Source organism: Schistocerca cancellata, chromosome 5, assembly GCF_023864275.1.
Source record: "Schistocerca cancellata isolate TAMUIC-IGC-003103 chromosome 5, iqSchCanc2.1, whole genome shotgun sequence".
Classification (NCBI taxonomy): Eukaryota; Metazoa; Arthropoda; class Insecta; order Orthoptera; family Acrididae; genus Schistocerca; species Schistocerca cancellata.
Window position 1 is genome coordinate 610,495,857 of NC_064630.1, and position 288,358 is coordinate 610,784,214.

General features: G+C 39.6%; 3 protein-coding genes and 2 non-coding genes across 14 annotated transcripts; 4 read left to right on the top strand and 1 right to left on the bottom strand.

Moving 5' to 3' along the window:
* Positions 1–6,557: 6,557 nt before the first annotated feature.
* Positions 6,558–73,819, bottom strand: LOC126188912 (DNA polymerase iota). 10 transcript variants are annotated; one of them, XM_049930620.1, is made up of 3 exons: positions 73,714–73,767; positions 40,268–40,356; positions 6,558–12,509 (listed from the first exon to the last, which is right to left on the bottom strand). In XM_049930620.1, exon 3 carries the CDS (start codon positions 12,498–12,500, stop codon positions 10,665–10,667), a length of 1,836 nt encoding a protein of 611 aa, XP_049786577.1. In that variant the 5' UTR covers positions 12,501–12,509; positions 40,268–40,356; positions 73,714–73,767; the 3' UTR covers positions 6,558–10,664. The 10 variants fall into 10 exon arrangements, with proteins under 10 accessions (XP_049786577.1, XP_049786576.1, XP_049786573.1 ...); XM_049930619.1 differs by lacking the exon at positions 40,268–40,356 and adding an exon at positions 67,396–67,473 and having other exon boundaries at positions 73,714–73,766; XM_049930616.1 differs by lacking the exon at positions 73,714–73,767 and adding an exon at positions 73,385–73,577.
* Positions 69,111–71,241, top strand: LOC126188716 (ARL14 effector protein-like). Its single transcript, XM_049930323.1, has 2 exons — positions 69,111–69,759; positions 71,177–71,241. Exons 1-2 carry the CDS (start codon positions 69,111–69,113, stop codon positions 71,239–71,241), a joined length of 714 nt encoding a protein of 237 aa, XP_049786280.1.
* Positions 73,820–73,843: 24 nt separating the features above from the next.
* On the top strand, positions 73,844–197,900 carry LOC126188914 (KICSTOR complex protein kaptin-like). The gene is made up of 8 exons (XM_049930623.1): positions 73,844–74,109; positions 123,518–123,600; positions 123,715–123,894; positions 156,737–156,903; positions 161,534–161,779; positions 176,290–176,425; positions 176,498–176,653; positions 197,006–197,900. The coding sequence occupies exons 1-8, from the start codon at positions 73,908–73,910 to the stop codon at positions 197,099–197,101; spliced, it is 1,266 nt and encodes a 421-aa protein (XP_049786580.1). The 5' UTR covers positions 73,844–73,907; the 3' UTR covers positions 197,102–197,900.
* On the top strand, positions 134,732–134,806 carry Trnal-caa (transfer RNA leucine (anticodon CAA)). Its single transcript has one exon. It is a non-coding gene; the product is annotated as a tRNA-Leu (tRNA).
* Positions 135,635–135,709, top strand: Trnal-caa (transfer RNA leucine (anticodon CAA)). The gene has a single exon. It is a non-coding gene; the product is annotated as a tRNA-Leu (tRNA).
* Positions 197,901–288,358: the final 90,458 nt, after the last annotated feature.

A 288,358-nucleotide genomic window follows, 5' to 3' on the forward strand; every position in this document is an offset into this window, starting at 1 on the left:
AAATGAGCCGGAGGCATAATTACAGAAACCATTACCTGTTTGTTAGAAGTTCTGATCCTGACTGTTGAGACACTTGTCCCACTGTGATATGAGGCGGTGAATGGCTGTCTCATAAAATTGCCAGGGCTGCGATGTTAACCAGTTCCACACATACTTCGTCATCCAAGGTAAATTCTTTGCCCCTCAGGGCCTTTTTAAGGGGACCAAAAATTGTGTAATCACCAGGAGAGAGGTCCAGACTGTATAGAGTATGGCTGAGAACCTCCCATTTGAATTTCTGCAGGAGTGCCGCTACTGTGTTGACCGTAAGAGGCTTTGCATTGTCGTGGAGCAGAATGACACCATTGGTGAGATTTTGATTTGATTTCTTGGCAAAGGGTTGTCAAGGTTTGCGAGTAATGCTGGGCATTCACTGTTGTCCCCTGTTGCAGGAAGTAAATCAGAAGGGGACGATCTTGGTCAAAGAAGAATGTCGGCATAACGATTCACCTTGGACGACGACGTCCAGCTGTACATGCGGAACTGCTTAACATCGCAGCCCTGGAAATTTTATGAGAGACCCATTCACCGCCTTGTGTCACAGAACGTACTTGAGGTGAGACAGTCGCAATTCCTGAAATCCATCGCCCGTGCCCTCTGGCCTGCCAAGGAGCACCTCAGTCCTGGGTCCATGGATAAACCACGAAAATCCACTGTATTATGCCTCACACAAACAGACCAAGGATGCAGGCAGATCGGTGCGCCTAGATCAGATGGGCAGGGCCTGCATAATTAATAGTAAACGATGGCCTTCAGATCGACAGGTCCAATCCATTATAGATGATCCCTGAGCCACAGATAGGCATGTAGAAAAGACAATCACATTCTCACAACTAAATTTTCGGCCATAGCCTTTGTCAGAAAACTAGAGTGCACACACAATCACTCTGACACAACTCATACACACACGACCCCTGTCGCCGGCCGCTGCATCAACAATTTCTGAGAATCAGATCCAAACAAACCACTCCTCATGCCTTCCTGCCTCTTGTCAGCAGCTGCTAGGCTAGCAGCAAGAAGTGGTGGCAGCACTGATTGCGAGTTGAGGGGAGTGGTAGGAAGGGGAGAAGCAGTAAGAATGAAGGGGTAGGGAAGCTGCGCACATTCTCAGCTGCGCCCAGCCAGTGACAATGCACGACATCTCACTGAACAAACCATTTCATCTAATGAGTCTAAACTGAGATTTTTCCATTTTTATTTCCCTGACGCGTTTGAAATTCCCTGATTTTCAGAATGTGTGAGAACCCTCTCCTCCCCCCCCCCCCCCCCCTCCCACACACCTTTTTTTTTCTTTAAGAAGGCTTTTTTGGCTAAAAGTTTAAATGTATGGCAGTCTATTTGTTGTGCCTGTAAGCGAGTCACTGTCTCCTCTATATGGTGAGAAACAATCTGTCTTTTTCATAATACTGTCAAGGTCTCCTCTCCCTACACAATGCAACCTTTCACCTGAAAGTGAAGTTATCAGACATCAAATTGGCTTGGTTGCCGCCATTTTCAACTAGACTCACACAATCCATGGGCTACAGAGTTATTTACTCATTCAAGTCCCATTATACACAATTACTGATGCAATCTATTATTCTTAGTGTTGAAGAAGCCAAAAGTGCATTTGCCCTTTAACAGTCTGTTCCTGTCCTGGGTGCAGTAAATTCGTTTGGCTTGGCAGTAAGGAAATAAAGCGGGAAACTATCACCAAGTGCTTCAACAAAGTGGGGTTTGGAGGTGGTGATGAAGATGTTTCTGTACTCATTGTAGTCAAGGAAATGCAGCAGCAATTGCTGAACTGACTCACCTGCAAAGCATTTCATGCAGTCCAGATTACTAAATTTGACGTGATGAGTTTCTGTCAATTCACTCCATTTTTACTTCAGTAACAAATCTAATAGAAACACACAACACAGAAGATGGTAAGGACTGATGGGAATATAGTACCGCCCATACTTAATAAGTGTTCAATCACATGCTAAGAATATGCTTGAAAGTTTTATTAACTTGAAATAACAGAACAGGAAAAAAATATCAGTTGCTATAGGCGACTTGTCAAGGCACAGCAATAAAAACACAGAATAAACAAAGTCAAAGAGTTACAGCACCAAAGAGGAAGCAATGAACATTAATACAATATTCCAAGTGTCGGACACAAACTTGACAGTTGACACCATTCATTTGTCGCCATACTCAACTCGCACCACAACTGCATCTCTGGATGGTGTGAACAGAGCTAATGCACTTGTCTACAGTAGTCAACATGTGTAGCAGTTGCTACAGTAGCCCTCTTTGTGAAAGTAGAGCATGGAACATCATCTCTGAACCAGACCAGGAAGTGGACATGTCGTCTAGAGCAGGTGGTGCATGTAGGTTCTACATCAATGTTTTATGACAGCAGAGTTGGGCATCGGGGTGTTGCACCTGCCTTGTGTGCAGCTCCTGACCACTAGGCGGGTAATGGCGCCTTGAAAATGCAAGCAGGCTTCACTCTGCAGAGAGAAGTGGTGGCTCCATTTTCCATTCACTGTGAAGGCCATTGTACGTATGTCTCTGCACAGGACACATTCAGAATAGGGTGGTTGCAGTGGTGGCTTCACACTGTCTGTACGTAGCATGACACGCAAAAAGCAGTTGAGGCCATTGTGCACAAAATTTGTTGGACAATCAGGTCTGGAAGCCTTTGTGGGTCTGATGTGGTTTATATATTCCCGTAACATGAAAAGGAACTCTGGTTGTCATCCATTTCTGATAGTACGCTGGCATAAATTAACTCACGTGTCAGGCGCGAAGTCTCACCATAAAACAATTCTGCTGCCGAGGACACTGTATCTGGCTTGTATGTGGGTGATAGGCTCAATCAATAGGACTATGGGAAGTGCATGTCTAAGATGGCCATAGCACATTGGCACAGTCTTCAGTATCCAATGCCAATGTTCCACAACGCTGCTGCTGGCTGGATGAAAACTGGCCATCTGGTAATGAACACAACGGCAGAACTTCGCCAACTGCATGAAAAAGTCTGATTTGTGAATAAATAACATTGGCCATCTGATGGAGGACGTGGTCCCACTGTGTCAAGGTGAATGTGAATGAAGCGCGAAGAAGCTCTCTAATTGGAGTATGAATGTAGAGAGTAATTTTGCAAAGTTGGCAACACTGGCAAGTTCTTGTACACTTATGGCAGTCTCTTTTATCCCAAACCACAGAAACTACTGAGATACAAGCTTCAATGTCGACCAAACTTCTGGGTGACAAAGATTATGTAAGGCCTCAAACAATGGTCTGCAAAATGCAATGGGGACGAAAGGAATTGACCTGTCGTGTGACACCTCACAATACAATTTCATGTTCTCATTGGGTATGTTGACCAGCTGTAACAGTGTCGTAATGCAATATGATATGCAGCTCAGGATCTTCTTGTTGCTCCTTGGCAAGTGCTATCATGTCCACAGACTGTGAGACACTGGCCACTCGAGACAGACAGCCAGCAAACGCCATTAGTGGTGCCCGATACAAGGCGAGTGTCCATGCTAAACTGACTAATGAATTTGAATTCCAATTGGTTGTACTGTTGTCAGGAACAAGTGTTGCTGCTTTTCTTGAAAGCATATGTTAAAGGCTTGTGGCCAGTGTATATCACGTATTATCTTGCCTCAACCTGCAGCTGGAAGTACTTGATTGCTTTATATGTGGCTATGAGTTCCCAATTTTATGTGCTCCACCTTTGCTGGGAAGGCGATAGCTTGCCTAAAAAGTAAGCGAGCAGTTGTCAAGTGTTGTCTGCCTATTGTTGGAGAGCTGCACCAGCTGGCTGATTGACGTTCACCACTGAAGCCAGTGGAGTTTCAAGTTTAGGGTGCACCAGCAGTGCTGCTTGTGCTACGCTCTTTTTGGTCGCTTCAAATGTTGCTTTATCTCCTCAGTCCAATGCACAAGAGAAATGCTGCGTCAATGGTGCCTGTTGTTCTGCAGTGCATGTTAAATGCCAGCTGCAAAAATTGAGCATTCTTAAGTACTATGTAGTCCTTTTATTATAGAGGGCTTATGTAGCTGCAATATGGCTTCAATCTTCTCAGTGAGCCTGCAGAATATATTTGATGACCCAAAAATTCAACTTCACATTGTCCGAACCCACATTTCACCATGTTCAACAATGTTGTAATTTTCCAAAAGCTCCAAAAATTCTCTCATGTGCTGGTGATGATGATACTCAGACAATGAATACACTAACACATCCAAATGTACAAAACAAAAGGTCAACACATGCAAGACAGAGTCAATGAACCACTACCAGGAGTGTGCAGCATTGTGTAGGCAGAATGTCAAAAACTTGCTCATACAACCCAAACAATGTAATAATCGAGATCTTCGGAAGGTCCTCTGTTGCCACGGCAGTCTGGGTATGCACCTTTGCGCAGTCTATAATATCAAATATAGTAGCTCCATCGCAGCATGTGGTTATAATCTCTCAATAGTGGCACTGGGTAGCGATCAGGCATGGTTCATGAGCTAAGTGCTCTGCAATCACCACACGGATTCCAGACTCACTTTTTAGGTACTAAATGCAGTGTGGATGCCTATGGGCTGCTGGAAGGTCAGATGATGTCTCTTCGCAACATCATGTTGAATTCCATTTTAGCAATGGTGAGGCATCCTTGAGCTAATCTTCTCATCTGTAAAGACACAGTTTGTGGTTTTCCCGTGGTGGGGCATATCATGAAAAATTTAATGTGGCATGCCTGGAGATCTTGTTAAGATTATGGAGCAGTGTGACCTTTATGTCGCATGTTCTGGCATCATGATGGCACCCAGTGGCCGTAAGTCCAGTCAACCTGGCGGACATTTTCTAAGTCCGGTAGGAGCTGATAGTGGGCTAGGAAATCAGAGCGCCTACGACTACTTTGGCCACGTTCGCTACAAAAAATCCCATGTCAATTGACGGCAGAGTCCTAAATTTAACCCTTCCTGCCATGAGCTGTATGTCGCAATAGCTGAATTATTTGTAACAGGCAAGCTAAATGCAGCGGGTGGTCTACAACAGCGCAGAGACGCTCTGGGCAGGACGCTAAGATTGGACCCTGTGGCTATTAAATACTTCTGGCCTGATACCATCAGTAATGAATAGGCACCGGGACGTAGTGGGGCAGCGCCTACTACTGATCACCATTTGCATTTGGATAGGCCCAGGGACTAGCACACTAAAATGGCTGCTCTCCGAATCTTCTGTGGTACCAGCAAGTTGACGGACCAGCGCCTGATACAGACTGAGTTGAAGCACGGCTCCTAGATCACTTGCAGCTATTGCTCTGTAGTGACTAGGACATCCTCACAACACCAAAGGGGCAATCTGTCTGCTCAGTGCATTATAATCTGTGTGAGATTGGAGGAGTCATGAACAAGCCACTGCCACACATTGTTACAGCACTAACCTGTTGGTTTGGAGAGATGGCTTCTTGAATGTTGTCAGCTAGTTCTGCAACAGCATCCAGGGACATCTCTGTCTGCAATGCAACGATCGCTTTTACTTGTGGCAGCAGATAGCTACTCCATGGAGTGTGCAAGACTTGTCAGGCATTGTTCCGGTTTCCACCTTGCTGCGAAGGTGATGCAGGTACTGGGACGGTTTTTTGTTGTCTAAGTCTTGCCTAAGCACTTGTCTGATGCGGTCTTCCGGCGATGCTGAGACACTATGAATAAGCTTGGTCTTTAATCTTTCATAGGTGTTCTCTGCCGGAGGAGCTATGATGACATGCTGGAATTTGGAAGTGCAGCACTGATCAAGCTGACTGACTATCAATGCACATTTAGTCTTATCCGCTATAATTCCAGCAATGTAAAAGCGGCCATTGACCTGGGTAAACCATAGAACTGTATTATGTGGCCAAAATGGCCAGTCACAATACCACACACATTTCCATCCCGTAATTAATGTTACTACAGATCAGTCTTCTCAGCACTGATCATGTCGGGGTCACCACTGACGAGATGTAATATATAGTATATAGTGCTGCTCATATTCAATCACACACTGAGAATAGGCTTGAAAGTTTAACTAGAAATAACAGATTGGAAAAAAAATCAGTTGCTAAGGTGACTTGTCAAGACACAGCAAGAATACACAGAATAAACAAAGTCAAAGAGTTACAACTCCAAGAAGTAAGTAATACAGTGGTCAAAGCAGTGGACACAAACTTGTTGGTTGATGCCATTCATTTGTCACCATACAGTCACTCAACTCACGCTGTAACTGCATCTCTGGATGGTGTGAACGGAGCCAACATGCATAACCACAGCAGTCGACCCAGGTAGTGGTTGCTACAGGATAAAACACAGGAAGAGGAGCAAAATAATGTCCCTAGAAAAATTAAGGCGCTTGAAGAAGCTATTGCATGCATAGACCACGTTATGCAAGCAAACCACAAATTCTTCAAAGCTGTTGCAAGCTGTAGAAAATGGCACAGGGAAAAAAAAAAGCAATTTTGAATAGGAAATTCAAACCAGTTTCCATTCTTGATACGAGGTGACAAAGTGAAATGTAAAGCGAATAATCACATGAATAAGATATCAGTACAACAATACATGAATTTAAAGTTACAGTGAGAACACACACATGCTATACTATGTATCAATTAGTGTAACAGTTTAGTGTGCTATTGTAACTGAACATCTACTGTTCAGGAGTAAAGGTACATAAATATGTGCATAATTACCAATTTATACTTTTGTGCATGATACCTGAAAAATTTTGTCAAGCCTAGGTGTTTTGTCTAGCTTAAAACTTGTCTAATCTGGAAATTGTTTTAATTCCATGCAATTCAATTGTGAACAAGTTTTACTGTATTATGTGGGAAGGATTAAGAAGAAAATCAATTTCCTTCACAAAACATACAAGTGAGAGTACATTAAAATAGAAAAATCTAAGCTTACCAGTTCTTCCACAGACTGTGTGTACCGGTATGTCCTCATATTGTTTTATTTTAATGAACTGTCTTTAGAGACCAAGTAGAAGAGAATAAATATTCACACACTTTCATCTTCCTTTTCAATGTGAGGACAAAGTAACGCAGTTACTAAAAGTTTTACAGTCCATTTGGAGAAAGTTGATGTAATCACAAGATTCTAAGTGTAATACTTCATTTAGCAGATCTTCACAGGTGTATTTTTCTCTCAATTTCAACAATTTTCTTGACCACCATCTTGTCGTCTGTTTCTTTTTTATACATAGTGCTAAAGCCAATGCAGAAACTGCTTTGATAACCATTCCCACTAGCATCAAAATACTTCATGACATGAACAGAGTCTGCTCCGAAAGTGAGGTTACACTGACAAACTTTGCTGGAACGTGTACAGGGTCTTAACTCACAAACAAGGGAATTTTTCATTAGTAATGATATGTGATGCAAACAACAAATGAACAAGCTTTATGGTGGTGTATTCTCCACTGCAACATATGTTAAACGTATTTGCTGAGTCTTGCATTGGGCATTACAGTAGAGTCCTGCAAACTCAGCACTTGATAACCTGACAAACATATAACGGTGCCACCCCCTCACATGGCAGAAAAAAGAAAAATCATTTGTATTGCATCACATTCCCATTCTTCCATCACATGACTGGCACCATTGCGCACTCGACTGCTCCGTCTACCTGCAGCCTTTGGCATGGTTAGCTGATTTCTTAACTGCACTGCTTAAGTCAATAAGAGTGAATACTGTTCAGAGCTGTTTCAAAGGTTTTGTATGCTTTAGAGAACAATACTCTGCAGGCAAAAGTATGAAAAAAAGTGAGTTTAATGAGGTAAATGAAGCACTTTACACTTGGTTTCGCCAAAGAAGAGAGAAGGGCACACCAATTAGTGGGCCAAACTAGCAAGAAGGCCGGGGGTGAAATTTTACGAGGAATTAAAAAACGACAATGATCCAAATTTGTTGGAAGCACTGGATGGCTTGATTGCTGGGGAAAAAAATGCTACGACATCTGACAGCTTGGTATATGTGTGGAAAAATTATCTGGTGACACAGAGATTAAGTCTCAGTTTCATGAAAAATTTGAGAAATTTATTGAACTTGACGGTATGACTAGAGAGCAATTGTGATGAAACAGGGTTAAATTATAAACTGTTACCAGCTTTCTTGCTTTCAAGGAAGAATCATCAACCCATCATTTTAAGAGGAGCAAGGCGATGGTCACAATCTGAGCAAGCAGTAATGTAACACGTGACCACAAATTAAAACTTGGTATCATTGGAAAATCAAAGAACCCACTTATGTTTAAGCACACTGAAATGGACAAAATTGGTTCGATGCCAAAACCAGCCAAATGCCTCGATGAGTGGTGCAATTTTCAAAGAATGGTTTCATGAAGTATTTGTGCCATCAATTGAGCAGTTTTTAACATCTAAAAACCCACTAAGGAATGCTTTCTTATTTTGGAGATCTTCCCACCCAGACATTGAAGAGTTAAAAAATGGGGACCTACAAGCGATGTTTTTACCATCCAATGACACAGCGTTATGCCAGCCCATCGAATAGTTTTGGTTAGTCTCAAGAGACTAGTCTCAAGCTACTATTCTCCCTTCTTTCTGCAACGATGGTCAATTTATAAAGAAAGTTGACCTATTGGATATTGTTGGATTCCTGGAATATGTTAGTCACTAACACTAGTTTGTGCCTGCACAAAACACCTCCAATATGCAGAAAATACATTTGTTGAACATCATGATGAAAGAAATGTGAAATTAATCAAACTTGTGAACAAAACTCCTGGGCGTGAAGAAGCTAATGAAAGCCAAAGAGCGATTATAGAATGATACCACCAAAACATTATATCCAATGCAGAAATTATTGCTGCTGTCACAGTTAATGAAGAAATTCACAAAAATAACAAAGATGTTGACATTGAGGACTCGACTGTAACGGACCCCACACAGTGATGGATTACAGCCTGTCAAAACTGCCCTTCAGTATTTTGAACAACAAGGTGCGTCAGTAATAGGCACACAGTTCCTCTGTTGTCTTCCTGACAAAGAATCAAAATGCAGAGTACAGTGCGGAAAACAACAGGACATAATGCATTTCTTTAAAAAAAATTAGGCAGTTTGTTTTTAAAAACGTGTTAGTTCATTTTCATTAGAGAAAGCTTTATGCCCGCAAAGTAATTTTCTGAAGTCTGACTTATTTGTTAAATTACTGTATTCCTTAACTTTCATTAGTAAAGGCTCTGTGCCTTCGTAAAGCAATTTTACTTTGATTTAAGGGTGAACTGAAATTTTTGTAAGTTACATTTATATAGAGTTCACACATTAAGTATTTTCTTACATTCATTCGGACAGTTTAAACCTGAGTTATAGCATTCTTTGTGAACTGTTGTATTCTTAAGCAACAAATAAAAGGTGTTTTATGACAAAAAATTTGTACTGATACTTTTTTTTTAAAGATCTTTCCTGATAACCCGGCATTTTCACAAACTCTGCCACCCTTCGATCCACATTAGACCATTTTTCTGGACTGTATTACAATGAAATGACTACACATAAAACAACAAAAATTTTCACACTCAGCAAAGGATACTGATTGTGGACGTAGTTTGGCTTCTGTTGACTCTCCAGTGTTAACATTTTCCTTCCCTGCCCAAAAAAGCTTGAAAAGCACACACTCTTAGAAATATTGCAGCACACATCCTGCTTCCAACAAAATGTAATATTCACACATGAAAGTACTTGTGAGGTTCAACACATCAAAGGATGTCATATGATGTAACCCCAAGTGAACATGAACCAAGGAGTATCATCATGAAATGTTAACAGTATTTCATTTCATTATTTAATTCCCAGAGTCCACTTATTAATTAATGTTACACAAATTTTTAAATAGTCTAGTATGTACAGAACTGCAGTCTGATTACATTCATTTGAGTTACTGGACTACTTTTCAGTTTTACTTCTCATTAAAATAATAATACAAAAAATGTGGAAAAGTGAGGACTGCAACACTTATTTATGTGGTTTTTGTCTTGTTTTAAAGCAATATCTTCTAAATGAAAGAGAAAGAAGTAGCCCAATGTATAGCAGACTCTGGTACTTGCATGAACTGCAGCGACTGACTATAACCTAAGGGGTAACATAGCTACATTCATTCATATTATAGCTACGTTCATATTAAAACTGATTTCATGTTTTTACAATGATTAGAGATCTGTACCACCCATTATTGGTCTAGTCCAGTGGACCAAAAATTACAAGTAGACAAAGAATTGACAACCGTGTACCAGTCATCATGGCACTGTTATGCTCACTTTCAAACATATATATCAAAAATATATGTGTATTCTGGAAGACAGTCATACATTGATATTTATGTTTAAATTAATAAGAAGTTAGTAATTACTTTTAATTAGAGAGATTAATCAGGCATGAAGTTTGCTTTCATAACAATGTGTCTGAAAGTTAGCAGTTTTCTCCCTGGCCAAGTACATTATGCTTACAGCTATAAAAACAAATTACTCTGGACATTTCCTGTCCTCCACATTCAGTACTGTGAATTTGAGTGAGGTAAATGCAGATGTAAATGCTTTGAAAATAGGTGTGATTTATGAATATTTAATTTTGATTTATTACAGACATGATTAAGCTTGTGAAATTAACTAGCCTGCTTATCTCGAATGAAGTAATGCAAAATTGTATTTTTATTTCCTTTCACATTGCTTTTCAATTCTTTAGTCTTAGCTTTATAATTCCAAGATTCAACTAGTTCCATTTGCATTTCATATGGCAGTTCCCTGAACACTGATTGATCAACACCATCTGGACACTTACATTCAACAGGAAAGTCTCTTTTCGTAGCTTGCACACAATCATCTTCCAATGTACATACAGAATGCAAATAATCACTATCTAATTTTTTCTCCATTTTATGGTGAGGCAATTCTTCTGAGGAAGTTTCTTCAAAAGAATCACTTGAATTCAGATGAATATCCGAGACTCTTAACTTGCTAGGAGATGCATCATCACTGTCATCATCTATGCACACAGTTCTCTTCCTTCTTGCAACCCAAGAATCTATTCTTGTTTTCTTTGGTGATGGTTCTGGTTCAGATTCTGAGCCAGATTTTTCTGTGTTATGAAAGCATCTATGAACTGGGAATGGCTGTGAAGGTGACTGCTCCATTCCATTACCGATCCCTGACAGATACTTGTAAGATGTAACTGACTGAACAGATAAATCTTTTTTTAAGAATGAAGCTATGGAACTTTTTCCCGTCTTTCGCTCCTGAAACTTGGTAAATCCTACACCAACAAGAGTCAGATGAAATGGTTTGGATATATTAACAATTTTGTGAAATAACTGCATGACTGAACTCATTAACTTTTCAGTAACGTCACTTGAAAGCTGTTCACAATTAGCAGTAGTAAAAAATGATGGAGGTATATTACATTGCTTGCTCTCCCTGTGACTCACTTTTGTGACACTGTCATACTTTCTTACAGTTACTTTAACAGCACAAGGTATCCGTCCATCTTCATTTAACAAGACCATAAGTCTTTGCAGCAACACTGAAAATTTACTTCGCACCTCTGATTCTAAATTTACTTTTCGGCAACCATCCTCAAGGCTAATTGTATGTGGCTTACCAGACTGTTTTACAGGTAAATTATCAATACCAAAGCTTAGCCTTTTCAAGCGTATAGCATTATCAACACCAACCGCACGTCTTAATTTCTCCATACTGCAGTTCTGAAGGTCACTGATTGATGTTATGTCCACTGATTGCAAGGTTTCACATAACCTGGATCCTATGCCTGGGATACATCTCAAACCTGGAAGACCTGACACTAAATCTAGGGCACAGCATGCAAATACGGTTGTTTGCTGATCAGGCTTATTAACAGAGCATACCAATTTTGATAATAACTTGTTGTACGATATTCCTGCACAGCAGGTTAAACCCAAGTCGCTTTTTATTTGCTTCCTAATTTTACTTGCAATATGCGAACCAATACACAGACGTTCATGGCAGCCACAGTCACATTCATCCATTATATTTTTGAATGTTTTTCCATCTGCAGCTGCCCTCTCAGTTTTAAAGTCTGACTGAGATACCAAGTGGCTTACATCAACAAAATTTTCATCTAACCCTAATCGCTCAACCTGCGTACTGAAATTCTGTAATAGGTTTGTTACTTTGGATGACATTTGTCTATAATCATGCAAATCTTCTCCACAAACAAGCACTAACTGTGGACACAGGCTCTGAGCTTCTCGAACTTCCATGCACTTCTTAACACCATATTCTCTTGCTATGTAGTTGCAGGTAACCACTAGGTTTTTTTGTTGTATGCCAACGGGTAAATCTTTCAGTGATGGATTTTTCAATATCTCCACTTGGGCATAAAAACAATCTATATCAATGTGAATAATGGTCCGTCGGTGATCATTTTGTGTACCCAACTCTAAAGGCTGTCCAAAATCATCCATAACAGTTACCTGCAACAGAGACATAACAACCATGTCAGTGTCATATGTATCAGTGTATGACACTAAATGATGTCAGAGCTTACACATATATGTTAAAGCCATTTAAAAACACCAGTAAAAAATGTAATTTCTGTGTCGTCATATATACGTGTGTGTGTGTGTGTGTGTGTGTGTGTGTGTGTGTGTGTGTGTGTTTGGGGGGGTGGGGGGGGGGGGGGGGGGGGCAGAAACCTTCACAATAACTTTTTACATTTGAAAAGTGTTACAGTTAGGAACAATAACTCTTTTTACTACATTGTCCTGTTCATTATGTGATACTGTTAGGCAGTTCTAGAAATATTCTGAAATACAACCATGTTTTGCTACCATTATATCATTTCCATTATTTATAGGGGTATTTACACTAACGCAGGCATATGTTGATAGTTCTTCTCCCAGTTTTCATACGTAGTTTAGGCTTTGTTCGGAGCCTCTTCCAGTTTCACTAGATCCCTATTTAGTAGTATGTAACTTGGGTCCCTAATTTTCATGTGTATGTACTACTGAAGGCAGAGAACATCCTCTTCCCAATTGCCTGTTTTGCAGTCATTCTTGAGCAAAGTGAGACAGGTAACTACCCTCCTCCTCCTCCACCACCCATACTGAGGACAACATGTAAGGACATCCTTTATTAACTTTATTTTCTATACATGAACATGTTATTTACCTGCTAGCAGAGAGGGAAGGGGTTGCTTTAAATTACAATAAAATCACTTGTTACTTTCTTTAATTTTTTAGAGAATATGAAGCAATAAAGTTTTTCCCCCATATATATTTGAACATAGTATATACAATGTAAAACAAGATCCAAGCTATAAAAACAATACTTATATCTGTAGAATGCATCTTGTTACTAGGCAATATGTAGGTACAGAAGTAATTTGTGGCAGAAGTTCTAACAAGACCAAACAGATGAAACAAGCTCACATTAGTTACAAGGGTTAAAAAAGTGTCTTTCAACAAACATGTATACAAATACACTGCATATAAACCAAATTATTTTATTACAGTGAAAGATAGCTAAATCAGGTTCTCTGAAAAGAAGTTGGTACAATAACAGTGCAGAACTGAACTTCAGAGGTCAGAGTTCCCTACCCACAGGGGTCATTGCACTGGTAGTGGGGGCTGTGTGGAGTGAACTGTGTGATTTATTAGGTTAGAGTGTCTTAGGAAAGGACAAAAAGGGTGCAGGTGAAACACAGGACAAGGATTGCTGTAGGAATCATAGGTGTTATAGCAGTAAATTGTCACAGCTGTGATGGAAACAAACCCCGGCTCCAGGCACGAATAGAAACTCTTGAGCAAGAATCATCGCAGGTACTGAAAGCCAGCTGGATAAATTTAGCCAAAATTTTTACAAAGGACTTGAAGGTACCGAAAAATATTATATACATACTCGCTTGACGTTTTCCTACGAGACAACCTCCATTCCTTCCTAATCAACTATGAAATTATAGACCAGATTTGGCTTAAATTCAAAGAAATAGTATTGACCGCAAGGAAGAGATTTATATCAAATAAATTAATAACAGATGGAACTGACCACCCACAGCACACAAAACAGGTCAAAGAACTGCTGCAGAAACAATGAAAAAAGGCATGCCAAATTTAAAAGAACGCAAAATCCCCATGATTGGCAAAGTTTTAGAGAAGTCTGAAATTTACCAGGAACTTCAATGCGAGGTACTCTAAAGTTTCTAAAACAAAACTCTGGCTTGAAATCTGGCAGAAAATCTGAAATACACCAATGGCCAGACACAATCAATACCTTCACTGTGCAATAGCGAAGGTAGTGTTACCAATGAATGTGCCACTAAAGCAGGGTTATTTAATACAGTTTTCCAAAATTCCTTCACGAAAGTATTACAGAAGTCAAATCAAGAACTGCTGCCAACATGAATAACTTAGAAGTAGGTATTCCAAGAGTAGCAAAGCAGCTAAAATCACTTAATAACGTCTAGTCCTCCCATCTAGATTGTATACCAGTTAGATTCCTTTCAGAGTATGCTGATATAATAGCTCAGTATTGAACATCATATACAACCACTCATTTGAAGAAAGATCCATACCTTAAGAATTGAAAGTTGCACAGGTAGCATATACAACCACTCATTCGAAGAAAGATCCTTACCTTAAGAATTGAAAGTTGCACAGGTAGCACTAGTATGCAAGAAAGGAAGTAGAAGTAATCCAATGAATTACAGACCCGTATCACTGGCACCGATTTGCAGAACGTTGGAACATACACTGTGTTCGAAAATTATGAATTAGCTCGAGGAAAACAATCTGTTGATGCACAGTCAGCACGGATTCCGAAAATATTGTTCTTGTGAAACACAACGAGCTGTTCATTCTCAAAAACTAATGAATGCTATCAAATGAAGACCTCAAACTGATACCATATTTCTGGATTTTCAAAGGGCTTCTGATATTGTTCCTCACAAGGGCTTAAAACGAAGTTGCGTGGCTATGGAGTATCGTCTGAGCTGTGCAACTGCATTTCTGATTTCCTGTCTGGAAGATCACAATCCGCACTAATTGATGGACAGTTATCAAGTAGAACAGATGTGGTATCTGGCGTTCCCCAAGAAATTGTCATAAGCCCTCTGCTGTTTCTAATCTACACAAATGATTTAGGTGACAATCTCAGCAGTCACCTTAGATTGTCTGCAGATGATGCTGTGATTTACTGTCTAGTAAAGTCATCAGAAGATCAAAACCAATTGCAAAATGGTTTAAACACGATATCTGTGGTGTGAAAAATGGCAACTGACCCCATGAAAAGTGTGAGATCATGTACTTCAATACTAAAAGCAATCTGTTAAATTTCGGTTACACAATAAATCACACAAATCAGACTGTCAATTCAACTAAATACCTAGGCATTACAATTACGAGCAACTTCAATTTGTACAATAACATAGATAATGTGGAGAAGGCAAACTGAAAACTGTGTGTTATTGGAAGAACACTTAGAAGATGCAACAGATCTACTAAAGAGACTGCCTACACTACACTTGTCCGTCCTCCACTAGAGTATTGCTGTGCAGTATGGGATCCTTACCAGATTGGATTGACGGAGAACAACAAAAAAGTTCAAAAAAGAGCAGCTCATTTTGTATAATTATGAAATAGGGGAGAGAGTGTCGCGGATATGATATGCAAGTTGGGGTGGCAATCATTAAAACAATTTTTCATTATGGCAAGATGTTTTCATAACATTTTCAATTATCAGTGTTTCCCTCTGAATGCGAAAGTATTTTGTTGATGCCCATCTACATACGGAGGTATGATCACTCCAATAAAACATGAGAAATGAGAGCTTAGACAGAAAGATTTAAGTGTAAATTTTCCCTGCGCACCACTAGAGATTGGAATGGTAGGAAAATGGCATGAAACTGGCTCAATGAACCCTCTGCCAGACACTTAATTGTGAATTGCAGAATAGTCATGTAGATACAGATTTAGAGTGCCGAAAGACAAAGTTTGTAAAAATAAAATACTCCGATGTGTTAAAAATATGCAACAATGAAGTTTTGCTGTGGGAAACAATAGTGAAATTGGAACAATGATTGTGAAGATTTTCCGTATTTCCCTCATGTCAGAGAGTCAAGCTCAGCAGACAATTCAGCCCGACATCGTACACTGTGTACACCTACATTTACACTCATACTCTGCAAACCAATGTGAAATGGTAGCAGAGGGTATGTGCCATTGTAACAGTTATTAGGGCTTTTTCCCCATTCTATTCATGTAGAACTGTGGAAAGAATGATTGCTTAAATACCTCTTCATGCACTGCAATTAGTGTAATTTTTGTGATACCTATGAGAGCAATATGTAGTGGGGTTGCAGTATATTTCTAGATCCATCAGTTAAAGTTAATTACAGAAACTTTATAAGCAGGCTTTCTACAGCATTGATCATGTCTATCTTGAAACATTCACCATTTCAGTTTTTTCGGTATTTTTGTGACATTCTCTTATAATTGTATCTATTCAATATCCCCTGTTAGTCATATATTGTACAGGTCCCACATAATTGATCAATATCCTGGGAGTAGTTACACATGTGTTTTGTATGCAGTCTCCTTCATAAACTGATTGCATTTCCCTAGCATTCTACAATGAACAGTACACTGGAAAAATAACACTACCTAATCAACCCACAGATACGCCATATGTGTTAAGAACTCCTCTCATTATGTTTAGCAAATTTTTAAGTTCTTCATACTTTCAGTCACACACATCATCACACAGTGAAACTCAACACTGGTACCTGTGGCAACTTACAATGCATAGTATTCACCTCATTATGAGCCAACAAGAAATCCTTTTATGTTAATTCTGAGATTTGAATCTTTTGTAGGGTTTACTGTATGTTACACATGTATGTTATCAAAGATTTAATTTCATTTAATAATGGATTTTTGTTGACAATAATTTATTGCCCAAATGAAAATCAGCTGACAGAAAACTGTGCAATGAACTTACCACTAATTAATGCTATGATAGGGCTGACTTCATTTAAATGCATGCTGGGGAAGGCTCAACTTCTGAATGTGAAAATCATATAAGTAATGGATTTTCTGAGTGTAAGGATTCTCGTTATTCTCACAGTCAACATGCTATCAGCAATATACAAACTATTTCACACTGTACCAACATCAGCTTCTGCAATATAGCCATCTTTCTGCAGTTAACTTCATCAAGAACACACCTGGAATTGGAAGGTATGTAGATATTTGAATAACTAACATAAAAAGTTCATTCAACACAATTTTTTATACAACTGAAAATGAAATTAAATGATGGAAACTCCATGTTGAAATATCAACTACATAAGGAAAAGATAGATCACTACTTATAGTAAAAATGATACAATAAGTCACAAACAAGCACAATTAAAATTACACATTAGCTTTCTACCACAGCCTTTGTCAGAAAAGGACGGAAGAACAGACAGACGTGCACGCGCGCAAACACCCACACCCACACCCACACCCACACCCACACACACACACACACACACACACACACACACACACACACACACACATTCATTCTTACATACAAGCAAACAAGTGCCCACCTCACACATACAATGGAGATGGCAGCCTTGTTTACACGAGGCGTGTGTTTGCTTCTGCGAATGGATGTGTGTATCTCCTTTTCTGGCGAAGGCTGTGGTGGAAAGCTAATGTGTAAATGTCTCTTAGCTGTCCCTATCTGCAACTTAATGTATCATCTTTATGGTAAATAGCAATCTATCTTTTCCTTATATTGTTACAAATGAAATTATTGAGATCAAAAACATTGAAGAGCACGAGTTTATGGCCAACAATGGATAAATATTGACAGTGTTCTATTTAAGGCATTTTATACATTGCTGTCACTTGGTTGCATATTACTGATAATTTGGAAAGTTTACAAAGAGACTGTGAGATAAGGAAACAGGCCAGAATATATTTTGGGTGATGCCACGAAACTCGTTCAGTAAAACATAATTTGTTGCACAATTTGATAAGAAATTAAATAGAAAAGAAAGAGGAAAAATTTAGAAATATTTGGTAGAAGTCTTTCCCAGATTATATAATCTTGAAGTAAATGTGACTGTTAATAAGTAAATGGTAGGTTTTTCGGGTTGATGTCCCAGACAATATGTTCTAAGTGAACCATCAAAGTATGGGATAAGAACATGGACAGCTTGGGGCTGGGAAACTTCAGATGTACTAAAAGTACAAATTAATGCAGGCGAAGCAACATGAGCAGCACCATAAATAAAAAATAAAAAAAATAAAGTTAAAAAGGTATGGTGATGTGCAAGATCTCACCAGTGAACCAAGAGGTGAGAATGTAACATACAACAACTTTTTTTACTTCCTTTGATTCCAGACAGCAGTTGTTAAAAAGGAAAGTGACACTATTAGGAACTCCACAGAAAATCATGTCAGAATTCCCACAGCAAATAATGAACAGTGAAGTTCACAGTCATCATTTAACTTCAAAAGTGACATTACTGTGGTCAATTACATCTCAAAGAAAAACAAAAATTTTTATGAGTATGAGTCATCACAATGGCAAAATCAGCAAGACATATGACAAGAACAAAGATTACAACAGAACAAAGAGGCTGTAAATAAAATGCATATCAACGATTGTATTCTACATTTCAGATATTTTTGCAGCAAGACATATGACAAGAACAAAGATTACAACAGAACAAAGAGGCTGTAAATAAAATGCATATCAATGATTGTATTCTACATTTCAGATATTTTTGCATACATTACTTATGTTTTCTGACTTCCATAGATCCCAGTTACAATGCAAACAAATTGACAAGAAGTATTCTTAGAAGAATTTGTAAAATCACTCATAAAACAACATTCTGCATCAAAATCACACCTTCCAACATCGGACAAATCAATGAAGATTTTCAAGAATATCCTAAATCCTGAAAATATGGATGCAGGAGCAACTGGCCACTGTCCAGAAACAACTGGAAGCTGTGTTGGCCATGATTGAAAGGCTTCAGGCTGCTGCCATCAGTTGCTGAGGAGCTGATGTGGGTGAGGCCACAGTTTTAACACCTTTGGTGCTTGCAGTGTCATCTGGTACCTCTGATGTTACAGTTCCTTCAGATTCGCTCCTCACGACCCGGTTTACATTCACCTGAGTGTGAACGGTGAACAATTCCGGGGCTACAAATCTCTGGGTGGCAGGTAAAAGTGGATAACAGCAGTACAGCTGTCCTCTTCCACCTCACAAACAACTTGTATGTCTTGCTGATTGCCAAAAGTACACCTCAGCCAACATGGGATGATTTGTTTGTTGGGACTAGGGCCGACCTCCAAATTTCCAGACAATTCTCGAGAGGTTTGTTGGTCAGTGAGAGCTTCAAGGTTTGGCAGGTGATACAGTCCCTGTGGAAATAGTAGTTAGGGTGGAAAGGAAGGCTACTTTCCACTCTGTATGCTTGGCAGGGCAGGGCAGGGCAGGGCAGGGCAGGGCAGGGCAGGGCAGGGCAGGGCAGGGCAGGGCAGGGCAGGGCGAGAGGGGGGGTGGGGGTGGGGGGGGGAGTTAGCTAATTGTGACTCAGCACCAATGATGCCTGCTGGGGGTCTGGGACCATCCTCAGTCCCTACAGAAGTCTGGCTGCATTTGTGGTGGTGTTTGGTTTGTTGGGCACTCAACTGCATGGTCATCAGCACCCGTACAAAGTTCCAATTTTTACACAGTCCAATTTGTACCCAATCCAATCCAACCACTGCCATGAATGATGATTATGATGATGAAATGATGAGGACAACGCAAACACCCTGTCCCCATACAGAGAAAATCCTCAACCCAGCCGGGAATCAAACCTGGGATCCCGTGAGCCAGAGGTAGCAACGTTACGCACTACACCACGAGCTGCGGGCAGCTATGTTGGTAAAGACAGTTATCCTAATACATGGGGCAGAAACTGAGCTATTGATCTACAGCATCATTCCCAGAACTGATCACAATCTTCTGGTTCCAACCCAAATGGAAAGCTTCAATATCAGAGACTCAGATGATTCTGTAATGACCTTGGCTGCAGATTACTCCACTGCCAAAATCATATGGCAAACTGTAGGCCCCTTCTTAATAAGTCAGAGATGCACTACACACAGGACGAAGCTACTGGATTAGAAGAGTAAATCTGGCATGTGCCTGTGGGTTTTTAGGATAGATAAATGCCTTTCACTGGCCCAACAACTGCTCTGTTTTCAGAAAGGGAAAAACAACAGCCCCAATAATTACAGAAAGAAATATTCATTATGGCAGATCACAAAAGAGAATATGAATGTTGTATTTGTTAACTGCAGGGGAGTCCATGGAAAGGACCCACAACTAGTCTCACTTTTAAACGGTAATATGTCAACACAGTGCGCTAGGTAGAAAGCTTGCTGAATTCAGATGTTAATAGGAATGAAATTCTAAATTCTGTTTTGAATGTACACTGCAACGATGAGCTGGATGTTTGTGATGGAGGCATTTATTAGCCATAAATGTGGTAATATCTACTGAGAGTAAATGTTACAGGTGGATATAAACATGGTAAAAAGATGGCTCTAAACATTGTAGTCTGATGATTTTATCAGTCTCCTGCCAAAGGTGTAGTAGTAGTAGAGGTATATTTCTGTGGAAACCCATAGAAAGGTGCCTGTAAATTTCCTGGCCATATTATAGTGCTAGGGAGTGATTTCAACTTACCAGCTTTAGACTGGGAGTCGAGTATAAATGAGTATTGTACAATATGGCTTAGACAGGTATGTGGAGAGCAAAATTATGAGGGATGGAAAAGACTTTTAGTGGCTCAAGAGCTGGGTCAGAAAGCTGCACCAAAAGCAAAGAGAGCCTCATACACAGCCAAAGCCTTGTCAACAAACAAAAACTGAACAAAGACAGAATTAGCCAAGAAAAGACGTGTGAAGTGTTAAACATATTAGAAAGTCAAATTCTGTCAACCAATCTGACAGAAAATCCTAAGAAGTTTTGGTAACACATATCAAAGCCACTTGTCCACACAGTCAGCGACCACAATGGTGCTGAAGTGGAGGATGACAGAGAGGAGGCTGAAACTGCTTACCTGAGGCAGACTGTACTGAAATTCTTCTGTTCAACTGTAATACAAATATCAAATTACAGACATCTAAATAAGTGGCTGTGGGGTAGAAAACCAAGTAAACAAAGGAGAATCAATTGGACCTGACAGGATAACTATGCGATTCCGCACTGTGTATGCAAAAGAACTTGCTTAATTCTAGCAACTGACTACTGTAGGTCAGTGGAAGAACGATGTATTCCAAGTGATTGGAAAATTGTGTGGGTCATACCTGTTTTCAAAAAGATTCATTGAACAGATGTAAACAAGTACCGCTCTAGCCCTATATTGTTAATGTCAGTCTGTTGTAGAATTTTTGAATATGTTTATGCTCACATATTATAATTCTGTAGATTGAAAATCTCCTAAGCAAGAATCAACAGTTTTGTAATTGAATTGAAGAGCACATTTTAAGAAAATGTCGTCGATCTGTAAAGTACACCACTTAGAAAACACTAGTATGACCATTCTTGAGTACTGCTCAAGTGTTTGGGAACAAAGGTTGGATTAAAGGCATTTGACACTAACAACAGAACAATCCTACTGCCACCAAGATACACTTTGCAAAAGGACCATGAAGATACATAAAAAGAAATTAGGGGTCATACAGAGGATACAGACAGTCTTTTTTCCCTCTGTCTATTTGAGAGTGGAACAGGACAGGAAATAAATAGTTGTGGTACAAAGTATCCTCTGCTGCACTTCCTACAGTGGCTTGCAGAATACGTATGTAGATACAGAAGTAGAAGAGTTGAATTGCAAATAAAATGCAACCTGCAATTCTTAACGGATAAAATCTTCAGACATAAAAGTAACTTTGGGCACAGCTCAAGGAAGTGTTAATGGACCATTCAGTTTCTAACTTTCTTTTACATGCTGACGTTCAGAACAACAGAGTGCGTCTGGCTACTAACTTCATCTGGAGGCCGTACTGCACAAAGGGAAAGAGAAAGTCATAACATCCTGCAACCATGAGTTGGTAAAAGCATTGTGAAGAGATTATAAAAGCATTGTGAAGAAGATGAGAAGTACTGGGAAGAGAAATCCACGACCATTCAATATTTTAGTTTTCCCAATCTTGTGTGTTAAAATGTTGCCTATCATAAGTGCCAAGAATGCAGACTTACTTTTCATGTGTCAGTACACCCAGCTGAAATACAGGATTTCTATTAGCAACTATCAAGTGAATAGTGGATTTGCAAGTCTGTCTGGCAAAACTCATTGCCTGAGGACTGAAATTTTAATGCTGAAAATACTTGTTTAGTGTAACTGCAATAGCAATGGTGTTAAAATTTTCAGTATCATCTACTGCTGCTTGTGCAGATTTGCAAAGTACTAAACATTTTGTGTTTCGACACAATTTGTTGTGTTTTTTCAAAATCAGTATCTCATCACTACCGACTTTAAATGGCTGTTACAGACATCAACTGAAAATACAATTTGCTGTAACCAGTCACTATTACTATACGATACATTCCACTACATGTTTTAGCAGATCATACAAAGGTGGTTTGAAAAGTTCTCAGAATCACCATGAGAGATCAGCACTAGCACAACAAGTTGTTGATTGGGGGGGGGGGGGGGGGCATATCGAGATTCGAGCAGAGATTAAGTACTTCCTAAAGAAAGGAATGAAAGCAAAAGGCAGTCATGTCGATTTCTAGAATACAGTGTGGGACTCTGCTCTTCATAGTCAACTGTTGCCAAGCGGACAAATACATTTAAAATTGGTCGGGAGAGCTTAGATGATGATCCGCACAATGGTTGGCCAAGATGTGTCACTACTCCAGAAATCCTTCCAAAAGTGCACAAAATGGTCACAGAGTGTCGCCGATTGAAAGTGCGTGAAATTGCTCACGCTTGCCAGATGTCATCTGAAAGGGTATATCACATTTTAATTGAAGAATTAGAAATAAAAAAGATTATCTGCGAGATGGGTGCCGTGACTCATGATGCTGGATCAAAAACACATGAAAATTGACATATCGGGACAATGTATAGCCCGTTTTAGGAGAAACAAACAAGATTTTTTTGCGCTGGTTTGTTACCACAGATGAAACTTCGGTGCACTACTGTATCCCAGAGACAAAACAACAGGCAAAACAGTGTAAACACGCTGATTCTCTACCACCAAAGAAAGCAAAGACAATTACTTCAGCAGGAAAGTTCATGGCACCAGTGTTCTGGAATGCGAATGGGATTCTGTTTGTGGATTACCTCCTCACTGGGCAAACAATTACTGGAGAATACTATGATAACCTCCTGGAGAAAGTTATGTTCCATCAAGGCTATTCACACCCGCACACATGGCAAAATGACATGAACTAAGGTATGAATTGTCGCCCCACACGCTTATTCATCTGATATGGGTCTGTCAGACTTCCATCTCTTCCCAAAACTGAAAATTTTTCTTGGTGGATGAACATTCACTTCAAACAAAGAATTGATAGCCAGAGTTGACAACTATTTTACAGGCACGGAGGAAACTCATTTTTGAGATGGGGTCAAGACACTGGAACATCATTGGACAAATGCATTACTCTGCGAGGAGACTACACTGAAAAATAAAAAAAAGTTTCAGTGATTTAAGTACTTGTTTTCTATTCCATTGTGAGAACTTTTCAAACCACCCTCGTACCTCCAACATTAAGTGGATTTATGCAAATTGATAATACTTGGATGTGTCATATGTATGATATTTGGGTAACCTGTGGAACTGTTTTACAGAATAAGACATAAAAACTATTTTAATACAAAGCTTAAAGTTACCTGGATTTTTTTTATTATACAGGTGGACAGTAATATAAATGGGATATCAAATTACTATTGTCTTTGAATGTAAATGGATTACTATATCTTTACCCACCACCAACAACGGTGATCACAAATTACCTCACAGGGGCAATAAAAGTGACCCACTTCATAATACAGGTGATCCAAGAAACACATGGAAGCACTAAGAAACAAAAATACCACATAAGAGCTGTACCCACCACCCACTACTCGCATGAAAAAAAAAAAAAAAAAAACACACACACACACCATGTTATTAAGCAACCACTGGCATTTACATATCCAACCAAAATGCAAAAAGCTACACACATTTGAAACACCTGAAATATACAAACGCCAAAGAAAACAACCTACGTCCACCCTACTGTTGCCGTTCTTATTTCCAGTCCTAGGACTGATTTCATGCAGCCCTTCATACTAGTCTATCCTATAGTCTTATGTAGTTCGCGAACGAACTAATTCGGAAGAGCACTCCCACAGGCGAACTACGACACTAGTTCATGGATAACCTCGCTATTTAGTTCGTTCGCTCTTTTCCAAAGGCCAACGGACAATAGCGAGATGGAACGAGAGCCCGCAGTAGGTTTTTTTTTTGTTTTTTTTTTTTTAATCATGTGTTTTTACATAATAATATGTAAATTTTTGTAATATTTCACTTGAAAATTAGAAGACTGATTATTTGGCTCTGAGCACTATGGGACTTAACATCTATGGTCATCAGTCCCCTAGAACTTAGAACTACTTAAACCTAACTAACCTAAGGACAGCACACAACACCCAGCCATCACGAGGCAGAGAAAATCCCTGACCCCGCCGGGAATCGAACCCGGGAAGACTGATTATTTAAAGAATGATAATGCAAAGTACAAAAAGTATGCTTTAGAATACGATCTCACTCAGGGGCCATATTTTTTCTATGCCTAATTTTTTGGTAACAAATTATAAATGTTAGTGTTTCTTCTGTTAATGATAAAGGTATTATTGTTTGTGCAATATAGCACTTAACCTTTACCTAAAGCAGAAATATTTTTTGTTGGTTATTTCCAAAACTTTAAAAAAGTCGATTATTTATGAAAGTGTATTTTTATTCACAAAAAAGTGCATTTAGCATATTCTGTAAGTAATATTCCTACAACGAACTAATAAATAAATAAATATATTTTAAAATTAGAATACTACGACTGCACTGTATGTAAAGTAAAGTAGTTAATTACCCCATTTTACCCATTGGTGTAAATAACTGGTTTATTTGCTCTTTCGAAGTCTAATTACTCGACATAAAACTGTAATAATACAGGCATTGGCAACACTGCTGATTATTTAAAAGACTAGCATAACGAATAATAGAGTGTGTGCAGTAGCGGTAGCAAAGCGAGCGAACTGTTTTTCTCGAAATCGAGATGGGAGCTAACGAACTAAAAGAGCGACCTAGTTTGCGACGGAACCGCGAACTAAACTGAACATTCCCAGCCACGAACTATTATGCATAAGACTACTATCCTACACTACTCTCTTCACTTTTATACAACTACTGCAACCTACATCCATTTAAACTTGCTTACTGTACTCAAGTCTACATCTCCCTCTCCAATTTTTATTCATCACACTTCCCTCTGTAATCAAATATAACAAACTGACAATTCCATAATGCCTCAGGATGCATTCCATCCACCAATTCTTTCTTTCAGTCAAGTTGTGCCTTAACAGTCTTGTTCCCCAATTCAAGTCCATCGTAAATGGTACCATTTACAAAAGTATCATCACTAAAGCCTGCACAACACAGTTAACCCTTTAATTACCACTGATTTCTGCATGAATTCAAACATTTTTTAAGAATCAGTACCTTTCACATGAAACCACCAATGCTACTGCGAGAGAGAGAGAGAGAGAGAGAGAGAGAGAGAGTAGTTCTGGTACACTGAGACAAGTCCTCTTTGATGATGATGATGATGATTGGCTTGTGGGGCACTCAACTGTGCGGTCATCAGCATCTGTACACATTCCTAATCAGTACACAGTCCAGTCTAGCCACTTCCATGACTGATGATGAAATGATGAGGACAACACAAACACGCAGTCCCCGGGCAGAGAAAATCCCCAAGAATCCTCTTTGAGCCTGTCCATTTGTATCAGCAATCATGATGCAGTTGTGGCAACAATAATGACCAAAGTGCAAAAGGCAGCTACAACAAGCAAAAAAAAACAGTACTGTCATATCTCGATGAGGAATGTGAAACTTTCAACACAGAACAGAAGCATGTACAGAAACTACAGCTCAAGTTTAGAAGAGTAGTTGACCATGCACCGGACAGATATCACACCCAGAAGAATAGTTTAGTTTATAAATCGAGTGACCCTCCTTGGTATACAGTCACTGTAAATAAACTTCTAAAGAAACTGAGGATACTGCATAACAGGTGTAAACCAAAGCACAGGACTGCAGAGAAGGAGATGTTGAATGAGAAGTGTTTCGAAGTCAAGAGAGCAATGCATGAAACCTTCAGTGACTACTGTAGCAGAATACTGTCAAATGATCTTTCAAAAAACCCAAAGAAATTCTGTTCATATACATACGCTGTTACTGGCACCACAGTTAACGTCCTGTCCCTAGAAAATGAGACAGGAATTCAAATTGAAGGTAGCAAAGCAAAAGCTGAAATCCTTAACTCTGTTTTCATATTTTCCTTTACAAGGGAAAACCCAACAGAACTACCCCAACTTAATCCTCATACCACTGATGAAGATGAGTGTAGTAAGTATTAGTGTCAGTGGTGTTGAGAAACAGATGAAATTGTTGAAACTGAACAAAGCAACAGGGTCTGATGGAATACCTACCAGATTCTATATTGAATTTGTGCCTGGGTTAGCCCCTCTTCTAACTCTTCTATTGTAGAACCCTCAAACAAAAAGCCGTGCTGAGTAGTTGGAAGAAAGAACAGGTAACACCAGTCGACAGGAAGAGTCGTAGAAGTATTTCACATAAATACCGTCCAACATCTTTGACATCAAATTGTTGTAGAATCTTAGAACTTATTCTGAGCTCAAACATAATGACATATCTTGAACAGAATGACCTGTTCCATGCCAACAGCATGGGTTCCAAGAACACTGATCATATGAAACCCAACTCTCACTTTCCTCACACAACATACTGAAAACTTTGGATTACAGCAGTCATATAGTTGCAGTATTTCTTTATTTCTGAATAGTGTTTCACTCAGTACCACACCTACCTTTATTGTCAAAAGTTTGATTGTATGGGGTATCAAGTGAATTCTGTGATTAGATTGAGGACTTTTGGGCTGGGAGGACACAGCATGTTATCTGGGATGGAGAGTCATCGTCAGATGTAGAAGTAAATTCAGATGTGACCCAGGGAGTCCTTGCTGTTCATGTTGTATATTAATGACCTTGTGGACAATATTAACAGTAACCTCAGACTTTTTGCAGATGATTCCGTTATCTATAATGAAGCACTGTCTAAAAGAATTAGCATATTTGTATCAGTCAGACCTTGGTAATATTTCAAAGTGGTGCAAAGATTGGCAACGTGTTAAAGCAGAAAATTTAAAACTGTGCACTTCATAAAATGAAAAGACAAGTAACCTCAGACTTTTTGCAGATGATTCCGTTATCTATAATGAAGCACTGTCTAAAAGAATTAGCATATTTGTATCAGTCAGACCTTGGTAATATTTCAAAGTGGTGCAAAGATTGGCAACGTGTTAAAGCAGAAAATTTAAAACTGTGCACTTCATAAAATGAAAAGACATAGTATCCCAGGACTATAATATCAATGAATCACAGCTCAAATCAGCCAACTCATACAAATATATGAGTATAACAATTTGTGAGGATATAAAATGGAATGAACTCTCAGGCACAGCTGTGGGTAAAGCAGGTTCTGTTTATTGGTAGAATACTGGAGAAATGTGATCAGTCTGCAATGGAGATTGCTTACAAATCACTTGTGTGACCCATTCCAGAATATTGGAACTTGTACCAAATAGGACTAATGGGGGATACTGAATGTATACAGAGGAGGACAGAAAGAATGATCACATGTATGTTTGATACATGGGAAAGTGTTACCGAGTTGCTGGCAGACTGTTGAAGATAGATAGATGTAAATTGTTCCGGGAAAGTCTGATAAAGTTTCAAGAACCGACTAAGTAATGACTCTAGGAACAGACTACAGCCACCCATATATCATTAACATCGGATCGTGAAGGCCAGATTAGAGTAATTACACCATGCACAGAGGCTTCCAAATAATCATTCTTCTCACACTCCAAATGTGAATTGAACAGGAAGAAACCTTACTGACTGGTATAATGGGACATAGCCTCTGCCTTGCATTTCATGGTGGTTTGCAGAGTATTGGTGTGGGTGTGGGTGTAGATGTTGATGTAATGCATTGCAGCAGTCACTAATAGTGTTCAAAGCAACAGTTGATGCAGAGATCGTGCTACCTGATTGTAGAAGATTTTGATATTGGCTTTTTGTATAGCGTGCATACTCAGGAGATCACAGACAGTGAAAGTACATGTATATAAGATATTGCAACAAACCTGAGTTTGTACTACTGCTTTTGTGAGTTTTATTGGAATAAAACCACTGGCACAGACTGTTATTCTGATACAAAATTTATTACATTTTACACCCAATTTGCTTGTTATTTTACTATAATTTGTTTTAGGCATTATTAGATCATCAAAATATCGAGATGTGGGATTTTACCTAGGAAAAATGCAAATCTGGTTTCAAATATATCACATGGAACGATGGGCAGTTGAAAATTGCGTGTCACAGTGGTTCCAAAGCAAAACCACTTCCCTGAAACAAGTTTGTTTACTGTTTGCCATTTTCTTCTTTATTCATTACTTGCTATGATGATAAAGGTTAACTGTGTGAAAAAATTTGAAATTATATTAGTTTTCATATTGTTGAGACTTAAAGAGTTAAAGGTCAGTTTTTTTAAAACCCAGTAATTGTCTCTCATTGTCATATAGAAGTTTGAGATTTGGTTCAATGGTGCCCATAACCTTCCTCTGTAATGGTACAAAAATGTGGGGACCTGTGACGTCACCCTCGGGTTTCGTGATGCTTCAAACAGCACTTTGTTAATACTTGCCAAAAAAAAAAAAAAAAAAAAAGGCCAGAGCTCATATGTATAGGTAAGTTGTAAAGTGGTTTAATGGTGTCATATTGACACCAAACTTCACCATAAATCTGCCCAATGCCATCAAGGACATCACATAATGGGCAGGTTGTTACACCCCTAGTATCCCTCCAATACATATGTTCTGTAGCAGGAGCTAGAGCAGCAGCATAACCTGCCTGCATGGACCCATGCATCAATCACAAGGTCTCTCTGTAGAGGTACATTTTAAAGTGCTCAACAAAGGAGGGCAGGTGGGTGACACCGAGGGTGTTGCCAAACTGGGAGGTCTTAGAGGGACCCTTAACCGTTTTATTCACACATGTGTCAATGTTCATCCCCCTGAGATCACAACACAAAAGGGTGGTGTGAAACAGTACGGTTGGAAAAATAAAACTTGGGCACCTTTTGCTGCTTCGGATCACATTCAAATTTCAAGTTTGTCAAGAATGTCATCCTGTTGCTAATCACACTGTGAACTGATGTTTTTAACATTAACATAATATTTCCTTAAAACAAGCAGCTCTCTACAACAACCTGAAATCAACATGCCAAAGAAAGGAGTGGTTTGAGTGATACATTTTATGCCACCCGCTGTGGTATTTTCATGTCAATTGAGTGGCAATGTGTCTGAAATGTTTTCCCTAGCCACCCAAAAGAAAACAGCATGATTCAACTCAAGGCATCACAGTTCTGACCTCCATCACAGAGGTGCCAAAAGAAGGGTGAAATAAGGGTAAGAGGGGCTGTGATGAGCTTCCCATTGCATGAAACATCCACATGGTGGTTGGCAGACTATGATCAGATTGGATTAGATTCAGTTTTCATTTCATAGACCCACAAATGAGATGAATCTCGTGGGTGTGGAACATATCAGAAAGGATAAAACAAAAAAACATAAAACATTTGATACTACCCTGACCATGAAATTTTGTGCCAATGAGAAACCATTACACCACTTAACACCTCACCTGGATGACGAAGCTCTGGCCTTTTTTCACATGTGTGGACGCCTTGCTTTCTGAAGCATCACCAAGCCCAAGGACGATATCACAGGGGCCCATGCTTTTGCATCGTTACAGAGAAAGGTTGTTGGCAGCTTTGAGCCACATTTCAAACTCATATATTGCAATGGGAGACAATTACAGAGTTTCAAAAGAGGTATTTTAACTTTGTTGTGCGTATTTTTAAAAAAAACTGCACACACAGCATCCATTTAATATAATAAGTAAAATCTGCCTTTTTGTCACTGTTGGGAGTACTATTACTTTTTAGAACCTGTGTGTTCTTTGTACTTATTAGTGTATAAAATTACCTCCTTTGCTTAGTTCAGTGTGTACTCTGTGATGTAAATATGACAGAGAAAGGAAGCTGTGACCACTGAAAGTTACTTGCATTTATGTTAATATTTATGTATGTAATGTCTTTGAGCTTTGCATTAAAATAGATTTTGTTTTCTGCTGCCAAACAGCAACATAAATTACTTTAATACCCAAATCTCCAGATCAGTACTAAACATTGTATGTCAATAGAGTATCAACCAAAACACTGATTTAGTTCGTGCTGTGTGCTGTCATCCAGTAGAAGATGCATAAATGGTAATTAAAAGTAATATCAGAACTACGGAGTATAGGAAAAGTGTATCTGCGAGGAAAGAAAGTGTAGATCATTGGTAGGTGAATTGGTAGAGCATCAGATCATCATACTAAAGGTCTTGAGTTGGAAACCCACAAATGGCGAATTTTTTTAAATATTTTAAGTATGAAATTAAGTCGGAGACATTTTTCTGACATCTAAAAGGACATTTCAGAGTTTGGAGCACTGTTCTTTTAGCAATCTGCTTTTGTTTCATTAGTTAAAAGTGGCAAACCTATAGTGTACATCTATATACATAACACCACACCTATCTATACAAATGTATACTATAAGGTCTGCTACTTTCAACTAATGAAGCAAAAGAAGACTGCCAAAAAAACAGTACTAAAAACTCCAAAATGTCAGAATAATATCCTCCCATATAACAATTTCTTGCATAAACTGTTACAAAAATTCGCCACTAGTGGGTTTCGAACTCGGGATCTTTAGCTCTACCACCAACTGAACTAGCAGAGATCCCCCACGATAGCAACTCACATACACTTTTCCTACACTTTGTAGTTCTGGTGTTACTTTCAACTACCATTTACACATGCTCTACTGGACAACAGCACACAGCACAAACTAAATTAGTGTTTTGGTCGATACTGTATCGACACACAAACTTTGGTACCAATCCAGGTGTCTGACATCTGGAGGTTTGGGTGTAAGATACAATATATCCACACCTTATTAAATGACAAGTTCCCTGATGCTGAATGAATAAGTCTCCAAAACATGCAGTGGAAAGTACAGTATAATAAGCGTGACTGGTTACAGCAATTTTTATTCCCAATTGACATTCCCTTAGGTATCTGCCACATTTTTGACAGGTTCTTTCTACTAAGAAAATCAAATCGTGGTTGAGGCAATTTTGCTTACAATCAGTTTTGGAGTATTGTCTGGAAAGAAGCGGGAACTGTAAAAAAGATTATGGGGAGATAAAGGACAGAGAAAATTATGATACACAGCAGCATCTCGTTACAGAAAACACTGTAAGGTATTATGAAATATTTGAAGAAACAGTCACAGCATTTGACTTACAACATGAAATTCATGTCTGAAAACAAATTCAGCAGTGTGGAAAACACTAACATCCATGCTACAGAGCAGAGGTAAGTCATATCACACAGATGAAAAGAGAAAAATAGAGATTCAATGAAATTACAGATATATGAAAAATGTTCAATAACAATTTCTTTTCAACTGTAAGTCAACTCAAAATGAACCTTTCTCACAACTGGTTTACCATTTCCAATATAACAATTTTTTTTTTTTTTTTTTTTTTTTTTGTGGTTTTTAGGGCGCAAAACTGCTACGGTCATTAGCGCCCAGTCCGGGACTTAAGAAACAGTAAAAAACCTAAAATAGAAACCAGCAGCAGTGGGAACGAAAGGCATAAAATTGGAGAAACTAAAAGCAGAAGGAAGGCTTAAAAATCCACTACAGAAAGGGGTTGGTTATCCCAAAAAAAAAAAACTTCAAATGACTGACATCATTTCACTGGCACGAATGAACTCTAGAACGCGATCGGCCGATCGCGTGTCATCTGCTAAAATTGACGATATATCAGGCGACAGCTGTAGACGGGCGCATAACGGAGTAAAATAGGGGCACTTAATTAAAAGGTGTCTTACCGTCCACAACTGAGAGCAGTGGGGACAAAGTGGGGGAGGATCGCCGCTTAGAAGATGTCGATGGCTAAAAAGACAGTGCCCTATCCGGAGTCTAGTTAAAATTACCTCCTCCCGACGACGCGTTCGGGAGGAAGAGGTCCAAGCACAAGGAAGAGTTTTTACGTCCCGCAATTTATTTTGGGGAAGTGTCGACCAGTGCGCGTGCCATAAATGAACAACATGACGACATAAGACGCTCCATAGATCGGCGACGGGAATCGATAGAATAGCTGGCCGAAGAAGAGAGACTGCAGCCTTGGCTGCAATATCGGCCGCCTCATTTCCGCAGATACCAACGTGTCCCGGGAGCCAGAGGAACGCCACCGAGACGCCCCCCAGCGCAGACAGTCCTGAATCCGGTGGACCAGAGGGTGCACAGGGTAAAGAGCTTGGAGACTGAGGAGAGAGCTGAGAGAATCGGAGCAGATAACGTACTGTATCCGCTGATGGCGGCGGATGTAGTGGACAGCCTGGAGAACAGCGTAAAGTTCTGCAGTATAGACCGAACACTGGTCGGGAAGCCGAAAGTGATTTGGGGTGTCGCCAACAACATAGGCACTCCCTACACCTAACGATGTTTTCGGGCCGTCGGTGTAAATAAATGTGGCGTCCGTCATTTGTGAACATAGAGCAGCAAATGCCCGACGATAAACAAGTGAAGGGGTACCATCCTTGGGAAATCGACAAAGGTCACGGAGCAGGCAGATCCGGGGTCGGAGCCAAGGCGGTGCTGTACCCCAAGTTGTCAAGAAGGTTTTTGGAAAGCGGAAGGAAAGAGAATGGAGCAGTTGACGGAAACGGACTCCCGGTGGTAGTAGAGAGGAGGGGCGGCCTGCATACCCTACATCAAAGGAGGCGTCGAAAAATATGTCATGGGCTGGATTAGCAGGCATGGAAGACAGATGGCTGGCATAACGACTCAGAAGAACTGCTCGCCGATTGGACAGCGGAGGTTCAGCAGTCTCAGCATAAAGGCTTTCCACAGGGCTGGTGTAAAAAGCTCCAGACACTAAACGTAATCCACGGTGGTGGATAGAGTCGAGACACCGAAGAATAGACGGCCGAGCAGAGGAGTAGACTATGCTTCCATAGTCCAATTTCGAGCGCACTAAGGCGCGATAGAGGCGGAGAAGGACCACTCGGTCTGCTCCCCAGGAGGTACCATTCAGGACACGGAGGGTGTTGAGGGATCGCAGACAGCGAGCCGAAAGATACGAAATGTGGGAGGACCAGCATAGTTTCCTGTCAAACGTAAGAACCAAGAATTTAGCGACGTCTGAAAACGGAAGGTTGACAGGTCCTAGATGTAAGGAGGGTGGAAGAAACTCCTTACGTCGCCAAAAATTAACACAAACGGTGTTACTGGGAGAGAAACGGAAGCTGGTTTCGATGCTCCAAGAGTGGAGGCGATCGAGACATCCTTGAAGATGCCGTTCAAGAAGGCTGGTCCATTGAAAGCTGTAGTAGATCGCAAAATCGTCCACAAAGAGGGAGCCCGAGACATCAGGAAGGAGACAATCCATAATTGGATTGATGGCAATGGCAAACAGTACAACACTCAGCACGGAGCCCTGGGGTACCCCGTTTTCTTGGGAGAAAGTATGGGAGAGAGTAGTGTTCACCCGCACCCTAAATGTGCGCTCTGCCATAAATTCGCGAAGAAAAAGGGGCAGCCGACCTCGAAAGCCCCAAGAGAACAGTGTGCAGAGGATGCCCGTCCTCCAACAGGTATCGTATGCTCTCTCCAGATCAAAAAATATTGCTACTGTTTGGCGTTTCCGGAGAAAATTGTTCATGATGTGTTGAGGCAAACTAGATCCGCTTGGTGGAAGACGTCTAGCAATAGTGAGCCACATGGACAAGGATGTGGAGATCCCCAAAGCGGGTGGTGGGCATTGAAGTCCCCAACCAGCAAATAGGGGGGTGGAAGCTGACCAAGAAGATGAAGGAGATCAGCTCGTGCCATTGGTGTGGACGATGGAATGTATACAGTACAAAGAGAGAACGTGTATCCGGAAAGGGAAAGACGGACGGCGACAGCTTGGAAGGAAGTGTTTAAGGGGATTGGGTGATAATGGAGAGTATCATGGAGAAGAATCATGAGTCCTCCATGGGCGGGAGTGCCTTCAACAGAGGGGAGATCATATCGGACGGACTGAAAATGAGGGAGAACAAAGCGGTCATGGGGACGCAGCTTTGTTTCCTGAAGACAGAAGATGACCGGCGAGTAGGATCGTAAGAGGATCGACAATTCATCCCTATTGGCTCGAATGCCGTGGATATTCCAGTGGATAATGGACATGGGGTGAACAGAAAATGGAGGAATGTGACCAAAGTTGCTGTCAACTCAAAGACTGCTCGGAGCTAGCGACCGACAGCATGGAATGGCATTCAGCCGAAGGCAGAAGATCCTGATCCATAGGTTGGTCAGGAGCAGCTCCTGCCACCAGCAATCGGCCGGTTGACCGGCCACCAGCAGTGCGCCTCAGCGATACAGAAGACGGCCGAGGGCGATTTCCGCCAGGTGGTGCTGTATATGGGACACGCCTTGGCGGAGAAGGAGAGGAACTGGGTTTCTTTGTAGCCTTCTTAGAAGTATGATGTTTAGATGAAGGAGGAACCGATGGTTGGGAAGTTGCGGTACGTAAAAACTCTTCACGAGTATGCTCTTTTTTGGAAGGCTTGGTGTCTGACTTTTGGGCTCGAGATTTAGCAGAACCTGATGAAGGGTGAGCCATAGAGTGGGCAGGCGAAAGTGGTGAGGTTGAACGAGCAATCTTTGCGCTGGTCAATCTGACGACTGTGGCACTAAAGGTGAGGTCGCAAGTCTGCCTGGCCGCCTCCTTTGTTGGCCGAGGAGAAGCAAGGACAGTGCTGTATTTTCCTGTCTGAGGCACGGTGGGCTTGCGACTGGCGAATAATTTTCGAGCAGCAAAGGTCGACACCTTTTCCTTCACTCTTATTTCCTGGATGAGCTTTTCGTCCTTAAAAACGGGGCAATCTCGAGAGGAAGCAGCGTGGTCACCCATACAGTTGATGCAGCGCGGGGATGGAGGTGGACAAGCACCCTCGTGGGCATCCTTGCCACACGTAACACATTTGGCCGGATTGGAACAGGACTGGCTGGTGTGATTGAACCGCTGACACCGATAGCAACGCGTAGGGTTTGGGACATAAGGGCGAACGGAAATTATCTCATAGCCTGCTTTGATTTTCGATGGGAGTTGAACTTTGTCAAATGTCAAGAAGACAGTGCGGGTTGGAATGATGTTCGTGTCAACCCTTTTCATAACTCTATGAACAGCCGTTACGCCCTGCTCAGACAGGTAGTGCTGAATTTCTTCGTCAGACAATCCATCGAGGGAGCGTGTACAAACGACTCCACGCGAGGAATTTAAGGTACGGTGCGGTTCCACCCGGACAGGGAAGGTGTGGAGCAGAGAAGTACGCAGCAATTTTTGTGCCTGGAGGGCACTGACTGTTTCTAACAACAGGGTGCCATTCCGTAATCTGGAACAAGACTTTACAGGACCTGCAATTGCGTCGACACCTTTCTGAATAATGAAAGGCTTGACCGTGGAGAAGTCGTGACCTTCGTCAGACCGAGAAACAACAAGGAACTGTGGCAACGATGGAAGAACTGTCTGTGGCTGAGACTCAGTGAACTTACGTTTGTGAGCAGACATAGTGGAAGGTGAGGAAACCATTGTGGAAGAATCCCCCATGATTACCAGCGTCTCCGATGGCGCGCTCCTCCCTTGTGGGGGCCCTCACTGAGGGCACTCCCGCCTTAGGTGATTGTTCACACCTCAGGTCACACCTCCCGACAAACGGACGGAGGGACCAATCGGCACTTTCGGAAGGTATCAGCTCAGGTAATCACCCCTCCCTGGGCCTGGCCGTTACCAGGGGGTACGTACATGTCCTACCTGTCTACCCGGGGCGGGGAATTATGCGTTACCCCGTCACCGGCTACGCATGGAAGTGCGTGGGTCGCCTATTAGCTCGGGGTCCCGTGCTCGCTATGCACGTGTCCACAAAAGAGTTGTGAACCCCCTGGGGTTAATATAACAGATTTGTAACACACTCATGAAAGATGATGTTTTGTAGACAAATAATGCATGAATAGATGCAAGTCACTGTAGCAGAGGACACATATAGCTAGATCATATACTAAGCATGATAACCATATCCTGGAAATATACTTATTTCTCTAATACATATTTTCAATCATATCTGATCCAAACAGTTTCGCTCAGTGGTGATACCTCTTCACAAGAAAGGGAAAACTGCAATTAGTTGACTTCTAAAGCCTCATACTAATAATTAATAACTTCCTGTGGCTCAATGGCCTGGTTCAAGTCTTTTAATCTGACACCATGTCAGTGACTAATATGGCCCTAACCTACCCCAGTTATCCAACGGGGGAAAAGGGACCAACAGTTTAACATGGAATCCAAACGAGCCATTTTTGTAGTGTCTCCATCACACTGACAGGTGAATGTTAGACTGAGTTATCTGCGGTCTGACCAGAATGCAATTCTGTGACCTTTTTGTTTCCAGGCACATGCTTTAGCACTAGACTGCAAAGGCCAACAACAGAGTAACATTTTTTTACTTCATAAATAAGTGTGACATCAATTTTGTAATTTAATTAAAAGCATGCAGTGGTCTGTCAATGGATGTGCTGCAGTAGATACACCAGTAATTTTCTTATACAATTGTCTACAAAAATCTGCCACACTGACGTCTCTCTTGGGAGGTCAGGATCTGCCTGTCACAAGACAATTTAAAGGGGTGGTGACATAGGCACAACAATACATTACAAATCCAACTGGTTAGTGGCACCATGCGAGAGGCTCCAGACAGTGTAACAGTGAAGAATGAAAAAGTTTGTGAGGAAGATAAGACCAGGCACTCACAAATATCATCAAAGCAGAGAAGCAGCTACACTTTTTGCAGGGGTTCCTGTAAAGAGACGACAACCTCAAGAGATGCTGTTCTGTGATTTGGAAGACAATGGGAAACAATTCACATAATATTTCCTTAACACAAGCAGCTCTCTACTACAATGCAAGTGATAGCTTCCTCCTGGTAAAATGTTCCAGCAATTAAGTAGCCCCCGCCCCCCCCCCCCCCCTCCAATTCAGATCTCTGGGCTGGGAATACTTGGAAACAGCTATCTACACCTACATGCCTGCCATGATGTTCACATTTAACTGTTTGGCAAAGTGTCCCCAGAACCACTTTCAAGCAATTCTCGACCCTTCCACACTCAAACAGCATGTGAGAAAAAGGAACACCTACATCTTTCAGTGCGAGCTCTGATTTCTCTTATTTTATTATGGTGGTAATTTCTGCCGAAGCAGATTGGTGCCAACAAAATAGTTTCACACTCTGAAGAAAAAGTTGATTATTGGAATTTCATAAGCTGTCCTCTTAACTTTTTTGATGTCCTGCGTCAATCCTATCTAGTGCAGATCTCACACCACAGAAAGAGGGTGGACAAGCATAGTGTAAGCATTCCCCTTTTTATACGTGTTGTATTTTGTAAGTGTTCTGCAAATAAATCACAGTCTTTGGTTTGCTTTTCCCGCAACATTATCTATGTGATTATTCCAATTTAAGTTAATCGTAAATCGTAATCCCTAAGTATTTAGTTGAATTGACTGCCTTTAGGTTTGTGTGATTTATCATGTAACCAAAATTTAGAATGTTCCTCTTGGCATTCATGAGGACATTTCCACTTTTCCCACAATACAGATATTTTGTCCAAACCATTTTACAATTAGTTTTGATCTTCTGATAACTTTAAGACAGTAAATGACAGCATCATTTGCAAACCATCTTTGAGGGACACTCAGATGGTCGGTAGTGGCGTGGGAATAGGGGAAGTAAATGAGACTCATCAGTGGTTTTGTAGGATTTGTAGTAGAGATAGGAAGATACTAGAACAGGAGGGGAAAATTGCCGCCCTTCAGGCTGAGTTAGACAAGGCCAGGGGAGATCTTGACAGGTTAAGGAGGGAGAAGGGTAAAGAGAGGTGGGAAGTGGCAACAGGCAACAGGAGGAACAGGCCTAGAACTTTGTCTGACAGCTTTATGGTGAATGTGGAAAATAGATTTGACCTGTTGCTTCAGTCAGAAGCTGGTGAGCCTCAAGCAGTTGCAGATGTAGACAGGGCACAACAAACTTTCAGCAGCAAATTGAAAAGTAAGAATGTAGGGAAATCAGTAAAGCGAAAGAAAGTGTTGTTGTTAGGTAGTTCCCATGGAAGAGGTGTTGGCCAACTTTTGCAGGATGAACTAGGATCAGAATACCAGGTCACCAATTTTTTTAAACCTAGTGCTGGGCTGGAGCAGGTGACAGAGGATTTAGGATCACTTTCCAAAGATTTCACTAAGGAAGACACCGTGGTTATAGTGGGTGGGGCAGGTAACAGTATTGACAGAGATCCTGGGTACAGTATAGAGTGTGACCTGGCAAAGATTTCATCAGCATCGAAGCATACTAGTGTTGAGTTTGTATCTGTTCTTGGGCGCCATGACCGACCTCATTTGAACTCTTCTGTCAAGAGAGTTAATTTGGAGCTGGAACGGCTGCTCATGTCGAGTGCGGGGTCACACATTGGTGTGGTTCATGTTGATTCCCTCAGTAGGTGGGATTATACTAGGCATGGCCTTCACCTCAACAGGAAGGGGAAGGGTAAATTGGCTGGGGAAATAGCAGGAAAGTTAAAGGGGGGAGGCACTGTCATGAGTGGTAAAATACCAGTGGTTATAGGATTCAGGAAAGACCCTTTTTTAGGGTAGGGAGGACAGAAAGAAAGCAAATTTTAAGAGAGGTTAGAACTCAGATAAACCTTCAGTTTGAGAGAGAAATCAAAAAACATAATTCCAGCTTATTACATCAGCATAAACAGCCATTGGTTAAGAATTTTCAACTGTCAGCAGATATTTTAACTCCACTCAATTTTAACTCAGTCAATGTGAAACGTCAGCTATCGTTATTGCATCAAAATATTCGAGGACTGAGAAATAAAATTAATGAATTAACTATCTGCATAGATGAATTAGAGTCTTCAAACCCAGCTGACATAATCTGCCTCTCTGAACATCATGTGACCACTGGTATAGAACTTTTAAGTCTTACAGGGTTTAGGTTAGCATCTCACTTTTGTAGATCAGAAATGGAGAAAGGAGGAGTTGCCACATTCATCAGGAACTGTCATAAATTTAAGAACATAGACATTCATAAATTTTGCCTAGAACAGCATATGGAAGCATGTGCAACAGAATTAGAATTTCACAAAAAATCCTTCATAGTATTAAGTGTATATCGAGCACCTGCAGGTAACTTTAATCTGTTTGTAAACTACCTTGAAGCTGTACTGGCCCATTTAACAACCAAAAACAAAGAAATAGTGGTTGCTGGTGATTTCAATGTAGATTTCCTTAAAGACTCTCCCAATAAGAACTTATTTGAGTTAGTAACACTATCATTCAACTTAATTCCCACTGTAAAGTTCCCCACTAGGATAGCCACTTGCTCACAAACAGCCATTGATAATATCTTTATAGAAAAGTCCAATGAACAAAATTATATTACAAAACCAATAGTCAATGGCCTCTCAGACCATGACATGCAGTTCCTTCTGTTAAATGTTAATACTGAACAGGATATAAAATCTGTTAAATCTGAGCTCAAGAGGGTCATCAGTAAGCCAAAAATTGATTATTTTAGGACACTCCTCAGAGACATTCACTGAACTGATGTTTACAGTGCTCATGGCATGAATGAAAAATATAACATTTTTGCTAATAAAGTGCTTACCTTATTCGAACACTGCTTTCCCCCAAAACTTACCAAGGTTAGAGCAAAGTCTACAAAGAAGCCCTGGATTACTCGAGGAATAGGGGTATCTTGTAAAACAAAAAGAAAACTGTATCTGTCAATCCGAAACATTTCCAATGTTGATGCTATAGCACATTATAAGAAATACTGCAAAATATTAAAGACTGTAATACGGATGTCAAAGCAAATATATTACAAGGAAAAGATAGTCATATCATATAACAAAATAAAGACAATATGGGATATAGTGAAGGAGGAGACCGGTAGAACCAGGCATGAAGAGGAACAAATAGCATTAAGAGTAAATGATACATTGGTGACAGATGTGTATAGTGTTGCAGAACTTTTTAACAAACATTTTATAATTGTTACTGAAAAGATGGGGTTGTCAGGTTCAGTAGATGCTGCTATGGATTACCTTAGACCAGACATTTCAAGTAACTTCCATAATATGAATTTGACCCTCACTACCCCAACAGAAATAATGTCCATCATAAAATCTTTAAAATCAAAAACATCTAGTGGGTATGATGAAATATCAACAAAGTTAATTAAAGAATGTGATTCTGAGCTAAGTAACATATTAAGCTATCTGTGTAACCAGTCGTTTATCAGTGGAATATTTCCTGAGTGGCTGAAATATGCTGAAGTTAAGCCACTGTTTAAGAAGGGAGATAAAGAAATAGTATCAAATTTCCGTCCAATTTCACTGTTGCCAGCATTCTCAAAAATTTTCGAAAAAGTAATGTACAGTCGTCTTTATAACCATCTTATCTCAAATAACATACTGTCAAAGTCACAGTTTGGATTTCTAAAAGGTTCTGATATTGAGAAGGCTATCTACACTTACAGTGAAAATGTGCTTAATTCATTAGACAAAAAATTGCAGGCAACTGGTATATTGTGTGATCTGTCAAAGGCATTTGACTGTGTAAATCACAATATCCTTTTAAGTAAACTAAAATATTATAGTGTAACGGGAAATGCTGCAAAATGGTTCAAATCTTATATCTCTGGCAGGAAACAAAGGGTGTTATTAGGAAAGAGACATGTATCAAGCTATCAGGCATCATCCAACTGGGAACTAATTACATGTGGGGTCCCACAAGGTTCCATTTTGGGGCCCTTACTTTTTCTTGTGTATATCAATGACCTTTCATCAGTAACATTACCAGATGCCAAGTTTGTTTTGTTTGCCGATGATACAAACATTGCAATAAATAGCAAATCAAGTGTAGTCTTAGAAAGATCAGCCAATAAAATATTTGTGGACATTAATCACTGGTTCCTAGCCAATTCTTTGTCATTAAACTTTGAAAAAACACACTACATGCAGTTCAGAACTTGTAAGGGGTGTCCCAAGAGTATATGTCTAACATATGATGACAAGAAGATAGAAGAAGTGGACAGTGTTAAATTCTTGGGATTACAGCTTGATAATAAATTCAACTGGGAGGAGCACACCACAGAACTGCTGAAGCGTCTTAACAAATCTCTGTTCACAATGCGAATTTTGTCAGACATAGGGGATATAAAAATGAAAAAGTTGGCATACTATGCTTACTTTCATTCCATAATGTCATATGGAATTATTTTTTGGGGTAATTCATCAAGCCAAGCTAAAGCTTTCCGGGCACAAAAACGTGCAGTAAGAGTTATATGTAGTGTGAACTTAAGAACATCCTGCAGAAGCCTGTTTAGGGAACTAGGGATACTAACTACTGCTTCCCAATATATTTATTCCTTAATGAAATTTGTCATTAAAAATATATCACTTTTTCAAACCAACAGCTCAATTCATGGAATCAGTACTAGAAATAAGAATAATCTTCACAAGGATTTAAAGTCACTTAGTCTTGTACAAAAAGGTGTGCATTATTCAGGAACACACATTTTCAATAACTTGCCAGCAGCCATAAAAAGCTTAACAACCAATGAAATTCAGTTTAAGAGAAGCCTAAAGGATTTATTGGTGGCCAACTCCTTCTACTCCATTGATGAATTTCTTAGTAAAACCAACTGATTTGTATATAAGTACAACATAACTTCTGCACAATTTCAGTGCAGTAATGTGTTCACTGAAAATTTGTTTGTGTGTGTGTGTGTGTGTGTGTGTGTGTGTGTGTGTAAGTTTAATCTAACTTCTGCACCATTTCAGTGCAGTGTAATGTGTTCATTGTAAATAAGTATTATAGTAGTCGTATTACATGTTTATTACCTTATAAATCAATAAAAAACTTTATTTTAAATTCAGTGCATTAGTATTTGTAAAATGACTCTTAGTGTACATTAAAAAAAATGACGATCATTCCACTTGGGACCTGTGGAATGGTACATTAGCTTACTTGTTTTAGTTGTAAATATTTGTCGTGTATTGTTGTTTTTCTGACATGTTCCACATCCTGGAGGACCTCCTCACTACGGATCAATTGGAATGAAAGTAAATCTAATCTAATCTAATCTAAATTGTTCACATAGCTTATGAAGAGCACAGGGCCTGTAACACTTCCTTGGAGAACCCCAGATATCACTTTTTCACTAGATGACATCCCCTCAATTACTATGCACTGTAATTTTCCTGACGGGGAACCACAAATCCTTTTCCTGACAGTGAATCACGAATCCAGTCACACAACTCACAATCCATAGGAATATAATTTGATTAAAATCCACTTGTAAGAAGCTGTGTCGAATTCCATTTATAAACTCTGCCAGAGTGATGCCATTCCAGAAGTCCAACATAATCTCCAATCCCTACTTAAAGTCTTAGGCCCTTCCCATGACTCCATTTCCTATCTCACCCCCAAGATACCCCACACACCCACATTCTAAATGCTCCCAAAGATCCACAAATGCAATAATCATGGAGGCCTCATAGCAGCCGGTTATTGTGCCCTCAATGAACTTTCGTTCCTCACTGATCAACACTTCCAATCAAATGATCAAACTCTGGTCTCCCAAATCAAAAATAATGAAGTGTCATAGGCTTACCATAATCCATCAGAACAGGCCACCTGTGAAAGCAGTTGGGTCATACACAAGCTCTGCTGCAATTACTGCACAGCTTTTTTATATTGGTATGACTACCAACTAGCTATCCACCAGAAAGAACGGCCGCAGCTAAACTATGACCAAGAACAAATGTAACTGAACATTACGTGTTTGATTTTGATGGCTGCTTCACAATACAGGATACAGGCCACTTGGATCCTCTCCTCAAACACCAGTTTTTCTGAAATGTGCAGATGGGAGTTATCCTTGCAACACATTCTCCTCTCCCGAAATTATCCCTGCCTCAACCTATGGTTGGTTGGATAGTTGGTTTAAATGTGGGGGGGGGGGGGGGGGAGGGGGGAGAGAGTGACAATGGCGCAAGTAAAATAACTGAGACATACAAAACACAGTTGGAAGAAAGGAGAAAACCACGAAAATGACAGAAGGGCAACAAACACTAAAATGGACCAAATTGGACAAGAAAACCATAGACACACACAAAAACATGTAGAAGAGATCAAAACAAGAGAGCAAATTACCATGGCTGGCTGACCATGAGAATAAAAAGTAGAAGCCAGCCACTCTGCAACATATTAAAACCTCCACCCTAGCAGCATTAGGGTGTAGGACACAGAGGGACAAAGGACATGTGCTAAAACTTAGATCAAATGATAAAATCCACCCTAACGAATAAAACTTAAAACTAAAGCTGCTGCTGAGGCATCGTCACCTAACACCAAAGGTAGAGTGCTGGGAAAGTTAAAAGTCCGCCACAGAGTGGGTAAAAGTGGGCAGTCCAGCAACAGGTGGACGACCGTCATTTGTGAACCACGACGACACCGAGGTGGGTCCTCGCGACGAAGGAGGTAGCCATGCGTTAGCCACGTATGACCAATGCGGAGCCGGCAGAGGACAACTGATTACCTGTGGGAGGACCGCATGGAAGACTTCCACACATTCACAGTCTCCTTAATGACACACAGTTTGTTGTGTGTACTCTTATGCCATTCTGTCCCCCAAAGCCGAAAGACCCTGTGGCATAAGACAGAACCCAGGTCAGTTTTGGAGATGACCATCTCCAGAAGCAGTTTCCGCATAGCTTGTTTGGGCAGCCTGTCGGCAAGTTCGTTGCCTGGGATTCCGACGTGTCCTGGGGTCCACACAAACACCACTGCACAACGGGACCGTTCCAGGGCATAGATGGACTCCCGAATGGACGCTACCAAAGGATGGCGGGGGTAGCACTTGTTGTTAGCTTGTAGGCTGCTCAAGAAGTCAGTACACAGGAGAAATGACTCGCCAGGGCATGAGCAGATGTGCTCAAGAGCACTAGATATGGCTGCCAGATCTGCAGTGAAAACACTGCAGCCGTCTGGAAAGGAGTGCTGTTCAATATGTCCTCCATGAACATATACAAAGCCTATGTGACCATCAGCCGTCAAGCCGTCAGTGTAAACCACTTCATGGTCCCGGGACACGTCAAGAATCAAGAGGAAGTGGTAGTGGAGAGCCACAGGGATACTGGAGTGCTTAGGGCCATGCAAAAGGTCCAGGAGAATCTGCAGCCTAGGTGTACACCATGGAGGTGAGGTGTACGTGAATGGACCTCGAGGAGAGGTGGTAACGGGAAGGACTCAAGTTCAGATAGAAGGGACTGGACGCAAACCACAATCTTAAGCCCTGACCTGGGCCGCTGATGTGGGAGATGAACCGCTGTGGTTGGGAAAAGGAGACTGTAATTTGGATGCACAGGAGAACTACGAACGTGTGCAATGCAACTGGTGAGCAGCTGTGCACACCTAACCTTCAATGGAGGGACTCTGGCCTTCACCAGGACACTGGTCACCAGACTCGTTCTAAAAGCTCCCGTCACTAGGCAAACGCCACAGTGGTGCACTGGGTCGAGTGAAGGCAACGCTGAGGGTGCCGATGAACAATAAACCAGACTCACATAGACAAGGCGGGATTGAACAAGGACTCTGTCAGAGCTGCAGCAGTGTAGAGTGATCTGCAGCCCAGTTGGTGTTGCTCAGGCTGCAGAAGGCACTGAGGTGCTGCCAGCACTTCCGCTGAAGCTGACAAAGGTGAGGTAGCCAAGTCAATTGGGTATCGAAAACCAGTTCTAAGAATAGATATGTCTCCACTACAATAAGTGGATCATCATTAAGGAAAAGTTCTGGCTCTGGACAAATGGTGTGACGCCGACAGAAATGCATGAAACATGACTTTGCGGCTGAAAACTGGAAGCCGTGGGCTAGAGCCCATAACTGCATCTTGTGAACGGCTCCCTACAGGTGCCACCCAGCAACACCAGCGCTGGAGGAGCAGTACGAAATGCTGAAGTCATCCGCATACAGAGAAGGTGAGACCGACGGCCCTACAGCTGCTGCTAGACCGTGAATAGCCACTAAAAATCCAGACACACTGAATACAGAGCCCTGCAGAATGCCATTCTCCTGAATATATGGGGGAACTATGGGAGGCACCAACTTGGACACAAAAAGTACGGAGTGACAGGAAGTTTTGGACAAAAATCAGGAGTGGGCCCCGGAGACCTCACTCATACAATGGATATGGATATGATGTTGCCAGGTCATGTCGTATGCTTTACATAAGTCAAAAAGATGGTAACCAGATGTTGGCATCTGGAAAAGGCTGTTCAGATGGCAGACTCGAGGGGCACAAGATTATCAGTAGTACAGCGAACCTGGCGGGAGCCACCCTGACATGGAGCCAGTAGGCCACGTGACTCCAGGACTCAACCCAACCACCGACACAACATACGTTCCAGCAGCTTACAAAGGAAGTTGGTGAGGCTGATGGGCCAGTAGCTATCTACATCAAGTAGGTTTTGACTGGGTTTGAGCACCAGAATGATAGTGCTCTCCTGCCATTGTGATGAAAAGACGCCATTGCACCAGATTCAGTTGAAGATGACGAGGATATGTCACTTGCAGTCAGACGAGAGATGTTTAATCATCTGACTATGGATCCAATCTGACCAAGGATCTCTGTTGGGGAAATGTGCAAGGGCACCGAGGAGATCCCACTCTGTAAATGGGGCATTATAGGGTTCACTGTGGTGTGTAGTGAACGAGAGGACTTTCCTTTCAATCCACCGTTTGAGAGGGTGGCGGGTAGCTCTCCAACACAGTGCCTCGAGCAAAGTGCTCGGCAATCGCATTTGTGTCGGCAGATAACACGCCATTGATGTTAAAGACAGGGATACCTGTTGGGGTCTGGTACCCAAAAAGACATATGATATTCATCCAGACTTGGGAAGGTGACATATGGAACACAATGGTCGACACATACATCTCCCAACACTCCTGTTTCCAGCATTTTATAAGCTGGCGAACGCGGGCATGGTGCCGCTTAAAGGCTATTAGGTGCTCTAGGGAAGGGTGCCACTTATGTCCCTGTAGAGTTAGCCAATGCTCTTGAATTGCCTCAGCGACTTCCTGCAACCACCAAGGGACTGTCTTTCACCGGGGGCACCCTAAAGGATGAAGGATCTCGTTTTCCGCTGCAGAAATGACCATTGTAGTGGCCTGCTCAACGACAACATCGATGGTACCTAGTGGGGGAGATTCACCAGCGACAGCAGAGGTGATGGCTTTACGTCACAGCGGTAGACCATTACCTTGACCTTCTCGGGTAATGTGTCACCCTTGAAGGCCAAGATGAAGGCACCGGTGGCAACCTGATTATCCCTTGGACCCCGGCGGACACGCCAGATGAAATGGACACCTCACAGTTCTAAATTGGTGTGCAGCTCATCATCAGACTGCAAAAGAAGGTCCCAGTGAAATATGATACCCTGGACCATATTTAAGCTCTTGTGGGGTGTGATGGTAACAGAAACATCCCCAAGCTTGTCACAGGCGAGTAGTGCCCGTGATTGGGCAGAGGATATTGTTCGGATCAAGACCAACCCTGACCACATTTTGGACAAGCTCTCCACCTCTCCAAACTTGTCCTCTAAATGCTCCAAAAATACTGAGGTTTCACTGACAAGAAAGATTCCCCATCAAGTTTCGAAGTTTCGTACATGCAAGGTACCGGGGTGAATAAGCTTTGCTGCCATCCTTAGCCTGACATTCCTCCCATGGTGTGGTTAGGAAGGTGGGCGGAGGGGGGGGGGGGGGGGATGATTTGGGGTCGTATTTCTTAGCATTGAATTTAGACCTTGGCCACTTAGAGATTGCTGGTGTTTGACCACCAGCAAGAGATGACGTACACTTCATGGCGTGTCATCTGCCCTGATGCCAACCACTCCGACCAGGAACCCTTCCCACAGGCTCTGCCCAGCCACAACAAAGGCCACCTGGCAGGATGGCCATTGCTGGGAGTCCCAATGCCCCAGGGTGACAGGCATCTACTCTTTGGCATATGTGGGGAGTTAGCAGTGCAGCGATCAGGAGAGCGATTCCTGTGTGGTCAGGGGGCTACAGCCAACAGGGTACATGGCGGCCCACCGCAATGGACTGGCTGCCTTGCTGGATATCTGGTGCAAGCGAGCTAAGAAGTCCACTATCGTCGACAGTGCTGAAAGCGATACTGCACAGAGGATGGAAGCAAATGCACCCAGGAGGGTGACCTCGCCCAACAGCTGGAGAATGAGAGGAAGTGCAGATCCACGTCCATGAAGAATGCGAGAGGTCTCAGCGCACGATGGACACTATGCACCATGTAAGGCACCCTTCCCCAATTGGCTCGCTCTTTAGGAAAATTTTAAAAAATAGTGGTCAAACTCTTCAGGGGACAATCACGTAAAGGCCTTAAACGTGTGAGACTCCTTTTAGTCACCTCTTACGACAGACAGGAATATCTCGGGCCTATTCTAACACCCGGACTCGCAGAGGGCTCAACCTATGATTATCTACTGTCCCACATCCTACACTAAACAGTTTACATTCCCTCTGTCCTATCACCTCCTCCCAATTCACGTCCTTTCACCCTACTGTGCACCATTCTCTGGCAAAGCACCCATCAGTCTTTTCCCCCTCTCTGTTCCTCTCCGTTTTTCCACCACCCACCCACAGCCTCTCAATGCTGCGCTTGGCAGCCCTGTCCTGCTGCCTTCCAATCCCTACATGATCTGCCAGACAGTGCTCTTCCCTCCCCCCATCTGCACCCTATTATTCCTCCCACTTCCCCACTTCCTTGCCCCTCTCCAAACTACTGCTTTTGTTCAACAAAACAGTCACATTCCGGCATTAGTGGCCGAGGTAGCAGTTGTGTGCTTGCTTGAGTATATATATATATACACACACACCCTAGCCGAGCCTCAGGTACAGGGCGGGTCGCAGGTGGCGGATAGCGAACGATCCATCAGATATGGTGGACAGCTGTGAATAAGGGGAAATCCAAATCAGCAGTCCCGGACCGAGGCGGCAGCATCATGAGGGTGTGGGAGGGTGACTTTTGGCAAGGGTCACACTCATTCAAAAACCACAGAACCCGAAGACGTTGCTGTGTCATGGCGAGTAAGTGCCGCCATTACAATAAGCACTGTCAACACCCAAATCCAGGACGCGTCTGAAGTGGGAACCATCGGCATCCTGGTCAGCATCTGTTCACACAATGTGCGGCTGGTCATAATGCGCCAGGAACTAACAATCCCTGGTTCTAAACACCCAGTGGAAACACTGGACCAACTTGATTACAAGCAAGTATGACTCGTGCAAGTAATAACAACATTACCCCAGGTGGTAACCAATCCACCCATCAACAGATGGCAACCAGGAATTCGGATTCTGGGGAACCTGGACTTACACGATTACATCAGAGAAAGTCGGAGCTCTCTGGCAAACTTCCACTCAAAACACCTACATACATTGGAACCTTTAACATAAATACATTAATCCTACCGGGAAAACTTCTAAACCTTACAACAGAACTTGAAAAGCAAAAGATAGTAATACTAGCTTTACAGGAGACACGTTTTACAGATGAAGAAACATCAGATTATGGCAACTATCGCATCTTTAAGAGCAAGACGGATAAACGAATCTGAAGAGGAGCCCCCCATCTCGGGATGGCGTTTATCATACACAAGAGCGTGCTCAGCTCCATCAAGGAAGTTACTCCCGTAAATAATAGGATAATGACGATGCGCTTACAATGTGCCAACAAAACATACACAATGGTTAATGTTCATGCTCCCACAAACGGAGACAACAAGAAAAACCCCATAGAAACAGAAAAGTTCTGGGAAAATTTGGAGAATATAATGGCCAAGATTCCAAAAGATGATACAAAAGTTCTACTCGGCGATTTTAATGCCCAAATTGGTAGAGAGAAAATCCACCAAAAAACCGTAGGCAAATATCCTGCACATAAATTTACCAATAAAAATGGTACAAGGCTCGTCGAACTATGTAAGCAGAATAACCTGAAGATAATGTCAACATCTCTAAGAAAATGTCCAAGAAAACAAAAGACATGGAGATCTCCTATACAACAAATTGGCGAGTTTCAAATAGATCATGTGGCGATTTCATACCCAGTACAAAAAGAAATTTACGACGTCCAAGTACGCAGAGGAGCAAACATTGATTCAGACCATTACATAACTAGAATTAAAATCAAGTTTACAGCACGAAGAAGTCATCAGAAGAAAACAGAAATACAGAAATATGACACCAAGAAGATTAAAGAATCTAAAGTAAAAGAAGAATGGGAGAAGGAAAAGGCAAACACATGGGAAGAATTTCATTCTAAAATCACGCGAATAGCTAAGGAAACTATTCCCTTGAAAAAGATATTCAAACACCCTTGGTGGGATTCAGACTGTGAAAATGCATTGGAAAGGAGAAAAAAGGCATTTCAAGAATATAACAGTAAAAAATCACAAGAAAGTCTACATTTATTTAACGAGGTTAGAAAACAGGTTTCAAAATCTATTAGGCAAGCAAAAAGGAAGTACTCAAAGGCACAATTGGATGCCATAGAAGAAAATTTCCAAAACTATAATACAAGAGACTTCTACAGAACTTTCGCAGATAAAATACGAGGATATATCCCTCAAAATTTATGTTTCAGAAAACCAGATGGTAAATTAGCCCTAACAAACCAGGAAAACTGTCAAGTATTGGCTCAATATTTTTCTAACCTACTAAATTGCCCAGAACCTAGTTTAAGGTTTCCCAAAGAAATCAGTGCCAACGCTCAACCGGATTCATTACCACCAACACAGAAAGAAATCAAATGTCACATTAAAAACTTAAAAAAATAATAGAACATCTGGCGAAGATGGCATTGTTGCAGAGCTATTAAAAAACCTAGAACCAAAGACGTTGCAAGAGCTCACAAAAATAATAACAAAAATATGGGAAACAGAAAAATTACCAGAGGATTGGAAATGTGCCCTTATTCACCCGTTACATAAAAAAGGAGACAGAACAAATGTCAATAACTACAGGGGAATCTCACTTTTACAAGTCACCTACAAAATTCTCTCAACACGCCTGCTGAAAAGAACACAAGAGCAGCTGGAACGCCAAATTGGTGATTATCAAGCAGGCTTCCGCCCCGGTCGCTCATGCATAGAACAAATATTTAATTTAAAGACAATATTAAAACACAAAGCAATTAGAAATGCCCCCATAATTTGTACATTTGTAGATTTTAAGAAAGCCTATGACTCAATTGACCGGCAATCTTTGTTTAACATTTTAGAGGAACTTGGACTTGACTCCAAAACACTAAGGCTTATCAAAGAATCACTGACAGACACTGTATCTAAAGTTAAATTCAGGGGAGAAATCTCTGAACCTTTTCTTATAAAAACTGGAGTACGTCAAGGTGACGGGCTATCTCCACTTCTGTTTAATATAGTCCTGGATAAAGTCATTAAGGAATGGGAAAAAGAATTAAAAAATCAATCCTACTGGAAACCAATCCATCTTGGTAGAACCAAAGACAACGTGGAGGTATCTTGTTTAGCATTCGCGGACGACTTGGCCATACTTGCAGATGATGAAGAAATCGCCACCAAACAAATAGAGATCCTTAAGGAATGCGCGGATAAAGTAGGTTTACAAATTTCGTTTCAAAAGACAGAATTTTTCTGTACGAAATTCCATATACACAGTTTGAACACAAAATATGGAAAAATAAATAGAGTAAAACATTTTAAATACCTAGGTGAAATTTTGGAGCCAACCGGAGGAGAGAAAGTTGCACAGAAGATCAGACAACAGAAAATGAAGAGAGCATATGGTATGACACATGAAATATACAATAAAAAATGCATCTCCTCGAACACAAAAATCAGACACTACTGCGCAGTAATTAAGCCAGCAGCACTATATGCTAGTGAAACGCTCACACTCCACACAAAATGTGACTTAGAAAAAATACTAAAAGAAGAACGCAAAATTATGAGAAAGATTTTAGGTCCAAAATTAACAGAAAAAGGATACCGGATACAATCAAGAAGAACCACAGAATCTATATCAAACCTGGCAGCAGACATAAGAAGGCGAAGATTAAAATTTTATGGACATGTCACTAGACTTCCCCCCACACGACTCACCAACAGAATTCTCACTTACATAGAAAAAGTCAAATCAACAACACCATGGATTAGCCAAGTAAAATTAGATTTACAAAAAGCAAATATTGAACTTAAAGATGTCAAAGATAGAAAAACTTTTAGAAATAAGGTGGAAAAGTGGATTGTATTGTCGGAGAAGGAAGCACTAAAGAGACCAGGAACAAAATGGACAGAAGAAAGAAAAAGAAAACATGGAGAACGAATGAAAGAAGTATGGAAGAAACGACGTCAGAAAGCTTTGCGTGATCCTTCTGGGTACATTCGCGATAAGTATATATATATATATATATAAAAATAGAGGGAAACATTCCACGTGGGAAAAATATATCTAAAAAGAAAGATGATGAGACTTACCAAACCAAAGCGCAGGCAGGTCGATAGACACACAAACAAACACAAACATACACACAAAATTCTAGCTTTCGCAACCAACGGTTGCCTCGTCAGGAAAGAGGGAAGGAGAGGGAAAGACGAAAGGATTTGGGTTTTAAGGGAGAGGGTAAGGAGTCATTCCAATCCTGGGAGCGGAAAGACATACCTTAGGGGGAAAAAAGGACGGGTATACACTTGCGCACACACACACATATCCATTCACACATATACAGACACAAGCAGACATATACAGAGGCAAAGAGTTTGGGCAGAGATGTCAGTCGAGGCGGAAGTGCAGAGGCAAAGATGTTGTTGAATGACAGGTGAGGTATGAGTGGCGGCAACTTGAAATTAGCGGAGATTGAGGCCTGGTGGATAACGGGAAGAGAGGATATATTGAAGAGCAAGTTCCCATCTCCGGAGTTCGGATAGGTTGGTGTTAGTGGGAAGTATCCAGATAACCCGGACGGTGTAACACTGTGCCAAGATGTTCTGGCCATGCACCAAGGCATGTTTAGCCACAGGGTGATCCTCATTACCAACAAACACTGTCTGCCTGTGTCCATTCATGCGAATGGACAGTTTGTTGCTGGTCATTCCCACATAGAATGCGTCACAGTGTAGGCAGGTCAGTTGGTAGATCACGTGGGTGCTTTCACACGTGGCTCTGCCTTTGATCATGTACACCTTCCGGATTACAGGACTGGAGAACCATTACACCAACAACCTGACAACAGCTTTCGCATCCCGCAACTACCCTCCCGACCTGGTACAGAAGCAAATAACCAGAACCACTTCCTCATCCTCTCAAACCCAGAACCTCCCACAGAAGAACCACAAAAGTGCCCCAATTGTGACAGGATACTTTCCGGGACTGGATCAGACTCTGAATGTGGCTCTCCAGCAGGGATACGACTTCCTCAAATCCTGTCCTTAAATGAGATCCATCCTTCATGAAATCCTCCCCACTCCACCAAGAGTGTCTTTCCGCCGTCCACCTAACCTTCGTAACCTCTTAGTTCATCCCTATGAAATCCCCAAACCACCTTCCCTACCCTCTGGCTCCTACCCTTGTAACCGCCCCCGGTGTAAAACCTGTCCCATGCATCGTCCCACCACCACCTACTACAGTCCTGTAACAAGGAAGGTGTACACGATCAAAGGCAGAGCCACGTGTGAAAGCACCCACGTGATCTACCAACTGACCTGAAAGATGATGAGACTTACCAAACAAATATATATATATATATATATATATATATATATATATATATATATATATATATATATATATATATAAAAAGAAAGATGATGAGACTTACCAAACAAAAGCGCTGGCAGGTCGATAGACACACAAACAAACACAAACATACACACAAAATTCTAGCTTTCGCAACCAACGGTTGCCTCGTCAGGAAAGAGGGAAGGAGAAGGAAAGACAAAAGGATATGGGTTTTAAGGGAGAGGGTAAGGAGTCATTCCAATCCCGGGAGCGGAAAGACTTCAAATATATATATATTGCAGACGACTTGGTTATTCTAACGCAGGACATCCAAATTGCTCAGAAACAAATAGAAATTCTTAAAGAAACAGCAGAAAGAGTAGGTCTCCAAATCTCATTTCAAAAAACACAGTATATGACTAGCAACAAACTGGCACCCAAACTTTTGGAAACTAAGTATGGAAAAATCAAAAGAGTTTCGCAATTCAAATATTTAGGTGAAACAATCTCAGAGACTGGTCTAGAAAAAATTGGAAATGAAATTCGTTGTCAAAAGATGGAGACAGCTTTTAGACTTACAAAAGACATCTACAACAAAAAATGTCTCTCGAGGTACTCTAAATTGAGACATTACAACACGGTCATAAAACCAGAGTGCCTTTATGGGGCTGAAACGCTAATTTTAAACAGAAAAAAGGACATTCAAGAAATCCAAAAAAGAGAAAGAAAAGTAATCAGAAAAATTCTAGGTCCAAAATATACTGAAGAAGGAACATACAGGCTAAGAGCAAATAGTGAAATTCAACAATACACCAGCATATATTCGGATATGAAAAAACGCAGATTAAAATTTTATGGGCATATTAAAAGAATGGATGCTACCAGACTAACTAAACAAGTAGTGGAATTCTACGAAAATCGAAGTAAAGCTAAATTTGAGACAATAAAATGGATTGCTGCTATAAAAGAGGACATGAAAGAGGCAGATATAAAACAAGATGAAATTCAAGACAGAAAATTATTTAGGCAAAAAATTCATGACTGGGTAGTTGGTCAAGCTGAAAAACCAAAGAAAACTGTAACCACATGGTCTGATGAAAGGAAAAGAGCTCATTCCGAGAGAATGAAAACAATTTCGGCAGAGAGAAAGTCTAAAAGAAAATAACTGAATGCCCCGTGATTGTACTTCGCGTGGTCCAGTAGGGCCCAAACGTGAATAATTATATATATATATAATAGAGGGAAACATTCCACGTGGGAAAAATATATTTAAAAAGAAAGATGATGAGACTTACCAAACAAAAGCGCTGGCAGGTCGATAGACACACAAACAAACACAAACATACACACAAAATCTAGCTTTCGCAACCAACGGTTGCCTCGTCAGGAAAGAGGGAAGGAGAAGGAAAGACAAAAGGATATGGGTTTTAAGGGAGAGGGTAAGGAGTCATTCCAATCCCGGGAGCGGAAAGACTTACCTTAAGGGGAAAAAAGGACAGGTATACACTCGCACACACACACATATCCATCCATACATACAAGACACAAGCAGACATTTGTAAAGGCAAAGAGTTTGAGCAGAGATGTCAGTCGGGACGGAAGTACAGAGGCAAAGATGATGTTGAAAGACAGGTGAGGTATGAGCGGCGGCAGATTGAAATTAGGAATTAGCGGAGATTGAGGCCTGGCGGATAGCGAGAAGAGAGGATATGCTGAAGGGCAAGTTCCCATCTCTGGAGATGGGAACTTGCCCTTCAGCATATCCTCTCTTCTCGCTATCCGCCAGGCCTCAATCTCCGCTAATTCCTAATTTCAATCTGCCGCCGCTCATACCTCACCTGTCTTTCAACATCATCTTTGCCTCTGTACTTCCGTCCCGACTGACATCTCTGCTCAAACTCTTTGCCTTTACAAATGTCTGCTTGTGTCTTGTATGTATGGATGGATATGTGTGTGTGTGTGCGCGAGTGTATACCTGTCCTTTTTTCCCCTTAAGGTAAGTCTTTCCGCTCCCGGGATTGGAATGACTCCTTACCCTCTCCCTTAAAACCCATATCCTTTTGTCTTTCCTTCTCCTTCCCTCTTTCCTGACGAGGCAACCGTTGGTTGCGAAAGCTAGATTTTGTGTGTATGTTTGTGTTTGTTTGTGTGTCTATCGACCTGCCAGCGCTTTTGTTTGGTAAGTCTCATCATCTTTCTTTTTAAATATAATTTTATATATATATATATGTGTGTGTGTGTGTGTGTGTGTGTGTGTGTGTGTGTGTGTGTGTGGTTTTCCTTTCTTTTCCGGAGAAGGAAACTGATGGAATGGCCTTAAATAGATTTTGTAAAACAGTGGGAAATATACTAAGACTGAAAAAGAGGCAGCCATGGATAACAAATGAAATACTGAAATTAATAAAGGAAGGAAAAAAATTTAAAAATGTTTTAAGTGAACAGCAGCAACATACTAACTTTGAAATGAAATTGTATGAAAACAGGAAAGTTAGAGAAGCATGAAAGGAAGATACAGCAAAATTGTTACAAAATTGAAACAGTGTAATGTAGATGTTACACGCAGATGAATAAATAATTATCATAAGGATACACAGTCAGGAATACCAATGTTTGCAGTTCAGAAGGTAACAGACTAATGGAAGCAGAAAATAAGGGGAGAAGATGGGCACTTCATGGCGTGTCATCTGCCCTGATGCCACCCACTCCGACCAGGAACCCTTCCCACAGGCTCTGCCCAGCCACAGCGAAGGCCACCTGGCAGGATGGCCATTGCTGGGAGTCCCAATGCCCCAAGGTGACAGGCATCTACTCTTTGGCATATGTGGGGAGTTAGCGGTGCAGCGATCAGGAGCACGATCCCTGTGTGGTCAGGGGGCTACAGCCAACAGGGTACATGGCGGCCCCACATGGCTGCAAGGATTAAACTCATGAACAAAACTTGTGTTACTAGGGAAGTTCTATCTGATTTTGAAAGGAATGTAATAACTACACTACACAAGAAAGCCAGAGTGGTTAGAAGTGAAAATTACAGCATAGTATCGTGTGCATAAAAGATTAACAATACCTAGACCAAATAATGGAAAGGAAAATAGAAAGTAGATTAGGAGAGTACCAGTTTCATTTTACAAGAAGCAGAAACCAGTTTAGCAATGAAATTAGTGACAGACACTAGTTTCAGGACAAAAAAATTAAACATGTATTGTATTCAGAAATTTGGAGAAGACCTTTGCTTATGTGAAATGGAATAAAATGTTTTCCATTCTTCGTTGGTGTGGCATCAATTACAGGGATGGAAGGGTAATCAATACGCTTAATTTAAAACAGACTGACTTAGCCAGAACTGACAAAATGATACAAAATGGCAAAAATCGGGAAAGGTGTAAGGCGTTGCTGCCCATTGCATTGTCACCACTGAGAGGAGGCTGTGAGTGAACTAAAGAAATGTCAGAATTCTTTGGCACAGGCAGATAAATCTGCAGAGGAGTTTTCTGATGGAGCTGCAGTGCTGCAACTGAACAGGAACTGACCAGGTGCTCAATGAAATAGAAAGTGTGTTAGCTGACAGTTACAATGCGCACAGAAAGAAACAAGAAAACAAATGCAACGCAGAAAGAAACAAGAAAACAAATGCAACAGTGTGAACAACAGGACATGTTCGACACCTGAATGTTAAACTTGGGCAAGAGACTCTTGAAGGGGTGTACAACTTTTTGCAATCTCTGAACTAGTACAGAAAAAGAAGGTAGATGCAAAAAAGACATAATAAGAACTGCACAAGGCAAAAGAACTTTCCATAAAAAGAAACAGCTATTAATATCCAAAAATATAAACCTCGAGATCAGAAAAGAGATTCATGAAATACAATGAAATCACATTTATACGTTTCTCAGCTCGTACATTTTACGCACTTTTTACATTGTATACTGCGCACTTTTTCAATTTTGCATACAAATTTACCCCACATCCATGTTTTCCATTTATACGTTTTCGCACTTTTATGCTATTATTTTTACTACTCCACAGCCATTTTTGTCACACTTATACATTATAAAATACAAGAACTCGTCTTGAAATGTTTTGTATGTGGTGTGGCCAGTAATTATTGGTTTGCTAACTGCACGCAAAGTCACAGTTATTATTGCGGGCCTTAGCAACAGTACACATGGTGGCACTGTTGTTGTTGACCTTATGGCAGTCCGTTTCAGATCGAATAACTTGGCGGAACACTGCTCCCAATAGCGGCCTTCACACAATGCCACTTTGGGGTGCTGTTGACTGGCCAAGCAGCAGGTTGCCGATTATGAACAGCCAGCACGAGACATCAGCGAAAACAGCAGCAGTATCGGCAGCGTCAAAGTTGTTCACAGCAACAGCTGCACCTGTTTTCGGTGGCAGCATGACATGCCACACTGTGTGAATGCAAGAGCGCTGCAGAGTAGCGTTTCTTAATAGCGTTGTGAAATGGGGCCCTAAGGAGGGGGAATGCTGCCGTGGTCCAACTATCACACAATACACCCAGTGGCACTTGACGGCAGTGCAAACAGGTGGAGCACAGTGAATGAAATATGGAGAGTTTTTTTGCAAGGCGAGAACTGAATCTTTTTTATTGTAATTTCCAATTTTTGTGCATTCGAAAATGATGAGTTCACCACAAAATAAAAGAAAATGTTTTTCCATCAGGAGAAAGTAAACATAATTGAAGAAGTGCAAAGAAGTCCTACTGAAGGTTAGGACACTCTTTACATATACACACACACACACACACACACACACACACACACACACACACAAACTTCGTATGCACATTCCCAGTCAGTTCCTTCTGAATGTTACTAACTTTTTGGAACAGATCTCTAAATTAAATTAAGTGCAAATATGTATAAGTATCTTTTAAATTTGGTTTTCTTATCTAGGCAATGCGGTACATAAGGACTGCAGGGGATCAATTAGAGCCAAACACAATATGCAAGTGCTTTCAAAAAGCGGACATCACAAAAGATGAAACTCAAGCTTACCCAGAAAACGCTGAACATTTTGATATAAATTTTGATGTACCGGTACCAGAAGACAATGAATAGGCTCGTATGTCAAATGGAATTGATTTTGATGATTTTGTTGATTTGATGCTGATACTGTCATGTGTTGCGTACAAAATAAGGATGAAATAATTAAATAAACACTTCTGAGGAATTCGAAGAATCAGATGGTCAATCTGTGGACCCACACAGTCTGTCAGAATCACTTACTGCACTGGATGTAACACAATGCTACATAAGATCAAGAAATGTTAGTGTTGACAAGATGTGAAAAGTGACTGCATATGAAAACTTTATGAAGGCAGTATTGGTTCCAAAAAACAAACCACATCTGATTCATTCTTTAGGCCTAAATAATTTTAATTGTCCATAACTTAGGCATAAGCCTATTTGAACTACCGTACCCATTACTGTACAATGTATATATCTTCTGTTGCACACACTTGAGTTTAATAGAAATATATTAAGAAGTTTCATTTTAATGTTAATCTCACTTGTATATTTATTTTATCACCCCCTTCAAAAATTTATAAATGAGGTTTTACTGTACTATGTTTTTAGCACATATGCATGAATGCACCCATGGTCTAGGGGTTAGCTGGCATGGTAGTTCAGTGTGCTTGGTCAGAGGGTTTGTTGTCCTCTGTAAAAAAAAACACTGAGTGAAAGGATCGAAACAAATGCAATGAACAAAATGAGATTAATGTCTTTGATCAGTGATCAAAATGTCCTCAGCTCCGGGTTCAAAATTGGCCACTGCTTAAATTTTGATTATTAATCAGCACTGGTGGCTGAAGACTTCTGGCATAAGACGCCATCCTCATTCTGCCAACAGCCTTTTCAAAGAGAGCGGAGGAGCGGACAGAGTTTCAGGGCACTCTCTTGTCCTTGGGGTGGGAAACTGCCCCTGAAGGTGGAAGAATCAGCAATGATCAACAGCATGAGGATGCAGAAGGCAGTGGAAACCACTGCATTAAAGACATATAATGTGTATTCACAGGACATGTGGCCTATTACTCAAAAAGTGACATGATAATCTCTCCACTGGCAAAAGATTCCAGTAGTCCTCCATTCAGATTTACAGGCGGGGAGTGCCACAGAGGAGTTGACCATGAGAGAAAGACTGAATAACCAACAAAAGGATAACATTCTACGAGTCAAAGCATGGAATGTCAGAAACTTCAACATGGTAGGGAAGCTAGGAAATCTGAAAAGGGAAATGGAAAGGCTCAATCCAGATACAGTAAGGATCAGTGAAGTGGAACGGAAAGAAGACAAGGATTTCTGGTCAGATGAGCATAGGGTAATATCAACAGCAGCAGCAAATGGTGTAACGATCGTGGGATTCGTTATGAATGGGAAGGTATGGTAGAGTGTGTTGCTGTGAACAGTTCAGTGATACTGTTGTTCTTATCAGAATCGAAAGAAAACTAGCACCCATAACGATAGTTCAGGTATACATGCAGACATCGCAAGCTGAAAAAAATAGAGGAAGTATATGAGGATATTGAAAGGGTAATACAGTATGTAAAGGGAGATGAAAATCTAATAGTCATGGAGGAATAGAATGCAGCTGTAGGAGAAGGAGTACAAGAAAAAGTTATAGGAGAATATGGGCTTGGGACAAGGAATGAGAGAGGAGAAAGACTTATTGAGTTCTGTAGTAAATTTCAGCAAGTAATATTGAATACTCTGTTCAAGAACTACAAGAGAAGGAGGTATAGTTGGAAAAGGCCAGGTGATATGGGATGATTTCTGTTAGATTACATCATGGTCAGACAGAGATTCCAAAATCAGATGCTGGATTGTGAGGCATACTCAGAAGCAGATAAAGACTCAGATGACAATGTAGTAGTGAAGAAGAGTAGGCTGAAGTTCAAGAGCTTAGTCAGGAAGAATCAATACGCAAAAACGGGTTATGGAAGTACTAAGGAATGACGAGATACACTTAAAGTTCTCTCAGGCTATAGATACAGCAATAAGGAACAGCACAGTAGGCAGTACAGTTGAAGATGAATGGATATCTCTAAAAAGGGTAATCACAGAAGTTGGAAAGAAAAACATAGGTGTAAAGAAGGTAACTGGGTCATTCCATGTCAAAGGGACCAATATTAAACAGTGTCCCCACTCAACCATCTCCAAATCTAATTAAATTTGATGTGAAGGTTCTATATGGACTTTGATGGTTACATACCAAATTTCAGTCCAGTATCTCCAGTGGTTGGATTTTTAGGGCCTTTCAAAGAGCGGCTACTCACCTTTGCATCACGTATGAAGGTGCAAATGTGCCAAGTTTGCTAGGCTTTTTTAAAAGTTCTAGCAAACATTTTGTCATTTGTTTTAATGTACCTTGACAATTTTTTATGCTGAATCACACCACGGCAAAAATTAGGGATTTAGCCACACCTAAATATAGATACAACCCTCTAAAGTGGCTAAAAAAATTCATCGCACTATTCTGAGAGAACCAATGACACTAAAACTTCAGGGGTTCATTCTTACCTATGATGTCGACATATGAATCAAATTTAATCAACACTGGGTGCCTGCATGAAAATAAATGCATCTGGAAAGTTGGACAAATTTTTTTCGTTCAAATTTTAGAGTATTTTTGGGGCAATATCTCAACCATGTCTAATTCAATTCTTTTTTTCTTGCCACAGCTGGAAAGAGCATACTGTAAGCTTTCAGAGCTATATTATTTAATCTTTGGATCTTGCATTTTGTCGAGTAAGAATACCTATCGAAAGAAAGGGAAATGGATTATATATAAATACAAAAAAGTAATGCAAAGTGAAGTTTCAAATCAAAATACGTGCAATTGTAGTGTCTTTCAATGATATAAGATTCGCCTGTGGTTTGGATAAGGCAACTATGCTAATAAGAAGTGATTTTTATATTATTTTACAGCATAGAATATAAATATAAGAAAACCTCAGAAAATCCTCTTAAGATTATAAATCCTAGGAGATCATAATGGAGTGCTGTGCTGTTTTAGAACATTTTAACCGTACACAGCATGGTGGTGCATATATGCCCTGTCATTTAGTTTCCATCGCCATTATAAGGCAGCAATAGTTTTTAAGACTCTATCCTCACAACAGTGATGTATTGCTGAGTCACACTTGCAATGTTGCTTCCACTATTGGCAATTTTAACACTGGCAGTCTTCTGTGTGTGGTATCTTTGGTGCTGACATTGCACAATCTTAGTGTTGAATACCGAGTGTTTGAATAATCAATTATCATTGTTGTGGCTGAGCAAAATCAATAAAACAATATTTTTTGATAGCCAAATCTGTATATTTTATATACAAACAGGACAATCTATTACAAGTAAATTACAAAAACTGTGAGATTTTAAGTGAGTGATGCATATACATTACTGTGTGTAGCTGCATCTTACATTATGCTTCAAACCAGGTTATTGACGAGCTTTCAAATTTGCTTGTTATAAGTTAATAAACTATTGTATAAAATGAACCAAGAGACACTTGCTCACTGCTACTCTGGTGGATCAGATGGAGCTGACTATCATAAGTAATCACCCTTCTATTATGGCAAAAGTCAACTACAATCAGTTGAGGAAATGTCACCATTGGACAAGGAGCTTCTATGATGTACATCTGGACTTGATTTTACTGAAGATGCTCAAATTTGTTCATACCATAATGTCGTGGTGATGAGAAAATTTCAATTCCAGCAGAAGACTTCCTACAAACCATTTGGTAAAGAAAAAACACATAACCAAGAAGGCTTTTTCAGCGGTAACCATTGCAATGTCTGATAGGTTGAATGTACTGGCTAATGAAGTTTTTAAAACTGGTCAGAAAATCTGTACCAATGTAAACATGAACTGGCCCAAAAACGATCACACCACCAGGATAAGAACGAACCACCATCCACTGACGACACGGATGTTGTTGATACTTGCTTTACTGCTAATACTTCATTATCACCACTTGGAGAGTCACCATTAAAGCTTCAATGGGTGGACAAAAGGGATTCAACTGGATAAATAAAGTGCAAAGTTCTGAAAGCCCAAGACAGCATTACTGAGGTAACTGCCACATCTGCTGGTGTGAGTAAAGTAGATATTGTTAACATACAAATGGAAAAGTGCCAAAACAGATACAGATATGGACATCTTAATTGAAGAACTTTAGGTTAAGCTTCAGCTTTCAAGCAATTGCTGTCAAGTTCAAATTTGCAAGTAGAAAATTTTGGGCAACTTTGCAGATGCACATCTTTTCATCTAGGCATCCAATGTTAATTAAATATGATCCATTTGTAGACATCATTGGTATGAATAATCTTTTGTCTTATTGGTTCAAATGAGAATTAGCAGTGGGCGGTCAAACCTTGGCTCTCAGAATAGTGTGACGAATTTTTTAACCGCTTTAGAGGCTTGTATCTATATTTAGGTGTGGCTCAATCCCTAATTTTTTCCATGGTGTGATTGAACATTGAACATAAAGAGTTGTTTATGTACATTAAAGCAGAAGATGAAATGTTTGCTAGAACTTTTAAAAATGTCTAGCAAACTTAACACATTTGCACCTTTGCCTCAAAAGGCTCTAAAAATTCAACCACTGAAGATACTGAACCGAAGTTAGGGCGAAGGTTGAGTGTGGTCCCCTTGATATGGAATGACCTAACTGTGAAGAAACCATGGGTAACAGAAGAAATACCCAATGAAAGAAGGAAGAACAAAAACATTCAGGGAAATTCAGGAATACAGAAATACAAGTTGCTGAGGAATGAAATAAATAAGAAGTGCACGAAAGCTAAGATGAAATGGCTGTGTGAAAAAAGTGAAGAAATTGAAAAAAAAGAAAAAAAAAAAGAAATGATTGTTGGAACGACTCACTCAGCATATAGGAACATTAAAACTACCTTCAGTGAAATTAACAGTAAGGATGGCAACATTAAGAGTGCAATGGCAATTCCACTATTGAACACAGAGGAGAGAGCAGATAGGTGGAAAATGAAGAAGAATTACATGATGTGCTGAACTGAATGAAGAATCTAATGAGTATAGAATATGGACTGAGAGTAAACTGAAGGAAGGCAAAAGTAATGACAAGTAGCAGAAATGAGAATAGCGAGAAACTTATCAGGATTGATGGTCACGAAGTAGATGAAGATAAGGGAGTGGACTACCTAGGCAGCAAAATAACCAATGACGGATGAGGACACCAAATGCAGTCGATCACTGGCAAAAAGGGCATTCCTGGCCAAGAGAAATCTACTAGTATCAAACACAGGCTTTAATTTGAGTAAAAAAATTCTGAGAATGTATGTTTGGAGCACAACATTGTATGGTAGTGAAACACGGATTGTGGAAAAATCGGAACACAAGAAAATCAAAGCAGTTGAGATGTGGTGCTACTAACAAATGTCGAAAATCAGGTGGACTGATAAAGTAAGGAATGAGGAGGTTCTGTGTAGAATTGGAGAGGAAAGGAACGTGTAGAAAAAACAGACAAGGAGAAGAGAGAGGATAAGACATCTGTTAAGATGTGGGGGCTGTTGAGAGCAGAAACTGTAGAGGAAGACATAGATTGGAATACACCCAGCAAGTAATTGAGGATGTAGGTTACAAGTGCTACTCTGAGATGAAGAAGTTGGCACAGGAGAGGAATTCATGGCAGGCCACATCAAACCAGTCACAAGACTGATGAGTAAAAAAAAAAACATATCTTTATGAGCGCAAAACATGGGCAATGGGGAAGACAGAGATGGAATAAGCAGAAGCCTTTATAATATGGTGTTGCAAAAGACTGCTGAAGATCAGGTGGGCTGACTGAGTAAAGAACGAAGACATCCTGGAAAAAGTGAACGACAAAAACATACTACTAAAATAACAATGAATTGAAAAACATAATTACAACATTAGTAGCTGCTGAAAGCAATAATAAAGAGCAAAAAAGTCGTAGGTGCAGGCCTAGTACATACGGCAATCAGTCAATGATGAGGAGTGCAACAGTTATGCTGAATTGAAGAGGATTGCTGGCCAATGACAAGAATGGAAAGCTGCATCTTACTGTTTATGACCAAAATAGCAACATAGTTTTCAAGGCATAAAAAGGCTACTACATGAATTTCTGGGGTTTCACAAGTGAAGACAGTATTTGAAAGAGCTGAATGTTATGACTGTCCCTAGGTTACATGTTTGTTATGCGGTCTCCCGTCAGAAGACTGGTTAAACACATCTCACCATGCTAGTCTATTGTGTGTAAGCGTCTTCATCTCTGCCCAAGTGCTACAGCATACATCCATTTGAACTTGCTAACTGTAGTCAAGAGTTGATCTGATGATTCCCTGATGCCTCAGGAATTTTCCTATCAACCAATCCCTCCTTTTAGTCAATTTTTGCCATAAATTTCTCCCCAAATCAATTCAATACCTCCTAATTTTTTTCTTATATACCCATCTAATCTTCAGCATTCAAGCATCCTCTTATTTACTGTCAACATTTCACTTCTGTACAATCTATACTCCACACAAATATCTACAAAAAAGACTTCCTAACACTTAAATTTAGATTTGATGTTAACAAATTGTTGAGTTTTCAGAAACTCTTTTCTTGTTACTGCCAGTTTACATTTATCATTATCTAAACATTGAACACCGCTACTTATTTTGCTGCCAAAATAACAAATACCTCTACTACTTTTCGTTTACATGTTTAGTACAGCCTTATTCCCGTCAAGGAAAAACTAATAAAACATACCGCCATAACAATAGCAATGGACATAATGTCTAATATACTATACAGGCCCTTGACACAGTTATCTACAGTGAAATACTGCTTAACAGAAGCTGCATAAATATTCATTTAGATCTTCATTAGATTTCAAAATGATGCAAACTGAGGCAACTTACTTTGAATGGTCAGAAATGTAAAATTATGCATGCCACTAATCATTATTTTAACACTTTGTACTAGCTTTAGTTAGATAATAAGTCACTTAAGCCTGCTCAGTTAATATAATTTCTATATTGTATATACGCTTTATGTGATAACACAGATTACACGTACTAATGCTCAAAGGTGATTTAAATTCTATTCCACTCTTGAACAAAGGCAGTGCCGTTTCTTATGCGTTTTATAAAGTGATGTTGTAGATACAAAGTATGAAGTGCAATGGGAACTCAAACAGGAGACAGCTGGTTCTGAATACCCAATGAGGAAGCAACAGATGGATGACACATTTCATAACAATGAGTTGAAGTAATTACTTCAAAACTGGATGTGAATCTAACTATGTTATGTACACAGAAAAAGATATGAAACCACCTACCTTTGTCTATGTTTGAAAAAATTACAACTAAAATGTTTGTTCAATAACTGTAACGAAGTATTTTCTGACATCAGAAACTGTAACCAAGTATTTTCTCAAGACATCAGACTATGTAGCCAAGCTTTTCCTGAAGACGACGCTTTGTTTGGGTTTGCCTACTACAACCAAATGGCCACTTCTCAACTTATCTGACTATGCTGCAGATCAGTCTGTCACCACCACCTTCATGCCAAAAATAGCTTATTAGTATGACAAATTCAACAACTCCCTCAACTCAAATCCAAATTATCCTCATCCGTTTTAAACAAAACTACAAAGTATACTACAGATCAATCTATCACCACAATATAATTTTTTTTTTTTTTTAAGGAGAAAAATGAAAGCTACAGGGGCAGAAATTAAAAGCAGCTTCATGAGCAAACACAGGTAGGCACAAATAATTCAAAAAACATTAAATGGTTTTGATATTCAACACCAAAAACACAATGCTGCTTTTCCTGCATCTCACTGTTTGCAAACAGCATTCCATCGTCTGCATTAAACCTACATGTTGCCAATATCCTTATCAACAGAAAAAGTGCATGGATGGCACAGGCCCTGTGCCATACACACAATTAATTCATGAAAATCAAGTAAGCTGCTAGTTCATAAGCTTATACTGATATACTCTCTCTCTCTCTCTCTCTCTCTCTCTCTCTCTCTCTTCCCCTTTCCCCCTAATCAAAATCTTCGTCATGGCAGTTGGCAGTGACACATCAAAACAGTGTCATCGTGACTGTAGGTGGGTGTGTTGGAAATTGTACTTACAGTAAAACAGAATTCTAGCTCTAAGCAACTCAATGCCTCCTCAACATGGTGAGTAGCAATCTATCCTTTCCTTTTAGTTGTTATTCCATCAAGGACTTTTGGCTGTTTTATCATGTATAGTCTTGTCTATTGCACACAAAAAAGTGTGATATTCCACAGTGTCGATTTTCAGCAGTTGTCTGCAAAAACTGATGGCACTGGGTGAAAAGCCACTTACTATTATGTCCAAGCTGAAGACTTATTTTGGTCAACTATGCCTATTACTTTCCCTTACAGGAATACCTAACATTTTTGTAAGCATAATTATCAATTAAAAAAACCTACAGATTCTGTAATTAGGATACAGGACTGTTACTTATCCAGCGACCATCTTCAATTGTTTTCTCAACTCAAACCATGCAAAGATTGGTACACTTCCTAATCATCTTTCTCCTTCTCAGTCCATTATTAGTCATTTGAAATCAACAAACTATGTAGTCACTATTTAATATAAATATAATAATTATTTATTTAACGTAATATCTTATTCCATAATTGTATGAAAAAATTACACTATCCTACGGGATAAAAATAATAAATAAGCACTACAGGGTTTCAAACTAGTGTTGGGAGTAATGAAAAGTGAATGTATCACATTACAAGTAAATCATTAAATTGGGCTACAATAGATACCAATTAAGCATGCTCACAGTGTAAAGCTATTACCATACAAATTGCAAAGGTGCTGCTCACTATGGATTCATCAACACAGGGAGGTATAAAATGCATTTCAGTACAATTAATAGCTTGATCACAATATGTACTTACACTAAGGCTAAGCAGAAGAATTCCATTAGGGGTGTATAACGAATATTCTTCCACAGGTTACATCCAAGGCCCATTTCACTAGCCATCGAGAACCAAATTGAAAGTAGAACCAAGAAATTTAAGAGAGATCACAAACACCAATTTATAATGTACGCTGTGACAACTTAAGTGAAGCACTATAATAATAAATATGTTATCGGGATATGCCACAAATTTTTCTGATCCCATTTACGCCAATCAATAGGATTAAGATATTCCATTTTCTTTTCTGGGAAGTGATACAGGGAATATACTGATATAAGGATTATAAATATGCTCACAATTTTTTTATCATCACAAATACTATAGCTATCAGACAATCTTTTGGATCTAGAGAAGTTTTGTAGTACCTGCAGAGAAATAACTTACTTATTGCATTCAAGAAATCAGAAACTTAACTTTACCATTCCCACAAGCCATTTTGACGAATAGAATTGAGTTTCATGTAAGTCACTGAGAACTAAACATTTACAATAGAGCAACTGAGATTTTTTTTCCTTTGTTAGTTTCACAGGTAGATCCTACTCAACATAATTTGGTGTGAAACATTTATGACAACTTAACTGTGACCAAAAATCTTGCAAGTTGAGTATAAGCATTATTTACTATTTTAATATATTACTTTACATTGCACCTCAAAACAGATGGGTTTCCAGACTACTTGCTCCCTTCGCAAAGTGTAAACAGACGGATGCGTACAATCATCTCAGCCTACCTAGCAGTTTCTATGCTGCCATTGTGAAAACACTAAATGATACTACAAGTATTTACTAGTACATGTAACTGCCCTTAATTGACCTGCACGGTTACATCAACGTATAAAAAAGGACTAGGGTCATTCCACACCAAGTGGTCTAAAACTGAAAAAAGTTCCCACCATCATGGTCTCCAATTTTCGTCAAATTTTAACTGTAGCTTTAGTCAAGTGTTGAAGTAAGTTTCCCAAGATTTCAGGCCTCTAGCTGCAATAGCTGCTGATCTAGACCCCCTTGTCTGAAGTGTACTTAGTCCGTGTGCATGCAACATAAAAAAAATGTCATATTTGGAGTCTAATAAAATCGAAACTAATTCATAAGAATGGTTAGTAAGATGCGACCCTGTACAGTTTTTTTTGCTGATTCCAACGAAATTATGTATAACATTACTCATGCAAACCCCGGTCAAATAACTCGACTCAAAGTATACTTCAAAATTTGTCGTGACACAACGCGACAAATTTTGACCAATATTAAGACTGCAATGATTTCCTTGCAGTTGAAGATATGGACTTGAACTTTTGGCCAAGCTTCATGCTTGTGCTAGACATAATGCAGCCGGATTTGCAATGATCCAGGCCATATGGTCGCCCTGCAGTATCTCTTCAAATTAGGCAGTGTCAGCACAAACGGTAAAATTTACCAAAGTTTCAAGCCAATTACTAAAAAATAGTTGGCCTGAATCTGCTTGTGAATAGTATCACCTAAAAGAGAAACTCTTGCTCTACAAGACTGACATTTGTTTTTTTTGCAACGCGACCATTAAGTACTCATTAACTCACATCAAAGTTGTTATATTTTGTATGCGCGATGCACTAATTTTTCTTCATTTCTAGGAATTTGAATCTTAATAGTCGCTTAGAATTACTGATATAATTGGATATTTCATTCGTGTTTTATTCAGTGATTGGCCAGTGAGAGATGTCAGAAGTTAATGAAGAAGAAGAATCGTTGGCCCCCTGTTCAATTGGAAAAGATGCTGCTGCATCAAAGTGCCATGTTATCTTCTATGCTAAGAAGACTGGATTCAAAGCGTTTAGTGATTTCACAGAATGTGACCAGAAATTGCTTGTTTCGCGTTCAGAAGCCAAACTTGACGAAAATTCCATCATTTGCTTCCACCATGAAGCCCTCTTCCTACATGAATATCAAGCGATGCAAAAGAAATGTTGCAATCCATTCAAGAAGAGGAATCACAATGTAAAAGCTGGACTTAGACTGCTTGATAATGAAACAGCTGCCAAACTTTGCCTGTTAAAGAAAAAAGAAGTGATTGATATAAAACCTGGTCAGAAGCTTTGCCCTCGCTGCATGTCGGCACTGAACCAAAAGCTAGAAGATTCATCATCACTATCAACCCAATCTGAACAAGATTTCACAACGGATGAAACTGAACCAGCCATCAACAAAAGTTTATCATTTATTGGTGCTTCACCATTGAAAAGAAGACAACTAAGTAAAAGAGATAAGCAAAGCTATGCAAAAAGAAAGATCTTGGATGCACAAAGTTTAATTGGGAATCAAATTGCTGCTGCTGTAGGAATCAATTACGATGAACAGCCAAGTTCAAGTAAAAGTCGCCCATGCAATAATTGTGCAGATCTTGATAATCTTATAGAAGAGTTGAAAGAAAAATGTAAAGTGTCAAATCGTAGGACAAAAGTTCAAATATTGACCTTGGTTCCAAGAAGCTGGACAATTAAAGATACGACAACAGCATTTAATGTATCAGAAAGAATGGTAAAGCAAGCGAGAAAACTGAAGAATGAGCAAGGTGTTCTAGCTTTTCCAGCAAATCGGCAAGGAAGGAAGCTTTCAGATGAAGTTGTCCAGAAAGTACATGACTTTTTTCAAGATGACGAATTCAGCAGACTTTGTCCAGGGAAGAAAGACTGTGTGCCTGTGAGAATTTCAGGAACAAAGGTGTACAAGCAAAAGCGGTTGTTGCTTTGCAATTTGAAGGAAATGTACGTGTCTTATCAGAAGCAAAATGGACCAGAAATTGGCTTCTCAAAGTTTTGCGAGCTTAGACCAAAATGGTGTGTTACAGTTGGCTCTGCTGGAATGCACTCAGTTTGTGTCTGTACAATACACCAAAATGTCAAGCTTATGCTCACTGGTGCATCAATCAATGAAGACTACAAGGAAATTCTTAGCAAAGCTGTTTGCAGCTTGGAAAACAAGGATTGTATGCTTCATCGTTGTGAAAACTGCCCTGGTCCAGAAGGTGTAGAAGCAGTTATTGCAACATATTTTGAAGATAATGACCCTGAAGAACTGATTGAGTACAAACAATGGATTCATACCGACAGGGATACTTTAGAAACAAAGCAGCTTTCAACAGAAGAGTATGTTGAAGATATTGCAGCAAAAATTTGGAACCTGTCTTGTCATCACTACATTGCCAAGCATCAAAGCCAGCACCTGAAAGCTCTCAAAACTGATTTGAAAGAAGGCGAATTCATAATACTAATGGATTTTGCTGAAAACTATTCATTTATTGTTCAAGATGCAGTGCAAGGCTTTCACTGGGAAAACAGTCAAGCAACAGTTCATCCATTTGTAGTCTACTACTGTGAAAACGAAGAGGTGCAATGTGTGAATCTTTGTGTTATTAGTGACTGCCTTCGACACGATACGATTACTGTCCATGTTTACATTGGAAAAGTAATCAATTACCTGAAGATGCAATTTTCCAAAATAAGCCACATCCACTACTTCAGTGATGGTTCAGCTGCACAATATAAGAATTTCAAGAATTTTCTCAACTTATGCTATCACAAAGAAGATTTTGAAATAACAGCAGAATGGAATTTCTTTGGAACAAGCCATGGAAAGTCGCCTTGTGATGGCATTGGAGGCACAACAAAACGGTTGGCAGCAAGAGCAAGTTTGCAACGTCCATATGAAAACCAGATTCTAACACCCAAAGATCTTTTCAACTTCTGCAATGATAATATCAATGGAATCAAATTCTTTTTCATCAGCAAAGAGGAAGTTGAAGAAGAAAAAGCTTCTCAAGAAGAAAGATTCCTGCAAGGGCACACTCTAGCTGGCACAAGAGAAAACCACCATTTTTTGCCCATTGATATGACGACAATTAAGGTCAGTAGAGTTTCTAATGATGCGACATCTTTTTTGGCCAAAATTAGTGCTGCTGAAGTAGTAGTTCAAGTCATGGATCTTCAGCCTGGGCAGTATGTTGCTTGCATTTATGAAAAGAAATGGTGGATTGGAAACATCGTTGAAATCTCAGTCGAACAGAAAGATGCTTTCATAAGCTTTATGCATCCTCATGGTCCTGCAAGTTCATTTTATTGGCCCTTAAGACGTGATACTTGCTGGATTCCAGAACAACTTATCATTGGTGTTATTCCAGCTCCATCAGTGACATCATCTGGTCGGCAATACAGTTTTCCTGAAAGCATTCTCTTGCAAATCAACGATGCTTCCAGAATGATGAAGTAACTGAGGAAGACAGGCTTGGGAACCTGCATAAAGAAACCCACAATCAGGCTTGGGATCCTGTGGTAAAGACACCCTGTAATCAGGCTTGGGAACCTGCAGTAAAGATACCCACCCGTGGCTGTTACTGCATGGCTATCGGGCGTGGCCCCTATGGCGATGGGGATGCTGGTTTTATTGTGATAACCAGTAATGGCTCAGCCATCATGGACCAACGCAGGGCACTGCGCACACAAAATATAAGATACTTTGACCTGAGTAAATAAGCACTTAATGGAAGCGTTGCAAAAGAAAAATATATCCATCTTGTAGAGCAAGAGTTTCTCTTTCAGATGATACTATTCACAATTAAATCCAGGCTGACTATTTTGTAGTAATGGGCTTTGAACTTTGGTAAATAAAGCCATTTGCGCTGACACTGCCAAATTTGAAGAGATTTTGCAAGGCGACTATAAAGCCTGGGTAGTTGGAAATCCAGCTGTATTATGTCCAGCACAAAGATAAGACTTGGTAAAAAGTTCAAGTCCATATCTTTATCTGCAAGGAAATTATTGCAGTCTGAATATTGGTCAAAATTTGTCGCATTAAGTCACGACAGAATTAGGGGTACACTTTGAGTCGACTTGTTTGACCGGATTTTGCATCAGTAATCTTATAATTAATTTCGTTTGAATCAGCACAAAAAACTGTACAGGGTCTCATCTTACTAACCATTCTTATGAATTGGTTTCAATTTTATGAGACCCCAAAAATGGCATTTTGTCTGATGTCGCGCGCATGCGAACTTACTACCCTTCAGACAAGGGGGTGTAGATCAGCAAGTATTGCAGCTAGAGGCTTGAAATCTTGAGAAACTTAATTTAGCACTTGACTAGTGCTACAGATAAAATTTGAAGAAAATTGGAGACATGATGGTGGGAAGGTTTAGACCACTTGGCATGGAATGACCCACTACATAGTTCACTAATGTCTTTTCCACATCATAAAATAATTGTTTGCTGTTCTGTGACACAACACAAAAGGAAACCACTATCTATATCCTAGCACAGAGCTTGTTTGTTGCCTGTCAGGTCGTCCTGATTTCATATCGAGCACCACAATTTGATTAAATAATCTCATCCTCAATTTACCCCAAAATTCGTGATTTTCTGCCAACCACTGTGTTGGAAACGCATTTCATTACTATAATATAACTTCTCATTGTGAGGCGTTAATGTGCAACGGACACAGCAGCAAAAGAATAAATGTCCACGAAGTAGGTGTTAACTACGACAAGAAAAAGTACAGGGTTCTACAAAAATTGCAAGTTTTGCAAAGAAGCCTATGTATATATAATTTTTTGTGACGTCTACTCAGTTACAAAAGTAAACTATAAACACACGTCACTGGTCAGTTCAGATCGCAAAGGTGACACACCATTTTAATAAGCACCGACTCAAACTGAATTCTATGGTAAAACGACATTTTTGATTCTACCTAGATTCGAACGTCAGTATTGTTCCAAGCGGTATTTTTACACGGCTCTCTTTACATGTCGTACATTAAAAAAAAAGTGAATATTACTCAATAAACTCTCAGCGTTAAACAGTTATCAGCATTTACACATGCTTTACATTATTACGCAAATTAGTTTTATTGTCGATACGTTCTAGTTACACTAATTTCCATAGTGTTCTTTTAATAGGCCTACTGCATGGGATTTGTTTGTCAGTACCGATTCCCAAACTTACCAACTAATAAAATAGCCGTGACAACTCACACCACTTAGTATGGCATCATTTGTCTTTCAGTTGTATCACAACTTAAGCAAAGCAATGTTGTAATAATGTACAGTTCACTTTCAATTAAAACACAGTCTTAACCAAACTTCAACGCACTCCTTTCGTTCCCTTGGATGAAAAACAATTACATGCTGGCTACCATAGTTCCTTGTCAACGGGAAAATAGATGAAGTGAGATTGGTTTATATGACTCAAATAATCTATGGGTTTTAGAACTTAACGTATACAGTTTTTACTTTAAATTACAGCCAACGTATATCTGAAGAAAATGAAAATACCTGATAACCGCCCGTCTAACAGCTAGGCGAAAAACCATTCATCTCTGACCCCGTGTCCAATGAGTACTTCACGAGTTTCGTTTATTTTGTTTACCTGTACAGTGTCTTGTTTGTTTACATGTGCGCGGTGGAACCCCCAGTTGTTTACGCGTTGAATAAATCTAGTGGGGAAACTGTGCTTCGGTGACACCGTAATGGATAATATTATCGATGCTCATTACTTTCTACTCCCTTCGCAGGGAAACATATATTCTCTTTCTAAATTGTGTATGTGCAATGGCAATAACAAAATATTGGCAGCTTCACTCCGAAGAAAAATATTTTCGTTTGAGTACATGTGCTCTGACGGTGCTCTAATACCTGCTGTAAGAGAAGTTGTATTCACTTACATACCAAGTAAGTGTATTCGTGTTTTTATTTGCCAACTGCTTTTTCTGTAGTTTCACACTTCTCCAAATGCCGCCTTTTTATTCACAAGTATAACGTCTTCCATACTTCAGTTCCACAGAGGATCTCATTTATAATATTTTGCGTTTAACACTGTGTTCGTCTTAACATTATACGCTCCCCTGTTTTTATGTATCTTTGGAATAAAATTTTTACCATTGCTAACAAAGTTCTGAATCATCATGCTGTAACCATTTAAGGGATATATTGTTTTATTTTGCCTTGGAACTTGTAAAGCCTTTTAATTCTTAGAACTGTTATTGCCGGGTCAACGGAAGCATCCGATTCCACGTGTCAGCTTTGACCCGTGACGTAAGGCCGTTGTAGTGTGTGACGTCACGACGGCGCGGAGTTTAGTTTGTGAGTGTGTCGTTATGGAAACGTAACACTGTTGTTCTGTCATCATGTTCTGCAGCCCCATTCTACAAATGTTTTCTTCATAATGTGTTTGCCGTAGTATGTGTAATAGTATATCCCGATGATTTTTAAATAAGGTAGGGATTGCTAAACATTTTATTTTATTTCATCAGTGCCCAGTTTGCACTTGACCCCTTTTAGCTTTGTCAACTGAAAGAAAAAAACTGTGCTTTGTGTGTACTCTTGTATTGTTGTTGTTGTTGTTGTGGTCTTCAGTCCTGAGACTGGTTTGATGCAGCTCTCCATGCTACTCTATCCTGTGCAAGCTTCTTCATCTCCCAGTATCTACTGCAACCTACATCCTTCTGAATCTGCGTAGTGTATTCATCTCTTGGTCTCCCTCTACGATTTTTACCCTCCACACTGCCCTCCAATGCTAAATTTGTGATCCCTTGATGCCTCAAAACATGTCCTACCAACCGATCCCTTCTTCTAGTCAAGTTGTGCCACAAACTTCTCTTCTCGCCAATCCTATTCAATACCTCCTCATTAGTTACGTGATCTACCCACCTTATCTTCAGCATTCTTCTGTAGCACCACATTTCGAAAGCTTCTATTCTCTTCTTGTCCAAACTAGTTACCGTCCATGTTTCACTTCCATACATGGCTACACTCCATACAAATACTTTCAGAAACGATATTCTGACACTTAAATCTATACTCGATGTTAACAAATTCCTCTTCTTGAGAAACGCTTTCCTTGCCATTGCCAGTCTACATTTTATATCCTCTCTACTTCGACCATCATCGGTTATTTTACTCCCTAAGTAGCAAAACTCCTTTACTACTTTAAGTGTCTCATTTCCTAATCTAATTCCCTCAGCATCGCCCGACTTAATTTGACTACATTCCATTATCCTCGTTTTGCTTTTGTTGATGTTCATCTTATATCCTCCTTTCAAGACACTAGCCATTCCGTTCAACTGCTCTTCCAAGTCCTTTGCTGTCTCTGACAGAATTACAATGTCATCAGCGAACCTCAAAGTTTTTACTTCTTCTCCATGAATTTTAATACCTACTCCGAATTTTTCTTTTGTTTCCTTTACTGCTTGCTCAATATACAGATTGAATAACATCGGGGAGAGGCTACAACCCTGTCTTACTCCTTTCCCAACCACTGCTTCCCTTTCATGCCCCTCGACTCTTATAACTGCCATCTGGTTTCTGTACAAACTGTAAATAGCCTTTCGCTCCCTGTATTTTACCCCTGCCACCTTCAGAATTTGAAAGAGAGTATTCCAGTTAACATTGTCAAAAGCTTTCTCTAAGTCTACAAATGCTAGAAACGTAGGTTTGCCTTTTCTTAATCTTTCTTCTAAGATAAGTCGTAAGGTCAGTATTGCCTCACGTGTTCCAACATTTCTACGGAATCCAAACTGATCTTCCCCGAGGTCGGCTTCTACCAGTTTTTCCATTCGTCTGTAAAGAATTCGCGTTAGTATTTTGCAGCTGTGACTTATTAAACTGATAGTTCGGTAAGTTTCACATCTGTCAACACCTGCTTTCTTTGGGATTGGAATTATTATATTCTTCTTGAAGTCAGAGGGTATTTCGCCTGTCTCATACATCGTGCTCACCAGATGGTAGAGTTTTGTCATGACTGGCTCTCCCGAGGCCATCATTAGTTCAATGGGAATGTTGTCTACTCCCGGGGCCTTGTTTCGACTCAGGTCTTTCAGTGCTCTGTCAAACTCTTCACGCAGTACCTTATCTCCCATTTTGTCTTCATCTACATCCTCTTCCATTTCCATAATATTGTCCTCAAGTACATCGCCCTTGTATAAACCCTCTATATACTCCTTCCATCTTTCTGCCTTCCCTTCTTTGCTTAGAACTGTGTTGCCATCTGAGCTCTTGATATTCATACAAGTGGTTCTCTTCTCTCCAAAGGTCTCTTTAATTTTCCTGTAGGCAGTATCTATCTTACCCCTAGTGAGACAAGCCTCTACATCCTTACATTTGTCCTCTAGCCATCCCTGCTTAGCCATTTTGCACTTCCTGTCGATATCATTTTTGAGACGTCTGTATTCCTTTTTGCCTGCTTCATTTACTGCATTTTTGTATTTTCTCCTTTCATCAATTAAATTCAATATTTCTTCTGTTACCCAAGGATTCCTATTAGCCCTCGTCTTTTTACCTACTTGATCCTCTGCTGCCTTCACTACTTCATCCCTCAGAGCTACCCATTCTTCTTCTACTGTATTTCTTTCCCCCATTCCTGTCAATTGTTCCCTTATGCTCTCCCTGAAACTCTCTACAACCTCTGGTTCTTTCAGTTTATCCAGGTCCCATCTCCTTAAATTCCCACCTTTTTGCAGTTTCTTCAGTTTCAATCTGCAGTTCATAACCAATAGATTGCGGTCAGAATCCACATCTGCCCCAGGAAATGTCTTACAATTTAAAACCTGGTTCCTAAATCTCTGTCTTACCATTATATAATCTATCTGATACCTACTAGTATCTCCAGGATTCTTCCAGGTATACAACCTTCTTTTATGATTCTTGAACCAAGTGTTGGCTATGATTAAGTTATGCTCTGTGCAAAATTCTACAAGGCGGCTTCCTCTTTCATTCCTTCCCCCCAATCCATATTCACCTACTATGTTTCCTTCTCTCCCTTTTCCTACTGACGAATTCCAGTCACCCATGACTATTAAATTTTCGTCTCCTTTCACTACCTGAATAATTTCTTTTATCTCGTCATACATTTCATATATTTCTTCATCATCTGCAGAGGTAGTTGGCATATAAACTTGTACTACTGTAGTAGGCATGGGCTTTGTGTCTATCTTGGCCACAATAATGCGTTCACTATGCTGTTTGTAGTAGCTAACCCGCACTCCTATTTTTTTATTCATTATTAAACTCCTGCATTACCCCTATTTGATTTTGTATTTATAAACCTGTAATTACCTGACCAAAAGTCTTGTTCCTCCTGCCACCGAACTTCACTAATTCCCACTATATCTAACTTTAACCTATCCATTTCCCTTTTTAAATTTTCTAACCTACCTGCCCGATTAAGGGATCTGACATTCCACGCTCCGATCCGTAGAACGCCAGTTTTCTTTCTCCTGATAACGACGTCCTCCTGAGTAGTCCCCGCCCGGAGATCCGAATGGGGGACTATTTTACCTCCGGAATATTTTACCCAAGAGGACGCCATCATCATTTAATCATACAGTAGAGCTGCATGTCCTCGGGAAAAATTACGGCTGTAGTTTCCCCTTGCTTTCAGCCGTTCGCAGTACCAGCACATCAAGGCCGTTTTGGTTAATGTTACAAGGCCAGATCAGTCAATCATCCAGACTGTTGTCCCTGCAACTACTGAAAAGGCTGCTGCCCCTCTTCAGGAACCACACGTTTGTCTGGCCTCTCAACAGATACCCCTCCGTTGTGGTTGCACCTACGGTACGGCCATCTGTATCGCTGAGGCACGCAAGCCTCCCCACCAGCGGCAAGGTCCATGGTTCATGGGGGGGTCTTGTATTGTGGTAGGATATAAGCTCCTACCTCTTGTATTGTGGTAGGAGCTTATATCTGTAATTTCTCACTGCAAGATACAAATTAGTTGACATATGAGAAACCTGTTTGACGCATGAGTAATGTATTTTAATGATTCACAAATGGATGAATAGTGTGCAGGATGTAGATCGTGTGTTTTAATTTAAAGAACATAGACTTGAGACTGAAAAGCGCAGGTAAGATTTAACAATCTTAATCTGTGTGCACTAACCACACACGATCACATTTTATTCAATCAGGCCACAACACAACAAATACATTGTTGAAACTTCGCAACATGGTATCATTGTCTGTTTTCTTAAAAATGAAAGTTAACAAACACACAGGTTTCACTTGTTCTCCATTCAGAGGTTCTACTAAAATATTTAATACATACCAGTTCTGTCTGTCAGTGATTTCATCTAGAATAAAATACACTGGATCCTCAGTTACTACTCTTCTGATTTATCACACACACACACATGCATTCATAATGATGTGGCATTAGTGCCTTGCATTACCATTTTGTTTCTTCATGACGAAATATTATTCTACTTATGGTAGATCAATAACATGTGTAAGCAGTAAAAGTTTTGTACAGAAATAATTTGCTGGAAAGATCAGGGTATCCCTCAATATCATTCCCCTCTATCCGGCAATGAACAGGGAGGTATCAGACAAGCATTTAGACTTGCAAGTGCCAACGACATCTGGTAAGTCTGAAAATCCCTGTCAGGGCGTTATGAACATTTCAGATGAAGAATCTTAAAAATATCTCCAAACTCAATGATGTGAGGAATGATTCAAAATGCCTACAGTCAGCATGTATTTTATTTGGGATTTGGAGGATGTAGGCTAATGATGAAGAAAGTTACTCATTTGGAAATTCACTCAACAGATAAGTGGGTGCCTTACAGCATTCAAGCAAGAAATGTGTGAAACAGAAAAGTCTGTCACTTAGTATTGTTGATGTTTTCAGTTCAGTAGCAATGATTAAGAGACTACTTGAGGTCCAGTGGAACATGTCTGTCTCTCTAACCAGCCTATTTTTTTTTTCTCCAAAAACCGAAGTTCTGGGCAAACTTTTGAATATATATCATCCATGAGTTATTAAAAACCCAAAAAATAGCTACAAATGTTGCTGACATTGAAAAAAAGACGCAACAAAATTATAGTTAGGAGTGTTTATCTAATGGATTCTTTGTGCAATAAGTCATTTACACCTATTGCAACAACAATAACAAATTTAAGGTGTAGCAATTAATCATTGTCACATTACAGATGGATGTTCTTCCATGGGAGAATTAATTAATGAGTTAATGGACTGTATGTTGAGAGGCAAGTAAGGGCGACCATTCCATTGGAGTGACTAGCATGAGGTATGCCACAGCCCTATGTTTGGCTTCACTGATCACATTTATTGCTCCTCAGTGGCAGCTTTCCCTCCCCCCTCAGTTGCATATTTTTCTGACTACTGTGTGGCGACAGCATGCAAGGGAATGGGACTGTGTGTCAGTTGGTTTTCTGTTGGCCTTCTTGCTTGCTTGATTCATTTACTCATTTCCCCTGACTGCCACAGGCCTTTGCACCTCATGACATCCTTCCCCTGCTGTTGTAAAATGGAACCAGTTTCTCCTGTATTTTTTTCTTCTGAGTATATTTGCTGCAGCGCTTGTAAGGCAGCAAAGAATCAGAGCAGCTGAGAACCTGTTTTCTTTGATAATGCTTCATCTACTCCTGTGCCTTTCGGATTGTATAAAGTTTTGCACTAAATACAGACTACTGATTGGAAAGCCAAATCTTGAGGACACGGTCAGGAAAACCGAGTGATTAGTCAAGGAAGGTCCCTTGTTTTGAACCATCTGCGTGTACTGTGTTAAAATTGTGATGCTGGTTGAAAGTTTTATAAAGCAAGTACTTAAAAAGTTAAATCAGAGGCACATTCATTCTTGAAGTTTAAATCCAACATAATTCTGGACCTCCTCAGAATCCAAGATGAACAACTGCTCCACTCTTGGTATAAAACTTTGAAATGAGCCCTTGGGCGTTATGGCTCACATTCAATTTCTGAAATGTCATTCCATTGGTGATGAGGCAGTGGCATGATTTGCAAGCGTCTCTGGTGTGGATGTTGTTTTATAGGCTTCTCTCACCAAGAGGAGTCACCTCCTGTTAAGTGGTGGCTCACCAGCATCAGCACAGATGCTTGACATAGCTTGCCCTAAATTTTTTAGTAACTAGACTATTCCATGGTGTTGCACTGCATCCACGTCTACGATTCACAGTTAAGTTTCTGGCAGAGGGTTCATTGAACCACCTTCAAGCTATTTCTCTACACCCGCATCCACACCAGACATGCCATGCAGAAACTCATGGCGCAGAGCAGCGCAGAGCAGTGCTGAGTAGTGCACAATCAAAGAGAATGGAGCAGAGTGTTGTAAGTGCACTCCAGTGTGCATGTCTGTGCTTCAGTAACAATGAAAAATTAGAGATGCTGTCCATAAACAGCCTTGCTTGAATGAATCATTTCCTTGGATGTACTGACACTGCGTGGAACTGGTTCATGGTTCTACAAAGTAGTTTTATCAGCCATACCCAAGATTATTCTACAAGGTCCATACTGGCCACTCCGTACTGCACTGAACCTCTTGTCTGGATTTTGCACAGTGTGGCCAGAATGGATGCGGCTTACTGTTCCACTCTCAAACAGTGCATGGGGAAAAACGTTCACTTAAATCTTTCTGTGGAAGTTCTGATTCCTCTTATTTATTACGATGTTTATTTCTTCCTTTGTAAATGGACACCAACAAAATAGTTTTGTATTCGGAGGAGAAAGTTAGTGATTGAAATTCCATGAAAAGTTCCATCTGCAACAAAAAAGCATTTGTTTTAATGATTGCCATAACTCATGCATCATAGCAGTGACACTCTCACTCTAATGCAGATCTCACATTGTGCAGCAGTATTCCAGAAAAGGACGGGTAAACGTAGTGTAGGCAGTGTCATTATTATACCTGTTGCATCATTTAAGTATTCTGCCATTAAATCACAGTCTTTGGTTACTCTCTCCACAGCATTATGTATGTATCCCAACAATTTAAGTTATTCATAATTGTAATCCCTAAGTATTTAGTTGAATTCACATCCTTTAAATTTGTGTATTTCATCATGTCATCGAAACCTAGTAGATTCCTGTAGTACTCTTGTGAATAACTTCACTTTTTTTGTTATTTAGAGTCAATTATCACTTTTTGCACCATACAGATATTATGTCTAAATCATTTTGCAATTGGTTTTGATTGCCTGATGACTTTACAAGATGTAAATGACTATATCATCTGCAAAAAATCTAAGAGGATCGCTAGATTGTCTCCTAAACAGTGTATATCAATTAGGAACAGCAGAGAGCCCATAAATCTTCCTATGGGAAAGCCAGGTATCACTTGTGCTTGACTCTAAGACTTTCTCTTAGTTACTACAGACTGTGATCTTTTTGACAAGAAATCACAAATCAATTGCACAACTGAGATGATATCTATAGGCACGCAAATTGATCAGAGTTGCTTGTGAGGAGTGATGTCAAAAGCCTGAAAATCTAGAAATAAGTCCACTATTCTAAAATAGAGGGCCATGTAGATGCATACACCGTGCACCCATTACCAAACTGAGACTGCATGAAGGCTTTGTAAAACTGGAGCACACAGGTTTGGTCTGCCCCTGTGAACTATAACCTATGCATTTTAAAAGTATTTACTGCTTTTAAGGGCCATGCTTTCAAGTTTTTAATATGTGACAATTAGATAAATGTAAAATCAACTATGAGATCCAGATATCTCACCATTTCCCTTATATTAAGAACAGCACCTCTCATCCTTAGTTCAGTGAAGTTAAAAATTAAGCATGAATATTAAAAAGAGCACACACAAGTCAAAAAATTAAAATCTTTTTTACACCCCACTCATTCCTTCAGCTTCCTAATTAGAAGCTGCAACTGATGGGTTCATTGTAACAAGGGTAGAAGAGTCACCAAAGACAGAGAAGTTGTTCACAAATGACATGACAGGACCCTCAAAACACTAATTTGAAGGACACCAATCTGTTTTGCAGAAGTGACTAAGAATATTATATCTTGATGTACCATCAAAGATCTTCACAATGTCAAAAAAGTACTTATCAGTTGATTACTGCAGGAGAAATCCTGTCATATATGTGCTTCCTGGATGTTCACATTATTAAAGACGGTGATATAAGAGTTACTAAGTTATCTGTAGTCTATGATCTATACGAGATGGCTGTTGACTATCTGCTCCATGATCTATCCAACACAGCTTTTGAGGCCAACACTAGTATAACTATTTGGGCACGTATGATCCTTCCGAAGTTTGAAGAAGAGGATGAAAAATAGTTTTGTTTCATGAATCGGGAAGTTGTCTTGTCAACTAAGTAAAGTTGAAAGGTCAAGGCTTTACTTCTTTCTGTGAGGTGCCACAACAGGCTGTAATACATGAATGTGTGATGTCTTACATGCTGCAGGCAATGGAAAATACTGCTCTCACATGGAAAAGGAACAGTTGTGTGCTTCATTATTGGTGGAACTGAAGCCCCAACCATCCTCCCATCATTGTCTGAGCTGTGTTTCACAGGTTACTCTGGAGACTTCCTTTTCATATTACAACAGTGACTGGGCACCTCCCACCTCTATCGGAAATCCTCTTAATGATCTTCCATATAATCGTGCTTTAAGCAATTGCAATGTGGTGTTACGGAACTGTTGTCACAGTTTTTCTTGCTCTTTTTAATCATTAAATGACATTTGGCCCTTGTTGGGTGCGAGGTTCTCTGCAGTTTGAGAAATGGTTGCAGGGAAATACGGAAGCGTCCGATCCCAACCGTCTGCTTTGACCCATGACGTCACAAATATGGCGGAAACAAAAACAAACACACACACTTTCCACAAGAAGCCTAATGACACTAATGGGACAAGCGCGGGGAATGGGGTGTTTTGGGTGGGGGGCAAACTAAATATAAACAAATTTAGACGCCTTGCGTAGCTACAACGTGTAAGTGAAGACAGCCATGCATGAATACCCACCCACCTCCCCAGGGGTCATAAGCCCTGCAACCCATAGAAGATAAAGATGCTTCAGTAGCTGATTAGTGTTTTTTGTCTTAAAAAAAAAAATCTCACAGGATAGAACGAACAGATCAGAAAGATAAATATAATAAACTAAAACAGAAATTCGAGGAAACAGATAATTAAAATAAGTAATAAGTGTTTTTAAATTTAAAAAAAAAATCTCACGAGATAGAACGAACAGATCAGAAAAGTAAATAAAATAAGACAAAACAGAACTGGAGACAGCCACACTCAAACCAAACTCTTCGCCGTCATGACGTCACACACGACAACACCCTTACGTCACGGGTCAAAGCAGACGCGTGGGATTGGACGCTTCTGTCGACCCGGTTGACATACTACACCTCATAGCGACGAAGAACCTTGAGTAAATAGAGAGCGTAGTGGTGGGTACAGGAGTTAGTGACCACAAGGTCAGTATACCGAGACTGAATACCACACACAAAATACAACAAAAATAAATGCAAAAATTTGAAAAAGCAAATAAAAATTGGCTTGATACCTTCCTAAGAGAGAGCTCCAGTTCTTCCAAATTAAGGTAGACATGTCAGCAAAAGATTCTGAGGACACACAATGTAGATGTGGTTTAAACAATATTATGAGAAGGAAAGTTGCTACTCACCATATAACAGAGATGCTGGGTCACAAATAGGCACAACAAAAAGTGTTTCACACTTAAAGCTTTTGGCCAATGGCTGTTGTCAACAATAGACACACACACACACACACACACACACACACATACACAGTCACACATCTTACACACACAACTGCAGTCTCATGCAACTGAATCCCCCTGTCCCATACATCCTCCCACCACCACCTACTCCAATCCAGTCACTAACACCACCTATCCCATCAAAGGCAGGGCTACCTATGAAACCAGTCATGTTGTCTACTAGCTAAGCTGCAACCAATGTGCTGCATTCCATGTAGACATGACAACCAGTAAGCTGTCTGTCCGCATGAATGACCACTGACAAACTGTGACCAAGAAACAAGTGGCCCACCCTGTTGCTGACCACGCTGCCAAACACGATGTTCTTCATTTCAATGACTGCTTCACAGCCTGTGCCATATGGATCCTTCCTACCAACACCAGCTCTTCTGAATTGCGCAGGTGGGAACTTTCCCTGCAATACATCCTACATTCCTGTAACCCTCCTGGCCTCAACCTTCGTTAATTGCTGCCCTCACCAGTCCAGCCCCTTTCCCTGCTCCCATTCCAGCACTATGCAGTCGTCATTCCACCACCACACCCAGCCTTTGTATTTATTTATTTATTTATTTCCGCCACCTCCCCCCCCCCCTCTTCCCCATCTCTCCCATACCCCCCACCTAACCTGCAGCATTTCACTGTCCTCCATCCCTTCCGTACTATCTGTCCCCCTCCCTGCCACAGCCTCCTCCTTACCCCCACCCAGTTGCCACTCCCATCATGCACTGGTGCTGCTGCTCGCAATGTTGTTTCAGTTGCCTGAGACTACGGTTGTGTGTGTGAGTTGTGTTTGCGTGAGTTTGTGTGTGCGTGTATGTGTTTATATTGTTGACAAAGGCCATTGGCCGAAAGGTTTAAGTGTGAAACACTTTTTGTTGTGCCTATCTGTGACTCAGCATTCCGCTATATGGTGAGTAGCAACTTTCCTCCTCATAATATTGCTACATTCCATCCTGGATTTTCCTTTGTTAGATGTGGTTTAAAATCAGATAAATAGGCATGATGGCAGTTGATTTTATGCAAAGTAAATTAATAAGAGATGGAACAGTAAACAGAACAGGTCAGGACACTGCTGCAGAAGTGATGAGTAAAGCATGCCAGATTTAAAAGAAGGTTAAATCTCCAGGATATGATGTTTGTTACTTACTGCAGACTACAGTGTGGTTGCCTTTGTTTCCATCATGAAACTCTGTCTGAAAATGTGACAAAAAATCCATTTAAGAGATTGTGGTCGTATGAAAAGCATACCAGTAGTGAGAAATAATCAGTATGTTAAATAAGCAACAGTAATGTTACCAATAAAACAGAGTTACTAAACATAGTTTTGCAGTGTTCCTTCACCAAAGAAGATAACAAATATTCCATAATTCAAATCAAGAATAGCTGCCAACAAGAGTAATTTAGAAGTAGATACCCTCAGTGTAGCAAAGCAGTGTAAGTCACTTGATAAAAGTATGTCTTCCAGTCCAGATCATAAGCCTTTTAGATGCCGCTCATTGTGTTTAAAAAACATCTTTACCTAAAGACTGGAAAGTTGCCCAGATCAGACCGGACATAAGAAAGGAAACATAATCCTCTACATTGTAAACTTACATCACTGACATCAATTAGCAGTTGGATTTTGGAACACATACTGTGTTCCAACATTATGAAATATCTAAGAGTAAATGATCTATTGACACACAACCAATACAGGTTCAGAAAATAATGTACTAGTGAAACATAACTGGCTCTTTATTTATACAAAGTAATGAGTATTAATTACATGGGCTCTCCAGTTGATTCCATATATCTAGATCTTTAGTAGGCTTTTTGACAGCTTTCCTCTTAAATGGCTCTTGACCAAATTGCTTGTCTATGGAGTATCATCAAAATTGTGCTACTGGATTTGTGGTTTCCTGTCAGAATTGTCAGTTTGTTGTAATTAACAGGACATCATCTACTGAAACCAAAGTTATATGTGAAATTTACAATCTAGTAAAATCTTCAGATGAAAAGGTACCATAAAATGATTTATACAGGATATCCGTATGGTGCAGAAAGTGGCAATTGAGCCTAAACAATAAATAGTGTGAGATCTATATGAGTACAAAAAAGATTTGGTAAATTTTGGTTGCCTGAAAAGACTCGCAGAATTAAAGATTTTCAAGTCAGCTTAATACGTAGTGATTACAATTACGAAAAACTTAAACTGGAACAATCACATTTAAACCGTTGTGAGGAAGGTGGATCAAAGACTGTATTTTATTGACAGAACACTTAGAAGATACAATAAATCTACTAAAGAGATTGCCTGCATTATGCTTCTGGGACTTAACTGCTGAGGTCATCAGTCCCCCAGAACTTAGAACTACTTAAACCTAACTAACCTAAGGACATGACACACATCCATGTCTGAGGCAGGATTCGAACCTGCGACCGTAGCAGTCGCGCGGTTCCAGACTGTAGCGCCTAGAACCGCTCGGCCACCACGGCCGGCTCATCTTCTGGTGTACTGTTGCATGGTATCGGAACGTTACCATATAGGACTGATGAAGAACATTGAAAAAGCTCAAAGAAGGGCAGCAAATTTTGTATTGACACAAAATAGTGTAGAGAATATCCCAGATAATATAAGGGAGCAGGAGGGGAATTATTAAAACAAAGGTGTTTTTGCTGCAGCGAGACCTAGACTCTTAATTGCAATCACCATCTTCCTCCTCTAAATGCCAAAATATATTGTTGACTCACACCTATGTAGGGAGAAAAAATAATTGTAATAACAGTTTCATGTGGCTCAATAGTTAGGTGCCAGTCTTTCAATTGTACACCACTTCATTCACTTGCATGTGTCTAATCTATCCTAGTTATCCACACAAGGAAAGGGAACCTTCAGTTTAACATGGCATCCAGGCCAAGTATCATTCCTGACTATTCCACATGTTGCTGAGAAGTGAAAGCCAGATGAAAGAGATTGAAAATTTCCATTGTCCAGCCGGGATTCGATCCCCCAACCTCTTGGTTTCCAGGCGCACACTTTGTCACTACACCTCCAGATCTGGCAGAGAGGAATGATCATATTGATAAAATAAGCAAAATTAGAGTTTGCATAGAAATGTGTAAGTGTTCACATGCAAATTGAGACTGGAACAGTTGATAAATAATCTGAATGTGTTTCATAAACCTCTGCAAGCACTTTCTTGAGTGTGAATTGCAGGATAGTCATATAGATGTAGTTACCCAGCTCTTTAACCTGCTGTAGGAGCTGCTAGATGAGCCCTCCTATGAGTGTAGGACATACAAGCAGAGGGTTGAGACCTGTGGAGCACTGGGGTGCTGATGAGAAACCTGCCGGAGGAGGGTCCAGTGGCTGGAGCAAGGTCCAGTGGCCAGATTGTCACTATAGCCCAGCTTGGCTCTGGACATCTGTTGGAGCCTTAGCACTCCTATTGAGTGTTTTCTTTGTACACCCTGTTTCCTTCATGTGCTTCTTATCATGCCTAGGCATTTATGGGGGTATGTATTAGGGGCTACAACAGAAATGCTAACTTTCAGTACATCAACAGCTTCACACCCAGGAATATAAACATCTACATTGTCTTCTTCAGTTTCACATTCTCTTGATGGTGATTGTTGCGGTGGGTTATCATTAAATTTCTTGTCATAGTGAGTATAACAATTCCTGCACAATGGGTTTGATGGTAACACAGTTACTTTAAGGCCAAGATATTTCTGCAATACCTCTGACAAATTTCCAGCAATTATGAAGTGTTTCAGTTTTCTTAAACACCACATTCTTGTGTCATTTTTCATATTCCACACACCTCACCCTTTCACTACTGTATTTCCTCACTGACGCTGAATCTAATAAAATGTTTTGTGAGAGAGCTTTTCTAGAAAATAATTTGTAGAAATGCGATTAAAAAAATAAAAATGTTTAGTAATAAATATTGACGTAATACAAATGGCTGGAGCTGTTATATCTGGTAATACAACAAGGAAATTGCCATTCTGTGTGACTTTCCAAATTAGCAAAAGAATTAAGTAGATAAAAATTCAAATTTTTGTATTTTCTTGTTAAATTTGTAAGTTAAAAGGAAGCCTATAGAGGTGTGTGTGTGTGTGTGTGTGTGTGTGTGTGTGTGTGTGAACGAACTAAATTTGAACATATAAAGAGGCAGCTTTAAAGCAAAAAATTTGCCAGGTCTCCAGAACTTTTGGTTTATTAGTTATATTTATTTAGTTCTCTACTGTTTGAAGGCTTATTTACAAAACATAAATTTTTCAAAGGACTGTACCATGTAAAAAAGCCAAGACAAAATGAAACTATTTTATTTCATAACACATATACTGATAATCCAAAACATTATAACCACTGCCCACCACGAAACTGGATGCCGCCTGGTGACGTGGTAGCAAAAGTATGTAAACAGAGCAGAGATGGATGGGGATCACCATAGTGAAGACACAGGCTGCAAATGGGGACATCGTTTGAGATAAGGGATTTTGACTAAGGGCAGATTATTATTACACAGAGCCTGTGGATGAGCATCTCAAAAACGGCGAACCTGGTCAAATGTTCATTTACTACTGTAATCTGCATCTACTGAAAGAGGTAGGAGGACTGTGAAACTACCACTAGGCGCTAAATGGTTGGACGTTCACAACTCTTCATAGACCTTGGGGTTCAGAGGCTTGTCTGCTCTGTGAAGTACAATAGATGGGGATCTGTGACATCTCTGCTGAAAGAGCAAAATGCTGGTGCACGCAAAAGTGTTTTGGAGCACATCTTTCATTGTTCACTGTTGAACATAGAACTCTGCAGTAGACCACCCCTACGTGTTCACATGTTGACCCAATGACACCATCAGTTAGGATTGCAATAGGCATGGGACCATCGGGATTCAACTTTCGATCAATGGAAACTTGTTGGCAGTTCGAGTGAGTGACGTTTTTACTACACTAGGTGATGGTCCTCTCCATTAGCACTGTCATTGAGATGAACGGCGGCTAGAAATGTGCAATGCCTCTCAGATGCAGGCTCGTGGGAGCAGTATTATGCAATGGGAGACATTCTCCTGTGCTTGCATGGATCCTGTGGTAGTAATTGAAGACATGGTGACAGCTGCGAACCATGTGCATCCCTCATGCGTGATGTCTTCCCCTATGGCGATGTCGTCTTTCAGCCATGTAATTGTCCATGTCGTGGAACTAGAACCATGCTACATTGGTTTGAGGAGCATTGTAATGAACTCATGTTGAGGTTTTGGTGACCAGGTTCACCTGACATAAATCCTATGGAACTTAAATGGATCACTATCGGGCACCGTCACCACATATGCAAATCAGCGGCCCGTTATTTACGTGAATTATATGATCTATGCAAAGACATCCAATGCCACATACCTCCACAAACCTACCAACAAACTTTTGGATCCCTAATCACAAAACCAGTGATGTATTTTGTTCTAAAGATGGACAAACGAGCTATTAAGCAGATGGTCATAATATTTTCGCTAATCAGTGTACTATATATGCAGTCGCATGTGTGCGTACTTTCAAAAGGCTGCGGCAGTGCTATATAGTCTGCAGAGGGTGCCTCAGATTTGTCTTTGTGTGTGTGTGTGTGTGTGTGTGTGTGTGTGTGAGAGAGAGAGAGAGAGAGAGAGAGAGAGAGAGAGAGAGAGAGAGAGAATCACCACCAGAGTCTGCCACTGACCCCAGTCTATTTAAGGCTAGCCGAACTATGCTCAGCCTCAGTTTTCAGTGTTGTGTATGTATTTGGTTCTTGCGGAATGGTACTTAAGCAGTGTTCAAGTTGTAAATGCTTCCATGGAATAAAGTTGTGTTCAGTCTAATGTTCATACTGTACTTACACCTAATTATAACATGATTGGTGATGAGTGTGGTCCTTTTCTCCATGCGTCTTTCTACTCTGGTCGGTCCTCTGTTTTCATGATGGTCGATGGTGTTTGCGGAGGTCATTTTATATTGGTTGGTCGAACAGCGAGAATCATTCGCCACAGCGTTGCACCACCAATCCCAGGCACTGGACAGTCAAACTCAGTTACTTCAATCATTGGCTTCTGTTTCCTCTAGTTGGCATTTTCCTCAGTTGTGTCACCTGCTGTTTTGCCCTTGCTAAGACCCCATGGTTTATCCACCTCCCTTTTCTACACATGATTAGACCATTGAGAAATGGGATGCATATGAGAAACATCTGCAACCATACTATCAAGCTTTTGCGATTACTGGTGCTATTTTATGTCATGCCTTGTTCTTTTCATGGTTATTGCCAAGAATGCATCAAGTCCTATGTCAACTCACCACTTTGCAGGATCCGTCTTTTTAACATTTGAAAAAAAGTGTGAAATTCTTTCAAAATACTATTGTAAGTGCACCCATATTACAGCACCTTAGTTTGATTCTTACTGCTGTAGGAAGCTACCACATCAGTTCTATTGAGCATGGGCAGCTGAACTCCATGGATTAAGTCGTCGTCGTCATTTTGTGTCCATAAAGATTCACATGCGGATTGGATGGTGAGAGATGCTATCATTCATTTAGCTCTGGATCGTAAGTTGGAGTGTGTGCGCTCCCATGTGAAAATCCATCCCTGTCCGAGGTTTTAGCTATTGCACAGTTGTTTGAGGAGTCACAAGTTGCGGATCACGAAATTCAGTCATGGTGTGAGGTATCAGCTATGCAACTCTCTCCTCCACACCAAGCTTCAGGTAGTTTGCAGTGGGAAGACTTTGTCACGGTGGTCCACACAATCACAACATCAAGGGGGTGGCCTTGCTCCCAGCAGCAGCTGCACCATCAAAGCAAACAGGTCAGTAAACAGCAATGTATGCATTTCACACTCCCCTCCTGCCCTTATTGTTTCGTTAGTCATGAGTGGCCAGACTGCCCAACCTGCCGTAATTGCAACAAAAAAGGTCACATTGCTTCTGTTTGTAATGCAAAAATTCAGCACAACAATCCTGATGAGGGTCTGGACATGAACATTATATCGGCTATTTCTGTTGCACCAAACAAGCTTTTTATTGATGTTATGGTTTTTCATAAAGTTCTGAACATGCAAGCAGATATAGGAATTGGGGTAACCTTGTTAAACTCTCAAACTTATATGGACTTGGGCTCCCCTCCACTTCTCCCTGTGTCATGGAAGTTATTAAATTACAGTAAATAGAGTATTCCTATTCTGAGCCAATTCTCTGCCCCAGTGACCTACAGTTCAATAGTCCGGTCAGTTACATTTCTTGCTGTAGGTAGCATGTGCGGAGAATCTTTTTGGATCAGGTGCTTATAAGTTGTTTGGTTTTACCATTTCAGATGAAGTGAATTTAGTGTCTGAACAAGTGCTGTATGCAAAGTTAGAGGCATTGTGTTTTGAGTTTTCCTCTTTGTTCTCTCCTGGATTGGAATGTGCCAACAATTTTCAAGCACACATTACCATGAAACATTTTGCTCGGCGTCGCTTTTTCCAGACCTGTTTGGCTCCAGTGCAACTCAGAGAACAAGTCAAAGATGAATTAGATCGCCTCATGGAATCCGGCCTTGGTCAGCCAGTTGCATCAAGTGATTGGTCCACCCGCTTAGTTTAGTAAAGAAACTGTCAGGCCAGTTACGGCTCTGTGGCAATTTCAAAGTTTCTGTGAGTGCACAATCTGTAGTGGATAGTACCCAATACCACGCCCAGATGAACTCTTTGTGAAGTTATCAGGTGGTTAGTATTTCTCAAAAATTGCCTATTTACAACTCCCTGTATGTTAGTTGTCAATACCCCTTTGGCCCACACCAATTCTTGCAGTCTGCTTTTGGAGTCACCAGTGCTCCTGCTTTTTTTCAACATTTTTTGGAACAACTTACAGCATCTGTATTGGGTTGTGCAAACTATTTGGATGACACTGTAGTTTCTGGTGCTTCCACTGAGGAACATTTACAAAAATCTCCGTACTCTTTTTTTTCTGTCCTCCAAGCGGCTGGGTTCAAGTATAATTTAGAAAAATGTCAGTTTTTTCAACTTTCTGTCATTTATCTTAAGTTTGAAGTTTTTTGCAACGGTCTCAAATCCCTGCATAAAGATGTTTCTGCTGTTGTGTCAATTCTGTCCTCTGCATCAGTCATGTTTTTCTAGGCAAAGTCGCCTACTACCATAAATTTTTGTCTGGGGCAGTGGCAGTCATATAACTGTTACATGTGTTGATGATGGTTGCAGGCATGTGAAACCACATTTTCCATCCTTAAGACCATGTTGCAGTCTGCGCCATGTTTAGTGACATACTCCCCGGGCCTCCTCTTGGTCCTTGCAAAGGACACTTCACAGTACGAGTTGCGGGCGGCACTGGCCCATAGATATCCCAGCGGCTCCAAGTGGCCTATTGCTTATGCCCCAAAAATGCTGACTTCTGCACAAACTAAGTACTCTCAGATAGAAAAGGAAGCTTTGGCCACTGTATATAGTATGGAGAAATCCCATATTTCTTCCTATGGTACCAAATTCCACCTGGTCACCAATCACAAACCATTGGTTTCCTTATATAAAAGTCCTTCTGCGCCGTTACCAGATAAAGTGGCATATCGCGTTCAACATTGGGCTCTTTTCCTTTTGCATTACAACTATGAGATTCATTTCTGCCTTGCAAATCAACCCACAAATGCCGGTGCTTTGTCCCGCCTGCTCTCCCGTCTGGACCCAGGATTTCATCAGGAGGAGTTGCTTTGTTTCCACATTGATTTCATCATGCAGCAGGTGGTTGGAGGTTTTCCTATAATTAGCACACAGAACATGAAGGCTTTAGCTTCTTATCCCATTATGCAGAAAGTCATAACAATTGTACAGCATGGTTGGCTGGATTCACCACCTTTTCGTGCGTCCGACCGCCTCCATTATTATTACACCTTTCAACTTCGATTCTCTGTTGTGGATGGTGTTCTGCTTTTAGACAGGGATCATATGGTCACTTGGGTAGTGATTCCCATGGTGCTTTGTTCAGAGGTTCTCCATTTATTACTTGCAGATCGTTGGGGTGCACAAAAGCATTGCCCCATCAACATGTGTTTTGCCCAGGATTGGACAATGATGTTACCCACCTGGTTGCCTCCTGTTCACAGTGTGTGATGCACCAAGCAGCCCCCCGGGTGTCATTGTCTCCTTGGCCGATGCTGTCATGTGCATGGGACCATATACATGTGGACTTCACTGGCTCCTTTCTCAATGCTTATTATCTGTTGGTCATTGATGCATTCTCATTTTCTTTCATTATGTTTGCACATGCACAACTCCCACTGTTGCAGCCTTGTTCAAAATTTTCTCATTCAAAGGCTTGCCCACGATGTTATTGTTCCATAATGGTCCACAATTTTCATCACAAGGGTTTTTGGCATTTTTTTATTTCCGTAGTATCTGTCACGTCCTGAAGCTGGTATTCCATCCACAATCTAACGGTGAGGCAGAGCACCTAGTGTGAACATTCTAAACTCAAATGAAAAAGCATGTTACCAACTCTTTGTCCAACATTGCCTTAGACTGGTTTCCCTCCTCATGCTGTTTCACACTGTTCGGTGAGAAGAGCACAGCAGAGCTCCTCCACGGGTGCCAACCAAAGACACTGTTACACCTCCTACGTCATCCACCTGAACATCAACCCGATCAGCTGCCATGCCTCTTCTGGCCGGGTGCAGCTGTCACAGTCTGGTAGGCGGTTTTGAACGTCACCCTAAATGAATTCCAGCTGTCATCAACAGATGCTGGGGGCAGTGGCTCTGTGAGATCCGCATGGAGAACATCCTCTGCTCGAGACACCATGATCAGATTCGCCTTTCCGTGGATGGTCAGGCACCCCCTGATTTCACACCATCGCCTCCAAGCCATCCACATCAGGCATCACATCACATGCTGCTGCCAGTTTCCCCCTTACGTGTGGGCGAGGGCATCCATCCTCAGTGGCTGAACCAGCAGTTCCTCTATTGCTTTTATATGATCATTAGGAATTCCACCACTGAGCAACTGCTGATACCAATATCATCAGCTTCACCATCACCAAAGCTGACTCCCAAGGTCAACACAGAAACAGCCCTGGTATTACCGGTGCTGCCACAGGAAGGTGGGCACGAATGTGTCTGCGCCGAAAACACTTCAGGCCTTACGCACCTGCTCCAGCACCCTGCCTTAGCTAGAACCCAACGGATGAGGAGGACAGCATGGATGTCTCAAGAATCTGTGAATACTGTGTTCAAGTTGTTAATGCTTCCATGGAATAACGATATGTTCAACCTACTTGTTGTGTTTTACTTGTACCTAATTTCAACAATATAGAGGTCTAACATTATTTTTTCCAGAGAAAAATCATGATCATGAATTTGACATGTCCTGTAGGATTTGAGATGAAATTGCCCATTAATATGTTCTCCTTTTATCTGTAAAATCTGATATTTTGTTCTTCCTTTTGTGAGATGACTGTGGGTTTCCTTGATGTCATCAATCATAAGAACATTCCAGTCTTGCCGATATCTTCTCTCCATGAAAAGAATGTCCTGATGAAATCTTTCCACGTGCTCAGCACTGACTGATCCAAGATTTTCAGGAAAGAAATCCTAACATGATTTAAGATAGTGAAGTTTCAAGCTCTTCAGACAGTCCAATTTTTCATTCCGAATACTGAAGCATGTTTTGAACAATGTTCTTGTAATCTGCATCCTTTGCATTCCCCAAAAATTTGGAAATGGTGTCTCTTAATACAGTCCTTGCCTCCTTTTCATCATATGTCATAGTAGTAACAAATCTATCATCACACATTAATTTTTGAGTGTCAGATCCAGCAAAAACATCTTCTCTGAGTTTGGTGTCTGACAAATTGGGAAAACATTCACAAAAATATTTCAAATGTCTCCCTGTTGTAGGTAGTGCTATCAGTGCTATCACTGATTCCTTCATTATACATAGCTTAATGTGGAGTGGGGTGGAGTAGTATTCTTCCATGATTGACAAGGCCCAATTGCACATTTTTATTTCCAGGAATGAGATTTTGGCAAACTTGCCATTTGTCTCTGATCCATTTTTGGCTCTGCTGTTTCACTCACGCAGAAATGTGGGTACTTTGTAAAGCCTGCCTGCTGGCCAAGTACCATGCATATAACTGTCAATTTCCCACAGATAATCCACTTATGATCTGAGTATTTTACTTTCATAAGGATCAGTTGCATGTTTTCATAAGTTTCTTTTAAGCACACTTAATCACCAATTTACACTGATTCAAATTTGTCACCATAATGTAAAAGAACAGCTTTTAAGCTTCTTTTAGAGGGATCACTAAATAGCCTCCGAGCTTCATTTTCGTACTCTGTTCCAAATTCATGCATTAATTCAGTTATGTAGGAACAAAATACTGAGTCACCTTCTTGTTCAAAGTAAGGTGTAAACTGCATTTCTCTCTTCCTATAAAAATGAGCAGACATACCTTAAGCCAGAAAATTATTTTCTTTCAGTCTAGATGCAAGTAGTTCAGCCTTTTCTTTGGTTAGACCTAGATCTCTCATAAGGTCACTGAGTTCAGATTGAGTAAACACCTCATGATTTAGATGTCTAGCACATTCGAAAGCAGGATCTGGTTCTCCACTTGAATCCAATAGGTTATCATCACTTGACATGTTTGTAGGCAGCATAATTTCTTGTAGTGTCTCTGGAGGTTGAGGTATTGTAATGCCTGGACCAGGAGGAATCGGGTGGATGCCAGATGGAAGGTTTGGGTGTACAGTGTGGGTTTTTGTTTGTTTTGTTTTTGGAATTATAACCATTAACATCAGTGCAAAAAAAGTAACAGTTGTCACAGTGGTTCATGTGCTCCCGCCACACCACTTAAACTCTTTCTTATTCCCTTTAATTATTTCCATTAGTCTTCTATGCATGCACAATGAATGCATCTCCATTAAATTAGAAAGAAGTTACCTTGCAGGTCGTACTCTGGGTAGTGTTCAGCCAAATCCACTTAAAATGTGAAGTCTGTAGTCCATCCCAGATGTACTAATTTTTGTTCCTACATTCCTTTTACCTTCGTAAATTCAACAAAAGTGCCTTGGGTGCCTCTTGTATTAACTAACATACTTTGCAGTTATATATGAGGTTTCCATACTCTTCGTTCAGTTCCATTGGAAACTGTTGCACCTGACAGTGTACTAATGCATGCTACATTAGAAATTCTACTAGTTGTGCCACCAGTTTCTTCATGTGCTATATGCCCAAAAATTTTGCACAAAGTGCTTTTGATGTGCAGAACAATAAATCCCGTCTGTTGATTGTTGCAATTTGTTGGCCTTTCATTGTCAGCTAAATTACCAAATTCTTTTTGCATGGTTTTGTAATGTCATATCAATATAGTACCCTTTCTTCTGTCATTCCCAGTCATCTTAAAGGACTGTGATGGTAGATTGCTAGACTGCATCTTTTTTTGCAAACACACTTTGAACCTGTGAATATCCTTCATATACGAACAAATACCGAAGGGTGAACAGCATGAACACCACAATTCTAGAGAAATCAGAGAGTTGTGCTGACTGAAAAATGTTGCACTGCAATGCTAAATGAAGTGTCATGCTGTTCTGGCTATTTCAGAGAAGGGTCAAGCAGAGCTGAGTGACAGGCCGGGCCTTGGCTCGCACACAGCCCACACATGCTGCATGCGTGAAACTTTGCATGTCATGGCAAGCCCTTCAATAAACATTTAGAACTTATTAATATAGTCACCAATAACCGAGTGTGTAGCATACCACTTGTACGCCTGTTCAGCTATCATCTGAGTTGTGTCCTATAAGCTTGAATGTGGACTTATGATTAGTATGCCTATGCCAGCAGCAGACAATTCAGTTTTTGAGCTGCTCTTTAAAGTTATGTGAAGATTATCATTTTATTTAATTTTATTGTGTGATGAAAAGATGTTAATTGTTTTGTAAAAGTTTTTTAAGACACTCATTTTATCCATAGTCCAGCTTAGGTAGTTTTTGTTAATAATAACAGAAGAGTGTGTATGTTTGCCTTTAAAAGACCTGTGTGGGATATTGGAATTCATGACATGCTCTACATGTGAGACATGGCCATTATTTAAGTAATGACCGAGAGTGATGTTGTGGCTTAACCTGTTTTAACCCTAATCCTTGAAGATGATCTGTCTGAAACTTTCCGATATTTGGGTTTTAAATAAAAAACTGGTGATGGTCAAAATACAATTTATACAACAACAGAAGATATTGTAAATAATATTTTCCAAAGAACTATAAAGTGGTTCTCAGAAAATGGACTCTCCCTATGCAGATGACCTAGCCCTTGCTACGCAGAGCTCATGCTTTGAAAGAGTGGAAAGAAACCTGACAACAGCACTAAGAACACTGTCAAGTTACTACAATCAGAACCAGCTCAGACCAAACCCTTCGAAGACACAAGTGTGTGCCTTTCATTTAAGGAACAGGGAAGCCAATCGTGAGCTACATATTGCATGGTCAGGCATCCAGCTCCAGCATCATCACTTTACCTAAATATTTGGGAGTCACTTTTGATAGAACTCTGACATTCAAAACTCACTGCAAGAATACCAAAATGAAAATCTCCACTTGAAACAACCTAATTCGCAAAACTTGAATAGATGGGGCTTCATAACAGAAGATATATCCTGTGATTGTGGACAAGAACAAACCACAAGCCACATGCTCCAGTGCCTTTTGTGCCCTACATCCCGCATGAAGATTGATCTCCTGCAAGCCACTCCAAGCACCTTGGAGGTTGCAAAGTACTTGGCACACGTAATATAAATACAATTTGTTTATATATATATATATATATATATATATATATATATATATATATATATATATCATGAATAAAAAAAAATAGTCATACCAGCAGTTGATGTAGCGTGTGAGCAGCAGTCAGTAAATAGAGTCGAATGCACCAGATTTTTGGCTGTACATATTAGGGATGTTGATAAAATATTGATATATCGATATTTTTTCCAGAAAGTATCAATGTGTATCGGTGACATTTTTTCCCCTAATACATTGATATCAAAATGGTGTTATTATGTGCCAATATTTTTATTTTATATTAGATATTTTCACAATTTTCAGTAAATATGTGAAGTTGTTCTTTTGAAGTTGTAGTAGAACATAATTTTACTTTCACTGTGTGAAGGAATCTTACTACTTTTTGAGCTTTAAATATCAAATCTAATCTTTCACTTCGACTGTGTGAAGCAAATATATGTGGCACAAAAGTATAAGAAGTCCAATTGCACTGGGGTGGAGGTGTGAATGGTATAACAAGATTTCCGATGTAAGGAAACAGTATGCCAGGGGCATTAAAAGACAATTTTTAATGCACCTACTGTGCTATTTCTTCACATTGGCATTCTTCAAAAACAGTTGCTGAAAATTGGTTACTGCCTGTTAGATGTGCACAGTGTAATGTTGAGGGCCACTCAAAACTACGCACAGAATCAGTTCACGTGAGGGAAAAACGACTGTCTGTACTCCTCAGTGTGAGCTCTAATTTCCCAATCTTTAGATGGTGATCATTGCGCGATTTGAAAGTTGGTGGTAATAATATATGCTCTACATCCTTGGCGAAGATCAGGTTTTGGAAATTAGTGAGCAGTCCCTTCCGTTTAGCGCGTCGTCTATCTGCAAGTGTGCCCCACTTCAAACTTTCTATGAGATTTGTAATGCTCTCACGATGGCTAAATGTACCAGTCATGAATCTTGCCACTCTTCTTTGGACCTTTTCAATCTCTTGAATTAGACCCAACCGGTAAGGATCTCATACAGACAAACAATACTCCAAGACTGGACGAACTAAAGTATTGTAAGCAATTTCTTTTGTTGAAGGACTGCATCGCTTCAGGATTCTACCAATAAACCGCAGTCTAGAGTTTGCCGTACCCGTTACTTGTGTAATCTGATTGTTCCATTTGAGATCATTTTGAATTGTCACACCCAGATACTTGACAGATGTTACCGCTTCCAAAGACTGGGCATTTATTTTGTATTCGTGCCTTAATGGGGATTTTCGCTTTGTTACATGCAGTAGGTTACACTTACTAATATTGACAGATAACTGCCAGTCATTACACTACACATTTATTTTATGCAAATCCTCATTGATTTGTTCACAACTTTCGTGTGATACTACTTTCCTGTAGACTACAGCATCATCGGCAAACAGGCTAATGCCACTGTCAATACAATCAACCAGATCATTTATGTTAATCGTAAAAATCAGCGGACATATTACACTTCCCTGGGGTGCACCTGATGTTACGCTTGTTTCTGTTAAACACTCCCCCATTCAGGACGACATACTGCTCTCTGTCTGTTATAAAACTTTGTATCCAACAGCATATGCAATCAGATAGACCATAAGTGTGCACTTTTTTGAGCAAGTGACAGTGCCGAACTGGGTCGAATGCCTTTTGAAAGTCGAGGAATATGGTATCAACATGGGAGCCGGTATCTAGATCCTCTTGTGTATCATGCACAAAGAGGGCCAGCTGTGTCTTGCATGACCGTTGTTTCCTGAAAACATGCTGGTTTCTGCAGATGAGCTTCTCAAAGTCTAGAAATGTCATTATGTCTGAACACAAAATATGTTCCATGAGTCTACAACAAATCGATGTTAGTGAAATTGGCCGGTAATTACGTGCATCCGATTTTCTACCCTTTTTATAGATTGCTATGACCTGGGCCTTCTTCCAGTCCCATGGAACTTTCCGCAGTTCCAATGACTTCTGATAGATGATGGATAAGAATGGTGCTATATTTGTAGCATAATCAACATAAAATCTTACAGGGATACCGTCTGGGCCAGATGCCTTCCTGGCATCTAAGGATCTTAACTGTTTTACATTCCCTGATACACTAAACACTATGTCAGCCATCCTTGCATTTGTTTGATAATTGAAAGGGGGAATGGTGCTGCAGTCCTCTACCATAAATGAGTTTTTGAAAGCTATGTTTAGAATTTCGGCTTTCTGTTTATCATCATCTGTTACATTACCCATATTGTCAGCAAGAGAAGGTATTGAATTGTTTGTAGTGTTCATAGATTTTACATATGGCCAAAAGTTCTGGGGGTTATTTTTAGAATCTGCAGATAAAATATTGCTTTCAAATTCGTTAAAAGGATCTCTCATTTACCTTTTGACAACTGCTTTCATTCAATTTCTGTTTGTCAGTGGGGCAGTGACTACATTTAAAACAACTGTGCAAAATTCTCTGCTTTCTCAGCAACTTCCTAATATGTTTGTTGAACCAAGGTGGATCCTTTCCCGCACCTGTATTTTTGCTAGGCACATATTTGTCGAACACAATACCTTTAAATTCTGACCAAAGATGCTCATTATCTTCGTGTTCCGCAGTGAATGCCTGGAGCTAACTATGAAAATATTCATTAATGACACTTTTATTTACTTTCCCAAACAAGGAAATTCTATGCTTTTTTACTTCCACAGAGATAGAAGCCACAACGACATTACGGTCACTAATACCTTCTTCTAGATTAACTTCTTCAAAAAGACCAGGTCTGTTTGTTACCAAGATATCTAATACGTTACCATCAGTTGGTTTTCTAACCAATTGCTCAAGGTTGTATGTTGAGAGCGCTCCTATAACAACTTCACACAAGGCTTTGCTTCTGCTACCTGTGATAAACATGTAATTTTCCCAGTCAATGGACGCCAGATTAAAGTCTCCACCTATAACTAATAGATAATTTGGATATTTATTTCCTATGTACTCAAGTCTTTCCCTGAAACGTTCTGTGACATTAGTTGTGGATACTGGTGGTCTATAAAACCATCCTAATACAATGATCACTCCTTGTCTGATTGACAGCTTTATCCAGCCTATTTCACAGTCTGACCCAGTATCCATTCCAACGGCATTTAAACAGTTTTTAACTGCAATGAACACACCACCTCCCATAGCATCAGTCCTATCCTTCCTAAACATTGTCCAATCCAAGTTCAAAATTTCACTGCTATTTATGTCTTGTTTCAACCAGATTTCGGTACCTAATACAATATTGGCATTACTACTGTTTATTTCGGGGAATAACTTGGGGATTTTGCTACAGACACTTTGACAATTTACTAACATGAGATTTGGCATATTTAAATCCTTTGGAATGACCTGTTTAGTCGAACTAATGATTTTTACAGTTGGCATACCCACATCAGTGTCATGAACTGGTAATTTTTCAGGCCAATGGTTTGTTTCCCATGGGAGGAAACTAATCAGAAAAAAGACCATGTGCACGCCACAAGTACTGTGCTACCCATGTAGCTGTCTCTTGTGTGTAGTGCATACCTGATCTATCGAGGGGCGTCCTACAACCTTCCAGCCAATAGCATAGGTCGATGAATCTACAACCATTTTTGTCACAGAGTCGACTTAGCCTCTGGTTTAGATTCTCCAATCGACTCCAAACCAGAGGATCCACTCTGGGTACAATGCTGCAAATCGTCAGCTTGACTTCCACTCCTCAAGAGATGGAGACTGCCTTCGCCAATTTGGCCAGCTGTCAAAAGGACCCAAGGATTTCCTCGGAACCCCAGCGACTGTCATTGTTTGAGCCAACATGTGCAACAATCTGCAGCTGGCTGCACCCCGCACGCTTGATAGCTGCCGAAAGAGCCTCTTCCACATTCCGGACACTGCCCCTGGCAAGCACACCAAGTGAACTTTGGACTTCTTCCCCACCCTAGCCGCTATGTTGCTGAGGAGCTCCATGACCTGCCTAACATTGGAGCACCCAATAACTAACAAACCCGTATCCCTATGTGCCTGTCCAGACCTTGCTGAAGCAGCGGCCACTATCCTGGCAGAAGGTGCATTCTGATCCGGCTAAGCCTCCCCCCCAGCGTCAGATAGCACACTGAATCTATTAGCAAAGTGCATGGGATTTAGCAGGAGGCTGCATCCCCCACGCAGCCTTTGCCTTGAGGCTTGAGACCTCGACACGATCCGCCACCCACACTCAGGTGAGAGTGGGCCGGCCAGCTCAGTCACAGCTGAGGTCGGCTCAGTGACAGAGAGGTGTGACATTCCCCCCTGCACATCTAGTACAGCAGAGGCTGCTCCAGGCACCCCATCCTCACTGCACCTCGAGGTGGCACTCTGGAGCCTGTTGACGGTGGCCGACAAAGCTCCTGCATCCGCACACAACAGACACAGTCCCTATCCATCTAGCTAATATGTGGTTTACTATGAGAAACTTAAGGAAACCTACTGCCACTCAAGGTTAACAGCTACACTCTAATTGGCAGAAAGGACACTCAACAATGAAAAACAATAAAAATGTATGGTAGAAGCTAGATGTGGTGCTTATTTTCCTACTAGGGGCTATCTAGTGAATACTAAAGAAAAAACAGTGACCTACAGTGAATTGCTAGAGGCTTTCTAGTGAATATTATTAAAGAATTAAACAGTAACCTAAGATAATCTATACCTACTGATCATCCCTCATATTTATAATGTAAACGAACGTTTACGTACACGCGAAATGACCTAATGAAACTATAGAAACTGTTACCTTCAGTGCATCGAGTCTAAATGACACTAATAAATGTAAATACTGAGTATTGTACACTGACAGGTGCAGATACAAAACAAAACCTTTAACTAACAATAAGAGTTCAGAATGTAAAGCACAAATACAAACTCTGCTTTATAGGAACTGATGGGCTTACAGTACATGATCACTGAAACCCACAACAAGCTAAGGAATTGAAGCAGACAGTTAGGTGAGTTTTAGCTTTCGGCTAACTAGACCGTATGTAAGAAGGGCTCAAAAGTTGTATTTAATACTGATTTACTCAGATATTGTAGTGTAACACTAGTTTACCACAGATTTTACGTTTGCTTAACTGTTAACACTCACAGGTTGTGCTAGTCAAACATATACAAGTGAGGTTGGGGACATATGGTTAGGCAATGCCAGGAGACAAGATGGCTCGTGATTAGAGGTAAGAATTAAGTTAATGTATTTTGTTTTCTTGTCTTGTAAGAGTTAGTTCTCAGAATGAGTGTTGTCAAAGACAAAGCTTTGACAGAAGCAGAGAGGCAAGGTGTGTCAGGCCAGGAAGCAGTACCACAGTTGTCACCACTTCCCCCAAGTCAATTTCCCTGATTTCCAGACAAGTTTTAGCATTTTTCCATGACAAATTTTGAGATCTCAAGGGTAAGTAAAGATATAAGTTGACAAAAAAATGTAAATATTTCTAAACGTGTGAGCAAAAATCTTAATTACTAAATCAATATCTTTTGTAATGAACTGTTTTTAGATAAAGAAAGTGAGCCAAATGGTATATATGTTTCATTAAGACCACTGATGCTATTTTATTTCAATAAAACGAAACACATCTGGTGCCAAAAATATGCATTTCGTTGGAGTCGCAAGACAGATTTAACATACCTTGACGATTTCAGAAATAACCTCAGTAAAAGCAGGTCTCTTGAAAGAATTGTATAAGGTGGGGAAAGGTTGTGGAAACCAACATTATAGGTGGCCACCAATAAAATGTTGGTTCTACTATGTTCATTACTGTTGGTTATTACCCACAGGCAGGACCAGCATGTTAGCGGGAAATTATGGGCTTCAGATCAGCAGGCCTGATCCGTTAGATACTCACAGAAATGGTCAGTGGTCTTGGCCCATCATGGAAGTCCACAGGTGTGGCCAGCTATTCACTGACACCAGGTTTATGTAAAGTCAAATCACCGGGTTGTCCCCGAGTGTCTGACACAGACGTCAAACTCATCCCCCATAGTTTCACAAGGAGTCCGCAAAAATCTGTTTGCTATGCAGCTCGACAGCTCAACATGCCCCGATGTCCGTTTGGCGTATGTTGCGTCAGTGTTTATATGTGAAAGCATACAAAATTCAGCTACTGCAAGTTCTTCATGAAGGTGACAAACAACATGTGGAGTTCTGTAATTCCATTCTTGGCAAGATGAAGGATGTCAGTTTTCTTCCACACTTAGTGTTTAGTGATGGGGCAAGATTCCATTTAAATGGAAAGGGGTGAACTGCTATAATGTGAGTCTATGGGGTATGGAACTACCACATGAAGTTGTACAGCATGAGAGGAACTTTCCAAAATTTAATGTGTTTTGTACAGTTTCATGGGAAAAAGTGTATGGTGTATTTTTCTTTGTCGAGAACACTGTTACAGGAAGCACATATCTTGATGTGCATGAGAACTTTCTTTTCCCAGAGTTGGAGACTGATTCAAACGACTTCATTTACCAACAGGATGGGGCACCACCACACTGGCATCTGGAAGTGCAGGAATTTTTAAATCAGAGGATTGCTGAATGATGGAGTAGTCACACTGGGCCAGATGATTCAGCCTTAGATTACTGGCCTCCAAGGTCACCGGACCTGACTGTATGTGATTATTCCTTGTGGGGGTTTAGAAAAGACTGTTTAGGTGCCTCCATTACCAGCAACAATGAATGAACTGAGACATCACATAACAGCTGCTGTGGAAGTTGTAACTCAAGATGTGCTTGCTGCAGTGTGGGAACAATTTGAAAAATTTGACAAATATACTGGAGAAATCTCTTTTTTGTCTCAATAGATAAAATAGTTTTTCTAATGAGATGTCACACATTGTCGCTGGCTGGGTGTGTCTGAGTAGATGTGCCACTTCCCTGCTCCCTCATACTTACTGCTTCTTGCCTTCCTACCACTCCCCTCAGCTTGCAGTCAGTACTGTCACCATTTCTTGCCAGCAGCCTAGCAGAGACTGTAGACGCAGTGGCCAGGGATGGCCGTCATGTGTCATGAGTTGTCCCTGAGTGATTGTGTGACTGTATGTGTGCCCTAGTTTTCTGACAAAGGCTATGGCCAAAAATTTAGTTGTGACAGTGTGATTTGTCTTCTCTGTGTGCCTGTCTGCAGCTCAGCAATCATCTTTATGGTGAGTTGCTACCTATCCTCATTATTATTGGTTCTAAGAGTATTTGTGCCAGTTATCTGTTGCATGGATTGATCACCGCAGTTTTATTTCATCAACATGGTGTCTGTGAATAGCTGGCCACACCTATGGACTTCTATGATGGCCCAAAACCACTCACCATTTCTCTGGGTATCTAATAGATCAGGCCTGCCAATATGAAGCCCATAGTTTCCAACTAATGTGCAGGCCCTGCTTGTCGGACCTAGTCTCACTGGTCTGCCTGCAGGCCAGGTCTGTTTGTGTGTGACATAATGCGGCAGATTTTCGTGGTTTATCCATGCACCAAGGACTGTGGTGCTCCTCAGCAGGCCAGGGGCCACGGGTAACGGATTTAAGGAATTGCTATTGTCTCACCACATGTATATTCTACAGTGCAATGTTTTGTTTGTACTAGTACATTTTGAGTCGAGGGGCAGGAAAGGGAAGCAGTGGTTGGGAAGGTAGTAAGACAGGGTTGTAGCCTCTCCCCGATGTTATTCAACCTGTATATTGAGCAAGCAGTAAAGGAAACAAAAGAAAAATTCGGAGTAGGTATTAAAATCCATGGAGAAGAAATAAAAACGTTGAGGTTCGCCGATGACATTGTAATTCTGTCAGAGACAGCAAAGGACTTGGAAGAGCAGTTGAACGGAATGGATGGTGTCTTGAAGGGCAGATATAAGATGAGCATCAACAAAAGCAAAACGAGGATAATGGAATGTAGTCGACTTAAGTCGGGTGATGCTGAGGGAATTAGATTAGGAAATGAGACACTTAAAATAGTAAAGGAGTTTTGCTATTTGGGGACCAAAATAACTGATGATGGTCGAAGTAGAGAGGATATAAAATGTAGACTGGCAATGGCAAGGAAAGCGTTTCTGAAGAAAAGAAATTTGTTAACATCGAGTATAGATTTAAGTGTCAGGAAGTCATTTCTGAAAGTATTTGTATGGAGTGTAGCCATGTATGGAAGTGAAACATGGACGGTAAATAGTTTGGACAAGAAGAGAATAGAAGCTATCGAAATGTGGTGCTACAGAAGAATGCTGAAGATTAGATGGGTAGATCACATAACTAATGAGGAAGTATTGAATAGGATTGGGGAGAAGAGAAGTTTGTGGCACAACTTGACCAGAAGAAGGGATCGGTTGGTAGGACATGTTCTGAGGCATCAAGGGATCACCAATTTAGTATTGGAGGTCAGCGTGGAGGGTAATAATCGTAGGGGGAGACCAAGAGATGAATACACTAAGCAGATTCAGAAGGATGTAGGTTGCAGTAGGTACTGGGAGATGAAGAAACTTGCACAGGATAGAGTAGCATGGAGAGCTGCATCAAACCAGTCTCAGGACTGAAGACCACAACAACCACAACAACAACAACAGTACATTTTGGCACATTGAAAGTAGTTTATGTATGAGAAAGTATGGATGATAAGAAGAAGAAAATTGTGGCAGTCGCTGGCAGTTTGTACGCTATGTACTCATGTATTTCTTGAAAGAAAAAGCGCTCAACTCAGTACCTGTAAAACAATAAATACAACACAGTGGGTAATAAATGACAGAAATGAACATAGTAGAACCAACATTTTATTGACGGTCACCTACAGTGTTGGTTTACACAACCTTTCACCACCTTATACAGTTCTTTCAAGAGGCCTACTTTTTACTGAAATTATTTCTGAAATCAGTGAAAGTATTTTAAATCTGTCTTGCGACTCCAATGAAATGCGTATTTTTTTCACCAGCTGTGTTTTGTTTTATTGAAATAAAATAACTTCTTTGGTCTTAATGATACATATGAGGGTTGGAACTTTAATAGTGGCAACTATTTATTTACAGCTTGTACAAAATATATACGTGTTTCAAAGTTTTACTGACCTTCAAAGTAGTCACCAGCATTGTGTATAACCCAGTGCCAGCGATGTGGAAGTTGTCGGTACTCTCAGCAGTGCCAGTTGTGTTGACAGTTCGAGCGGTGCGGTCTATTGCCGGACAAATTTGTTGCAGTTCTGAAGCTAATGTTTTGATGTGTTTCCTTCAGTTCAGAAATTGAGTTGAACTCACGAGGGCTTAAGTGCAGTAGGTGGTATAGCACTTAGCAGCCCCATCAGTCAAAATAATCAGTAACAACTTGCACTGTACGCGCTTCAGCATTGTCCTGCAAAATGATGGTGAGGTCCTGCAGAAAGTGGCATCATTTCTGTCTCTAAGCCAGGCGTAGTTGTGTTCCAAAAATGAACAGCATAGAGACAGAAGTGATGACACTTTCTGCAGGACCTGACCATTTTGCAGTACAGTGCTCAAGCACGAACAGTGCAAGCTGTTACTGATTTGTTTGACTGATAGGGCTGCTAAGTGCTATACCACCTACTGCACTCCCCTGACTTAAGCCCTCATAAGTTCAACTCGATTTCTAAACTGAAGTACACACTTCACGGCATTCGCTTCAGAACTGCTACAAATTCATTGGGTAATAGACTGCACTGCTCGAACTGTCAACACAACTGGCACTGCTAAGAATATCCTACGACTTCCACATCACTGGCAAAGGGTTATATACAATGCTGGTGACTATGTCTGCAAAAATTTGAAACACATATCTATTTTGTACGAGCTGTATTTCTGCTTCTGTCAAAGCTTTGTCCTTGACAACACTCGTTTTTAGAACTAACATTCACAAGACAAGAAAACAAAATACATTAACTTAATTCTTACCTCTAATCATGAGTCATCTTGACTCCTAGCATTGCCTAGCCATATGCCCCCAACAATTACATGTATAATATTTTACTGGAACTGATTCTGTACATGGTGCTGAGTGGCCCTCAGGGTTACACTGTGCACATCTAACAACGACTAACCAATCATGACTTCCAATATCTCTAAAACTTGACAAATTCACTGGTTCTCTATGCGCAGTTAAATCTACTTTACGAAATACATGACCATCAAACCTTCTCTCCATGACCAAAATAAATCGACCTTTTTGGACTCACTATTTCATAGGCTTAGGTTCAGACATTGTTCTAAGAAGGCAACATCTTACGTCAGTGTTAGATTACTCGTGGATTGTCACCCATGGAGAGTGAAATGAGACATCTGGACAACAGTAGATTTGTTTAATTAACTTCTTTATTCCGGTCCTAGGCCATAGTACATCAAGAATAGCTGGGTGGAGGCGTCCCGTTGCCTTTCATGCGAAACAATAGATGTCTGATATTGCTGACAATGCAATTAGTGTGGTCGAAGGGGGCATCACTTGAATGCCTCTGTGTTGTATTCAAGGGTGTCACTCTGGATGTTACAGGCTCATGGTGTTGGCTGTGATACTGAGACAAGAGTATTTTAGTACACAAATGGCTGAGTACTTATACGCTACAGATTGTGTTCATTTAGGGCTTAAGGCAGGTATTCTAAACTCTTTCATGGTGGCAAATGAGGAAAGGCTTCCATTCTTCCATTAGCATGTTGCAGTGTCAGCTGTTGCTAAAATGTGACCAGCTGCCTCTGTTTCACAACACCTGTCGGCCGTGTTTGGCTTTGCAATGCATAACAGTTTTGCCGGCCTGTGGCTGCCTCTGTTGCATCTCACTTCCACTCTGACATTCTTTTTGACTGAATACCATTGATACACTACAATGTTATGATAGTGTGTATAGTGCTGGAGTGGCAGCACGGAAAGGATAGGTAAGTGGATGGTAGGGACTAGTGAAGGTTAAAGGCAGGGAGGGACTAGTGGAGGTTAAAGGCAGGGCAGTTATGAGAATGAAGACTACTTGGTACAGAGTGTTCCCATCTGTGCAATTCAGAAAAGCTAATGTTGGTAGGAAGGCTGTAGAAGGCAGAGGCTGTGAAGCAGACATTAAAGTGAAGCACATTGTGTTGGGCAGCGTGTTCAGCAACTGGGTGCTCCAGCTGTCTCTTGGCCACAGTTAGGTGATGGCAATTCGTTTGGACAGGCAGTTTGTTAGTTGTCATGGCCATGTGGAAAGCAGAACAGTGTGTGACATTCGCTTGCTTCATTTCCTCATTGATTGTCCTCAGTGTCAAAATACTGTGTTGCTGTACAGGCTGAAAAATGGAGGGTGGAAGTTCAACACTGACTACTTTAAATGATGTAGCTGACAGGTGCACATTTGTGTTTCACAATTCTTTACTTTCGCTGTTCAGAACCTCCCAATAATACACAGTTATATGGCCAGTGCGCTCTTGTTTAACTTTCGATAAGTCTCATTAATAGGTTGCAAGCAAACATCACCATACTGCTACAATAGTTTACTGTTAAACATCTACGAGCAGTAAAAACCTAACTCAGATTTCACAGTTCTTGTAGAATAAAACGGTACGTATTGAACACACACTGTCACTGTTTTATCACATGGTCTAATTGTATTAAACTTATTTCACAGTTAATTGGATGCACTGTTGTTGATCTAACCAATACAGGTTCCTTGTCTGAAACTCAGCCATGAACTGACTGTCTCGTGACCAAAAACCGGGCCTCAATATATCATCACAATAATAGGCACTGAAACTATACATTGTTTGATGTTTAAGTTACAGAAATTGCAATTAAAATATGACTCATTAAGTTAACTGAATATATCAAAAAATTCGTTCCTTTTAACAGTTTCTTCTACTATAAAGGTTAGGCTGAATTATTTGTTTAAATGATGTAATTAACAGATATAGTTACACAAACAAAACTTTCGACAAAACCGGTAATTACTTTGGAATTTATTAAGGGCTGGCTTTGCTAACATGTTTTCAAATAGAGCCAAATAAATACTTAAAGAATGCTATTAGTTGTTCCCCCAAATGTTTATAATTATTGTAGAATTTATATTTATTTATAAGTCAACAATAGAATTTGAGTTATGGAACAGTTACTGATTTCACCCTATAATGAAAGACATTATCTAGGAAGAGTCAAAACAAATTAGAAAATTGATTACATACAAAAAAGACTAAGCACAAAATTAGATCTGGTGCTACATTATTTAAAACAGAGGGCCAGCCTTTCTCTTTTATTAAGATGCAATTTATACTCGTGTATGTTAATAGTAACTGGTCAAAGCTGGGGGGGGGGGGGGGGGGGGCAAAAAAAAAAAAGTTTTAAAGAGGCAGATGGCAAAACAAGAGGGGAAGTAAAAATATCCAAGCTTGCTTTGTCACAAGTGGTTACAGCTTTGTTTGTAGATCACCAGCAACAATACCTCCACTTCAACAGCTACCACCCATTCTATACCAAAAAATCCCTTCCACACAACCTGCCAGTCATTGTCATCACATCTTTAGTGATGAGCAGTCCCTCTCCAAATATGCAAAGGCTCTCGCTGAGGCCTTCAAAGAATGAAATTACCCTCCTATCGTTGTCCAGAAACAGGTCTCCTGTGTCTTGTCTCTCCTGTCGCCTACCCCACTGTCCAGAGCACTCTTCTCATGACTCAGTACCACCCAGGACAGGAGAAATGGGCTCACACTCTCTGCCAGGATTTCAAATGCCTGAAATGAATTAACATTGTAGCACAAGCTTTTTACATTATTAAATAACTACTTTGCATGAACCATGAACCATGGACCTTGCCGTTGGTGGGGAGGCTTGCGTGCCTCAATGATACAGATAGCCGTACCGTAGGTGCAACCACAACGGAGGGGTATCTGTTGAGAGGCCAGACAAACGTGTGGTTCCTGAAGAGGGGCAGCAGCCTTTTCAGTAGTTGCAGGGGCAACAGTCTGGATGGTTGACTGATCTGGCCTTGCAACACTAACCAAAATGGCCTTGCTGTTCTGGTACTGCGAACAGCTGAAAGCAAGGGGAAACTACAGCCGTAATTTTTCCCGAGGGCATGCAGCTTTACTGTATGATTAAATGATGATGGCGTCCTCTTGGGTAAAATATTCCGGAGGTAAAATAGTCCCCCATTTGGATCTCCGGGCGGGGATTACTCAGGAGGACGTTGTTATCAGGAGAAAGAAAACTGGCGTTCTACGGATCGGAGCGTGGAATGTCAGATCCCTTAATCGGGCAGGTAGGTTAGAAAATTTAAAAAGGGAAATGGATAGGTTAAAGTTAGATATAGTGGGAATTAGTGAAGTTCAGTGGCAGGAGGAACAAGACTTCTGGTCAGGTGAATACAGGGTTATAAATACAAAATCAAATAGGGGTAATGCAGGAATAGGTTTAATAATGAATAAAAAAATAGGTGTACGGGTAAGCTACTACAAACAGCATAGTGAACGCATTATTGTGGCCAAGATAGACACGAAGCCCACGCCTACTACAGTAGTACAAGTTTATATGCCAACTAGCTCTGCAGATGACGAAGAAATTGATGAAATGTATGATGAGATAAAAGAAATTATTCAGGTAGAGAAGGGAGACGAAAATTTAATAGTCATGGGTGACTGGAATTCATCAGTAGGAAAAGGGAGAGAAGGAAACATAGTAGGTGAATATGGATTGGGGCTAAGAAATGAAAGAGGAAGCCACCTAGTAGAATTTTGCACAGAGCATAACTTAATCATAGCTAATACTTGGTTTAAGAATCATGAAAGAAGATTGTATATGTGGAAGAACCGTGGAGATACTAAAAGGTATCAGATAGATTATATAATGGTAAGACAGAGATTTAGGAACCAGGTTTTAAATTGTAAGACATTTTCAGAGGCAGATGTGGACCCTGACCACAATCTATTGGTTATGAACTGTAGATTAAAACTGAAGAAACTGCAAAAAGGTGGGAATTTAAGGAGATGGAACCTGGATAAACTGAAAGAACCAGAGATTGTACAGAGTTTCAGGGAGAGCATAAGGGAACAATTGACAGGAATGGGGGAAAGAAATACAGTAGAAGAAGAATGGGTAGCTTTGAGGGATGAAATAGTGAAGGCAGCAGAAGATCAAATAGGTAAAAAGACGAGGGCTAGTAGAAACCCCTTGGGTAACAGAAGATATATTGAAGTTAATTGATGAAAGGAGAAAGTATAAAAATGCAGTAAATGAAGCAGGCAAAAAGGAATACAAACGTCTCAAAAATGATATCGACAGAAAGTGCAAAATGGCTAAGCAGGGATGGCTAGAGGACAAATGTAAGGTTGTAGAGGCTTATCTCACTAGGGGTAAGATAGATACTGCCTACAGGAAAATTAAAGAGGCCTTTGGAGAAAGGAGAACTTGCATGAATATCAAGAGCTTTGATGGAAACCCAGTTCTAAGCAAAGAAGGGAAAGCAGAAAGGTGGAAGGGGTATATAGAGGGCCTATACAAGGGCGATGTACTTGAGGACAATATTATGGAAATGGAAGAGGATGTAGATAAAGATGAAATGGGAGATACAATACTGCGTGAAGAGTTTGACAGAGCACTGAAAGACCTGAGTCGAAACAAGGCCCCGGGAATAGACAACATTCCTTTAGAACTACTGACAGCCTTGGGAGAGCCAGTCATGACAAAACTCTACCATCTGGTGAGCAAGATGTATGAGACAGGTGAAATACCCTCAGACTTCAAGAAGAATATAATAATCCCAATCCCAAATAAAGCAGGTGTTGACAGATGTGAAAATTACCGAACTATCAGTTTAATAAGTCACAGCTGCAAAATACTAACGCGAATTCTTTACAGACGAATGGAAAAAACTGATAGAAGCCAACCTCGTGGAAGATCAGTTTGGATTCCGTAGAAATGTTAGAACACGTGAGACAATACTGACCTTGCAACTTATCTTAGAAGAAAGATTAAGGAAAGGCAAACCTACGTTTCTAGCATTTGTAGACTTAGAGAAAGCTTTTGACAATGTTGATTGGAATACTCTTTCAAATTCTAAAGGTGGCAGGGGTAAAATACAGGGAGCGAACGGCTATTTACAATTTGTACAGAAACCAGATGGCAGTTATAAGAGTCGAGGGACATGAAAGGGAAGCAGCGGTTGGGAAGGGAGTGAGACAGGGTTGTAGCCTATGCCCGATGTTATTCAATCTGTATATTGAGCAAGCAATAAAGGAAACAAAAGAAAAGTTCGAAGTAGGTATTAAAATCCATGGAGAAGAAATAAAAACTTTGAGGTTCGCCGATGACATTGTAATTCTGTCAGAGACAGCAAAGGACTTGGAAGAGCAGTTGAACGGAATGGACAATGTCTTGAAAGGAGGGTATAAGATGAACATCAACAAAAGCAAAACGAGGATAATGGAATGTAGTCGAATTAAGTCTGGTGATTCTGAGGGAATTAGATTAGAAAATGAGACACTTAAAGTAGTAAAGGAGTTTTGCTATTTGGGGACCAAAATAACTGATGATGGTCGAAGTAGAGAGGATATAAAATGTAGACTGGCAATGGCAAGGGAAGCGTTTCTGAAGAAGAAAAATTTGTTAACGTCGAATATAGATTTAAATGTCAGGAAGTCATTTCTGAAAGTATTTGTATGGAGTGTAGCAATTTATGGAAGTGAAAAATGGATGATAAATAGCTTTGACAAGAAGAGAATAGAAGCTTTCGAAATGTGGTGCTACAGAAGAATGCTGAAGATTAGATGGGTAGATCACATAACTAATGAGGAGGTATTGAATAGAATTGGGGAGAAGAGGAGCTTGTGGCACAACTTGACTAGAAGAAGGGATCGGTTGGTAGGATATGTTCTGAGACATCGAGGGATCACCAATTTAGTATTGGAGGGCAGCGTGGCAGGTAAAAATCATAGAGGGAGACCAAGAGATGAATACACTAAGCAGATTCAGAAGGATGTAGGCTGCAGTAGGTACTGGGAGATGAAGAAGCTTGCACAGGATAGAGTAGCATGGAGAGCTGCATCAAACCAGTCTCAGGACTGAAGACCACAACAACAACAACTTTGCATAACTATATTTTACACTAGCGATACATTGAATGAGATTGTGTTGCTTTTAACAGACTGGCATTCTATTCATGATGATGCAGGAAGCAATCTCCATTTGACCGTTTTAATGTAGGTTTCCCATAGTTCCACTAAATTACTTCAGCCAATGGTTCCTACTATAAACTATGGCAAATGGCCTGTCCCATCCTATTCGTATGAGATACATATGTTGGTAAACACCTATATATATGATTTTTTTACTGTAATACAATGATGTGCCCAATGTTACCATAAAAGTGATCTGTGTGTTCATAAAACAACTAGTTCTCTTCAAAAGCTGATGTGTACTTGTGACACAAGTATATTGATAAAAGATCTCAACAATCCGTACCAGATATGGCCAGGAGAATAATAGAACAGGCTTAATCTTGCAAATCGTCATATTATGCAATTTCAGATAAATGAAAATGACTTACAGGTACCAGAAGCAGAGATCAATGAGCGTACACTGGATGTGTGAATTTCCTGGGAATCTAGATGGTTAATAAATTGAGATGGCACCAGTGTCTGAATAAGTTAACCAAAAAGCCCAGTTCTGCCTGCTGTAAACTCTGAAATTTCTCTTGCCGCACAGACCAGCAGAGAAGATTGCGCATTGCTATCAGATCTTCCATATTTTCTCTCAATTCTACCCTATGGCATAATCTTGGAATATGCGACTAAGGTGAAAAAAGTGTTTGTTCTACAGAAGCACGCAATAAGAATATTTTGTAAAGTTGGTAACTGAATATCCTGCAGAAGACTCTTCAGGGACCTAGGAATTCTTACACTTAATAATATGATTGAACTAATGGTAAACTTTCCAATTCTCAACCACAATACTAAAAATAGAAATAATTTCCATGTAGACTATGCGTCCCCTGTAGGATTCTGACTGGAGTTTTATACTCCAGTGAAAGGTCTCGAAAAGTTTGACAGTTGACATCAGACAAGAAATTGGAATTCCCAAATATTTAAACATTTCGCAAAAGCATATACCTCATTAGGCAGTACTACAAAATCTCTGAGCGAGGTGGCGTAATGGTTAGACACTGGACTCGCATTTGGGAGGACGACGGTTCAATCCCGCGTCCGGCCATCCTGATTTAGGTTTTCCGTGATTTCCCTAAATCGCTCCAGGCAAATGCCGGGATGGTTCCTTTCAAAGGGCACGGCCGACTTCCTTCCCCATCCTTTCCTAATCTGATGCGACCAATGACCTCGCTGCCTGGTCTCCTTCCCCAAAACAACCAACCAACCAACAATATCTCTGACTATTTCAACTCACGAATTTAAATTCTGTTTAACTCTGATAAGGGTATCCAGGCCAGAGGTATACACAAAAAAATGCTTGTAATGAAAGAAATCGACAGCATCTTATGCTGCCTTACTCTGACACAGGATGTCTGGGCTAGAGGTATACACAAACAATTGCTTTTAATGGAAGAACCTGATCACATTTTATGTTGTTAGATAAATACACAATCAATAGAGACACTCAAAATGTGATCTTCACCATTTCATGAACAGCACTAAGTCATGGCTCATGCGCACAAATATTTACTGTACAGTAGAAGACATACTCCTGACAATCAACGTTTGGATACCACTAGAAAAGCTGCAATATGTGACATGGTTATAAGTGTTAAAATCTGCAACATGTCTTCAGCAGTGTGCAAGAAGAGAATGGAACATGGATCCTCCCACACGTAAATCTGCTTATCAGTGGGACAGAACTCTTCGAGAAATGGGTAGTTTTGAGTTCAGATACTGGAAGACATCATAAAACTCATGTAAATGAAGGGACTGTGTAACAAGTATGCAAAGTATTTGTTATAAGCCCACATAAATCCATTAGATGACCTAGTAGGGAACTAACTGTTCCCTATTTGACAGCGTGTGACATTGTGCACAAACAACGCCGCATGCCGCATGCTTACAAACTCCGAAAACAATGGCTATGTCAATGCAGTGCTGTTCAATGATTATCTACCCTTCAACACTGTGGCAAAGTTAACCAACATAACTGTCGAATGTGGGGAAGTGAAACTCCAGGAGCAGTGACTGAGTAGGAAAGGGACACAACAAAAGTTAACATATTGCTGGGATTTCATGAACATAGTGTGATTAGTAAATTTTTAGGGTTCTGTGCCTCAGTCAGTAAAAACAAATCCCTTATAGTATTGCTTTGTTGTCCATCTGTCTTTCTGTCTGTTAAAAACTCTTTTTATCAGGGTTGTGTGGACATATAAAGTTGAAATTCATGTTACATTCTAAGATCTATGGTCCTTTGGTGGTAGAGTAAAGGTTGGCTTCTAAGTCCATGCAGTCAAATGTACTGCCATTTTTGTCACATTTTCATATTTGCAAACTCCCTTGTCAGAACATATAGGGTACTTCCCATTAATCTACAATGATGAAATGTGGCAAGAAGTAAGGTTTCACAATACAAGTAAACGAAAAGCTCCAAAAATTGTTAATTTGTAGTTAAGAGGGGTGGTTGAAAAGCTTCTAACCCAAGATAGTTACCATAATGTCTTGCACAAACAACAACACCTACTTTTATAGTGACCTTTTGTGGGTATGCAAGTCAAATTTCGTGGCTCCAGCTTCGTTAGTTTTGCCGCTAGGATGCGTTGTACATGGTAACATAAGCAAAATGGTGAATATCGAGAGAATAAAGAATCGTGCTGTGATTGAATATCTTCATTTGAAGGGAATGACACCCAAGGAAGTTGCGGAGGACATGCGGAATACACTTGAGGACAGTGAAAAACTGGACATTCTACTTCAAATATGGGAGAACGAGTGTGAAAGGTGCGCCAGTTAGTGAAAGGCCTGTCACCATTGCCACTGATGTAACAGTGACTGCAATTCACGATACGATTTTGCAGGATCATTGAACAACATTGCAGCAAAGTGAAAACACATTTGAAATCTCCTAAGAGTGTGCTGATGACATTGCTTAGGATATTTTGGAAATCCGGAAAGTTTCACCTTGGTGGGTCCTGAAAGACTTGAAAGCAGATCAGAGATGGGTGTGTGTGCAGTGTTGTGAAGAAATCGTTCGCCAATTTGAAGCGGATGATGATGGCTTTCTTGCAAGGTATGTGACAGTGGATGAAACATAGTTTCACCACTTTGATGCTGAGACAAAACAACAGTCACAACAATTGAAACATCATCCCCTACCCTAAAAAATTCCGGGTGCAAAAATCAGCCAATAAGGTGATGTCATCGGTCTTCAGGGATGCAGAATGGGTAATTATGGTGGATTACTTGCAAAAGGATGTGATTATCAATGCATCGTACTATTTCACCATTGTGCACTGTTTGAGAGAAGAGATAAAGAAAAAAAAGACATGGAAAATTGGCGTTCGGAATTCTTTTGCATCAGGACAATGCACCAGTGCACAAAGCCCTCACAGCACTGGAAAATCTGCCTGACTGTGGGTTCAGATTGTTATGTCATCCGCAATATTCTCCAGATTTGGCTCCATCAGACTTTTTTCTTTTCCCAAACCTAAAAAAAGAGCTCAGAGGACAATTTGACAATGATGATGCAGTGATCGATGCTCAAAATCGAAGACCTTTTATTTCAATGGTTTGCAGACGTTATCTGACCATACCCACAAGTGTATTAATGTACATGGGTATTATATTGAAAAATAAATAGGTATTATGAAATTTCTGTCATTTTTATTTGTTAGGCTAGACCCCCCTTGTATATCACACGAAAAAATATTTCATTTGTTATCCGACTTCAAACTTGAAATTAAAAGAATCAGTGCTTCTGCATTCAGGTCGAATGGGTTGTAATGTAAAAGTAAAACATCAGGCAAGGAATGGCTTTATTCTCATATGATGCATTCCAGAATTTATCCATCATCAGATGTCCAGGTGCGATTGGGCCTACTACACATAGACATGGCATTTCAGTTGTATGTGAAATTCCATATCTGCATGCAGTAGTCGCTCCTGGATATCTGATGATGGATAAATTCTGAAATGCATCATATGAGCAACAAAGTCATTCCTTGCCGGATGTTTGACTTTTTCCATTGTAACCCACTCAGCCTGAATGGAGAACTACTGATTAGTGCAGTAATGGCCACCTGCCCCCTGCATGGCTTTATGTCGCATTTATATTATTGAAATTAAAACATTCTCGAAAATCTTGGAATCCCTGGAACTGTTACTTGCCAGTATCTCCATAAGATGTTTCCTGAACGTTGGATGAGAAAGGGGAGGGGGGAGTCTCATTGTTGTGCCCCCTCGATCTCCCCATCTGACTCCATTGGAATTCAGTACATGGGGGTTTATTAGGAATATTGTTTACAGACCAAAGCTTCAAGATCTGGTAGATTTGATGTAACAGCTCTACACCACAGTAGAAGCCATTAACACTTGTTGTGCTTACAAACATGTGAGAAGTGGAATACCATTTCAGTGTCTGTTGTATTACAAACAGTGCCTACATTGAACTGTACTAACATGCATAAAAATGTTTGGGTTCCTGTATACGCTGTTGGGCAAATAAAGTTATAAACCATAATAGGTACTGAAAGAGAAACAAATGGTTTTAATGTACCTCTATACTGGAAGTCCTGTATTTGTATCAGACAGCTCCTGATTTTGATAGAAGGAGAGGAGTGAGTTTTTTCAAAGTAGCTTTTTTTTCTGCTAAACTACATGTATAAAGTAATTTAAAAGTAATTGACATAATAATCAGTTTGAGTAGATCATCACTAGTCATAATTTGTCATTAGTATATGAAACAGGACAAAGACTTTATATTTAATTTTGAGTTATATTTTAAAAAAATACATTACCTTACCTTGTGAGTTTTTCATCATTGTATTAAGATTTTAAATCAAGCACAGTTCCTGTAAAGTGTGATGCTTGTCTAGAACCTGGCTGTTTAATAAATTATTGTTTTATGCATAGTATAGAAGTTTTATTATATACCAACTTGGAACCATTTTACAACCATTAACATGCTGTTTCTCTATGGATATCATTGGCACTTACTTTTTTAAGAATATATGTTAGTTTCAAAACATTGTAAAGGATTACCCAGCTCTTCCATCAGCTTAGCCACTGTTTTACATGTCTAGTTATCTGCAGATGCAGATGCACATGCATGCTCCACATGAACCTTCTCTCAATGTCACTATATGGTGCTTCTGCAGTTCTGTCTTGACATGCTGTCTGCTATTACGCATCCAGTGTGAGTGATTGCAGTGGTAAGTGTGTCCTCTTGCTATCTGGTTTTGCTTTCTACCTATTGAGCTGTTTAAATACAACATGATACTCAGCCTTGTTTCACTTCACATCAGTTGCATGCTAAGCCATAACATTTTTTCATGTTTTTCTTTGGGGGGAGTGGGGGGGGGGGGGGGGGGGGGCACAATTTAAGACTGAATAATGTGAGTCTTTACCTGTGTGTTTTTCAAACTTTTGTAGGTAAATGAGGGAATGATGCTGATTAAATTGAAATAATCCTATTGATGATACGCTCGGTTTGTGACCACTTTTTCAGTGCATGGGGACCTTTAGCTCATCAGGAACTGGTACTCCTGGTGATCAGAATGTAGTAGTATTTTACCTACCAGATAGTTTGTTATTGAGAAGTTCTTATTTTAACTGTTGTCCTTTCTAGGCATTACAGGAACACTCTATGTTATTTTATGTTGTGTTGTTGTTTTATGATGTCCACTAAACAGTGAAAAATTGCTGACTGTGAACACTGAGTCATCCCATTCTCTTTCCTGATCAGAACATGAGTTGAGCTTGTGAGTATGTTCATCTGCTGTCTCTCTCCATTTTTTTATGTTTTATTGCCTTACATGGGTTCTTGTCTGTAACTTTGTACAGATTGCACCTATGATGTACCTATAATGCTGCAAAATTGGTTGTGTTTGTAAATAAACTACTTACAGCTAAAGTGAGTGGATTCATCTTCAAAATAAACAAAAGGAGCCAAAAGTGGCTGCTTCTGCATGTTAACGCATAATTTCCTTCTTCTCATGTTCCTGGAGGCTTTGCTTCATGGTTGCATGGAGTGGACACGCAGTTTGAGGCGCCATCTACATCTACATTTATACTCCGCAAGCCACCCAATGGTGTGTGGCGGAGGGCACTTTACGTGCCACTGTCATTACCTCCCTTTCCTGTTCCAGTCGCGTATGGTACGCGGGTAGAATGACTGCCGGAAAGCCTCTGTGTGTGCTCGAATCTCTCTAATTTTACATTTGTGATCTCCTCGACAGGTATAAGTAGGGGGAAGCAATATATTCAATACCTCATCCAGAAATGCACCCTCTTGAAACCTGGACAGCAAGCCACACCGCGATGCAGAGCACCTCTCTTGCAGAGTCTGCCACTTGAGTTTGCTAAACATCTCCGTAATGCTATCATGCTTACCAAATAACCCTGCGACGAAACGCGCCGCTCTTCTTTGTAGCTTCTCTATCTCCTCTGTCAACCCGACCTGGTACGGATCTCACACTGGTGAGCAATACTCAAGTATAGGTCGAACGAGTGTTTTGTAAGCCACCTCCTTTGTTGATGCACTACATTTTCTAAGGACTCTCCCAATGAATCTCAACCTGGCACCCACCTTACCAACAATTAATTTTATATGATCATTCCACTTCAGATCGTTCCACACGCATACTCCCAGATATTTTACAGAAGTAACTACTACCATTGTTTGTTCCGCTATCATATAATCATACAATAAAGAATCCTTCTTTCTATGTATCTGCAATACATTACATCTGTCTATGTTAAGGGTCAGTTGCCACTCCCTGCACCAAGTGCCTATCCGTTGCAGATCTTCCTGCGTTTCGCTACAATTTTCTAATGCTGCAACTTCTCTGTATACTACAGCATCATCCCCGAAAAGCCGTATGGAACTTCTGACACTATCTACTAGGTCATTTATATATATATATATTGTGAAAAGCAATGGTCCCAAAACACTCCCCTGTGGCACGCCAGAGGTTACTTTAATGTCTGTAGACGTCTCTCCATTGAGAACAACATGGTGTGTTCTGTTTCCTAAAAACTCTTCAGTCTGATATTCCATAGGCTCTTACTTTGTTTATCAGGCGACATTGTGGAACTGTATCGAATACCTTCCAGAAGTCAAGGAAAATGACATCTACCTGGGAGCCTGTATCTAATATTTTCTGGGTCTCATGAACAAATGAAGCAAGTTGGGTCTCACACGATCGCTGTTTCCAGAATCCATGTTGATTCCTACAGAGTAGATTCTGGGTTTCCAGAAATGACATGATACACGAGCAAAAAACATGTTCTAAAATTCTGCAACAGATCGATGTCAGAGATATAGGTCTATAGTTTTGCGTATCTGCTCTGACCCTTCTTGAAGACTGGGACTACCTGTGCTCTTTTCCAATCATTTGGAACCTTCCGTTCCTCTAGAGACTTGCGGTACACGCCTGTTAGAAGGGGGGCAAGTTCTTTCACATACTCTGTGTAGAATCGAATTGGTACCCCATCAGGTCCAGTGGACTTACCCCTGTTGAGTGATTTCAGTTGCTTGGTTTCGAGCCACTTACTGATTTAAGGTAAGACCAGAACTTCCTAGGATTTTCTGTCAAGTCAGTACATAGAATTTTACTTTTGAATTCACTGAACACTTCATGCATAGCCCTCCTTACGCTAACTTTGACATCCTTTAGCTTCTGTTCGTCTGAGAGGTTTTGGCTGCGTTTAAACTTGCAGTGAAGCTCTCTTTGCTTTCGCAGTAGTTTCCTAACTTTGTTGTTGAACCACGGTGGGTTTTTCCCGTCCCTCACAGTTTTACTCGGCACATACCTGTCTAAAACGCATTTTACGATTGCCTCGAACTTTTTCCATAAACACTCAACATTGTCAGTGTCGGAACAGAAATTTTCGTTTTGGTCTGTTAGGTAGTCTTAAATCTGCCTTCTATTACTCTTGCTAAACAGAAACCTTCCTCCCTTTTTTTATATTCCTGTTTACTTCCGTATTCAGGGATGCTGCAACGGCCTTACGATCACTGATTCCTTGTTCTGCGCTTACAGATTCGAAAAGTTCGGGTCTGTTTGTTATCAATAGGTCCAAGATGGTATCTCCACGAGTCGGCCATGTCACAATGTGTGGCCCCTCCTGCCAGAGGTTCGAGTCCTCCCTCGGGCATGGGTGTGTGTGTTGTTCTTAGCATAAGTGACTTAAAGTAGTGTGTAAGTCTAGGGACCAGTGACCTCAGCAGTTTGGCCCCTTAGGAATTCACACACACCGGCTTTGCTTCATGGTAAGACTGACAGAACAATGAATGAATGAATGAACAAACTGCTGCTGTTCTTGCCTCTGTAGCTGTAATACTACTGATTATTTATGATACTATTTGCGATGATCATGATTTTCAAAGTGAATCAGGTTGCAGCCTGCTTATGGCAGCCTGGAGCAACACTGCAAAGTCAGAACACTTTACGATAAATCTCATGAAACTCACAAACACTATATTTCTCTTTCTTAGTAAACCCAACAGAAATAAATACAGTGATACAATTAATTTCTCCATGTAAACATGTAAGGGGAGAAAAAAACACTGTGCACAAATCAGGTACTGCTGCTGCTGTCAGCTGCCTTTTTCTATGTCTGGAACTTGAGGTGTCTGTCTGCCAGGCATTTTCATGTACTGTAGTGTACTCACTAATTATTTTGACACTATGAATTTGTCTTATTTTATTATTATTATTATTAAGGGTTTTCTTAGTTGCTACTTACAACTGCATTAAAGTATAATGTTACATATTTTTTCATTGTAGACTTTATGTAAATGCTAAGTGAATTAATAGTCTCACTTTTTCCATTAGATTATTTATCTTTGCGCTTGCTTCAACAGTTGCTACAGTAATCCTTAACTGTTATTAACAAACCATTGGTGGCTTTGAAACCATTCACTATTAAAATTTTAGCTAATTTTATATTTATGGTGCTACACTACAAAGAACACCCATAGTGACTGAGAGAGAAAAATGCAGTTAATTTACATCCAGTGATACTGTTTTCTGACCTATTGTATTTTAACAGATCATTCTCTGTAACTTAGTTGACTGTAATAAACACACACATAGAAAGAGAGAGATAGAGATTTATTGTAATGTTGTACGATGGGCTGCATTCCAGTAACAATTAATTAAAATTTTTCAGTTATGATTTCTGGTGGGAGCAAGCAGTGGAAGAGGAGTTAAAAACGTTGCCAGTAATTACTGTTATGTTCCATTTTGTCATATAGAACTGCCTACAGTACATTTTTAGAGAATCAATTAATTTCATGTGCCCATCTTTGTGTACTTATAATTTACATAACTTGTGTTTTTATACATGCTTGTGAATCTTCAGCTTATCAGTAACTGAAATCAAGCTATATAATTAAGTTATGAGCAAGGTGGTACAGTGGTTAGCACACTGGACTCGCATTTGGGAGGATGATGGTTCAAACTCACATCCGGCCATCCTGATTTAGGTTTTCCATGATTTCCCTAAATTGCTTCAGGAAAATGCTGGTATAGTGCCTTTAAAATGACATGGCCAATTTCCTTCCTCATCTTTCCCTAATCTGAGCTTGTGCTCTGTCTCTAATGACCTCATTGTTGACAGGATGTTCAACACTAATCTCCTCCTCCTGTAATTAAATTGGTATGAACTATAAGTAATTCATTCTCTGTTTCAGGTGGAGCAGAAATCATATCTATAGATTCATTCAACAAGAGCACATCAGGTGATGATTTTGTTATAGGAATAACAATTATAAAGGTATGATATCGTATATTTCTCAGTTGACATGAAGCCATCAACACCTTGTCATAGGATAGTTTCATGGTTAATTGTTACATTTTGTGTAATATGTTTGTTGTTTCTGCATTATAGGCAAGCAGTGAAAGCAATACTGAAACATATCTAAATATTTATTCTGAATGGGAGCCTAACTCAGAATTCAACCTAGAGAGTGTTGCTCAAAACTGTTTAATGTTGGAGCTGGATTTTATACCATATCAACTGTATCATTCGTATATCCTGGTAAATGAAAATGATGAGAACACTAAAGAGGTACTTAAATATTTTTGTTAGATTGTAGCTTAATTAGGATATGATGTTTAAACCAAACACAGTACAAAAAAGCACAGGTGCAAGTGGCAAGAGCAGGCACCCCCCCACCCCCCACCCCCCACCCACACACAAACACACAGTAGAGTTACTTCACGAGTCTTCTTGTATGTATGTAGCAGTCATTCCAATTGATGAAAATGTTTGCCACTTCAAGTTTCACCTCTGCAAAGCTTAATTTCATGCGCAAGACAAGCATACATTTTCAATAATATTTCTGCAAGTTTAGTACATGAAATTGAATTATACAGCATGTATATGTGTGTTCTTTTAACCTGTGGAACAGTGATGAGCTGTAGAAGCAACGAAATAAGGTAAGAAACCCCTTTCCAGCACTAAAAAATCATAAGGCAAAATTTTAGTCAGTAGAAGATGTTTTTTATTACTCGATTACTGAAATTTTGTCTATATGTTTCTAGTTACTAAGATAAATACCGAGGCTGAAAAAACCATTGTAAATTTAGGCCAGGTGGGTGGCGAGACCCAAGGATATATTGTAATGCCAGTTCCCATATGTGGAGTTCTGAGAAATTGGTGTTGGGGGAAGAATCCTATAGCAAATGTGATGAAACAGGCATCAAGCTCATGAGTGTCATGTGGTAGAAAATGTTCTGCAACAGTATATTATATGTTGTCAGTATACACCATCTGTCTATGCACTTTCATCCTAAATGAGAACTTGGTGGTAGTCACAACAATGTAGAAGGCCAAAAAGGGTTTACATAACAACTGGGTCATGACGTGTGTCATTTCACAGGTGACTCTCACTTTGTTATTATATGTTTCGCCAATTGCAGGGCTGGTGCAGGGGTGCATAGGGCAATTTTCAGGCAATTTTCATCCTAACTAGTAACTTGTTGGTAGAAGGGCATGCTGTTCAGAAAGTTACAAACCTCGTTGTCGGAGCTGAATCACTTTCCGGCCAAATGTTCTTTTAACCTAGGGAACAGGTGATAGTCACTGGGTGCCAAGTCAGGATATAGAGTGGGTGGGTGATTATGTTGCACTGAAACTGTTGCAGGAGAGCAACAGTTTGCCGAGCGATGTGTGGATGAGTGTTGTCATGGAGAATGTGTACGCCCTTGCTCAACATTCCTCTTCTCCAGTTCTGAATTGCCCGTTTGAAATTTCAGAGTCTCACAGTACCTGTCAGCGTTGATTGTGGTCCCAGCGATTCAGCTCCGACGAGGTGAAAGAAGAGGTTCATAACTTTAGGAACAGCATGGTGGCGAGCTAGTGTGACATGGGCATACAAAAACTGCCACAGCATCTACAAAAATACATTGACAGAAATGGTGATTACGTCAAAAAATAGCTAAATGTTCAAGCTGTAAACTGATGTAAACCATTCTAGAAATAAACAGGTTTATGCACTTATAAAAAAATAGGAGACCTTACTTTTGGGACTACCCTCATATGATGAACAACAAAATGTTATACCCAAATTTGTAAATAACATTGGCCACATATAATCAAACAGAAATTGGTGCCAGTACTAGGAAAGATACAGGAGTGAGATATTGGTTAATAATACTGATAAATAAAAGAGTGAGCTAGCGCATAAGGATGTAAACAGATGACAGTTTGGAGAAGATAACTCGGCAGCAAAGACTGACAAGAGGGTTACTTAAGAAGGTATGATGGCCGCAACAACTAAAATACAAACAAAAATAATCAGTTTTTGAAAATGCAATATAATTGGATAGATGGCACCAAACAGCAAAAGGAGAGAACACATATAAAAGTTACAGACATGTGTAAGCTGTCAGACACAGTGGTTCCTTCTTCTGGCAGAAGGGTTGAAGGGGAAGCAAGACGGATAAAGGAAAAGGATTAGCAAGGTTTCAGAAATGGGGAGAATTACAGATAAGCCGCCCAGAACTCTGTGTCAGGGTAGACTTACTGGCAAAACATATACTACCAAAGGGAGAACCACCCATGAAATGACACAGCTCATGTCCCAATTGTTATGTAAATACCTTTTGGCCTTCTGCATTGTTGTGACTGAGTTTGATGAGATTTGAAAAACTGAGAGCTTAAAGATGAAAGATAGGGCAATAAACAAGTCACAGATTACTGATAAAACATTGTGCAGGAATTAATAAAAGTGGAAAGTTAAGTACATTTTACATGGTAGACAGGTGCAAGGAAGTCAGAAAATAAAATATATAGAAATCTGAAAGGGGACAAAGAAGAGAAATAGTTCATGAAAAGAAATGCTGAGGCTGAAGAAATTAGCATAAATTTAGGACAGTGGGTGACAAGAACCAAGGACATGTTGTAACACTGGTTCCCACCTATGGAGTTTGAGAAACTGATGCCAGGGAAAAGAATCCTATGGCACGTGTGGTGGAACAGGCACTGAGGTCACGACTTTCATGTTTTAGAGCGTACTCTGTAGCAGGATATTGTGTGTTGCTAGTGTAAACCCTCTGTCTGTATTCATTATACTCATTAGCTAGTCATACCAATATAGACTGCCAGACAGTGTTTACATAACAGCCAGTAGATAACATTTGTCATCTCAGAGATGGCTTTCCCTTTGATGTATATGTATTGCCAGTTATAGGGCTGGTATAGGTAGTGTTGGGAGAGTGGATGGGACAAATCTTACAGCAGAGATGATAACAGAGTTAGGAGCCATTGGGGAGGGAAATGGGTGCAGAGTGGATGTAAGATCTGAGCAAGATGTTAAGATATTGCCACGATTTGGGGGGGGGGGGTAAAGATATGCTTGATGTTCAGAATGGACTTCATTTCAGGGCATGATTTTAGGAAGCAGCTGATTAATACATTCAAGACCAGGATGGTACTGTGTGAAAAGAAGTGTACTCCTAAGTGTTTTTTTTTTTTTTTTTTTTTTTTTTTTTTTTTTTTTTAAGGCATCAGCAGTACCAGGGTTGGATGTGATGGCCTGGGAAATCTACTTTTCAAGTAGTCTGATGGGTTAATTACATCGACCAAACATATGTCTGCCTTAGGTCAGCAACACCTGCCCATATAGTACATGAACTCCCCTCCTATATTAAAGACACCAACCATTTCATAGATCATCTGAAATCTGTGCACATCCCACTCCCGCTGCACACCTTCCTTGTCACCATTGCTGCCACCTCCCTCTATACCAACATTCCCCATGTACATGGTCTGTCTGTTGCTGAATATAATCTCAACCGGTGCCCACCTTTGTCATCCTTCCTGCTCACTTTAATTAACTTTATTCTCACAAAGATCATTGGCATGACAATGGGAGCCACAGTGGCTGCTTCCTATACCAACCTTTTTATGGGTTGCCTGGAGGGGGCTTTTCTGGGATCCATATGCCTTCAACCCCTGCATTGGTTTATTTTGTGTTAATGACAACTGTGTCACGTGGACTGATGGTGAGGCTAACCTGCTAAAAGTTTTGGATCTCTTAGTACATACCTCCTATTCCAAATCCCATACCACTTTCCCTGATCTTGGCCTCATCCTCACTGAGGGCCAACTACACACAGTTCTGTTCACATAAATCTACTAAAACATCAGAACTTACATTTTGATAGCCGCCATCCTTTCCACATCAGTTGTTCCCTTCCGTACAGCCTTGGCTTTCAAGGCAAATGTGTTTGTTTTGATGCATATTCTTTACGGCAATACACCACCATTCTTACCTCAGGCTGCCATGAACATGACTACCCCACCAGCCTAGTTCAAAAGCAGATTTCTTGAATCATTACATCCAATCCTGGTACTGCTGATCTGTCCAAAAAACATCTTAAGATTGCACCTCTTGCCACTCAGTACAGATGTTACAGGGTGAGTGTTCAATGGAGCTAAGCCATTAAGTCAATTCTCCTTCAGTGTTGACCTCAGCCATGTCTTTGTACACCGCAATGTTGAGAAAAATTCTTTCTGCTGTAGCAGCAGATGCAGGTAGACAAGCAAATATTTTGTACAGCATGTGCAAAGTAGGGTAGTCAGCTCTAGGACAGACAGACAATGCGTGCATAACAGAATCACAATTATTAAGGGCATTTATACTCGTTTGCTTGTATTGAAGAATCTCTCCCATTAAGTCTCTTTTTAATCACAAAGAGTGATTCTTCTTTGAAGAACAGTAGTTAAGTCGAGCACTGATTCAATTTATGTGCCAGATCATTATTGTCATGTTTCAGTAGTTGTGAGGGCAAAAGTATGTTGAATTTTAAATGGTAATGCTACGTAGGAAAGTACAAATACTCGATAACTCGATTCAGTTGAGTTGACTGATGAAAGAAACAAATGAATAGTGTGCGGTCTGACTGGCGGGGGTGGTGCGGGTGACAGTGTGGGGGGCCCCCAAGGGGGGAGGGGGGGGGGGAACGCGACCGCATGCCCCCCCATATGTATCCGCCACTGGTCACGCCAAATGCCAGCTTTGAGAGCTAAAATTCAGTGAACCTTCCCCCACATCTATGAGAACCAAGAAAGCTATTCTGACTCTACAATCACACATTCACTTTCAGTCAACCACACATTCATTCATTCATTACAGAGTTAACCATGATTAAGTTATGGATGAAGGGTAACGTAGGGTGCTGATATGAAACAAAAGGAAATAAAATCAGTAAAGTTGGTTCCGTACACAACTGTTCTCCCAGACATGGCTATATCATATGCAGACAGCATAAAAGCAATCTGCTGAACTAGGTGAAGCCATCCAGAATGAGATTTTCACTCTGCAGCGGAGTGTGCGCTGATATGAAACTTCCTGGCAGATTAAAACTGTTCGCAGGAGTGCTTCTGTAAAGTTTGGAAGGTAGGAGATGAGGTATTGGCAGAAGTAAAGCTGTGAGGACGGGGCGTGAGTCGGCTTGGGTAGCTCAGTTGGTAGAGCACTTGCCCGCTAAAGGCAAAGGTCCCGAGTTTGAGTCTCGGTCCGGCACACAGTTTTAATCTGCCAGGAAGTTTCTTAGGTGAAGCCATGTTAATCATTATAAATGACAGGTTCATGAAAGGTGGCTAAGGCAGATGCCATTCATTACTCCAACGCCAAGAAGAAAACCTGTGCCGGATCTGTTATTATCATAGGATATCAGAGTGTAGCCACCCTGATCCACTGATGAGGACCCAAGTCAGAACCTCAACCCAGGTGGTCCACCACAAAACTTTTAATTATTACTTTAACTGTACAAATACTATCAAACACAAAAAATTGTTAGAACCAGAATGATTATAAAATGTATACAGGAAATATTAGCCAAAGAAAATTTTTTCTTGCCCTCACTTGGGCCATTCGTAATCTACAAACAGTTAATTACATTACTAATTTCATAATTTTACAAAACAATTCAATCATCATTCTCACAAAAAGGAATATACTAGATATCCCAGTTCAAAACCGAGAGTCATGGGTCCTACTATTAACAAAATATAATTTCCTATGTAAGATCAAAAGCTAATATTTAAACTGGGTACAAGAGGGTAGAAACTAGATGTTGCATCAGAGCTGCATGTCTACATACACTAGCGTTGTCACTGTGAAAGACATATTAATAGGCATGGTAAATCATGCTGAAGTCTCATTGTAACATAGAAGACAAATAAACAAAAATCAATCATTACAAAAGATAATGTTTTCATCATAGGAGAACCAACAACTGTTAAGTATTTTAGAAAATGCATTTTATCCACCAGCTGTTTTATTTAACCTATACACCATCTAATGGTTTCAATCACATATCATCACTGGATGCAAGGTAAAACAGATCAGTTAAAAACTTATTCCATTTTTCTTTTAAGTTGATACAACGAGCTTCACAGTGAAAAAACTCAAACAACTGTCATCCTGTGTTGAAGGTTTATAAACACAACCAGTAGATGACATATAGGTTAAATAAGACAGCTTATTGTTAAAGTGCATTTTCATAGGTACAAAAGATTTGACATATTTTACACTAATATACAGGATGGTCAGAAACAGTCTGAAAAGCTTGCAAGGGTATGTGGTGCTGAGAAATAATTGTTAAGAAAAAATTCAATACATTGCACCATTTCTGATTTAATTAGCATTGAAATTAGCCTATCAGGACTTAGTGCGTGCAAATCACAGCAGCCTACCAGAGATGGTGTTTGCAAAAGTGTTCTTGTTTGGTTTCCTAAACTAAAGAAGAGATCCTTGCTGCCATCTAATGTCCAATTTTTGTATCACTCTCTTGTTCAGTTTGAGGAAACCAAACGAAGAATACTTTTGACATTACCGCGTGTGACAGGTTGCTTGAATTTAGGTACGCAATGTCATGATTGGCTAACTTCCATGCTAACTAAACTGGGAATAGCACAACATAGCAGTTTTTTTCCTAGCAATTATTTCTCAGCACAACCTATGTTGCATCATCCTTATAATCTTTTCAGACTGAATCTGACCATCCTGTAAAGTTCAACATGATACTAATTATGTTATGGTTGTGTTCAAAAGCAGACTAACAATCAATGTGTTTGTGTCTATAAACGTTGTCTTGTGTCACTGTACAGAAACTTGTTGACACAATGAACATGCTCCTCTAAGAATGAATGGTGTGACAAAACTCTATTTACGAAAATTAACATAAAATTACCATTAAACGTGTGTGCACATAAAAATAGCACTCGTTAGTATGAAATTACAGAAAAAAATCACATGAAAACCGATAATCACACAAATGATAAAAGTTTCATCTGAAAATAAAAATGTTACAATTTCTACAGCCATTCTGAGACATAACACACTTTATGTTGTAGTCTCTTAACATCACAATATATTTTATAGGTGTATAACAGAATTGTGGTAGAGAGGGTTATTGACCAGGCTCATCTGGTTTTATCTAATCATGGAAACTGGGAACACGATCATGCAGAGAATGGAAAACAACATGAAAAAATGAGTTTCACGCAGTATGTCTCATTAGCCTCATAGAAAGTCACTCCCAGGCCACATGAGACTGAAAGCATTCTTTTATCAACCACACCTCACTGTCTTTTCTTGATGTTGTTTCATTAATTACTGATCAAAAAAAGTCTCAGTCTTGCAATTTATTGTGGACCACCCTCTATTTTCACCAATAAGATTGTCACTATAATAACAATTTTTGTCTCGACCACAATATTTTATTGACTTTATTACACCTTACATGTTTCGGCATTGCACCATTTCCAAAGGATCTACAAAAAATTTATATCTGTGGGAAACATGTGATAACATACAAAATAGTGATTGTTAAAAAATGCTTCAAATCAAATAAGCTTGCTGTCTGATCCTAATGACCATCCTGGATGCACTGAACGTCTTTGGCCTGGTATACATTGGGATGACTTCATGTGCCAAACAGCATTTTTAATTCTCATCCATGAAATGTATTTTCAGTTGTAAATGTGGACAACCTTCAGTTGTATAATTGAACAAAGACACTGAAAATTTGTGCCAGACCAGCACTTAAACTCGGATTTTCCACTTGTCAAGAGCAGTCATCTAAACTGCTGTGGCTAATCAAGCACGCTTCATTGCAAGACTTAAACTTCCATATGTCACCATCCATGTGCGTACAATCTGCACTCATACATTCTTTGTGTATATTTTTGTACAAGGGAGACAGTTTAATTCAAAGTTTCTTGCCTTGTATTGACAGATAAATTAAGTGTTGCAGTTTGTGCATGTCTGAAGGAATGGGCCCTGCAGCGACTAGCTGTTATGAAACACATGAAATGCATTCACAGTTGCAAATATGGACAGCTGTTAGCTCTGTAATGGAATGATGACAATGAAAATTTGTGGTGGAGCCAGACTTGAATTTGAATTTATCACTTGTCGCGAGTGGTCGCCTTAACCACTTTCGTTATATGAGCATGCTTCATGTCCAGACCCAAACTTCCAGACGGCATTGTCCATGTATCTACTGCCTGCACTTGTTCATTCATTATGTGTATTCCCGTACAGTGGGAAATCTGGGTTTGAGTCCCCGTCCAGCACAAATTTTCAGTGTCATCATTCCATTATACAGCTGAAGGTTATCCATATTTGTAACTGCAAATACATTTCCTGTTTTTCCTAACAGCTGTAGTCACTACAGCACATGGTTCTTCGGATATATATGCACTGCAACTTCGTATTTATCCACTGATACCAGGCAAACAACTTTCAGTTAAAATGTCTCCCCTGTACAGGAGTATACGTAATGAATGTAGAAGTCCAGCTGTAAAAACATGGATGATATCATTTGGAAGTTTGGGTCTGTCCATGAAGCTGTTACTACTGAACAACACTAAAAGTGGCACAGAAAAAGTGTAAGGGATAACTTCGCTTCAGTTGCTGTGACTCTTGTGCTCTTGGTATGTCATTACTTGACACATCTTTTACCCTCGGATCTATGAACACTCAGAACAAACTGCATATAAAATAATAAACTGCATAATAAAAAGTCTGCAACTAACATAAGCATAGTAACATGCACCTGGCTGTAGGTTGTCAATGTACCTTTCTTTCCTTGATGTATGTTCTTTTCCCTTTTTGATACTTTCTCAATAGATGTGGGTCAGCTAATATCCCTCAAGTCTCTCCTCATTGCTCCATCGGTTAATTCCATTTCTTGATTCCTACTTAGCCACTTATCTTTGGGTGCTGCAGTCACTGTGCTCTTCCCAGGGTCCCATCAAAAATGGACACTCTAACTAAAGTGCTATAGAGAAAATACAATTATTAGTTACAAATTTTCAGTCTTCTTATCCTCTGATCCACCTCTGCACTGGCAGGAAATTCATTGCTCCATGTACCTACTCTGCTCACCTCTCCATACATTTATGGGAACTCATCTAAATAATCACCACATTGTTCCTTGTTCTGCTGGCACTTAAAATCAATAAAACCCCTTCTTCACATCTGTAAATCATAATCTCACTTCAGGTATTGTTCTTTTTACTTCGGCAAAATCTTCTTCTTCACAACTCAAATGAAGAAAAAAAAACACGATAAGAACATTCCATTATTCACAACATGTCTCAGACATCAAGACAAACTAGTATTCAGCATAACTTTCCAGCATCTCATTATACGACAGTGGTCAAGGCATCAATTGCTTGTAGATGATATACCTATCAGATTCTGTCTCATCAGGCTTTTCCCAAAATTTCTTGATGTTTGATACATGATGTATACCCTGAGATCTGATATGCCAAGTGCCTCCTCATCAGCCACTCTCAGCAGATCAGAAATTGCCCACTATATACAGGGTGTCCCAGCTATCTTGTCCACCCAAAATATCTCTGGAACAATAACAGTTATTGGAAAACGACTTTCACCGGTATCAATGTAGGGCTGGGGCCCATGAATGTACATATTTGGAAACATTCTAAAACAAAAGCATATGTTTCCAGAATGAGATTTTCACTCTGCAGCGGAGTGTGCGCTGATATGAAACTTCCTGGCAGATTAAAACTGTGTGCCCGACCGAGACTCGAACTCGGGACCTTTGCCTTTCGCGGGCAAGTGCTCTACCAACTGAGCTACCGAAGCACGACTCACGCCCGGTACTCACAGCTTTACTTCTGCCAGTACCTCGTCTCCTACCTTCCAAACTTTACAGAAGCTCTCCTGCGAACCTTGCAGAACTAGCACTCCTGAAAGAAAGGATATTGCGGAGACATGGCTTAGCCACAGCCTGGGGGATGTTTCCAGAATGAGATTTTCACTCTGCAGCGGAGTGTGCGCTGATATGAAACTTCCTGGCAGATTAAAACTGTGTGCCCGACCGAGACTCGAACTCGGGACCTTTGCCTTTCGCGGGCAAGTGCTCTACCAACTGAGCTACCGAAGCACGACTCATGCCCGGTACTCACAGCTTTACTTCTGCCAGTAAGTAAAGCTGTGAGTACCGGGCGTGAGTCGTGCTTCGGTAGCTCAGTTGGTAGAGCACTTGCCCGCGAAAGGCAAAGGTCCCGAGTTCGAGTCTCGGTCGGGCACACAGTTTTAATCTGCCAGGAAGTTTCATATCAGCGCACACTCCGCTGCAGAGTGAAAATCTCATTCTGGAAACATCCCCCAGGCTGTGGCTAAGCCATGTCTCCGCAATATCCTTTCTTTCAGGAGTGCTAGTTCTGCAAGGTTCGCAGGAGAGCTTCTGTAAAGTTTGGAAGGTAGGAGACGAGGTACTGGCAGAAGTAAAGCTGTGAGTACCGGGCGTGAGTCGTGCTTCGGTAGCTCAGTTGGTAGAGCACTTGCCCGCGAAAGGCAAAGGTCCCGAGTTCGAGTCTCGGTCGGGCACACAGTTTTAATCTGCCAGGAAGTTTCATATCAGCGCACACTCCGCTGCAGAGTGAAAATCTCATTCTGGAAACATCCCCCAGGCTGTGGCTAAGCCATGTCTCCGCAATATCCTTTCTTTCAGGAGTGCTAGTTCTGCAAGGTTCGCAGGAGAGCTTCTGTAAAGTTTGGAAGGTAGGAGACGAGGTACTGGCAGAAGTAAAGCTGTGAGTACCGGGCGTGAGTCGTGCTTCGGTAGCTCAGTTGGTAGAGCACTTGCCCGCGAAAGGCAAAGGTCCCGAGTTCGAGTCTCGGTCGGGCACACAGTTTTAATCTGCCAGGAAGTTTCATATCAGCGCACACTCCGCTGCAGAGTGAAAATCTCATTCTGGAAACATCCCCCAGGCTGTGGCTAAGCCATGTCTCCGCAATATCCTTTCTTTCAGGAGTGCTAGTTCTGCAAGGTTCGCAGGAGAGCTTCTGTAAAGTTTGGAAGGTAGGAGACGAGGTACTGGCAGAAGTAAAGCTGTGAATACCGGGCGTGAGTCGTGCTTCGGTAGCTCAGTTGGTAGAGCACTTGCCCGCAAAAGGCAAAGGTCCCGAGTTCGAGTCTCGGTCGGGCACACAGTTTTAATCTGCCAGGAAGTTTCATATCAACGCACACTCCGCTGCAGAGTGAAAATCTCATTCTGGAAACATCCCCCAGGCTGTGGCTAAGCCATGTCTCCGCAATATCCTTTCTTTCAGGAGTGCTAGTTCTGCAAGGTTCGCAGGAGAGCTTCTGTAAAGTTTGGAAGGTAGGAGACGAGGTACTGGCAGAAGTAAAGCTGTGAGTACCGGGCGTGAGTCGTGCTTCGGTAGCTCAGTTGGTAGAGCACTTGCCCGCGAAAGGCAAAGGTCCCGAGTTCGAGTCTCGGTCGGGCACACAGTTTTAATCTGCCAGGAAGTTTCATATCAGCGCACACTCCGCTGCAGAGTGAAAATCTCATTCTGGAAACATCCCCCAGGCTGTGGCTAAGCCATGTCTCCGCAATATCCTTTCTTTCAGGAGTGCTAGTTCTGCAAGGTTCGCAGGAGAGCTTCTGTAAAGTTTGGAAGGTAGGAGACGAGGTACTGGCAGAAGTAAAGCTGTGAGTACCGGGCGTGAGTCGTGCTTCGGTAGCTCAGTTGGTAGAGCACTTGCCCGCGAAAGGCAAAGGTCCCGAGTTCGAGTCTCGGTCGGGCACACAGTTTTAATCTGCCAGGAAGTTTCATATCAGCGCACACTCCGCTGCAGAGTGAAAATCTCATTCTGGAAACATCCCCCAGGCTGTGGCTAAGCCATGTCTCCGCAATATCCTTTCTTTCAGGAGTGCTAGTTCTGCAAGGTTCGCAGGAGAGCTTCTGTAAAGTTTGGAAGGTAGGAGACGAGGTACTGGCAGAAGTAAAGCTGTGAATACCGGGCGTGAGTCGTGCTTCGGTAGCTCAGTTGGTAGAGCACTTGCCCGCAAAAGGCAAAGGTCCCGAGTTCGAGTCTCGGTCGGGCACACAGTTTTAATCTGCCAGGAAGTTTCATATCAACGCACACTCCGCTGCAGAGTGAAAATCTCATTCTGGAAACATCCCCCAGGCTGTGGCTAAGCCATGTCTCCGCAATATCCTTTCTTTCAGGAGTGCTAGTTCTGCAAGGTTCGCAGGAGAGCTTCTGTAAAGTTTGGAAGGTAGGAGACGAGGTACTGGCAGAAGTAAAGCTGTGAGTACCGGGCGTGAGTCGTGCTTCGGTAGCTCAGTTGGTAGAGCACTTGCCCGCGAAAGGCAAAGGTCCCGAGTTCGAGTCTCGGTCGGGCACACAGTTTTAATCTGCCAGGAAGTTTCAAAAGCATATGTGTTTTTTAACACAAACTTACGTTTTTTTTTAAATGGACCTCCTATATTTTTTCTTCAGCAATCCATAGCATGACAAAGCACATACACAATGGCGTTGATTGCATCGCAATATTCCCATTACATCCCGAGATATTGATACGCGAAGTTGACGCTTCAAACATCCGACATGCGCTGCTAGTGCACATCCTGAGGCTCAGGCGTGAACCCCATGCTGCCCGTAATCGCAATGTGATTGACATGTGTAATCACACCTCCATACTTATCAAGAGGTCCGAAACGAATAATACCGTCTGCTGCCATCAACTCTCATGAGCACATAATGGTTTCCCTCTTGCACGTTTTACATATCTACGTACACAATATGAACCAGTACTGATCGGTGTACACCCGTCAGGTTGTCTTATTTGTCCTGCACACCCAAAATAAGGTTTATCTAATGCGTTATATGACCCATTGTGCCTGTCGCGCAGGGCCTGGCTCTACCTTGTCAAGTGTCCAATGTAGTTCCCACTACTGCCACAGTTACCACTTCGCCTTGTTTATGATTTGTGACCCATGCAAACTCCTGTACTCCACCACCCTCCGAGCATCCCATTTGTTGTTGCTTTGGCGTGCAGTACACCGCTTGCCAGTGTAGTCGTGCATCAGAGTAATTTAGTGACGGCATGGAGGTAGTACACATTGTGAATAAACATTGTGTTGTGGAACTTATACTGTACAGTATAATGTACACACATGAAGATATGGTAGAAATGCTGCTGATCTATGGAGAATGTACGTTGCCGGGAAATACGATATGAGATTGCTTGTTTGTTGATAGTACTGTTAGCGAACATTATGATTATTAAGTTAATATGTCTGTTTTCTACCCTACTCTACATACCTGTACTGTACCCTGTTGTATGTGGACGAAATGCTGTTCAGGCAGAACAACTCTACAGAAGACGATTCCCTGACAAGCCATCGCCTTCGCGCCGGATGTTTGGTCGTCTCACATCTCGTCTACGTGAAACGGGAAGCTTAAATCCAAGACCTCGACATCATCCTAGAACACGCACAAATGAACGTGCTGAAGTTGCTGTGCTCGCTACCATAGCTATGAATCCTCAAATCAGCACACGTCAAATTGAATGTGAAGTTGATGTGTCGAAATCAAGTGCACAGCGTATTCTTAAACGTCATAAATTTCATCCTTACCATGTTCATTTACACCAGGATCTTTATGGAAATGACTTCCGCAATAGGGTAACATTTTCTCGGTGGGCTCAGCAAAAACTTCTGACTAATCCAAATTTATTTGCAGATGTTCTCATTACCGACGAGGCGGCATTCTCCAACAAAGGAATTGTCAATATGAGGAATGTGCATTATTGGTCCGCAGACAATCCAAAATGGCTCCATCAGGTAGAGCATCAACGTCCGTGGAAAGTTAATGTTTGGTGTGGGATTATTGGAGATACCATTATCGGACCTTTCTTTATAAATGGCATCCAAAATGGCAGACAATACTCCAGATTTATACGACACAATCTTCCTGTTCTCTTGGACACTGTACCTCTGAACCGGAGAATGGTCATGTGGTATCAGCATGACGGATGCCCTGCACATGAACCTTAAGTTCCCTGGTAGGTGGATTGGACAAGGTGGCCCAGTTAGGTGGCCTGCCCGATCTCCAGACCTTACACCACTGGATTATTTTCTTTGGGGAGCAGTGAAGGATGCTGTTTACCAACATGAACCAACAACACCAGAGGACATGAAGCAACACATTATTGATGCTTGTACAGCCATCAAAGAGGAAACAGTAGCACGAAGTTGGGCATCCTTCATCCGCAGAGTGACCCTATGTATGCAAGCCAATGGGCATCACTTTGAGCATGAGATGTGAACGCTTTGTTTAGTATGTAGTGCTGGTATCACAGTGGAAGTTTCTACAAAGGGCCATTTTACCCAGTGATGTTAAGAAACATTTGTTTGCAACAATTTGTAATTGAATGCATTTGATGAAAGTAACATTGATAATTATGTGATAATAAAAGTAATTGGTTAAACATGTTTATATTCATCTTCTATGTCCTACCTGAACTTCCCAAATCAAAACATTTTTACTTAAACAATGGTAAAACTTTTAGTCTACTTGCTCGTTTTATTAAAACCATCAACATGAATTTTACTATTACGAGTGAATGATTAACTGTCACTTGCGCTAGATCTACAGTAAAGTAAAGTTTTAACGTTGAACGGCATTACCTTTTTAGTAACGGATTAACGATAAGCGAAGTTAACTTTGTGACTAACGTTGCGGTACACAGATATGTTACAGAACCGCATCACCCCTAGCTTATGGGATAAATACCTGCTGGAATGTACGACGTTAAAGCAGAATGGCAGCAGACCGTATTATTCGTTTTGGACCTCTTGATAAGTATGGAAGTGTGATTACGCATGTCAATCACATCATGATTACGGGCAGCATGGGGTTCACGCCTGAGCCTCAGGACGTGCGCTAGCAGTGCATGTTGGGTATTTCAAGTGTCAACTTTGCATCTCAATATCTCGGGATGTAATGGGAATATTGCGATGCAATCAACGCCATTGTGTATGTGCTTTGTCATGCTATGGATTGCTGAAGAAAAAATATAGGAGGTCCATTTAAAAAAACGTAAGTTTGTGTTAAAAAACACATATGCTTTTGTTTTAGAATGTTTCCAAATATGTGCATTCATGGGCCCCAGCCCTACATTGATACCGGTGAAAGTCGTTTTCCAATAGCTGTTATTGTTCCAGAGATATTTTGGGTGGACAAGATAGCTGGGACACCCTGTATATTAAGCCTATGAGTACCGAGAGGTTCTGCCTAAAACCACAGTTTCATTAATTTTTTCCTTGAAGTACCAGTGCTTGTAGCATGAAACCACTAACGCTGTTGAAAACTGTCACCTAGCGATGCACTGAGGCATTTCTATGAATGTACTACATTGTAGTCGTCACTTATAATGTTCAAAGCAGCAATCGACACGGAGACTGTGCTACAGGATTGGAGGAGATTGTAACTTCCCTTTCTTTTATAGTGTTTTGAAATGAAACTTCTGTGACAGTATATAGTACCAAATTTATTAAATTTTAGGCCCATTTTCACTTATTATTTAGGAATATAACTTGTTTTCGAGACGTGGGATCGTGTTTAGGAAAAATATGAATGTGCTTTCAAATATATGACGTGAAATGATGGGTGGTTGAAAACTATGTTCTAGTGGGTTCAAAGTGAAACTATCTCCTTAAAACATTTGATTTTTTACAGTCGTACTGACCAGCTAGGATCAAATTAACAACTTCAGTTCCTCTTCTTCCTTTGTTGTTGTTTCCTATTTTTCCAGTATTCCCTCATATTCTCCCCATGAAGTTTCTTCCTTTCTTCTGTCCATGTTGTTCCTGATTTTTTTATTTCTTCTGCTTTGAAAGCCTTCCAAATTTAGTATTTTATTTTTAAAACAGTTTCTTTCTACTATTTCTGATTCTTTGATGTTGTTTCTTTCTGTATCTTTCCTTACTTCTGAAATCCATGCTATTGTCGATTTCTTCTTCCAGAAATATAGGAGTATTTGTTTTGCTAGTCTATTTCCATCCATCCAGTAGAGGTGTCCGGAAAAGGTTAATCTTCGTTCGGCCATTACTTCAGATATTTTCTCTATATTTTTGTAGATCCCCTCATTACTTCTTATTTTCCAACCATCTGCAGTTTTTTTTGCACCCATTATTTTTCTAATAATCCTTCTTTCCAGTACCTCTAGTCTGCCCATCTTATAGTTCATCGTTACCCATTCACATCCATATAAACATTCTGGTTGTACCACTGTGGTGTAGTGTTTTAGTTTTGCTTTGCTAGATATGCACTTCTTGTTGTAAATATTTTTGGTCGAACCATATGCTCTTTCCATTTTGTTAATTCTTACATCTATTGCAGATTTTTCTAGTCCACTCTGTTCTATAATCTCTCCAAGATATTTAAATTGATTTATGTGTTCTATTTTACCTATTTGTGTTTCTATGCATTTTGGTGCATTTTTTATATTTGTCATGAATTTTGTTTCTTCAGCTGAAATTTTGAAACCAGTTCTGTTTGCTATTTTTTCCAGAAGGTTTATCTGAATTACTGCTTGTGTCAGGTTTTCTGAAAGTATTGCAAAATCATCCGCAGAAGCCAAGCAGCTTAACTTGATTCCATTTGTTTTCCTTCCCAGAGTTATTGGTTCAATATTGTGATTTTTTAGCTCCGAATTCCAGATGCTTACAATTTTTTCTAGAACACAATTAAACAGTAAAGGTGATAAACCATCACCTAATCTAACACCATTTTTTATTTCAAATGGCTGAGATTCTTCTCCCATAAATTTGACTGTAGATATTGTATCTGTTAGTGTTTCACAAATTATATTTGCTAATTTTGATTTAACACCAAATTCTCTAATCACCTTATCCATTGTTTCTGTGTCTATACAATCAAATGCTTTCTTGAAATCAATAAATGACACTATTAGTGGTTTGCTAGTTAACATTCTATGGTGAATTATTGACTTTAAGTTAAAAATTCATTCTGCGCAGGATCTTCCCTTTTGAAAGCCACCCTTATATTCTCCCAGTTGTTTATTTAAAGTATCTACCACTCTGTTCAGGAGAATTTTCGATGATATTTTGTATGCCACTGACAGAAGTGACATTCCTCTGTAATTTTTGACATTTTGTTTGTCTCCCTTTTAATGTAGTGGGTGGATTAATGCTGTTTTTTGGAATCTTTTCAGTTTTCCAAATGTTCTCAAGAAGCAGTTGTAGATCCTTTATGATTTTTGGTTCTGCCCACTTCAATAATTCTGCTGTAATGGAGTCTTCACCACTTGCTTTATTGTTTTGAGTGTTTTGATGGCTTCATGAGTTTTTAACTCTGTTGGTGGGAAATATTCCTCTAGATTTTGAGGTGTCACTGGAAATTCTAATTTATCTGTTGGAACTGGACAGTTTAACAGCTTTTCAAAAAATTTTGCTAAAATTTCACAATTTTCTTTGTTATTTAATCCCATTTGATTGTTTATTTTTTGTATATTTCTCTTTATATTCCTTGGTTTCTGTGGTAATAAATGTTAACTGTATGAAAAATTTTAAAATTATGTTGCAAAGTGAAACCACCTTCATACAACTGAGTCTTTACTTTTTGCTGATTTCTTTTAATATTCATTGCTTAGTAAAATAATAAATGTTAATTTTGTGAAGAATTTAAAATTAGCTTTAATCAAAACCCTATTCCCTACTGTCAAATGTATATGATGAAGTGCTCCCTTCTGATTAGCTTTACATCTCTCAGCAGCTCTTCATATTTGTTACATTGCCATCTGTACTATTACAGCATGTCTGTTTGTCTCTGTGGATGGGAAAGGAACCTCTTCCCTATTCTTATCAGCTGACCACTTGTTCTTCAAAACTGAGATGCGTGTCTGGGATATCGTCTTGGAAATCTCTCAGAAAGCTCTCTGCAAACCCCTTACACACCGTCTTTGCACTAGCAGTCTGAAAGGTGCAAAGGTTACATATTTTGTAGTCAGTTCAACAATAACTAACACAAACTAATAACTTTGTCTTGCCCTCAGGATGGGCTGAACAGCCCAGTAGCAGCAAGTTCTGACAGCTTCACCAGAATAATCAGAAATACCGGTCTTCTGTGCATTACAGTGACTAATTTTGCATGTTGACAGGACTTGCAGTTTGCCATAACTTTCCAGATTCTTCTCTCCACGTTGTCGAAAAAATAGGTTCTCTTAACCTGCCAGAGCATTCCTTTGCACCAGAATGTACATAGCCTTTCCCTGGTACGTACACAATTGTTAATTGAAGCTCTTAGAGATACAGTGACCAGTGCACCAAGTGGTCATGTGTCAGTTTGGAAGTCGTCAAACACTGCAGCAGTTTATGGTCACAGTACACCTTTGTGTCCCCTACCAAACAAGAAGAAAAAAACCTCGTAAATCCCTACACAATTGTGAGGGCTTAGACTACTGTAATGGAGTAGCTTTGTTCAGACTTGGACAAGATTTGATTCGTGAATGAGGTCACCGAGTCACTATTACACAGTATGTTTAGGAACAGATGAACGCCAATCCAAGTACAGAAGGTATCCGGGGCAATAGAGAACTCTCTCTCTCTCAAAATCTGGATGTCCCAGTATGGGGGCATTGATTGAGCTTCCTTCAATGCTACAAATTCACACTATGCGTCTTAGTTCCAGTCCCAATCTGTGTTCTTTCTCATTAGATGACAGAGCCACAGGGTAGATACAGTCACCTTGATGAATTTTTTGGTAATAATGTACGAGTCTTAAAAAGGCACAAACCAGTCACTTAGTTTTTTGGTACTGCATAATTTCTTGTGCCTTTGAGCTTCTCCAGATCTGGATGAATCCCTTCTGGTGAAAGCACTTCCCCAATGCATTTGCTCGCTTTACGCCCAGGTTCTGATTTTACAAGGTTCACAGTTACCCCACGATCTTTGAACGCTTGCAGCAAACAGTTTAGGATCTTATTGTGCTCTTTGCCATGCTCTTTACATCCACATACGTGGTTACCTTCTTACATAGTTCTGCAGGAATCACTGTGCTTAAATCTCTTAACGAAGGCAGTTGATGACACTTTCAGTCCAAAAGGTAGATTTTTAAACTGGTAGCAACACTCAAAACATAGAAATGTGGTGTATTGGTGGCACTCTGGTTTCATCTCCACTTGCCATTAACTTGTGCACAAATCTACTGAGGTGAGTGTCTTCATATCATGAAAAAGTAACAGTTCTTCGAAAGTTTATGGATGATCTGTTTCTGGCTCTATAATCGTATTAATATTATACGAGTCAAGTACCAAGTGTATTGACCCAGCTTTCTGTGGTACACATACTAACAGATTGTTGTAGGATCTGGAAGTTTCAACAATAACCCAAATTTCTTCTTCACTGTGCTCCTTATACTTCAAGGGAATTGAGCAATGTTGCATAAAGAACTTTTGGTGTGGTCCAGGCATGTCTGAAAACACTTTACATTGTGATACCAAAATATCTCAAGCTGTTCTGATTCATCATCTCCTACTCTGTTCAAGTCTGATTTCCCATTATTTGTGTTGCCTCGGACATGTTCTGTTTGTGACACATCAACAAAACCCACTGAATAGTTATTTTCATGAAACTAAAAGCCAAAATAAATAAATAAACAAACAGTTGTTTTCTATGACACTCTTTTCTACACAAGTATCGAAATACAATTTGAATGCCTTTCTCTGAGGTTGTGGCACAGCCAGTTTCATATCAACATTTATCATCATTTTATAATGATTTATAAAATCCAACCTCAGGATCGTAATCCAGAAATTCACCCACATTGTTTGTGATTGGCACACAAAATCAGTCCTTGCTTGTCTCTTGACTTCCACTGCTTTTCCCGTTACTGCTACTCTAATGCTCATCTTTTGCATTGGCAATTCAGTCCGTGCTTTCTCCTGCAGAAAGTCCTCACAAACACTATTACTCATCATGGACACCTGACTACTGTTGTCAAGAATGCAACATATTTCCTTACTACTCATACTCTCAAGTACAGGATAACCTGAATCTTCAAGTCATCTTCCCCTCTTAATAGTACTTCCCGTAAATCTTTTGAAACTAATCTACAATGACACAGGTAGCTGCTGCTTATGTACACCATTACCAGGTCCACATTCCTCCCATCAGTTCCTTTCATTACTGGTTTCATTGGCACTTGGCCATTATTTCTAGGACCAGCTGTCTTCAATTCTACAATTTCCAGTGGCATGCCATGCTTCTCTTCTCTCTCATAGCTCCCAAAGTGACATGTATTGTTGTAGTGTTCTCTAAGAGACCAGCAGTCTCTCCTGAAAACGTGGTTCAGTGTGTTATCAGTAATATTTGACTGATGCCAAGGACAATCTCTCAGTCCCACTGAAGGATAGTCTGAAGTTAAAATATTTCGTGCTTGCTATACCAGCACTCGCACCTCGTTGGCTTGGTCATAGGCCACTTTTTGTATGAGATGTCGGAATGCCCTTACATCTTTCATGCATGTCCCAGCTATGACTGTTTCATGTTGGAGATGATCAGGCAGCTTGATCAAGCATATCCTCACTACCTCTGCTGGATAATACAGCGAATCAAGGTATTGGTTTTTGCTTTATCATTTGGATTGAACTACTAGAATGTTACTCACTATACACCTCCATCATGAGAATACTCATTTTTACCAGGTTCTGGGTACTTTTAGACTAGAACTCAGATAGAAATGACTTCTGAAATATTGGTACAACTTACAGTCTCATATGATTAAGCACATTCAGAGACCGCCTCATGTGTAAATGTCCACAGGCGAATTTCATCTTCAAAAGAAGGGTCCATGGGCAATGCTCTTTCAATTTGATCTTGCAACATTCGTAGATGTGGGTCAGTTGTGGGATCAGGGAATAAGGAGTACTTGTGAACCAAGATGAAGTAACATCAGGTCTCAGTGTAGATTTATCTCAGTCTCATTCTGTTTGAATTGCGACAGTAGCTGGACTTCTGCATTGCCACCTACAGTGATGGGATAAGGACGATCAGAGTCCTTATCTGTACACAGAGAAAGTCACTCAGTGGCAGTGCCTGGCAACTCCAGCTTATCCCAAACTTTTACTGCCTCCCCTCTTCCTTGTTTTAATGCCCCCTTCATGCTGCTAGACTTGTTGAAACAAATTCCGTAGCAATTCAGTCTGCTTTCTAGTAATTTCACTTACAACTTTGCATAGTTGGGTTTAGTCAAGCTGCGCAGCTCTGTTTGTTTCACAAGACCAACTCTCATTCTGTCTCTCTTCAGCTGGTTTCTGCTTGGCTTCCCCACATCTACAACCCTTTTGCCAATTTCTTCATGCCACTGATTCATTTTCCTAAATCTGATCTGACTTTACTTATCTTCTGATTAATTTCTTTGGTAGTGCCTGTGTTTTTGGCAGTATACACTTTTAACTTCGTGTTTTGTGCCTCAGTCCTTTCCCCTGTCTTCTCCTCTAAAACATTACTCTGCCCTCCCATTCTCTTTTGTACCTTCTCTAATCCAGTACTGTGCTCTTCCATTCTCTTTCCTATGTTCTTTAATCTGGTACTCCATGACTGGAATTACAGCATAATTAGATTCTGGAATATGCTGAAGTCAAACATGGCCATAATAGATGAGTCTGCTCTCAACACTGTTCTCCACCATGCATATTCATGGACCTTGCCCTGCACCTGACCAATCAGGCCATTCATGAGGGTGATCTCCCTTTGTACTGGTCCTCAAGAGCCTTGTTCCTTGCACAGTCATTAGGCTTATGTCTTCCAACCCAGCATCAATTAACTGCATTTTGTCCAGTGACAAAACAGTCTCATCCAGCAAAAATATCTGCCCAATGCTCTAACAGGCATAAGACAGAATTGCATGACTCCTGCAAGATAAATTTTACAGATTAGACACTTTACTAAATTTAACAGCTAATCAGAAGATCTGCATGTAAAAAAACAGTCCAGGGAAGGTGTCACTAGATCACTAGACAAGGGAGGCCTGTAGTTCTTTCAATTAGATTTAATTTTACACATCAATGCTATTTATTGTCTGATTCTGCTTGGTTCAGAACTTTAGTTTGTTGAAAAGATAGGATATATCTTTCACCAAATGTAATGTGCAGGGTGACAATTATTGAACTATATGAAAAAAAGATGTAAATTAGTAACAAACTCCGGCATGCACACACTTTATTCAACATGTAAACATTACTACAGATATTCGGATTCAGGTTTTGACATGTTCAATATGCCTGCCATCATTGGCGATGATGTGGTGCAGACGAATACCGAAATTATGCATGACTCGCTGAAGTGTCGGAACATCATTGCTGTTGATGGCCTCTTGAATGGCTGTTTTCAGCTCAGCAATGGTTTTGGGGTTATTGCTGTATGCCTTGTGTTTAATATAGCCCCACAAAAAGGTGTAGCATGTGTTCATATCTGGAGAATATGGCAGCCAATCAAGGCCCATGCCAGTGGCCTCTGGGTACCCAGTGCCAGAATGCAGTCCCCAAAGTGCTCCTCCAGGACATCAATCTCCTGCTTCAGTGGGGTCGAACTCTGTCTTGCATGAATCAGATCTTGTAAAAATCAGGGTCACTTTGGATAATGGAGATGAAATCATCTTCCAACATACCATTTGGTATTCACCATGCCAACAAGGAATATCACCCCGATTATTCTGTGACTGGACATTGCACCCCACACAGTCACCCATTGAGGGTGAAGAGACTTCTCGATCACAAAATTCAGATTCTCAGTCCTCCAAATGTGCCAAGTTTGCTTATTGATGAACTCATCCATATGAAAGTGGGCTTCATTGCTAAACTAAACCATACATGCGCATACTGACTCCCATTATGCCCCGCGAAAAACTGTACTGTTTGAATATCCTACCACAAACTGTTCAGAAGTTATGGTGATTTTATTCCATATAGTTCAATAATTACCACCCTGTACTGTATGAAGCTACTGTGCTTTTTATCAGGAGCAGGAAATGGCACTTTTTTGTGGTACATTCCACTAAATGCAGTGTCGTTTCAAGTCTAAGAAAATATAATGAGATATGGCCCAGTGATTTATCCGTAACACAGTACAGAATTTGAGTAAATGTCTTTAGCACAACCGATAATGGAATGAATTTCATTGGTAATTTAAAATGACACTATCAGGGGAGATATAAGGAAGTGGTGGACTGCATGTACACAGAAGAGCTAGCAAATTATACTCCATGAAAAAGAACATTTACTAACATGAGGAATTCTCTCCTCAAATTTTAGTACCGGTAGTCTGTTAATGAAACAAAAATCATCTTAGTATCTTCTGCCTCCATAGTTGAGTTTTCAGTGCTGCAGAATACCATGTGAGGGGCTCAGGTTTGATTGATGGCTGGGTTGGATATTTTCTCCACTTGGGGACTGTGTGTTGTGTTGTCTTCATCATAATTTCATCCTCTTCGACACACAAGTCCCTGAAATGTCGTCAACTAAAAAGGCTTGCATCAGGAGACAAGTCTACCTGACAGACGGCTCTAGCCACATGCACATTTCATTGTATCCTATGATTGCTGATGGGGATTGATTTCTTAGCAAACTCTCTGAACATTATTCTGTCAGCTAAGGATTGTGTGATCAGAAGGATAGGGCATGCTTGCTCTTATGAGTGCATTAAAAATCAAGTACTTACTACAGCTGGGAAAGGGAGTCAGTAGAAGATAAATTTACTAATCAAAGAAAATCCTAGGAATTTCTACAAATTGCGTGCTGCTGCCATCAAACCTGGCTATAGTCCGCGACACCATTAATGGCCTGCGGCGCAGCTTGCAAAGAGTGCTCCGTTGTCAACTCGGCGCTGGGCGAATTGACGGCAGCTATGCTATGGACAGCTGCTTTAGCCGATGTTTGACCTGTCTCGTTACTGTCAGGTTCACGGTGCTCTACTCCCCGTTCCGTGATAAATTTATTAAACCTAATAACTGCAACATACACATAACAGAATGGAATGTCTATTCAATCTTTTCCAGTCATAACTACTTTACGAAATAGTGATACATATTCTCTCCCTGCAGAATGGGTTCTACAATAAATTGCACTTTACAGAAAGATTACGCTTTCTGTTCCTCTTGCTTTATAAATAAAAAGACGAAAGAATCAAATCTAAAATACCCACCTCAGTCCCCAGGACGAGCAGCATTTTAATCTATGTTCTCTATAGAAAGAGAAGTAAAATAAACAAATTTGTTTGAATGGCCATTATCTGCGGCAAGTATATAAATAATCATTTTTTGAACGAAACACCTTTTCTAGCTGCAATCTGTTTTATTAATCCAGATGCATTCCACATTTTATTTTAAGTCATTATCGGTGGATATCATCTGAAATAGTACACTGTGGCTATTAATTGCCATCGTTGTAGATTTAAGAACAGTTCACACCCTTATTTTTGCAAATAATCGTAAGTAATAATTTATTTATGCAAAAATAAGGGCATAAACTGTTTTCAGATCTACATGATGGCATATAATAGCTACAGTGTACTACATCAGATGATATCCACCGATGATTCCTTAAAATAAAATTCTGAACGTGTCTGGATTAATAAAACAGATTGCAGCATGAAAAGGCGCTTAATTTAAAGAAAAAAACGAAGTAAAATAAAATTGTCGTTACAGAATAGATATTCCACTGAACTACTTTCTACGGCACAGACAACTTGAGAAGAAGAAATTAAATGTTCATGGTAATTAAAAGAGTAAGTTTACATTCCATTCACATACCCTTTTACTCGGAGCTTTCATTGTCACTGCCTTCGGAATTGGAGTCGCCGCATGTGAGAGCTAGACTGACAATTAACGAATCCATTATTTCGTCTCTGACAACTTCTTTCTGGTAATCTTCTTCTTGCAGTTTGTGTGACACATGCAAGCTTTCCAATCAGCAACGGTGATTTTCTCTATTACTTCATGGGTGAGTCTTTCAGTGTCGGCTATTTTAAATGTAGTATTTTTGTCTGACACATATTTCTTCACCTGTCCCCACACCAGTTCAGTGGGGTTATAATGGCAGTGATAAGGAGGTACTCATATCACTCTGTGTCCATGTTGCTTAGCTATGGAGTCAATTTCGTAGTTTTTAATGCTGGTCTTTGACATCTTCACCAGTTACAAAAGCTCTGCTCTTGTTTGTGTTTCACAGTGCGTTACATTATTATTTCGCAACCAAGAAACAATATCACTTTTCCTTTTTCTTGTAGTGGGAGGCCTGTTGAGAACAATAGAGTGATAGCTTGCATTGTATATAATAATGACAGAGTCTGGATGCAAATAAGGCAACAGCTGATTCTGAGTCCATTCTCGAAATGTTTCTCCACTCATTTCGGTATGGTAGTCACATGTGGTTTTCGATTTTGATTTGAAAATAAGATTACCTTCAGGCACAAACCCGGTAGCAGCAGAACCAGCATGACATATTATAAGAAGCCCTCCTTTTCCCACTGGAACTTTCAAACCACCTTGTCCATCTGTTGTTTACCAAATAAAATTTCTAGTATGGTTTTGATTTACCCAAGTCTCATCCAAGTAATAGACAGTTGACATTCCGTTTGATCTGATGTCACGCATTTTTCTTAGAAACGTAATCCTAGCAGCAGCAATTTCATTATGCTCCATTAAAAATTTGTGCCCATCATTGGACTTTACATATTTAAATCCGATGTACTTCAACATTCTTTCCATTGATCTTGCACTTCCATCCAACCCAGTACATAACAGTGAACAATTTCACTGATTTCATAAGATTCGAAAACCTTGCGACGTAATACATTTTGATCGAAGTCATTGATTCCTGTTACCCTCTTTGGAACGCTGTTTCTTCCCTGGAGACCAAAACACCACATTGCCAACTGCCTGCTGTGACAGTTTCGCCTCCTGTATAACTCGCCTGACAGTTCGTACACCAATATCGCCACAGGCTGCTGCAGTGCATTCCTGCTCCTTGGCAACCTCGCAGATCGGCTCACCTGAAACTGATTCACGCATTAAGAAAGAGTACACTCTAAAAATAAGGTCTCTTGCCTGTTTGTGAAACACTTGACCATGTTTAGGTGTTTCAGCCATTACGACAAAACTCAGAGAAGACCCGGTATACAACAGAAATCGGCCAACCACCCTATTCCGCACGTAAAACACGGTAGAACTCTGAAATATGACGGAGCTTCAGACAGCACGAGGCGCGGAAACCGAATGAGTGCTCATTCTGTTGCGAAGTATAGTGGCCGCTCATTCTGCTCGAGAAAAATCTGCAGAGCACAATGGAGAAATCCTAACATGGGTTGATAGTAAAAGTGAGTCACTCTTTCAAAAACTATGTTGAAAACCAATAAAATCTGTACACAAAAAATTTAGGTACATAATTCCCTCAATAACTGAAGTTACTGCACAGATTACATACATTATAAACTGAATTGTCTAACCAGAATCCCAACCAAAATGTTTTATCCTATGTTTGCTTGGAAGCAGCATATGCTATGCACCGCACTGTCAGACCACGACTAAGAGATCACAAAGCTTTCTAAAACTTCCCAAAAACTGTGACCTGGTGCAACATTCTCGAGTGGGGATAGCAGGTGACCAGTTATCATGAAAAATGACACTGCTGCACCAAACACTTCACCCAGTTGGATGGATGCTTAAAAAATGTCAGGTGCTATCAGTTTACTGTAAGAATTTTGAGCGAAAGTTACGTGGAAAATGCCACAGTTGACATGCTGGTTGTGTAAACCAGTGTGTAAACAGTGGCATGTGAAATGAACATTGAAAAAAGAGTGCAACAAAATGATGTCTTTGCCAATCACACCACAGGCCACCTTTGAAAGCTACAATTCAGCAGACCTTCCCCCGCTTCCATGAGAACCAAGAAAGCTACTCTGCCTCTATAATGACACATTCAGTTTCAAACAAACGCCATTTATTCATCGCAGACCTAACCACGATTACGTTATGACTGAAGGATAACATAGGATGCTGATATGAAATAAAAGCAATTAAAATCAATAAAGTTGTTTCCCTGTGCAATCCGTCTCCCAGCTTGGCTATATTATAAGCAAATAGTAGAAAAGGATGGGGGGGGGGGGGGGGGAGGGAGAGAGAGGGAGGGAGAGAGAGAGAGAGAGAGAGAGAGAGAGAGAGAGAGTTGTCCTAATAACACTAACACCTGAGACCCTCCCCCACTCCACCCCACCCCACCCCACCTCACCCCACCCCATATAACCATGGCCCAATTAGATGCCACCTCATAGCTGTTCCGACTGCATATGAAGCGCAGAAAGATGACTGCTGAAACGACTCTATGAGTACTGTAGTTTATGTAATTTTGTCTTCATGGTTACTCTGTAAATGATGTGTATGGCTCTAAACAGATTTTCTCTTGATTCTCCACATATTATTGAACAGTTTATTTTCTGATTTCTCCATTCCTCTTTATATACTCTCTTTCTTCTTCTTCTTCTTCAAACCTTTCTTGTGTCACTCTCTCTTTTTATACTTTCTTTCATTTTTGGGTTCTAATGCACCCTACAGTTTTTTATATACTCATTCAGTAAGATTTTATTTCTTAATAATTGTTTCCTTCTTTAAATGTCATTTCCATACCTTCTTCTCAATTCTTTGGCATATTGGTGCAGAAAATTCTCCTTTTCTTATAAAATGCCTCTTTTGGAATTGCTATTATGATTTTTAATTCCTTTGGTACCCTTCCAGTCTGTTTCTATCTATCCTGCTTCTGCAGTATTTAAAACTTTGCATATGTTCTAAGACTTCTCCATTCAGTATTATCTTTACCTTTTTATTTCTTCCTAGTGCCATTACTTTTGTTTTCATTGTATTGATTTCCATTTTATAAGTCTTTCCCTTAGCTTCAGTGGGATCCACTGTTTTTCATCTATTGCTAGGCTGCTGTCACTTGGTTATAAAACCATGGCATGAAAAACTGCCTGCCATTGGCATCAGGAATGATCTTGAAAGCACTTCCTATGTCCCCATCTGTGTGAGGATGAGGGTGAGTTTCTTCACATCAGCCATACCAAACTCCAGCACTACTACTCACAGTTAACTGGGACAGCACAGACTCATCATATAAACATTTGAGATGCTTATTGCACTATTCCAGATCATCTCGAGCACTGAATATGACACATCAGACAATAATGCTGGTAAACAACTCTCAGCTTCTCAGCAGAGTTTGTGCCCACTTAGCATTAAAACAAGAGAAAGAAAGTGTTAACTATTCTACTCAAGAAAATTAGTTTACAATTAATGTCGCAGAATTACATGGATTGGACAAAAATACAGAAACACCATGAGAAATGCATGCTTGAACATAAATGCAGATGTTAGCCAAGCCTGCAGATTGCATTGTTGTATTTGACCACAAATGTCAGGCCTGCAATGTCTTCAGTATGTTGTAAGTGTCAGTCGTGGTCAGAACAGTGTTCTGTGTATGTGTGAGTGCATCATGTTGGAACTACATGAATTCAAACACAGGCAAATTTTTAGTGCTATTATGATGAGTGGTTCCACAAGCAAGGTAGATAAAGTGTTTGGTGTTTTAACAGACATTGTATCGAAGATTTACACCGCGTACAGGGAAAGTGAAAAAATAGCATCTCCTAAGTCACAACACAGATGAAAGTGTGTGTTGAGTGATTGTGCCACACAGTCATTCAAGAGGATTGTGACAAAAAATAAGAGGCTGACTGCTGGAATGCTGAAAAAATCACTGCGGAACTGAATGTCACATTTGTTAACTCTGTCAGCACCAAAACAACACAAAGGGAACTCCAGAGGCAGGGAATTGTAGGGTGGACTGACTTTGCTGTTTGGTGACAGGGCCCCTGTACACACAGCTTGCATCATCCAGGACTGGTTTTGTGAGCACAGGAGTGAATTGTCACATCTCCCCTGGCCACCACAGTCACCAGATCTCAATAGGCTATTATTGAGCCTTTGTGATCTACTTTAGAGAAAAGGGTGTGTGATTGCTATCCACCTCCAGCATAACTACCTGAACTTGCCAAATACACTGCAGGAAGAATGATGTAAGATCCCTTGTAAACAATGCAGGACCTGTATCTATCCCCTCCAAGATGACTGGAAGCTGTTTTGAATGCCAGTGGTTTTCCTACACTGTATTGTGTGTGATAATGTATTGCGGTTATGATGTTTCCATGTTTTTGTCCACCCCCTATATCTTAACATGAAGAGGCAGTCAAAAGTAACGAAACAATTCAATTCTGGTTCACTTTGCTGGTCATAGTTATGTGGTGGTATGGAAAGTCACTTACTTTACAATGCCCTCTCAGCACTGTGTTTGGCGAGATCCAGCAGATATTCCATCTGCTTGTTGCTTGCCATTGTGTAATTCCTTCTGAAATAAAATTCAGAAATGAGTCAAAATACTGAACTCAGCCTATGCAATGAGGAATAAAGATATAGATTAATTTTGTGGTGCAATGACAACTGTATTCAGCTATGAGAGTTAAAACACCCTCCCAATATTAATGTCATTGATTAAAAAGGTCAGTTTTAAAGATAGCTTTTCTGTTTCAACAAGTATTTATGACATGCTCACCACAGTATGCGCCATAGTTATATGCAGACTTCAGCAGTGAGCCAGAACAGAGTCAAGGAATAGCACTCACTCATAAGTTTCTCCATAAGCAGAATGCATAAGGCAATCCAGGATGGTACCACTCTGATAGTGCAGGACTTAACAGCCCCAGTCCCTATAAAAATATCACAGAAAATTCTTTGCAGGATGCCTCTAGCAACTGAAATTGAATCGTGTCCAGTGCTAGGTTTACATTGATAGTAATCCCAAAAGCTGAAAACATGTGTAGCCCAAAAGTATGTTCTACTGCTAGGCAATCTACTACCAGGATGTTTAGGTTTTGAGTGACATCCTTGTAACCGACATCTGCTGAAATCACTCTTTTGTCCAGGATTTGATATTGGCAGTCTCAGTGACTCCACTTTTCACAACCTTATTCTGTTTATATCTATGCTTCCCAGATGGGAGGCCTAACAGACCTGAATGGCTGTAACTGCTCTGGCACACCACAGCAAGATACCCTTCATGTCCACATTTTGCACAGATTTCCTGGCAACAGGGCATTTGAATCATCGGTTCATTTTGAAGCAGTCTTCACATGATGGGAGGGATTAGTGCCAGTGTCTAATGCCACACGATGTGGTGATCAGAAAGATTCTGAGGATGGACGGGATTGATACTGTTTCCAGGGGTTGACCAGGGCTAGTTCAAAGGAGACCACCATGGGTAACATAACTGCTTGCAAAACTTTGAATAGTTGAGCAATGCTTAGGATTCCTTCCAAGTGAAGTACAGGAGTTCTGATTCCTCATTGCAAACCTGTTCATCTTATGCAGTAACATGAGCAGTTCAGGCTACTGTAAGAAAAAAGTCCACTGGAACTCACTTCCTACTATTTTAAATGCTTTGAAGTAGTGAAGGCAGTGAAGATATATGTCCCAGTCCTCTTTCGATTCCATGCAGGGTGGACAAAGTGGAGATAGTAATGATTAGGATGGCACCATTAGCTGCTATTTTCTAACGCGAGGTGGCTACTCAAGTTGCCGACTTAGCATGTCCCATTTACTGGTAGTGCCATTCCTCTTGAGGCTCTGTCTGCTGGTAGTGCCATTCCTGTTGAGCTGCTAATTATTGTTGTAACATCATCATTTGAAGCTATTGTTGCTCTAACAGCTTTGCCAAAGCTGGGTTTATCTTGAAGTCCTTTTCTTGGTTATAGTAAATTTTTTGTTTCAACAAGTATTTACTGCACACTGACCACAGTCACATACAGAGCCCGGGGGGCAATCTACAGCAGAGTCCAGGGGTGGTACTCGCTCCTGCGTTAGACCCTTTGTCGCTAAGCAGCAAGATCGCTTCAACTCGTGGAAATAGATGGATCTGCATTGAATTTAAGTTTCCACCAAGGTATAATTCATAAGCATGTATAACAAAAACTACATTTTTGGAAATAGCCTTATTAATCCACACACATGTTTTCCTTTATTGCAAAGAAAATTACTTTTTATTAAGTTGATTCACATTCTTATAGCACAATACTGAACAACCTTTCTCCCATTAAAGTTTCACTGAAACTTTGACAGAGTTAACTAATACCATAAAAAACATGTTTTATAATATATTGTGATTGTGATTTGCAGTATGGCATGACCTCTGTTCAGTTGTCTGTACTAATTCAGCATCAGTGCATTTATACTTTAGTTTTGACAGGGGGACACATTTGTTTGAATATATACACAACAATATGAAAACCTAGACTGAATCTTTCACTCTGCAGCAGAGAGTGTAATGTTTTAAAACTTCCTGGCAGATTAAAACCATTTACTGGACCATAACTTCAACACAGAACCTTGTATTACATGGACAATGCCATTATTGACTAAACTATCTTGGCACAACTAACGATCTGCACCCACAGCTTCATTTATACCAGTACATTTCTCCTACTTCAAACATTGCAGAAGTTCTCCTACACACACTTCAGTACTAGCTCTCACAGAAGAACGGATATTGTGAAGAAATGGCATAGCTACAGCCTAGGCGTTGTTCCCAGAATCCATCTTCTCTCTACTGCGGCAGTGTGTGCCCTGTTCCAGAGTACTAAGTCTTTTCTTCTCATCCTGTCTGGTAAGTCACCCTGACCTGGGGTTCTGGGTGACTTTTCAAAACTCTACCCCTTTTCCTAAACCTCTAACCCTTCTGCTGGAAGGAGGATCCACTGGCTCCAAAAACTTGCACAAGTGAAAGCTTTTTGTGTGTGTGTGTGTGTGTGTGTGTGTGTGTGTGTGTGTGTGTGTGTGTGTGTGTGTGTGTGTGTGTGTGTGTTTTCCTACTGCCACTTGATTCAACATTTCATGTTGTTATGGTAGTTACTGCTGCGAGATGCAATTGACGATATTTGTGCAACAGGGTTCGAACTCGGACCCCGTCACTGTCACATGACTATAAAATCGATAGGTTCAGGAGGCTCATACTCAACAAAACACAAGATCTCTACGGCCCATGCAACCACCACCCAGGAGGACAGACATACTGTTGCTGGGTCATGCACCAACATACTGTCACTTCATGTCTTTTAAGCCAGTCAGTGGAATAGTTTGCAATAAGATAAGAATCCCGTGTCTGGAGTACCACAGACTGCTAGTGTGATGACCATTGTAGCAGCTTCCCATGACACACCAGCAGAGGCACAATGACAGTGGTGCACACAACAACCACCCTGGACACAGGAGTGGCACCACACTGTCTTTTCAGACCAGGTCTCAGTTTTGCGTATAGTGCCTTGATAAACGTAACTGCATGTGGAGCCTCTGAGGACAGAAAACATTTCTAAATTGCATTTTACATTATCAGATGGGCCTTGCACCTGGCATGGTGGTATGGGGTGCAATTGGGTACACAACACGATTGCTTACTGTTCACATAGTTCATAATTTGGACAGCAGGTGTTAAAGTTCTGCCATGTTAAGGCTGGTAGCAGCGTACCGTATTCGAGGTGTCCACAACATTATCTTTCAACAAGGTAATGAAAGGCTGCATGTTGCCCTGACCTATCTCAACATAGAGGGTGTATGACTGTTGCCCTGGTCAGCATATTTGTTGAGAGACTGGCACCTAATCATTTGCCAGTAGCTACAACTGCTAACTGTGGAACATAGTTGAAGCGGCATGGCATAATCTTACTGGTATCTATTATCCAAGTTCTGTTCGACTCAAGGCCTTTTTGAGTGAACCATTGTTGCTGCCAGAGGTGACAGCTCTGTGCAACAAAATTTTCACTCTGTGACCTCAAATCACATACAAATTTAATCATTTATTCTTCCTAGATGAGGAATGTGAATGAATGAATGACTCAGTGACACAATCAATCAATGAACAAAATCAGTTTATTTCATTTGAATATATATCATCAATGTGTAGTATTTTAAATTTTAGTGTTAGCTTTAACACCAAATATTTTCTTTTAAAGGTTGTATGGTTATTATCGGGAAGTGATAACAAGATTCATGTGTTTCGAGAGGACAGAGTAAACCACTGCTACAGTCAAGTTGAAGTAGATACCTATTTTCCTGAATTTTCAGACATTCCAAGTGTTGTAATGTGGATGGATATTCGGTATAATGAAGAACACACACAGTAAGTGAAAATGCTATCATAATATACTTGTTAACAACTGGGACTGCAACATCATGGTTGCCAGAATAGTAAGATGATGTTGTTGTGGTCTTCAGTCCTGAGACTGGTTTGATGCAGCTCTCCCTGCTACTCCATCCTGTGCAAGCTTCATCATCTCCCAGTACCTACTGCAACCTACATCCTTCTGAATCTGCTTAGTGTATTCATCTCTTGGTCTTCCTCTACGATGTTTACCCTCCACGCTGCCCTCCAATACTAAATTGGTGATCCCTTGATGCCTCAAAACATGTCCTACCAACCTATCCCTTCTTCTAGTCAAGTTGTGCCACAAACTTCTCTTCTCCCCAATCCTATTCAATACTTCCTCATTAGTTATGTGATCTACCCATCTAATCTTCAGCATTCTTCTTTAGCATCACATTTCAAAAGCTTCTATTCTCTTCTTGTCCAAACTATTTATCGTCCATGTTTCACTTCCATACATGGCTACACTCCATACAAATATTTTCAGAAACTACTTCCTGACATTTAAATCTATACTCGATGTTAACAAATTTTTCTTCTTCAGAAACGCTTTACTTGCCATTGCCAGTCTACATTTTATATCCTCTCTACTTCGACCATCATCAGTTATTTTGGTCCCCAAATAGCAAAACTCCTATACTATTTAAAGTGTCTCATTTCCTAATCTAATTCCTTCAGCATCACCCGACTTAATTCGACTACATTCTATTATCCTCGTTTTGCTTTTGTTGATGTTCATCTTCTACTCTCCTTTCAAGACACTATCCATTCCATTCAACTGCTCTTCCAAGTCCTTTGCTGTCTCAGACAGAATTACAATGTCATTGGCGAACCTCAAAGTTTTTATTTCTTCTCCATGGATTTTAATACCTACTCCGAATTTTTCTTTTGTTTCCTTCATTGCTTGCTCAATATACAGATTGAATAACATCGGGGAGAGACTACAACCCTGTCTCACTCCCTTCCCAACCACTGCTTCCCTTTCATGTCCCTCGACTCTTATAACTGCCATCTGGTTTCTGTACAAATTGTAAATAGCCTTTCGCGCCCTGTATTTTACCCCTGCCACCTTCAGAATTTGAAAGAGCGTATTCCAGTCAACATTGTCAAAAGCTTTCTCTAAGTCTACAAATGCTAGAAACGTAGATTTGCCTTTCCTTAATCTAGCTTCTAAGATAAGTTGTAGGGTCAGTATTGCCTCACGTGTTCCAACATTTCTACGGAATCCAAACTGATCTTCCCCGAGGTCGGCTTCTACCAGTTTTTCCATTCGTCTGTAAAGAATCCGCGTTATTATTTTGCAGCCGTGACATATTAAACTGATAGTTCGGTAATTTTCACATTTGTCAACACCTGCTTTCTTTGGGATTGGAATTATTATATTCTTCTTGAAGTCTGAGGGTATTTCATCTGTTTCATACATCTTGCTCACCAGATGGTAGAGTTTTCTCAGGACTGGCTCTCCCAAGGCTGTCAGTAGTTCTAATGTAAAGTTGTCTACTCCCGGGGCCTTGTTTTGACTCAGGTCTTTCAGTGCTCTGTCAGACTCTTCACGCAGTATTGTATCTCCCATTTCGTCTTCATCTAAATTCTTTTCCATTTCCGGAATAATGTCCTAAAGTATGTCGCCCTTGTATAGACCCTCTATATACTCCTTCCACCTTTCTGCTTTCCCTTCTTTGCTTAGAACTGGGTTTCCATCTGAGCTCTTGATATTCATACAAGTGGCTCTCTTTTCTCCAAAGGTCTCTTTAATTTTCCTGTAGGCGATATCTGTCTACCCCTAGTGAGATAAGCCTCTACATCCTTACATTTGTCCTCTAGCCATCCCTGCTTAGCCATTTTGCACTTTCTGTCGATATCATTTTTGTGACGTTTGTATTCCTTTTTGCCTGCTTCATTTACTGCATTTTTATATTTTCTCCTTTCATCAGTTAAATTCAGTATTTCTTCTGTCACCCAAGGATTTCTACTAGCCCTCATCTTTTTACCTACTTGATCCTCTGCTGCCTTCACCCTCTACTGTATTTCTTTCCCCCATTCCTGTCAAATGTTCCCTTATGCTCTCCGTGAAAGTCTGTACAACCTCTGGTTTAGTAAGTTTATCCAGGTCCCATCTCCTTACATTCCCACCTTTTTGCAGTTTCTTCAGTTTTAATCTACAGGTCATAACCAATAGAGTGTGATCAGAATCCACATCTGCCCCTGGAAATGTCTTACAATTTAAAACCTGGTTCCTAAATCTCTGTCTTAAATCCCTGTCTTAGTAAGATATCTTTGTGAAATATTACATACATATGAACTGGTCCGATAACAAGATGTGTTGGAAGTTTTCTTCTGCAATTGGGGTAAGGATACTGACATTCAGTTGAGTGACAACAGCAAACAAGTGTGTGATTTTTAATTATTTCAGTCACACAATACAATTATACTTTAGCAAAAAATAGCTGAGGTACTGCTTCGTTGTACTTACTGTTACATATTGGCAGAGGAGCCAACTAGTTTTCACAGATTAATTATATATAAAGTGTTTTGTTTAGTGTTGCTATATCTATTTTTAAATGTGAACTATAATTTATGTGTTCTACTTTTATGTTGTATTTTACTATGCAGCTTAATTAATATGCAGCAAAAATTTTTCATGTGTAACTGAACTGTGGGTATGTATGTGATGTTGACAGATGTGATTACAGTGTATCAGATTTAATAGCTAATAGCTTGTTTAAATTTTCTTATTATTCAGTATGAGCTACATACAACATCCAGTGAAGTTTTTAGTAATAGCAAAGCCAGTAACAGTGCGAATTGCATAGAAAGGAGTAAACTAGTATTTCCACATTAATAAGTTTGACACTAATATGGTATTGTAATGACATAGGAGAATGCCTACACTAGCCATTGTTCAGAGCTAGATATTGTTGAACCTAACATGCCATATTTTGGAATAGATGTACGAACATGTTGATTTCTCTGTCTCAGTACCTTTCTTGATGCTTGCATTCAAGTTGTCCTTGCCTTCATTCAATCACGAAGACACAGGAACAACAATATAATTTCAGAATGATTTTGCTTGTAAAGAATATTCAGTTTATATGCTTATGAAGTGTGAGACGTCACTTGCTCATGTTGGACTCTCCATCATATAACTTATACAAACACATACAAGTATTAGTAATGTTATTGTATGACATATGATGAGACCCATTGTGTGCCGCCATGACGTACTGTAGGAAAAAACAGCTAGAGCAGTTTTGAATATATTAGACTAATATTTCCACTTTGTCAAATACATTACCTTTGAGCATTAACATAGACCAGCATCAATTTCCAAAAGTTCAGATGATAATGAGCTTCCTCATTCTGTGAGAAATAAAGTAATAACTTTTCCTAATGCTTTTGCATCTAGTAAAATTTCCATCCAAGAACATTACTAATGAATATTCTCAGCAGACAACTGCCAGCTTATTATCATCTTGCGTGAATTCCTGTGCTGCTCAGTAGCATTGATTTTGGTGCTGTTAGTGGCCAGCTGCGGCTTTCAACTTTTTTATTTTTTCCCACTAATTCATCAGATACACTATCTATCTCATAATTAATAAATAACTTACAGTTTAATGTGTACTTCGAACCACAGTGCAGCTTAGCATTTGTTCAGATTAACAAATCTCTGTTGGAAGCAAAAGAAGTGATAAACAAGAGAAAAAACCCTCCTTGTGGGCTCCAATCTCTTCTAATTTTACACTAATGGACTTTTCACAAAATATACATAGAATGAAGCAATACATTGGTTGACTCTTCTAGGAATGTACCTTCACACAACTTTAACAGACTGTACCATGATGCAGCCACCTCTCTTGCAGCATCTGCCACTGGAATTGGCTGGGCATTTCCGTTACTCTTTCACACGCACTAAATGACCGTTTAGTGAAACATACTGCTCTTCTTTGGATCTTCTCCATTTCCTCTATCAGTTGTATCTGATACGGATTCCATACTGATGACTAATATTCAAATATTGATTGAATGAGTGTGTTGTAAGTTACTGACTTTGTTGATGGATAACATTTCCTGAGGATTCTTCCAATGAAACTCAGTCTGTTCCACTTCAAATCACTCCATATGCATACTCCTAGATATTTTATGAGAGTAACTGCTTCCAGTGATTGTTCTGCAATTTTGTTATTATACGTTAAAGGGTTTTTCTGGATATGTATTCGCTACACGTTACATTTGTTTATCTTGAGAGTCAGCTGCCATTCCTTGCTTCAGGTGTCAATCCTGTGCAGACCTTCCTGTATTTGACTACAATTTTCTAGCATTGCGACATCATATATATTTAACACTACATCATATATATTTAACACTACCCTGGGGCACACCCAAAGTTACTTCTGCATCTGAAGACTTCTGTCCCCTGTCATTTACATTTGTAGTTTGAAACGTACCCACTAAATTACACTCATTTTTACCATACAGTGTTAACACTAAATTCTCACTACTTCTAAGACATTCTCTGGCTATCATATGCAAATGAAGAAGATGAAGCCATTCACTAAGAGCTTTGTTCACTGCTTGTAGTAATAATTGTTTCTGCTTGTTGTTCCAGACGATTAACAGCATATGGTTGTGAATGTGGTTACATGAAGTTATCAGTTGTTGATCCACAAAAGAGAGAAGTTATAACTAGTTGGAGTGCTCGTTTTGCAGGATCAGTGTCTTCTGTCCGTATGTTTGATAGATATTCAAGTGTTCAGTGTCCATCATTTCTTGGAAAAGAGGAGGAAAAACTTTCAGAAGATTCACAAGTTAATCTGCTTGTAACTAGCACTTTGCAGCCTTCTGTTGTATATATGTAAGTATTTGCTAAATTATACATATTTCTCATTTTCTTCTTATAAAATGTGTACATTGAAGATGTAAAGAAATGGGCTTCAGATGCAGTCCCTGTAGCATGTTAAGTGGCATTTCCAGTATATGTTCTGTGTATGGTATTGTCAGTAACATTAGCAACAGGGAAGATGTTAGAAGTGAGTGCTTACATTCTTATATCTTCTTGGGACTAACTTATCTTTACATTTGTTCATTTGAGTGTGTCTTGTAATGAGGTGTTTGTTCCAAAAGGAAGCTCCCTCCATTGATATGATAGATTTGTATAATGTAATGCTGGAAAGAAGTACAAATGCTGTTTTACTTACTAGTGTAATTATGATAAAAAAGTGTAATGTTACTGATTGATGTTACTGACAACACCATTGTTGATAACAAGGTAGGACAGAAGCAGATGTGAAATTGCCATGGCAGACACACAGGTCGCTGCAGAACTGTGACAGAGAGAAGAGACTCATCCAATTACTGTAATGTATAAATAACCCACGTTAAACCTATGAATAAGTAATTGGCAACGAGATGTGAACAGGATTAAACAGAAAGATGACTTTACTAAAACTTTACTCATAAAATGGCTCTATGTGTTAGGTACTGGACTATCTAGCCATCCTGTTTAAAGATGTTTGTGATGTTTTTAAAATTGTTATTATTATTACTGTTATTATTATTATTATTATTTATTATTATTATTAATTCACATGTTACAGGCCTCTATCAGACCAAGCGAAGCATTTATGACTACTAGTTCTTCCTGTTCTCTTTCATTAAAGCTCTCTTCCTTTCTTCGGTCCACTTTGGTCTTTAGGCTTGAAGTGCTGTTTTCTCTGACATTACTTCCCACTTGTGTCTATAGATACTTTTGTCTGTGATGTTCGCTGAATCTACTTGTGCTTTTTCCAAATCAATTTTGACTTGTGCCATTGAAGGGGTATTGGTTTTGAGCCTCTGTATGTATCAGAGTATTTGCGTTACACATAGTTTACTATTTTACATACTTCTGTTAGGAAGTGAGCAACGACTAGTTTAGGCCCATGTTTATTTTTTCATTTCTTTACTTGTTTTTCTGTTCACAAGAGCTAGAGTCACACACAGTTGACTTTGTAGCGTATTTTAACATTACCATATGTATCACTGTTGACTGAGACAGTTTGAACCAATGACCACTAACTAACAGCAATGCAGCAGATCCATAGGCATCAGCACTAACATCTCTGGTAGCAGCCATAGGTTAAAGTTTTTTCTGCAGTTTTTTTTATTTGGAAATAAGTAGAGACTAGTGTTTGATTTCATTTTTTTTACTTCTTTTTATCTTTGCAAGAGCTAGGATCATGAATAGAGACAGCTGGGAGCTATGGCTGTTCCAGGATCTTAATGGGGAGTAGACTACTCTCTGTGAACTGCTGGGAACTGCATTGGCATTTGGCTTTATGTGGCCACTGTGAACTGTATGGATCATGGAGAGGTAGGGTGGTCCCTTGTTGTCACAATTGTGGGTCCCTTGTTGTCACAATTGTGCTGAGAACTTATCAGTAAATCATGTTGCTGATGCCATCTACAAAGAACGCATGACAGTGGCTAGCAAATTGTGCCCAGACGTGGAGCTGTTTTATGGGGAAGGTAGTGTGTGGCAAGCAGTCAAAAACTTGGATTCATACTTATAATGAATAGGTTTGAGCATTTTTTATACTGATGATGATGAGATAGAGCCAGTGAAACTTACCTCTCATGTGTGAGCAGCATTCTCTCCTCTGTCAAGATCCAGGCAGCTACAAAAGGGAAAATGAGTGAATATTATGGTTTAATTCCTCATTGACAATGTGGTCATTAAAAATGAAACAAAAGATAAGACAGCAGCTGTTAGGTGTAAGCAGACTAAATATTTGACATATGATGGTCCCACTTAGTGAAACAGCATCACATGATGAGAACAAGTTACCTGTGCCCTCATTGTGTATCCTAGGAGGAGCTGTTTTCCAGGTGGAAGTTGCCATCCTGGGGGCAATCGATAGACCAGTTGCATTCAGCTGCAGTTCTTAACAAATGTTGGGACCAAAATTGTCTGTTGCCTGGAATCTAAAACTATTTGACTATAATAATAGTAGTAGGTGGTGACTGATTTGTCTGTACTGATTGTGGAAACCGTGCACATATTATTGCCAGTAAGGACAAATAGCCTTGTGAAGTAATACTGAATATTTCGTCAGACAACTGCCTGAAACAACTATTCCAATAGCTTGCATGCTGAAGAACTATTTTAGACCTCATGGACATATACAGAACTGGTCTTTTTGAGATTGTCACCAATGAGAGAGATATTAGTGATCCTGATGCTATGACAGAAATGGTGATTACCAAAGGCTAAAAGATAATAAAGAAAGCTAGGGAAGTATTTGTGTGTGGTTGAACTGAAGGGCAGTTGCTAACAACCTACTTAAAAGTTGAAATGAGAGCATTTAGTTCAAATCCACCAAACACAGAACAGCTATGGTTGCAACTCAAACACATCAACAACCACTATCTAGATAAAGATGCAGAGAACCACCTAGATTTGATGATACCATTTGGAGACAGCTGCAGTCTCGTAACAAAAGAAATGCAACAAAACTAAAGAAAACGTAATGGCAATTTGTGCATGCCTAAGGAGGACTATCATGAAGCCTACAATGATTTCCATAGTCAGACACTGGCCAAAAATCTATCAGAAAACCCAAGAAAGTTCTGACCATATTTAAAGTGAATGAAGTTATTGCAGCCTTCCATCCGATCTCTCCTGCATAAGTCTGATGTTGAAACTAGAGGCAGCCGTTTCTCACATGAGGAGACTATTGTATTTATGTTTTCTTGCCGTACACACACTAACTAATGAGAGATTTTAAAATATGTTTCCTTAATGTTGAAAAACAATTATGCTTACATACAGCAAACAAGAGACTAAACCATAATGAAATTCCTTATAAATTTTAGGTTGGACATGCTGTAACGTCTTCCCTCTTATTTAAATGAATGGCTGTCTTGTAGTGATCAGTCTCATGTAACTGGAAGAAAGTGGAAGTCACTTCAATTTACAGAAGTCGTAAAAGAGTCACAGACCAATATTGATAATGGCCATCAGTTGCAGAATCCTAGAACATATTTTAAGGTCAAACATTATGACAGTGAAAAAATCACTCCTATGAAACATAGCTTGCTTTATTCACACATCAGTCTTTGTGAATGAAGAAGCAGGTGAAGAGGTAGACCCATTCTTCTTAGTTTTCCGTAAGTCATTTGACACTAGGATATCATCACCTAGTAATCAAGATACAATTTGTATATTCTCACAGATATATGACTAATTCAAATATTTTTTTGCTGATAGAACTATTTCATTATACTACATGTAAATGTTGAACAGACACAAAACTAATAGTTAATGTGCCTCAGGGATGTGTAATAAGCCTGCTAATAAACTGATGGAAAAAAAAATCTCAACACCAACAGAGAGCTGTGCGACATAAAGAAAAGTTGGTAGGTATTTTCCAACATCTGAAACATGATGTTTATGCAAATTTGCACCAGTTGCATAAGAGTGGCACTAGTAGCGCCACTATGAGGATACAGATCAGGTTTATCTTAATACATGTTGTAACAGTCGTGAGCATTAGTTACCTTTGAGATTGGACTGGACATGGTGATACGATGTTAGTCATGAATGGCTTTAGGGCGACGGAGACACCATTATCAACACCTCACTTGAGTTTGGACAAGTTCATGTAATAGCGCTATGAGAAGATGGATGTTCCTCCTGTGATACTGCAGAGAGATGTGGCAGGAATGCAGCCACTGTACGTGATTGCTGGCAGTGATGGTCACAAGAATGTGCAGTCACAAGAAGACCAGGTTCTGGACAGCCATGTGGCACAACCAGGGTGGCAGACTATCATGTTCAGTATATGGCTTGGCTCATTGTGCTGCATGTGCTGTAGCAGTTTGAGGAGGAGTTGGCACAAGAGTGACACAGGAAACTGATACAAATTGATTATTTCAAGGACAACTGCAAGCCAGACACCCTGTAGCATGCATTCCAGTGACCCCAAATCACGCCGATTTGCAGCTTCTGTGGGGCCAAGTGAGAACTCATTGGAAGGCAGGGCAGTGGTCTGTTGTATTTTCTGATGAAAGGTGGATCTGCTAGTGGTGGCCATGTAATGGTTAGGAGCAGGACAGTTGAGGGCCTGCAACCAGCCTGTCTGCTTGCTAGACACACTGGAGCTAGACGTGGAGTTATGGTCTCTTGTGCAGTTATCCCACGCATTCGACTGCAAACTTGTATATCAGTCTGATGATTCAACTTGTTGTGATGCCATTCATGACCAGCATTCCAAGGGGTGTTTTCCAACAGGATAACTTTCACCCACATACTCCTATTATAACCCAACATGTTCTACGGAGTGTCAACATGTTGCCTTGTGCCACTCAGTCACCAGATCTGTCTTCAGTCGAGTACATATTGGACATCATTGGATGACAATTCCAGTATTGTCCACAACCAGTATTAGCCGTCCTTGTATTGACTAAGGAAGTGCAACAGATATAGAACTCCATCCTACGAACTTGTACAACACCATTCATACATATTTGCATGCTTGCATTCAACATTCTGTGGGTTAAACCTGTTATTAATGTACCAGAATTTCACATTTGCAATGGCTTATCTCGCGCTTACATTAACGTATGATCTTGCAATGTTTATCACTTAAATATGTTACCTAGATGAATGTATTCCCAAAATTTCTTTACTCTGCATTAATTATTTTTTTGTGTCTTGATTTCCAAAAAGCATTTGATTCAGTACCACGTCTACACTTATTGTAAAAAGTACTGTCACATGGGGTATCAAGTGAAATTTGTGACTGAATTGAGAACTTTTTGGTAGGGAGGACGCAGCATATTATCTTGGATGGAGAGTCATTGTCAGATGTAGAAGTAACTTTGAGTGTACACCAGGGAAGTGTGTTGAGCCCCTTATTGTTCAAGTTATATATTAATGACCTTGCAGACAATATTAGTAGTAACATCAGGCTTCTTGCAGATGATGCACTTATCAATAATGAAGTGCTATCTGAAAGAAGCTGTATAAATCATTTAGATCTTGATAAGATTTCAAAGTGGTGCAAAGACTGGCAACTTGCTTTAAATGTTCAGAAATGTAAAATTGTGCACTTCACAAAACAAAACAAAAATATCATCCCACGACTATAAAGTCAGTGAGTCACTGTTCGAATTGGCCAACTCATATCTGGCGTAACACTTTGTAGGGATATAAAATGGAATGATCACTGAGGCTCAGTCGTGAGAAAAGCAGGAGGTAGACCTTGGTTTATTGATATAATGCTGGGGAAGTGCAATCAGTGTACTAAGGAGATTGCTTACAAATCACTTGTGTGGCCCATTCCAGAATATTACTCAAGTGTGTGGGATCCATACCAAATAGGATATGGAATGTATACAAAGGAGGACAGCATGGATGGTCACAGGTTTGTTTAATCTGTGGGAGAGTGTCTTAGAAACACTGAAGGAACTGAACTGGAAGAGACTTGAATATAGATGTTAACTATCCCAAGAAAGTTCATTAATAAAGTTTCAAGAACCGGCTTTAAATGATGTCTCTAGGAATATACTACAATCCGCTACACATCGCTTACAAAGGGATCTTGAGGATAAGATTAGAACAATTGCTGTGTGCACAGATGCATTCAATCATTCTTTCCATGCTCAATAAATGAATAGAACTGGAAGAAACCCTAATAACTGATACAGTGAGATGTACCCTCTACCGGGCACCTCATGCTGATTTGCAGAGTATAGATGTAGGTGTTGGTGTAGGTGTAGGTGTAAGTAACACACCAAAAGAAAATATCACTCGTATAAATTTATTTTCCTTATTGTTGAACAAATATGTACTGCTGTGTTGAAGTGGAAGAACTTTATATAGATAACAATTCAACTTTGGATAAACACATTGGTTGAGCCATACACACTAAATCCAATGTATTATAAATGTCCTATTTGAAATAAACAAGCTGTAGCAAAGCAGCCCACAAATCACAAACGTATGGCCTTAAGAATTGTTGTAGTGTTCTGACTGGGTCAGATGACTTGATTAATGATGATTCTATATGTTTTTTTCTTAACATCTTAATTTCTTCGACCATTGCCTATGATGTGGTGATAAAAGAATTAGTCACTTCATTGTTAGCTTCTGGCTGGAAGGAAATGCAACATGGCAAGTTCTACTTTTATTGAATAATTATGCAGATACTTTTTATACAGGGTGTATCAAAAAGAATCATCCAATTTGGCATTTCTATAGTTCTGAAACTAATAAACATATGCAATGAATTTTGTTTTTTGATGAACAAGAAACTAAAAAAAATTTTTTTTTTTTTTTTTTCATACCGTTTCTTAGGTGTTCATTATGCCCCCCCCCCCCTTTTAGATCCACAGTATATGTTAATGCAGTATTCAAATTGTTCCCATAGAGGATTTTGGATCACAGCTTCCACAGCTGCTGTTATACGATGTCTCAGTTCATTCATTGTTGTTGGTAAAAGAGGTGCATAAACATAGTCTTTTATAAGCCCCAACAACAAATCATCACATACAGTCAGGTCCGGTGACCATGGAGGCCAGTGATGTAAGACTGAATTGTTTGGTCCAGTGCGACCGATCCATCATTCAGTATTCTTTGATTAAAAATTCTTGCACTTCCAGATTCCAGTTTGGTGGTGCTCCATCCTGTTGGTAAATGAAGTTGTTTGAATCAGTCTCCAACTCTGGGAAAAGAAAGTTCTCAAGCATATTGAGATATGTGCTTCCTGTAACAGTGTTCTCGGCAAAGAAAAATGGACCATACACCTTTTCCCTTGAATCTGTGAAAACTGATTACATTTTTGAGAGTCCCTCTCATATTGTACAACTTCAAATGATTGTTCTGTACCCCATATTCTCGCATTATGACAGTTCACCTTTCCATTTAAATGGAATGTTGTCTCGTCACAAAACACTAAGCGTGTAATAAAACTATCATCCTCCATCTTGCCAAGAACAAAATTACAGAATTCAACATGTTCTTGTTTGTCACCTTCACGAAGAGCTTGCAGTAGCTGAATTTCATATGGTTTCATGTGTAAACATCGATGCAACACACACCAAACGCACATTGGGGCAGGTTGAGCTGTCAAGTTGCACAGCGAATGGATTTCTGTGGATTCCTTGTGAAACTATGGTAAATGAGTTCCATGTCTGAGTCAGGCACTCGGGGATTACCGGTGATGTGCCTTTACACAAACAACCTGTTTCTCGGAACTGTTCATGCCGTCATCTAATGCTCTTTACTGTCGGAGGATCCATGCCATACCTAGTACAAGCAGTTATTACTGACCCCACTGTGCAAAAGGTAGAACACAAAACGCTTTCTGTTGTCCCGACACCATTTTTACTAGAACTGAAATGGGTGCACACTGTGGCTATCTTGTGGGAACCAGTACGTCTTTCACGCACATATCTCAAATAACATAATGGTTATGATTTTTTTTTTAATTGGATGATTCTTTTTGATACACCCTGTCATCTGCATATTGTCCGCAGATATGTACATTATCCTTTAGATAACATAAAATCAGAAAGCTCAATGTGAAAACCATACATATAAGTTTACACAAGGCTCAATGGAATCAGAATGACATTTCATTAACAGTTCATTTGCCTGAGTTCAATCATCAAAAAAATGGTTCAAATGGCTCTGAGCACTATGGGACTTAACTTCTGAGGTCATCAGTCCCCTAGAACTTAGAACTACTTAAACCTAACTAACCTAAGGACATCACACACATCCATGCCCGACGCAGGATTCGAACCTGCGAGCGTAGCGGTCGCACAGTTACAGACTGAAGCGCCTAGAACCGCTCAGCCACACCGGCCGGCAGTTCAATCACAACCATTGACTGGATTATATATTTTCTCCAAGGATGTCATGCTTCTCCAGTGTAGGCCAGCACTGCTTGGAGCTTGTATATTCGCATCCTTGCATGTACTTCCTCTTATAGAGTTACTGTGACACTATCCTGTCTTAGAGACCAGCACTGTCCTTGGCATAGTTCTCCACATGCAAATAAAATAACAAATCCTCAGAATAGTTGTGCTCTCCTCTATGACAGGATTCATTTGTGAGTATCATTTGTTGTTGAGAATATGTAGATATGTACATCACTCATCTAAAGTGGAATGTTACACCATGTACCCAACACTTAAATGAGTAATCTCATGATAAATACAGGTACTTTGCTTAATTCATATGCCAGACATCTGCCAGTTAGCAATGGTCTTTATAATATCAACAAATTCCTAGTAAAGCTGTCTACTTACTACTGTTTTACAAATTAATAACATTTATTATGTGAGTATAGCAATATGCTTTTCATTGTTCACTAATGGATGTTTTATCATGATTAACAATACAGTAATAATCATGTGCCATTTGAAATTGAAGGAATGTGCCTTTATCTTTGCACATAATGTGGTAAATATTCAAACCTTAGTGCTGTATCTACCCTAGCATATTTATTTTAATATGCCTGTACTTTTTCACCCAATACTGCCTCATCTTCACAATATTTTCCACCTAATGACACTGCGGTAAAGTTGTAATAATGTCCTTTCAATGCATAATTACAAGAAAAAATGTTTAAAATGTGCAGTTTTTGCAAGAACTCAAGAGATTCTGGCAGCATTATTCTTACATTATAGTTTTGCTGCTGTGTCACAGTAACAGTATACATGAACTCACATTCTGAGTACTTATAACTCTTAAATTTTTGTACAGTATGTACATCATAATTATTGTGTCTCTCAAAACTCCATTATTGCAACCATACAAACTCAGGAACGTTTTACATCTTCAATTGTTTCCTGTTTAATTACATACCTCAAGCTTCCACGACTCGGGCAAGTTTCTGTCTGTATAATATTAGAGTAGGTCTCAAAATATTAACTAATTCATCTCTGTAAAAATTATCATTTGCACCTCTTTTCTCCCTTCTTGTGTCCCTTATATATTATTCGTCCCTTTCCTCGGCACTGGTGTAGTTGTTCCTTCCTGAGTACATCTTCGAGGGCACAGCATCCATTTTAAAATTCATACCTCCTTCTTCTTATATACCGTATTTACTCGAATCTAAGCCGCACTTTTTTTCCGGTTTTCGTAATCCAAAAAACCGCCTGCGGCTTAGAATCGAGTGCAAAGCAAGCGGAAGTTATGAAAAATGTTGGTACGTGCCGCCACAACTAACTTCTGCTGTCGAATATCTGTAGCGCTATGCAGGTATGCTTTGTAGGCACAAAGATAATTACTGGCGCCAAAACCTCTGCGTCAGTAAATAATTTTTTTAAAAAAAGTGGAAGACGAGGCTTTTTTTCTCCGCCGCGAGTTTCGACCACTGCATTTTCATACAACGAAGTAAAGACAAATTCCGTATTGTTTATCTTCGAATGTAGCACAATTTCAGTGTACTACGAAAATCTGACTGGCAAGACTGTTTGGGATTTTTGTCAATATGGCCAACTTTACGATCTGAATTTTTTCCTATCTGTGAGAAGAGATGGTTGCTAATAGGAACCTGATGAAATTTGAATCACATACAGTATTCTCTTCACCATAAGAATAATACGAATATAAACATTTTGCCATGTATTCTTTCGTGTTTGCTGCTATCTCATTTAAATCCTGTCTGCCTAATAAACCACGAAACTAGAGTGAGACAACAGCAAACGCGGAAGAATATACGTATCGTCTCATGTTTATATTCGTATTATTCTTATCCCTAATAGTGATACAGCCAGAAATGAAGCACGGCAAGTGACTTATATTTTTAAATCTAAGATGACTCTAATTTCTGTGCAGAATTTGATGTAATGAAGAAGCGGCCGCAAAGATTTTCAAACGGAGAAAAATTTTCGCCTAACTCTCGTTCAGAACATGTTCTATCATACGCAGTCTATTATTTGATTCTTGTTGATCATTATCAAAGAAAGCAGCAGTGTAAGTAACAACAAATAGCAGTCTTGTCATTGTTTCGCTTATGAGACGATTCCTCTCTCTTCTTTTTATTGTACGCGGCGGCAGCACGCACAAAAGCAAGCCATGCCGCGAGCCGCGACAGGCTGTAAACACGCAGTCAGAATGCGACAAACAATGCATGACACAGTGCAGTAATGCATTTTCAGCTTAAGAGTGACGCAAACACCTATAACAAAGAAAACGGCATTTATCAGATCAAAGCAAAATAAGCAATCGATTCAAACCAGACGAAGCACGTGAAAAAGGAAGGGTACCCGTATAAATACAGACGGAGCGCCTGACGCATAGCAATGGCTACGTTGTAAAGCTTAACTGCTAAGCTTACGACTGGAACCAAACTACTGTAACTGTATCGTCATTCATTCGACCTAAATTGTGTCTCATATTACAATGGACCAACTTTGTTTCGATTTGGAGGTGCGGCCTAAAACTTTTCTCTCCCCTTGAATTTCGAGTCTCAAATTTCAGGTGCGGCTTAGATTCGGGAAATTTTTTTTTCCTTTATTTCGAGTCAAATTTTTCAGGTGCGGCTTAGATTCGAGTGCGGCTTAGATTCGAGTAAATACGGTAACTAATGCATTGACACATCCACACTCCTACTTTTCAAATAAGCACAACTGGTTGTGTATAGTTTTACTTCATATCCATCTTCTCAGTTCCCATCTAGACCACTTTAGCTAGCAATCCTTGTTACATGTGTGTTAACAATGGAAATTCCTGATGGAATAATGTGAAAGAAACCTGTAGCTGGCTGGTGTGTGGTGCATAGAAACACACAACAGCAAGCAAACTGTTTATACTAGCTTCGAGCTTTTGCATTTCCTCTATTGGAGGTGCGCACGCGCGCCCACACACACACACACACACACACACACACACACACACACACACACACACACACACACAGTACTTCCGCTAGAGAAACAGCAACACCTCAAAGTAGTATGAATAGTTTTCTGTTGTGTGTTTCTAAATGCCACCCATCAGTCACCTGTAGGTGAGTGGTGCCTCCATCTTTGTATGTAAGTCAATGTTAATTACATTACATTACCACTTGTTCCATAGATCATGAATATGACATTTCGTCATGATGTGGAATGTATCAGTTTAACTGTACCTAACTTCAGTGATTTCATTTTTATATATCACACGGGCATACAGTTGTAACACTTGAATAAGACTTCCCCAATACACAACAGTCACAAACATCTTCTTAGAAAGATTCTGCTAAAAACCAAATCAGTCTTCACGTAACACACACAACAAATGTTTTAAAAACAAGTTTTGGCTTAAATACAATCCACTATACTCTGTCATGCAGCATGTAGAGTCATAAGGTAGACTGCACTTTGCCAGCACAACTTGATGACATCATCGTTTTGTAGAGCATCTGATGCTTGCCATGCCAGCTGCTGTGAAATTAGTGATTGTACATCGAAAATAGTTACCACCTCTAAAAGCTGCCACCAACCATTCTTCCAACTCGCTGTTTCGTAATCTTCCATATTATATATAATATCATCAGTTTTAACAGTATTTCCTCAGTAACATACTCATTCCACAATCTGTGCAAGCCTTGAACTTGGAATACTGCAGCAAACTGCGTGAAAGATTTTATGATGGCAGTTTAATTTCAAACTGTACCGTCTGCAGCTAATGCAACAATTAAAACTGAAAGATTATAGCTAGCGCTTTCATTTTCATCACAATCCAGGAAGCACTTGAGGATGAACTTTTAGCCTCCAAAGTGATACTCAGCAACAACAAAAAACTTCCATTTATCTGGGAAGGTTAATTAGTGCAATTTAAGAGTGTGGTCCATTGAAAATCCTCATGAAATTATGGTACAGGAACAAGATTTACTGAAGGATAATGTTTTCTGTGCCATCTCACAGATGAAGTCATAAGGGCCATTTTCCTTTTTTTGAGAAGAAAGTGACAGGTACCTCTTACTTTGATATGCTGCAGTTGTGGTCATTTCCACAATGACTGCTGATTCCGAGGATTTCATCTTCCAACAAGATGGGGCACATACTCATTGGAGCATTGATGTCTGTCACTACTTAAACAACAAACTTCCATGACAGATTAAAACTGTGTGCCCGACCGAGACTCGAACTCAAGACCTTTGCCTTTCGCGGGCAAGTGCTCTACCAACTGAGCTACCGAAGCACGACTCACGCCCGGTACTCACAGCTTTACTTCTGCCAGTACCTCATCTCCTACCTTCCAAACTTTACAGAAGCTCTCCTGCAGGAGAGCACTTGCCCGCGAAAGGCAAAGGTCTTGAGTTCGAGTCTCGGTCGGGCACACAGTTTTAATCTGCCAGGAAGTTTCATATCAGTGCACACTCCGCTGCAGAGTGAAAATCTCATTCTGGAACAAACTTCCACATTGCTTGATTGGGTGTAGTGGTGAAGATGATGTGGCTCTTTTCCGTTGGACCTCCAGGTCACCTGACCACAAAACCTTGTTTGAATTTTTCCTTTGGGAGTACATTAAGGATTGTGTTTACAGCCCCCTCTCTGCCAAGAAAACTGGAACAGTTCAGACAATGCATCAGTGCTATGGTGATGACCACAGACAGGATTTTGCTATATAAAATGTGGAATGAACTTGGCTACAACTTGGGTGTTTGTCGTATGACCAATGGGACACTCGTAGAACATTTGTGGAGAGCAAAATGCAAACTTCATGAGTTTACAGTTTTGTTCATGCATTAATCATATTTGTACATGTAACACTTTGGAAAATTAGAGCTCTGAAAATGAATGGATCATTTATAGGAGCCCTGTATTAACTCCTTGCAGGTTCAGTGTCAGCTTCAATGTTCTTTGGCACAGTCACTGCTGACATAGTGTTCCTGTTGCTTAAAACATAAATTTATCAATAAAGACTTGGTATGGATTTTCTTAACCTCTTACTTGTTCAATAATTGCTTCGGTTGCAGCGATAAAAGACTTTGTCTCCTCCTCATCAGCTTTTTGCTAGAAGGAAATCTAATACTGCAACTTCTGCTTTTCTTGAATAGTTATGTAGACATCTTTTGTATATACAAGAGTATGAGCACAGATTTTTAAATAGCGACTGAGTATAGTGTACTGTGTACTGAACAGTGTTACGTCAGTACATACTTAATTTATAACTGTTATGAGTAGTATGTTTTAGGTTGATTAGTACGTCTAAGCTCATGTGGCAAGAGCTTGCAATTAATGCTTATTTTCCCCTGGGCAGCAGGTCAGATGTTAAAGTGTGGACGCATAGATGCAAAATGGCTAGTCTGTACTGACAGACCACTTAGTGGTGCAATTACAACTGTGCAGAAGATATCAGGTAGTAAATTATGCAGCATGTTTGCAGAAAGACTGTTAGACATAGAGAGGAAACAATAAACACACTGAAATGGGTGCTTATTAATGTAACAGTTATCACAATATCTGCGCTTACACTGTTAACACCCTGTATAACCCACATATTGTCCAAAAAACACACACAACAGTACTTCATACTTCTCCAGTGTAGGTCAGTGATGTTCAGAGCTTATATATTCACCTCTGCACCCATATGTACTTTCTCTCACAAAGTTATTGTGATCATTGCCTCATCTTGAAGAGATGCCACACATCATCCATTGGCATATTTCTCCACATCAAAATAAAATAACAGATCCACACAATAGTTGTGCTTTCCTCTCTGATAACTTGTTTTAGGGTTTTCATTTGTCGGTAAGAATATGTAGGGATGCACATCACATTGTTGTTGTTTTTCTTTTTTCAGGTACTTTCATTGTGTGGAATCTGCTCATCTTTTATAGCGAAGAAAAAGATACAAGAGTTTAAAATTCCAATTGAGTATCTTACTATGAACTCAAAAGCACATTCAGAGCCTAGCAATTGCCTTCTTCTCCTGTGTCCTTTGTACTTGCATCACATAAAGTCAGCTACTACACTTTTTATGCTGGCAGCAGTATCAACTTTTATAGGAATAAGTGCAAAACCATACTTTGCAATTATGCTCTTGTCAAGCCCATCACACAAGACAAAGAAGTATGCAACATAGAAAATCTTATTTATTAAAGAGACAGATCATATCATCCAACAAGACCAAAAGTAGTTTTTGGTAATTCTTGAAAATTACAACAGCATTCTTGAAATTTTAAAAAATATGTCAAGAAGTGTAGTTCCAAATTAATTAAAAAGTGAGAACAGGACAACAAATTCAAGTACAGTTGTGAAAATTTGTCATTTAAATAATAGAAAACCATATGCTCCTATGTATGTTGCATTGTCTGTCTTTTCCACGTGATTTTTTTTATATTTTTGTGATTAAGAGAGAATATCCAGTTCTTTTGTTAACAGGAATGTAGCTCAGAATGGTTTGAACTGTAGCCATTCATTACCATCAAGTGAAGAGTTTGATGCTGTCCTCTGTTCATGCATTGCTGACATTGACATGGATGGAGAGCAGGAAATATTACTTGGGACATACGGACAGGTAAGCAAAGCTTTATTGCACTATAGAAAATTCTGGAATAAATAATGAATAAAAATGAGTTTTTTTTTTCAGGAAATGCTTATGTACAAGTACAAATCTGATTCTTGGGTATTATCTGGCAAACGCACATTTGCAAATCCTATTCATTCAGTGCTGTATATTGATGTGACAGGTGATGGTGTTAAAGAATTAGTTGTTCTCTCTCTGAGGGGTGTACACATATTACAGGTAAGAATAAACAGTGATTTAATGATAATGTGGAACAATTATTCATTTCCACAGTATTCAGAAAATAATATAGCTTTCCTGAATCCTGGACAAAACCAAGGAAATCATATTTTCATTATTAATACTGTGTTCATGCTCTCTGCCATCTAGGTTAAGTAAACTGAGACCTTTTGGACATTATTTGTAGCACTAATATTGTAACTGCAGTAACTATTGAAAGTGCTCATGTCAAATCCTAATACATTTACAATGTAGTATTATAGACTGGCATTGTACATCAGACTGGTGCTTGAATACAGGTCTTCTTCACAATTCATAAGCAACGATTCCACCTCTGAGCCATCAATGCGGGCCATGATGTTGCCCACCTCAAGGCTTTAATATGCCTTTAGCTCTCTTTAGACATGCCCTTCTTAGTATTCCACTACAGGAAGTAGTGATATGATGAAGAAAACTCAGTTTCAGGATACATTTCCCAGCTATGTGAACCTTATTGCAGGTCTAATTTTTTGATAGCGACTAACAAATTCTCTCATATTTATCCAAATTGGGCTATTCTTGTAAGTTTAGCAGAAGGAGTTATTATTGTGGTGCTGCCATCCCCTACATAGCTCCAGTTTGTGTGAGGTGGGTTGTAAAACAAATTAAGAGAACAGTCCACTAACTGAAACATGCACACATCGTTGTTTGAGATATGATACATCACACAGTTTGATTATATTTATTTTCCAGCCTGCAACAGCACTAGAAATTTATAAATTTTGAGTATCATAAATATTTCATGTACAGGTAATACACATATGTACTGGATATACCAGAAAGAATCCCCCCAGGGGGCTCACAGTTCTTTCGTGAGGTCGTGCATGGCAGACATGGGGCCATGAGCTGTTGCACAGCCCATTCTTCCTTCTGTGGCTGCATTTCCTTTACCCTGTCCCTCTCTCCCTATCCTTGCTCCTTCCCCACTGCCCCCTCTTTCCCCTCTCTCCGTGTTCTGATTTATGCCAACCTGGCTAACCACCACGTTCGCTGTATTGTTTGCAATTTTGTTTCATTCTGCCTGTTCTCTTTCATCCTTTTGGCATTTAGGTCTCCGCTTGAGGTTTGACTCTACTTCTAAATTTTCTGTTTTTAGTGTGAGCCATTTGGGGAAGAACTTCCTCCCTTGCTTCTATGCCGTGAATTTCTGCCCCCCCCCCTTTTCCTTTCCCTCTTCCTTTCCTGCCATAGCCACCCTCCATCCTGCTAGGTCACCAATATGTGTAGCCAGTATGTGTGATGGGGCTGTTATGTACCCATCTGACTGAGTCCCCTGACAACACAGGGATCACATACTGATACCTGATCTGTTCCCTTCCCATGTATGCCAAGGAGTGGTTGCTTTTCTTCCTGGAGCATCAGAACTCCCAGCAATGCTGCCATGCCAGGCAACCATTGCTGTGGCTGGGTGGTACCCAGGGGGAGAGTTCCTGATCAAAGAGGTTGGTATCAGGGCGGATGCTTGGCATGTGAAGTGTCTCAAGCTGCAAAAATCTGGCTGTTCTCAAATGGTTGTCTCTTCAAATGGTGAAGGATCATTGAATACTACTTCATATGACCCAGCAGCCTTCCCTTCCCTAGCTACACCATGGGAGGAGGGCCAGGCTTGCCATCTTGGGATGAAAAACTTTCCCCACTATCTCATCTGTACCAGAATGGACTGGGACACATTCACCACCACAAAGCCATTGTTTTTGTGGAGAATATTGAGGACAAGTTTGGTGAAGTGGAGTCTCTCAGTAAGATGTGGTCGGGCTCCCTGTTGATCAAAGCTGCTTCTGCTGCCCAGTCTGTAGCTCTTTGTGCTTGTGATCATCTTGGCAATGTCCCAGTGTCTATTACTCCTCAGTAATCTCTCAGTATGGTGCAGGGAGTGATTTTTGATAGGGACTTCATCCTGCAAACTGATGAGGAACTCTGGACTAGTCTGGAGTGACGCAGCGTTCATTTTGTTTGGTGTGTGCAAAGGGTCATAAAGACAACCACACCAATACAGGTGCCTTCATTCTGGCTTTCGAGGGGGATATCCTCCCAGAAAAGATCAAGGTTATATGCTTAAGATGTGACATGAATCCGTATGTCCCTGCACCCATCATGTGCTTTTGGTTCTAGCGTCTTCCCACTATACAGCAGACACTTTGTGTGGTGACTGTGGACACCCACTCCATGAAGGAACCCCCTGTCTTCCGCAACCTGTGTTCGTCAGTTGTCATGACTGCCACTCTCTTTCTCACCAGATTGCCCATCTTACAAATGAGAATAGAAAACCCAAGAGTTTAAGTCCCTGGATCACCTGAGCCTCACCAGAAATATGAGAGACTCCATCTGGTGGCACTAACTTCAACTTTTGCCTCTCCCTCCTATCTCTTCCTTACCCCAGCCCCGTCCCCCTCCCCCTCCCGGAAACCTTCTACCACAGCTCGGCCATGAGATGCACCATCTGTGTACCCCAAGGTCACCTGCTCTCTTTTGGTTCCAGATCTTGCACAAGCCAGGACAACCCTCCCCTCCCCCCCCCCCCCCCTGCCACCTCTCCGCTCCAGTGCCCCCCGGGGGTGCCACCTGCCCCCCGATGACCACTGACTGAGTGACATGACCTCCCCTGAGCTTCTTTATGTCCAACCTGGACTCTCACCAAACAATAATCCAGTGGGATTGCAACAGATATTACCGTCACATATCAGAAATACAATGTCTTGTTTCCTCCTATTCTGCATTCTGTCTTCTCTTCAAGAAACTCATTTCTGTGATGACCACTATCCAATGTTTCATGGTTATCGGGCATTCTGTCAGAACCGTACTGGCCCTGGTATAGCATCTGGAGGGGTCTGCACTTTGGTTCACTCCGATGTCATTAGTGACTGGATCCCTGTTCATACCAGCCTGGAAGCAATAGTGGTTAGAATGCAAATGACTCCAGCAATCTCCATTTGCAGTGTCTACCTCCCTCCAGGTAGGCCATTTTCTTATGTTGAACTGCCTACCTCACCACAGCAACTCTCGCCCCCGTTTATCCTCCTCGGGGACTTCGATGCACACCACCCCCTGCGGGGTAGTGCCACTTCAACAGGTAGGGATCTCCTATTTGACCAACTTATGACAGACTTTGATTTGTGTCTCCTTAGTGACGTTTCTCCTACTTAATTCAGTGCCACTCGTGGCCCTTTGCTGCTACCGGTCTCACGATCTCCTCCCATGTTCTTGTGGCTTCCCTACATTGGTCTCCCCATGATGATCTTTGTGACAGTGATCGCATTCCAGTGATTCTATCATGCTCCTGCCACTGCCAGGTAGGCAGGCTCTCACTTTGGGCTTCCACAGGGCCAATTGGCCTTTATATAAATTTGCTGTGCACTTTGACAGCTCTCTCTTAAACTGCAATGATGTGGTCATACAGAGCATTTCTGCCACTATTCTTCATGCTGCAGGCACTGCTGACCCCCTATCCACAGGTCCCTTCGTCATCGACTGGTACTGTGGGGGAACAAGGACATAGCAGTCACTGTCCAGGACTGCCGACAGGCACTGCAGCAATTTAAATAACACCCTTCAGAGACCAACCTCCTTGCTTGTAAGCGTCTCTGTGCTAAGCCTAATTACCATTTTAAGCAGAGTAAAAAGGAATATTGGGAGTGCTAGGTTTCCTCCCTGAGGACGTATGCCTCTTCATTGCAGATCTGGTCCAAGCTCCATAGCCTTCTGTGCCGCCAGCAACATTCAGCTCTCCAGGGTCTTATCCTTTAAGCTTCTCTGTACTGATTCATTGGTTCTTGTAGAACAATTTGCAACACACTTTGTGATGACACTGGCATCCTCTTCCTATCCTGCTATTTTTCTCCAGCAGAAATGTCGAGTTGAACAGACTGCCCTCTGTTTCAACCTCACTAACCTGGATGTTATAATGAACCCTGCTCTTAATGGGAATGGTTGCAGGCTCTTACCTCTTCACATGACACGACCCCACACCTGGATTCCAGCCACAACCGTATGGTCCAACACTTGGACGTAAACAAGAGGCAACATCTACTCACGGTCTTCAACTGAATTTGGTTCCCAGGTGCTTACCCATCGCAATGGTGAGACAGTATAGTTATCCCCGTCCTTAAGATCAGGAAGAACCCAACATCTCTCGACAGCTACCACCCAAGTAGCCTAACGAATGTACTTTGTAAACTGCTGGAGAGGTTAGCTACCGATTATGTTGGGTATTCGAATCTCAGGGCCTTTTATACCTGTATCAGTGTGGCTTCCAGGAAGGATGATCTCCAACTGACCATTTACTATAATTGGAAACAGCAGTCCGACAGGCTTTTACTAACTGCCGGCACCTTGTCGCAGCCTTCTGTGACCTACATAAGGCATACGACACACGTTGGCACCATCACATTTTAGTTACTCGCCATGACTGGGGCTTTTGCTGCCCCTTTCTGATTTTTTATGCTAGTTTTTATCCCACCAGCTCTTCTGTTTTAGAGTTGGCACTTCACTCAGCACCCCTCGGATTCGGGAGAATGGTATCCCACAGGGCTCTGTGTTTAGTGGGGACTGATGACCTCCAATGTTAAGTCCCATAGTGCTCAGAGCCATTTGTCTGTGTTTTAGCCATCAGTGCATTTGTAACCTCTGTTGGACCTGTGGTTACCACAGAATTGTATGTCAACAATTTTTGCATCTAGTGCAGCTCCCATTCAGTAGCATCTGCTGATCACAGGCTCCAAGGCGCCATCCGATGGGCCTGTACGTGAGACGTCTCCCATGGCTTCCAGTTTGCTCCCTCCAAAATGCGGCTTATGCATTTTTGTCATCGACCCACAGTACACCCCGATTCAGAACTTTATTTAGGTGACCATCTTCTAGATGTTGTAGCACAGTCCCATTTCTTGGGCCTTATTTTTTACGAAAAGCTGACATGGCTGCCTCCTATTTGCCACCTGAAGACTACATGCATGTGGAACCTTAATGCTCTCTGCGTCCTGCCCCACACATCTTGGGGTGCAGACTGTGCTACTCTTCTCCATCTTTACCATGCTCTGGTCTTGTCCAGACTAGATTATGGTAGTCAGGTTTGTGGCTTATTGGCTCCTTTCACTCTGAAAATACTTGACCCTGTTCACCACTGTGGGATGCAGCTAGTTATTGGTGCCTTTCGCACTCGTCCCATTGACAGTCTCCTTGCAGAAGCAAGTATTCCCCCTCTACAAATACTATGGAGCCAACGCCTAGTTTCTTATGCAATCACCATTTGCCAATTCCCTGACCATCCCATGTACCCTGTCCTCTTTGCAAACGAGGGATGTCTCCCTCCTGATAACCGGGCACGGATGGGATTGCCTGTTGGAATGCGTCTCACCTCCCTTTGTGGGGATCTCCATCTCTACTCACAGAAATTGCCCCGTGTATTTCGTCCCACACCTGCCATTGGATGGCGCATAGACCACAGATTAGGACCAACCTATTCGAGGGGCCTTAGGTCTCTGTCACCCCTATGGTCTTCTGGCGTCTTGTGTGTTCCATCATTGCATAGTTTCAGGATGTCACCATCTTCTACATTGATGGTTCTAAGATTATAGATACAGTGGGACACACTTTCACGTCTTCTACTGACTTAGAACAGCATTTATTGCCAGGATCATGTAGTATGTTCACAGCAGAACTGCTAACCATTCACAGGGCTCTCCTTTTTGTAGTTTTTAGATTTGGGCAATCCTTTTGTATCTTCTACAGTGTGTATTTTAACTTCCTCATTTTGTAGTTTGACTCCTCTGACTGGATCTGTCCACTTTTAGTGGGCTCTCTCTCTCTTCTGTGTGTAACTTTGGAATCACGGAACAGATGACTTCACTGTTTAGCCACATAACACCCCTCAATTAGCCAATCAATCAATCAGAAAGAATGACTTGATTAAGAAATGCAACATCCATGTTACAATACAGAAGCAGACTTTGAGTGGCGTGCAAAGAACTTCAAACACAAGAATATATGGCTTGAAAATCTTTCTTCTTGCTTTGCAAAATACGCACTTTAGATGACAACCAGTAAACCCACAATTCGTAAAGATCAAACCTCCTGTGTACAAAATTATTAAACATCTGATTACTTTACAAATCAATTAATATGTTACATATTTAACATTGCAGAGAAAAAGTTTAGAAAAGGTTTGAAATTATGTTTAAAGTTTGTTGCAAGGCACTAAGTGCTCACATTCTCCAATGCTGGATGAAATAGTGCAGGTAACTGCATGCAGTAAGTTACACTGCCTGAAGACATATACAGTTTCTAAATACTACTTGCCTTATTGTGACAAACCTTTACATAAGATTATACCTCTCAGTGAATAGATTATGACAGCATTTTATTATTTTTTTAATTCATTTGGTAATTGTATGAAATATTGAAAATCAAATTTTTGTTGCCCCTGGAAACCAATAGATAGGCAACTTGCAACTGGCCCTGGGTGACAGTGCCCCAGTTGGGCTTCGTAGTATAGTGGTAAAGTTCATCTTGTAAACCGAAAATTTTTTGTAAATTTGCAGTATGTGCCACAAATCTAAGAGAAATATTTTATACTGTAAAATAACAACATGTTATGCATATTAACCCACCTGAAACTGTCCTTTTGCATGGTCATTTTCAAAGAAGTTAAATTTTCTTTACATCAGTAGGAGTAAATTGGGAGCAGAGTATAGCCCAAAAATATTGTTGATATCTCTCTCTCTCTCTCTCTCTCTCTCTCTCTCTCTCTCACACACACACACACACACACACACACACACACACACACACACACAAAATGAAAACATATTTTTGATAATATTTATCAGTTTTCCCCAGTTGGGTGTGGGGGAGCCATTGCCAATGCAATCTTTTTGACTACATGCATGCCTTTTAAATAATGAACACTCTGCCAAGACTGTTTGGGCAAGACTCAGCATCATTGGTGTCCATAAATAAGCTTATCACCCACCTGACTCACCTCATAATGTATCTGAAAACTTTAAGCAAAACCCTCAGCTCACTTGTACGTAAGGTCCCCAATCATTCTGCAGTCATTGATGGAGACTTTAATCATCTAACAATTAATTGGGAAAATTACAGATTTGTTAGTGGTGTGCCCGATAATAAATCCTGTGAAACTTTACCAAATGCCTTCTCTGAAAACTACCTAGAACAGATATTTAAGAACCACACTCATGATGGAAATATATTGGATCTAATGGCAACAAATAAACCTGACCTCTTTGAGGGTATCCACATTGGAACTGGTGTCAGTGACCCTGAGGCAGTTGCGACAGCAATGATTATCAAAGTATGAAGGACAACTAAAACAAGCAGAAAGCTAAATATGTTCAGTAAAGCAGATAAAAAAAATCAGTAGTGTCATATCTCAATGAGGAACTTGAAACTTTCAGCACAGGACAGGAGCATGTAGAGGAACTCTGGCTTAAGTTTAAAAGAAAAGTTGAGCACGCGCTGGACAGATGTGTACCCAGTAGAACAATTTATAATGGGAAGGAACCTCCATGGTATACAGTCGCATCTTCTAAAAAGCAGAGATTATTGTATAATAGGTGTAAAACAAAGTGTGGGGCTATAGATAGAGAGATGCTGAATGAAACACGTTTGGCTGTCGAGAGAACAATGCGTGATACTTTCAGTGAGTACCATACCAGAATATTGTCAAGTGATCTTTCACAAAACCTACACACATGCTTAACTCCATTTTCAAATGTTCCTTTACAGAGGAATATTCAAGAGAATTGAACCAATTTAATCATTGTAGCACTGAAAAGATGAATGAAATAAATATTAATGTCATTTGTGTTGAGAAACAGCTTAAATCATTAAAATTGAGCAAAGCTTCAGGCCCTAATTGAATCCCTGTCAGATTCTATACTGAATTTACAGCTGAGTTAGCCCTTTTTCTAACTATGGTCTGTTGTAGATCCCTTGAATAAAAAACCGTGCCCAGTTTTTGGAAAAAGGCTTAGTTCACACCTATCTACAAAAAGGGTAGTAGAAGTAAACCACAAAACTACCGTCCAATATCCTTGACATCAATTTGTTGCAGAATCTTAGAACATGTTCTGAGCTCAACTATAATGAAGTATCTTGAACAGAATGACCTCCTCAATGCCAACCAGGATGGATTTCATAAACATCAATCATGTGAAACCCAACTTGCATTTTTATAACATGACATGCAGAAAGCTTTGGATCAAGTCAGTCAAGTAGATGCAGTATTTGTTGATTCCCAAAGAGCGTTTGGCTCAGTACTGCACCTATGCTTATTGTCGAAAGTATGATTGTATGAAGGTATCAAGTTAAATTTATGATTGGATTGAGGACTTTTTGGTAAGGAGGACACAGCATGTTATCTGGGATGGACACTCATCATCAGATGTAGGAGTAACTTCAGGTGTGCCCCGGGAAAGTGTGTTGGGACATGTGATGTTCATATTATATATTATTGGGCTTTCAGACAATATTAATAGTAACATCAGGCTTTTTTCATGTGATGCAGTTATCTGTAATGATGTACTATCTGAATGAAAGAGCCTGTATATTCAGTCAGTTCCTGATAAGATTTCAATGTGATGCGGAGATTGGCAACTTGCCCTAAATGTTCAGAAATGTAAAATTTTGCACTTCAGAAAATGGAAAAACATATTATCCTTTGACTATAATATCAATGAGTCACTGTTAGAATTGGCAATTCATACAAATACCTAGGTGTAATACTTCATAGAGATATGAAATGGAATGATCAGATAGATACAGTCGTGGTTAAAGCAGGTGCTAGACTTCGGTTTATTGATAGAATACTGGGTAAGTGTAATCAGTCTACAAAGGGGGATTGCTTAAAAAACACTCATGCGACCGGCTGTAGAATGTTTCTCAAGTCTGCGGGACCTATACCAGGTAGGTCTAACAAGGGAACAGAAGGGCAGCATGGCAGCGTACAGAAAAGGGCAGCATGAATGGTCACAGGTTTGTTTATTCCATGTGAGAGTTTCACAGAGATACTGAAGGAACCGAACTGTAAAACTCTTGAAGATAGACATAAACTATCCCGAGAAAGTCTGTTAACTAAGTTTCAAGAACCCGCTTTAAATGATGACTCTAGGAATATACTACAACCTCGTGAGGACAAGATTAGAATAATTGTTGCACACACAGAGGCATTCAAACAATTATTCTTCATTTGCTCAATATGTGAATGGAACAGGGAGAAACCCTAATGATAAAAATAATAATAATATATGTAGGATAGAGGACCAGAGTGTCAGGCAGCTTCAGAGTGTTGTGCAGCTTTCCAGAGTGTGTACGGGGAAGGAGGGGGGGGGGGGGCTTGTTTATGGAGAATAAGTAACATATTGCTATGTTTTAAAGTGGTTAGTAGGGGCTGGGGTGGTAGACAAGTGAAGAAGTGGTTATTTATTTATTTAATGCTACTGTAACACAGTTTGATTGCATCCTCATTGTTACTTTGTGTCAGTAAGGGCTTCAACAAGGGAAGTGTCCAGGCATCTTGGAGTGAACCAAAGTGATGTTGTTTGGACATGGAGGAGTTACAGAGAGACAGGAACTGTCGATGACATGCCTCGCTCAGGCCGCACAAGGGCTACTACTGCAGTGGATGACTGCTACCTACAGATTATGGCTCAGAGGAACCCTGACAGCAATGCCACCATGTTGAATAATGCTTTTCGTGGAGCCACAGGACGCCGTGTTATGACTCAAACTGTGTGCAGTAGGCTGCATGATGTGCAACTTCACTCCCGACGTCCATGGCGAGGTCCATCTTTGCAACCACGACACAATGCAGTGTGGTGCAGATGGGCCCAACAACATGCCAAATGTACTGGTCAGGATTGGCATCACATTCTCTTCACCGACGAGTGTCGCATATGCCTTCAACCAGACGATCGTCGGAGACGCATTTGGAGGCAATCCAGTCAGGTTGAACGCATTAGACACACAGCCCAGCGCGTGTTGCCAGGTGGAGGCTCCCTGCTGTTTCAGGGTGGCATTATGTGGGGCCAATGTTTGCCGCTGGTGGTCATGGAAGGCACCGTAATGGCTGTATGATACGTGAATTACATCCTCCGACCAATAGCGCAACCATATCGCCAGCATATTGGTGAGGCATTTGTCTTCATGGGTGACGATTTGCACCCCTTTCATGCACATCATGTGAATGACTTCCTTCAGGATAACTACGTCGCTCAACTAGAGTGGCCAGTATGCCCCTCCAGGCATGAACCCTATCAAACATGCCTGGAATAGATTGAAAAGGGCTGCTTACGGACAACATGACCCACCAACCACTCAGAGGGATCTAAGCCGAATTGCCATTGAGGAGTAGGACAATCTGGACCAACAATGCCTTGATGAACTTATGGATAGTATGCCATGACGAATACAGGCATGCAGCAGTGCAAGAGGACATGCTACTGGGTACCAGAGGTACCAGTTTGTACAGCAATCTGGACCACCACCCCAGAAGGTCTCGCTGTATGGTGGTTCAACACGCAACGTGAGGTTTTCATCAGCAATAAAAAGGGCGGAAATGATGTTTATGTTGATCTCTCTTCCAATTTTGTGTACAGGTTCTGGAACTCTTGGAACCGAGGTGATGCAAAACTTTTTTTGATGTGTGTAGTAGGGTGAGAAAAATATTTGTCATTTTTACTATTTATCTCTAAATTATGCCTCTCAGCACAATGTGAGCATACTTTCATTGCATTTATTATTACTGTAAATTGTTCCAGAACAGATCTGTAAAGCAACTGCATTGGAGAAGTCTATCACTACAGTGGAAATTGTAACACTGATGAATGTACCTAGCATTGACTAGGATGATGCTCGATTTTGGAACTGATATTCATGATTTTTTTTCAATAAAATAAGAAACAAATTACAAAACTGACTTTAGACCTTTATTGTGCACCATTAAGGTAGTGTTATGGTATCTTTTTAGTGAAAAGATTTGCACTCAGAGGACACTACATGCTACATGATATTGACAAAAGGCCTTCACGAAGTGCGAGGGTGGTTGGTGGGAGCTCTGAACGCCAGAATTTTCAACCTAGAACAGAATTTCAAAAACTGTTTTGATACTTATAATATAGTCTAACATAGTGCAAAGGGATATTTTAAAAATGGTTTTTAATGAAATAGCGGCACGCTCAAATAAAAGTCAATGTTTTTGCCAAAAAATAGAATGTGTGCTAAAAGTCAAAATTAAAACATATCACAAAAATCCTACATACTACAGCAGAGAAAACACCGACTAACAAGTTACAAAAATGTATGATGTAATTGCATGTATATTCCAGGTGTTATAGCTCCTTTCAGCTGGAAAAATGTTGATTTGAAAAAGCAAGCATTTAAAGTTTCAGAATGCATTTTTTAATATTGAAACTAAACAGGCCACCAATTGACAATGCCAGCACCATACAGTTGACCTTTCTTTCTTTCTTTCTTTCTTTCTTTCTTTCCTGCTGTCAAAACACTCTCATTTTGACAGAATTACATTGATTAACTGGCACTCACCAATCAAAGCATTTTTGCACAATTGGGATTACTTTTTGAACCTTTTTTATCCATAAAAATTTGTTTGTCATTTTCAGGCACCCACATTTTACTTCATATTAAAAAAAAAAAAAAAAAAAAAAAAAGAAGAAAAACAAGTGAAATAATAAATCAAGCAGACAAGAAACAATCATGTGCTTTCAGATTGTTTACCATAAATGATTCATGTTACAAAGAGAAATCTTGTTGACAGTAGCATTTTAGTTGATACCAATGCCCTTTGTGATACTATTAGACACTAATAGGACCCTTATTCCATTTTTAATGGTTATAATATCACTTTGATAGCATTTGAGCACTCGGGTGTGCCAGACCCCCATCAGTAAATCATGGTTTTAAAATGTTTTAACATTTATGGAATGCTTTATACGAATGAATCTTAAAAATAGCCTCTCTAAGGAACATTTTAAGTCAATAAAAAATTATTATAAAAAAATTTCTAGCTTTTTCTACTCCCTTACGCAAATACCACTAAATATCATAATAAAGAAAAAGTCCAGCTACATATTATAATAAATAATTACGCGTAATGCTGTAAATCTATATTGAGCCCATCTACAACTTATGATGAGCATTACCTGGGGAAAGGGGGGGGGGGGGGGGGAGGATTTTTACTGCACTAAATATTACCACAAGAACCTGGTTGAATGTCATTCTAATAGAAGGGTCATAAGACATTAGTTGAACTTCTTTAATGCATTGTGCATTTCCAGTGTAGACACAAACACCTAAAAATCCACAATGTTAAGATAGTAGTGCCAAGTGATAAACATCACGAATTTTGTGCTTTGACAGTAATATTAATCACTTGTCACTATTATGTTATCATTGTGGATTTTTAAATGTGACATTGTTTGCATCTAAAGATTTTTTCTTGAACTTCGTATTTTGATCATCTGATGATGGGCTGCACCCAGAATGCATAATGCCATAAAGCAGTTCTGCCAACATCTTGTGACTGTTATTAGCAACCAGTCAGCATTGGTTATAATTTTTATAAGTATCATTTTGGTTGCAAACTTCATACATGTCCCTTTTTTATATTTAAAATGTTGCTGATTTGTTACAACAGAATATAAAGTTTATGAATATGCTATCTTAGGACTAGAAAGACAGTCCTGTATGGTGAACATTATATAGTCCAGAAAAAAAAGAAAGAGAACGAAAACACTCTGAGTTATAGATCAATTCAGGGACAACATCTAACAACATTAAGTGGAGTACAGCTCAGTTCTAACTTTAAAGTACTGTGTAATGTTAACTACAAAAGTAAAAGCCTAGAGCATTTTTCCTTACAAATGCTAGAAATATAACAATGATATGAAAATGTGTCAACATGTTATTAACAGGTACTACAAACAAATTTTAGCAGAAATCAGTGCACTGGAATTGTCCTCCCTTTCCAATGAAAATTTCAAAGCAAATAATACACCACTGTCTTGCTTTCGTCATTGGATACACTAGTGAATTCTGTATAATTAGATATTATGAAACAGTAGCATATAGTACAGTGGAAGTACATTCACATTATAATATACAATCTTACGTACAAACGTGCATTTCCCTGAAGAATATTCCTGCTTTGTAACAGTATCTGGCAGAATAAGTACTTACAATACTCAGTGACTCGACACAATACCATTCAAAGCAGAATTACGCACTCATTCATGATAAGCTGTAATAAAGTTGAATATTAATTCTGTTAAAAACTGCTAACGTGTAGCTCTCCATTAAATGTGAGACATTACAAAAAACATATGTGACAAAAAAAAAAACTTTGAACATAGCTGCTAAGGTTCAGTGACCGTGTCAGAATTATATTGGAACAGATAAGCCCTCGGTCACAAATATGAAGTCAAAATTGACCTGGTTTCGACGCTACTATGAGCGCCGTCTTCAGAATTAGACTAACTGTTCTAAAACATATTAGGTATATAGTACATTAATAAAATTAAAGTTTGTGCTGACTTGAAAAGATGCAGTACGTACAAGTCACATATTAAAAAAGATCTAAGCCGGAAAGGCGACATCATGAACAGTTGTGAGATAGTGAGCCACTAAGGGCTGCTCGTACTGTGAACAAGGGTTGCAATGAGAATATTTGTGTACATATGGTCACATTCTCAACTCCTATTCCTCCTTTTGTTGTCATATCAATGATAATTCACTCTTTAATGATATAAATATAATAGAGGGAAACATTCCACGTGGGAAAAATATATCTAAAAAGAAAGATGATGAGACTTACCAAACAAAAGCGCTGGCAGGTCGATAGACACACAAACAAACACAAACATACACACAAAATTCTGGCTTTCGCAACCAATGGTTGCCTCGTCAGGAAAGAGGGAAGGAGAGGGAAAGACAAAAGGATTTGGGTTTTAAGGGAGAGGGTAAGGAGTCATTCCAATCCCGGGAGCGGAAAGACTTACCTTAGGGGGAAAAAAAGGACAGGTATACACTCGCGCACACACACACATATCCATCCGCATATACACAGACACAAGCAGACATTTGTAAAGGCAAAGAGTTTGGGCAGAGATGTCAGTCGGGGCGGAAGTACAGAGGCAAAGATGATGTTGAAAGACAGGTGAGGTATGAGCGGCGGCAAATTGAAATTAGAAATTAGCGGAGATTGAGGCCTGGCAGATAGCGAGAAGAGAGGATATGCTGAAGGGAAAGTTCCCATCTCCGGAGTTCTGACAGGTTGGTGTTAGTGGGAAGTATCCAGATAACCCGGACGGCGTAACACTGTGCCAAGATGTGCTGGCCGTGCACCAAGGCATGTGTGTATGTTTGTGTTTGTTTGTGTGTCTATCGACCTGCCAGCGCTTTTGTTTGGTAAGTCTCATCATCTTTCTTTTTAGATATAATTCACTCTTTCTTATATTCCATACACACGTGTCTCATTCTGTCTTTTTGTCACCCAAATCACATTTACTTCTAGCATCTTCCATTCTGGTGTTCCTTTCGATGTGAGTATGCTGTTGGCATTAATGTTCATGTTACATACGGTGCTGGCATTAATTTTAACGTGAGTCCCCAGTATTTTATACTTTATTTTTTTTTCCAAATGTATGCTTTTGTATCATCTTGGTAGTATGGAATATGATCATGCCAGCTATTTATAACTTTGTTCTCCCTGTGTACTTTCAAATTATCTGAGGAAGCCCTACCCAGCTGGAACATGTAACAAACAAATTACAAATCTGCAGCCTTTGACTGTTTTTAGTATAAAATTATAATATGGTTTTTGTATCAGTCTGCTACCATGGAATGGAATAGTTTTTTTTAGCAAAGTTCATGTTCGTTGCCAACCACAAACCATTGATTTTGTTAATTGGCCCTCATTTTAAGCTGCTGAATAGAACTCCCACCAATTGCAGAGGTGGACACTTTTTCTCAGTAATTATTGTTATGGCATTCATTACTGGTCTGCTGCCAAGCACGCTAGTGCAGAGGTTCTATTGTGGTTGCCGGTGGGACCCAATCTGGAATTTTATCAACAGGATGCACTCTTTTTGTGGTGGATGATACATTGCAGCAAATATTACTGAATATTCATCTGATGACACCGCAGCCGTCATGGCCACAGACCTGCTTTTCCAGTAAATCATGTCCACAGCCCATATGGAATGGCCAGCTTGCTCCTTTGAGAGTGGACTGGGTTGTACATTTTTCTTACTATGGGATCAACTCAGTATCGTCCAGATGGTATTCATGGTTGCCACGAAGGAGCAAAGCTGTTGAGTAGTTGTCCCTCCAGCACTGTATCCTTGCTTATTACAGCTGTTGCATGCATCATCACGCTGGGGTATGTTTCGTATGAATGCTTTGGCACAGTGACATGGGTACTGGCCAGGGGTATGTTTCATATGAATGCTTTGGCACAGCAACATGGCTGCTGGCTGGTGATTGATTGTGACATTGAATGTCTGGTGCTGGCTTGCAAGGCCTCTGCACAAAAGCAGGCAGTGTCACTGTGTCAGTTATGCCTTTGCCCAAACCCGAAGCTCCCTTGGGACAGAGAGTGTGTCAACTTCATAGGCTTTTTTTTTTTTGGAAGCATGTGGCTGTCATCAGTGGATGCATTGTCCAATTTCTCATATGTAACTAGACTATCATCGACAGTCTCAACAGCAACTGTTCACGTGTTGTTAGATAGTTTTGCTATCAAGCGCATTGGTATCCAGGATCTAACCACTGCCCCATATCACCTTGCTTCAACTCAGAAGTGGAGTTATTTGTGTCATCTTTGAAGACCCAAATGAAGAACACCATGTCGTCCTCATCCCGTGTCAATGCACTGTCTAGTTTTCTAGCCACATACCATGCGATGCCAGTTAAAGTGTGCAGTATGATGGAACATTTGCATGTGCGCGAGCTATGGGGCCTCTTAGATTTGTTACACCCTTAGTCACATGCCCTGGAATGTCACACCTACCGCATTTTCCTGTCAGGGATGTTGTTTGCCCCTGGTCTTTTGGCAATAAGCTGAGGTGGCTTCTGGTGTAGTGGGAGGGGACTGAAAAGGTCTGCACTTGCTTGTGGTGGATGTCAGCCGGAAGCAGGTGACCCGTTATTCAAACCATTGTGTCCATGACCTGTTGGACCCAGATCGTCACCATCTCTGCGTAATCCAGATGAAGGGTCAGTCACAGTGTATACCTGGTAGGAGGCTCCCAATTGCAGCACTGTGCTGCACACCTACACCGTGCACTCTGCCATATTACTTTCATCAGAGAAGAAGTGCACTGGCTGGCGACTACCGTATTTACTCGAATCTAAGCCGCACTCGAATCTAAGCCGCACCTGAAAAATGAGACTCGAAATAAAGGAAAAAAAAATTTCCCGACTCTAAGCCGCACCTGAAATTTGAGACTCAAAATTTAAGGGGAGAGAAAAGTTTTAGGCCGCACCTCCAAATCGAAACAAAGTTGGTCCATTGTAATATGAGACATAATTTAGGTCGAATGAATGACGATACAGCTACAGTAGTTTGGTTCGAGTCGTAAGCTTAGCAGTTAAGCTTTACCACATAGGCATTGCTATGCGTCAGGCGCTCCGTCCGTATTTATATGGATACCCTTCCTTTTTCACGTGCTTCGTCTGGTTTGAATCGATTGCTTATTTAGCTTTTATCTGATAAATGCCGTTTTCTTTGTTATAGGTGTTTGTGTCACTCTTAAGCTGAAAATGCATTACTGCACTGTGTCATGCATTGTTTGTCGCATTCTGATAGTGCGTGTTTACGGCCTGTCGCGGGTCGCGGCATGGCTTGCTTTTGTGCGCGCTACCGCCGCGTACAATTTAAAAAAAAAAAAAAAAAGAGAGAGAGGAATCGTCTCATTAGCGAAACAATGGCAAGAGGCTGCTATTTGTTTGATAATGATCAACAAGAATCAAATAATAGACTGCGGTATGATAGAACATGTTCTGAATGAGAGTTAGGCGAAAATTTTTCTCAGTTTGAAAATCTTTGCGGCCGCTTCTTTATTACATCAAATTCTGCACAGAAATTAGAGTCATCTTAGATTTAAAAATCTAGTCACTTGCCGTGCTTCATTTCTGACAGTATCACTATTAGGCATAAGAATAATACGAATATAAACATGACACGATACGCAGGGCCGGCCTTAGCCATCCAGGTGCCCCGGGCGAGTCGTCCAGTTGGCGCCCTTTATTGTATAAATAGCGAACCTGGCAGTGCTTTGCAACACGGTATTTGACTGTTTTCTAGAAATTGTCTTAAGTGGTTAGTGGCATCATCTTATGATCATAACATGGTTTTTTCCATCGTAAATTTGAGTATTTTATTTTTTTAAAAGGAAATGCAGACAATACGAAGATTGCATTCAGCATGATTTCTCTTCTGCTACCCCGAATTCATCGCGCATTCGTGAGATTAGCGACGTATGTTGAATGAGACTGAATAATATGTTAGTTTCGCGAAATGGGTGATTGTAAATTGTAATTTTTTATTATTATTATTATTATTATTATTATTTTTTTTTTTTTTTTTTTTTTTTTTTTTTTTTTTTTTTTTTTTTTTTTTTTTTTTTTTTTTTTACATGCGTTTAGTATGTGGCGCCCCTTGGGCCCCGGCGCCCTGGGCGACCGCCCGGGTCGCCCCACCCTAAAGCCGGCACTGACGATACGTATATTTTTCCGCGTTTGCTGTTGTCTCACTCTAGTTTCGTAGTTTATTAGGCAGACAGGATTTAAATGAGATAGCAGCAAACACGAAAGAATACATGGCAAAATGTTTATATTCCTATTATTCTTATGGTGAAGAGAATACTGTATGTGATTCAAATTTCATCAGGTTCCTATTAGCAACCATCTCTTCTCACAGATAGGAAAAAATTCAGAATGTAGAGTTGGCCATATTGACAAACATCCCAAACAGTCTTGCCAGTCAGATTTTCATAGTACACTGAAATTGTGATACATTCGAAGATGAACAATACGGAATTTGTATTTACTTCGTTGGATAATGTATGAAAATGCAGTGGTCGAAACTCGCGGCGGAGAAAAAAAGCTCGACTTCCATTTTTTTTTAAAACATTTCTTTACTGACGCAGAGGTTTTGGCGCCAGTATTTATCTTTGTGCCTACAAAGCATGCCTGCGTAGCTCTATATATATTCGACGGCAGAAGTTAGTTGTGGAGGCACGTACGAACATTTTTCATAACTTCCGCTTGCTTTGCACTCGATTCTAAGCCACAGGCGGTTTTTTGGATTACGAAAACTGGAAAAAAAGTGCGGCTTAGATTCGAGTAAATACGGTACTCCCATGATTTCCAGTGCTGAGCCCATGAACTAGGGGCCAGCACCATCCTTTCCCCACTCACCCATGGATAAGTCCTCACCCTCACCAATGCATGAAGACCAGTCATTACTACAGCCTCCACAAGCTTCTGCCATTCTGGCAGAGTCAGCTGAGTTTTCTTTGCCTACTTTTATGGTAGACTCACTGCTGGAGAATCTTGCACCTTTGGTTTTTGCAGTGGAGATTGCAGCAGAAACCAGGCCAACTTATGGTCCTGTGTAGCCTTTTCAGGGGAGGTATTTAGTAGCCCTATCAACAGGGATGCATACACGTGGATGCAGATGGGCTGTCAGGGTCTCAAGGCAGAGCACTGCAGAAAGCTATCACAGACAATGCACACAGAACATCATATGAGTAGAATTGCTGACACAAAGGTTAACTTGCTGGGGATGATAGGCTAGGCCAGTAATTTCTTATGCTGAGTTTGGCTCGCACAAACCATGTTCTTTGTTCTACATGCTAGTTGTTTTGGTCATTAATGCTGCTCGTGCTGTGTGCTTTTCTCATTGCTAGACCTCATATGGTGTTTGGACTCTCTGCTCCCTTGTAGGCTGAATGACACGCCAAGTTTTTCCTCTTCCAGGGTCCAGCTCCCCTTTTTCCGGGTTGAGCACCTGCCATCACCTGGAATACTGACTTTTGTGCCAGCAGAATTTTTGCAGAATTGTCACACCTGTACAGATACAAAATGTAGAATCATCAAAAACCATCAGAGAGGTTTTGTACAATGTATTTTGTATAGCAGAGAGGCAGTTAACGTTATTGGTCTATAATGAAAGCCATTAAAAATAGAGTACTATTTCTGTAAATGGAAAGCACAAACTTTAATAGACAATAGAAATGCAGATGTACTTGCTAGATTTTGAACGTAATGAAAGAATATAGATTACTTTCCTTTAGAGGAGAATACAAAATTTATGGTATCACCAAATACTAAGAAGTATATGAGTGTACAAATTTTGACCAGCCTCATGACTGTTTGTTTATTAAAAAAGTATATGTACATGAAGTTTCAGGTTGCAGATTTATTTTCACTGGCCTGTGGTTGATGTAAAATATTTTTAAACAATGGAAAATCCAGGATGGAATGTAACAATACCAGAGAAGGAAAGTTGCTACTCACCATACAGTGGAGATGCTGAGTCGCGATAGGCACAATAAGAAGATTCACACAATTAAAGCTTTCGGCCATTAAGGCCTTTGTCAGCAGTACACACACACACACACACACACACACACACACACACACACACACACACACACACATAAACGTAACTTGCACACACATCTGCAGTCTCAGAGAGAGAGCTGTGTGTGTGTCTACTGCTGACAAAGGCCTTAATGGCCGAAAGCTTTAATTGTGTGAATCTTTTTATTGTGCCTATCACGACTCAGCATCTCCACTATATGGTGAGTAGCAACTTTCCTTCTCTGGTATTGTAAAATATTTTTAATTTGGCTAAAATCAAAAGAAACAAACCAAAGTTCCCGTGATATTGGTTTGTCTTATGCCACCTCATTAACAAATATGGCTAAAATTGTTTAATAATCCCATAAGCAATGTATTATTATTGTTATTATTATTATTATTATTATTATTATTACACTAGAACTAGCAGAGAGCATAATGAAGAAGTGTCTCATACTTTGTAACTAACTTTCTCTTGTGTTGCTAGATAAAACTTTTCCTCAAACACATATTTATAACCTGAGTTGTGAAAAAAAAAAGAAACACTCTATCCTTTAATTAATATGTTATTGATTCCGACAGTGCAGCATGGATTCCTGCCATGTCAGTTGAACAGTTCTGTTTTATTTAAATTCACTTCATGGATAAAGTAGAGAACTGATTTGTATTTTATGCTTTGTTTTGTCTATTTTCCAGCATGATCCAGATATCATAAATGATAAACTTCTGAGAGGATACCAGGAAATAAGTAATCATGATGAAAGTGACAGAGGCAGTGCTGTGACAAGTTAGATCCTAATATTCCAGTTAACACACCAGTGGGTGGTGCATCTGTAAAAGCTTCTCTACATTATACGTATGGACTAAACAAAAGTACAGTTTTTTTTAGTTTGGTGCATGAAGAAATAATCATTCAAGCTAATGAGAGGAATGTAAATTATTTGAATTATTAATTTAAGTAGGTGAAGCGAAAGTGAGTCTTATCATCATTGCTCAGCCATTTTCTACATGAAAATGCATTCCTGATGGACAGGAAGCACATACTTGGTCTACTTGGTCATAAGTAGCATAATCAGAAGAAAGATGTATTTTGATATAAAACTATAAACAATTATTTAATATCATCTGCCAAGAGGGTTAAATCATTTATAGATCCACATGCATCATTCCAGGAGATCTGTATATTTATACCTTACTGTGACTGATGTGTTGTGTATTTCCTTTTCCCAAATGCTGTCTGCATACTTCCTCAAACCACATTTAGTGGCAATATTTTTAAAAATGGCATATAGTTATACAGTATCATTGTAAAGCAGAAAAGTGGTTGGTAAGGATCACAACTGCTGCTTAATTAATTTTCTTGCTGACTGTCTAGTTTATGATGGCTGTTATATATTAGTCATTGAGTTCATCTGGTTTACAGTCTGTAACTAGTCATATTGGATCTGAGAGTGGTTACTATTCCCTCCCAATTTCAGATTGATATGATACTATTACTTTCATATAAATGGATGTTACCAAAGATGTAATTTTGTTTGACTGTAATTGTAAATACTGTTGGCATATTAATAAATGTTTGTTTTCTATTTTATTCCATGTTGTCCTCTGTATTAATGACATATTTGCTGAGATTTTATTGTGAACCAGTTTACTTTCATTTAATTTATATGGAAAATGTGCTGATAATTTGTGTTTTATAGTCAGTAATCTCATTCAGATGACACACTTGTTGAATCAGTATGTTTGTTTATGGACATAACAACTATTATGTAGCAACAACTTTCCGGTTCATGAGTGGAGTTAATGTGTGGCTGTGTTGTACAACCACCAACATAAACATGATGTTTGTTAATGATGATGATCATCATCATGTATATAAACAAATGCACACTGGCAAAGTGGTATCTATAAATGTAAATAGCTTCATTGCAACAAAGAGCTTGTGGAACTATAGTGACAGAAATTTCATTTCCATTAGTGTTATGAGAATGGATACAACAGTAATCCGGTACAGTGAAAAATATACACTACATTTATACAATTTGTTCCAGCTGCATCTAATGTTAGAAATAACATCCAACTTCATTAAGCTTTTGGGTTCATTCATGATTTTGAATTAACCATTGTAGTTACTTTCAGTTAGTTGCACATCCCACAGTTAATTTTTTATGGTGTGTCATAATAACAAGGAAAAGTTTAACTGCAAATATTTAGCAAACATTGTAGTAAACATAGCTGCTGCATACTGACAATTTGTAGGTTGCAAGGACACATCATATTTGAAATTTGCTTCACATCAATCTTTAGCAGACTCTTTGAAGTTTATAATTGTACTCTGTAAATAAAAACTGAATTGTAGGGCATGCTTTAGGGCCATTAATTTTTGATATTTTATCAATTAAAGTACTTACTTATGTTATGCTGGACACTTGCATACAATTCCACAGCTTGACGTGGTCTAAAATATGCAGTGAGACTACGTTGTTCAAACAGGATGCTGTGTTCAACAAGACATAGTAATGCAAATTACATTTATCACTGTAATGTAACATCATAGCAATTTAGATTATTTGGATTTGAAAAATATTCTGTATGAACATATGGAGAGTAGTCGAGTAGTAGGAATACCTATGTCAAGCAAATACTTATTAAGAAATGACATTCTCATGTTATCCAACTTTGTAATATTAACATTTATCAAGGTGCTAACACACACTTAAAAGATTTTTCCTCAGTTAAGCAACTACTGAGAAAAGTAAAATTGATAAAGAAGAGAATCCATTCATTCATTCATTCATTCATTCATTCATCATGTGCCGTGGATCCCATCAAGAAAGAGAGACCTCTGGGATGTGGAATGAGCCAAGGTATACATTGACAAGAAACAAATCAGAGAGACAATCTGTATTCTCTATCAACACTAAACTACCAGTTCCCTGCATAATGGTATTCACAATTCTGCCACCTAAATTTAACTGAGTAAATTAGAAAGGAAGCTGCTGCTACTCTGAAAAAGGTGATGCTTTCTCAGTTATACGATAGAGCTGCTGTTTATCTGTATTTAGTTAGTTAGTATTACTTACAGCTGTCTTTTTAAAAGAAACTATGTGCCTACATCTGTCAGTACTGAGTCCTACCTACAACACATTACTACTTGATATGTATCCTTCAATGTTTAGTGTTATTTGCCATGTAGTTAACAGAATTTCTCATTTTCTAAAATTAGAAATTCAAATAATTTGTAGGGAGAGAGCTAGAATTGGTAGCAATTCTCAGTTCTTCCTTGCTGCTGGGTGAGATCTTGTTGAATATTTTCACACCAGAGTACATGACTCCATTTTGAGCCCTAGACGTTGAGGCAAAGTCTACATGAAAATTATTTTCGTGTCTTGTATTGTGTCTGTGTTAATCAAAGTTCAGTTTAACCTGATTTTTATTATCAGCAAACAGAACCATTAAGGAGTAAATGCATTGGGAAGTGCATTTAAGAATTCCAAGATCTTTAAAATTGCTTCCGCAAGATGTATTGTTATATGCTTTACACAGTATTCTAACTGCTCAGTACTGCTGAATCAACACTTATTTACCTTACATGCACTGATGCAGAAGATAATTCCTTAAGACAACTGGGAGTGAAAACGTACTATGTAGGTCAACACTTCTGTTTTTATGTTGACACAGTGAGGAATGACTCTATTTTAATTTGTTGTTCAACTAGGTCCCAATGAATTTTACACAATGTATTTCAGTATATAATCAGTAATGTCCTATTCTGGTGCTAACAGGTCATTATTAACACAGTGCTGGTATCCAGTGCTCAGACAAGACAAATAACACAGATTGTCCATAACACAAGAAAATACCAATGAAACTGCTTGAAATTTGATGCACAACCCAACAACATGAAATTCTAAACTCAAATTGGAATGTATACCGCAGTGACAGGCTGAACAGTGAAGGGGGAGGCGTGTTTATTGCGATAAAAAGTGCAATAGTATCAAAGGAAATTGACGGAGATCCGAAATGTGAAACAATTTGGGTGAAGGTCACGGGTAAAACAGGCTCAAACATGGTAATTGGATGTCTCTATAGGCCCCCTGGCTCAGCAGCTGTTGTGGCAGAGCACCTGAAAGAAAATTTGGAAAATATTTCGATTAGGTTTCCCGACCATGTTATAGTTCTGGGTGGAGATTTTAATTTGCCGGATATAGACTGGGAGACTCAAACATGTATAATGGGTGGCAGGGACAAATAATCCAGTGAAATTTTTCGAAGCCCATTATCTGTAAACTACCTTGAGCAGTTAAACAGAGAACCGACTCGTGGCGGTAACACATTAGACTTCTGGTGACAAACAGACTCGAACTATTTGAAACAGTTAATGCAGAACAGGGAATCAGCGATCATAAAGCAGTTACTGCATTGATGATTTCAGCTGTAAATAGAAATATTAAACAAGGTAGGAAGATTTTTCTGTTTACCAAAAGTGACAAAAAGCAGATTTCAGAGTATTTGACGGCTCAACACAAAAGTTATATCTCAAGTACAGATAGTGTTGAGGATCAGTGGACAAAGTTCAAAACAATCGTACAATATGCATTAGATGAGTATGAGCCAAGCAAGATTGTAAGAGATGGAAAAGAGCCACTGTGGTACAACAATTGAGTTAGAAAACTGCTGCGGAAGCAAAGAGAACTTCACAGCAAACATAAACATAGCCAAAGCCTTGCAGACAAACAAAAATTACACGAAGCGAAATGTAGTGTGAGGAGGGCTATGTGAGAGGTGTTCAATGAATTCGAAAATAAAGTTCTGTGTACTGACTTGGCAGAAAATTCTAAGAAATTTTGGTCTTATGTCAAAGCGGTAGGTGGATCAAAACAAAATGTCCAGACACTCTGTTACCAAAATGGTACTGAAACAGAGGATGACAGACTAAAGGCCAAAATACTAAATGTCTTTTTCCAAAGCTGTTGCACAGAGGAAGACTGCACTGTAGTTCCTTCTCTAGATTGTCGCACAGATGACAAAATGCAGATATCAAAATAGATGACAGAGGGATAAGAAAACAATTAAAATCGCTCAAAAGAGGAAAGGCCGCTGGACCTGATGGGATACCAGTTCGATTTTACACAGAGTACATGAAGGAACTTGCCCCGCTTCTTGCAGTGGTGTACCGTAGGTCTCTAGAAGAGCGTAGCGTTCCAAAGGATTGGAAAAGGGCACAGGTCATCCCCGTTTTCAAGAAGGGACGTCGAACAGATGTGCAGAACTATATACCTATATCAATAACGTCGATCAGTTGTAGAATTTTTGAATACGTATTATGTTAGAGTATAATGACTTTTATGGAGACTAGAAATCTACTCTGTAGGAATCAGCATGGGTTTCAAAAAAGACGATCGTATGAAACCCAGCTCGCGCTATTCGTCCACGAGACTCAGAGGGCCATAGACACGGATTCCCAGGTAGATGCCATGTTTCTTGACTTCTGTAAGGCGTTCGATACAGTTCCCCACAGTCGTTTAATGAACAAAGTAAGAGCATATGGACTATCAGACCAATTGTGTGATTGGATTGAAGAGTTCCTAGATAACAGAATGCAGCATGTCATTCTCAATGGAGAGAAGTCTTCCAAAGTAAGAGTGATTTCAGGTGTGCCGCAGGGGAGTGTCGTAGGACCATTGCTATTCACAATATACATAAATGACCTTGTAGATGACATTGGAAGTTCGCTGAGGCTTTTTGCGGATGATGCTGTAGTATATCGAGAGGTTTTAACAATGGAAAATTGTACTGAAATGCAGGAGGATCTGCAATGAATTGACGCATGGTGCAGGGAATGGCAATTGAATCTTAATGTAGACAAGTGTAATGTGCTGCGAATACATAGAAAGAAAGATCCTTTATCATTTAGCTACAATATAGCAGGTCAGCAACTGGAAGCAGTTAATTCCATAAATTATCTAGGAGTACGCATTAGGAGTGATTTAAAATGGAATGATCATATAAAGTTGATCATCGGTAAAGCAGATGCCAGACTGAGATTCATTGGAAGAATCCTAAGGAAATGCAATCCGAATACAAAGGAAGTAGGTTACAGTACACTTGTTCGCCCACTTCTTGAATATTGCTCACCAGTGTGGGATCTGTACCAGATAGGGTTGATAGAAGAGATAGAGAAGATCTAACGGAGAACAGCGCGCTTCGTTACTGGATCATTTAGTAATTGCGAAAGCGTTACAGAGATGATAGATAAACTCCAGTGGAAGACTCTGCAGGAGAGATGCTCAGTAGCTCGGTATGGGCTTTTGTTAAAGTTTAGAGAATATACCTTCCTTGAGAAGTCAAGCAGTATATCGCTCCCTCCTACGTATATCTCACGAAGAGATCATGAGGATAAAATCAGAGTGTTTAGAGCCCACACAGAGGCATATCGACAATCTTCCTTTCCACGAACAATACGAGACTGGAATAGAAGGGAGAACCGATCAAGGTACTCAAAGTACCCTCCGCCACACACCGTCAGGTGGCTTTCGGAGTATGGATGTAGATGTAGAACATGCAACATAGGCACATAAGTTTAGGGCTAACTGCTATCCAGACTTGGTGTTCTCTTTGTTTACGTTTAGCGGTAACTACTAGTTAGAATTGGTGTTCCCTTAGTTTCAGTTTAGGGCTAACTATGTGTCAGACTTGGTTTTCCCTTAGTTTATCTTACAATCTCCAATGAATGATTTTATCAAAGGAAAACACAAATTTTGAGACACAGTTCCTCTCCAGTACCTACATTCAGAACGCAAAATGGAGAAGGAGGAAGAATTAATGTTAAAAGTCCCGTTGACAGTAAGGTTGTTAGAGATGGAGCACAAGCTCGAATTAGGACAGGATGAGGAAGGGAAGCAGTCATGTTCTTTTGAAAGAATCAGGATGGGCAGATGCGGGTTTGAACCTTCGTCCTCTTGAATGCGAGTCCAGTGTGCTAACCACTGTGTTATCCCACTCACTATATGGCAAAATGTGTAATACTGCTAATAAACAGTATCTTTGCTTATCATTTTGTCCTTACCACCTCTTGACTGAAGCTGGCACAGTGTTTACCATTATACCAACCCTCACCTACTCTCTCTGGGGCCTCGCCATCCTTCTTTGTTTACCCTTTACCTTTGTTTACATGTGAATCCTCCTCATCCTGGAGTCTGAGTGACAAGGCATTCCTTTTAATCTTCTCCAAACTATCCTTCTCTGGACCTCAAAGAAGGAACTATTTGCTCCAAAAGCTAGAAAGTGTATCACTTTCACTATTGTATGTGTATATCTTCAGTACTAAACATTTTGCTTCTGGGAGGTAAGCATAACTCAGCAATTCTCTCTTGTAATTTATTAATTTTCTGAGGAATACGTTAAACTGAAACAAAATTATGGACAATTCAGGAAAAAACAACAAATTTTAGGCATATAATAAAACATTGAACCCTACAGTGGAAACTTCTTTTTAAGTAGTAAACAACATGTATTGGATGCCATTTGTGTAGTTTACAATTTTTTTGTTTATTTTGGGAACCTGAATGTGTCATTTAACATATAACAACAAGATTAGGTGCCGAATATGCAGGATTGTAATTAATGTACATTAAAATTGTTTTTATTTTCATAAAAATATCTGTTTCAGACCACAGCTAGGTTGACCGCAGTCATCATTTACAAAACATATCCTGGAACAATGAACTTATATCCATCACACACTAAAATCAATAATATGCAATTATGTTAATGAGATTGTCAGAATCGCTTTCCATAATATTAGCTATTACTTTGAGACAGATAGAACATTGTCAGATGGACTTTACTGGCATGCTTTAATGAATGTCCACCATTGCCGGTCCCAAGTCCAGGGCCTCATTTCACAAGTGATGAGGAAGGAGGAGGGGGAGGAGTAACCACCTCGTTAAAAGACCTGGGTCCATCTGGCTCCGGATGGTAGTACCCTGAAGGGCCCCTGCCTAGGGTTACTAGGTGAAACCCGGTCAACAGTCTCAAAGGCGGAAGAGGAAGTTCAGATTCCCAACGGCGGGGAGAGCGGAAGAACTACCTTCAGGACTCACAATCTTGGTTTTATTTTTTGTGGCCTTTGGGCCACACCCAAAATAAATTTCATCAATCATGGAAGTGTGTGATGTAAACTATTTTACCCCAGGTGGACGATCCACTGTACGTCAGCAGACATTCGGATTCTGGGGAGTCTGCAACATTGTACAAAGACAAGTCGGAGTGTCTTGCAATCTCATCCAAATTTCAACATAGGCAATCAACGTACCTAGCAACTTTCAATGCAAACTCATTGTTGAAAACCGTAAAACTAAAACATCTAACAGATATACTAAAGAACCCCAACGTACTCATAACAGCCATTCAAGAAATACGATATATGGATACAGATACCTTCGATTCTGAAGGTTTTAGGATATACAAAGGTAAAGTGAGACCGAGAATAATGAAAAATGTACCACATCTTCGAACAGACTTTATAATCAACAAACAAATCTTGAACTCGATAGTTGACTTTGATTCCCAATCAGAAAGAATCTCAAGTCTTACATTCACAAGCACAAACAAAATCTACATAATTATCAATGCACATGCCTCTATAAATGAGGATAACGGGAAAAACAAAGGAAAGGTGGAGGCCTTTTGGAATCATCTAGATGACATTATTCAGAAAATTCCAGATAAAAACATCATCATTCTTCTTGGAGATTTTAATGCACAGATTGGCAAAGAAAAAAGATATAAGAAAGTAGTTGGAGATTATCCTGCACATATGAGAACAAACCGAAATGGTGTGAGGCTAATATAACTTTGCCAAGCACACAATTTAATTCTTAAATCCACAGCTTTCAAGAAACTACCATGAAGACAAAAGACATGGATATCCCCAAATCCTAGCTTTGGGGAAATTCAACTTGATCATGTGGCAATCAAGAAAATTTCTAGCAAAGAAATCATGAATGTTAGGGTACTCAGTGGTGAAAATGTGGATTCAGACCACTACCTTTCTAAAATTAAGTTCAAAGTCATCCCAAACGGGAAACACAGCATGAAACAAATTAAGGGTCGGAAGTATAGCACAGAAGAGATGTTAAAATCAGATGAATTCATAAAAGCAACAGAAACCATTCAGACACAAAGCTGGGGGGATATCAAGGAAAACCACATTACTACAGCCGAACAGATAGCATCTAACATAAAAAGTAAAAAGCATGTCTGGTGGTCGCTGGAATGTGATGCCCTCATTGAAACAAGAAAACAGGCATGGCAAAACTGGCAATCACAGAAAACAGAAGAAAGCAGATTGAATTTCATTACAGTTAGAAAACTGGTAGATAAAAATATAAAAAGGATTAAGAAGACACGTGAAAACAAAACTCCCCTCCAAATTGATGAAGAATTTGCTAAAAACAACACAAGAAGCTTTTACAGAAATTTCAAACAAAGGTTATCAAGATACAAAGCACCCACCCTCCAATTTCGAGATGTAAATGGGACCATCGCTCACAATAACATGGAAAATTGCAAAATACTAGCAGGCTACATTGAGAAACTCTTGAATTGTGAACCCATCCTTGAAAAATTTGAATCCATCCCAAATAACCGTGAGAAGCCAGATTCAGAACCACCGACAATTGAAGAACTACAGAAGGTCATTTCAGAACTTAAAAACAACAAGGCATCCGGAGAAAACCAAATAGTGGCTGAACTATGGAAAAAGGCTGACAAAAATGCAGTTACATCCCTTAAGTGTGCTTTCGATAAAATCTGGAAAGAAGAAGAGATCCCTGCAGAATGGAGAACAGCTCTCATCTACCCTATCCACAAGAAAGGTTTGAAGACAGACCGCAACAATTACAGAGGAATATCACTGCTGGATGTAACATACAAGATTCTTTCTAAAGTCCTTTTGAACAGGGCAGAGCCACAATTGGACCCGCAAATCGGGGAATACCAGGGAGGTTTTAGAAAGGGTAGATCATGTTCGGAACAAATACTAAACCTCAAAAACATTATGGCTTACCAAAAACCAAGGGCAAAGACATATGTAATCTCCTTCATTGATTTCAAAAAAGCATATGATTCGACTGATAGAGAATCTCTATTATCAGTCCTGGAAGAAATGGGTTTGGATAAGAAAACAACTAATATTATAAAAGGATCCTTACAAATACATTTTCGAAACTTAAATTTATGGGTGAATTATCAGGACCCTTTGAAGTAAAAACGGGAGTGCGACAGGGGGATGGGCTCTCACTGTTGCTGTTCAATTGTGCACTGGAGAAAGTAGTCAGAGAATGGAACACAAATATTAAGAGTGGTATAAGACTGGGTTGCAAAAAGAAGAACCTTAAAGTAAATTGTATTGCTTTTGCAGATGATATGGCCCTGTTTCTGAAACAATGGAAGAAGCACAGGAGCAAATTCTAGAACTAAAGAAACTATCAGCTAAAATAGGTCTTCACATCTCCTTTGAAAAAACTAAGATATTGACAAACATCAAGCACTCATGTAAATACCTCAAAGTTCAAGAACAGAAGATTGAAATAGTAAAAGAATTCTAATATCTCAGAGAATGGATTAGTTGGAATGCTGAGGAAAGCAAGGAAATGGAATCCAGAGAAAATAAACGTGCATTGGCCTTCCACTAACAAAAAATACATACAACAAAAAATCCCTTTCATGGAGGTTCAAAATTACACATTACAAGACAGTGATTAAGCCAGAAGCACTGTATGCAACAGAAACACTTAACATGAATTTCAAAGGCCAAATGGAGAAACTTGAGCTAAAGGAAAGAAAAATTTTAAGAAAAATCATTGGGCCAAACTTTCAGGACAATAAGATTATATACATCAAAAATGAAACACTCCACAAGAAAACTGAAAAACTTTCAGCTTCCATGCGAAAAAGGAGAATAAATTTTTATGGTCATCTTCTCAGAATGAATTCCAACAGATTAACTAAACAAATCTTTGACTTCTTCCATAACCGCAAAACAAAACCCAATTGATTTAAAGAAACTGAGAAAGACCTAGTAGAATTAAAGATTTCAGAAAATTCACTTATCGATCGAACAGCTAAATTAATTACTAAAGATGAAAACATAAGGTTCCAAGACAAATCTACATGAAAGTCCAAACCCTTCATCTCAGAAGAAGATCAGGAAGAATGAAGAAATACTGGGCCCTAAGAAAAGAACAACACACAAAGAAATGATTGATCCAGTGTACCCCAAATAGGGTGAAACGAAAGAAGAAGAATGTCATTACCAGTTGGCAGTTGGTTTGTAGGCAAGGCCAACATCAAATGGCTTCGTGCATTATTTGGCAGGTAGCATTCGCAATTGGCAGATGTGGTGTGCACGTGATTGTTACTAAGACTGGACCTGGACCAAAATCTTCTGGCTGTGACTAACTGATAGTTGTGCTCAGAGCTGAAATACTGCATGACAATCTGCAAAATTTTCTCTCGTAATATTCTTGAATCTGATTGTCCAGCTCAGATTTTTCATATTGCCAATCAAATTATTTGATAGCTACTTTCATTGCAGGGGTAACCCCTCATTATCCACATTAAAAGAAACCCACACTTGCAGAAAACATTCCTTTCTTAAATAAGTTCCATATCTTCTTTAGAAATGTGTAGTTTGCCATTATTTGCACATACATTCTCCATGGCTTGTATAGAGATCTTTATATTTAAAACAGAAACAGGTCCAAAATAGTAAAGGGAGTTTATGAACAAATTTTGGTAGTGAGAATTTATGAGAAGATAACGGAATAGGCCAAGTTAATGGCTTACAATTTCAAATGCTATAGGACATATTAGTTTTAATGCACCAGCAGATATTTGTTGTAAAAATACAGATGAAAGTATAGGAAAAATAAAGAAATTAGAAATAAACAAGTCTGAGATAATAAATGTGTGCAAGGTATTCTCAAAACGTTTTTAATTAGAGAAGTTCAACTGCAAAAGTGCCAACTTGAAGATTAGTTACTATTTAAGGCAAGGACCAACAACATCGATCAAAACAAGACAATTCATTCATTCACACATTGTTTTCTATAAGTCCTGTCATCAAAGAGAGCCTTCAAGAAACTTGGAACAAGTCGTGTCATACATTAATGGGCAGAAGTGAATACTGGTGACTACTTCTGTAAAATACACTAACAGGAAATTACGACTAGACTAACGTTCTTCAGACTGATTTTTACCCTGTTTGTGTAAATTTAGGCCGTATCTAAACTTTTGAGACGAAATTATTATAAAAATTAGATCTCAAATATAGGCCCTACTATAGATTCATGTGACAGTTCGGTTAGACAGGGCTTTGAGTTGCATCTCCCTCTTTCCCCCTTCTTCAATTACCTCATAACAAAGGATGACTCATCACCAACAGGGTATGTTTTAAATATTGAGAGATCTGGTGATGTGATTAATTTAAGGGACAGTGCAAGGATATTCGAAGTTGAGAGCAAGAGGAACGTTGATAATTTGGTCTGTGAGTAGGATGGGAAAGGAACATGCTAGTTACACAGCAAAATTAAACCTTCAAGTTATTATCTACGCAAAGGAATGTAGAAAGTGGGAAGCTGGACACAGATTTCATATTGATGAAAAACACATTCAACAGTAGGGTGCAAGTGAAGAGAAAAACTAAAATAGCTCAAAACCTGGGGTTCATTTAGAGAGTAAAAGCGCAAATACCCAGATGTGGAAAAAGACTTGCTTGACTTGTAGTTCAAAACAGGAAATGTAGATCTGCTGTTATAACTGAAATGATTCATTGAAGGCTGCAAAATAGCACATAAAAGAAACATTTTGCCAATGAAATTTAAAGTTTTGTATAGGTGGGTTCAGCAAAGTATATAATGTAATATATGTGGAAGTTCATCGCAGAACTGCAATTGTGCAAAAATTGCCTCAGGCTTCCGAAAACAGATTCAGCATTACATGAACCAATTTCGATGCAAAAACAAGACACAAATAGTGAATGCAGACGAAACACCAGACTGTTCTGATATGCTGAACAGCACTACAGTAAATAATGTAGGGGGATATAGTTTTTGAGTATGTGCATGTGGTGCTGAAAAGCAGCCGTGTATAGTGATATTGGGCGTTACGGCTGATGGATGAGAAGTGCTACTGTGTGTGGTTTCGAATTGTGAATCCCTCCCCAAGGGAGAAAGTTTTCTGGCTGGTATTACTGTAAGAGCTTATGACAGAGAGTGGATGACAGGTGTGTGTGTGTGTGTGTGTGTGTGTGTGTGTGTGTGTTAGGTAGTTAGTTGGTTGCGTGTTCCATTGATCAATCGCACAGTACAGTAGCCGTTACGATGTGGAATGTGTCAAGTGCACAAGAAATGCACATATATAACAATACACAGTTTCTATTTGTACCCCATTCCCTTAAATGGCACAAAATGCATACATTGTATTTATAGATTTATTTATTCATATTCAAGAATTCATCTATGGTATAGAAGGAGTTGTCAAGGAGATATGATTTCAATTTATTTTTGAAGCCATTGCTGCTGTCTGTCAGACATTTTATTTCATCTGGTAATTTGTCAAAAAATTTTATGTTGTTGTTGTGGTCTTCAGTCCTGAGACTGGTTTGAAGCAGCTCTCCATGCTACTCTATCCTGTGCAAGCTTCTTCATCTCCCAGTATCTACTGCAACCTACATCCTTCTGAATCTGCTTAGTGTATTCATCTCTTGGTCTCCCTCTACGATTTTTACCCTCCACACTGCCCTCCAATGCTAAATTTGTGATCCCTTGATGCCTCAAAACATGTCCTACCAACCGATCCCTTCTTCTAGTCAAGTTGTGCCACAAACTTCTCTTCTCCCCAATCCTATTCAATACCTCCTCATTAGTTACGTGATCTACCCACTTTATCTTCAGCATTCTTCTGTAGCACCACATTTCGAAAGCTTCTATTCTCTTCTTGTCCAAACTAGTTATCGTCCATGTTTCACTTCCATACATGGCTACACTCCATACAAATACTTTCAGAAATGACTTCCTGACACTTAAATCTATACTCGATGTTAACAAATTCCTCTTCTTGAGAAACGCTTTCCTTGCCATTGCCAGTCTGCATTTTATATCCTCTCTACTTTGACCATCATCGGTTATTTTACTCCCTAAATAGCAAAACTCCTTTACTACTTTAAGTGTCTCATTTCCTAATCTAATTCCCTCAGCATCACCCGACTTAATTTGACTACATTCCATTATCCTCGTTTTGCTTTTGTTGATGTTCATCTTATATCCTCCTGTCAAGACACTGTCCATTCCGTTCAACTGCTCTTCCAAGTCCTTTGCTGTCTCTGACAGAATTACAATGTCATCGGCGAACCTCAAAGTTTTTACTTTTTCTCCATGAATTTTAATACCTACTCCGAATTTTTCTTTTGTTTCCTTTACTGCTTGCTCAATATACAGATTGAATAACATCGGGGAGAGGCTACAACCCTGTCTTACTCCTTTCCCAACCACTGCTTCCCTTTCATGCCCCTCGACTCTTATAACTGCCATCTGGTTTCTGTACAAACTGTAAATAGCCTTTCGCTCCCTGTATTTTACCCCTGCCACCTTCAGAATTTGAAAGAGAGTATTCCAGTTAACATTGTCAAAAGCTTTCTCTAAGTCTACAAATGCTAGAAACGTAGGTTTGCCTTTTCTTAATCTTTCTTCTAAGATAAGTCGTATGGTCAGTATTGCCTCACGTGTTCCAACATTTCTACAGAATCCAAACTGATCTTCCCCGAGGTCGGCTTCTACCAGTTTTTCCATTCGTCTGTAAAGAATTCGCGTTAGTATTTTGCAGCTGTGACTTATTAAACTGATAGTTCGGTAATTTTCACATCTGTCAACACCTGCTTTCTTTGGGATTGGAATTATTATATTCTTCTTGAAGTCTGAGGGTATTTCTCCTGTCTCATACATCGTGCTCACCAGATGGTAGAGTTTTGTCATGACTGGCTCTCCCGAGGCCATCAGTAGTTCAAATGGAATGTTGTCTACTCCCGGGGCCTTGTTTCGACTCAGGTCTTTCAGTGCTCTGTCAAACTCTTCACGCAGTATCTTATCTCCCAATTCGTCTTCATCTACATCCTCTTCCATTTCTATAATATTGTCCTCAAGTACATCGCCCTTGTATAAACCCTCTATATACTCCTTCCACCTTTCTGCCTTCCCTTCTTTGCTTAGAACTGGGTTGCCATCTGAGCTCTTGATATTCATACAAGTGGTTCTCTTCTCTCCAAAGGTCTCTTTAATTTTCCTGTAGGCAGTATCTATCTTACCCCTAGTGAGACAAGCCTCTACATCCTTACATTTGTCCTCTAGCCATCCCTGCTTAGCCATTTTGCACTTCCTGCCGATATCATTTTTGAGACGTTTGTATTCCTTTTTGCCTGCTTCATTTACTGCATTTTTATATTTTCTCCTTTCATCAATTAAATTCAATATTTCTTCTGTTACCCAAGGATTTCTACTAGCCCTCATCTTTTTACCTACTTGATCCTCTGCTGCCTTCACTACTTCATCCCTCAGAGCTACCCATTCTTCTTCTACTGTATTTCTTTCCCCCATTCCTGTCAATTGTTCCCTTATGCTCTTCCTGAAACTCTCTACAACCTCTGGTTCTTTCAGTTTATCCAGGTCCCATCTCCTTAAATTCCCACCTTTTTGCAGTTTCTTCAGTTTCAATCTGCAGTTCATAACCAATAGATTGTGGTCAGAATCCACATCTGCCCCAGGAAATGTCTTACAATTTAAAACCTGGTTCCTAAATCTCTGTGACCGAGCGGGGTGGCGCAGTGGTTAGACACTGGACTTGCATTCGGGAGGACGACGGTTCAATCCCGCGTCTGGCTATCCTGATTTAGGTTTTCCGTGATTTCCCTAAATCACTCCAGGCAAATGCCGGGATGGTTCCTCTGAAAGGGCACGGCCGACTTCCTTCCCAATCCTTCCCTAATCCGATGAGACCGATGACCACGCTGTCTGGTCTCCTTCCCCAAACCAACCAACCAACCTAAATCTCTGTCTTACCATTATATAATCTATCTGATACCTTTTAGTATCTCCAGGATTCTTCCAGGTATACAACCTTCTTTTATGATTCTTGAACCAAGTGTTGGCTATGATTAAGTCATGCTCTGTGCAAAATTCTACAAGGCGGCTTCCTCTTTCATTCCTTCCCCCCAATCCATATTCACCTACTATGTTTCCTTCTCTCTCTTTTCCTACTGACGAATTCCAGTCACCCATGACTACTAAATTTTCGTCTCCCTTCACTACCTGAATAATTGCTTTTATCTCGTCATACATTTCATCTATTTCTTCATCATCTGCAGAGGTAGTTGGCATATAAACTTGTACTACTGTAGTAGGCATGGGCTTTGTGTCTATCTTGGCCGCAATAATGCGTTCACTATGCTGTTTGTAGTAGCTTACCCGCAGTCCTATTTTTTTATTCATTATTAAACCTACTCCTGCATTACCCCTATTTGATTTTGTATTTATAACCCTGTAATCACCTGACCAAAAGTCTTGTTCCTCCTGCCACTGAACTTCACTAATTCCCACTATATCTAACTTTAACCTATCCATTTCCCTTTTTAAATTTTCTAACCTACCTGCCCGATTAAGGGATCTGACATTCCACGCTCCGATCCGTAGAACGCCAGTTTTCTTTCTCCTGATAACGACGTCCTCCTGAGTAGTCCCCGCCCAGAGATCCGAATGGGGGACTATTTTACCTCCGGAATATTTTACCCAAGAGGACGCCATCATCATTTAATCATACAGTAGAGCTGCATGTCCTCGGGAAAAATTACGGCCGTAGTTTCCCCTTGCTTTCAGCCGTTCGCAGTACCAGCACAGCAAGGCCGTTTTGGTTAATGTTACAAGGCCAGATCAGTCAATCATCCAGACTGTTGGCCCTGCAACTACTGAAAAGGCTGCTGCCCCTCTTCAGGAACCACATGTTGGTCTGGCCTCTCAACAGATACCCCTCTGTTGTGGTTGCACCTACGGTACGGCCATCTGTATCGCTGAGGCGCGCAAGCCTCCCCACCAACGGCAAGGTCCATGGTTCATGGGGGGGAAAAATTTTTATAGCAGCATATTTTACCCCTTTCTGTGCCAAAGATAGGTTGAATAAAGGATAGTGTAAGTCTTTCTTTTTTCTGGTATTATAATCATGAATATCACTGTTGTTTTTAAACTGGTCCATGTTGTTGAGAACAAATTTCATCAGTGAGCAAATGTACTGTGAGGCTTTTGTAAGAATGCCCAATCTTTTAAAAAGATGCATACAAGATGTGCGACTACGAACTCCACACATTATTCTAACCACTTTCTTTTGAGCAGAGAATACTTTTTGTCTGAATGTTGAGTTACCCCAAAATATTATTCCGTATGACATCAGAGAGTGAAAGTATGCAAAGTATGTTAGCTTACTAATTTCTATACCCTCAAAATTGGCAAGTATTCTGATTGCAAAAGTTGCTGAACCTAGTGTAACAACACTAACGTTATCCTACTGTATATGTAATGAATTTTTTTCTTCTGAATTTCAATAAATTAGTATAATCGATGTTCTGATTTCATTTATTTTTTGTTTCATGCCATTATGTTGAAGAAGCTGTAAACAATTTTCGATGTAAATTTTAATATTTATGTCAAATTTCAAGCAATGTTGTAATCAAAGGGAAGTGTACCTAATGTTGAAACTATTGTAAGATGTGAAAGTTGTATTTGTATGCCTGGTCCATACGTAGGCAATGTATTAGAATAAGTGTAATGCAAAACCTTTGGTGAATACCCTGTCTGTTAGGGAGCGGTAAAAGGTGGATGGCAGGCGAGCGCGGGAAAATGCACACGGGCGCTGTGCGGCATAACGGGCTCAGCAGTAGTAGTCGGAGTTGGACATCGGTCTGAGAAACACGTTCTGGATCGAGGAGGCTCTCCTGGAAAACGTGGTTTCGTTGAGCCTCGGATGCGCCGTTTCCGATGCCTATACAGCATGGCAATATTCCATAGGCACTAAATGGAAAAGTATTGCGACGCTATGAAGAAGTAAAGTGCCAATATTTCAAGAGCCATTGCTGTAATTGTATGTGTGCTTTGTGCCTCGCCATCTTGCTGCCTGCCGACCGCCTCATCGATACGAACAGGTTGAAACTTTTAGTACTGTATTCGTGTGGACCAGTGTTACTTTTGCTACATACTGTTCAATAACAACTTAAATTTTACCAGAACTGTCCTATCAATCAATCATCCTCACAACTAACCTAGACAGGGTCCTTTCCACATGTTGTGCAATCCGAGTGTCCCAAGATGAAGATTTAAAGTTTATGTTAATAATAATTACCTGCAGACCTATCAATGTTAGAATGATGTTTAAAGAACTTTGTTGTTAATGAATACTGGACGAATAATATAGGTATGACAAAGTTGGAAGATAATGTTGAAATTGGTTTAGTAATGAAGTTTATTTAAATTGAGACAAAAATAACGGTAGTTAAATGAGCAGGAAATAAGACAAAAAGAGTGGTAAATCATATATTGGAAATCTTGAATGCTTAATGCTTTCAATAATCAAACATCATAACAGTTTCAGGGTCTCCCCCCCCCCCTCTCCTTTCTTTCTTTTCTATTCATTTGAATTCTGAAGTGTACTGAACTGATTTGACCAGCAAAATTAAAGTCAATATAAAACCAAAATTTATCAGTGTTTTACCCTTTTTAAAATTGACATTGTATGTTTGTTTGGAAAGTGTTATTTCTAGGGTAACCTATGCCAGATTTCATCCAGATCAATAGATAATATGAATTTTGTAGTAAACATTATAGTGTATTGTTGTGTATTTATAGCTTGTTCATATTAGTACAGAAAGTGAGATTCTTAGTTCAGTAGATTTTTCTGGTTCTAAAATTTACCATATAATGCAGTATTACTACGTGTTGTTATGCTTGAACGTACTTCCTCTTGTACAGGGAAGAAACTCGATTAATGCCTAATTAGGCTGGCGACCGTATTATTAACAATTGGTAGCATCTGCTGTGTATGTTTCTTGTCCATCCTAACGTGTAGTTGCACTTTAGACTTGCTTGACGTATCATTGTTGTTACTGAGTGGGTGTAAGTCTGATTTTGCCTCCATTCAGGTACCCGCGGTCAACATATTTACTAAAATCCTTTCTTATAAGGTGAAGCCCGTCAACTTACCATAGTACAGGCTTTAAAGAGTTAACGTACGCCCGAGCGTAGACGTTACAAGTGGCTTCCCGGTGACAGGACATCCAGTTGTTGTCAGTCAAAAATTAATGTGAATACCGAACAGTGGATGTTCAGTGGCACGAATTGTAATAATATTAGTCAGTAAAATAAATAGCAGTGAACGCCAAGTACGGTAGGGTGGTGTAATTTGCATTCAGTATGGACAGGAAAGTAGACAGGGTAGATGTGCCGAGCGTAATGGAAGATGCGCATGGCAATAGCAGAAGTTTAAGCGGCCAGATAGCAGATGGCGTTAGCGGAAGACAGTTGGCATACAAACAGTATCATGAACATGTTAATGAACAGATTGAAATGTCGAGATTGCCTCGAACACAGCAAGGGATAAAAGAAGAAGTAGGGGATGACTTTGTAGATGATAGTGGGTACGTGAACGAATCCACTGACATGTTTAATTCTCCACAGAGGAAGAAAGAACCGAAAGAAAATTTTGAAGTAGGATCGGAACACACCGATTCCGTAGAACAAGACAGTGTGAAAATTTTAAGCATGAACGATTTATTTGAACAATTAGCTAAACAAATTGCAGGACAGAATGATCAGCTTAAAACACACATTGCAGAGCAGCTCAAAACACAGAATGATCAACTTAAAACACACGTTGCAGAGCAGCTCAAAACACAGAATGATCAGCTTAAAGCACACGTTGACGAGCAGCTTAAAACACAAAGTAATCAGATTAAAGCACAGGTCGAAGAACAAGGAATTAAAATTAGTAAACAAATAGAACAGGTAGAACAAAAAGTGGGTAATTTAAGTTCTGTGGTAAATACTATGAAATTTGAAATTGACACAATTAACAAAAATATGGATACTGTGCAGGGGGAAATTGACAACATTAACAGTAGGTTTGATGTTGAAATTCTCAACATCCAAGAGAAAGTAGAGCCTCTAGTTGAAACGAAAGTAGACAAAAAAGTTTTCGGTCTTAAAACTGAGATGGTAAACGAATGTCAACATGGAATATCACATTTGAAAAAGGCAGTTTCAGACACTAAAAGAGAATTGGGCGAAACGGTGACCGGATGTGTACTAAAGTGTGAACAAAATACATCGAAAATTCAAGGCAAAATTTTCGATCTTGAGGGTAAAATTAAAGATAGTCCTGGTGTTGTCTGTAATGGCACACCACTTACGAAGCTATTGGAAGGTGAGGAACGCTTCAATCCCGCCAAGAAACATAATGGACGGCATCCATTAGATTTCATCAAAAATTGCGAGAGAATATTTCCTGAACACTTGTCTGATCAGGAAAAGATAAACGTAGTAATTAGCGCCTTAGCAGGTGACGCTAAGCGCTGGGGAATTAATTTGAATACCGAACGAATGACGTTCGAAGAATTTATGCAAAAGTTTACGGAAGAATATTGGTCCGAACAAAAACAGGATCATTTGTGGCGCGAGTTTATCATGGCCAAACTTCATGATAACAGGGGCAGGAATTCTTTAAAAGATTTCTGCGAATATTGGTACCGGAAGTTGACGCATTTAAGAGGAAGAAGATCCGATTCTGAAATAATATGGGAGCTATATAAAAAGCTTCCAGAAGATTCAAAGAGATACGTGGGAAGCAATCATCGCAGCTTCCAAGCGTTTCTCGAGAGGGTCGAAGACGAAGACCACTGGCGCGAAAGTCGTGCCAATTACCAGAATGTTGGCAATAGAAATAATCGTAATAGGGACGAGAGAAATGACGGTGAAGGGTTTTGCGTCAACGTGATACAGAGAGGAAGAGGCAGAGGAAGGGAAAGTTATCTAGGTCGCGGTAGAGGGTATACCGCGTAAGATAATAATGACGCGGGAAACTGATTTCCGCGAACGTTGCGGGCCAAACGGAAGCAGATAGTACATACCGGCCCCGATTTAAGAAAAAGTACCGAACTGACAATAATGTTATGAGACAGGTTAGAGACAGGCGTGGAACGACGCAACGTGTTGTTGCGAAACAAGCGTCAGGTGCAAGCGAGGATGAGTCATCTTCGCCGAGCAGAGCGATTCATGTTAACAGGCGAGTGGAGCATCTGAGGGCAATGGCCCAGCCTAGCAGAACAGCTGTTCAGAGAGAAGCCGCTAGCAATGCGGCAGCATTAGATACGAACACTGCCGTAAGAACTGATGAATACATTACGGGTGGTAATTCCGTGGCGAAGGAAATAGAAGATGAAACGGTGGAGACACAGAGAGGCGCGGTTAGCAGTGTTAGCAAAAAAGTAAATGGCGAGAATGATCTAGCAGAAGTAACTGATTGGTGTGTGCAGATCGACGATCTGTACAAGGGCCTAAGGCAATGTGAGTGGGAGGATTTTAAGAAGGAGTATGAGGCAAGGAAGTTGATTAGTGAAAAAGGAGATAATAGGGACGTCGATAAGGTGACGTGGCCCAAAGTTGAAGAGGAGAGAGTAAACAGCGCCGCGCTGAGTACGCGTGCTGCCGATAGGACGATGATGAAAGATAGGAAGGAGTTGGAGGATGAAATACTAAGCATTGACGAGGAAGTAACTTCTGTTAACGATCCGCCAACAGTACGAGCTGCTACCGAAAAGCACCGTGAGGAAGGAGCAGGTAATTACCTGAAAGTAATTGAAGTCCACGAGGATTACACGAAATATAAATTAACAGTAGATGTGAGTAAAGCTGATAATGAGGACGTTTTGCCGAAAGAGGATACTGAGTTAAAATCTAAACCTGACGAAAACGCAGAGGAAGAACTTAGTGCCTGTCTCAGAAAAGCCTTTATGTTAGAACCTGAAAGCGATCCAGAATGGTCGGATTCGGACGACAGTTCAGAGGACGAGTATTTCGGTACTAGTGGAAATAATGGAAATATAGTTAATTGCGATATTATACCTAATGATGACGAAGTTTCAAAACAAAATCCAGATGTTGAGACCGAACAAAGAAAGAAAGAGCCACCTGACGACTCAGGGTCTATTTTACAAAGAGTTCAAGTAATCAATGACTTTGAACTCCCGGAACCAAAGAAACCGCTAGATATAGGTGGGGTGAATGTTAAAAGCATATCTTGGTACGATGTTATCATCGACCCGGATTTGCTTAGGGAAGATCACAACAATGAAAAACATTCGACGGTGAAACAAACTGTAATACCAGTTGAAATTTATAATGTGAAATTGCAGGTACTTCTTGATACGGGATCTCAGATAAGCGCAATCTCCCAGTCGTTTTTCGAACACATTTGTGATGAGCCTGGAATAGTAATTATGTCAGTGACGGGTGTAAAAATTGTTGGTGCTACTGGCAAGACTAGTAAGCCGGTAAAGAACCAGATTTTGGTTGAATTTAGTATAAAAGGACAAAACTTTGAACACGATTTTTTGGTTGTGCCAGACTTGAGTACTGAAATGATTCTGGGAATAGATTGGTTGGATAAAGAAAAGGTTATTATTGATTGTAGCCAGGAAGTGATCAAAACTGATAGTGCATCTAGGAATTTAGAAGTAAAATTAGAGGAAAATGGGAAGGTGTTTGGTTCAGAAATTGATTCTTTATTGTTGGAGATTGACCAAGGGAATGATGGTTTGACAAACAAGTATGAGGTGTACCATGTCCAGAGGTTAATAAATGAGAGTGACAAGCAGGGGCATGATTTTAAAGAAATGGTGGAAAATTTGAAGGGAATATCTCCCGAACAGAAAACAAAATTGCTTGATATTTTAGAAAGTAACAGCACCGTATTTTTGGACAAACCTGGCCTAGTTAAGAACTTTGAATACCAGATTGAGACAATAGAGCATAAACCTTTCTTTGTAAGACCATTTTCGATACCCATATCAAAGAGACAGGCTGTGCAAGTGGAAATAGATAAAATGATAGAATGGGGTGTAATCAAACAGAGTAGCAGCGAATACAATAGTCCCCTTATCATCGTGAACAAAATGGATGGGGGAGTAAGAGTAGTTACTGACGCCAGGACTTTGAACAAAATTGTAAAAAAGGAAATAGACAGACCTGAAAATCTGGACGAAATGCTTCAAAAATTTTATAATGTGAAGTATTTAACCAGTCTGGACATGACCGCCGGATACTGGCAAATTCCTTTAAGTAAAGAATCCCGTAAATATGCCGCTTTTCTATTTGCCGGGAAATGCTATCAGTATAAAGTAGTACCATTTGGGCTTAGCACTTCGGTGGCAGTATTTATTAGGGCACTGGACTTTGTATTAGGGAAAGAATTGAGTTCCCGGCTAACCATTTATGTAGATGATTTACTGATTGCTACAGAAGAATGGCAAGAGCATTGTGAATTATTGCAGAAAGTTTTTCTTGCTCTACAAGCAGGTGGCATGACGCTTAAGTGGAAGAAATGTGAATTTGTAAAGTCGGAAATAAAGTTCCTGGGGCACATAATTACTACTACCGGTATTGGCAAGGACCCGGAAAAGTTAAGTGCAATAGCAGAGTGTCCAGCTCCTAAGAATAGAAAACAGTTGAAAGCCTTTTTGGGTTTATGTGGGTTCTATAGAAAATTCGTCAAGGGGCAAGTTTTTAATAGTCCTTATTTGAATAATCTACTTAAGAAAAATAGTGCTTTTGTGTGGACCGAAGGGTGCACAAGAGATTTTGAAAATTTAAAAAGTGAACTTTTGAATGACAAAATTTTGCATCACCCCATACTGTCAAAACCTTTCCATATGAGTACTGACAGCAGTGCTTATGGAATTGGTATAGAAGTTTTCCAAGAAATCTGCGATGGAAAGGAAATCGAACACAGGACTATCGTATTTGCAAGTAGAACTCTAACAAAATACGAGAGAAACTACACTGTATCAGAAAAGGAAGCTTTAGCCATTATATTGGGGTTAAAGAAATTCAGAAATTATTTGTGGGGCCATAAACTCATCATACATACTGACCACAAAGCTTTAACTTTTCTTAAGGATTGTCGTTTACTTAATGGCAGGCTAACTCGTTGGGCTTTGTACCTGCAACAATTTGATTACGAGATTTGCTATGTTAAGGGTACTGAGAATTATGTGGCAGACGTGTTATCTCGATTGCCTAATGGTATGAGTGAAGTGCCCAATGAAAATGGTGAAGAGGGTACTTTTCAGATAAGGTATATGAAAGAGGTTTCAGGTAAAAGGAAAATGGAACAAATATGTAAAAATATGAGATACCATCAAAATGAGGATCCGACATGGAAATCTGTGAAAGTAAATTTTGACAGTGTGCAGTATCCTCAAATTAAGAAGTATTACAAAATCTTTAAAGGCATTTTATATAGGAGGAAAAAATTAGCCACTGAGGAATGGAGAGTATGTTGGCCACACCAGTTCGATACCGAGGTCATAGACTATTTTCATTTAGCATTGGGGCATAGTGGTCCAAAGAAATGTTTGGATAAATTGAATAATGTAGTAGTGATTGCTGGTAGTGTCAGTAAGAGGGTAAAGGAACGAATTAAGGCGTGTGATGTCTGTCAAAGGGCCAAAGTACCGAACAGAACTAATAGAGGTCCAATGCAAAGTACATTACCTGAAGACACCCTAGAATTATTATCGGTAGATTTATATGGTCCCCTCCCAAAGACTTCGGGAAATTGTGCATATATTTTAGTAATTTTGGAAGTATTCTCAAAGTTTGTGAAATTATACCCCTTGAAAAGAGCAACAGCAAAAGCTGTATTTAGTAGGATGGTCGAATACTTCAGAACCATCGGGAAACCCAAGGCAGTACTATCTGACAATGGACCCCAGTTCATATCCAAAATTTGGAAAGAAGGAATGGAGCAAAATGGTGTGGATGTTAAATATATATCAGCTTATCATCCTGCTAGCAACCCGGTTGAAAGGTACATGCGAGAAATCGGAAGATTGTGTAGAACGTACTGCAGTCATAACCATAGGGCCTGGGGCAAGTTTATATCGGACTTTGAGACTGTCATGAACACCTTACATCATGAATCTACTGGGTTCCCACCAGAAGAAATTTTGTTAGGCAGCAGAAGTAAAAGTTTAATGGAGGAAAAATTAGAGTTTCCGCCTTGTACAAGGTTGGGGTTGAGTCAAAAGAAAGAATTAGTCAGAAAAAGGACAAAGCAAAAAGTTGAATCTAGATCTAAAAGATATGATAAAAATCTGAAAGTTTCAAAATTTAAAATTGGAGATTATGTTCTTTTAAAAACCCACGAAAAATCTAGTGAACTGAACCATGAAATTTCCAAATTTAAATATATTTATAATGGACTGTATATAATACAGAACATTCCACACAATAATGCTTACTACCTGATCTACCCAAAATCCAAAAGACCTTTAGGTGTAAGAAATATTGTGGACCTGAAACCGTATGTTCCTAGAAGTGAGTGAACTAAGAACAATCAGAAAACAATTTACAGTAAATATGCTGTATATTATGCTGAAGCTAATTTATGCCAAATGTAACAAACCTTTGTAACTTAGGTAGACCAATATCAATGTACTAATGTAATTATGTGAGTTTCAGATTACCAATTGTACTATAAATGTAAAGAGGTATGGAGAAAAAGGGCTGAAAAGAAAGGATAAATGCTGTCAGCCAGATAAAAGATGGGACTGTCAAAAATGAAAATGGGCAGTGTATGAGCCATAATATAAAGGTCTGCCAAACACCAAAGAGGGCAGATAAATAGTCAAAGGAGAATTGTAAGTGTGATACAGGAGATGTGACAATATGAGGTGAAAAGGACTGCCCAAATCTGAATAATAGGCAGCAAATGTGTGTAGTAATTTTCTAAATATTATTATGTGTGTTTTTTTTTAGTAAATAAGGAAATGGACTGCCATTCAATGCAAGCAGCAACAAATTGTTTTATAGTGTATATAGATATTTGTATTTGCTTTTCACAAAGATTCAGAACCACTGTATAAATATAAAGTTCAGTGTTCCCATCAAATTTGCACTTAGTGAAATTTAATGGAAACAGGGGCATGTGTAACAACACTAACGTTATCCTACTGTATATGTAATGAATTTTTTTCTTCTGAATTTCAATAAATTAGTATAATCGATGTTCTGATTTCATTTCGTTTTTGTTTCATGCCATTATGTTGAAGAAGCTGTAAACAACTTTCGATGTAAATTTTAATATTTATGTCAAATTTCAAGCAATGTTGTAATCGAAGGGAAGTGTACCTAATGTTGAAACTATTGTAAGATGTGAAAGTTGTATTTGTATGCCTGGTCCATACGTAGGCAATGTATTAGAATAAGTGTAATGCAAAACCTTTGGTGAATACCCTGTCTGTAGGAGAGCGGTAAAAGGTGGATGGCAGGCGAGCGCGGGAAAATGCACACGGGTGCTGTGTGGCATAACGGGCTCAGCAGTAGTAGTCGGAGTTGGGCATCGGTCTGAGAAACACGTTCTGGATCGAGGAGGCTCTCCTGGAAAACGTGGTTTCGTTGAGCCTCGGATGCGCCGTTTCCGACGTCTATACAGCATGGCAATATTCCATAGGCACTAAATGGAAAAGTATTGCGACGCTATGAAGAAGTAAAGTGCCAATATTTCAAGAGCCATTGCTGTAATTGTATGTGTGCTTTGTGCCTCGCCATCTTGCCGTGTGCCGACCGCCTCATCGATACGAACAGGTTGAAACTTTTAGTACTGTATTCGTGTGGACCAGTGTTACTTTTGCTACATACTGTTCAATAACAACTTAAATTTTACCAGAACTGTCCTATCAATTAATTATGCTCACAACTAACCTAGACAGGGTCCTTTCCACATGTTGTGCAATCCGAGTGTCGCAAGATGAAGATTTAAAGTTTATGTTAATAATAATTACCTGCAGACCTATCAATGTTAGAATGATGTTTAAAGAACTTTGTTGTTAATGAATACTGGACGAATAATATAGGTATGACAAAGTTGGAAGATAATGTTGAAATTGGTTTAGTAATGAAGTTTATTTAAATTGAGACAAAAATAACGGTAGTTAAATGAGCAGGAAATAAGACAAAAAGAGTGGTAAATCATATATTGGAAATCTTGAATGCTTAATGCTTTCAATAATCAAACTTTCACTACAGTGATCATAACAGTTTCAGGGTCTCCCCCCCCCCCTCTCCTTTCTTTCTTTTCTATTCATTTGAATTCTGAAGTGTACTGAACTGATTTGACCAGCAAAATTAAAGTCAATATAAAACCAAAATTTATCAGTGTTTTAACCTTTTTAAAATTGACATTGTATGTTTGTTTGGAAAGTGTTATTTCTAGGGTAACCTATGCCAGATTTCATCCAGATCAATAGATAATACGAATTTTGTAGTAAACATTATAGTGTATTGTTGTGTATTTATAGCTTGTTCATATTAGTACAGAAAGTGAGATTCTTAGTTCAGTAGATTTTTCTGGTTCTAAAATTTACCATATAATGCAGTATTACTACATGTTGTTATGCTTGAACATACTTCCTCTTGTACAGGGAAGAAACTCGATTAATGCCTAATTAGGCTGGCGACCGTATTATTAACAATTGGTAGCATCTGCTGTGTATGTTTCTTGTCCATCGTAACGTGTAGTTGCACTTTAGACTTGCTTGACGTATCATTGTTGTTACTGAGTTGGTGTAAGTCTGATTTTGCCTCCATTCAGGTACACGCGGTCAACATATTTACTAAAATCCTTTCTTTTAAGGTGAAGCCCGTCAACTTACCATAGTACAGGCTTTAAAGAGTTAACGTACGCCCGAGCGTAGACGTTACACTAGTCGCTTTAGAAGATCCAAAATATGAATTTTCCAATTAAGATTCTAATCTATATGTACACCCAGAAACTTAGTATGCTCTACCCTGTTTACTGACTTCTGTTGATGTGTTATATTTATTGAAGGAACTGTACTTTTTGCAGCAGAAAATTGGATGTATTGGTTTCCCCCCCCCCCCCTTCCCCCCAATGTTTAGAGCAAGCCCAATTGCACGATCCAATTATTGACTTTTCCAAAGAATGACTTTTCCAAAGATCTTATTTGTATCATTTTCTATTGGAGTTTATTTTACTGGATTAATAATGATGCTTGTATCAGCAGCAAACAGTGTTAGTTCAGCTTCCTGTTTCCGATAGGAAGGGAGGTCGTTCACATATATCAAAAACAGAAGGGGACCCATGATTGAACCCTGTGGAACACCGAATGTTATTTCACCCCAGTTAGATGAAGTGGCAAACTTATTTCAACCACTTGACCCATATAAGGAAACTTTTGGCTTCCTGTTCTGTGTGTATGACTTACACCACTCACATGTTATTCAATTTATACCATAGAATTGTAATTTCTGTAACATAACGTCATGGTTCACTCAATCAAATTCTTTGGACAAGTCACAGAAAATTCTGATTGGTGACAGTTTACTATTTATAGACTCTATTATGCGGACAGTGAAATTGTAAATTGCTGTCTCAGTGGAACACCATTTTTGAAATCCGAACTGTGATTTACTAAGTATCCCATTACTGTTGAGATGGCTAACCACTCTTGAGTACATTACTTTCTCGAAGATTTTTGAAAATGCTGTAAGCAAGGATACTGGCCAATAATTATTGACATCTGTGGTGTCCCCCTTTTTGTAGAGAGGCCTGACAATGGCATATTTTAACCTGTCTGGGAAAATACCTTGAGTTAGTGATGCATTACATATGTGACTCAGAACATCAGCTGTAATTCCTCCGCATTGTTTTAATATCTTATTAGATATGTCATCTACTCCAGCAGCACATTTATTTTTCAAAGATTTAATAATTTTACTTATTTCACAAGAGGTTGTTAGGTGAAACTTAATCTTACTAATCTTTTTCAAAACAGGCTCTTCCATGTACTGCCTGGCTTTTTCTTTTGAACTGTTCTCACCAATTTTTTCTCCTACACTTAATAAGTGGTTGTTAAATACATCAGCTACTTATGTACTGTTAGTTAGGATGGTCTCATTCTCTTTAATAGTAAATACTACCTACCCCAGTGGTCACTTTTCCTGTCTCCCTTCTAACAACATTCCATATTGATTTGATTTTATTGCCGGAGTTGTTAATTTTTTCTCTAACATACATATATGTGTGTGTTAAAGTGTGCCATTCAATTTTGACTGCTTGTGATCAATATTGTAAGAAATATGTCACAAAAATTTCCAAAAAAACTGAAATTTCCAATAATCTTGATGGGGCTGAAGATGACCACCCTTGTGGCAGTGACTATGAGCAGCATTTTGGATCATCTGGCGAGGCTGAAGAATCAGACACTGGTGACACTGTGATGGTGGGAGTGATTGTGCTTGAGCTGAGTAGATTTAAACTAACTGATGCATTTTTGGGAAACAAAGTCACTTTTCATTTTTTCAAGAACAGGCTGTATTTACAAACCAGGTAATAAATTTTTCTGCTATTTTCTTCTTATGTCTTTCATGGTTTACAATACAAAAGTAACTGCAGTAACTTGTAATGGTGTCAATTTCAGACCACAAGGTATGTGCACATGTCATTTTGAAACTGACAATTTATGATTTGGGGGGGGGGGGGGGGGGGGGGGGGGGGGGAATATCGATTACAGGGCACACCATGATTTTTCAAGCCAAAATTCAAGAAAAAAAAGTGTGGCCCTTATTCCCACAAATTCTCGTGCATGTTTTAGTAAGAAACAGATGCTCTGAAAAAGCCACTTCTCGTCGTGATATACTATTCGGCTGCTGCCATTATCTAATACTTCCAATAAAAGTGTTTGTGTAACTTTCCACAGATTGCTATCAATGTCTATGTACTGGCAAAGGCAGGATCTATCTAATAGAAGTTTATAATTATGTGAAATTTATGTTATTGATCCCCAGTATTATGATATAGTGTAGGAGTGTCTAATGAGGTATAATTTAATTTGTTTTTAAATATTTATGATTGTTCAAGTTTCTGTCTGATGTCCACTCACAAACTGTGGTATACTTTTGTTCCAGAACATAAAACTCCATTCTGAACCCAAGATGGATGCATATAGCCTATATAAAAAATGTTTCTACCTCTGGCATTGTGGTTGTGAATTGGTGAGTTCACCCGAAATTCACGGTTGTTATTAACCACAAATACCATTAAAGAGTATATGAACTGACATCTAAGTGTGAGAATCCCCACCCTTGAAGAGGCCTCTGCAAGATGTTTAGTTATCACCTTTACACAACAATCTTACTGCACAACTCTGATGAAAAGATACATTTCTCATCTTAGTTACAATGCCCTGGAAGATTATGTCATAGGACCGAAGAAGAGAGCCTCAATTTTAGTAGCTAGGACCAATGGGTTTGAACATTGCCTTTAAGGCCTAAGGTATAATGTGGAACATTGTTAACTTTAACTGACAATAGTATGGAAAGGATAGAATGCTAATCACTGCATAGAGGATGTGTTGAGTCACAGACAGGCACAACAAAAAAGAGTGCTAGAAATGTTCAGCTTTCAGACTATGTCCTTCATCAGAAGTATGAAACGCACACACAAGGACAACTAGCACAAACATCCCCACTGCCATCAGGAACTAGAGTAGTGAGCACAACACCTCAAAAAACTGTCCAATCTATTTATATCATGCTTGTGCTTTGGACTAGCACTATCCACCACCACCCCACCACAGCGGCCTCCAGCAAAACTCTCCCACGATCCCTCATAGCCTCCAAACCCCACCACCCTACAGAGCATTGAGCCTAAACAGGCCCGAAACCAGTCACAAATCTATCCTCGAAAAGCCTCACTCCCTCAGAAGTAACAGTCCTTTCGAAAGGCCTTACCTTTTGTCCCACTCCCAAATTTAATCACGCTGGGCTTGTTGAACTTCCTACCCCAGTCTATACAGTGGAAACACTTTTTTGCCACCAGCCCTACCAGATTCAATCCAGTCCCTGAACCATTGCTGACAGTTTACTCCTCCATCCAACCATGATTCATCCCCACTGCCTCCAAATTTAACTTTCCAGAATTTCCTGGGCTCAAACTTTACAACACCAACATTCCCCAAATCCTTCAACATGGAAACCAGCGTTACATACACAGATAAAACCTCAATCGACCATCTAAAAACTAATCTTGACCTTATAATCCTACCTTCTAATGGAGACTCCATCATTGTGGTTATGAACTGCAGGAATTACCTGGTGGAGGAACTCTAAAAGCTGTCAGATGCTCCCACTTTCAAACCCTGCCACTGTGACCACATTCCAGAAGTCCAGCAGGATGTCCAGTCTCTCCTCATATCCTTATACCTATCCCAGAACCTCTGCCCTGAGTCTGTCGCTCTCCTTGCCCCCACCACTCCTGCACTCCAACTTTATACATAAGTCCAATAACTGAGGACTACCTAATGATTTTTTCATAATGAGGGGCCACAGTCATAAAATATTTCTTTAGAAGTCAGTACTGTCATTAGACTGTTTTTATTTGCAGTGTTACATTTACATGATCATGATTTTGGTTTCAAAGTGCTATTATCAAGTGTTTTAAATGTTATACAGTGCCTAAGATGGCATACTGTCATATTTAAAATATACTGTTAGACACATTGTCTAAGGGTTGATATATCTGGTAAAGCTTGAAAGGTGGCTACACTGAGCCACAGCGCCAGAGAGTATTGTTCCGCCGCCTCCACTGGCAGTGCTTATTGAGACGTAGCGGCAGGCAGTTCTCGCCGAGAAGTTGTGGTGGACACTGCTTGTCGTGAAGTCAGAGTGAGATGTGGTAGTGGAGAGTGTTGTTCCATGTTTTATGCAGTGGTTTGATGGGAGAGATAGCAGATGTTGTTCTAATGGAGATATTGTAATGGTCAGAGTGCATTTCGTCAATATACATGGAGGTATTTTCTTTTATTCTTTCAGTGACCTGAATAATGTGTCATTACAGGTTCAGTCAACAAAGCATCTGGCGTGTGTTCTTGTATTAGAGTGTAATTCTGGTTTTCTTGCGCAATTATAGTATTTCTAATTTTCTTTTATCACGTCAGTATAATTGGTATTTAAAAATTCTTGTCTTGTTGAAGAAGAACCGTGCCAGATGTGCGTTGAGTCATACTACCACATACAGAACAGCTACACTTGTGTTTGTTGTTTTGTAGGTTTTATAGTTGCTGGGGACTTAATTAATTAATTGTATTAACTGAAATTTTCATTTCATTCTTTGTTGTTGTTTCAAGCAGTCAGATTGCGTAATAATACTAGTCAGGGCCAGCCGTTTACGAGACTTGCGTAATCGGACATACAGCTACTAAAAATATTTGCATTATTGCATTTTTATTTAATTAAGCCACCATGCACGTGGCGACCCTGCCAGGATCGTCCCTTGGAATTCTTATGATTGCAAAAATAGTAGACAGTAGTATTGTTATAGTAATTTGTAGCTTAGTAATTGTAGTCTATTTTGCATGTGTAGATTTGGTAATCGGCATTCTTCTAATGGTATTTTTCAAAATTTAAATTTGTTGTCTTGTCTACGGGTTTGACAATCTAGTGCAATTATTTCAATTGTTCGTTAATCGTGTTTGAGGGAAACATTTCGTGTGAATGGTATTGTTGGAGAGAAGGAGTCATTGTGTGTAATTTTCGTACAGTGACAAGCTTTGTATGTTTTGTAAATGATTACGCGATCTATGAAAAAGGCGAAAATGATGAATAGTGAGAATGACGAAATTGTTGACATGGCGAACTCGCCAACACAGGACAACAGTATGAGGAATAATGAAGTGGAAAACAATGTAATAAGTCGGGAAAATAGTCCGGAACCATTTCAAAATTTTTCACAATCAAAAAATTTTCAAAATACTAGATTAATGACAGAAGATTCTGGAGTAGTATCGAACAAAGATAGCTTTACAGCTATGACGAAAGAAGTCGATTTTGCGGGAAATGTTAGGGGTGAAAAGAATTTCGAACCAGTTACTATGGAGCAGTTGATGAGTGCAATATTAAATTTGGGAACACGGTTAGACTCACAAATGGGAATAATTGAAACAGAATTAGGAACAATTAAAACAGAAATGAAAGCAATGACAACACGGTTATGCTCACAAATAGGATCTGAATTAAAAACAGTGGCAACACGTTTAGATTCACGAATAGGGACATGTTTCAAAAATATGAAAGATGAATCAAACAAAGAAATTAGAGAAGAAGTACAACCGATTTTGAATTCTCACAATAATAGTTTAATTTCAACAGGAATTAGACAAGAGGACAGGACCGAGAACAGGAAGAAAAAGATCGCGTGATAGTACAGAAATTTTCAGAGTTAAATTTACAACGTGCAAAAGATAAGGAAGAAATATTTGAAAGAATCGAGGAATCCGTACCAAATGACTTAACGCAACAGTATGAACAGTTCACTACTAAATGTGACAATACCGAAACCCGAGTCGCGACACTTACGGAAGACGTAAATAAACAGAAAGAACAATTAAGTGACTCATCGGAAAGAGTTGAGGAGATCTCAGATAAATTCACAAGTCTTAGTTTAGCAGAAGGTTTTGAAGATAGTAATTTATTTCATTTACGAGAAGCAACAAGAGAGCGCCAGGCGCGCGAACTTCACAATAATCGACATTCGGACTGGGACAGACGCGGTAGGTCTTTGTCGCCACGAGGAGAAAACTTTGACTATAAACACTTTTTGACTGTTCGGAAATTTAAGATCTTTCGTAATTCTAAGAATGAGATACATCCATGTTCATGGTTAGATCAATTTACGTACGCACTTCCGCCAGATGTGCCACAAAGTCACAAACTAGAATTAATGTGCAGCTATTAAAGTCCTCAGGGGATTCACTACTCTTAAGTGAATATGTGCCGTAGCGAGCATAGGGCCCCGAGCTGTAGTGGTGCTATTTCTCTTTTAGTTTTCTGCACTGCTACCTACTCTTTTACTATTCTTTGCATCTATCAAAACAACTCTTCAACTATCAATCTATCTAGTGAGTAAGTAAACAATAACCGGATATGACTGTTTTACCCAAAAGTGACTTCGGAAATTACCGTTTGGACTTACTATATTTTCAGCAGCATTCATTCGTAGCTTAAATGAAATTTTACCTGTTTATCTTCGTGACAATATTACTTCATATGTTGACGATATTCTTATTGCTAAACATTCTTGGAGTGAGCACAACAAAATTTTGGATTCATTGTTACGTATCTTTGCAAGTGTTGGCATTACAGTAAAATTGGAAAAATCTGAATTTGGTCGTTCTCAGGTGAAATTTCTCGGTCACATTATTTCTACAGAAGGTATTCTTCCTAATCCAGAAAAATTAGACGCTATTCGTAATTATGCTGTTCCTACCACAAAACGTGATGTTCGTAGTTTCCATGGTGTCTGTAATTTTCTTAGACACTTTGTTAGATTGGACAATTTGGTCACACCTCGTTTTTGTGATCTATCTGGAAAGTTCTTTTTAAACGAAAATCGGTCGACAACTCTGTTTGGTTAGTTTGTATTCCTGATGAGTGGGTTAATAAGTTGATTTGGTATACGCATTTCAGTTATGCACACTTTGGTCCCAGAAAATGCTTTCATAAATTACGAGAAAATTGCTACTTCAGTAATATGGAAAAATGTATTCGATCTGTTCTGGCCGAACGCAAATTATGTCAAAAGGCTAAGCCGCCAACAGTTTCTCACAGAGCACCATTGTTTCCTATCATTCCAGCGAAATTAAAGGACATGGCTGCAGTTGATTTGTTCGGTCCAGTGGTTTGTTCTACTAATGGTTTTGCGTACATTTTCGTAGCAGTGGAGTTGACATCAAAATATGTGTGTTTTACACCTTTACGCAAAGCAACAGCTCGTTCAGTATCTAACGCTTTCATCAAACATTTTCTTAAAGAAGTTGGTCATGTTGATAAGGTTATATCAGATAATGGATCACAGTTTCGTTCTAAAATTTGGCTTCGTACTCTACGGCGTCGTACGATTAAACCAATCTTCATTTCACTTTTTCACCCTCAATCTAACGCTTCAGAGAGATGGATGAAGGAAATCAATAAATTGTGTCGTCTTTATTGTCATCAGAATCACAGAACGTGGGATCAGTATCTTCATATTTTTCAAAACATTCTGAATGAACTTCCTAATGACTCACCTTCTTTACCGCCTATACTGATATTAAAAAACAAAGCACCAACAAATCGCATTTCTGAAATCGTTCCTTTTCCGCCTTCACGGAAACTGCGGCATTCTGAAATTGTCAACCTGGCTCTACGAAATATTACATCTGCGGCTGCTAGAAGAGAGAAATCAGCTAAGCGTCCTGGTCGTTTAAAAATTTTGTCAGTTGGTCAGAAAGTGTTAATTAAGTCCCATCGTTTGTCTCACAAAGGAAAAGGCTTGTGTCGCAAATTTTTTCTGCTTTATAACGGTCCATATAGAATTCGCAAAATTATTCATGATAACACTGTCGAAGTAGAAACTCTGAAATCACGACGCTCTAAGGGAATACATCATATATCTAACGTTAAAATTTTTGTGGAATGACATACTTTCGAGAAACCAACAGTTTACGTAAACATGCAGAGAATACAAGGATACCGCGCTGTGTTTTGGCGGCGCGGCGGCACATACTCAAAGCAACAGTGAAGTCTGCGCGCCGCACAAGGTAGTCGTTGACCGCAAACAATTGCTTTCTACGTCACGCGCCTACAGCTGATCGAGCGCTCGGTGCGAATGCACTGACAGCCGTAAACAAATACACAGTCTTTCTCCGAATAAAATCAGTATAAAGCTATAGTGACTTGATGAATTATGTTATTAACAGTCAGTATTTTTCAGGATACGGTTCTATAAAATATTTAAGAACTTCAGGTAAATTCTGTGCGGGTCCGACGTTAAGACGACTTGCTATCGAGAAAATTTCAGGAAAAATGTCATTTCGAAGAAGAAAGTAATAAACTAAAAAGGTAATTATTAATTGAGTTTATTTTTCAGGTAACATATTTCCACTTAGGTACGTACTTTAGACGTAATTTGCTGCTCGCGATTACGTGATTCATACTTTGTGCTAAATTTCATGTTCTATGAATTTACTTGTGAAGCGACGTGCTTGCGTACGTTAACTGATTTTGACAATGATTATTAATGAACTGAGTTGTAACTTGTGTATATTATGCATCGCTTGGCTGCACTGCTTTTTCACTGATGTCATATTTTTTAATTATGTGCCTGCTGTGCCTATTTATTTAAATTATAATTGTCACCTGATTAATTGTGCTGATGTGGTTAGGTATGTAAGTTATACTTTGTGATTTATCTGCTTGCGCCTTCATGTTTACTTATTAAGATTACATATGAACATTTATTTGCTTACGCTGATCGATGCTAATGACCTGTTTAGTACGTAAGATATATGTTTACTGCTATGCGTATGGATTGCATATTTATACATGTCTGCTTGTTGTCATAACTATTCTTTAATTTGGTATATAGCAATGCTGATGTACAGTGTACGAACATAGAGTTTAGGTTACACTATGGTATTAGTTACAGATTGTTTGCTTGGCAGAGCCTCGTTGTAAGAAATTGTGCTGCATTCACTTGTTGACATTCTGTTCACTACTGGTATATTTACTCGCTATTGCTTGCTTTGCTTACGCTCAGTGCCTTATATTTTTAAGATAAGAAAATGAACTGCTATAATTCGACGAACGACATTAGTACAAGAAACTTCATAGAAGTCACATGAGCTGGAGGTTTTATGAAAGCTGTATAAATGTATGCCAATAGGAAGGAAGCTAACGACATGACATACCAACACAGTTATTACACTGCATTTTTCGTGAGCAATTGAAATAGGAAGTGACACTTGACACAAGAAATACTCCACATGTTTGCTTCTGTTTGCCATAATTCTTGAAGTGGTGTACACACTGTGAAATATTAGGATCATTCACACTCCGTAATCGTACTTAATTACTGAGAGTTATTCGAACTAAGTCTGTTAGAGGTCATGTATGCATTCTTTGTTTATAATTCATAATGAGTAGAAGATTTTGGTCAGATGGATTACACGGAGGTTGTGTGTTGACAGTGTGTCTTCGGATTGTATGGGATGATGAGGTTTGCATTAGGATTTTATCTGTACTTATTCGAGGAGACTGACTAGAGGAAAGAGTTGTTATGGAAGTGAAATGATACTGGCAATAAGGTTTATATGTATCGACGTATTGAAGAGGTATTATTGAGGTATTGAGATTATATGAAGTTGATTGGAGTTTTGGTGTATAAGAGGTAAAATAAGTGAGGTGCATATTTTTTTTTTGGTCTATATGGAACAAGGAGGATGAAGATAGCAGACTAGAACATTAAAATGGAAGGAAGATTGTCTACACACACTTTGTTAAATCACTAAGCAGTATGTACTTTTTTTTGGAGAGAGGAAGTTGCATATCTTGGCACACTGACGGTTGTTCAGCAACCGTACATTTTGATCTGGCTTGGCAAACATTGGTCTTGACATGATGACTATGACGTTGACTTGACTATTATTGACTGTTATACATTGCTGTCACTACTACTTGATACACATGATGAACATTAAATTTTGACAGAATTGCAATTACACAGTTAACACTATTCAATTACACAGTAGTACTTAATGTGGATGAAAGATGAGTGAGTGTGTTTTGTGTGTTTTCCTTTCCTAATCCTACCCACCTATCTCCTAAATATTATTTTATTTGTTTGTAGTGGCTTGCACTGACACCCATAAATATTATAGGTTTACTGATATTTGAGTATTTGTAATAGTAATATGAGTATAATAAAGCGAAACATTCCACGTGGAAAAATATATTTAAAAAGAAAGATGATGGGACTTACCAAACAAAAGCGCTGGCAGGTCGATAGACACACAAACAAACACAAACATACACACAAAATTCTAGCTTTCGCAACCAACGGTTGCCTCGTCAGGAAAGAGGGAAGGAGAAGGAAAGACAAAAGGATATGGGTTTTAAGGGAGAGGGTAAGGAGTCATTCCAATCCCGGGAGCGGAAAGACTTACCTTAGGGGGAAAAAAGGACAGGTATACACTTGCACACACACACATATCCATCCACACATACACAGACACACAATAGTAATATGACAATAGTAATAGTAATATGACAATTATCTGATATCATTTGTGTGTTTATTAGAATTTGTATGTTTAGTGTAAGAGCATTGTAAAAGCATTTGTATGTGTATTCAAACTATTGTTCATGCTTGAACTGTCTGAGTAGTGATGGTGAATATTATGAACTGTTACCTGCACTTTTCAACATGATGTGTGACACTTAGAAATGTTTAATTTCTGCTGATGAACTGTGTGATCAGTGATAGTAAATATTATGGACTGTTACTTGTACTTTTTCTACATGATTGGTGCCACTAGGACATGTTTAATTTCTGCTGAGGAACAGTGTGATCAGTGATAGTTGGTTAATTTCTGCTGATGAACAGTGTGATCAGTGATAGTGAATATTATGGACTGCTTTCTGCACCTACTCCACATTGCTGGGTGCCACTGATGGACTGCTTCTACTGAAATGATGTCACCTGTTGGAGTGTGCACCTACTCCACATTGCTGGGTGCCATTGATGGATTGCTTCTACTGAAATGATGTCACCTGTTGGAGTCTGCACCTACTCCACATTGCTGGGTGCCACTGATGGACTGCTTCTACTGAAATGATGTCACCTGATAGTGTCTGCACCTACTCGACATTGCTGGGTGCCACTGATGGACTGCTTCTACTGAAATGATGTCACCTGTAGGAGTCTGCACCTGTTCCACAATGCTGGGTGCTACTGCTGGAACTGTCAACTACTTGTTATGAAAACATTTTATGTAAATATTTATATAAACTGATTTTTTGTGTATTACTGTTTGTGAAAAGTTATAAGACTCTTACCTGCTCATATTCGTCATTGCTGACGCTATCGATTGAATTGTTTAACCACATGATATTTGTGTAAACTATTATGTAAAGTCATATGTATGAAAGAATTTGTATTCCTTACTGTATTTTATATATTAAGCTATTGTAAGGTCAGTGGAAAGCCAAAATTTTACCTAGTTATATAATATGTACGTATTAATATTATCTTTTATTTTTGTCTGTATTTTTTTTTTGACGAATTTGGTGGTATTTTCACCACCAATGCTGGCAAAAATACCATCAAATTCTAGCCCGTGGAGGAGGGGCATATGAAAGGTGGCTACACTGAGCCACAGCGCCAGAGAGTATTGTTCCGCCGCCTCCACTGGCAGTGCTTATTGAGACGTAGCGGCAGGCAGTTCTCGCCGAGAAGTTGTGGTGGACACTGCTTGTCGTGAAGTCAGAGTGAGATGTGGTAGTGGAGAGTGTTGTTCCATGTTTTATGCAGTGGTTTGATGGGAGAGATAGCAGATGTTGTTCTAATGGAGATATTGTAATGGTCAGAGTGCATTTCGTCAATATACATGGAGGTATTTTCTTTTATTCTTTCAGTGACCTGAATAATGTGTCATTACAGGTTCAGTCAACAAAGCATCTGGCGTGTGTTCTTGTATTAGAGTGTAATTCTGGTTTTCTTGCGCAATTATAGTATTTCTAATTTTCTTTTATCACGTCAGTATAATTGGTATTTAAAAATTCTTGTCTTGTTGAAGAAGAACCGTGCCAGATGTGCGTTGAGTCATACTACCACATACAGAACAGCTACACTTGTGTTTGTTGTTTTGTAGGTTTTATAGTTGCTGGGGACTTAATTAATTAATTGTATTAACTGAAATTTTCATTTCATTCTTTGTTGTTGTTTCAAGCAGTCAGATTGCGTAATAATACTAGTCAGGGCCAGCCGTTTACGAGACTTGCATAATCGGACATACAGCTACTAAAAATATTTGCATTATTGCATTTTTATTTAATTAAGCCCCCATGCAAGCTTTAGAGAAACAAACACAAACACTCTCAGCAAAGGCATTTATCACACCCAGACATTTCTTGTTGGACCCACAGTATAAAAACACTTACATCAAGCTGCCATGTAACATATGAACCACTAATGAACAATTTACAACACAAACACTGTAAATCACTTGAAAAAGATTAACATTGCGTATTAAGCAACTGATTCCAAAATAAACAACAAATTTTAATTATAGGTGCAGCCAAACTTAGTCAAACACCTTGAGCACCAGTAGCTTCCACAGTGAGTTCACAGGAAGAAATTATTATTGTATCGTAGTGACAATGACAGTTTAGAAACAGAATTATCTGTGCAGAAGCGAGAAAATTGTGACCTGAAACATGGTAAGAAATGTTTTTGCAAAACAGCTGAGGCGATAGACAAAAATAACATTCAAAGCAGGTGGAGTGATACATTTATTAGCTCAAACAATGCATCTGGTATGCCTATGGAAAAAATTCATGCAGAAGACTCAATAACTGAGAATAAATACAAGTGGACAAGTGTAAAATATGGGAGAAAGAACCTGAAACATCTTAGTGATGAAAAACGGAGCAAAAAAGTGAATTCCTTATTATAGGTGATTCTCTGCTGAAAAATGTGGTAGCGCCAAATTCCACAATAGATGTGCATCAGGAATCAACATCCACCAGTTGAATAAGCACTGCAGCAACGTATGTAGCTTGCATTATGTTTATGCAGGGGCATCTCGGAAGAATTAAACATGAATCTTCATCCTCGTAGGTACAAATTCTCTTATAAACAACACAGAAGGGGAAATTGAAAGGGAATTTATTTATTTATCCATCTACAGACAATGTAAATTGTATGGATGTTGTCAACACAAAAATACAGACACATATAAATAGATACATATATTTCTTGCCTTACTGAGTTATCCATTCGGACATTGTATTTCACTGTTCTAGTCAACATATTGTAAAATGCCTCTTAACTGCAGTAATTAATCATTAACATAAGTGTCAATAGCATTTACAAGTCATTTTGTGTAATCCTTTACAGTATGAAACAAATAATGTTTCAGGGTATTCCTGAAGGCATGTATTTCACTTTTGTCCTTGATCTCTTATGGTAATTTGTTATATAGTTAATTCCCTTATATAGCACACTATTTTGGGATGTTTTTTCCCCCTACTGAGACGTAAGCAGTGGCTGGACCTGGTTCCACGTTTGTGTAGAGACCTGTTTTTGGATACTGATTAATATCTGTTTTAATGTGGATCACTGTTTGCAAAATGAACTCACATTGAATTCCCATAGATTTAAACAACACAGTGCAGTGTGATCTCTCGTGACTCTTTGTGTCATAATTCGTACAGCCCTTATTTGTAGCTTAAAGATTGTTTGTCTCTTCTGCTCATTTTTTCACCAGAATATTCTCCCATAACTTATCAAAGAATGAACATATGCAAAACAAAATATGCTGTTCTGGTGCATGCACTTGAAGCGTGTAGTGAGTGGTTTCTACTGCTTTCAAAACTGTCCTACTCTGAGACCGATTACTGCTGCACCCACATACCAAGTTCAAGCTGTAGGCACAGGTGACGGTAACTGAATACATGTGGTAATGCAAGAACTCATTTATTAATAGCAATATATACACACTGAAAAACTAGTAATATTCACATTCACGAGGGCAATCATGTGACTGTGGTGCACGGCTCAACCACCGATCCTGAAGGGTATGCACCCCTCAGTAATTGAGAGCAAAGTACAATCACATGGCTGTGAAAGGACAATGGATGCGTGACCAGCTGAGCATGCGAATTGTCTCCCATCTCATGCAGGCATGAGAAACATAGCGCATGAGTGGCAGATTCCCAGTTCAAGTACATGACACTGGAGAGCACACAATGTGCTTAACCTCCACATGGACAGTGGCTCGTGAGGTCGAAGAATGGCATAGACATCCATGCAGTATCAACAGCTAGCTTGCACAGCCATCTCTCTTTGTGGCCTGTGCACTTGTGGGCACCGCATCATTGTTTGGGACTAGCAGTACTTCTGCATCGCAGCATGCATGGGCAGATGTCAGAGATGTCAGCCTGTCGGCTGTGTCATCTGCAATTTCTGTGCTGCTGTACACCTGTGGTAATATGAGTGTTTCTTCAGCTTTGTCCTTTAGTACACTTGGCGATGTTTTGGTGGTTAGAATGTTAATGTCATCAGCAAACAATACTGTTTCATGACGTTTGACACCAGTAAAAATCATTGATATACATCAAGGAGAGTATTGGGTCATGCACGCTTCCTTTGGGCACTCCAGTAGTAATGTATTCTGGGTCAGAATGATGTATATGATAATGATGTTTGGTTTGTGAGATGCACAACTGCGTGGTCATCAGCACCCGTACAAAGTCCCATTTGTTACATCGTCCATTTTTTTCACAATCCAATTTATCCACTGTCAGGAATGATGATGATGATGATGAGGAGGAGGATGAGGAGGAGGACAACACAAACACCCAGTCCCCAAACAGAGAAAATCCCCAACCCGGCAAGGAATTGAACCCAGGATCCCAAGATCCAGAGGTAGCAAAGAAAGGTGTATATGAAATGACTGGAGTTTGTTTGAGAGATCTCTGCCTGTTGCACTCTGCTGTTTATGAATGAACAAAACCATTTGTTTTCTACCCCTCTTATACCTATAGCTTCCAGTTTATTTAACAGTACTGTGTGGTCTTCTGTATCAAAGGCTTTGCTGAAGCCTAGGAATTTGTCTGTTTTATGATCTTCTTTATCTGGTGCTTCCAGAACAACATTTGTAAAATGAGCTACAACTGATTGTGTGCTTTTACCAGGCCTGAACCCAAACTGTTCTTTACACAAAAGACTGTACTTTGTTAGGTACCCCATGAGCCTAATTTTCATTATGGTTTCCATCACTTTGGAAAATGATGACGGTAAAGAGATGGGGCTATAATTTTTTATCTTTTCAGTGTCCCCTTTCTTACGGGCAGGACCTTTGGTGCCTTTGGGAAGCAACCTATGATGAATGGTTCATTTATGATATACACTAAGGGTCTTTGATATTGTCTATATAGTCCTTCAGCAAGCACACAGGCACTTCATCTATACCTATTTTACTTTTACAGTTCCAAACAATATTGCTTATTTCTTCTGAAGAGGTGGGTCGCAGCGTCATTGTGTTTGGAACATAGTTCAGTGTTTGTACAGGCTGTATTTTGCCAAATTCGTGTTGTAGCTTGGTAGCTGTGTTGCTGAAGTATTGATTTATAAAATTTGCAATTTTTTCGGGATCGTGTATTGTGTGCAGATGTATGTTTCCCTGTTTTGTCTTTTCTTCTATTTGTCTCCTGTTTGGTGACATTCCAACCTACTTTTATTTTATTTCCTGCCTTTTCTATAATTTTATCACTTTGATAGCTTTTTGCTGTTACTAAAACTTTTATATATATGTTTTTGTATATTTGGTAGTATTTTTGGAATGCAGGGACATTTTGGTTGTTTTTGTGCTGCTGAGTTGTTTGAGTATTACAGAGGATTTCTTATCCCTTTAGCCACCCAGTTACTTTTGTTTTGTGTTTTAGTGACTCTTGGTATTTTTGGGAACACTTCTTCAAACCTGAATTTAAATTTCAACAGAAAATTTGAAAACTTTCTATCTGTACTAGGCTTTGTGTACATTTCTTCCCATGTTTCATTGTTCATTTACATGGTAAATTCAGTCTATTTTCCTTAGACAAAACCCTTCTATATGTGACTATTTTAGTTTTGTTTTCTACATCTATGTTTAATTTTAAGAGCTGATGGGAATTTATCTGACTGGCCGAGGTTACCTACAGCAACATCACAATTTTCTTTCTCCAGTTAAGTTAGTATATGGTCAATGATTGGTGCTGAATGATTCATTAGTCTTGTGGCTGCACTAATCAATGGTGATATTATATAGCCGTATATAATGTTCAAAAATGTGTTGCTGGACCCATCTGGGTTCATTGTGTTGATGTTTAAATCTCCACAAATGAGAATTTTGTCCTTAGGTTTATTAACCATGTTCAATACTTGAATTAGTTTTCCTACAAATATATCTATTTCATCACTGGAAGAATGGTAAATACATAGCACAGTCAGTCTTTGGAATATATGTGTCTTTCGTATCTCTATAGCTGATATTTCTACACACTTTTCTTTCTTAATGAAATAATGTCATTTGTAACTTTGTGTGTAATCCCTTCCTTTACAAATATACATGATCCACCACCTCTCATAGTAGTTCTATTACAATGGCATGCTAGATTATTGTGAGCTTAGAGCTACATGTGTAATTTCAGATCCCCTACACCAATGTTCTGTTATGCCAGCAAGTGAGATATCAGTAGTCAGCAGTTGCACTTCTAGCTGTTGCACGATATTTCTTATTGACTGGATATTTTTGTGGAGAACTGAAAAACGTTTAGCACTTGATATCTTGGAGACTTCTTGCTTTCATCATTTTCATCTAAAACATCATTTGGATGGTGAGAAGCTATAGCTTTCTTGTTGTTCACTTCACTATCCACTGTTTCTCTGTTGACTCCTCATCTTTCTTGCATGTTTTTCAGCTAATGCTGAAACAAGAAATTTAATTCAATCAGCCAAAATGTCCAAAATCATGGTGGGTGGTATTGTCTGCTGAAGATCAATTAGTGATCAATATATAGAGAGAATAAACCACAATTTAAAGGGAAACTGTAATGATCTAGGAGTTGTGTTTATAAGTCCGAATAAGTTCTTCAGGTATAAACGCTTGGGTAAAGTCGGTCTTAATTTAAATAGGTTAGGATCCAAAAGTCTTAGTAGAATGTTCACTTATACATGTAAAATTCTGGAAAGTAGGGGAAACTTGTAAGAAACTATGGGGATGAGAAACAGTGTTTGATAATAAAAACGGCAAGACCAAAAAGGTAGGAAAGAAAGACTATGCTTGAGACCATAAATAGGAAAGAATGTTGCTACATAATGCACTTGAATACAAAAGGTCAGTGCTGACTTTTAAAACAAAAGTCGTACAGTAGACGAATTACAAACTATTCAATCTGAATGTAGAAATATCAAAGTTATATGTCTCAATAAACATTGGCTTATATTTGATAATAAGTCTTAAGAAAATTGAAAATTTCGAATTAGCCGGCATCTTTTTTAGACAAGAAATCATGTGGGGACTCTTGCATACTTACTCATCCCAATATGAAATAAGAAATGATTTTAATCATTTGAATGAAGAGTGTATATTTGTAAACTGCTGTATTGAGTTGAGGAACCTAAATGTATAGTAGTTTCTATTTACAGACCACCAGAGAAAGCTGCAATTGAAGCTTTTCTGGTGAAATTTCATTGCCTGCATGAAAAGTCAGAAAGGAAAAAGGGAAGAAGATAGTAATAGCTGTTGACTTTGGTATTGACATCATAGTTGAAAGCAATGATGTGTCCAAATCCACAGACTTTATAAAATTTTTTGGCTACTAATAAACTTCATACAACCCACTAGAGTAAAAGCACAGTCAATGAACTGTATTTATAATATTCTAACAAATTATGTATTTGAAGATGTTTATAAATTTTGCATAGATTTAGGAATCTCTGACCACTCTGCATTATTTGTTGAACTACCAAAAATAAACAAAGAAATTTCATACAATAAAAGCCACATGACAAGAACTTGAATGAAAAAAATTCAGTTGTATTTATACCTAAGTTAAGAGAGGTTGAGTGGCCCAAAGCTGTATTTTGAGTAGTAGTAAATTTAACAAATTTTTAAGTAGCGTTCATGAAATGTTTAATGAAACTTTACCACTTTGAACCATATATAAAAAACAACTAATAAACTTACATGGATAACTCAGGGAATAAAAACTGCTAATGCCAGGAAGACGAAACTCCACTGTGTACTGAAACGTAACTAAAACTTTTTACAGAGTATGTTCATCACTATAAAGCCATATTTTAAAAAGTGGTGTAGGCAGGCAAACAAATAACAAACAGTAAGCTCATTGTACAACATAAAAGTAACACAAAGGTAGTGTGTTCCGTTGTCAAATCAGAGGAATAGAGAATATGGAAAATGTTATGTTATCACTAAAATAATTAAAAACTCATGGGTGAGATAGGACACCCACTATAGTGGCCAGTGGCCACCAAGATGGCTGCCGAGTGAGATCACAGGTATTTTCTTCGTCCGGTAAAAGAACTTATTTAAGAGGAAATAGTGTCAAATTTAAATTTTCTCTGTTTTGTATAAAGTCCGTTCTTGTCACACAACTGAATATTAGCGTGTTAGCAGAACTTTTTCTTGAAAAAACTTGTTCTTTAGCTGAAGTCCCGATAATCGCGACATGACCCGAAATTTTGCGTGACATAAATACAAAAAATTGTATTCAAGTTGTCTTGATAGTGCAAAATTCGTTTAAAAAAGACAGCTACTAGTTTCAGCAGTGTCTATTGTCGCAATAAAAGTGTAATTAAACGTTTCTAAATCGTACTTAACTAACACATTTCATATTGTTTACTAGTTAGATAGACGCGATCTAGGCCTAAATTTTCCGAGGTACAAAACCTGACCAAACACGCCTGATAACGTAAATTCTCTAAAAGCAAAGTAATTACAAAATCCTTCTTCTGTCATTCTATCACTAAATCAGTACAAAAACAACCACCACCGCACATAAGACCTTTGTGTCGTTTTTTTGTTTACACACTGCCAATCTCACATCCTTGACAAATTAAAACATCCTTTAAACTTAATTATTCTTCCGAAACTGGCCATGAGTGAGAAATGTGGGAGCTGTTATAAGGTAGTGAGAAGAGGGATTTTTTGCCAATCTTATAGGAAATATTTTCACTGTGTGTGTGGGGGGGAGGGGGGGGGGGTGCAGTGGGACCTGCAGAGTATGCAGTAGGAACATTTTGATTGGGGAACAGGAAAGGAAAATCTGTGCCCTTAAGGCACAGTTGGAGGAAGCAAGGAAGGAACTCGAGGATCCTGGGAGATAGGAGGGAGGAGTGTGGCTGGGAACTGGCACCTGCTAGTAGGATACGAAAAAAGAGAACATGATCTGACAGTTTAACATCAACACCAAAAACAGGTATCTGCCACTGCTAGAGTTAAATGGAGAAGAGCCTCAGATAGGAAGAGGGGCAGGAAACGTGCAGCACACTTCAACCGAGGCCAAGAAGCCTAGGAATGTACAAAGTCTTAGGAAGAAGAAAGTGCTGCTGCTAGGTAATAGCCATGGGTGAAGTGTAAGACCTCAGTTACAGGGAAGTTTAGGGGCAGCGTACCAGGCCACCAGTATCTTCAAGCCAAATCCAGGGCTAAGTCATGTGATAGAGGACCTATGTCTTTATGTAAGGACTTTACAAAAGAGGACCATAGTGGGTGGGGCGGGAAACAGTTTGGACAGGGATGGGGCATATGACATAGGTGGTGACCTGGACAACAACATAGCTTCTCTGACTCCTGGCACCAACGTACACTTTGTTAAGCTGTTCCGGCGTCATGACCAATCACTCCTTGATGGAGCTGTGAGGTGAATCATTGTGGGGTTAGGGATGGCTCTGACGACAGCCAACTTTGCTCATGTTTCTTTGGTGCCCGTTGGGACTATCAACACATGGGGTTTCACTAGGCATGGCGTACACCTCAACAGGACTGGGAAAGGAAGATTGGTACAGCTGATTCATGAAAGTATAGGGAGTGGATCTCGGGCCACACATGTTCAAATACCTGTTGTCATAGGTAGGAAAAATAAGTCTTTTTTTAGGATAAATCCAGACAACAGATTCCCCTGCCTAAAGAGTTTACAAACAGTTTAAAAAATACTGAAACAGTCACTCACAAAACAGATTTTAACACTTCAAATATCACATATACCAGATGTCACAAAGAAAAACAAACTATTGGAAAAAGTAACATGAGGCACTTCACAGACTTAACAATCCGCCATCACAACATGCAATCAATAAAAATAAAATACAACTATTAGAACTGTAGGTTAATTCTTACAAAGAAGAAGACAGCAACCAGCCGCTATTAATACTGCTATTTATTTAGGTAAATAGCGCCGTTACCGATTTCGAACTGGCAAGTTCATCATCAGACGGCTATTCATATGATTTGCAAGATACCCTTCACATTATCGTCCGTTTTCGGTTTTTGTTGAAGCTGAACTTCACATGTGGAAAATTCTTTGTGTGTGTGTGTGTGGTGCTTTGCACAATATGGTGATGTACAAATTACATAAGTGCTGGTTATATTTTGGAATATTCGAAAAAATACAATCCTGCAACTTCGCAACAAAATCGCGCGGAATTTTCGACAGTAACAACACACCATAAATATCTCCCCACAGTGGAAGAATAAAAATGGAAAACGGACGATAATGTAAAGTGTATCTAGCAAATCATGTGAACAGCCGTCTGATGATGAACTTGCCAGTTCGAAACCGGTAACAGCGCTATTTACTTAAATAAATAGCAGTATTAATAGTGGCTGGTTGCTGTCTTCTTCTTTGTAAGAATTAACCTACATTAATTGTACACAGCCACGGTCTCACCATGTCAGTTTTATACAAAATAGCACAACTATTAGAAGTTGAGCTCCAATCTTTGAACTGCACAGTAGTTTGTATTACTGAGCACTGGTGTAGAGATAGAGAAATCCAACATGTAGTATTATCACTGTATAAAAAGGTAAAATCTTACTGCAGAAGTATCTCAAGGGGTGGAGGATCATGCGTTTATATCAGAAAAATCAAGACATTACCTCAGTACGGTAAGTGAAGACAAACAGTTTGAAATATCAGCTATTGAATTAACAGGGCTTGGTATCACCAAGAAATTAATCATTTTGTGTGTGTATAGATATCCCAGTGGTAGTGTGAACACTTTATTCAGTAAATTAACAGAAGTTCTAGATAAAGTCTCAAGTACAAAGGTCAACATAATTCTGTGTGGGGACATTAACATCAGCACTAATATCATAAACGAATCGAGAACAGTAAAATCAGGTATCAAATAATTTCCTAAACTACAAGCCTACAAACGATATCTATCAGAAATCAAAATAAAAGATTTTTCAAACGAACTAGAAAAACAAAGCTGGGATGAAGTGTATAAGGAAACAATTGTACGCCCTAAATGTGAAATTCTCTAAATTCACCACATTGTTTAAATTGAACTTTGAAACAGCATTTCCAAAAGTATGCATGTCTGTATCAACATCTCACAAAAACAGATGGATAACAGAAAGTATTAAGAAGTCTTTGCAAACACTTAAACACCTCAGTTCCATGAAAATGATGTGCAATGATTCAGAATTCTTAAATTTCTATCATAGATACAGAAAGATCTATAGGAAGGTGCTGATTGCTGCAAAAAAGTCATTTAATGACAAAAAATATATATTGCAGAGAATAAAAGCAAAGCAGTCTGGGATGGTATAAAAAAGGAAACGGGGAGAGGCAAACAAATGCAGAATAACATACTACTAAGGGAGGGGGATAAGGTAATAAATGATCCACAACACTTACCAATGTATGTAAATGAGTATTTTTCAAGTATTGCAGAGAAGTTACAGCAAAAATTCCCGAAAACAAATATAACACCTGTAAATAATGAGCAGAAACTTCCGCAATAAACGTGAAGACAAACTCAAAGTGAAAATATTCTCTGATAGCCATGGACATGAAATTGCAAGAATACTATATTACAGTCATTGTATACAAGCAACTAGTACTTTCAAACCAGGTGCACCCATCCAAGAACTCATTAGAAACATAGAAACCGAAAATTATCGTCATATTGTCGTCATAACTGGAGCCAATAAAGTACATAAAAACGATCTCCACAGTATAACACGAAACCTTAAGGCAATAATAAATTCAACAGAAGAGAAATCAGTTTTTGTAGTTGGAATTCCACATAGGCATGACTTTTCGGAATGGTCATGTGTGAACGTGGAAATCATAAAAGCAAACAGGCAATACTCAAAGATTTGTAGGGCCTACCAAAATGCATATTTTATAAGTATGGACTCCTTGCAAAGAGACTGTTACACGAGACATGGCATGCACCTTAATAACAGAGGCAAGAAGATTCTGTGCCAAAACATCAGCATGATATTGAAAGCATCTGACAACCAAGAAGTAATTGCTGCTCTTCCAGTTCCTTGCTTGACGCAAGCAGAGCCTGAAGAAATGGTTACTTCTATAGCAGCAGTAGAGGTGGAAGCAGCAATTGTACCTACACACATAACAAATGCTGTAGCAGCGGTACCTACCAACTTCATCTACAGGATTCAACAGCAGCAGAAGATGAAGCAACATCCAAATCTCCACTGTCACCAGTTGCCACAACAATGCCTACAGCAGCAGCAGCAGTACCTATCACACTTCATCAGCAAGATTCAACTGCAACAGAAGAAGAAGCAACAACCTTATCTCCTCAGTCACCAGAAGCCACAACAGTGCCTCCACACACCATAACAGCAGTTCCATCAATTCCTGTAGTAGCAGCCTTATCTACAATATCATCACAAGGAGGGAAGAGTAGGAATACAACAGTAGATGTGTTACCACTCCATGGTCAGTGTGTAAGCAATAAGAGTGTGGATCTTAAAATATGTTACCTTAACATTCAAGGACTGAAAGATAAAGAACTTATCATAAATGAGTTTGGTCTTGATAACCAGTTTGATATTTTTTGTCTAAGTGAACACTGGGCTAATGAGAATGAACTTCCAGTTACCAAATTTGACAATTTTAGTATAGTAAATAGCTACTGTAGGAAAGAGCACATTAGAGGTGGTGTGACAATTTATTCCAACCAGTCACTCAATTGTACAATAACCAAACTAGACCTAAATTCCTTGTGTCATGAACAGCACTTTGAAGTTACAGGTATAATCATTAATAGTCATAAGCTAATAGTAGTATCCATGTACAGATCACCAAAGGGAAGCATTAACATATTTTTAGAAAAAAATGGGCATGCTACTGAGTGAATTAAGTAATATTAAATGGCTACACTATGATATGGAAATAGGAGGTGATTTCAATGCTGGTTCTGATGTTGCTAAATGTAAGGGTAGTGTTGCAGATCTGGAAAACTTACTAAGACAATACAGTCTACATCATGTCAATAACAGGCCCACAAGAAACAAAGCCTGTTTAGATAACATCTTTGTAAACTTCAAGACCACTGAAAACACATGCGAAGTTGTAGTGTTCCCATTCTCTGACCATGACTCCATATGTCTAAATAATGCAAGTAAAATTCCCCTCAATAGGGGCAATGTTAACAGACCTGTCCCAACAGTTGTGATTACAAGACCCATAACTGAGGATAAAATTAACACATTTCGTAATTCCCTTGCTGACAGAGACTGGTTTGGCCATTGTAGTGTCAGACATTACACATCAAGTAATGACCTGCCAACCAAAATAATATTTGACAGATTTTTTAATTCATTCTTGACCCTATTTAACCGTAGTATTCCCATAAAGAAAATCAAAATCATGGACAGCAGCCACAAATCCAGATCTCAAAACAGACAAAATATATGGTAACTAAAGAGCTGACAGATCTAAAGAAACAAGTTTTGTTACTGTACAACAAATACAATAGTATGAAGTCTGACTATGCCAAATCAGCCTATGTGGAATGCAGGAATGAATACAAAAAAGCCATCCTGCAAGCCAAAAATACCTACAATGCCAACAGCATACATAATTCCACCAATAAATGCAAAACCGCTTGGAAAGAAACTAACAGTGCTACCACAGATAATAAAAAAGACAAAATTAATATCCCACCTCAAACACTCAATGAGTTTTTTTATTAATTGAGTGAAAGAAATAGGAGACGCAATTATCAAACCAGACATTAGTCCATCCGAATTACTCTCCCAAAATTGGGGTAGACAGTCACCTAATACAAGCATGCTAACCTTCTCCGAAGCATCGCCTAGATTTGTACAGGGGGTCATAAAACAACTGAAACATCTGATAGCTTAGATATATATGGTATATCATGCAACCTGCTAAAAAAGTGTGTGATTGCATTCTGTACCCTTGAACCCATGGCATAAACAAGTGCTTACTTGAGGGATATTTTCCTGATGAGTTAAAACTGTCAAGGATCGTCCCAGTACACAAAAAGGGAGATAAAGACACTCCATCTAGTTACAGGCCTATTTGAAGAGTACCCACATTCTCCAAGGTAATAGATTGCATCATGTATCAACAATTATCATCTCACTTTGAGAATCTAGGAATAATTAATGCTACACAATAGGGGTTTAGGAAGAATCTGGCGACCATTGATGCAATCAACGTGACAGTCAGTTACATCCTCAAAGTTTTTGAGAAAAAAGGCTTTGCTCAGGTCTCATTCTGTGACCTACGCAAGGCCTTTGACTGTGTTGAGCACACGCCACTACTAAAGAAACTAGAATTCTACGGCATCAAAGGAAACAGTCCCAGACTATTAAAAGCTTATCTCAACAGCCGTAACCAGGTAGTTTGTGTTGGTAAGGAAATGTCAAACATAGAAAATGTTAAAGTAGGTGTGCCTCAGGGATCTGTACTGGCTCCTTCCTAATTTATGATGATGATCAATGACCTCCCCTCGTTTATTAGGTCCACCACTGTATTTTATGCAGATGATATGACTTTTCTTCATAGCAGTAACAATCTTAATGATCTTAAAACCTGTGCTGAAAATACACTCACTCACGCAGCATACTGGTTCAGAGCAAATGGTTTCCTGCTAAATGAAAATAAAACTCAGCAGATAATCTTCACTCTAAGAGACAAGCCCTAGTTCTGTTAAATTCCTGGGAGTTTATTATCCTGGGGCCAACATGTTAACTATATTAGTAGTAAGCTATCTAGAGTAATTTATTTATTGAGACAACTCAGAAATTCTGTACCTGAAACTTACATCAGATCATCTTATTTTGCATTTTTCCAAAGTATATACTATGGCATTATCTTGTGGGGTAAATGTAATCATATACATGACATCCTATTATTGCAGAAGAAAGCCATTAGGATAATTACAAATTCTTCACGTAAGGATCACTGCAAACCCTTATTTACTAAACAAAAAATTATGACAGTAATGTGTTAATCTTTACGAAGAAGAACCTACAAGAAACGTTGAGAAAAAGTACATTGTTACAACACAAGAAGTATCAAACACATATACACGCCTTACCACAGATTATCAAAATCAGACGGTACAGGCCCAGTGCGAAAGAGAGACGTACCTGAAACAAAGGAAAGCGTTTTGCGTTAAGAAGCTGTTTACTGTTGAGATACTCACTGTAGGACATATATTACACACAAGTCTCTTTATTGCAGTTCGAGGCCGAAACGACGTGCAGCGCGCGTGTCGTTCCCTCCAGACGTGGTGTCTGATGCGAGATCTGGCTGCTGGTAGCTGCTGCTGTTGCGACCACTCTGTGGCTGTCTACCCGCGACCATCTGCGCACGTTCCTCAACTCGTCTCTCATCCGCGTACAGTCCCAAAAAAGGAGATTACATCAATATTTACCTCATTTGCAGACTAATAATTATTGCTATTATGAATAGTGTTTTCAGGTTTGTTAGTACATCCAACATGATATTCCTATATTCAGTGTAAGTGATGAAAAATTTCATGATCTGCTGAATGCAATGAACAGTCTAATGAGTACGCAATAGTGACTGCTTTCAGTCGACCGTTAAAAGCATTGAACTGTGCTTTATTTACAAAGGGATAGAGATCTACTTGACTGATAGTGTAGCCTCACTTGTAGCAGCTCACGCGGGAACGAATCGACCTAATTTACCGTTACAACACGTGGAAGGATACTACAATGTCGCTTTCGCCGCGATCTCAGAGCGTTGTTCCCTAATCCAGTCCAATAAATAGCTATGAAGTCACAGGGCAGAAACTATTTAATAAGCTGCCACATCCTATACAGGATCTTCCTGAATATACATTCAAAGAAAGACTGCATGAATGGTTTATTGCCCACCTGTTCTATGATATCAATGAATTCTTCAACTGTAAAATGCAGTAATCCAACAAATGACCCACTGTACATTTATTGTAATATAAGCTAAAATATTTCAGTAGTCAAAATCTTATGACACTGTATTATAAACTGTATCTTCATTTGACGTTGTCAATTGCTGTAATGGCCTAAAGACAATAAAATCTTTATTATTATTAATGTTACACAAAATACAATGTTGTTAACTTCCAACCACAGAGAATGAAGTCAATAAAACTGTTCAAAAACTAAAAAATTAAATGTCAGTAGGCTTAGATGAAGTACAAATGTATGTACTGAAACAATGCATAGACATTATACAAAGCCCCTTAACAAATACGAGGGCTATCCACAAAGTAATTACATTTTGGAATTAAGAATAAATAAAGTATTGGAAATTTTTTTTATTATATACAGATGAAAGCCACACTTAAATACTACTTTTCTACATAGTTGCCATTTAAATTAAAGCCCTTGTCGTAGTGATGGACGAGCTTGGAAATTCCTTCGTCGTAAAATTCGGCCACCTGCGCCTTCAACCACGTGGTTACCTCTTCTTGAAGCTGTGCGTCGTCATCAAAACGCTGCATAGTCAACCACTTCTTCATTGCTGGGAATAAGTGGAAGTCTCTTGGTGCAGACAATGTCAGCAAGGAAGGTGATGGTGACTGTCTTTTGGGACAGAAAAGGTGTGATTTTTGTGGATTTCCTGGAAAGAGGCACTACAATAAACTCTCAAAGATATTGCCAAGCTCTGCACATCCTCAGAAGAGCAATACAAAACAAGCGCAGAGGAAAGTTGGGCTCAAAGATCTTGCTGATTCACGACAACGCCCGGGCCCACACGGCAAATGCCACTCGTGAAGTTCTCGAATCTTTTAAGTGGGAATTGTTTCTTCATCCGCCGTACAGTCCCCACCTGGCACCGAGCGACTTCCACTTATTCCCAGCAATGAAGAAGTGGTTGGCTATGCAGCGTTTTGATGACGACGCACAGCTTCAAGAAGAGGTAACCCTGTGGTTGAAGGCGCAGGAGGCCGAAATTTACGACGAAGGAATTTCCAAGCTCGTCCATCGCTACGATAGTGCCTTAATTTAAATGGCAACTATGTAGAAAAGTAGTATTTAAGTGTGGCTTTCATCTGTATATAATAAAAAAATTTTGCAATACTTTATTTATTTTTAATTCCAAAACCTAATGTACTTTGTGGATAGCCCTCGTATAATAAACGAATCCTTCACATCAGGGACATTTCCAGAGCAGTTAAAAGAGGCAAGAGTTGTACCTTTGCGTAAGAAAGGTAATTCAGAAGGTATAGAAAATTGCCAGCCCATTTCCCTGCTGTCAGCATTCTCAAAAATAATAGAAGCAATTATGAAAGACAGGTTAATGAATTACCTAAATAAATACAATCTTTTAAGCGAATCACAGTTTGGTTTCCAAAGTGGCAAAAATACGGTGTCAGCCATAGTAGAATTCACAAAAGTTGTACTTGATGCACTTGATAAAGATGAATGTATCACAGGAACATTTTTTGATCTTTCTAAGGCGTTTGCTACTGTCAACCATAAGATTCTATTAAATAAATTAGAAGCATTAGGAATAAGAGGGATAGCTAATGACTTGTTACGATCATACCTCACAGATAAGGTACGAAGAGTAGAGATAACATATACTTCAAATAGATCTAAACATTTAGTAAAACACTTAGCAGAATCAAAATACACTAATATAGGGGTTCCGCAAGGTAACATATTAGAACCAATACTGTTCCTGATATAAATCAATGACTTTCCCAGTAGTGCTACTCATGGTGAAAAAATTCTCTTCGCTAATGACAGGAATATTATAGTCACCGAGAAAACAAGAGAACTCCTTGCTGAGAAAACAAATGAAACTCTCAAGGAAGTTTATGACTGGTCAATAAGAACATTGAACATAAAGAAAACTAGTGCCATGATTTTAAGTTTGAAGAGAAAAAATGACAATGTTAAATTAAATGTAGATGGCACTTCTATAGACTGTGTAACAAATGCAAAATTTCTAGCAATGAATATTGATTCTCAGTTGAAGTGGTGTGAACACAGAAAGGTACTTGCAAACAGAATGTCATCAGCATGTTATGTCCTTAGAACCATATCATCGGGGTGTAACATTCAGTGTCTTTTAGTTACATATTACTCATATGTACACTCAATTCTTAGCTACAGCATTCTTTTTTGGGGAACAAATGCACAAAATATGAACACAGTTTTCAAACTCCAGGAAAGAGCCATAAGAATAATAACCAAAAATACTAGTTGAGCTCATTGTAAAGGTCGGTTCAAAACACTGGGGATTTTAATTGCTCCATGTGAATACATTTACCAGTCAGTTTTACACATCAAAAATAACATTGGTAATTACTGCACAAACAGATCTGTCCATGACAATGCAACAAGAGATAGACTCAACTTACATTTACCAAGAAAAAATAAAGATTACACTCAAAACAGCATTTTCTACCAAGGAATAAAACTGTACAATAAATTACGAAAACAAAGTAAAGGAATTGCAAAAAATACACTTATTTAAAAAGGCAGCAAAAAAGTACCTGTTATGAAATACATTTTATACACTGAGGATTACTTAGATAAAATAGAGTAGGGGTTTGATAAAAAATGTTATATAAATAAATAAAAATAATAATGATTATAAAACATCCAACATTCCACATAACACCTTCACTTTATGTTTTTTCCCTTCTTTTTCCCTTTCTAGAGATACTTACCCCAAAGTTATAGTGACATTTTATGAAACAATGTGTATATAGTGTGTGCAGTGACTGATATGAGTGAACAATGCGGCATTACATTATATAATAAGTTATTTGTAAAAAAAGTATTGTATATTTATTTATTTATTTGTCCATATAAATCTCTTTTTAAGTACATATATTGTACACAGGATATTGGACAGAAAACATTTTTTGGCTATTGGATTTTCAAATATCAAACATAAATTTTATAAATTTTTATGACAAATTGGATCTATACAGTTAATAATTACAAATTTTTGAAATACTGTATAACTTATTTCTACAATTAAAGATACAAATTACATTTTTTCTTGCATAAGATACTGTGAGACAGAATAGTAGCAGTTTTTCAGAAGGTAGGATGTCACAGACTTTTTAAAGCTTTGTAGTTCAGTAAGAGATTTTATATGTCTTGGTAATCTGTTGTAAAGTTTTGTTCCTGCATGATGTACACCTTTTTGGCATAATGTGGTGTTACAATGATTGACATGTATGTCACTGTCTGACCTGGTACTGTAATCATGGACACTTTTGTTTTGAGGAAAAAGGTTTTCTTTTCTCAGTATGCTTTTTTTGACATGCGTGACTATTTACAGTATATAAATGCAGGGAAGGGGTAGGATCTTTAGATCTTTAAAGAAAGGTTTGCATGATTTTCTGCTGCTCACTTGTTTCATTATTCTTATAATTGCCTTTTGTTTCCTGAAAACTGTTATGGCCTGATGTACATTTCCCCAGAAAATGATACCGTACTTCAGTATTGAATGTACACGAGCAAAGTATACAGCCCTAACTGTTTCTGCACTAGTACTGTTGCAGAGAATTCTTACCACATAGCTCATTTTTGCTAGTTTTGAATTTAGGGCTGTGATATGAGTATTCCATTTAAGATTTTCCTGGATATGAATCCCAAGAAATTTAGTTTCATTGACAGAACTAATGTTTTGGTTATCTATACGTATTACAGGTTGTGCCAGATTTTTATTTTGATCAGTGTGGAAATTCATTAGTACAGTTTTTTGGGGATTAACTATTAGCCTGTTTCTGGTAAACCATTCAGACACTCCTTTTGTAATATCTTTTGCAGATGCAGTAAGATTTTCTTCATTATTCCCTTCAATCAATAGAATGGTGTCATCTGCAAACAGTACTGGTTCAGAATCCCTAACGTATGATGGGAAATCATTAATGTAGACCAAAAAAAGAAAGGGACCTAAAATGGAGCCCTGTGGAACACCATGAGTTAGTCCACATGGTTCTGAAACGTGTACCTGGAGTTCATTTCCTTCTGTGTACTTAATTTCAGTTACCTGAGAACGATATTCCAAATATGATTTAATCCACTGATTTGGCATACCTCTTACACCATACCATTCGAGCTTCCTCAGGAGTATAGAATGATCAATCACATCAAAAGCTTTTGTTAGGTCCAAGAATATTTCTGTGGTTGTCCACTGCATTTAAGACATGGTTTATCAGATTGAAAGTGGTAGTTTCAATTGATCTCTGTGGTCTGAAGCCATGTTGACATCCAGAAATAATATTATTCTTGTCGAAGAATGTAATTAGTTTTGAAAGGAACACTTTTTCAATAATTTTCGAAAACCCTGACAATAGAGACACAGGCCTATAGTTACCCATACATTGATGATCACCTTTTTTATATAGGGGTATTACTTTTGCCATTTTCAGTTGCTGAGGGAAGACACCACATGATAAGGATGAATTGCAAATGTCCAATAAAGGTGAAAGTATTTGTCTTGCTGTTATTTTTATAATATAATCTGGAATATCATCAATACCAGTTGAATACTTACTCTTCAGTGAATTAATGGTATTTAGGAGCTCTGTTGGGCTTACTGGACTGAGAAACATGGATACATTACTTATTTCAATAGATGAAAGTTCTTTCCATGTTGTATTAGGTGGATTTCCAAATTTTTCCTTCACTAATTTCCCAGCAACAGTTGCATAGTAAGAATTGAAACTATTTGCAACTTCCCTAGGGTCAGTGACATTCTTGCCATCATGTGATATCACAATATTTTTGTGAGTTGTCTTCTTCCCAGTAAGATCCTGCACTGCTTTCCACATGGACTTAGTTTTATTGGATGACTTCATAATATATTTGTCATTTTCCTTAATTTTTGCCTCCTTTATGATGTGTTTCAAAACTAGCTTGTATTTTTTGAAATAATTAATAAATTCTGGACTGCTGTTAGTTTTTGACTGCAGAAAAAGTTCCCGCTTCCTTTTACAAGATACTCTGATGCCTGATGTAATCCAGTTTCTGAATCTATCTGTGCTCTTGGAAATAACTTTCCTTTGTGGAAAAGCTATGTCAAAGTTATGCTTGAAAATGTTCAAAAAATGTTCCATCTTTTTGTTAGTATTAGAGGTATCATATACTTCTCTCCAAGATTGTTCACTGATTAGGTACTGGAAGCATTCAATATTTTTCCCACTATAAATCCTTTTATGGATAACATTTTCTATACTGGTCGAAATGTGATATACAGGTATGGTCAGTAATTGCAAAAGGTGGTCACTATAGCCGGTATGAAAGTTTTCTGATGTACACTTGTCCATGTTTACACATACCTGATCAAGGAGAGTGACACTAGTTTTAGTTACATATGTTGGAGAGCTAACAGTAAGACAAAGATTGTAGGCTTTTATAATATTTAAAAACGTTTCCCTGTGAGGGCTATGGCTCAGAAAGTCAATATTAAAATCACCACATAGTACCACTGTTTTCCCAGTTGTCTTAAGTTTGCCTAAAGCAAGGTCCAATTTTTTGAAAAAAAAAACACTTATGTTGCTAACAGGAGATCTATACACACATAAAATAATAGTGTTTTCAGACATTAACTCTACAGCTGAGATTTCAAAGTCTCTTTCACAACCAAGTTTGCAAACAGATGTTATACTCTTATAATCTACATTTTCTTTTACATATATACAAGTTCCCCCATGTTTTGATTCCATTCTACAAAAGCAGTTTGCAAGGTTAAAATGTAATATTTTTAAGTACTGAAAATACTCATTTTGTAACCAATGCTCACAAAAACATAACATTGAAACATCTTTCCATTCACTATTAAGGAGTATATTTATTTCATCAACTTTGTTTGTTAATGACTGTACATTCTGGTGTACAATCTTCAGTCTATATTTGCAATTTAATTCTGCATCACATTTATTTGTGATACAGTCTACTTCCCTAAAAAATGCCTTTCACCCTTTTTATAAGACATTGTATCTTTCTTTATGACCCATTTGTCCAAAGTACTTTGGACTGCTTCTATATTAGGCCTATTGTGATTCCAATTTGCTAGACGACAGATTTCTTCAACCAAAAATTGTTTCCCACTATGATTGAAGGCCATGGCTGGTGTGCACGGACCTGTCTAACGTGCTTACATTTATTAAGTTCACATACAGAAACTTTTTGCATACAGTATCTATCTCTTTGTTTACTCTTTCTATTAACTTATTTACACATGACCAAGGAGGAAGGTCATATCTGTGTGGTTGATTTACAACAGCTACATTTGTGTTGCCTAATTTGGGTAGCACACTTGCGTTAGTTTGTGTATCTGCTACCTTTTCTGCTATCTGGCGTCCATGATTATCGGCAAAAATCAACACTTTTTGTTCTTTTTTTGCACACTTGAGGCCAGTCGACTGATTTTTTAATCACATTTCTTTGTTTAGGATGCGACATGCGCGAAAAATTTACAGTGCACGGCTGTTGTTGTTTGTAATTATTATCTGGACTCATATGTTCCTGATTGACATTGTTTGTGGAATCACGTTTGTCATTATAACTATTTGATGCACTTACTTTATTATTTCCAAGTTTTGTACTGGTTTCCACAGTAGTTTTTCCTTTGATAACATCACTCGTAGCCGATATTTCTTCCAGGTTCAGACCATACTCTGTTTGTTGAGTTTTACAGCCAAGATGTTGCAGCTGTTTCTCCAATAAGGCTACAGTCCTTTTAAGGTCACTGATTTCACTGTTTTTTGCAGTTAAAACGAGACGAAAATCATCGCAATGTTTACATGTCGATGTCACTGAATTTGCATTTGCTACGGTTTTTTCACTAGATTTTGATCTTGTAATGATTTCGTTTGCGTTTTTTGCTTTAACTTCGCAGCAGTAACATTTTCCAGGTCGAACAACGATACTTTTTTGCACTGAATACATAAAGACTCATTCTTTTTTACGTTTTTCGCGGAACTCGATTTTCGTGAACCTTTTTTCACCGCCATGTTTACCAGGAGTAAATCTAATGATTGTCTCTAGCTAGAAGTCTGTAAATATATGTGTATACGAATTAGCTTATTTTAAATTGATCTAAACTTGTAAACATTTTGACATGTCTTATATCCCTGTAAAAAGAGATCTACAGATGAATAAAGCTACTACTACTAATACTAAAGTGATTAAAACACTGTATGATATAACAGCACCTCCCCTAACTAAAATAGTCAACCAGTATTTTAAACAAGCATATTTTCCTGGTGCATTGAAATATGCCGAAGTCAGACCTCTGTTCAAGGAAAGGTCAAGGGAAGACATGAGAAACTATCAACTTATCTCTATTTTTCTAGTTCTGTCAAAAGTGTTGGAGAAAGTAGATGCAAACCAGATCAAAAATTTTCTTGTAAGAGATATTATTATAATAACCAATTTGGATTTCAACCAGAAAAATATACTCTGGATGCAGTGAATAACTTTTTTGAAAAGATATGCAAATCATTGGATAAGAGGAATAAAGTTGCAGGTATCTTCTGCGATCTTATAAAAGCAGTTGACTCCATGAACCATGACTTCCTTCTCTTCAAATTAGACAAATATGGGATTAAGGGCAATGCTCTAAATTGGCTCACACCATAATTGCACAACAGAAAATAATGGGTAACTATCACTTCAGATGCAGTGAATTATTATTCTGAATGAAGTACAATATTACAGGGCATGCCTCAAGGCTCCGTTTTGGGGCCAATCCTGTTTCAATTCTACATAAACAACTCACTCATGATATAAATTCCCCATCAGTTCTGTTTGCAGATGATGCTTCTGTTTTAATTGAAGATGATAATACAGAAAAAATTCTGAGCTCCATTGTAAACACACTGGATACCTTCGAAAACGGGTTCCATTTAAATCTGTTCAAACTGAACAAACTCATATGGTAATATTCAAAATAGAACATTCAAAATGAGTGGAACTCAAAATACAACACAATAATCAATCTATGAAAGAAATTGGTACAGAGTAAATCCAATTATAACAGTTGTTAGGGTCTATCCCACTTCATTTACATATTGAGTGCAGGAAGAACAATTATTTAAATGCCTTTGTGTGTGCTACAATTAATCTAATCTTGACCTTACAATCCCTATGTGAATGATAAGTTGGGGGTTGTAGTATAATCCTAGAATCGTCATTTAGAGACAGTTCTTGAAACTTTGGAAGTATGCTTTTTGGGTTGTTTACATCTAACTTCAAGAGTCTGCCCATTCAGTTTCTTCATCATCTCTGTAACACTCTTCCACAGATTGAACAAACCTTGAACATTAGTGCTGCCCTTCTATGTATGTGCTCAAGAATGTGTAAATCTAAGATCACATGGAGCTTTTTATCATGACTTTGGTAATGCTCTAGAAATAATTAACACCCAGAAACTTTGTCGTGAAACATGATAGTAGACTGGCTCTTAGAACTTTTTCTCAATTTTTTCCTCTATAAATTGAAAACAATATAGATCAAGTTGCATCCCAATATTTTGTAATTTCATTTTTAATAGCATTGAATCCTTCCCATTTGCCACTTTGTTATGCACTGTTTACTGCATGCACTTAAGAGCCTGCATCTATCAGAGAAGAAATCAATCAAAATGATGGCTACAAGACGAGAGGTAAGCAAGTTGCCTCCAGTTGAACTATAAAAAGTGAGCATGGACATTATTTACTGAAACCCACAATGTTTGTTGATCTTGGCACATCTTCTTGGTGGGAATTGTTATGTTCAGGAGCCGCGGTGTAGCTTGTGAGGGTATAAATTTAAGTTTTCTTTGAGTCTGCTAATAATAAAAACATTCAAGGCACTAATTATTGCATTTAGCATTTCCCCAAATACCCTTCAATACATTACACTTGGTGTAAGTGCACAAGGATGTGTTACTAAATTGGCAGACTACAGTTTGAACAAGTACTAATGCTCTCATCAATTTTACACTTGGCATTCCTAACTGTGAAATGACCAGTAAACAGTGTGTGATTGATGTGACAGGATATGTTCTTGGAAAATAAACATTGAAGAGTAGAAATCATGTGTGAACTTTGGAAAAAAATGATCAGACAGTGATTAATTGAAATGGCATGAGTTTTTAACTCTACATAAAAGAAATGTGAATTTTTCTTCTTGCTGTAGATGACAATACATTATAAACAGTGATGGCAAAGATTCCTGTGTGACAAGTGATGAGGGATGATATTATCTGTTATGAACAATGAACATTACAGAGGACATTATTGTTGAACTACGGTATTATAAACAGATTATGCATGCAGTAATTACAAGAAATCATTTTAAATGGTGGATAAATTTTTGACAAATGAAGGATCGATTACTTAACAAACTTTTGAAAGAACTGAAGTGACTGTAGTAAATATCTGATGAAACAATGTATTAGGACTGTTGTTGTAGAGCACTAGAGTTATAGGGTATTGCGTGTGGAAGTTTATTGCCACAATGTTAATCTAATGACAGTGTACAAATTCCAAGAGAAACTGGGAGAATGAAGGCAACTTGATCATTGGATGGCGTGTATGACATCAAATGTGGAAATGGCACAGGCACGGTACTGGTGACATAGCAAATCAGCATGAGTGGCTTTGACCTTGTGGCACTGCCAGCACGTGATAGGCCACAAGATAGACCTAGCATGCATAGGTCAACAGGGTCATGCTACTTGTAACCAATAGGGGTCTGGCTTGGTCGACAGTTTGATGCACCTGGCTTCAACTCTGTGAAAGTGTGGGGGCAGTGCCTGTCTCCGCAGTGGTTAATGTGCTTATACTTTTGTTAAAGAAAGGAACTTTTATCACACTATTAGAAAATGTGATCTTAGCATTTTAGGACTTATAATTTTGTGTGTAGTGAATTATTGCTATAACAAAGGGCAAATAAAATATGATTGATGAGACCACCAATCAAGTAGACATTAATAATGATAATACTAATTAATAAATGAGTTTATTAACTATATTTTGAATTAAAGAAGAGGTGCTTTCTGGTGAAAGTATGGGGGGGCGGGAGGAATGGTGATATAAATGGAAATGATATTAATTAGCTCATTGGTAGTGAAAATGACAACTTTTTTTTAGTTAATTACAGAGTTTAGAAAATGATGACAGTTTTCTGCCAAATAAATGGCATTTTGTTTGAGACAAGGGCTTTTAATGAGACTGTCATTTTAGGATTTAGGATTTATGGACTGTTGATATAGAGTAAGTCGGACAAAATGAGTAATGAAAATAAGAATATTGGCCATGAAATGCCCATGAAGGTAAATGTCAATATGGATGGTAATGTCAATGTCATAATTAATAGTAAATGTAACAAGATGCTTGAAGTTAATGAATCTCAGAGAATAAAGGACAACATTGGAGTTAAGATGACTGGGAAACAAAATGTAAATAAAGGCTTACGTAAAACAAAGGGAGTAGTACATTATAAAAACATAACAGGATTATGAGGATTTAACTACTAAAACTGAACAAAAAGGTAAAGATGTGTTAAATGATATTGATCCTCTAATGATGATTTCTGTAGGAAACCTGAGCTAACTAACAGTATGATGGTAGATCTTTTGATTAATTAAGAAAGGAATTTAAAAATGGAGTGGCTGAATTAGCACACTGTAAAAATATATTACCCATTAGAAATGTAAGTACTAAACTGATGAATTAAATACTGAACAGGAAGTGTTAGGATGTGTTGTTTTAATGGAACTAAAACACTGGAAAATAATAATAAAGTAGTAAAGACTGAGATGCAGAATTATGAGTTAATGTCAGACATAGATATCATAAATCAAAAAATGAGAATGGAGTTGTTTAAGAGAGAAGCAGAGTTTAAATATGTGGAGATATGTGCTGAAAAAGATAAACAGAGTAATGTTAATGTTAAAGTAAAGCAAAGCGAATTTAATTGTGGTACATAGAGTGGTAATAACAGAACAATGCTAGTTCAGATAACATGGACGAAAAGTGCACAAAGAAACTAATTCGTGAAAAAGATAATACTGTTTTTGATGGCATAAACTGAAAAAAATGACTATCACATCAGTGTTATATTTGTTGGAGAAAAATATTGATGATCTGATTAATAATAAAGTATGTCAGATTACAGGTTATGATGAAAACAAAATATTGCTAAACTATAAAGGAAGAATCAGAAAATATTTTTTTAAATCTGTGTTATTTGGAGACTATGCTTACTGGTTTAAGATGCAAGAGCACAGACATTTCAAATGACAGCTCCCAATCATGTCATAGTAGTATGAGAAGTCATAGATGACGACATTATGTAGCTGTTTCCATTGTCAGAAGTTCACCAGTGTATATTATCAGGTCATTTTGACGTTTTGCTACTATGGTACAGCACTAACCATGAATATTATATATGTATTGTGTGTTTAAAGTAAAAGAGAGATACTATAGAATGAGTGCATAGAGCATGGCCTATCAAAATCGGATAAGTCCATCACAGCAGTTCTAGAGACATGGCTAACAATGTGTGGCGCAATGACCTGCCAGCCACCAGTTGTTGCAGTGAGGTCATCTACTAGCCTGTAGAATGGATTCTGTTGAAATTGTTAACCATTTATGTAATTAATATTATTGTATTTTAGTCTTCCTTGGAGGAAGATTGTGGTATTGCACATGTTTGATGTTTGTATTATTTAATGTATGCTGCATGTATCAAAATGTTCAAGACGAGTGGAGCATGTCCAGAGTGGGCAGACACCAAATTGTTAAGATAGCTAGCTACTAGTCTGTGATCAGGATTGGGTAAGGCAATAGGTGAATCTGTGTATAAAATGTAATCTTACATTAACACAGAATAATTTATTAAAATTGCCTCAGACGACATTCTTGTGAGAGCTTGTGTAGCTTTTTATTGTGAATTTTGCAGTAGTCTATAAATAATTAGCATTGACAAACTTTGCCATAATAATTATAGTAGACTGACTCTCAGAACATTTTTCTTGATTTTTTGCCTCTGTAACTCTACTGTTCAGTCACATTAATGTCATCACATTAAAATCCATGGAGAAGAAATAAAAACTTTAAGGTTCACCGATGACATTGTAATTCTGCCAGAGACAGCAAAGGACTTGGAAGAGGAGTTGAACGGAATGGACACTGTCTTGAAGGTAGGATATAAGATGAACATCAACAAAAGGAAAACGAGAATAATGGAATGTAGTCAAATTAAGTCAGGCGATGCTGAGGGGATTAGATTAGGAAATGAGACACTTAAAGTAGTAAATGAGTTTTGCTATTTGGGGAGCAAAGTAACTGATGATGGTCGAAGTAGAGAGGATATACAATGTAGACTGGCAATGGCAAGGAAAGCATTTCTGAAGAAGAGAAATTTGTTAACATCGATTATAGATTTAAATGTCAGGAAGTCATTTCTGAAAGTATTTGTATGGAGTGTAGCCATGTATGGAAGTGAAACATGGACAATAAATAGTTTGGACAAGAAGAGAATAGAAGCCTTTGAAATGTGGCGCTACAGAAGAATGCTGAAGATTAGATGAGTAGATCACATAACTAATGAGGAAGTATTGAATAGGAATGGGGAGAAGAGGAGTTTGTGGCACAACTTGACAAGAAGAGGGGATCGGTTGGTAGGACATGTTCTGAGGCATCAAGGGATGACCAATTTAGTATTGGAGGGCAGCGTGGAGGGTAAAAATCGTAGAGGGAGACCAAGAGATGAATACACTAAGCAGATTCAGAAGGATGTAGGCTGCAGTAGGTACTGTGAGATGAATAAGCTTGCACAGGATAGAGTAGCGTGGAGAGCTGCATCAAACTAGTTTCAGGACTGAAGACCACAACAACAACAACAATGTGACCACTTGCCAAAAGCCTGAATAACCATCTTTCACTGAGCAGACCACTGTGAGACATGAAAAAAAAAGAGTCAATGAGGTTCTGGAACGTGCCAGCCAGAGTGTGGAGCCATGCTGACTGTGGTTCCATGGCCACCTGTGTTATGTTTCTCGGTTGAGGGTCCATGGCATGAACAGAGTGATAGAAGTGGTCCCACAGATTCATGAGTAGATTAAATCCAGGACGTTTGATGGCCAGGGGAGTATGGTAAACTCATCCTGATGCTCTCTAAGCCAGGCACATACACTGTGAGCTGTGTGACATAATGCATTGTCCTGCTGGTAGATGCCATTGTATAGAGGAAAAGCGAACTGCTTGTAAGGGTGATCCAATGTGTTGATCCAACGTGTCTTCTAGAATGGCAAGTCCTAGGGAATGCCACAAAAGCATTCCCCAGCCAATAACGATCCTTCCTTCAACCTGGACCCTACCGCTGACTTTTGAAGTGTATTTGCTTGCAGGAGCTTCAGAGTATAAAACATGATTTATCTAAAAAAGCCACCTATCGCCACTCAGTGGCCATCCAGTTGTGGTACTGGGATGCAAATTCCAGCCTTCAATGCTGATGAACAGCAATCAGCAAGGGTGCATGAATCCAGTACCTGCTGTGGAGACTGGTTCACAGCAACGTTTGCTGAGTTTTTCATTGAGGAGACACCGTTGGTAGCCTCTTGGTTCATCTGCGTGGTCTGTTGCTCAACAGTTGCATGTCTGTTCAGTCATACACATCTCGACATCATTGTTCACCCCTGTCGTCTATGGCAATTGGTGGACCAGTTGACACGGGACCAGTTTTGGATAGTGCCATTTTGCCATGCACGGTTTATTTTAAGCACAGCAGCACATGAACAGTTTATAAAATCAGTAGTTTTGGAAATGCTTCCAGCCTTAGCCAGAAAGCCAAATATCATGCCCTTTCAGATGTCAGATAAATCGCTCCATTTCTGAGTTATAACAATGGCTGCACTGTTTACCATGTCAGTCCAACATGCTTTATAAACCTTGCAGTGCTAATGCATCCATCTGCAGTCCATGTTTGGTCATTGCACACTGATGTTGAACATAAGTAATGGTCACATTACTGTGACTGGACCATGTAAAAATAAAAACTAAGTGGCATCACAATATTTCATAATTACATTTTTTTAAGAGTGCTGAATTCTTTCCCATTTGCCACTTCATTTGGCGATGTGTACTGCAGGTACAATAGAACCTGTGGCCAGCAGAGAAGAAATCAATAGAGATGACAGCTATGAGACACCTTTACAAGTTGATAGCTAAGCAAGATGCCTAAAGTTGTGCTAGGGAAGGGAGCACGGACATTATTTACAGAAATCCACTGTGTTTGTTGATCCTGGCACATGTTTTTGGTATGGAGTATTATATTCAGGAACCCACCATGTAGTGTTTGAGGGTTCAGATAGTTTTAATAGGATACATCAATCCTCATTAAAACATTACTAGAATTCTTTCTTGGAAGAGCCTTGAACAAGGAGCAGACAAGCAAAGAAAGAATTCTTAATCACAAGCCTTAAACTGAGAAAGATATTTCTGGGAATGTATGTTTAGAGAACAGCATTATAGGGAAGTGAATCTTAGACAGTGGGAAAACTGGACAAGAAGAGAGCAGAAGTACTTGATATAGGGTATTACAGAAGGATGTTGAAAATTAAGTGTACTGATTGAAATTGAGAGGTTCTCTGCAGAGTAAGTAAGGAAAAAATATGTGAAAACACTAAATATAAGAAAGGATAAGATCAAAGAACACGCTTTAAATCAGGTGTTAACTTATGGTGTAGTTCCAAGTGTTCAGTCAAGTTGTCTTCTTAAGTGGGTGTGAGATGAATTACACTGCCTGACAAGAAAAGTGAAGGACCTAGAAGAACAACTACCAGAGTTCATTAGTGTTGTTTATGTTTAATTTGTTACCATGTCTTCAGCACTGTAAAGGACATGGAGATGCTGTATACTCGTCAGAGACAGTGTTATCAGGACTTGACAGTATTTGAAATGGGTCTAATTTTCGGTCTCAATTTCCTGTCAGTTTGAAATATACAGCGCTATGCTGAAAAGTGTTTCCCCTGAATTTTGTATGTGAAAACATACAATCTTTTCTTCATGATCCCTATGTGGGAATTGTAGTATATTTCTAGAGCCATCATTGAAACTTTGTTAGTAGACTTTCTTGGGGTAGTTTACATCTATCTTCAAGCATCTGCCAGTTCAGTTCTTTCAACATCTCAATGACACTCTCCCATAGCTCAAACAAACCTGTGACTATGCCTGCTGCACTTCTCTGTATGTGTTCAATATATGCTGTCAGTACTGTTTGGGATGGGTCTCACACACGTCAGCAGTATTCTAGAACCTGTTGCACAAATTATTTGTAAGCAAACTTACTTGTAGAATGGTTGCACTTCCACAGTATTCTACCAATAAACCGCAACGTACCACCTACTTTACTCACAACTGAGCCTATGTGATTATTCCATTTCATATCCCTACAAAGTGCTAGACCCAAGTATTTGTATGAGTTGGCTGATTCCAAGAGTGAATCGCTGATATTATAGTCATAGAAAACTACTTTTTTTGCTTTATAGGTGCACAAGTTTACGTTTCTGAATATTTAAAGCAAGTTACCGATCTTTGCACCACTTCGAAATCTTATCAAACTGTGGCTCATATTTATGGAGCTTCTTTCAGACAGTACTTCATTATTGATAACTGCATCATCTACAAAAAGCCTGATGTTATTATTAATACTGTCTGCAAGGTCATTAATATACAACATGAACAGCAAGGGTCCCAACACACTTCCCTGTGGTACACCCAAAGTTACTTATACATCTGATGATGACTCTCCATGCTGGCCAGTGTGGCCGAGCAGTTCTAGGCACTTCAGTCTGGAACCGCGCAACAGCTACAGTCGCATGTTCGAATCCTGCCTCGGGTATGGATATGTGTGATGTCCTTAGGTTAGTTAGGTTTAAGTAGTTCTAAGTTCTAGGGGACTGATGATCTCAGATGTTAAGTCCCATAGTGCTCAGAGCCATTTGAACTGTTTTAAATGCTTTTAGGAAATGAAGAAATACTGTTTCTACCTGACTGCCTTGATCTAAGGCTTTCAGGATGTCATGTAAGAAAAGTGCGAGACGGGTTTCATATGATCGATGTTTTCGGAATCCATGCTGGTTGGCATGGAGGAGGTCATTCTGTTTGAGAGCTCAGGATATGTTCTAAGATTCTACAACAAATTGATATCAAGGACACTGGACACTAGTTTTGTGGATCATTTCTACTAGCCTTATTGTAGTTGGGTGTGATTTGTGCTATTTTTCCAAAAACTGGGCAAGGTTTTTTATTTGAGAGATCTGTAATAGGCTGTAGTTAGAAGAGGGGCTAACTCAGTTACAAAGTCAATATAAAATTCCGTTGGGACCTGTAGCTTTGTTCAATTTTAATCCATTCAGCTGTTTCTGAATGCCACTGACACTAATACTTATTTCATTCATCTTTTCAGTGATACAGAGATTAAATTGGGGCTTCCATTATAAAGAAACATTTGAAAATGGGATTAAACATTTCAACTTTTGCTTTGCTGCCCTCAGTTTCAGTTCCCATTTCATTCACGATGGAATGGACACTAACCTTGGAGCTGCTAACAACCTATACATATGACCTGAATTTCTTTGGGTTTTGTGAAAGATGATTCAACATATTCTGTTATGGTAGTTGTTTGGGGCTTCAGACATAGCTCTCCTGTCAGCCAAACATGTTTCATTTAATGTGGCCTCAGTTGCCTGAGACTGCAGCCATGCAAAAAACCATGGATCACTAAGGGGATTGATTTCCAGCATATAAACATGTACATGAATGTATAAACACCTGAAGATAGGCACAAGCCCGAAACCGGTCATGTGACAAATAAATAACCTTTTATTGTTACTGGTAGTGGAAATTTTTCTACACCCTATACAGTATCTTGTGAAAGGAAAAGGGAAATGTATCTTTTGTCAAGAACAAGTAGAGACCATGTGCTACAAAACCTACTCAAAATTGCTAAGAAAGGTTATTAAAAACTTGAGAAACATGCACATAATGTCAGAAATCAGTATGTCTGACAACCGAGGTAAGGCAATATTGAATATAGTGAAGCAAGAGGCAGGACCACCAACCACAGAAGAGGATAACATTACTATTGAATTGAATGGAATGATTATAAACGACAAGTCAGAGGTAGCAAATGTATTTAATAATTATCTCTTAAACATAGTAGAAAGCATAGGGACCAGCAGTCAGGAGAAAAATCACGGCAATATGCTGAAGAAGTAATTCTCATAAAATTACATCGTATGAATGTACCACCAACTTCTACTCTTGAAATTAAGTGGGTCGTACATTCTCTCAAGAATAAAAGCTCTTCTGGTTTTGATGGGTTTCCAATAGAGTACTAAAAATTTGTTCCCATATAATAAGTCCGGTATGTCTGAAATATGTAACACATCACTAACTCAAATCATTTTTCCAGAGAGACTAAAATATGCCATTGTTAAGCCCCTCTTTCAGAAAGGTGATAAGAGAGACATAAGTAACTACCAATCTGTTTCAATGCGACATCATTTTTCAAAATTTTTGAGAAGGTTATGTATTCTAGAATAGTATCTCGCCTTGGCAACAATAATGTTCTCAGCAAATCACAGTTTCAGAAGGGTTGCTCGACTGAGAATGCCATTTACATGTTCACACACCAAATATTAAAAGCATTAAATAACAAAATAGCACCAGAGATATTTTCTGCGACCTATCAAAGGCATTTAATTGTGTGAGTCATAGTACAGGATGTCCCACTCAAACCTCCCTGATTTCAAGGGCCCAGGAGAGAAAACCCACAGTAGATAGGACAATAAAAAATGCACCACATTGTAGAGCATCTCAAAGAACATATATTCCCGCATCAGAAGTGGCAAATATCGTCGCCAGAGTGCAGCATGGTCACGTGAGGTGAAAATGGCAACTCCACTGCAGTGCGCACAAGCAGTAGTGTGGTATCCAGAAACAAAATCGCCAATTACTGTGGAAAGAAATTATCGTCGTGTGTATGAATGTGACCCACTTGATGTGAAAACAATTAAGGAATGGTATAGCAAGTTTCTGACAACAGGAAGTGTTCTGAAACATTCCTGGCAGTGCACGTTACTGAGTTTCAGAAGAGACCTTGGAGGACATCAGACAAACGTTTCTCAGAACCCCACGTAAGTCAATTCATCAAACATCTAGGCAACCTGATGTGCCTCGATCAACATTGCATCAAGTAGTTCACCAGCATATTCGTATTTGAGCTTACAAAGCGCAAATTCTGCAGCATCTGACACCAAACGACAAACCATGCCAACAAAGATTTGCTGTGGATATGCTGCAGCTTATTGATATGGATGCCAGCTTTCTGGAAAGATGTTTATTCTCATGTGAGGCAACTTTTCAAGTATCCGGAAGGGTTAATAGGCATAATGTTCTGATTTTGGGTTCACAAAATCTGCACGTTTTCATTGAACATTTTCGTGATAGCCTTAAGCTGAACATCTGCTGCAGGCTAATGCACAACAGGACTGTTGGGCCGTTCTTCTTTGCAGAAAAACAGTGAATGTGTCAGTATATCTGGACATGTTGGTGTAGTTTGTGTACCCCCAGAAACAAGACTTGCAACCTAACATGATTTTTCAACAAGATGGAGTTCCACCACATTGCTCAAAGGCTGTTTGCAAGTTCCAGGATCACAAATTTTCCATTCGTTGGATTGGACATGGAGGACCCATTGCCTGGCCACCATGATCACCTGACATTACGCTGTGTGTTTTCTTCATGTGGGGATTTGTGAAGGACTGCATGTATGCGACCAAAGAATGCAGAATGATGTACTTAGTAGTAATTCAATCAGCAGAATCCAGGGACATAATTCTGACTGTGGAGAAATTATGCATGGGTTTCCCAAAGGCTTAATCTTAGGTCCATTACTGTTTCTCATCTATGTAAATGTCTGATGTACAACAAGCAGAATTATTTCTTTTTTCAGATGACTCCAGTATTCTAATCACTCCCAGCGTACATACAGAAATGGAAGAAATGGTGAATAAAGTTCTCAAAAGTATCTTTGAATGGTTTTCTGAGAATGGTCTCACCCTGAATTTCACAAAGACACATCATATTCAGTTCTGCACCTCTATGGGTACTACACCAATGATAAGTGTAACACATGGTGATGTAATAATACATAGAGTGGAAACTTCAAAATTCTTAGGTGTCCATATTGATGAGACTAAATTGGAAGAACACATTTTGGAACTCCTAAAACAATTTAGTTCAGCCACATTTGCTCTTAGAATCATTGCAAATTTTGGGGAGAGATAAATCAGTAAGTTGACATATTCTACGAATTTTCATTGAGTAATCATATGGAATAATGTTCTGGGGTAACTCAACTTTAAGAAAGAAGGTCTTCATTGCCCAAAAATGTGCTGTAAGAATAATATGTGGTGCTCACCCAAGATCATCTTCTAGACACTTGTTTAAGGAGTTGTGCATTCTGACTACTGCTCACAGTACAATTATTCCCTCATGAAATTTGTTATAAATAATCAATTACAGTTCAAAATTAACAATAGGGTACATAATTACAATAATAGAAAAAATGGCATTCATTACTCAACATTAAGGTTGTCTTCAGCACTGCAAGGGGTGCACAATGCTGCAACAAAAATTTTTGACCATTTACCCAGTGATATAAAACGTCTAACAGACAGTAAGGTAAAACTTGAAAATAAACTGAAAAAGTTTCTCCTTGACAACTCCTTCTACTCTGTAGAAGAATTTCTGTGTTTGTAATGAGTAAAAAGTGAGGATAGGAATTGCTAACTCAATCTGTATATCTTGTTTTCATTTCGAGGGGGGAGGGGGGATTATATGGTGATGTATAGAGTAGAAATAGATGTACAAATTAATTTGCAATATTAATGTAAAATGACTCGTTCCACATCATGATGATTTATCATGCAAAATGATCCATGGAACATGAAAGTAACTAACTAACTAACTAACTAAGTGAACTGTGGTTACCTCTAAAGTTTTCAGTTGCATCAGGAGTTGAGTCCCATGGGCAGTAGAAGAATCCAGTTATTTTATGTACACCTTTGATAATGAGACTTGCCCAAGCAACCTCACATGCAGCTTCAATTTGTATCATGATGGATCTGAATTACTTGTCTATAAAAAATGAATGAAAAATATAACACATTCGTGAACAATGTTAGTACCATGTGGTGCAATCATGGTGTAGTCAGGTTTCAAAATCCAGGAGTTTGTCACTACATGGAGCACCCTCTCCAGCAAGACAATGCAAGCCACATGAGTGCTGCAACAATCTGAAGCATCTGTTTCCAAACCTTAAAGAATACCATCTAACCAAATTGACATAATCTGCCTCTCTGAACATCAAGTGACCACTGGTATAGATATGTTAGACATTTCAGGATTTAAGCTAGCTTCCTACTTCTGCAGAGTAGATATGGATGGAGGAAGAGTTGCCACATTTATTAAAAACTGCCATAATTTCAAGAACATTGACATTAATAAATTCTGTTAGAGCAGCATCTAGAAGCATGTGCAACAGAAGTAGAGTTCCATAACAGATCCTATATAATAGTAACTATTTACTGAGCACCTGCAGGAAATTATAATCTATTCATAAATCATCTAGAAGCTCCTTTGGATTATTTAACAGGAAGAAACAAAGAAGCCGGCCAGAGTGGCCATGCAGTTCTAGGCGCTACAGTCTGGAACCGAGCGACCGCTACAGTCGCAGGTTCGAATCCTGCCTCGGGCATGGATGTATGTGATGTCCTTAGGTTAGTTAGGTTTAATTAGTTCTAAGTTCTAGGCGACTGATGACCTCAGAAGTTAAGTCGCATCGTGCTCAGAGCCATTTGAACCATTTTTTGAAACAAAGAAATTTTGATTGCTGGTGACTTTAATACAGATTTTCTAATGCAATCTTCCAGTAAACATTTACTGCAGTTAGAAATGTTGTCTTCCAATCTGACTCACACTGTAAACTTTCCAACTAGGATCACTAAATCCTCAAGGACAGCCATTGATAACATCTTTATAGACAAATCAAAGGAACAAAATCAAAAAACCTGTTATAAATGGTCTATCAGATCATGACATGTAGCTCCTTGTTTTAGATGTAAATTCTAAGCAGATTATCAAGACTGCTAAATCTGAGTACAGGAGAGTAATCAATCAACCAAAAATTGAGTGTTTTAGAAAACTACTCAAAGATATGAACTGGGAAGATGTTTATAGTTCTCATAACATGAATGAAAAATATAACACATTCGTGAACAATGTTAGTACCATGTTTGAAAACTGTTTTCCTCTAAAAGTTACTCAAATTAAACGGAAGTCTATAATAAAACAACTATGGATTACACAAGGAATAAAGATTTCCTGTAAGACAAAAAGGAAAATGTATCTGTCGACCAAGAATAGCTCCAATGCTGATGGTTTAGCTAAATACAAGGAATACTGTAAAATATTTAGAAAAGTAATTCAGACATCTAAGCAAATGCACTACGAGAAGAAGATAGCAATGTCAGGGAACAAAATAAAAACAATATGGGATATAGTGAAAGAGGAGACTGGTAGAACCAGAAAGGAACAGGAGCAAATAGCACTAAGGGTAGATGACACATTAGTAATCGATGGGCATAGTGTGGCAAATCTATTTAACAAGTACTTTATATCCATTACTGATAGAATGGGATTGTCAGGATCAGTAAATAATGCCCTTGAATATCTGAAACTAGCCTTTACAAATAGCTTCAGGTACATGAATATGTCACTCACTTCACCAAAAGAAATAACTTCCATAAAAAAAATCTTTAAAAACAAAGCATTCTAGTGGTTACGATGAAATATCAACAAAGTTAATTAAGGCATGTCCTTGTGAGTTTAGTACAATTCTAAGTTACTTGTGTAACCAGTCAATTATAATTGGGACATTTCCTGACTGGCTAAAATATGCAGATGTTAAGCCTCTATTCAAGAAAGGGGATAAAGAGATACCATCAAACTACAAACCGACTTCACTTTTGCCAGCATTCTCAAAAACTTTAGAAAAAGTAATGTGCAGGCAGTTTCTCAGCCATCTGACGACAAATAACATATTATCAAGAACACAGTTTGGATTTCTGAAAGGTTCTGATATCGAGAAGGCTATTTATACCTACAGTGAAAATGTACTTAATTCATTAAATAACAAGTTACAAGCAGCAGGTATTTTCTGTGATTTGTCAAAGGCAGTCGATTGTGTGAACCACAACATCCTTTTAAATAAATTAGAATTCTATGGTGTCATGGGCAGTGCTGCAAAATGGTTCAAGTCATATCTCGCTAACAGGAAACAGAGAGTGTCATTGCAAGGGACTAGTGAATTAAGTCATCAGCCATCATCAGAATGGGGAGAAATTACATGTGGTGTCCCACAGGGATCCATCTTAGGGCCATTGCTTTTTCTGGTGTACATTAATGATCTCTCATCAGTTACACTGCCAGAAGCAGAGTTCGTTTTGTTTGCAGATGACACAAGTATTGCAATAAATAGTATGTCGAGTGTAGTTTTAGAAAGATCTGCTAATGATATTTTCATGGATATTAATAAATGGTTTATAGCAAATTCACTGATATTAAACTTCAAAAAGATTTACTATATGCAATTCAGAACCTGTAAGAGGTTTCCACCCAGCATATGCATAAAGTATGAAGAAGAGCGGATAGATGAGGTTCACAGTCTTAATTTCCTGGGATTACAACTTGATAATAAATTCAGTTGGGAGGAGTCTTAACAAATCTGTATATGCAAATCGAGTGTTAGCAGACATAGGCGAGATAAAAATAAAAAAGCTTGCATACTTTGCCTACTTTCATTCTATAATGTCATATGGTATAATATTTTGGGGTAACTCTTCAAGTCAAACAAAAGTTTTCAGAGGCCAAAATTGTGTAATACGTATTATTTCTGGAGTAAATTCACGGACATCCTGTAGAAACCTCTTCAAAGAACTGGGTATACTAACTACTGCCTCTCAGTATATTTACTCCTTAATGAAATTTGTCCTAAATAATATATATCTTTTTGCAACAAACAGCTCAGTTCATACATACAATAACAGGAACAAAAATGATCTGCACAAGGGCTTAAAAGCACTTACTTTAGTTCAAAAAGGGGTCCACTACTCAGGAACACTCATCTTCAATAATTTGCCAGAAAACATAAAAAATTTAGTTACAAATAAAGATCAGTTTAAAACGAGCGTGAAATACTTACTAGTGGCCAATTCCTTCTACTCCATTGACGAATTTTTTAAAAGAAACAAATGATGTATTATATATATTCATACTAATAATATTGTTATTTCAGCTTTTAAAAAAAATTGACATGTTCCACATCCACAAGGATCTCCTCAGCACGGATCCATAGGAATGAAAAACTAATCTAATCTACCACCAAGGACTTCACTTCAATAGTGATGACGCAATGCAAACAAAGGTGAGGATGTAGCTCCATCACCAAAGTCAAGCATTCTACTGTGACAGCATCAACAAACTGTCTCTCATTGGGAGAAAAGTATTTCTGACTACGTTCAGGAATAAATATACAAGGCATGTATCACAGAAACAGTCCCTTTCACTGTTCAGAGATGTGACTAAACCCGCCCAAAGATGTAAACAACCATGCATGAGCAGCGCCTGTTAGATGGAGGGGGTCTGACAGCTGATCAGTTCCAATCATTTCACCAGGAAGGAGGTACATGGCTCATGTTGTCTGTAGTTGAACCATGCCTAGACAGACAGTTCGATTGCATCCGCATTGTTCCTTTGTGCCAGGAAGGGCTCTCAACAAGGGAAGTGTCCAGGAGCCTTGGAGTAAACCAAAGCGATGTTGTTCGGACATGGAGGAGATACAGAGAGACAAGAACTGTCGATGATATGCCTCACTCAGGCCAACCAAGCGCTACTACTGCATTGGATGGCAGCTACCTATAGATTCTGGCTTGGAGGAACCCTGACAGCAATGCCACCATGTTGAATAATGCTTTTTGTGCAGCCACAGGATGTCGTGCTACAACTCAAATTCTGTGCAACAGGCTGCATGATGCGCAACTTCACTCTTGACAGCCATGGCAAGGTCCATCTTTGCAACCACGACACCAGGCAGTGTGGTGCAGATGGGCCCAACAACATACCAGATGGACTGGTCAGGATTGGCATCACATTCTCGTCATCAATGAGTGTCACATATGCCTTCAGCCAGGCAACCGTCGGAGATGTGTTTGGAGGCAACCCGGCCAGGCTGAACGACTTAAATACACTGTGCAGCAACTGGACATGATAATGGTATATGCTAGTCACCAAAGTTTGTTGCTCTGCATTCTAAGGAATAGGACCATGATCTGATCTGAACTATGTAATCCTGCACCACTGTTTGGAGACCAGTAACAGAGAACGTTGGTTTACTCATGCTGCAGTCATCATGTGGTTTGTGCCATTCATTACTGTGGGCAGAAAACTAAAAGCACATTATTGCAATTTGTATCTGTGATAAACAGTTGTGTATACATTTCACACTCCTTAGAGGATGGAGTGTTTGCTGTGGGTATGTCAACATGTTCATTAGAATGCAGATCAGTGTAGGATCATTCTCTTCATGATATGTCCAAGTTTAGTGAGCATAGTGACACTAGATATCTCTTTAATTGCCATAAAGCACAGACCTTTGTCTTCTCAACTGTTACTGCTCAGAGATTACAGAGGACACATCATTGATGCTACTGCATTAAGTGATGATTTCATTCTACAGGATAATATTCAAGCACAAATCGGCCACCCATTGGGTGGCTTCTGAGATAGTGCCACTGTCCTGTGGCATTACTTGTATGAAAAAGAAAGGGAGAGAAATCTATGCGAATTGTGTATAAAACACTGTTTTGGAGTATGCATTTTCTGATTCAAAGAGGCGCGTTTTGCCGCGCGCGCTCTCATGGTAGTTCAGTGAAGCTTGCAGCTAACTGCAGATTGGCACCATCTGCTACGAGATGAGTGTGTGTGTGTGTGTGTGTGTGTGTGTGTGTGTGTGTGTGTGTGTGTGTGCAAGGGAGATTTTCGGACTTAGTGTTACGTTTTATATCTCATGCAGACATGTGAAAAAGATAGCTAAAGCAACCTCTCTGGGGGGACACCATCTTGAAGTAGCACGATCTGTGCAGGAGGTTGGTGTGTACATGTGAAGCTGAGGGCTATGCCAGCTGTGGGAACGTACAGTTGGTAATGTCTTGCCTAAGTGTGTCCCACAACGACCTGTCATCCCACATCCATTCCATGTCCTTTCCCAACTCCTCAATATCCAGTCCAAGGTGTGATGCGATCTGTGCTGAAGGGTGTGTGACACATGGGAAAATGTGTTGTGATAGGGGCCTCAGGGATACCGGATGACCTCCCTGAGTAATTAGCCTTGCACCATGTGAGCCTTCTGTGGTGTCGACCGATGATATCACCAACTCTCGTGGAACCAAAATGGACACAAAAGAAAATAGCAATACCGAGGGGCAAGTTGAGACCTCAGACACCCAAACATCGGGGCTGGAACTGATGGAAAACATTCCCTCAGCTGAACAGGAGGACAGACCTGTTCAAGGAGTGGAAATGGGTACTAAGAAGTTGGACCAGAATGAGATCAAAGATTTGTCTGGGGCTTAGAGGAGGATACTTCTTAAAGTATAAAAGCTAAAAGAAGGGTTCCTAAACAAAAGTAGAGGGAACTAAAAGGGCTTGAGCCCAAGGCCTCCCAGGAAAGTCTGTTCCAAGGTGAATGGGGTGTACAAACTCCTTCTACATCGAGGGCAGGCAGTAAGAGAACAAGGGAGGAATCTAAGACTCCCCCTTTTCAGGATAAGCATATCCAAAAAAAGTTGTTACAAGAAATAGGGAAACAGACCTATAGTAAACAGAAGTGGAGGGAACTAAAAGGGCTTGAGCCCAAGACCTCCAAGAAAAGACTGTTCCATGGCGAATGCGGTGTACAAGCCCCTTCTACATCGAGTGCAGGCAGTAAGAGAACAAGGGAGGAATCTAAGACACCCACTTTTCAGGATAAGCATATCCAGAAAAAGCTGAGGCAATACATAGGGAAACAGACCTATAGTACTGCAGTCTCGGTTTTGAGGATGGAGGTTATTCAGTAAGGCTATTGACTGGTCGAGATCACCTTGCATGAGGAGGAGCTCGTGCAGATGGCTCTCTTTAAGAAGATTGGGAGAGGGGGGTGGGGCACTGGTCCTGGACCCAAATTCAGGAGAGTCTATCTGGATCACGGTGCTCATATCTTTGTCTGTGATGGGGTGGGTACAGTGGACTAGCTTAACAAAAAGGTGCCCCTAATATCACCGAGGGAGGATGCAAAGCTGCTGGTAAAGACAGCAGCTGAGCTCATCAAGACCACAGAACTCCTTAAGGATACCTCTCCAGAGACTCTGATTGAGAAAATAGGGTCTCAGAACGTAAAAGTTGTGACAGAGGATTGGAAGATAATCAATTGTAAGGTTGCTCCAAATGGCCAAGCCCATGTGGTGGAGCCAGCCATTGTGGCTGAGCGGTTCTAGGTGCTTCAGTCTGGAACTGTGCGACCACTATGGTCACAGGTTCGAATGCTGTCTTGGGCATGGATGTGTGTGATGCCCTTAGGTTAGTTAGGTTTAAGTAGTTCTAAGTTCTAGGGGACTGATGGCCTCTGATGTTAAGTCCCATAGTGCTCAGAGCTATTTGAACCTCGTGGTGGAAGTCAGAGAGAAGTCCCTGAAGGCAATGCAGGAACAGGACCTGAGGCTACTCTTGGGTTCTCGCAGTTTGCTGTTAGGGTAATCAAAGACATCAGAAGCGACCATGGCGGCAAGATGGAGACTGAATGTGCTGCAAATAAATCTGAAACACAGTAAAGGGGCCACTTTGCCCCGAGTGTGGGGATTAGCCGACGGGTCTGAGGTGCTGCAGTCATGGACTGAGCGACTGGTCCCGGCGGAGGTTCGAGTCCTCCCTCAGGCATGGGTGTGTGTGTTTGTCCTTAGGATACTTTAGGTTAAGTAGTGTGTAGGCTTAGGGACTGATGACCTTAGCAGTTGAGTCCCATAAGATTTCACACACATTAGAACAAAAACTGGCTGCGCCCCTGATTCAGGAGCCCTGTTTATATAAAGTGGGTGTATCGGGCCTCAGCGGCAACTGGAGGTAAACTGGTTTATCCTAGAAAGATAAGAAACTCCAGAAGGTGCATTTATGTAAAAATGGAATCCCCTTCATGCCAATGGTGGACTTTTGTTCAGGGGACTTAGTGACCACCAGGCTGCGGCAACATGAGGAAGGAGGTATCACGAGGGAGTTTGTAATGGCCTCGGCATACCTGCCTCATGAGGACAGCGCTCCTCCTTTCCAGGAGGTGAGGAGACTGACAGAATCCTGTCACAACAGGGCAACCAACTATTGGTTGGATGCAATGCTAATGCCCACAACTTAGTGTGGGGCAGCACCGACACCAACAGTAGAGGTGAGAACCTTCTAAAATTTCTTCTAGATAATAACTTAGAGATTCTCAACAGTGGCAAGGAACCTACATTTAGGAATATAAGAAGGGAAGAGGTAATTGATATAACATTTGGTTTCACTTCGATGGGTAGTTATGTCAAACAATGGCATGTGACTTTAGAGCCATCCTCATCACACGACTTGTGTATTAAGTTCGAACTTGAAATGGGCATTAGACAGATCATGTCCTATAGGAATCCCAGGAAAACAAACTTGGGAGGCGTATAGGAGAGACCTCAACCCAAGCCTATCGGAAGTCAGTACTTCGATAGGGAATCCAGTAGAGTTTGAGGAGGTAGCAGAGGCAGTGACTTCTGCCATCATGATCTCATACCGTAACAACTGTTCAAGAAGTGCACAAATAGGAATGTATCTTGGTGGAACAACAACCTGGAATCACAGACGAAACAGGAAGGAAGACTGTTTAACCTTGTGAGAAGGAAAGAACAATGGACAGAATATCAGGAGGCCCTTGTCAAATACAATCTTGCAATTCAGCAAGCACAGCAGGCGTCCTGGAACGTATTCTGTGAGGAGGTAGAGGATACAGGTGTTCACGCCAGATTTCACAAAATCCTCACCAGGATACTAACTAATCCAGGAGAAACTTTAAGGAAAGAGGATGGGGAGTATACAAGGACAGCACATGAAACGCTGAAACTACTCCTCAACACCCATTTTCCACAGTGTACTCTGACAGACAACATACACTAGGACGAGATCCCTGTGAGATTTCGGTTTTCAGGTTTTCAAAGGGAGAACTGGGATCTGCCAGAGAATGCATCGACCATAGTAAAATCCAATGGGTAGTGAAACATTCCAACCATTTAAGTCTCCTGGCCCAGATGGAATTTTTCTGGCGCTCCTGCAACAAGCAGCAGTGAACTTAATAAGATTCCTATGCAGGTTATTTAGGATTAGCCTAACAGCAGGAATCATTTCTAATGTCTGGAGGGCAGTGAAAGTTGTCTTCATTCCAAAGCCAGGGAGAATTGATCATACCAAGGCCGAGAATATGAGACCAATTAGTCTGTCCTCCTTTCTTCTTAAAATATTAGAAAAACTGGTGAACGTGCATGTTGGGGAGAGGAGGCTAACTAGGGTCCCTCTACACATGAACCAACATGCATCCCAACCAGGAAAATCGTGTCAAACTGTACTCCACCAATTTGTTGAGAAGGTGGAGAAAGCACTACACTTTCAGGAAATAGCCATCTCCATTTTCTTGGACATTGAAGGGGCTTTTAGCAACACGACCTTGGAATTCATGGTTAAGGCAGCAGAGGTGCATGGCGTGGAGACCACCATTTTCAGATGGATTAGAACCATGCTTAGTGGGTTATACGTGGCGTAGAACTGTAGTAACACACTTTTTGAGTAAGAATTAACATTTAGTTTGGCACTGAACAGAGTGAATACAGAAATGGATGTCGAACATGGCGCAAGTGAACAAGGACCAAATGCAAATCTAAAGAACATAAGCAAAGAAGTGTCACTTTGCATCACAGACACCACAGAGCCCCCCACCCAGCAATGCACAGTACAGAGTGTGATGGGGTGGAGCTAGCACACGTCCACAAAAAAATCTTCATGCCAGCACGGCGGGTGGAGGCGGCGTCCAGTGCGCAAAGTGTGCAGCCCAGGCGCGTCGTCGTCATGGTCACGCGTGGCAGACAGTTGCACAGTTGGTGGCAAGTCAGAGGGGGCCTCAGTGGAAGTGGGAGAGGCGTCAGTGGCGGTAGGTCAGCAGGAAGCGGTGGGGAATGGCTCCAGGAGGAACCACACAGGCTTTACTCATTGAACAGAAACCATACTCACTTGTACCAATTTCGAAGCATTAAGACGCCGAGCTTTGTAACATAATGGTGGGGCCATCCATGGTGTGGATTTGGTGACCAGTGCCATTGCTGATTGCCGAGACCTGCGAAAGGAGTCACGCATGGAGGGACGAGAGGGGGGTCATGATTGGTGGCAGTTGACTGACCTTGGTATGCTGGGATGGCTTGTGTGGAGTGTCAGCAGCAGGCAACGACTGAGAAAGTGGCGCGGTAGCCATGAAATGCGAGGGGTCTGCAAAACGAGAACATGAGCATCCATGCCAAACTGGAGTGAAGTGGATGAGACATCGGTGACAGACGATGATGGAGTGCACGGTGCGGCAGCCGCGTGATGTGAAGGGTCCCACTAAGTGAGAACAGGAGCAGCCTGTCGGTCTATTGCATCAGCGTGGAAGCGGCAGCAGAGAAAGTGCAGCTTGACACAGGTGCGAAGCAGATTGAAGACACAGTAGGAGAGGGAGGCGGCGTCAAAAGAAGTGGCTCTGCAGGGAGGCTACATAAGGTACTCTGTGCGTGAGCCAATTCAGTGCAGGCTGTAGCAATAAGGGAGCGTAACTCTGCGTTCTGTGTGCGGAGAACGGCGATCTGTATGTGGATGTCTGGTAAATCGGAGAGACGTTCCGTAATACCTTTGAGCAGAGATGCACATGTGGAAAGCATAGCCAAGGAGGCAGAGAGCAGAGACCTGCTGAGTTTGTTTGAGATGATGATGATGTTTGGTTTGTGGGGCGCTCAACTGCGTGGTTATCAGCGCCCGTACAATTACCCAATCTTTGCTCAGTCCAATTTCGCCACTTTCCTGGATGATGATGAAATGATGAGGACAACACAAACACCCAGTCATCTCGAGGCAGATGAAAATCCCTGACCCCGCCAGGAATCGAACCCGGGACCCCGTGCTCGGGAAGCGAGAACGCTACCGCGAGACCACGAGCGGCGGACACCCGAGTTTGTTTGAGCATGGAATGGTAGAATCAGATGTGTGGCAGAGTGTAGCAGCCTGCAGGTCTGGCAAAAATTCATAATGGTGTAGAAAGTCTAACATAAGCACAGGTTCTTCCACATCGGCGATGTGGAAGGTCCAAGGAAACATTGCACTCAGTGATAGATGAAGCGAGATCTAGATGGAGCCGAGGACCACAATAGGAGAGTGATTTGCAGCAATCAAATTGAGGTTAGCAGAAGAAAGCATGTTGCCTGCATGCTTGGCTGGGATGTTGGTGGCAGTGTCGACGAGAAAGCAAGTGCCCAATGACAAGTCAGTGACTTAGAGGCATTGCACTGCCAGAGCAAGTGACACAGCATCAGATGGTTTGTGTCTAGAAGAATCGTGGCAGGTCATGGTGCCTAAGTGTGCTCGCCAGCCATGGTTGGGAAAGGCGCACAACAGTTGTGGGTGGTGTCCCGGTAAGTAGCATGGAACCAGCACAGCACAGCTGACTGCGTCAGGGCAGGAAGCCAATCGGGTTGTTGCTTGGGTGAGATCGGTGGCTGTCGGGGGGACTGTAGGCAGTACCTCCTGTAGGCCGCTAGGTGGCAGATCCTGACAGGCAGCTAAGGTGCTGAGGCGAGCGTGCTGGTCTCTGTCAGCAGAGTGTGGAACCGAAGGCACAGGTATGCCAACTCTTGGCAATGGGGATGTCGTCTGTGGCAGTCTGTGTCAGTGAGGAATGATTGCACATGCTCAATCAGCCATGTGTAGGGGAACCTCGAGATGAACGGTTACATGAGTTAACAGGTGAAGTTGCAGGTCCGACGGCAGTCTGACCAACCACAAAGACCAAAGTGCCATGTCTGGTAGTGTTTGATCATCAATTAATGCATGAATGTGCCACCAAAGCTGCAAAGGTATGCGCTTGTCAGAGTGCTTGTCATGGATGATGTGGTGGTTAGCCTCTGCTGGAGAGCAGGAAAGGCGTTCAAAAACTAATGTTTTTGCCATTAAATACTTGGGCGAGGCAGGCAGCGAGAGTAGCAGATGACTGATGGTGTGGAGGTGGCTCACCAGGCAGACAAAACGTGCATCATTGTCAGAAATTACGTGGATATCCAGTAGATGGTCCACCAGTGTGAACCAAGTCCTAGGGTTGTCCTTTTGCAACACACGCAGCTTAGGAAATCTGCTGGGTAACACATGTTGACGTAGCACTGGTAGGCAAAGTTCTGCATCGGTGGTGGAGGGCGCTCCCGACACCAGGGGTGCAGTAGCAGTGAATGGTGCTTACCCGAGGTCTGTGTGTGGGGGGCAGCTGCAAGCAGCACACAATGTGGGGTGAGCCGTAACCGACGGCACAATGTGTTCCAACTGGAGGCCCGGAGGAGGGCACGGCGTGGGTGTAACGGCCGATGCCGTTGCAACAGCAGGTGGAAGACGATCGTGAAGAGGGCCAGGGGGAGGGGGGGGGCTGATACAGAAGAAATGGCCAGTGCCATTACTGGGGTGGGTGGATGGCGATCGTGGTGTGACCATGGAGCGGTGGTCATGGAGAGCGGCGCGGCTGAGGTGATCGGTGTCGTCGAGACAGCGTGCAGATCGTTTGAAGTATAGTTCTTGCACTGCATCTGCACATCAAACCAACCAAAAGGCGACTGCTTAACTGGAGGGTGAAACACAACGCCCTTCACATGATTATTGTTCACAATGTCGGTGAGCGATGTGCACTATCCTGGCGGCGGCACTTGCTGCGTAGTAGCATTTGACGGTGGCCATGTTGGGCCGGCAACGGTTAAGTGGCTGCTGGCATGGCAGGGGCCAGTAAATTGTTCACTTTTAACCAACTGTACATTAGGAAAACTTGTATATACACAAGCACAGTTAAAAGGGTGTGTGGCAATAGCACAAAACGACACTGGTTGGTCCATTGTTCTGAAGACGATGTGGACCAGCACACAAAGTTCGTTAACAATGAAAATAAGCACAATATAATCCCTGAACGCACAATGTTGAAATCGAGTTCACCACTGTGTGTTATATGTGGCGTACAACTGTAACAACACACTTTTACAGTAAGAATTAAAATTTTTCGGCACTGAACAGAACGAATACAGAAATGGCTATTGAACATAGCGCGAGCAAATAAGGACAGTAGAGATGGCAAAAAAATAACGTAACTGATAGAAATAACAAGTTTCTGAAAAGTAATGGTTACTGTGGTAACCGCTCATCTGATACTGGCAACAGTGCCTCGTGCCATCTGTAGAATGAAGATCATACTATGCTTTAATGTCAACTCATCGGAGATCGGGCTACGAAGGATAGACCGTTTGGAAGGCGTTTTATAGGGCATGGGAATAACCGTGAGACTCCGCGCCATCTGTTGATAAGAACTGTGTACTATTTCATGCGCCTTAGTTACTTTTAGCACAAACAATCAAATAAAGTTAATGTCAGAGCGGTGGCTGATAGGAGCTGCAGAACAAGCATTAACAAGTACAGTAGTTCCCTTGAGCCACTGCCTTATATGTCAGTTTCTCTGGCAGTACTCATTATTGGCTCACAGTTCTATCTCTCTGGCAGTTAATGGGCTACCACTACAGGTAACCTGGAAATTGGTAACAAAATAACTGTGTGTCTAGACGTTCCTGACTCGGTGACTCTAGTTAAAGGTCGTAGACACCGGTGATATTTCCACAGAGGATAGTTACTGGAGCAAACAAATATTTTCGTACTGCTACGGAAATAGCTGCTGGGCCATCAGGGAGAGGGGATGACAAATAACGGCATTCTATTCTCTCAGTTCTCTGCAATTCTTGTAGTTCCAGAACAGGTGTTACTCTCTGGCCTTTGGGTGTGTTAGAGGATATTGACTTAAGATAAGATAAGATACTTTATTCTCACATAACATGTTTTTATACAATCATTCGATTGAGAACATTGGTGACTCATCAGTCTTTAACCTAAGCTGTTACAGTATTTTATATACTACAGGAAATACGTAATACATACATTGCTTATTATAATAAAAATATAACATTATATTTTAAATCTTTTCGTAACTCATCGAATCATTACCATAGACTTGACACACCTATATGAAGTATGGATGTACTGAATGGAATACAAACAGCCATACAAACTATTATTCTATATATATATACATGAATATACAGTGAATGTGTGTACTTTGTATCTAAATGGCTTCGAAAGTATACCATTTGTACTTGTATCCTTACTCCCTATGCCTATTTATAAACTCTTCTAAACTATAACATTTCCTTTTTATTCATTTAGAAAATCTTCTAGACTATAACAACATTTGCTTTTAGGTATGTGCCAATAGTCTCCAATGTGGATTCCCCAAATATTGACCTTATCTTATTCCTGCTCTTCAGAGCCACGTAATATGGAGTATTTTCATATAATGTGAATCTGTGACAAGGTAGCATGAATTTCAATTTATGACTAGTTTCATAGGCATGTGTGAATGTTGCTGCTGCTGTTGTGGTCTTCAGTCCTGAGACTGGTTTGATGCAGCTCTCTATGCTACTCTATCCTGTGCAAGCTTCTTCATCTCCCAGTACCTACTGCAGCCTACATCCTTCTGAATCTGCTTAGTGTGTTCATCTCTTGGTCTCCCTCTACGATTCTTTTTCCCTCCACGATGCCCTCCAGTACTAAATTAGTGATCCCTTGATGCCTCAGAACATGTCCTACCAACCAATCCCTTCCTCTTGTCAAGTTGTGCCACAAACTCCTCTTCTCCCCAATTCTATTCAATACCTCATCATTAGTTGTGTGTTCTACCCATCTAATCTTCAGCATTCTTCTGTAGCACCACATTTCGAAAGCTTCTATTCTCTTCTTGTCTAAACTATTTATTGTCCGTGTTTCAATTCCATACGTGGCTACACTCCATACAAATACTTTCAGAAACGACTTCCTGACACTTAAATCAATACTCAATGTTAACAAATTTCTCTTCTTCAGAAACGCTTTCCCTGCCATTGCTAGTCTACATTTTATATCCTCTCTACTTCGACCATCATCAGTTATTTTGCTCCAAATAGCAAAACTCCTTTACTACTTTAAGTGTCTCATTTCATAATCTAATTCCCTCAGCATCACCTGACTTAATTCGACTCCATTCCATTATCCTCGTTTTGTTTTTGTTGATGTTCATCTTATACCCTCCTTTCAAGACACTGTCCATTCTGTTCAACAGCTCTTCCAAGTCCTTTGCTGTCTCCGACAGAATTGCAATGTCATCAGCGAACCTCAAAGTTTTTATTTCTTCTCCATGGATTTTAACACCTGCTCCAAACTTTTCTTTGTTCCCTTTATTGCTTGCTCAATATAAAGATTGAATAGCACCGGAGAGAGGCTACAACCCTGTCTCACTCCCTTCCCAACCACTGCTTCCCTTTCACGTGCCTCGACTCTTATAACTGCCATCTGATCTCTGTACAAATTGTAAATAGCCTTTCGCTCTCTGTATTTTACCCCTGCCACCTTCGGAATTTGAAAGAGAGTATTCCAGTCAACATTGTCAAAAGTTTTCTCTAAGTCTACAAATGCTAGAAACGTAGATTTGCCTTTTCTTAATCTTTCTTCTAAGATAAGCCATAGGGTCAGTATTGCCTCACGTGTTCCAACATTTCTATGGAATCCAAACTGATCTTCCCCTAGGTCGGCTTCTACCGGTTTTTCCATTCGTCTGTAAAGAATTCGCGTTATTATGTTGCAGCTGTGACTTATTAAACTGATAGTTCGGTAATTTTCACATCTGTCAACACCTGCTTTCTTTGGGATTGGGATTATTATATTCTTCTTGAAGTCTGAGGGTATTTCGCCTGTTTCATACATCTTGCTCACCAGATGGTAGAGTTTTCTCAGGACTGGCTCTCCCAAGGCTGTCAGTAGTTCTAATGGAATGTTGTCTACTCCCGGGGCCTTGTTTTGACTTAGGTCTTTCAGTGCTATGTCAAACTCTTTACACAGTATCATATCTCCCATTTCATCTTCATCTACCTCCTCTTCCATTTCCATAATATTGTCCTCAAGAGCATCGCCCCTGTATAGACCCTCCATATACTCCTTCCACCTTTCTGCTTTCCCTTGTTTGCTTAGAACTGGGTTTCCATCTGAACTCTTGATATTCATTCATGTGGTTCTCTAGTGTGTGAATGTATTTCCTTCAAATAGATGCGAGTTTTTCTGTTCAAAGAGAATTATCTCATATATGAAGATGGAACGGATTTTCATGAAGTCCAGGCTTTCGAATAGTGGTTTGCATGAATGGCTGCTGTCATTGAAAATTATTCTATATCTTATAACTTATGAAATATGCATGGTATATAATTTTCTTCACCATTAAATCCGTTACGTTGTGTAGTACGCTCACTGCATAAAGTAAACTATTTAATCTCTTTAGTAAACTGTCCACATGGTCAGTCCATTGCAAGTTCTTATTTGAAGTTATCCCAAGAAATTTTACAGAATCAACTGTGGTCAGTTCATTACCTGAATATTCTATCTCGGATATACATTCAGTAGTTTGTTTGATCCTGAAGTGTAAAATTGTTTTTTTCAAGATTTAATTTCATAGCATTACTTTTTTTCCATTGTTCAAGTTCTTATAGAGTTTGTTTCATGGTCCATACTAATTCTTCAGTGTTTTTGCAGCAAACCACAGCAGTTGAGTCATCTGCGTAAAGTATTGTATCTGTATTTACTTTGCTAGGCATGTCATTTATGTAATATAAGAACAGAAGTGGTCCTAATATCGAGCCCTGGGACACTCCTGCTTGTGTTTCTTTCCAGCTAGAGCAAGTTTGCTCTCCCTTTTGATGCATCACCACCCTTTGATGTCCTTAAGATAAGATGAAAACCATCTTATAGATTTTCCATGGAAGCCATAGGTACCCAATTTTTGGAGCAGTAGCTTATGGTTTACTGTGTCAAGGTCACAAAAAATACCAGATACACTTTGTTTGTTGTCAAGGCATTTACATATTTTGGAGATTAGTTCATTTACAGCTTGTAAAGTGTTTCGTCCCTTCCTAAACCCATATTGGTTATTGAGAATAATATTACGTTCTTTATTGTACTTTTTTAATTGATTACAAACTATTCGTTCCACTATTTTAGAGTAAACTGGGAGTATAGACACTGAGCGGAAATTTACTAAATCTGGTTTTCCCTTTTTGTAGATTGGACACACTTCTGCATATTTCAGTCTGTCTGGAAAGCAGCCCTCATCAAATGATTGGTTCATTATTTTACAGAGTTGAGGTGCAATGCTGTCACTTCCTGCCTTTATGATATTTGTTGGAATTTCATCCCAGCCCACAGATTTAAGATTTTTTTTAGGGACTGTATGATGTTAGCTACTTCCTGACACAATACTGCAGTAAATTGAAACTCTCTTGATTCCTGCAGTACTGCATCAGGTATTATTTGTGGAAGCAAGAAGTTATGAATTTTGTTTGTGGTTATGAACTACTTATTAAATTCTTCAAAGATGTGCCAAGTGTTAGTTACAGTATTCCCACCAATTTCTAGTTTGTAATTAAAATATTTTGTTTCTTCAGTACCTGTTTCTTTCTTGACAACCTGCCATACTGCTTTTGATATATTTGAGGCATTAGCTATATACACTCCTGGAAATTGAAATAAGAACACCGTGAATTCATTGTCCCAGGAAGGGGAAACTTTATTGACACATTCCTGGGGTCAGATACATCACATGATCACACTGACAGAACCACAGGCACATAGACACAGGCAACAGAGCATGCACAATGTCGGAACTAGTACAGTGTATATCCACCTTTCGCAGCAATGCAGGCTGCTATTCTCCCATGGAGACGATCGTAGAGATGCTGGATGTAGTCCTGTGGAACGGCTTGCCATGCCATTTCCACCTGGCGCCTCAGTTGGACCAGTGTTCGTGCTGGACGTGCAGACCGCGTGAGACGACGCTTCATCCAGTCCCAAACATGCTCAATGGGGGACAGATCCGGAGATCTTGCTGGCCAGGGTAGCTGACTTACACCTTCTAGAGCACGTTGGGTGGCACGGGATACATGCGGACGTGCATTGTCCTGTTGGAACAGCAAGTTCCCTTGCCGGTCTAGGAATGGTAGAACGATGGGTTCGATGACGGTTTGGATGTACCGTGCACTATTCAGTGTCCCCTCGACAATCACCAGTGGT

Excerpts from the sequence above, each read along its gene's own strand:
- LOC126188912 (XM_049930614.1), bottom strand. The coding sequence starts at position 12,500 with ATGGATGATTTTGGACAGCCTTTAGAGTTGGGTACACAAAATGATCAC.
- LOC126188716 (XM_049930323.1), top strand. The coding sequence starts at position 69,111 with ATGTCAGAAGTTAATGAAGAAGAAGAATCGTTGGCCCCCTGTTCAATT. Across the intron at positions 69,760-71,176 it reads CGATGAACAGCCAAGTTCAA|CAAAGAGGAAGTTGAAGAAG; the intron begins GTAAAAGTCGCC and ends CTTTTTCATCAG.
- LOC126188914 (XM_049930623.1), top strand. The coding sequence starts at position 73,908 with ATGGATAATATTATCGATGCTCATTACTTTCTACTCCCTTCGCAGGGA. Across the intron at positions 156,904-161,533 it reads TATAATGAAGAACACACACA|ACGATTAACAGCATATGGTT; the intron begins GTAAGTGAAAAT and ends TTGTTGTTCCAG. Across the intron at positions 161,780-176,289 it reads CAGCCTTCTGTTGTATATAT|GAATGTAGCTCAGAATGGTT; the intron begins GTAAGTATTTGC and ends TTTTGTTAACAG.